Genomic DNA, 258,693 nt, shown 5'->3' with positions numbered 1-258,693 from the left:
GCCCCCCCCCCCCCCCCAATAAACAAATAAATGACATAAGCATTTAAAATATTTACTTGGTGTCCAACGGTACGAGCATCACACACCTTCAGTTTATTGTCGAGCAATTGTGTGGATTGTTACCGGCAATGTAAAGCTAAAGTAAAACCTATTCGTGCAATGTAACAATGTACGTATGTAGAGATAACATACAAATGCCTTAAAGTACACAATTTTTATTCCACTGTTGTATTATTTCTCTTTTTCCTCGACGGTAGTTGTAATTAGGATGCATTACAATACTTCTTTTCAAAACATCGATTCAATTTTAATGGCCCAAAAATGTAAGTAAGGGATTACTGTATCAATGTTACAAATACTGTATAGTACTAGACTAAAAAAAAACAGCCTCTTTATGTGACCTACATTCTTGGTTTAATTGCCGATAAATCAGTTGCGCCATCTTGTGGGGAATGAAGGCAACATACGTTCAAAATTATTCATTCACCACGTTATTTTTTTATAAATGAGGTTCGCGTTTTATCTTTTGAAATATATTGATATAATGATTTAATATTAACAGTGTACTTTATTACAGATCATTTATTCCAACGTTTCCCTTTCAGTTTTATCGGGAATTATTATTATTTTATTCCAAGACCAGGATTACACACATCCATCCATGGAGATGGTGCCAGTGTGATTTGTTTCAAGTCCGTACTTAAGCAGTGAGTGAGTGGGGAACACGTTTTTATCTTAAAATTCGCAATGCGTTTATTTTGCTACTCATATACCGCCGATAACAGATAGCACGGATTTTGAACTAAAGTTTATTTGTAGTGTACCTGTTGTCTAGTGTAGGAATAGTTGCTACGGTTTTATTATTACCCATAGTTATGTTCTGTGTTCTATCCCAGCTCCGGCCTCCCTGTGTGGAGTTTGCATGTTCAGTCCCCGGGCCTGCGTGCGTGGGTTTTCTCCGGGTACTCCGGTTTCCTCCCACATTCCAAAAACATGCATGTGTAACCCAGCCTTGATAAGACTGTTATTTTATTGTTAGTTCTGTAGGGTGATATTTGTTTGTGATACTGCTGTTTCCGAGGGACAATGAACGCACCGCAGCGCTCGGAGCGAGGACCCGTTAGCGAGAGAGACAGAACATTCTCGCACTTTCCCAGGCGGGTCGAAACGAAAGAACAATAAATGAAAACTTGTCCTTGAACCTCTACCTGTACAAGATAGTAAAGTTAAATCCTGTGGCAATCTTTCTTTTTTTTCTTCCCAAGGCAAGAGAAGGGTTTAGAAGAGATAACGTTCCTGGCTGGGTTTTTTTGGGACTCATAGACCATCAAAAGATTGGACTACGTAGTCTGGAGATTGGATGCCACGTGGGACGTTGGTGAAGGACATCTTGGACCTCAAAGCCACCCGTCCCCTGGAGGGTGGTAGGACAGTTGAAAGGAATTCCCTTTTTTATTTTGTTGAATCTGAGATCTCAGTCGTTTTTTATGGGTCAGATCTGATACCAAAAAACAACTGATAAGAACTGATAACAATTTAACTTACTGTATGTTTTTTCCTTGTTCATCTTTATGCATTCTGGTTCAGTTTCCCATCTACTCCTATTGTAAATATTCACTCAATATATTTTTTTATAAAAACCTCAGTCAGTGTGTCTTCTTCCTGTTGGAGGTTTCCCCTTGACTCTAACTAGAGTCTGCTGTTGCCAATCTCACTGTGACCTTAAGTAGTGCACCCTAACTCAAATAGATTTGATAAATTGACACACTTTCCTTTGACTGACAACTTAATAGAAGGGTGCCACTAGTAGCTGCACCTAGGGTGGCTACACATGGCAGGCTGATTGAACACGCTGAATTGTCCCTAGGTGTGGGTGTGAGTGTGAGCGCGGATTGATCGTCTCTGTGTGCCCTGCAATTGGCTGGCAACCGGTTCAGGGTGTCCCCCGCCTACTGCCCGAAGACAGCTGGGATAGACTCAAGCACCCCCCCCCCCCCCGCCCTTGTGAGGATAAAGCGGATCGAAAAATGAAGGAATGAATGTTCTGGAAAGCGCTTTGTTACAGCTGCAGTTGTTGTGAAAGCGCTCAATAAAGATGTATTGTTTGTATTGTACTGTACTGTATTTGTAAAATGTGAGCAAACAAAATAAAATACAACTGAAGTGAGCTGTGACTTTGGCATTCATCCATCCATTTTCCGAACCGCTTTATCCTCACTAGGATCGCGGGGGGTGCTGAAGCCTATCCCAGCTGTCTCCGGGCAGTAGGCAGGGGACACCCTGAACCGGTTGCCAGCTAAATCGCAGGGCACACAGAGACGAACAACCACCCGCACACACAGTCATACCTTGGGACAATTTGGAGTGGTCAATCAGCCTGCCATGCATGTTTTTGGAATGTGGGAGGAAACCGGAGGACCCGGAGAAAACCCACGAAAGCACGGGGAGAACATGCAAACTCCACACAGGAAGGCCGGAGTTGACTTTGGCATTCCCATGTGGAATTTGCACATTCTCCCTGAGCTTGTATTGGTTTTCTCCGGGTGTTCAACATTCTTCACATCCCAAAAGCTTCAGTCCGGATCACCGAAGTGTAAGTTGTCCTTCGGTGTGAATGTGAGTGTGAAGGCTGTTTATCTGCATCACACCGTGCGATTAGCTGGCAACTAGTCCAGGCCGGGTACCCTGCCACTTGCCGGAAGTAAGATGCACTCATTAGCCACTCTAATGAATACAACCAGTATTGAAAGTGGGTGGATGAATGTGTGATAGACCACAACTGGATATGTTGAAATGCAACACCAGGTGGATTACAGGTCTTTTTATTACACTTCTATCCCCCAACTCAGTAATGGTGATGAATGTCAGCCTTGGTCTCAGTGCATTCCTCACATCTCAGTGTTTACACATTACACAAAGAAATCTAATTATTCCATGCAACGAAACAAAATAAATGTATTACAAATTGGTGTGATTGTATAGTGTATAATGTGAACTAAGATGTTCTCTGACAGCCACGTGTCCAGTACTGACATTAATACAATTCCAAACCCCATTCCGTAATGCATTTTACGTTACAAGAAGAAATGCAGAACATTCACCCATCCATACATTTTCAACACCACTTATGCGACAGGGTCACAGCGGGTGTTGGAGACTATCCCAGCTGGATTTAGGCGGAGGGCCGACTACACCCTTGACTGGTCACCAGTCAGTTGCAGGGCAAATATATGTAAAATGTCACTTTACAGACAGCATAAATCACTGTTTGGGCTCATAACAATTAGCAATTTATTGAGTGTATATCAAGGCAGCGTGGTGGTCAACTGGTTAGCACATCGGTCTCACAGTGCAGAGGTCCAGGGTTTCAATCTGGGCTCAGGCCTTCGTGTGTGGAGTTTGCATGTTCTCCCTGTGCCTGCGTGGGTTTTCTCCAGATGCCCTGGTTCTTAGGCAAACAACAATTCGCACTCACGGCCAGTTTAGAGTCTTTAATGAACCTACCATGCATGGTTTTGGAATGTGGGAGGAAATCAGAGTACTCGGTACCAGAAGAACATGCAAATTTCATACACTTAGGTCAAAGCCTGGATTTGAACCAACCACCTCTGCATTGTAAAGTGGCTGTGCGAACCAGGCGCCCATTGTGCCACCTTGAGTAAGAATAGAGTAACTGCAGTAAAGTTAAACGCTTGTGTTAATGTATTTTTATTGTTTTAACTGAAGCTTTGGTACATATTTACATTTAAGACCTAGTGATGGAACTTCTTTTTTTTTATAGATATTTTTTGCATCCAACCTTGTTTCAGGTACAGTTATGTCATGCTCATTACATCATAGGTGTGTACATAATCAATAATTCATTTTATTTGCAGAAATAGACGGCCCAAAAATTACATTTGCTAAGGATTCAATGGAGGTATAGCCTCCTGACGACAAGTAGTTCAAATTTATCCTCTGTAGAGGACATTTGTGAACCTAAATATCTCCCACCCAGTGCCTCCAATCACATTAACTCCTTTTGTTACTCTAAAGAGGACATTCAGTGCTTTCCAATGACACCAAATTTGTAGGGGTTAGAAAAAGTAAGAAAATGGCTTCCTTCAGTGCAAGCACTTTTTATGGGAAGAGGGAACGTAATACTTTTTATCAAACACATTTTGTCTTGAAATGCTGTTGGCATTTTAATTATAAGACTCTTATGAACACGTTAAAGTGTTGTTTGAGTTGTTTTAAGTGTATTTGAGCCTGTTTAAAAAACGTGGGATTTCAACAATTTCTTTTGGAGTAGTCCAATTACTTCACATAGATTGGGGAATTTCAAAATAAATGTGATTGGAGAACATTTTTTTTTCCTGGTAGTCAGGAGGATAAGTCAACTCTGTACACAGGAAGGCCGAAGACAAGATTTGAACCCAAAAGCTCTCAACTGTGAGAAAAACATGCTGACCACGATTCTACTGTGTGGCCATGGTTCCACCAAGTGTCTCAAACCTGTCAATGAAACTTATACATACAGTATACTTGAGTGACGCAAGAAGATGGTGGATTGCTCGAATAAATCACAACGCCTTTCTATAAGATGTCTGAGAATGTTGACAAGGGATACAAGCTGCTGCAGAGTGATCGCATATTGACTGTGCAGTTTGAGGCGCTTGGTTGGGTCCTTCCCCAACATGATCAGGAATTTCAAAATGATTATTTTGCTCCTCCGACTGCATGAGAAGCAAAGTGTGTCCAACAAAGTGTGACAGCAGTGTGCTACGCAAATGCCTAAAAAAGAAGCAGTGAAATAAGCAAACAAAGATACATAGAAGTAGAATAATGTCAGGATCTTGTGCAACATTAACATAACTAGTTGGCCATTGAAGTCTTGGAACGTGGCTGTTAAGTTTTGTTTCTTTATGGTCATACCTCATACATACGGTATTTGAGCAAAAATGAACATTCTCGATACTGTATGATATTCATTCATTTTACGAACCGCTTTATCCTCACTAGGGTCGCGGGAGGTGCTGGAGCCTATCCCAGTTGTCTTTGGGCTTCTAGCTGTCCATCATGTCTGATGATGACACTTGCTCCAAGGGAGGGGAGGATGGGTAGAGGGGTGGGGGTGGGGGGGGGGGGGGTCAGCAACTCTGTCGCTGGTGCCACTTCTCGTGGGCATAGAGACCGATTCTTGAGCCGCAGACTCGACCACAGATGGAGCAAGGGAAACCGGATACCAGGGGGGTACCAGCTGCCCGCTGGTGTCGTTGAATGCGTTTCTCGGTTCGTCTGGCTTGGTTAATTTTGTGTATTTCAGAGATTGCAGTAGCACAAGTGATCTGCCAGGTTGGTCTGTTGAGTGCAAGTGTTTCAAGCTGCGTGGGGTTGATGTTGGCTCGCTTTAGGAGGTCCCTGCTGTAGTCCTTGAGGCGCCGCTTTTGGCCCCCAGCAGAACGCTTTGCACCTCTCAGTTGGCCATAGAGGACCTGGCGGGGCAGGCGGTTGTCTGGCATGCGAATGGTGTGTCCAATCCACCGAAGATGTTTTTTCGCCACGGCCGCTTCCATGCAGATGGAATTGGTGCTTTCGAGGATGTCTGTATGGGGAATTCGATCTTCCCAGGACAGGCCAAGGATCTTTTGCAGGCAGCGGATGTGGAAGGCTTCCAAGGTAGTAATGTGCCGGCGATATGGAGTCCATGACTCTGACCCGTAGAGCAGAGTGGAGAGACACACTGCGTTGTACACAGCAATCTTGGTACAGGTCTTCAGGTTTCGGTTTTCAAAGACCCTGCTGCGTAGGCGACCAAAGGATGATGATGCTTTATTAATACGGGTGTGGACTTCAGTGTCAAGGGAACAGTTTGAAGATAAAGTGGAGCCAAGGTAGGTGAAATGGTCCACTACGTTTAGTGGAGTGCCATTAATGTGAAAGCTGGGGGATGTGGAGGTTGGGGTAGCGAGTTGGAACATGACCTCAGTTTTTTTAATGTTGATCTGAAGACCAAAGGATTGGTACAGATTGGAAATGGTGTCGAGGGCGTGCTGCATAGAGTTTGAACTGTGAGCTAATATAGTGCAGTCATCAGCATACTGAAGCTCACAGATCTGACAGATTTTTGTCTTTGTGTGAGCCTGCAGCCGTCTGATGTTGAAGAGGCTTCCGTCTAGGCGGTATTCCATATGGACACCGTCTTCATGTCCCATGCCACGGTGGAAGAGGCACGTGGTGGCAGAGAGGAGGATGTTAAAAAGCACTGGAGCCAAGACACAGCCCTGCTTCACCCCGACTTTCACCTTGAAGAGCTCTGACTGGAGTCCTCCGATGAGCACTCTGGCTTGCATCCCATCATGCAGCTGCTGGAGGATGCTGAGAAACTTGGGTGGGACCCCAAGTTTGGAGAGATGTTTCCAGAGCAACTCACGGTTAATGGTGTCAAAGGCTTTGCTGAGATCGATGAAGGCTATGTACAGGTCCTTTTGATGTTCTCTGCTTTTCTCCATTAGCTGTCTTAAAACAAAGATCATGTCAGTGGTGGATCTAGTCTTCCGGTAGCCACACTGGGTTTCTGGAAGCACACCTTCTGAGATGTGCTCGACTAGCCTGCTGAGCATGATTTTGGCCAAGATCTTTCCTGCGGTGGAGAGGAGAGAGATTCCTCGGCTATTCCCACAGGCTGCTCTGTCCCCTTTCTGCTTATAGATAACAACGATGTTAGCATCCTTCCAATCCTGCGGGACGGTCCCATGTTCCCAGATGTTTTGAATCAGGAGGTGCAGTCGGCGCGTGAGGAGATAACCTCCGTGTTTGAAAACCTCTGCAGGGATGCCATCAGGTCCAGCGCTTTTGTTGTTCTTTAGGCCCGCAATGGCTTGCTGGGTTTCAGAATAGGATGGTGGGGCGTCGAGGCTCATGATTGTTGGCAGGTCTGGAAGATTGTCCAGAATGTGTGGATTGACAGGGTTGGTATGGTTGAGAAGATGTTCAAAGTGGTTTGCCCAACGGGCAAGGATCTCATGGTGGTCCTTGAGGAGTGCAGAGCCATCAGCTGATCGGACTGGAGCAATTGCCCGCTTCTTGGGACCATACAGTGCTTTGATGGCATTGTAGAAGCCCTGGGTGTTGTTACAGTCTGCCAGATTTTGGATCTCATTTGCCTTCTGCACCCACCAGGTGTCCTCCATGATACGGAGTGCTCGCTGGGTCACTGTTCTAACTGCAGAAAAGGTGGCTTTACGGGTGAGAGATGTAGGGCAGGACAGGAGAGCTTTATGGGCCTCATGCTTTGCTTTCAGAAGTGTATGTATCTCGGTTGAGTTGCAGTCAAACCAATCCTGGTGGCGTCTCCTTGACTGGCCAAGCACCTCCGAAGCTGTGCTCTGGATAGCCTGGTGCAGAGCTGGCCAGTCACTTGATTCCTCCGGGATCTTGTCAAGGTTTTCAGCAAGGAGTCGCCGGAGGTTGGCTCTGGTGGTGGGGTTGTTCAATGCTGCACAGTTGAGCCTTTTGTTGGGAGCTGTCCTTGGATGACGGGGTTGAATGCTCATGAGGAGTTTGGATCTGACCATGAGATGGTCAGTCCAACACTCAGCTCCGCGCATGACACGGGTGATGAGGACATCCCGTATGTCCTTTTGACGGACAATCACATAGTCCAGGAGATGCCAGTGTTTGGAGCGGGGATGCTGCCAGGTGGTCTTAAACCTGTTCTTCATTTGGAAAATGGTGTTAGTGATGACCAACTGATGTTCTGCACAGAGAGAGAGGAGCCGAAGGCCGTTGTTGTTCATTTTTCCCACTCCATGCTGGCCAATAACTTTACTCCATACCAGGTGTTCCGTGCCCACCCTAGCATTGAAATCTCCCATGACTATGAGCTTGTCCATAGCCGGTGTTTGCTGCAGGATGGTGTCCAGAGTTCTGTAGAAATCCTCCTTTATATTCTGCTCGGCATTCAGAGTAGGTGCGTAGGCACTGATGAGTGTGGCGAAGCGTCCCTTTGCCAGGGGAATGCGCCATGTCATCAGCCTTTCATTGATGCCGGTGGGGGATTCTGGGATGCGCTTCAGCAGTTGGGACTTCACAGCAAAGCCAACTCCATGGTTTCGACGAGTGCCTTCAGGGACCCCTTTCCAGAAGAAGGTATACCCTGCACCAACTTCTGTCAGGGAGTCCTCTCCATGTATCCTGGTCTCGCTGAGAGCTGCGATATCGATGTTATACCTCGCGAGCTCTGTGGCCACAAGTGCTGTCCTCCGGTGGGGCCTGTCAGGAGTTTCAGCCAGGTCCAGCAGTGTGCGGACGTTCCACGAAGCTATGCATAGATTTTTTCTATTTCGTTTATTATCCTTTCGACCGCAAGGGGGATGCTCCGACGATTGCGGTTTACCGTCCGGAGTGTGGAGAGCAGACAATTTTTAGACCATTTTTTCTAGGTCCCTCCCCATCTCAGGGGTGAGCAGTGTGGAGCTGCTCAGTCACAATGGAAGCTGCCGAAGAGATGCGCTGCTCCATCCCGCAGTGTCAACGACCATCACTCCATTGCCGCCTGTGTGCATGGTTTGGCTAGGCACTCCCAGCCACATCCTTGGCCTGTGCCCACCGCCATTCCACATCGCCACAGGACTTTGGGGGATTAGGGGGATGCAGGGTGGGGGATTGGGTGTTGGGTTGGGGCAAGAAGCTTGCGCAGAGGTTCGGATTAAGGTGAGGGTGTGGGCGCGCAGTCCTCACTCCCACCATCTTCACTCCTGCCAGGTGGTTTCCGGTGGCATGAGGGTACCCATGACGACCTTCTCCTGGCAAGAGTTGCAGGGGGCTGCCGGTAGTCCGGTCTGTTGGACTCCGCCTGTGCCTGCCCCCAGGTGCCGGTTTGGGATCACTCTTTGTCTGGCCTCTACCCTTCGACCTGTTCGGCTTGGGTGACCCTGCCAGGAGTGCGGGACTCCTGCCGACATAGCTCTAGGGGTCATGGAGACGCGCAAAGTGCCTCACCACGATAAGGTGGTGATCCCATCGAGGCCTTCTTGTCTTTGGGCAGTAGGCGGGGGGCACCCCGAATTGGTTGCCAGCCAATCGCAGGGCACACAGAGACGAACAACCATCCACGCCCACACTCACACCTAGGGACAATTTAGAGCGGTCGATCAGCCTGACTGTATGATATTATTTTTTTATTTATTATTGTCAGGGAGTGGTATCAATGAACTCTCATTAAATACAAAATGTTTTGATAGATTCTCGTCATTCTTGTCTATTATACACTTTTCCCCTTGGCTTACCTTCCCTTTGTGCATACCTGTCAACTCATACGGTTTAGCCATAGTTCATACGGATTTTGTGGTGAATCTTACGTATATGGCCGTATCGCACAAATCATACGGATTCTGAAAATCCCCCCCCCCCAGAATGGTGCTAGTTCATTTCCAAAGTAAATATGAATGGATGCTGTAACTTCGAGCCGATGGGTCAGCATTTGGAGTTGGTGAAAAAAGTAACGCAGGAATACAACTCTGAACACAGTAATGCCACTAACTAGAATGATGATTAGACATTAACCAGACATTGTATTATGGAGATCTACAATATATAATATCATTGAAAAATTCGTTGGGTTTTTTCATATAAAATGCTTTGGTATGTTATAGGGGTTTTTTGCTCTTTATAAGGATTTTTTTGGTAGTTTATACAGGCTGGCGCTCCGAAAAGTTGACAGGTATGTTTGTGGTATGATCATATCACAGATTTTATGCTCTCATTTTTGATATCACAAACTAAAACATCTGCATTGCTGGTTGATTGTCTTTTTTTGTGTGTGAATTGCTTGATTAAACAAAAAGAGACAAGTTATCCTCAGTAAGCACAATTCTTAGTAAATATGCATGCAATCTGGTTGTTGTGGCATAATTCACTGTCATTAGGATTGTAAAGTACTAGGGGTGTTATGATCAAGGTTTAATGCTGCGTATTTCGATACAACCATTCACGAGTGAGCTCGGCTGATGCCAATTCCAATACAGATCACTTGTATTGGCTACACATCGTTCAGTTTTGGATTCGATAACTAACAATTATTTTAATAATCAATTAAATTGTGGGCAGCCCGGTGACCAATTGGTTAGCGCGTCGGCCTCACAATGCAGGTTCGATTCCGCTCCGACCTTCCTGTGTGGAGTTTGCATGTTCTCCCCGTGCCTGTGTGGGTTTTCTCTGGGTACTCCGGTCAGAAATTGAATGGAGGGGTGGATGGATGAATTAAACTGTTAATTATTTTTTTATTTGTACATGAATCAGATTTTTTAAAAATCATTCCGTCCAAATTTCCATCCTTTACTATACAAAAACCAAACATTATGTCACATTGATAGTCCAAAAAATGCAAAAGCATATACAGTATAGTATAATCTGGTCAACAATTTTTTTTTCCATCTGAGATAAATAAACCTGACAAGATTTTTTTTTGTGCTGATCCTGAATCAGCAGCTTTTTTTTCTCTAGCACATTGGGTTTTAATAATAATAATAATAATCATCATCATCATCATCATAATAACATGTATTATTATGATTATTATGATTAATTAAGGGTCATGTTCACTAACAAGTGGAATTTTTCTTCTGAAACATCATACTGTTGCTATAAATAAAATGTATGGTAAATCTTTATTGTGGATGTTTTTCCAAGTAAAAAGCAGACGTTGGCAAAAGATTTATTTGGAATAAACACAACGACAATCAATCACTATGATTCATGGAGGACACTGTCCAATCATGATTGGTGGCCGATCGATCGGAACGACACTATAGACTACAGAATCTTATTTTCGAAACAATAACAAATATGCATCAATATAGTTTAAAGGTGATGATCATTTTGTATTATACAGCATTTTGTCCATTTCAATTCTTGAAATGCACCCCCAACCATTATTTTGCTCATCCAAATACATTTGATTTCCACCAAGCCCAAAATAAAATGTTGTATCTGAATAATGGGGGGAAAAATCTGCATCTACTACCTGCAAGTGTTTAGCTTTCAAATGTGAGCAAACGTTCATATTTAACGCTTGACATTTTGGCTTTGTACATGACGGTAGCACTGATCATGCCAACAACTGCAAGAAGACATCCAGTGATGAATATGAGGTTCATATTCAAATTCATCACTAGAGAGAAAAAGAGAGATTTTTAATCAGAGCAACAAATTAGGGAAAACAAAGTCAGATTTCATATGAGCTTACCTGTGCGTCCATCACTCTCTGCTGATCTCTTCAGGCGCAGTGGTCCTTGCGAAACCAAATGCATGGCACTCTGGATGACAGCCTCTCTCTTTACATGATGGTGGTAATCATCTGTCCATGTGCTCTGGATACATCCATGTGAGCACCTGGTGTGGGGGTTCCCTGCCTCACACGTCAAGACTGAACAGCTGATGTACACCTGAATAAATTAACAAACGAGTTGTGGATTAACTATTGACAATAGAGACCCCTCACTTAATACGCACATTTTTTTTCCAAAATCAGTATCTTAGTGACATGCAAACATGTATGTCATCTAGTACAGCAAGCACCTGTGACAGTGGCATCTTGCACTTGAACATACATTTCTAAGCATTTATAAGTAAATTGTGAATTTGTTGCACGTCAGTGATGGTGTAGTGCAGGCAGTGTGGGTTCAGTTGGTGGAGTGAATGCAAGTCTAAATGGTTGTTCATCTCTGTATGTGCCCTTTGACTGACTGGCAATCAGTCCAGGGTGGAGTCCGCCTTCCGCTCGAAGTCAGATAGGACAGGCTGCAGCATCCTGAAGAGGTTGTGTTAGAATCCATTGTGTCTGTCCTCAGTGTTCCACTGTGTGGCCCCTCCCTCTGTTCCCTCTCTTCTGTTTTTGTTTGCCTTTCCCTGAATTCAGTGTGGGTTGGGCGTCTCCCCAATCACTGCACCTGTCTCGCCTACACACCTGCCAGTCTTCACCTCTCCTCTGCAGCACAAAGGCCAGTCTGAAGATCCACCCGTTGCTAGTTTGTCAGCTACCTTGCCTGCCATACTCTCTGCTGCCCAGCCCTCGTGCCCAGCCCTCCACTACATCTTGGTTTGGTTTCTCTTACTGCCTTTGGTTCCTGCCTCCTTGACCTGACCCTCTGCCCTGACAATAAACCAGGACTGAGTTCATTGTGTCTGCCTGTGGCACCTGTGCTTGTCTTAAACCAAGTTTAACAGGTTGAGTCATATTGAAAGTTGATGGATGGAGAAATTTGTTACTGGAAAGACTTAATGTTTTCCCCCCTGCAGAAAGCAATACTGAGAGATGCTCACGTGATCATGCAATCCAATGAACTGGAAGGCCTCGATGCTGAACCTGAATTCATGTTCATGAGCTGGGGTGTAGATCTGCACTGTTGGATCTATTGCACATCTAATCAGAGCACATAAAAGGACAATGCATTGGCTTGGAAGCAGCATGCATTACACTGGACAGTAGATCACAAATTCAATGATTTATTTCTACTCGACACTTCAGATAATCCAGTTCAGGAATGTTCAAGTACCATTGTCAATACTACAAATAAAGCCTGGATTGCGGCGGCAACCCACACTCCAAAAGAGTTGGAAGCTTACCCATTTTCAATGATTGAGTAGCTTGGCTGGGAGTTGGGGTTGTCATATGGAGCAGCTCGGCATGATTCCACAAAAAGTTCGGTGTTGTTGATCAAAGAGGAGGCCTCTATCTTCATGTAAATCCTGTTTCCTAGTTTATAGTCCAGAGGGTATATGGTTGGACTAAATATGGTTCGGAATTGGGCATCTGAGTAGAACTCAAACTCGTAGGTGAACGTGCCAAAGCCCTTTTCCCAAACTGTGATAGACTCTCTGTGTGCAACGAAACTCTGGGTTACATTTCCTCGTTTGGGATACTGGCAGTGGAAGCCAACTTCCAGCCTGTGTGTCCTGGTAACGATGAGTCTAGGGTTGTCCACAGTGATTATTTCATTCTTGAAAATGAGATTATCATCATCCTCCTGCAGAGCAAAATGCAACTGATTCAGTTCTTAAATCAAAGCCAAGATTCACCTGAGGAAGATAAGATGAAATGAAATGCAGTTACAGTACCTCCAGCTGTGTGCCACAAGAGTTAAGGGGGATGACAGCAACTACATGTGTGCTGTTGGAGTGTCTTTGAAGACTGCACTCTATGTTGTAGGGATCACAGAGGCGTAAGTGATCCAAATCGATCCAGTGGAGTGATGCTCTCTCAACTACCACCGTCATATTGGACTCAGCGCAGGTCACCGTAGCTTTAACTGAAAAGGACAGATTCGTTTTCAACCAACTTTCCTCCACTTTGAACTGACAACTGCATGCATGTTTTTTGTTCCCACAATAAATGACTTTGAAAACTAACTACCGGGTACTAACTCGTGACTCACCTTTCGCCTTCTGAACTTCAAGCAGAACACATCTCATTTCAGATTGGTAGACTGATGGAGCATGCCTGCACAGAATTGATGAACCCATTATTACGATGAATAAAATAAAAAATAAAAAAAGAATCAACACAATGATGAGAAAGAGTCATTTCCTTTTAATGCATCGATAACGCCTTACTAAAAAGTATTTGTTAAGACATGTAAATGTCTTCTTAACACTGCAATATTAAAGTGGTGATGACAACTTGGCCGTTGTACCCCACCTTCTTAGTGGGTGCAGTTTCTTAGACAGGATTGTGTTTGTGATGAGATGAGGAATAAAATAAGAATGTTGGTGTGGTTAAAAAACCCTTACCGAATATATATAGCGCTTAAGAATTGCTTTTATCAATTATTGCAAAGATAAAAGTTTCAAACAATGACTGACCTTCGTATGATTGATTCAACAGAGAAGCAGAGTGGACGATGTTTCCCCTCATCACCAGGTCTGGGTATCCACCTTATGACAAACTCATCATGCGTGGTTCTATGCTTGTTGGCATTCGCTGGCCCACTCATAATGATGTCATGTATCCTGGATCATTAAAAAAACAAAAAAACAAAACTAAAAAGGTTTCTCCATTTATAAGTATATGCTGAATTCAGCAACACACCTCTATTGCAGTTAATTTGTTTGGTGCTTATGAATACAATTATGTAACTATATTAGGTTCACAAATCTGAGTCTGTTTCTCGCATTTCTTTGTTCACTTTCTGTCTCAATTTTTGGACTTTGTTCATAGTATTCGTTCTTCTTCTGCCTCACTATCTTCCTTTTCCTCCTTTTTTTTTTTGAATATCTTGCATTTCTGTTTGGCCTTGCCTGCTTCCCTACACTTGGGTCCACCTGCTTTTTTTTGCTTTTTTCTACCACGACATAACCCCAAGCATGACAGTTGCTTTTCACTTACTCTGCATGCACAGCTTGCGCTTTGACTCTGATCTCCACGTCTTTATTGACCTCTACATAAATATGTTGTCCATTCTGGGGCGTTGGATATACGAGCCTCGGTATGTAAAGTCCCTCTTGACAGGAAGGAACAGGAGGGTCCACTGAAAGCCAATAAGAGATTCATTTAAATGTTCTAAGGCTAAGTATCTGATATTCTGGTCAATGTGTTGTGGTGTAGCACAGTATACTGTATTACATATTTCCTACAGACTAGGCATATTATATTGTTCACTGCCATAGCTACAATACAATCAAATTATCCAAAACACTTATCTCTATGTAGTCATATGATTCATATACCGTGGTCATATATTTTTTAGCACAATAAGACCATGCTTACCCAGTAATGAGAACTGCAAGGGTAGCTTGCTGAGAGATGAAGTTGGGGCATACGGGTGTCTTGTAGTGGGTGTCCAATATGTTATGATAGGATGCAGGGTTGTTGTTGCTGCACGTCCTGTAGTCCGCTGAGTCCACCACGGGGGTGCTGTTGTAGTTTTCCACGGTGCCTGGGTGGTAGGTGCTGATGTCGTCCATGAGCTCGTAGAAGGCATCCCTTGACTAGGCGTCCTATGATGTTTCCACCATGGCACAGTGGGTGGTGCTGATGTAATCAAAGAGTCTGTAGGAGGTTCACCTCTAGTAGTATGCCATAGCCACCATGGCTCTGGCGTTGTTGTGGACCAGCGTGACCATGAGTGTTCTGTTGTGGTTTTATATGGCCGACTGTTGGGTGGACTGACTGAGTGCCTCTTTTCCCTGGCCATCAGCGGAGACCTGGAGCAATGGGAGCCATCACTGTAGGATAGTGTGATGGGCTGTTGTGGAAAGTCCTCCACTACCAATTCAAATCCAAAAACTCTGGGATCAGATAAGGCATAATTGTAGTGCAAAGTGCAAGAGTCCTGGCGAATTTTGAAAACAAGTTATTAATGAAAGTCAACAAGGAAAATTTTATTCACTTTTATTTTACTTTCAACATACCTGATTCAGATAAAAGCCGACAGGTTGACGGCACCTGCTGCATTCTTTATTCAAAACTTTTCCATATCTGCATCGTACTCGGTCACCGTCAGCATCAAAGGCCATGATCTTGTATGCCCGTGGGCAGTTTTGAGGAACTCTTGAGAAAACAAAAATTAGACATTTTCCTTTCATGTCTTGTTGTCATGATTCAGTTCTGAGTAGTCGCCAGCAAGTAGCAGTGTTCTTCCAGTCTTTCCTGCTGCGCACCTCTCCTCATTTGAACAGACATCCCGGACGACAATTGGCTGTCGGATAACTGGTTCTCGATACAGTATTGCTCCGTATTCTCGTTCTGTGTTTTCCGGAAGTAGTTTGCCTGTGTTTATTATTACCGGTACTCTCGGTTTTGATATTTTCGCGATTGGGTCATCTTGTCCTTCGTTTGGATTTTTCCCTTGCCTTCTGCAAGCGCTTTTGGTTTGCTGTAAATAAATATTTTTGGATACCTTTACCTGAGTTGATGATTGTAGAGTCCGATTCTCTTCCGGAACCGTTAACACTTACATTTGTTCACATTTAAAACTATTGCAGAATTGTATTCATGGAACTTTTCATTGGTAAACAAGAGCAGTTATATGGCTCTCACAATCAACGCACTTATTTTGCACCCTAACGACAGTTCCTTCCACAAATACAGAAACTGAAATGCTTGTTCCTTAGATATTTACCGAACAAAAGGTAGCATGCCAGTAACTGGTGATTTGTTTGGCTCTCTTGTGTCAGATCTTGTACCCAAATCCACAGTGGTCAGTTGTATCCAATTATAGATGAAGTTCCTTGTTGGAATCCAGCAACAGCCATCTAAGCTGGGAGGTTTGGACATAGAACTCATTAAATACTGATATGACCGAGTACTGAAATTTCTTCATGGGAGACAAAGTTTCCAGATTTCAAATGACTACAATAAATAAAAATCTTACCTCAAAGAGAAAGGTTTGTTGGATGGAACGCGTCTTGTGATCACTCTCTCTACTTCACACCATTGCCTGGTATTTCTCGGTGAATTGGTGCTGTTGTCAAGTGCAACTCTATGCCGACTGACCTCATATCCACAGTTGCCATTGGAACAATGAATGTTTTTAGAGGCGTGACACCCATCGAAGGTGTCCTTGAAGCTAATGTTGACCTGTGAAAAATGATCATATTTGTGTGACTCAATTTGTTTTATGACGGAGTTTACGAGTATAAGCTGACCCCTGCATACTCACCGTACGTCAGCCACGGTTTTTCATTGCTGCTCTATTTTTTTTAATTTGTTCCCGCAATTTAAAAAAAATATATATATATACTGTATATATACTGTATATATATATATATATATATATATATATATATATATATATATACTGTATATATATTTTTTTGTGTGTAGGGTGGTGTTTTTCTCTGTCGCTGTTTTCCCTCAGTTTACCAATGCATTTCAATGGGCCTACATTTTATGCGGATTTTCGCCATTTATAGGCCAGCCAATGCAGTCCCGATCTCGATTGTAGTGTTATGCTGAATCCTTTTATTAAGTGTTTGTCATTGTCACTCTATTGAAAGATTCTATCTATCTATCTATCTATCTATCTATCCATCCATCCATCCATCCATCCATCCATCCATCCATCCATCCATCCATCCATCCATCCAGCCAGCCAGCCAGCCAGCCAGCCATCCATCCATCCATCTATCTATCTATCTATTTTCTAATTTGCTTATCCTCATAAGGGTCATGCTGGAGCCTATCTCAGACAAACATTCACACTCACAGTCCCACCAAGGGACAATATGGAGCAGGGGGGCCCAATATATCGATCACGATTGACTGAGAGCTCGCGGACTGGTCCCAAGTGGATCGCAAGGGGTGTAAAGGGGGGAAAAAACCCAACCCAAACTATTTGTGTGTCTGTGTGTGTGTTATTAATATGATATATTTTTGTGTTAGTGCACACTGCACCCTTAGCATCCTATCAGTCTCACTTTCACAAGAAGTATTTAAAAAATAAAATAAAAAAGCAGGTCCCTTTAAACCTGGCTCATGACCTGCATCAACGGAAGTTGTTAGCGGCCAGCAGGTTGCAGTTGCAGCTTGCGATCAGAGCCATTGCCCTATATCTTTTATTGTTATTATTATCCTCATTCAGTGTTTGTTTCATGTACAATTCACTGAGGGCATTGGCAAAGAATGGGAATTCGGAGTGCCGGGAGAAGCATTTTAAAACTGTAGACGTGAGCTACGATAGTTAACACGCTACAAAAATGCGTCCCATGCCTCGTTCGTCTTAGGGGCCGTAATGGCTGTTGCTCCGTATGGCATGCGTTTCTAAGTGCGTGCGTTTGTGTGCGTGTGCGGTAATGAGTTGATCGCGGGAGGTTGGTTGATCAAAAAGTAGATCTTCGCTCAAAAAAGATTGGGCCCCCCTGATATAGAGTGTTCAATTTACCCACCATGCATGTTTTTGGAATATGGGAGGAAACCTGAGCACCTGGAGAAAACCCACACAGATATGCGCAGAATATGCAAACTCCACACAGGAAGGACGAGGCCGGGGATCAAACCCACAACTTCTGAAGGTACCAATAGTATAGAGCAGGAGTGTCAAATTTATCATAGTTACTGTTTCCCTCGGATGGTGGTTATGACTGAAACTACAGTATATCAAGACTTGATATACTGTACTTGATATACTTGTGACTGTAACGAGAAGTTTGGTGACAAGAAAATGCTTCCAATATCTCTCTTATACATTACTGACCACAAGATATTTGACCCTGAGAACAACTTGGACCCGGACAATAACTTTTTCAAGACCGACCGACCGCGAGGGAGCCAGCGACGACCGACCGTGAGGGAGCCAGTGATGACCGCGAGGAAGCCAGCGACGACTGCAGGGAAGCAAGCGACCGCGAGGAAGCCGGGAGACAACCAGCCAGCGACCACCGCGAGGGAGCCAGCGACGACCGCAAGGGAGCCAGAGACGACCGAGAGGAAACCAGCGACGACTGCAGGGGAGCCAGTGACCGCGAGGGAGCCGGGAGACAGCGAGCCTGAGGGAGCCGGGAGACAACCAGCCAGCGCGCGTGAGAGAGCCGGGAGGCAGCCAGCCAGCGAGCGTGAGGGAGTCGGCGACGACCGCAAGGGAGCCAGCGACCACGAGGGACCCAGGAGACGTCCAGCCAGCAACCGCGAGGGAGCCAGTGATGACGGCGAGAGAGCGAGCGACGACAGCGAGGGAACCAACGACGACCGCGTGGGAGCGGGAAATTCACATCCCAAAAACATGGACTTCCAACCCTTTGAAGATATTGACTATAAGCCATTCGATCCCGAGAACAATTTGGACCCAGACAACAACTTCTTCCAGAACAAACAAAGGGTAACAAACTCTGACTATTACCTGGATGAACAATTCAACACTAATATAAAATTGGAAAATGCACTTTCAGTAATACACTTAAACAGTAGAAGTCCCTATAAAAACTTCACAAAAATCAAAGAATACCTGACTAAATTCAATAAATTTAAAATAATTGCCATATCAGAGACCTGGCTTGATGAAGATAAAACAACTGAAATGGAAATAGAAGGTTATGAAATGTTTGCAACTAATAGGGAAAACAAAAAAGGAGGGGGGGTTGCAATATATGTAGACAAAGCACTTAAATGCAGTAAAATCGAGAGATTGACAAACACAATAGAAAACCTAATGGAATGTCTAACCATTGAAATACATAATAAAAAGGCATCAAATATCATCATAAGTTGCATCTATAGGACACCAGGATCATGTATTGACACATTCAATAAAAAACTAACAGATATGCTCAGTTACAACAACGATAAGAAAACACGAATAATATGTGGTGACTTTAACATTGACTTATTAAACCCAAATGGACACAAAAAAACAACCGACTTCATAAATACTATGTACAGCAACAGCTTTTTCCCACTAATCCTGAAACCTAGCAGAATAACAGTTGACACGGCCACATTAATAGATAACATATTTATAAATAAGATTGACCATAAAATGGAAAGTGGACTTCTCATTAATGACATAAGTGACCACCTACCTGTTTTTGCAGTTTTTCATAATTATTTTGATAGAAAAGCTAAGTCAACAACTCACATAACAGAAATAAGACTAAGAACCCAACGCTCCACCGACGCCTTTAAGCAAGACCTAGAAAAACAAAACTGGACCGAGGTCTACTCAAACGAAGACCCAAATACAGCGTTTGAAGTATTTCAGTCTACCATAATCTCTTTATATGATAAACATTTTCCATTAACTAAAGTCTCCAAAAAGTATAAAGACCCAAGTAAGCCATGGATAACGAAAGGCATAGAAAACGCATGTAAAAAGAAAAACAATTTATATAAATTGTTTTTAAAATTGAGAACTGAAGAAGCAGAAAAAATATATAAGACCTATAAAAATAAACTAGTAAATATTATAAGAACCAGTAAAAGAGATCATTATCATGCACTATTAGAGCAGAATAAAAGTAACACACAAGAAATATGGAAGATACTTAACCAAGTAATCAGAAATAGTCCTAAAAAAATGGATTATCCAGAGTATTTTATCAAAGGCAAAAATACTATTTTGGAAAAAACTGCAGAAATAGCAACTGAATTTAATGAGTATTTTGTCAACATCGGCAGTAACCTAGCAAAACAAATTCCTGATCCAACAAACTTGTTTGAAATAGATAGATATGTAGAAAAAAACTCCTCCATGATGTTCCTTACTGCTGTAAAACAAGAAGAAGTATCAAATATTATAAAAACGTTTAAAAATAAAAAGTCAACTGATTGCTTTAATATTGATATGACAATAATAAAGCAGATTATAGAATATGTAGTGCGACCTTTCACGCACATATGCAACCTGTCATTCAAAGCTGGTATCTTTCCATCAAAAATGAAAATTGCTAAAGTTATTCCAATCTATAAAAGTGGAGAAAGACATCGGTTTACAAATTATAGACCAATATCACTACTACCACAATTTTCAAAAATGTTAGAAAAACTATTTTCTCGCAGACTTGATAGCTTTATACAAAAGCATGCGCTGTTAAGTGAGAATCAATATGGCTTCCGGGAAAAACGGACCACCTCAATGGCAGTTATGGAGTTTGTGGAAGCAATAGCCACTAATATAGACAACAAAGAATTTACTGTTGGGGTTTTCCTAGATCTAAAAAAAGCTTTTGACACAATAGATCACAGTATATTATTGAAAAAACTAGAAAGATATGGCATTAGAGGTGTAGCTTATAAATGGATAAAAAGTTATTTAGAAAACAGATATCAGTACGTGCAACTCAACAATAAAAAAACGAATCAACTGAAAATCACTCACGGAGTTCCTCAGGGGTCAGTGTTTGGTCCAAAACTATTCATCTTATATATAAATGATATCTGCAAGGTCTCAAAACAATTTAAATGTGTCCTATTTGCTGATGATACAACTTTCTACTGTTCTGGAATGAATCTGAAACAGCTCCTGACAACCGTAGAAAACGAATTAAACAAATTAAAAAACTGGTTCGACAGAAATAAATTGTCACTTAACCTGAAAAAATCGAAGTTAATTGTTTTTGGCACAAGACCAATCAAACACCAAGCTAAAATTATGGTAAACTCAATTGAGATAGAAAGAGCGTATGAAACCAAGTTTCTCGGATTAGTAATTGACTCAAAACTATGTTGGAAGCCACATATCGATAACGTAAAAAGAAAAATAGCCAAAACCGTAGGGATCCTCTACAAAACCAAGGAAGTGCTAAATAAGAGATCTTTGTACACATTATACACTTCATTATTATTACCATATATGACCTACTGTGTGGAAATATGGGGAAATGCCTGCAAAACAAACACACTCCCTATTCTCAACCTACAAAAAAAAGCAATTCGAATTATTAATAGATCAAAATATACGGAACCCACAAATCCACTATTTATCAAATTAAATACGATGACATTTTATGACCTGGTTGACTTTAAAATCGCCCAATTAATGTACAAAGCACACAATAACCTGCTCTGCCAAAACATTCAGAAGTTTTTCGAAATTCGAGAAAGCAGCTATGATTTAAGAGGTACCAACTTATTCAAAAAACTCAAAACAAGAACAAACATCAAGCAAAGAAGTGTATCTATCAAAGGTGTTAATCTGTGGAATAATCTCGAAACGGACCTGAAAATGAGTAAATCGCTTTCTGAGTTCAAAAACAAATTCAAAAAAATAGTACAAACAACCTACATCAATCAGAGTTAAAATGATAAATTCAAAACATTAAATATAATGATAAATCAGAACTAAGTTGATAAATAGAGAAAGGTATATAAATATCCATTATGAATACAAGAGAAAATTGACACAAGAGTGTCAGGGTGTGGAAGTATATAATCCCGATACAAACCAAAAGTTGTAAAAATATCACGGTTAAGGGTAAAGTATGAGCCTAAATGGAGACTTCTTTCTTCTTACTTTTTTCTTTTCTGATTGATATAAAAATGATTTATTAGATACAATCACATAACGGGGTAGGACTAGATAAGTTTTTTACTTCTTCCTACTCCCTTGAACATAATAACTGTGTTGTATGAAGATTGATTTCTTTCTTTTTTTATCTACCTTATTTTCTGTCAAATTATTACTGTATATATGTTTTATGTTCAATAAACAAACAAACATATATAAATAATTGTAAATTTCCCCAGTGTGGGACAAATAAAGGATATCTTATCTTATCTTATATGAGTATTTGAAATTGTGGTACAGATTTTAGCAAGCATCATAGAAGTTGACATAAAATCATGTGGAAGGCCAGATCTGGCCCCGGGCCTTGAGTTTGACACCCGCAGTATAGAAGCTATGTCTGTGGGATTGATAAAAGACAATCACGAAAAAACACACACAGTACAATGATGATAAATGAGTATGGCAAATATTTGATGATCACATAATGATACCAGTATTTAACCACTTACTGTAAATGTTCCATCAGAGTTTATATCAGAGCTGAAGGTGCTGAGTCCTCCATAGTGGTGTGATGCAGACACCAGTGAGATCAGGAGCAGCTGCAGCACGAGCACTGATGTGGAAACCATGATGCTTCAAACTCAGGCCGGCTCTGAACTGCCTCCTATTTATACACGCAATTCCAGACCTCCCAGAGAACATGGGACAACAAATTTACAAGTCTGTCCACTATGTTTGATAACAATGTACTAAAACTGGTTTCAATGAACAAGCCATCAGGGTTATGTTTGTATAGGTTCAATCCTTTGCGGACAACTTGCAGCTACAACTAAATGCTTAAAAAAGATGTAGAGCTGCATATTAGTGAAACTGTAGAGCACGTTATGGATCTTGATCTGGAACATGTCTTGAATTTATGTTTGTTTGTTTTTTTGCTATAAGATAAGATATCCTTTATTTGTCCCACACTGGGGAAATTTACAGTCTACAGCAGCAAGATTGTGGGTAGAAAGAAGAAAAAAAAAAACAAACACCGTTCAATTAAGTGCAATATAAATACAAATATGGATAAGGTCGCAGTGCTATTTACAATTGTTTTCCACATCATTCAATTATTATTATTATTATTATTTTTTTTTTATTCAGCAGCCTGACAGCAGTCGGTAGGAACGAGCGGCGGTATCTCTCCTTCTTGCAGCGCGGGTGTAACAGTCTCTGACTGAAGGAGCTACCCAGTGCTGTCAGGGTGGGCTGAAGGGGGTGGGAGGGACTGTTCATCATAGCTTTTCGTTTAGCTAGCATCCACCTGCTGCCCACCTCCTCCAGAGTGTCGAGGGAGCAGCCCAGGACAGAACTGGCCTTCCTGACCAGTCGCTCCAGTCTCTTTCTGTCCCGGGCCGAGATGCTGCCTGACCAGCAGACAATGCCATAATGGATGGCCGAGGCCACCACCGAGTTATAGGAAGTCTTAAGGAGTGACCCCTGAACCCCAAAAGACCTCAGTTTCCTGAGTAGGAAGAGTCGGCTCTGTCCTTTCCTAATCAGTGTGTCCGTGTTTGTAGACCAGTCCAGTTTGTTGTTCAGAAGAACACCTAGGTACTTGTAGGAGGTCACCCTCTCTATGTACATACCGTGGATGTTCATCGGTGCTGGTGAGGACTGTTTCCTGCAGAAATCCACATCCAACTCCTTAGTTTTCCTAGGGTTGATCTGGAGGAGATTCTGCTGGCACCAGTCCACAAAGTCAGTCCCTTGTACTCCCGATCGTCCCCCTCTGTAATGAGGCCAACAATCGCAGAGTCATCGGAGAACTTCTGAATATACACAATAATATATGAATATATACAATTTAATTGGACTTCTCCTGTAATCAGTCATTCTTCCATTGAATTGAGTAACATCTAAGTTGAGGTCCTTCAGCTTTTTGTTTGTGATTATCTCGAAGCAGATCTAGATTTGTAGCATTGAAATGAATACTTACAGCTCCCCCTTCCAATTTAATGTGTACCTTTATATTGGACTTCATTAGAATTGTTGTATAAATGTTTAAAACAAAGCAAATAGAAGCTCATTATCAACGTGTTGTATAGTATACCGTAGTATTAGTAGTATTAAAAATACATATTAATTATTGGTAAATGTTATTACATTGTAAAAGGCAACATTTGTGACATGTATAAATATGCAGATGACACTTAATGCATTCCGTTATTGGGTGTTATGACGTTTTCTTCCCATCCATACAGTACAAACACAAAAAGAATCTGGTTTAGTTTGTTTTGATAGGATAAGCACCAACTTCGTGAGGTTTATAATGGAAACAAAGAAGTGAAAAAAAAGAAATGTTCCTGCTCAGCTGGCTAAAATGATAACATGAATAGGGCAGGGCTTGTGAGAAATGCAGTGCTGATGAAACAAAAATATTTGACCATGGTTTCACTTGTGTTGAATTCAATCCAATATATCTTGAAGGAAATTACAAAAATAATCTCCACTGTTCAATCACAAAGCAACTGTGACTAATGACGGTTTTGGGAAAGCTGAGTTCAATTTCACAGGCAACACGCTAGCACCGCAATTGTTGAATCAATTACATCAATAGAATCTGTCAGACAAAGTGAAGTAGACTGCAAGATTTCAAGAAACAAAGTCATCATACCATAATCCAAAGAAATTGAAGAAGAAATGAGAGAAAAGGTTATTGAAATCTCTCATTATGGAAAGTTTACAAAGCCATTTCCAAGACTCTGGAGCTTCAGCAAACCACTGTCAGCGCCATTGTCCACAAATGGATAAAAATGGGAACAGTGGCAAACATTCCCAGAGGTGGTCACCCAGCTAAAATGACTCGAAGAGTGTGACGACGACTCATGCAGGAGGAGGTTGCAAAAGAACTTAGAGAACAATATCCAAAGAACTCCTGACCTCACCTGAGTTCAGGTCAGTGTTCACGACTCTACCATAAGAAAGGCACTGGCCAAAAATGCCATCCATGGGAGAGTTCTCAGGCGAAAACCACTGCAGTCCAAAAAGAACACAAAGGCTCATCTCACATTTGCCAAAAGCCATTCGATGATCCTCAAGACTCCTGGAAACACATTTTGTGGACTGATGAGTCAAAATGTTAACTTTTTGGAAGATGTACAGCCAGTTATGTCTGGGGTAAAAATGGCACAGCATTTAATAAAAAATAACAAGATACCAAGCCTAGTGGTGGCAAAGTGATGATCTGTGGCTGCTTTGCTAACTCTGGACTAGGACAACTTCCTGTGATTGATGGGACAATGAATTCTGCTGTGTACCAGAAAAGTCTCTGAAGGAGAACGTCCGACAATCAGTTTGCACCCTCAAACTCAAGCACTCTTGGATCATGCAGCAGGACAATGATCCGAAACACACCAGCAAGTGAACCTCTGTGCGACAATGTGTTGAGTCATCAAGCAGCGTTAAAGTGAAAAGTGGTGCGATCCTGACAATACTGTGATGGTCGTGCAGTTGGTGCAGATCATTGTTGCACCATTTTTAAGTGGCATTGCAGTAACAGTAATTGTAGCCCAATTTTAGGTGTGCAAAAATGCAGAAAATCCTTGAGCGCTTTCAAGTGTCTAGTGCTGTGGAATATTGATCAATGACAATTGTTCAAGTATTTAGAGCGCTGGAGCTACAATGATCAGGGCAAAGAGCCACTGTAGATTTGAGTCATTGTTTTTTAGGGAGTCAAAGGCGAGAGGAAAGAAGTTGTTTGAATGTCTGAATGGTCCAGGAAACTCAAATGTTAGTTCAACAGACTTGTCAGTGGGTATTACATTGCTCCATATAATTGTTTGTCTCCTGAGAGTTTTAGTCTTAAAATTGATTTACTACTACCACTTTTAGTTTTGCTGCCATTGGCTGGCAACCGGTTCAGGGTGTACCGTGCCTCCTGGCCGAAGATTGCTGACATGGCTCCAGCACACCCACGACCCTCGTAAGGATAAACAGTTCAGATAATGGATGGATGGACTCTTAGTTTCGCCATTTCTTTCAACCGAAAATGATCGCTCATTAGATATAAGTGTGCTGAGGGGAGATTTACCACAAGGAAGTAAATGTTCTCTTAAAAAAACAAAAGGCTGCGCTAAAACAGCATCACAAGCGTCATTTCATAAGCGTCATCAGTCATGCTTTTGTTGAGGACGTCACAAAGGCGTATGTATCTGGATTCATCGGGCGAGGCCATTTTTATGGTGTGATGCATTTTAAATATTTAGTTTCTTTTTCTGTCATCAAAGCAGACTATTCACACATGCATCACAGCTTACGTTTGAATGCCAGTTCAAAAAGGAGCAACACAGTCCTATGAACTTCAGCAAGAATTCAAGTCACGTCATTGCTTCATGATTTGAGTTTGTTAATTATCTTTGCATGAATTATTGGGGGGCTCTGCAGAGTAAATGTGCAGTCGGATATAACTTGTCAATGCAAGCTTAATATCACTGAAATACACCAATGATGTAGAGGCCCAACTGCATCTGCCCCAAAACACAGATGAACAAATACAATACAGCTGTAAATGTAAATAACAGCAAAACCATAGCTCATTCAAATATGAATATTGGACATATGGTGGTATTGTAAATAAGCAAAATCATTGTCAATGGCAGGCATTGGAGTAATATTGAAGTCCCCCTCATTCAAAACGAGAGGAGGCCGACTGAGCCGGATGTGACATTTAATATTTGTATTAGTTATGTTTAGCTCTGGATAGGAAGGCATGCACACTTTAAAAAATGTAGTACTGTCTTTGGGGCATCCCTGAACTGATCAGAATACAAAGAAACTGAAGGGAAACAGTCAAACTAAGCCCTCCTTCCCTCAATACTGTTCGTCCTGTTCAGGGTTGGGGGGTGCTAGAGCCCTTCCCAACTGACTTTGGGTGAAAAGGTAGACTGGGTAAGGTGTACACTAACAGCTCATTCTGACGCAGTCCAAGCTCCCTATTTGCAGACAGTAGAAGAAACACACTGAGGTTCAGAAATACAAACAAATTAGGCAAAAAAACATGACAAAATAAAAATGAGAAAAACACCACAGTAGAGCTGCCAAAAGAAAGAAATTTACTTCCAGAACTCAATTTGTACTTAGGTTTGCCTTGGGCCCCGCTGACTTGCGACATACAGTACTGAGTTAATCCTGCAGTGTCACCAGAGTCCTTACTCAGTCAAAGTATGATTAATGCCTTGTGTAGTGATGAAAAAGGAGCAAGGAGCAAGAAGTCGCGGCAAGAACTCAATTGAATTGTGCCACACACTCAGTGATAATTTTACAGTTAAACCCCAGTGAGTCCCAGGGACTCGCTGATCAGAAAAGTATGAGTCCCATTATGCATTTAGAGCCCTAAATTTCGAATTCTGAAATGGTCGACTTATTCAATTGCATATGATAATATCACAAACAACAACACTATACAACTGAAAGTTGATTTTCCAGTTTTACATTTGCGCTGAATTGATCCTCCATGTTTTCCACAATATATATATATATATATATATATATATATATATATATATTATATAGTGTGTATATATATATATATACCTGTGTATATATATATATATATATATATATATACTGTATATATGTATTTTATTTATTTATATATATAGGCGGCCCGGTAGTCCAGTGGTTAGCACGTCGACTTCACAGTGCAGAGGTACCGGGTTTAATTCCAGCTCCGGCCTCCCTGCGTGGGTTTTCTCCGGGTACTCCGGTTTCCTCCCACATTCCAAAAACATGCTTGGCAGGCTGATTGAACACTCTAAATTGTCCCTAGGTGTGAATGTGAGCGTGGATGGTTGTTCGTCTCTGTGTGCCCTGCGATTGGCTGGCAACTGATTCAGGGTGTCCCCCGCCCACTGCCCGAAGACAGCTGGGATAGGCTCCAGCACCCCCCGCGACCCTAGTGAGGATCAAGCGGTTCGGAAAATGGATGGATGGATGGACATTCATACAATCACAGATGCCTCTTGACAGACACAAACTTTCCCCAAAGACGTAAATAAAGCACTAAACAATCAGAATGGCGCTTAATATTAAGAAAAAGGAAATTGCTAAAGGGAGTGTCACCAGAAGCACTTGTCGTACAGGAGCAGAAACATCTGTGCTCTTACGTTTTGTAGGCAGGCTACATACGTGTTGTAGTGATATTTGAGACAGACAAATGAGAAGGCACTCGCTGGTGACATTTATGAACGTTTCAGATTACAAACGGGCTCAGGGAAGACACTGTATTCTATTCAGGTGTGAGGTGCCAAAACCTGTCTGACTTCTAACATGTTCACAGTTCTCCCCCTCCTAATCGAGATGACAAGCCGAGATTTAAGCCCGTATCCCGCTGAGTGGTGACGGTTTGCAACTGTTGTACTGAATGTTAATTTTTTATCAAGGTTCGTTCAAGGCCGCAAACGGCTGCCAGACGTTTGCCAACAATTTTAATGGTCGCAAACTTTTTTGTTTTGCTTTTTGTCGCAAGATGTTCAAGAAAAAACAAAACAGTTGGGCTTGAACAAATCCTGATGATAACTCAACATTCGCTACCTTAACAAACTTTAGCTCTCAGTAGAATTCAGACTTTACCTCATAATATTTATCTTCTACTCAAAAGCTGTGCTGATAGTAAAACCAAAGCGATGCCACTCGGCCACCGTCAGTGATCTGTTAAAGTCATTACTAAGGATGGGTGCCGAGTCCCAGTACTATACGGATGCTTGGGCTGAATTTTAAACAGCAGGACTCCACTTGATGAATACGAAACGTCCGCTGAAGTGAATAAGTTAATTATTCATCAAAATCCGAACAGTTTTTCCCTTGCAAAAAATGAGTGACTGTCAGGAAAACATCCTCTATTTGTGTTTGTTAGCTTTGCTAGTCCAGTGCATTCAAAGTAGTGGAGTTGTCTCAGCTTTCAAAGTTGCCAGGCGTCGCAATGTCAAGTTTGAGGTCGCGAGAAACAACAGATACTGGTCGATGCTTACCAGCCTCCACAGGTCTGGTTTTCTGGTAAGATGATTTGGGCTTCTCAACATCCTCGAATGTGCCTGCACTCTGTCGAGCACAGCCAAAGTAATGTGTCACAGTCATCTAAATGGACATGTACACAAGGATGCAAACAGAAATGTACCTTATCCATCCTGTCATTCTGGACACCAAATTTTCCTCCAAACCCTTTGGAGTAATCTAGGGGAGGAGAAGAGGTAATGAATTGGAGGATCCATTTGACTTTACCCCAGTTATTTCAACCACAGTCACTTTCCAAACAACTATCCATCCGTTTTCTGTACAGCTTCTAATTTTGCATTTTCTCCCTGGGCCTGCGTGGGTTTTCTCCGGGTACTCCGGTTTCCTCCCACATTCCAAAAACATGCTGATTGAACACTCTAAATTGTCCCTAGGTGTGAATGTGAGCGTGGATGGTTGTTCGTCTCTGTGTGCCCTGCGATTGGCTGGCAACCGATTCAGGGTGTCCCCCGCCTACTGCCCGAAGACAGCTGGGATAGGCTCCAGCAACCCCCCACGACCCTTGTGAGGATCAAGCGGTTCGGACAATGAATGAAAAAAATGAATGAATATACTGTATATATATATATATATATATATATATATATATGTGTCTGGGTCCAAATTATTCTCTGGATCAAATGTCAGCATATTCAAAACTTTTGAAGTCCATTTTTTAGTTTGTGGATTTACTATTAATGCAGGGTCTAAGAATTTTGTTGGTTAGGTGGTTGATTTGCACTTGATGGTGTTGAACTTGAACCTGTTGTGTTAGTGTACTTGTGCGGGGGAAAACTATACATTTGTCATGCCGCTTTTAATTTCGGATGAGTTTCTCTCATTTATATAGCTATTGTAGCCTTTGAAGCATTTTGCTCTGTGCAGCATCTTTGTATATTTCAAGTTTCACCACAACTGGCCAATGTCAAATTTCCCGGGTTTGTGTGGTTGAGCTCTCTCCATCTCAATCGTCCCCTGTAACTGCAACTTCTCCCTGAAAATTCTTTCCACTTTTTCTGTCATGTTCTGTTTGTGTTTGTTGTTTCAGCTCCAGCTGGAATGAATGGCATTTCCCTTCAATAGGCGCACTTCATCCTTGTTCCTAATCAAAGCCTTGTCAAGTATTTAAAGACTGCCAAATTGTCACATCTCTGTGAGATTATTGACCTTGCTTACTCTACTGCTTCAAATATTATTTTCTAGACCTTCTTGCTCTTGTCCATAGTCGTCATTGTTGTCTGTGTTGATTCTGGATTTGTAAGTATTTTTCTTATATTGATTTTTGACATTTTAGTTTCGCATGTTTGGACTCTTGCTATTTCATTTTGTGTATTATTGCGTTTTGCTATTGCCGTGGTTTTGCAAGCGCGTTCTGTTTGTCAGGGTTTGAAATGAACCGAATAATGTTTTAGAATCCCAGAAACATAGACAACAAACAAAACTCTGCAAGATCTATTTACAAGAACAAAATGCACCGACCTAGTATCAAGTCAAGTCAAGTACAACATTATTGTCAAATGTGCTGTATGTGTACAGCACTGATGAAATTTCCTCCCTCTTAAACAGACAACAGACAACAAGAGGAGCCGCTGCGGATGAACAGAAATCACTGGTTAAAGAACTAGGAAAAACTATACATTAACGAAAAGCGCTTGCAAAAGGCAAGGAGGTAGTCGAACCGAGAAAACCAACAAAATGTCCAGAAACTAGTGATGGGTCCAGCAACACCGAGGTGTCGACGCACGCGTCGAGCTCACAGAGCAATCCCTGCGTCGGTGCGTGTACTGCTTCAAGACGATCATGTGACCAATACATGAACTGCGTCGACTCAGTCCAGGGGGCGTCGACGCCGCAAAAGCCTGCCAAACTGTGTTTATGAGGAAGTGCTTCGAGCGACGCGATGCCGCCTGCCGAAACAAGCTGTTGTCGTAGTTCAAAGCTTCTTTGATATGTGACGTGGGTTGCGTCGGCGCTGATTGGTTGAACCACTTGAGTACGTGCTCAAACTCACGTGCGCACAGCAGAGAGCAGCGGACTATCGACTGCTGAGGTGCGCGTCACTCGAGTGGCGTTGCTCTCAGATTATTGACATACACTATCTTGTTCCATTCTATTCATTCATTTTCCGAACCGCTTGATCCTCACTAGGGCCGCGGGGGGGGGGGGGGGGGGGGGGGGTGCTGGAGCCTATCCCAGCTGTCATCTGGCAGTAGGCGGGGGGGCACCCTGAATCGGTTGCCAGCCAATCGCAGGGCACACAGAAACGAACAAACATTCGTGCCCACACTCACACCTAGGGACAATTTTGAGTGTTCAATCAGCCTGCCATGCATGTTTTTTGGAATGTGGGAGGAAGCCGGAGGACCCGGAGAAAACCCACGCAAGCACGGTGAGAACATGCAAACTCCACACAGGAAGGAATTGAACACGGTATCTGCACTGTGAAGTCAACATGCTAACCACTCGACTACCGGGCCAACCTTGTTCCATTCTAATTCAAATTAATTTCAAGGTAACTGTTAGTTCACTATTCACATATTTTATTGCAGGTGAAATGTTGAATTTGCCATACAGAAATATACCAACAAAAGCACCTCTGCAACTACATCTGGCATGTTACTCATCATTATTAGTTTGTTTTTTGGAAACTGTTCTAAATGCCAATTTTGTTAGGTTTAGTTTTTTTAGATGACCTGTGGCAACATTTGGATGATGAGGTAGGGAGACTGGGAAGAAGTGCAACAGCAGATGCTATATCTGAGGTCCAGCGATACCTGGCAGAGGGGAATGTTGCACGCAGTCAAGACCCGCTGTTATATTGGAAGAACCAACACACTACTTTTCCAAACCTCTCCCACCTCAAGTTCCTCTGTACGCCGGCATCATCAGTGCCATGTGAGCGTGTGTTTTCCACAGTAGGGGAAATAGCATGCAAGAAACGCAACAGACTCAAATTCAACTTTTTTTTCTGAATAAAGATTTTTGAAGACAAAGCCCATAAGTGTCCTCATTCACATAATTTTCACATTATTCAAACATAATGAATAATACAATATGAATGCATGGATGTCAATGATATTGGATACACTTCATCATCAAATCACTCAGTTCAGTCTGTCAAGTGGGTTGCCTGCAGGGATTTTGAAAGTCCAGCAGGTGTCAGTGGTAAGCGACACAGTATCAACACAGTGTGTCATTGTGTCAACACACTTCATGACGCCTCATGGACCCATCACTACTTACAAGAAACCAGGTACTAAAGAACGAGAACGACTATGACGTGAACAAGAAGTCTAGGAGAGGGGCAAAAAAAATCACTTGGGCCAGCGCAGCAAACAAGGTCAACAATAATCCATAGGTGTCAAACTCAGGTCCTGGAGGGCCACTGTCCTGCATGTTTTCCAAGTCTCCCTGTTGCAACACACCTGATTCAAATGATGAGATCATCAGCAAGCTCTGTGGAAGCCTGACAGTGAACCTGCTCATTTGAATCAGGTGTGTTGCAACAGGGAGACTTGGAAAACATGCAGGACAGCGGCCCACCAGTACCTGAGTTTGACACCTATGATTATTAATCCGACAACTGTAGGCAGTTTGTCAGTCCTGAAATACATGGCTCCATAATGACAACATTGGCAGCAGGTGTGCACACTGAAGGCTCCAGTCTTCCACCTGCTGGGTACACAAGAACAGGAACATGACACTGTTCTAGTTTCATTTTCCTGGCATTTTGTCGGCAGCGATTTCTGTTTCTTCGAAACATGATTTCTTTTGTTACTTTGTCGGTCCATTGATTCCTTTTGTTACTTTGTCGGTCCATCCTTGTTCCTTAAATAAATATTTATGTTCCGAATTTTATGTGTCTACATTTGTGAGATCCCATCACTACTCAATTTGTCCACGAACTATTACATTTTCTTCTGTATCAGTCAAGGTTTCTCCCTGTGTTTCCTCAATTCAAGTTATTTGTTCTTGGCTGGCCTTCTAAATAGTCAATCTAATCTGTTATTCCAGGTTGTCACATGTTTTGCATTTATTATTGCTGTCCCATGCTCCCTGTATCTTATTCGCTCATAAACTTTGCGTTTGGCTCTGCTTTGCAGATTCCATGTTTCAAGCATACAATTGTGACAGAATTCCGGCCGTAAGCATGGACTCCGCAAAAACCGAGGGAATACGACTGGCTTTGTCCAATCAATGGAGGAGGGTTGGAGCAAACAATACAGAATTTTGTTTTATATGATGGTCACTGGGCCGTGGCCATCAATAACAATAATCTGGATTTACGCTCATCCCTTTAATCCTTTCTTACAGAAAGAGGAGAGTCTTTGGCAAACCTGTTAAAACCAGGTTTTAACAGGTTTGTTAAAGGAGTAGACTTTTGGACTTAATGCAAGGGACTCAGTCTGTAGCAGAATTTTCCATAACGATCCGCATTTTGGCCGCACAGCGCGTAAGGGAGAGATATAATTGGGATGGGCATTGAATGCGGATAGAGGAATGTTGGACGGTTTGGAGGATAAGAAGAATAAGGAAGTGGACAGGAAGAGAAAATTGGTTAATTTGCAGGAGGGGAATGTTTTTGTATGCATGTGTTGAGACTGGGAAAACGAGGAATAAAGTAAAACAAATGGGGTTAGAAGAATAGGTGTAAGTGAAAAATGAAAGGAAAAAAAAGACAACATTAAGGGAAGGAGAACGGGCAGCAGGTGGCCAACCTGCGCCCGGGAGGGGGGGAGGGGCGAGCCCACAGGATTTACGGAAAATATATCCTTTATCACAAATGCAGACACATTCGGGAAGAATTAAGACACTGAGTGAGGTGAACAATTCATAGCATCCATTAACAGGGGACACTTGAAGCAGAATGTGCGATCTGCAACAGGCTCTTCCTGGGGTCACAAGCCCTCAGGTGATGGGGGAAATCATTCCCTCATCCTTTGGGCCCTCACCCAGACCCCCAGTGTGTTAAACTTCCCCTTTATTTGCCCAAGGCGTTTCATCAACTTTTGGTAAAATTGAGCATACAAATTAAACTGCATGATAAGAGACCTAGCATTTGGAATGCAACCATTTTTAAATAAAATGAGAGAGAAATGGCGAGACAGATTGTATACTACCAGTGAGGTAACATAAGTTGACAACATGTTCTACTAGTAACATCATAACATTTTATTAGTTAACCAGCGCTTCACTGTCCTCGTAATATGTGGTTGTCAACGAGTGCACGAGTTTACCTTATTTGTAACAAATAGTCCTACTTTTAGGCCAAGGTTCTCCTACAACTGTGCTGCAATGTCATACACAAAGAGCGCACTTGTACTATTAGGATGCAACAAATGCAGCATAGTTACTGTGTTTTTGACACACTCCTGCTGCTGTGGGTCACAGAGGGCGGCAAATATAAATAAATAAATGACATGTAGACATACATGGCCTTAGCCACTGAACATTTTGAAGGTTGAAAGTGAAAAAAAATTCAAAAGTGAAAAAAGTTGTCACACCTCAAAGCGCAGTCAAATATGGGAAAAATATGCATTATGTCACATTATTTTGAAATGGCCATTGCAGAAAAAAAGCAGGCATGAAATAAAATTCTGTTCCTGCGGTTTGGTGACATATTCAAGGCTCTATTTATGTCATATGCAATATTTGGACTGGCGTTTTTTTTTTATTTACATATGCAACATAGTTACTGTGTTTTTGACACACTCCTGCTGCTGTGGCTCATAGAGGGCGCCAAATATAAATAAATGAATAAACATGTATGACTTGGCCTTAGCCACTGAAAATTTTGAAAGTTGAAAGTGAAAAAAAATACAAAAGTGAAAAAAGTTGTCGTATTTTGGAAAAGTGTCATATTTGGGAAAAATACTGAGACCCGAACTGTGATTAATCACCGCACGAGGTTAATTAAATAAAATGAGAGAGAAATGGCGAGACAGATTGGCCTAAAATGGACTATAATTTACAAATGTGGGCAATACACTTGCTTATGTGTAAGGAAATAATGGACCTGCTGGCCATGATGGCTCCACCGCAGTTCCTAAACCCTTGATGATCCTTCCCTCTGTGGCTGAAAATGTTTGTTCAAAAGATTTTACAATATTAGCAAAACTAACTGGTGGATGACAATTTTTATAGTTTGAAACAATCTTGTGTGGTTAGAATGCATGTGAGAAGTGAATACAGTAGCTCACCAGTCAACTGAAACAGAAGCAAGTGCGCTATCTGGTGGTTAAAAGAAGAAACATACCAGTTGACTGAAAAAAATGTTTTGAAGTACAGTACATCCAATTAAGTTTTCAAGTCTGCTAGCCGTTCAACTTTGAGTACATTTTGCCCCACGGAGAGTTAAGTATTCATAATGACAACAAAAAGAAGTACAGATAATGGTGGTAGTTGAACCACAGATGCGAAAAAGATATGATTTGGACATTAACCACCTTCTTGCAGCTCAAGAGAGGGCGTCCCCTGAGGAGAACTACTGGTTATCCACGAACGGGGTAGCCAGGGATGAGACCAGTTTGTTTTGGCACAACACTGACTCGTTGGCAGATAAATTGAAAACTTTAATTTGAGAGGCACACGTCCAGCTCAATTGGCAAAAAGGAACGTAGCAGACAGGTTAAGATCCTGGGACTGAATCATTTCCACCTTCTAAACATGATTCCTGAGGAAATTTCTGTGAAGTCTATAATCAACATAATGTGAGGAAAGGGCTCAAAATGGAACCTGGAACATATACCTTACCCCAGAGTCATTCTTGAATTCCCTGACATGATAGTCAGAGGTAAACGTGACGCTTACACTCTGTGAATGCAACGGTTGGGATTAAAATTTTGGTAAAGCATTACATTCCAGCACATGGATTTCCACACATATTCTGATAATGGCTCTCACTTCAAGAATAATCATCTCCGGCCGGCTGAGCAACCATTGGGACTGCAGCATAAATTTGGCACGGTTTATGATCCACAGTCTAAAGTATGAATCGAACTCTTAAATCAAAACATTTGAGGTGATAGCCTCGCTGAAATCTAATTGGGCTGATGTGCTTCCAATTGTGTTGCTACCTATGAGGCCCACCATCAATTCTGTCACAGGTTTCAAACCTTTTGAACTGGAAGATGGCCAGGACTTCCCTGGCCCATGGTGGTTCATGGACTTGGGCACTCTTCAACAGATGGTTCCCTATAAAGTGGATATGGACTCATTGAGTCTTCTCATTTCTCATTTCCAGAAGCAGACTACAACCCGAACGTGTCAGGTGTAGAACCACAGACGTATCCTGGGCAGGTGTATCTGAGAGTCCTAAAGCGAATGGACTGGACCATACGAGATGACAAAATGGACCATCTATGCTGTCCGGCTGGAAGGAAAGGGAGCGACTTAGTTCCACGTGTCACAGCGTGCGACCACACCCGGGAACATCTCCAACTTCGAAGAGACATTCAGAAGAGTGACTGGACGTGGAACCGGAACAAAGCCAATATGCGGTCCAGAACCAAAAACATGTACTTCTCCGATTGCACTGGTGATTTTGATAATCAATAATAATAATAAGAAGAAGAAGAATACATTTATTTTGAAAGCGCTTTTCATCATACTCAAAGACACAAACGAGTATAAAACATGGGATGGGGGTCAATGTTTTACATGGGGCACAACTGCGCACCTCTCATTTGCATATTGCCTCAATATTATCACGTCTACTGTCTGTTCAAGCGCACGTCTAAAAGCAGGCTCAAATCAATTCCTGCTGAGTTGTGATGTTGCAATACAGAGAAGAAAAGAGAACACAAGACATTCAAGTGTTGGGTCTTGAATCCACTTTTAGAGAAATAAAGGAACCTGTGTGCAAAAGATCGACAAATGGGCAAAATTGCTTTGCAGGTCTTAATTTGTTTTGTGTTTTTTGTTATTGTAAAGTGTCCTTGGGTGTCTTGAAAGGCGCTTATAAATAAAATGTATTATTATTATTAATGAAAGAACAGTCAAGAATAGGTACCCACTCCTGCTAATGGAATGTGCTTCACTTCTTTACACACTGATGCCATTTTTGTCTAAATTCAATTAACGCAATCCATTTGGTTCGAATTAAAAAGGGGGATGAGTGGAAGACATCTTTTAATACTCCTATGGGTTGTTTTGAATAAATAGTTTTACCTTTTAGACTCACCAATGCACCTGCTGTTTTTCAGTGTCTGACCAATTATGTCCTCCGTGATGTGATAAACAGATTTTGTTTTGTGTACTTAGATCACATCCTTATTTTTTTTCCCAGAAATCCTGTGGAACACATTCAACATGTCCGTCTTATTTTTCAGAGACTCTGAGAGCAGGGGTGGGCAATTATTTTCCCGGCGGGGCCAAATGAGAAGCAGAAAATATTGTGGAGGGCCGGGCCAAAAGTTAGAAATAGAAATAGAAAATAAAGAAGATAGCACAATGTCTTTGTATGATGGACGGATGCCCGGGCCACTGACAAAGGATGAATGGCGGACCGGCAAAATGTTGTAAATTGCCTTCTTCTATAAATTCTTACCATTTCATGGAAGCAAATGTAAGTCTGTGCTTCTGGGCCAGCAGAGAACGCCTTGTAGACACTGACGACATGCCACTGAGTAATGTATATCGCGATCAGGTTTATTATGAATGTACTGTATTGCTTTTTTCTTTAATATTGTACTACTGTAGGTGCTTAAATGTTAAATGTCTCACTTTACTCTGTATAGGAAAATAATATGATCACAAAGTAATTGAGGGCAGAGAAGACAATGTTGTGAATGATATGGATGGAAAAAGTGCTGGTGACAATCTTCTCAGATCAGGATTTTCATCACTTGTGTGTTTTATTGGGGGGTGGAGTGGGGAGAATAAAAGAAAAAAGAAAAAAATAGTTTCAGAGAAGAGATCCACAAACACAGATGGCAGCCAGACATGACTTTTTTGTTTATTTTTGGCCCAATATAAATGAAACGTGGACACAAAATTAAGGGCGGGTAAAATACTAATTTGTGGGCTTAATTTTGTGATATTTGGGTCAGCGAATGGCATGCACCTTTGCTGGAAATTGCAATGGCTGGTATCCTTGAAAGCATGTATCAGTTTGTATCCTGTTCTCGACATTTGCCTTCAATGTATTGTAAGGTTTTTGAGACTGTCTTTATTCTCAGCCTGACAGACAATGCAATCTGACTACGATATAGCTTCAACCTCTACTTTAACATTTCCAAAAAAGAAGCTATAACCCAATTGTTCAGTGTGGAGTTACACACTCGTATTGAATGTATTTATTTTAATTTAATGTAGCAATTTGTGCACAAATTATGTTGACAGTAAAGTATTTCCACATGAATAATATAAAAAAAAGTGCCCTTTTTCAACTTTGAGTGCCTGCCCCTCTAAAGGTCTCTGAAAGCCTCTGGTCGGTCTTATCGGCCGTGGCAAGGGTCGAAATCCATTAGGCTACTGGGATGAGTCGCGTCGTTGGTGTAATTCCAGTCGGCCAAGGGTCTCAAACTAAATTTATGTGGGGACCGCTGGAGATAGAGTCTGGGTGTGGGCCAAGTTCATCTGGCCAGGCCTCAGGTGGGATGCCACGATGTGGACTAGAGAGCCCCGTTGGCACAGTTTCTAGTGCCAAAACGATGTGAATATTGAGCTGGTGAGACCCCTGTTTCCAGGCCCCGGGTTCATTGAACTCCTCACTCTTCACCTGGAAAGGATCACCAGGTGGTCAGAAGTTGTTACGCTGTAATCTACATCAGCAGAGGTGGCCCGGAACTGCCCTGCAGTGTCATCAGGAAGTATTGAGTAGAGCCCACTGTGCTTGTCAGAAAGTCTTCTCCTTGGTTCTTGAAAATGTTCCCGTTTTTCTCCATCCATGTTCAACACCGCTCATCCTGAACAGGGTCTCGGGGAGTTGGTGGAGTGGCCCAATCCCGACCTTTCGGCCCAAACTATTTGGACCAAAAGATCGACTTTTCGATCAACCAACCTCCCGCGATCGACCCGTTATCGCGCACGTGCACGCACATACACATGCACGCCATGATGAGAAACAGCCTGACACGGAGGCATGTGACACACTTTTACAGCCTGTTAACTATCGTAGCTCACACGTTCCGTTTTAAAGTGCTTCCCTGGACCCTCCTAGATTCCTATTCTTTGCCTGTGCCCTCTGTGAATTGTACGCGACACAAACTGAATGAGAATAATGATGACGATAAAAGATATAGCGCAACAGCGCTGATCACAAGCTGCAATTGCAGACTGCTGAGCGCTAACAACTTCCGGTGACGCATGACACGCGTAGGTTAAAGATTTACCTGCTTTATATATTTTTTGTAATACCTTTTGTGAAAATGAGACCGACAGGATGATTAGGGTGCAGTGTACATTAACACAAAAAATATATTACTAGCATGCACAAAGACACACAAATTGTTGTTTGTTTTTTTTTCTCCTCTACACCCCTCGCAATCGACTTGGGACCAGTCCGCGACCTACCGGTCGATCGCGATCGACTTTATGGGCACTCCTGGTGGAGCCTATCCCAGCTGACTTTGGGTGGAAGGCAGACTACCATGAACTGGTCGCCAGCCAGTCACAGGGCACATCTAGCGACAAACAACTATTCACACCCACATCCGTACCATCACCAAGTCGGAACCGATCCCACACTGCCTGAATTTACAAATTAGTGCTAGCCCCTTCTTCCCAGGAAGAGCTGTCTATTCTAATGCTGATGTGTCATCATGTGGTACAATGAGCCAGTGCGTTTGTGTATTTATGTGTGCAGTGTGAAAGCTGTAGCATAGAACTGTATCGTATAAAACAAAGGAGAGTCATGTCTCTTTACTCTCCACAACAAAATGGACTGTTTACTGCAAATAACAAGCTACTCCCCATTCATTCGTTTCCTGTACAGTAATCCCTCGTTTATCGTGGGGACCAAAACCACCCGCGATAAACGAAAATCCGCGAAGTAGCGACCAATAAACATATACAGGTAAAAAAGATTTTTTTTAATTAAGTCCACAAAAAGTCCGAAAACGGTCCGCGAGAAGCTGCAAAACAACAGCGAGTCACATAGAGCAACATATACAGTACTGTACTCCATATACTGTACAGTATTTAAAATTAAAAAAATTATGAATATGTTTGAAAAAATCCGCGATGCACTGAAACCGCGATAAACGAACCGCAAAATAGCAAGGGATTACTGTATATCAGACACTGATTTTGAACCCTGAAACATATACAACTTCCGCCCCTCCTGTAAAGGCGCAAGTCCCTGGTGAATGACTTCCTTTTGGGTCACCACTAGTCACACATTCTGCGATATCTTGCAAGTCTGGCTTTGATGCAAACATCCGTTGAAACATTTTACAATTGTTTGTCATCATTCCGGTCTAAAATTCTCCATAACCTATAAACAGTACCTGAAGCGACTTTACAAAGACATTGATATGAATTGTACATATGGGATGGTTCTGTTCTTAGTCCACTCTGGTCAAACAAATCAGCAACAAGATGGTCCATCAGTAACCTGCACTAATGCAGTACTGTAGTCAAGTACAAATTAAAGTATTAGTTTGAAAAACAATTCTAAGACCCCAAAATTATGAAACAGCGAAACGTAAGACGGGATGACCGTGCTTTGTTCCGCCGCGTACAGACTTGCCATGTTTGTTTAATATTCAAATGAAATGTTCAAAACTATGTTTTGAAATGGATAGATGAATCAATTAAACCCAAATTTTTGTGTTTATGTACAGGTGCTCGTCATAAAATGAATATCATGAAAAAGTTTAGTTATTTCAATACTATTATTCAAAAAGTGAAACTTGTGTATACATACATTCATTCCAGATGGATACATTTCAAGGGCTAATTCATTTAAATTTAGATGATTACATATGAAAACTAATTAAAAAAAACCCTCATACACTATCTCAGAAAATTAGAATATTTTGAAAGTCATATGCGAGACATGGGTTTCAACTGTCGCATTCCTTGTGTCAAACCACTCTTGAACACCAAACAACGTCACTAGCATCTTGCCTGGGAAAAAGGACTGGACTGCTGCTGATTGGTCCAAAATCATGTTCTCTGATGAAAGCAAATTTTGCATTTCCTTTGGAAACCACAGTCCCAGAGTCTGGAGTAAGCAGGAGGAGTCATAGAATCCACGTTGCTTGAGGTCCACTGTCAAATTTCCACAGTCAGTCATGGTTTGGGGTGCCATGTTATTTGCTGGTGTTGGTCCTTTGCGTTTCCTGAAGTCCAAGGTCAATGCAGCAGTCTAGAAGGAAATTTTACAGCACTTCCTGCTGCTGACCAGTTCCATGGAGATGTAGATTTCATTGTCCTACAAGACTTGGTGCCTGCACACAGTGACAAAGTTATCAGTACCTGGTATAGGGACCATGGTATTCCTGTTCTTGACTGGCCAGCAAACTCGCCTGACCTTAACCCCATAGAAAATCTATGGGGTATTGTGAAGAGGAAGATGCGATACACCAGACCCAGCAATGCAGAAGAGCTGAAGGCCACTATCAGAGAAACCTGGGCTCTCATAGCACCTGAGAAGTGCCACACACTGATCGTCTCCATGCCACGTCACATTGGTGCAGTAATTGAGGCAAAAGGAGCCTCAACTAAGTACAGTATTGAGTGCTGTACATGTACATAGTTTTCACGTTTATACTTTTCAGTTGGCCATTTATAAAACTCCTTTCTTTGTATAGTTTTATTCTAATTTTGTGAGATAGTGATTTAAAAAAAAAAGATCATTTTGAGGTATATCATCTAAATTAAAATGGATTAACACTTGAAATGTATCAGGCTACACAAGTTTCACTAACATTACTGAAACAAATAATCTTTTTCATGATATTCTAACTTTTTGACGAGCACTTGTAATGTCAACGTACGGCGGTCGACAGATCAAAGGCATTACGCAAAAGCGCACCACACGCCCATTTGTGTCGTCATCACGTCTGACAACGGGATTCAGGGAGAACAGGAAGATCCCGACAGCGTTGAGCGTTCCTCTCCATCTCGATCAGGGCGAGAACACGCTCACATTATTTTTTCCTGAAGATCCGACTGAGTGGATTCTGGACGCAGCTCCATTTGTCGTGGACGGTGAGCGTGGAAATATTAATTCCATTCGAAAATGTCTTGGCCTCTCCGAGTTTGCGCCGACTCCGTAATCGCAGTTGGCAATGTTAGCATAAGCAGCTAGCTATGTGGAAAAAAAGGAGCAGGAAATGCCGCAGACAGACAGTCACACACAATTCCGCAACACCAGCACAACGCTGTTGGCACCTGAAATGCGTGTGAACATATGCCGACATCATTCACAAAAATAAGGGGCTCACCTTTTTCCACAGCTTCCTGGCAAGACGGCACGTAAAATTTGAATGTCATTGGTCAAAGGGTAAAAGACGTTCCATTTGTGCTGTTTCCGTTTCAAACCAATGCTGTGTTATATGTGCTGGGATTTAGCTGCCTGAATATGAACTACCTGGCTGACTTTACAAACTGCACGCTTCAGCCACTTAACGTGAGTCATCAACTTCATCAACGAAAAAAGGATTATTGGGGATTACCCAATTCGAACGTCTACCCTCTGTCGGACACTCTTTATTAACCTTTCCAAAATCATTCCCAATCAACTGCTGTCATAATCAGAGAAATGTCAGATATTCAGGGTTCGTGCACGAGTCGTAGAAGGGTGTGGTTGTGTCGTCGGAGTTCGGCATGTCATATTGGCAACACACACGCGATTGCTTCCTGGTCTGTGTGAGCTTGTTTGTGACTACACTTTGTTGTGAAGATCTAGGAAATTTCCACTTTTCGACGCTTTCCCAATTTTTCCTTGTAATACACAGATCTAAAATGACAACAGGAGGAACAATAATGACCACCGATCAAGCAATGCCAAAGCTAAACACCATTGTTTGACATTTAAACATTTGATCTCTATTTTGTGTCAAGGTGTAGACATTCAATGTGATTCAAATAAACAGTACATGGAGCTAAATGGACATGCCTGTATATGAAATTGTCATCAAATTTAACATGGTTAATATCGTCTCTGTTTGCATAATTGAATCCATTGAATGTGTTTTTGTACTTCAAGAGTGTTTGACAAGAGCTCACGAAAGATGTGGAAGGCAGCAGCAGGACAGTCAGTTAAAGTGACTGTAGATGAGGGAGGTGACGACTGGGAGACTGACCCCGACTTTGAGGTAGCTTTGCACACCATCTTCAGCCACGTCTCCTTTTATGCGACACAGACTCATTGTCCTACTCACCATCTTTCTGTGGATTTTCCCCTTACGTTTCCAGAATGATTTATCCGAGAAGGAGCAGCGTTGGGGTGCCAAGACAGTGGCTGGCTCAGGACATCAGGGGCACATAAAGTGAGAATGTAGTTTTCTCTGTCTGCTTGCAGGACCAACCACAAACGTGTGATTAAATTATTTGTCCCCGTTGGAATAGTATCCACCAGCTGCGCGAAACCGTGTCAACGGAGCATACGAGCTTGAAACAGCAGGAGATGGATAACATGCCCAAGGCATCGCATGGATATGGAGGAAAATTTGGGGTTCAGCAGGACCGCATGGACAAGGTGCAGGAAAGCAAAATCTGCTGTTGATTTTATTGAGGTTGTGGATAATGATTATTTTAATAATCGATTAATCTGTCTATTATGTTGTCGATGAATCGGTTTAAAAACATGTTTTCACTTCCATTTATTAAAAAACAGGACATTCTTTCAAATTGACAGTGCAAAAAATGCAGAAATTAATCATGAATCAGTGACTGGTTTGTTCCGTAACATATCAGAAAATATGCAAATTGTTGACTGTTGTTGTTTTTACCCAGTCAAAGCAAATGTTTTCTGATTTGTTTGATTCAACACAAAGATAATCAGTCTGCTTTCATGGAGGACGACAGAAGTCAGATAATATTTCCTGTTGAGGATTTGTACAGATTTAAATAAAAAAAAATCTCACTGATTCATTGATTATCAAAAAGAATAATTGATTTATATTGCCTCTAGTGTTTATTGACTCATTATCTTTGAATCACTTTAAAACAGTTTTTGAGATGTAGTACTTAGTACTTGTCTTTCATTGGCAACACATCGGGAACTCAATTGTGTTGTTTCACACTATGATCTGTCCTGGCAAGCAGCTCGGTCCATTCGGTCTTTCCTCTTCAGCTAGCGCAACATGAATTTGATGAGTGAGCGATGCTTCATTGTGTGTGTGCATGAATCTCTGATGAGTCGGATGTCACCGCTAACTCAGTTTCCAGTGATACTGCTCATTTTTTACCGCCCTCTCTCTCTCTCTCTCTCTCTCTTTGATCACCCTATTTTAATCACCGCCAATAACAGAATGCATTCTGATGGATGACTCCGTATTTTTGTGCCCTGACAATATCGTGGTATGTTTTGTACAGTCTGCTGTGGGACATGAATACCAGAGCAAGTTATCCAAGCACTGCTCCCAGACTGATAACTCGAAGGGCTTTGGAGGGAAGTATGGAGTTCAGTCTGACCGCGTAGACCAGGTATGTCCGATTTCTGACCACTTATTGAAAACTTCAAATGTCCGGATGAATTTTAGTAGGAGGAGGAGCAGCAGCAAAAGTAGTAGCTGTTTGTTGAAATGACACCCAGCAGTATTGAGGTAATTTCCTTGAAAGGAAGCTGAGCAGCGAATTTTGCATCAAACAAATCAGCCAGGGCCCATCGCTTCAAGCAGAACCAGAGCCAATAATTTTTTGCTTGCAAAACCATGTTGGATGTTCTCTGGCTTTGATCACTGTTGCCTTGGTGGAATAAGAATTAAACAACTTAATCCATCCGTTTTCAACCATCCCATTTTCGTGGTATTCCGCCCCCCTGCTCTTGACCGAAATCGACATAAAACGGCCCCCGGGCCCCAATTGCAAACATCTCACCTGTTTTCTGGCTTTGGTCTCGTGATGGTTGCAATGCAAGCCCAAGGGCACTTTTGACGTCAACTCAAGTCGATAGAAGAGGGCCAAAATGACTGTCTCCTGACATGGAGAAAAATGTATGGATTCATTGACTTTCTTATTCCACAAATACTATATTAATCCGAATATTGTTTAGACTGGGGCTCGGGGGCACATAAAATATATTTTTGTCAAGAACATTTTTGCCTTGAGTTCCCCTTTTTGCTTTGTCTTTTTATTTACGCGTGGAGTTGCGGTTATTTATTTTTCCTACATTTCCATAGTGCTATTAAATATAAGACACTCAGGTTTACATATTGTAATCACAAAAAATGCAGATTAATTTTTTACCCCATTGCTATTTTCCTCCATTTTTCTTGAAAGGCTTCAACCCACTCAAAGCTTTTTGTACAACTACTCACCAAGTTTTGTTTCTTCCCCCTCTATGAAACACACGCTTTGCTTATATGCAAATGTTATATGTCCGCACCGCTTCCTTTTCTATTTTTTTCCAACATCAAAGTTCATGAGCCTTTGTGTCGAGATGGCGCGTTCAACATCACTTTCGTTCGAAAGTCCATTGTAAACTTAAGCGTTCCAGGCGCCTTGTTGGCTCTGCAAATTGTATTTGCTGTAATACTGACTACCGCCACACATGGAGGTATCGTATTGTTAGCTGGTCGCTATCGAATAGCTGCCATTCAGATATTTAATTGTTCTACACGGTGCACACATCATCAAAACATCACACTGCTGACCCGCGATGCCCTTTTCCATTTACACATGCGTCACAGCGACTTTGACCCTCCCTCTCTGAAGGCAGAATGCAGAACCGCTCTCACCCCTCAGTCCGTCTACTGTGTTACTCGGGTTGTAAAGGCAGGGTTGTAAAGGTGCAGTGAATCCACGTTAAAGGGATTTCAATATTGATACATGTGTCATTATTACTTGTATTTTGTTGACCTAAATCATTTTAAATACTGTATTGTTTCCCTTTTTCTTCTCTTATTATAGTCTGCGGTGGGCTTTGAGTATGCTGGGAAAACAGAGAAACACGCCTCACAGAAAGGTGATGTTGCAACTTTGGTAACTGAGCTCTAACCCCAGATCACAGTTTGAAATTTGCAGTGTTATCTGAAGCGTTTGGTTACTTGACTGTTCCTGCATCCGTCTTTGATATTTATACTGATTTACACTTGAAGAGTAGTTTTTCTCCTCAAGATTGTTGAAGATTTGGCAGGAAACCAATGATTTATTTGTTCCCTAAGCCCCGCCAGTCTCTTTTGGAACATCAACTGTTTATGAGGGAGAGACTGCAGCTGACAAACTCGTATGATCCCTATGACAGCTTCCTCTAATCAGCAGTTGATGATCCTTGATTACAATCTGTCCCTTTTTTGATTTTGTCCTTTGGTTCAAAGCTTGAAAATGTTATTTCAGCCATTGAAATTTAAAAAATACTTACAAATGACTTTTTTTTTTTAATCATTTAAAAATGAAAAGGCAGAAGCACAGTTTATGAAACGAACGCCTTCCACAATCCCATTGGGCTGTATATGTAAAATAAAAAACATATGCATAATTAATTTAAGAACTAAATGCATGGATTATGAATGAAGTGAATACACATTTTTATCATTCCATTTTATGAATATTTAATGTCACATTTGATATTAAAACCTCCCCAAAAATGTGTTATAATCACTGCCATAATATGTCACATACTTGCCATCTCTCTTATTACTCACCATTGCCAGGAAGTTTCCATGTAGGCTTAAAGTGACCAGTACTTCGATTATGTCTCACCCTGACCACTAAACATCTCCGTTTTGCTTTCTTTGTAGACTATAACACTGGGTTTGGAGGGAAGTACGGTGTCCAGGCAGATCGCGTTGACCGCAGCGCAGTGGGCTTTGATTACCAAGGCAAAACCGAGAAACACGAGTCCCAGAAAGGTTGGTTTTCAGTTCTTGTCTTCAGTTCAAACATGAAGCGCACACGAGGGCCTTCCAAATGAAGAGACCACAGGAGGGAAAATTCTTGATCAGGGCGAACAGTACAAATATGATTTTTTAAAAATTTTTACCTTGTGGCCTTCTTTCTATTTCAACTAATGCGACGGCATGCAGGGGAAAGTGGTTGTGTACCAGTTGGATTGTAATCCATGCCAGACTGTGTTGCTGTCATTCCTTGTCATTTTAGTGTGATTATACATGTCGAGCTGAGCGTCTGTTCTGTTTGGGGCAGTATTTGATTCCAAAATGACTTAATTCCCCTGGCTCATGGTTGTTATGCCAAACCCACTACCGAGAAGTACAACAATAAAACGATCAGTCCACAACTAACTGATTGATCAAATAAATCGGTGATTACTTTGACAATCAATGAATTGCCTTGAGACCTTGTTTATCTTAACATTGTCCAAATCCTTAAAAGTTCAGCTTTGCAGCAATAAATATTCTCAGATTATTGTTGCCCTCCATTGATTATCTTTGTGCTGGATCATAATAAGGCATCTGCAAATATCAGTTTTTCTCTGGGGAAAACAATTAACACCTTTGCCAATTTTCTAACATTTTATGGGCCAAACTAGTAACGGAATCAAAAACAATTTGTGTATTTTCTGCATTGTCAATTTTAAATGATGTCATGTTTTGGAATAAAGGGGTTGAAAAAAATAGAGAGATATTTCTAAACCAGTTAATTGCTTAATCAACTAAATAACGGACAGACTAATTGATTATCAACACATGAATGTACAGCAAAATATGAATTAAAAAATTAAATAAAGCCCTGCCTGTTTATACAATTTGATGGAATTAGGCTGCTATTTTCTCAAATTATTTTGGCCACGTAAAGAAAATGTTTTATAGCTCTCCACTGTCTTTGAATTCAAGGTAAAATGTCAACACTTGACCTGCATTTATGAGTCTGTCCAAATACGCGCTGCGCTCAAGGTGCTGTGGCGGGCAAGACGAGACACGTTTGGAGTGTACTACTCATAAAAGTGTTTGCATCTTCCAAGTTATGAAGAGTAACTGATCATTATTGAGTTGAACCCCACTTGAAACATGAAGCATAAAGTGGACATATAGTACAATGTAACAATAATAATAACAGCCATGGGAGAAGGTTGATTTGTGATGAGTCAGTGGTGTATCATCGACTTTAATTGCAATCTCCAGGAAATTATGTCGCGAGACGATCGTCTCATTTCTGCAAATATTCGTCCCTATGCCCCCTTGCTCCTCTGTTAAAGTCCTTGTGTCTTTGATCGGATCTCTCGTTGGAAGGGACGACAGTGCAAGCAGAGAAGCAAGGCCGTAGGAAGTAGCAAACAGAGAAATTAAATGAACGACGACGTGCAAGATAATATTTACTTCCATGTAAAAAGTGCCTGGTGACGGCTTGTTTTGTGTGCATGCATGCATGTCACTTCACAGGCGAATTCTGCTCCCATTAGAAGTCCGATTTTTTTTTGGTTGTTCTTTGGGGGTGGGGGGGGGGGGGTAATGTGAACGAGTACATAAAAGGATGGGAATACAAAACATCCCAATTGGTCATCATGCCCTGCATGCAGTGTGAAAGTAGCCTAATTGTGAGCTGTCTGGTCCCTTCCGAATGCTGCACGGCCTTTGACGGCTGCCGTCGAGGCAGTCCTCAGCGGGCCACGCAACCTCCTCCGGCGGCATTTCCCCGCGTCAAGGCACCACATTCACTCAATTCGGCGGGCCCTCGTCACATGGTTACGTTATCGCAATTACTATTTTAGCTGTTATTTCGGTGACAAAGGTCATTCTGACTGAAACAGGAAATCCTTTTTCCGAATTTTCACTACTCCATCCACGTGCGGACCATCGTCGTTTAACCGTCCTGTTTCTTTCTCTTTTTCCTCCTCATCGGAATGCCTCCTGCTTCACCATTTGCTGTGGCCTTTGGGCAGATTATACCAAGGGTTTTGGTGGGAAGTTTGGCGTGGAGACCGACAAAATTGACAAGAGTGCTGTGGGCTTTGAGTACCAGGGCAAAACGGAGAGGCACGAGTCTCAGAAAGGTTGGTATCATTGTATAGAAATGAACAAGTAACTGACATTTGACACAAGTTCACTTATATTGTCTGCATACTGAAATGCACAGAATTTTGTATCCATTCCCATTTTTTTTAAAGGTTCCAAAAGGGGCTTCACTGGTTGTTTTTTAAAAAAATTTTTTGAGTGTAGCAATTTGCCTTGCTGTGCATTTGGCACTATCACTTCATTGTTCATCCCTTCAATGAATCACCTTGCTTAAAAATTAAATGGGATCGTTCAGACAGCCTGCAACTCTGCACACCAGCTACAGTGCCTATTCGTGCGGTAATTCTGTTGCCACGGCGGACGTTTCATGAATATTTCATTGATGCCTGTAACCCAAGTTGGATGTTTAAGGTTAAATTTAATTTCTGAACAGTTCCTTGTAATTGCCAGTTTGTCACTTTCTCTTATCTCAACCCGAGAGATCTTAAATTCTGTGTACATTGTCATTCAATACATTCTGAAATATTCTTGCTGATGGTAGATCATGGACCAAATATACAATACTTCTTGATATCGCCAGACTACTTAGAACAACACCTTTCGCGTAATGAAAGGGAAGGAAGGTGGTGAAAATGTTTTCAAAAACCTAACTGAGCCAGAGAGTTACCTATTGTATCCATGTTCGATGTTCAAGAGATCTGTAAATTGATTTGAACACTTAGAATCTGCCCAATATAAATCAGTACACAGTCTTTGAAGTCTTTTTTTTAATGTTTCATATATATACATTTCCCACTAAGCACAGGAACATCCGCGATAGAATTTTTGTGAATTCATATTTTCTAGACCTCTAAGGCTTTTATTTTCATGTCCAGATTTTCGCAACAATAATATTGATACATTGTATTTTTCTGTGTGCACATCATCAAGTCTCTTTTGCAGTCAATGGCACACATTTCAGGGAATATTTTGCAGCGTAGCATGCCAGAGAAGACAAAGTAAGGTTTTCTCAACAAATCTGTTGGAGTTTTACTGATTTAGCTGGATTAATCTAACATGACAGGAAAAATGATGGCGCCATTTGTAACCTAACCATTATTGACTCTTCAGCCTTCAAATTGTTGACTTTTGTTTTGTTTTTTTTGGTCTTGCTAACGTTCAGATTTTTCGTATCTATTCCCTCTTTTGTCCACTGTGCTAAAAATGCCATTGCTCAAGTGTTGTTTTTTTGTTCCCAGAAGCTCTGAATGAGAGAAACTGTGGTCTGTCCAGACTTGCCTGGACTCTAAAGCACAGCACTGCAGAGAAACTCTCCTGTAGCTGCTTGTCTGACATACTTGACAATGTGATACTGTCCTGCTTGCTTGGCTAACTGTCGACTGCAGATATGTCTGTTTGAAAATAAGAGACGCCAAGAATTTCCCATCATGCTTCCAGTAGCCACATTTTCTAAATTGCAGCAAGTTGCTGCAGTGACACGAGCTTGCATCCTGACTACTTTGAAACCACATCTCTCTGCGTGATCTGCTCCCATTGGTTGTATCCGACAAAAACACACAACAGTGTATAAAATTAATTCCCCCTTCAGTTAATTCTCAAAATAAAATACAATTTGGTCGTTTCAAAGGTTTTTTTTCCCTTCCTCATTCAGTAAGTGGACAACAACTCTTTGTGTCATGTGTCTCCAGACTATGTCAAAGGATTTGGTGGCAAATTCGGTGTGCAGACAGACCGACAGGATAAATCCGCTCTGGGGTGGGACCACCAGGAGAAACTACAGCTCCACGAGTCACAAAAAGGTAACATCTTTGACTTGTTCAGACATACAGTACATGGATGTTGCAGATGGCCGCCCATGAAATATGAAGTTTCACATCCGCAGCATCTGCGTGTGCATCTATACTGTGGTGCCTTGGATGGATAAAACACATGGAATAAACGAGATTCCCTTAAGATCCTTGTTAAGTCATCAGTTGTGCTCACAATTTGGACAAAAAGATGACAAAGTTAGAGCAGTCAATTGGACGAAAAAATAGCCTCCACTTTTCACAGATATTTTGTTGGGAGACACGATCATTTCCCAAATTGGTGATAAATTGTCAAAAACATTGCCTGCTCAAGGTGAATTTTGGCAGGATTTGAAAATACATTTTAACAACGGCGATACATTGTTGGCTTGATATCATGTCATATTTACATCCAGTGCGTTTTTTTTTTTCTCCGGAATTATTGTGACTCATCAAAGCTCAAGTGCTTCAAGTTTAACACTGCCTGAGTCACCATTATGTTCATCCATAATAGTTTGTTCTGAAAAGAAATAAGAAAATGTCCAATTTCTCCTCTGCAGGCTTTGAAATGCCTTCCTCTTTTTCTGATGGGGCTTCTCTTTTGCTGTTTGATGTGAAGTATTGCAAAGGATAATTACTTCCTCACTGTGTGAGTCAAACCAAAAGGGGAAGAAAGAAAGAAAGTTGAGGCCTGGCTAAAATGTAGAATTAAACGTCAGGCATTGATTCAGGAGATACTCTCACACAAAGCAGACTGGAAAAAATTCACTGCCTGTGTATCATTGTAGCTTTGAATATCGCAGGTTGAAAAGAGTTGAGTCAAAAACATACAAAGTCATAAGCACTGTCAAGACCAAATGGGTGTTGGACTTTTAATCACCCGGTCTGTGTCTCCGCCATGAGAGGTCTGCCCTTGTTATCCATGTTTGTATTGTATTGTATGATCTTTGTTTGTCCATACTGTCTGTATTTGTGTGTGTTATGTTGCAGACTATAAACGGGGGTTTGGAGGTCAGTATGGGGTAGAGGTGGGGAGGCAGGACCAGAGTGCCCTGGGCTATGAGTACAAGGAGAACCTGGCCAAGCATGAGTCACAGAAAGGCACAAATAATTTTCTCAACACCTTCCCGTATTTTAGAACGCCTGGTCTATGTCTTGCCAAAATACATGTAGTATCATCAGCTTCAAAGCCAATGATTGATTGATTGTTTTTTTATTTTTTGTCGTTGATTATATCCCTTCTTTTTCAGTTCATGGCCATGTTCTACTTTGCTGAAACACTGGCTCTCCTCTTTCAGTTAACTCCCACCTGGGCTGTGCTCCGCTGTCTCATACACTGAACTTTGCACTTAGTTTTTTTTTTTTTTTTTTTTTAAGAGGTTTCTAGTGCTGCTATACTCCATCGTCCTCCAATGTCAGTTCGACTCAGGCCAGGATGTTGTGTCCCCACAAGGCTAAACTCTGTATTTTTATTGATATTGCTTTCGTGGGATAAGAATTAAAAAGATGAGTGCATCTCTTTCATCCGTTTTAGGAGGCTGCTATTTTGGGTTTGACTCGCGAACGTGGTCACAGCTCACCTGTTTTCTGCGTTTGGTCTTGTGATGTTCACATTGCTTGCCCAAGGGCAGTTTTGACAGTTTCAAAATATGGTATTTTCTTTCAACAGCAGAGGGCAGTATCGAGCAAAGTGGCGTGCTCCTGAGATACTTTTAATAATGAATGGATTCATCTTCTAATTTCTTAGTCCACAATCTCAATATTAACATGAGTACAGAGTTTAGACTCGTAGGGGCACATAGAACATATTATTCCAAGGGAAATTTTTGCCTTGAGTTCCGCTGTCATAATCTTAATAGGTTGTTTCAAAGCTGCTCAATGTAAAAAAGAAACGAAAAACAAAAGCCCTCAGATTGATGGCAAACAGGTGGGCAGTAAAGGCATAAATGGATGGCCTACTCGGTATCCCCAGCCTATTGTAAATGCACGTATTATGAATGAGATTACAGGTCCAAGTTGCAGAATTCTCCAGGAAAGTACTACTATTTTCCAAAACGGTTGGTTGGCCTGTGGCAATGTTGTTTCTCCCCTCTCCTCCGAAGCCTACTCCTGAGCCTTCATTAGAACTTCCAGTAAATGTAGCACATCTTCAACAGCCACGAGTAACCGTATGACGAAATGGTAATTTTAAGGCAAGAGTGTCCAGCTCTGGTCTTCGACGGCTGATGTCCTGCCTGTTTTAGATGTTTCTCCTGTAACACGCCAGATTCAAATGATCAGCTCATCAGCAAGCTGTTCAAAGACGAAGAAGGAGCATTAGGTCTCTATTACGACTGCCTTCAATGATGTCATGCAGTAGGGCTGAACGATTAAAAAAAAAAAAACCCATCAAATTGCATTTTTTTCCTTCAATATTCCCATACTGATTTAGTATGCGATTTTTTTTCAAGGTGCTCCTCACATATTTTTTTAAAATAAGCCCAACCAATAACAGACGCTTTATTACAACATACCGTAAGTACACAAAAGCCGACTGACCAACTTTTTTTTTCTTCCAAATTGACACCTTTGAAAATTGCATTTTACCTACATTGCAATGTCGATTTGGATTTGATGAATTTTTCAGGTCCAATCACAAAGGCCCCTATAGGAGTACATAAGATGGCTGTGCTACATTCCATAATGACAAACGTCCCATTTGAATCACTTTTTTTTTCTGGCAATATAATGTATTGGTTAGCATTCAGCACACTCCGGACTTGCATCTTTGAATCTCCATCGCTATATCTGTGTGGCGTTTTCTTTGGGTACTTGGACGTCTTTCCAAAAACATCCGTGAATTGAAGAGACTGAACTGCACGTAGGTGTGAGTGTGAATTTTTATTTTATTTTTTTGTGCCACCCTGCACTTGACTGGCGACAACTCCAGGGCGTACCCTGCCTCTCACCCCAAGTCAGCTCACCTGCGACCCTAGCGATGACAAGTGGTTAGAAGTTGAGGATGGCTGGATACATTGTTGTGCCTCAATGATCAGCTCCCCCTGCGGTTTCTCGCACTGCTATGATGCTTATTTCTTTTGTTTATTGTTATTTTGGGCCAGTGCATTTTGTTGCATGATAGTCGCTTAGTGGTATGATCATTGCATTTTTATCGATGTCTTCCGATGAGACCAAGCAGAGACATGGCTGATCTTCAGTTTGTGTCAAAAGCGAAATGGCCGCTTGACTGACCAAGCGCCTGGCTTTTAAGATTGCCCATCTGCTGTGCATTTTTCTGTTTCTCCCTCCCTGATACAGGTTTGCATGAGTCCATCATCCTATTCTTCTGAATCTTCCAGTTTTAGTGTTGTGTGAACTAATTCAACCACAGTCTGTTTCATCGGAGCTCTTACGAGGTCTCATACAAAGACTTTTTGTAGGTACCGCTAATGAATTCGAATATAGTCACTAAATTAATGCAGAAATGAAAAGCAGGTGCACAAAATTAGAAGCTGTACAGAAAATGGATGGATAGTTGTTTGGAAAGTGACTGTGGTTGAAATAACTGGGGTAAAGTCAAATGGATCCTCCAATTCATTACCTCTTCTCCTCCCCTAGATTACTCCAAAGGGTTTGGAGGAAAATTTGGTGTCCAGAATGACAGGATGGATAAGGTACATTTCTGTTTGCTTCCTTGTGTACATGTCCATGTAGATGACTGTGACACATTACTTTGGCTGTGCTCGACAGAGTGCAGGCACATTCGAGGATGTTGAGAAGCCCAAATCATCTTACCAGAAAACCAGACCTGTGGAGGCTGGTAAGCATCGACCAGTATCTGTTGTTTCTCGCGACCTCAAACTTGACATTGCGACGCCTGGCAACTTTGAAAGCTGAGACAACTCCACTACTTTGAATGCACTGGACTAGCAAAGCTAACAAACACAAATAGAGGATGTTTTCCTGACAGTCACTCATTTTTTGCAAGGGAAAAACTGTTCGGATTTTGATGAATAATTAACTTATTCACTTCAGCGGACGTTTCGTATTCATCAAGTGGAGTCCTGCTGTTTAAAATTCAGCCCAAGCATCCGTATAGTACTGGGACTCGGCACCCATCCTTAGTAATGACTTTAACAGATCACTGACGGTGGCCGAGTGGCATCGCTTTGGTTTTACTATCAGCACAGCTTTTGAGTAGAAGATAAATATTATGAGGTAAAGTCTGAATTCTACTGAGAGCTAAAGTTTGTTAAGGTAGCGAATGTTGAGTTATCATCAGGATTTGTTCAAGCCCAACTGTTTTGTTTTTTCTTGAACATCTTGCGACAAAAAGCAAAACAAAACAGTTTGCGACCATTAAAATTGTTGGCAAACGTCTGGCAGCCGTTTGCGGCCTTGAACGAACCTTGATGAAAAATTAACATTCAGTACAACAGTTGCAAACCGTCACCACTCAGCGGGATACGGGCTTAAATCTCGGCTTGTCATCTCGATTAGGAGGGGGAGAACTGTGAACATGTTAGAAGTCAGACAGGTTTTGGCACCTCACACCTGAATAGAATACAGTGTCTTCCCTGAGCCCGTTTGTAATCTGAAACGTTCATAAATGTCACCAGCGAGTGCCTTCTCATTTGTCTGTCTCAAATATCACTACAACACGTATGTAGCCTGCCTACAAAACGTAAGAGCACAGATGTTTCTGCTCCTGTACGACAAGTGCTTCTGGTGACACTCCCTTTAGCAATTTCCTTTTTCTTAATATTAAGCGCCATTCTGATTGTTTAGTGCTTTATTTACGTCTTTGGGGAAAGTTTGTGTCTGTCAAGAGGCATCTGTGATTGTATGAATGTCCATCCATCCATCCATTTTCCGAACCGCTTGATCCTCACTAGGGTCGCGGGGGGTGCTGGAGCCTATCCCAGCTGTCTTCGGGCAGTGGGCGGGGGACACCCTGAATCGGTTGCCAGCCAATCGCAGGGCACACAGAGACGAACAACCATCCACGCTCACATTCACACCTAGGGACAATTTAGAGTGTTCAATCAGCCTGCCAAGCATGTTTTTGGAATGTGGGAGGAAACCGGAGTACCCGGAGAAAACCCACGCAGGGAGGCCGGAGCTGGAATTGAACCCGGTACCTCTGCACTGCGAAGTCGACGTGCTAACCACTGGACTACCGGGCCGCCTTGTATGAATGCCCATCCATCCATTTTCCGAACCGCTTGATCCTCACTAGGGTCGCGGGGGGTGCTGGAGCCTATCCCAGCCATCTCCGGGCAGTAGGCGGGGGACACCCTGAATCAGTTGCCAGCCAATCGCAGGGCACACAGAGACGAACAACCATCCACGCCCACACTCACACCTAGGGACAATTTAGAGCGTCCAATCAGCCTGACATGCATGTTTTTGGAATGTGGGAGGAAACCGGAGCACCCGGAGAAAACCCACGCAGGCCCGGGGAGAACATGCAAACTCCACACAGGGAGGCCGGAGCTGGAATCGAACCCGATACCTCTGCACTGTGAAGCCGACGTGCTAACCACTGGCCTACCGGGCCGCCTTGTATGAATGTATTTTACATAAATGGAATGACACTACATTTTAATAATTTTAAAAAAAGGATGAAAATGAAATGATTTTCAGATGTCACAAATGTAACGGCAAGTTGTGATTATATGATCATGAATGTGGAGGGATATTGCTAGTTTTTCAGGTTACAGCTATGTGTTACGCAGTGTGAGAAGCATTACAACAGAGATCCAGCCGCTCATCCATGCCAAGGATGAGGTTCCACATGTGTATAATGTAAAACGTGTATGTTGTGGTAGGAAATAGAAAGTGTGTTGCGATTGTTAGAAAAGATGATGCGCTATCAAAAAAGCCTTTGATGTTCAACTCGAGCCATGCGGTGAGTCAGCGATGGTCACAGCATGTTCCATAGTTTTGTCTTTATTTTGCTATCAGAAGCCCTTTCTCAGTCTTGTTTTATCGTTAGTGGTGTCACAAGAACAAAACGCCATCATCAAAGTCAAGGTTCTGCTTGGTATTTCTTTTCACAAAAAAAAAAAATGTTTTCTCTGCTTTCTGAAACCGGTGTTAAGTTTATATGGCCAAAAAATACTTAGCACCTGTTTTGATCCCAGTGTTGTTAGAGGAGAGGGCTTTGTAGGTGTAGCCAACATCATATTGTTTTGTTGTTTATTTACACGTCAGCGAGTAGGCTTACTGAATCAACAACGCCTAGTTCATTCACCATTTTCCTCCAGTTTCTTCAAAAATGTTATTGAACAACAATTTGATGCAATCTGCATCAATTTAGACAGATACTGGAACTAATTCCTGGTTGTGCACTTACAAAAGCGGAAGTGAGTAAGTAATGTGCAGTCAGATAGGTGCTTTCAAAAACTGATCCCCAATCTCATTTCTCCAATTGTTTTTCCTTTCATCCAGCTGGCAGCAGCACAGGAAGCATTAAGGCCCAATTTGAGAATATTGCCAGGCAGAAGGAGGAAGAGGACAGAAAGAGAGCTGAAGATGAGCGGGCACGTCGACAGGCCAAGGAGAAACAGGAGCAAGAGGAGGCACGACATAGAATTGAACAGCAGGCCAAAGCTCCTTCTCCGGTTCCTGTTGCGGCGAGCCCGAGTCCCACTCCCAGCCCGACTCCACCGGTCCAGACTTCTTATTCGTCAGCATACGAGGTGTGCTTCCAGACGTAGAGGACTTTCTACTTTGTTTGTCATACGGTCATAAATTAGACAGAAAAGAAGACTGCAGTTACACAGCACAGTACTCTGTGTTGACATTTTCGCAAAACGGCAAAAGAAACAGGAACAGCTCTGCCATAATCTGTCAACTTTTTCCCCATCCCTGTTGTTGCACTTTTGAGAATGCAGACAACTAGGGCCAGATCAATTAATCGGCCTGATACTATATACCGTATTTTCCACACTAAAAGGCGCACTGGATTATGAGCCGCACCATCAATGAATGGCCTATTTTGCAATTTCATACATTGGTCGCACTGAATTATAAGATGCAATCGACATCTGCATCCACTAGATGGAGCTACACTCAAGGAAATGCCAACAGAACGATCAGATGTCAGTAAAACTTATTTAATATAGCAGCGACACAGTTCACTTAACAGCAAGTTATAACATTGACTCGTTAACGTTGAACTCTCTTGCCGCTGCTCTATTTCCATGTTCAACTGCGTAACCGATCGCCTTAAGTTTGAACTTTGCGTTGTAAACGTGTCTCGAACAAAGAGCCATTTTGGGGTTCGAAATATTACCGTAATGACCAAACAAGAGGTGCATCGGATTTTAAGGCGCACTGTGAGCTTTTCAGAAAATGGAAGGCTTTTAGGTGCGTCTTTTAGTGTGGAAAATACGGTAATAACAGTCCAAAAATCCCATCCAAAAAAAAAGACCAAAAAACTAATTTTTTCTCTTTTGTGTCAAGAAATAAGGGAACCGATGAAATGTGAAATTCATATCTTTGTGTCAAGTGACCAAAAAAGTACTTATTGTATTCATTTTATATGTAGAGAGAGAGTGAGGGAGAGAGTTATTCATTGGTTATCGAAAAAATGTATTCTGCCACAGGCCTAAAAAATTGGTTGGGCCGCTGTACCAACAGTTTGTACCCCAGACTCCCAAAAAAGTGATCTACAAACAGCATGCAAACAAACATACAAAGAATGTATTCTACAGACTACCTTATCCTAGTCAAGTCAGTTTTATTCATATAGTGCCAATTCACAACAGAAATCTTCTGAAGACACTTTGGAGATTGTGCAGAGAGGACAATGGGCCCAGCAACAGCTGTTGTGCATATCACCTGTTTTAGGACACCATAAATAATAGCAAAGAAACTTCATAGCAACAAGATAGAGTTGCTATGAAGTCAATTACATGATGTACAGTAAAAGAACGCATGGTGTGTGTCATCTGGCCGTAATCTGCTCAAAGATTTACCAGTAAATCCACGTGTGTGCATTTTAAGCAGATGCCAACGGTAAATCCGCACACTTATAACGGAACATATTATCGTCATTAGATTGCAGATGATTTTACCAGCGAAGCTGCTGATGAGAATGGAGAGCAGCTGTATGATGACCCAGAACCACAGGGTCACCACGAACAGCCGGAGTCGCTTTACCAGAGTCTGCCTGAGGGTAAGCTTCTTGATATAATCTATACCGGGGGTCGGCAACCCGCGGCTCCAGAGCTGCATGCCCTAGTGGCTCCCTGGAGCTATTCTTAACATTTTCCAATGCTGTAAAAATGTGTAGAATATTAAATGTCAACATTTCTGTCAATGAGGATTTGCATCACAGCCTGCGACGCACGTTTCTATGAGCAGGGTGGGATGCCAGGCAGGTGGCTCTTGCAACAAACAAAAAAACAGCATTCATGTACAATTCACAGAGGGTACTGGCAAAGAATGAGAATGTGGAGGGCCGAGAGAAGCATTATTAATCGGTTGACGTGAGCCATGATAGTTAACACACTGCAAAAGCGCGTCCTATGCTTCCGTGTCAGGTCTCGACAAAGGTAGGTAGGCATGCGTGTGTAAGCGCGTGCGGTAACGGGTCGATCGCAGGAGTTTGGTTGGTCGAAAAGTAGATCTTCGGTCAAAAAACCTCTACAGGATGCAGTGCAGGGAAAAAAAAAACATTTAATCATGAAGGCTCATTGTGTATTTGCATCCAACTTAAGTCATTTTGATAGTCGACTGATATAGCTAATATAGATACACACCGCATGTGTTGCCTTCATTGTAAGGCTTATATAAGGCTTTCAATTTTTTTCCCCGTTCCAGACATACCGTATTGGACGGTGTTTTTTGCATTGAAATAAGACAAAAGTGGGGGTCGTCTTATATTCAGGGTCTAGACATTATACCCATTTACGATGCTAGATGGCGCCAGATATCCTAGAAGTGCCAAAGTGAACCCCTGTCACAAAGAATAAAAATAAAAATAGCGGTAGCACGAAGAAGAAAAATAAAAAAATAGTGGTAAGAAAGAAAAGCGAAGAAAATAATAATAATAATAATACATTTTATTTATAAGCGCCTTTCAAGACACCCAAGGACACTTTACAAAAATAATAGAAGAGATAACAGAAAATGGAGAAACATAGCGACAATCTGGAGCAGGGGTGTCAAACATACGCTCCTTGCGGGCCGGAACAAGGAGCTTAGATCAGGCCCGCAGAATAATTTAAAAGTGAAAAAAAATGCATAAAAGACACAGAATGAATATTTATAATATGGTGCAATTCATGGAGTATCCGCTAGGGGGACACATTGTTTTGATCAGAGAAGAAGACAATAGCAGCCTCAGTCTGTCACTTAGACAGACCCAACACAGCAGACGCTATCAAGGACATGTGAATACTTTATTCTTTACACATTTAATAGCACTCTCTTTAGTGTGTAAGGTGTAGGCAGGGATTACATTTAGATTATATATGCACATGTAAATGGTTTAAAAATTCCTTTCTTTATAAATCTCGTTTAATCTTAAAAAGTGCATTACTATAGTTTTCAATACCAATTACTTGTTAAAGTTCTGTGCCTTTGTACAATCAGTGGGATCAGTTGCAATACATATACAGGTCTGTGAATGATAAAAGTAAATTGCACATTTGTCTAAGGCAGGGGTGCCCATTACGTCAACCCTGATCTACCGGTAGATCTAAGACAGGTCCCAAGTAGATCCGAAGAGTGTTGAGGAGTGTCAGAGATTTTCTCGGACAAAGTTAAAGAAATGACTCGGCACACAGGAAAATTGTCTTCAATATCGGCGGAAGTGGATCTCTGAGAGCGAACGGTGGTTAGTTGCTCCGCGATCACACTCCAGCTCCCTTCCCGCCAATTCAGACTTTTATTGTAACATACAAGGAAAACACTGCCCCCGATGTTTGCATACCGCACCCACGGTCCGGCCCCTCGGTAGTGATGGGTTACCTGTTTTAAACATTGAACCACCAGTACGTTGGCGCCTTTTCTGTCTGGTCTACATCGAATTAACATGTTGCAGACTTTGCGGATGGCCAATGTCGTCTGGGCGCGACGGGTGTTCTCAACTCGTCTTTTGTTGTTCAACCGCTGTTCCCGAATTATTCATTCCCCTTTTGTGACCGAGTTTCGCCCTCTCCCCCGTGATCGCCCACCTGCATTGACGTGCTAATTGTGGACTTCAACAGCCCTCCGGCCAGGTAGCCGGCGCCTTTATGCACAGGCATTTGGGGGTGCTGGATACGCACGGAAACGTTTCGATGTGTCCAAATTAAAATGAAACTTTAAACATGATACAATTTTGCTCATAGATTCCTCTAGCAAGGAGAAAAAACAAACAACCATTTGTGTCTTTGTACATGTTAGTAACATATTTTTTTGTGTTCATCTACGCTGCACCCTAATCATCTTATCAGTCTCATTTTCACCCAAAAAATATTTAAAAAATAAAATAAAGCAGGTACATCTTGAATTTACGGTGGCTTGTGATAACGTCACCGGAAGTTGTTAGCGCTCAGCAGTCTGCAATTGCAGCTTGTGATCAGAGCTGTTGCGCTCTATCTTTTATCGTCATTATTCTCATTCAGAGTTTGCTTCGTGTACAATTCACAGAGGGCACAGGCAAAGAATATGAATCTAGGAGGGTCCAGGGAAGCACTTTAAAACGGAACGTGTGAGCTACGATAGTTAACAGGCTGTAAAAGTGTGTCACATGCCTCCGTGTCAGGCTGTTTCTCATCATGGCGTGTGTGTGCGTGCGTGCGTGCGCGCGCGTGCCGGTAAGGGTAGATCCCGGGAGGTTAGTTGATCGAAAAGTAGAACCTCGATCCGAAAAGTTTGGGCACCCCTGGTCTAAGGAAATCTAAGGAGCTTCATGAAATGTTTTGTAAAAGATCTGTTCATTAAATTTCAACATTTTCCGAATGTTCTTGTGCTTCTTTAGACCAAAACAAAGGAAAGACATTATTTTGGTTATTTATAGCAGAGTATGGTATAATTTTAATGGTCCGGCCCACTTTACATCTACCGAGGCCATATGTGGTCCACCATGTGAAATGAGTTTGACACCCCTGATGTGGAGAAAAGTGGGTCGAAGATTGGCCAGGTTTAGCGGCAGCTGAGGAGAAGTTATGATGTAATTTACATTTCAAAAACAAGAAGCCATTCATTTACGAATGTGATTGCACTTTAGTTTACATATTTAAATGTTCAGATATTAAGATTTGAATGAGGCAAAATAACATGCTTTTTCTCTCATATTTTTATACTGTAATCATTTGTTTCAGATGTACTGTAATTATTTTCTGTATACAAATTAATTTGGTGTTCAAAAAGTATTTTTTCAAACTTGAGTCTTGAAAAAGAGGGGGTCGTCTTGTAATCAGGGCCGTCTTATATTCGGGCCAATACGGTATTTGTTTTTGTCGTGTTTTTTGCGCTGATGGGTCGTTGCAGGCTTAACATTCATTCATTCATTATTCATTCTTGATAATAACATTTTATGAGTCAATTTAGTTTTAGCAAATGTGTCATGTCTTAAGGATATATCAAAGTGGCAGCCCTTTGCAATTATCATTATTATTGTTATTATGATTACTTATTATTATTATTATAGTACTGAAGCTCTCAGTCGGCGAACCCTAATGAACGGCCGTTCTGTTGCAGAGACGCAGCAGTATGAGACCGGTGAGGACGCCGGGGTGACCGCGGTTGCCCTGTATGACTACCAAGCAGGTGAGGCTACTAAAAAGCTGTGAAAATGTCGGTGCTGGAACACAGAAATTCATCGGATGCACTCAGTGGTGTCTCTAACATGTTTTATTAATTAATTGCATTCATCATGGGAACTTTGTTCGATCTTCATAGAATGAGATAGCAGCAATGCTTGAGATGTTGGATTTAATTACTTGATTCTTATTTCTGCATCTCAGCTGCAGTTTATTTGTGTCTACGTTCATGACCAATGAGAACTTCCCGTTTCAGCTGGAGAAGATGAGATCTCCTTTGACCCCGATGACATCATCACCAACATTGAGATGATCGATGAGGGCTGGTGGCGTGGCGTTTGCAGAGGGGCTTACGGTCTCTTCCCCGCCAATTACGTTGAAGTTCGGCAATGATGTCACCCTACCCAAAAAGGAGAGGCTGTCAACTTCGATTTTTCTCATGCTTTGGTCTATTTTCTCTCCTTTTAATTTCGGAGTGCTCCAACACTGTGCAAGACATCTTTAAATCGGCATTCTTCTGCTCTGCGCCTTTTTCCATCAGCACCTCAAGTATTTGCTTTTGCATTTGGGTTTTTTTTTTTTTGTTTGTACATTGACTTCGTTCCTTTGAGTGAAGCACACTCTTACCTTAGAATGACTCAACTCCTTGAGAACATGAAAGTAAAAAAAGTAGACCAAAAAAAGTTCAAGCTTTGGCTGCATTGATCTCCAACAGCAAATAAAATAAATAAAAATAACAAAAACAAAAACCTAATGCATTTTCCACACTTTATATATCGAGATCAAAAGGTACTGCACCTATTAAGATTAGTTTTACCAAAGACCTCCGTGTTAACAAAAATGAGCATGAGGGAAATATTAAGGGGGTGACTGTATAGGAATTATGGCCTGTCCAGTACCCCCAGCAGGGACCAAAACAATTTGACGATAACCCCTTGTACCTCCTTGGTCTATATTTCCTTACTTGCGCTGTTACTTTTATTGCACCCAATTTTGATATTGCATAAAAACCTGAAGCTTTGTTTGTAAATTAATCCAGCATACAAATCTGTTTTAGTCCACCATCGTTGGACACAGTCGTACAGGTTTTCATCTTCAAGCTGTTCACAGGTTTCAGGGGACCTTGATCTAAATGTACACTTGGACAAATCACAAACTCAACATTACACGACAGCTCACTATTGATTATTGTTGATCGCATTGAATTGCGCAGAGAGAGATCAAGAGTTATGATGCTTAGAGAGACTGTCTGGTTAAAAATGTTTTATGATCCGTCGCGGGTTGCTGTTTTGTTTGTTTTGGATGTGGACACGTCTTGTGGATTTGTATGTGTCCAAAATCTTGCACCTTGTGTCTTGGCATTAGGTGTGGCTGTGTCACTGTTCAGGAGAATTACTAACATGGTGACTAAACGTGTCCAGCTCAGTAAGAAAGAAAAAAAAAGTTTGCCTGCAGTGGAGGTATCATATCAAATTGTTATTGGAATGTTCTCTCCAAGCACTATATATTTGTAACAGGCTGCTGGTTGGTTGTGTAGCGTAAATAGGGTGCGCGTGTGAGTGTGCACGTGTGCGTGCATACATTGGTGAGCGCATGCCTGCGAGAAATTTTATTCTTTCTTTTGGGGTTTTATAATAAAGTGACCTTTTCAAATGAATTTTTTTTCTGTACTTCTGCTTGAGTTACATCAGCCCTGTTTTTTTTTTTTTTTCGCCAATAAAGACATTTATTGTACAGTGGTGTATACTGAATGTTATTACCGGTACTTTGATTACAGATTCGGACTTTATCAAGTTTGTTGGAGAAAAATTTTGACATTCGCAAGTAGCAAGTATCTGTTGTTTCCAATGCAGCCATTCAGATAGGAAAGCTACATTCTCCAAATAAGGTCAGCATTTGAAGCTGTTATGATTTGTTATTTAGAGAGGTGGAGAACTATTGTCCTTCGTGGGAATTACAGTGAAATCTCTTTAATGGTAAATAGTGCTCTAAATCTTTCATCATGCCTAATTTTGTGCTTACATACATTTATGGAATGAAAGCAGCAAAATAGTTTTGATCGATGCATAATACATGCCATTTTTTACATTTTGTCAAAAACAATTTAAGGTTCGCGGTAACTGAAAAACTGCAACCTAATCAAAAGACGTTTCCTGTATTCGTTTATTTAAAAAAAACATTTTACATTTAAAAAATATGGATTTACGATCTATATTTAACAATGTCCATTTTCTTATGTGTCATAACACAATTTACGGTATTTGAAAATCACTAAAGTGAAAACATGTTTCTCAGTAGGAAACCTCGCTGTAATGAGAACGTTTCTAGTTCTAATTAGAAACTTTCTCTTAGAACGAGAAAGTTGTGTTTGCATTGTTGTGTCCTTGTTTTCAGGAAAGAGGGTAAGTCCACTTGTGTTGCCGATGAGGAGAGATCTGTTTCAAAATCTTTGAGAGAAATGCATCCACAAGAATATATTTGCGATTTTTACGTGTTTTTATTATGTTATACCTGCTTTTATCAGGACTGTATGAATTGTCGAATGTGCGTTTGTAGATCAGCGGAAACGCAACATTCACGTGTTGCAAAGCCACCCATTTTCCGACCGCTAGGAGGCAGTGTTGGCGTGTCCATTGAACGTAAATGAGCTGGATTTTCTTTTTTCTTTATATTGTAGGTACGTCCGTTTTCCGATCCGCTTTATGCTCACAAGGGTCGCGGGGGTGCTGGAGCCTACCCCAGCTGTCTTTGGGCAGCAGGCAGGGCACACCCTGAACTGGTTGCCAGCCAGTCGCTGGGCGCACACACATAAGATAAGATAAGAAAACCTTTATTAGTCTCGCAATGGAGAAATTCCCGATTCACAGCAGCAAAGTTATGAAAGGAAGAAGTAGAACAACAAAATATAGGAGCTGCTGGAAAGGCAGCCACTCACGTGGCGCCATTTTGAAGTCAAAAAATAACACAACACAACACATAGGGCACAGACAGTCGTGCAATCTTCACCACTTTTCTGCATACACTTTGTTGTCTGAAGCAGTTCTAGATGAAAGAGGAGAGGATCAAAGTGTCCTTTCACCAGTGGATCAGAGACGTCGTGCTGAAAATGTGCACACGTCGGGTCCAAGCTAAGTTTTGAAAGCAAACACGAAGCTGTAGCGTCCATTGATGAAAAGAGATGAGTTCACTTCTCCTGTCCCACGTAATCCGCTTCAAACTCCAAGGCGCAACGCCCAGTTCCAAATCCGCATCGACGCTCCGCGCTAACGGTCCTTTCTTCTCATCGTCGGCTCCTCAATCAAGCCTTACATCCATCCAGCCGCAGACCGTTCAACAGCACTGATGTCTCCGCTGAACAAAGCGGGGCTGTAAAAAATGCTGCCCATTACAGGCGCAAGACACAAGCGCCCCGGGACTGTCCAGCAACGACAGTCAAATGGCGCCGACATTCCTCCCAGTCAAAAACAGTGCTGGTATACCCATGCTGCCGAGAAGGCGCAACCACCGAGCACAGAGTCTCCTCCTTGATGAATGTCGTGGCCAAAAAATGCTGAAAAAAGTCCACATCAGGTCCACACGACGTAACAACAAACACAAAGTGACAAAACAAACACAAAAACAACAAAAGAAGCAAGGCTCATGAGAGCACTTGCTGACGGCTGCCTAGCCGGGCGCCATCTTGACTTCAAAGTATATTGAATTCAAAGACATAAACAGCCATTCGCGCTCACACCTATGGACATTTTAGAGTGTTCCATTAACCTGCCATGGATGTTTTTGGAATGTGGGAGGAAACTGGAGTACCTGGAGAAAACCCACACAGGCACCGGAAGAAAATCCAAACTCCACATAGCCTCCTGACTACCAGGAAAAAAATGTTGTCCAATCACATTTATTTTGAAATTCCCCAGTCTGTAATTGGATTACTCCAAAAGAAATTTTTGAAATCGCGCTACATTTTTTAAACAGGCTCAAATACACTTAAAACAACTCAAACAACACTTTAACGTGTTCATAAGAGTCTTATAATTAAAATGCCGACAGCATTTCAAGACAAAATGTGTTTGATAAAAAGTATTACTTTTCCTCTTCCCATAAAAAGTGCTTGCACTAAGGGAAGCCATTTTCTTACTTTTTCTAACCCCTACAAATTTGGTATCATTGGAAAGCACTGAATGTCCTCTTTAGAGTAACAAAAGGAGTTAATGCGATTGGATGCACTGGGTGGGAGATATTTAGGTTCCCAAATGTCCTCTACAGAGGACAAATTTGAACTACTTGTCGTCAGGAGGATAGGGAGGCCTGAGCCAGAATCGAACCCTGCACCAATGCACTGTGAGGTCGACGCACTAACCCAGGGGTCAGCAACCCAAAATGTTGAAAGAGCCATATTGGACCAAAATATACTATTGGAGCCGCAAAAAATAAAAAGCCTTATAATGAAAGCAACACATGCTGTATGTATCTATATGAGCTATATTAGCCTGCTATCAACATGACTAAGTTGGCTAAAAAAAACACAATGAGCATTCATGATTAAAAGCTTTTTTCCCCTTGCAGTTCATCCTGTAGCGGAGGGGTGCCCAAACTTTTTTGACAGAACATCTACTTTTCGAACAACCAACCTCCTGCGATCGACCGGTTACCGCACACGCGCGCATCCGCACACACTTACACACGCATGCCGTAATGAGCGACAGCCATAACGGCCGCTGAGATGAACAAGGCATGGGACGCACTTTCGCAGCGTGCTAACTATCGTAGCTCACGTGTACCGTTTAAAAATGCTTCTCGTGGCCACCCAGATTCCCATTCTTAGCAAGTACCCTCAGTGAATTGTACATCAACGGCATTTTACAACAGCCCCGACTGACATCCCGTCCTGTGAATAGAAACGCGTGTCGCAGGCTATGCCGCAAATGTTGACATTTAATATTTATTCGACGCATTTTTACAGCATCGGAAAGCGTTAATAATGTTTGTGTCAGGTTTGTCCTCCGACAGAAATCATATTAAAACAGAAAAATATATTTCCCTCCCATCATTTTCCATTTTCAAACATTTTTGAAAAAGCTCTAGGGAGCCACTGGGGGCGCTAAAGACCCGCATGCGGCTCGAAAGCCGCGTGTTGCCGATCCCCGCACCAACCAGTCGACCATCGGGCCAAAACACACTATGGTATTACGGGTACATTATTGTTTCAATATTAGGCGGCACGGTGGGCGAATAGGTAGTGAGCACATTCGCCTCACAGTGCATAGGTGCAGAGTTCGATTCCGGCTTCGGCCCTCCTGTGTGGAATTTGCATGTTCTCCCCGTGCCTGCGTGGGTTTTCTCCGGGCACTCCGGTTTCCTCCCACATTCCAAATACATCCATGGCAGGCTGATTGAAAATTGTCCTTAGGTGTGAGCGCGAATGGTTGTGTCTATGTGTGCCTTGTGATTGGCTGGCAACCAGTTCAGGATGTCCCCCACTTGTTGACTAAAGACAGCTGGGATAGGCTCCAGCACACCCCGCGACCCTAGTGAGGATTAAGCGGTTCGGAAAATGGATGGATGGATAGATAACGCAACTTGGAGAACATATTCCTCGGAGAGATGAAGCTTTTCAAGGTGTGAAAATGGGCTGAATTTATATATTAATATCAATGATCAAGGCCACACAATATATTTTATGTCACCTCTTCTATCTCCAAGCCGTTGTGTTGCCAGCGCGCAGTGCCCCAGTGACATGCCCGCACAAACAAGCAATCAGTGAGAGGACAACAACACTAGTGCAATGTTCTATTTATTTTTTTACAGTGACTTTTGGTTGCCATACAAGAATTCTTGAGGATTTGAGGGGGCAGGAGGGAATGAAGAGTGCACTTACAGGAAAATTCTCTCTATTCATTTCAGTAATTAGTTGATTCTATGATGACTTTCGAAGCACAAAATTACAGCAACATCGAAAAAAAATAACATAAGTCTTCACAAATTACTGAAAAACAGCTTTGTCTAGATCAAGACTTAATCAAAGAATAAAATCTAATAATGGAACCAAAATATGTAAAAAGACAGAAAGGGTTCGCCAAATGTTGAACAATGAGAATAGTGGGAGCAGCATTCAAAGGCGGCAGTGGAAGTGTAAGGTTTAGTGAGCCATGTTTTTCCTAAACAAAGGATTCTCACGACATCTACTCGGCTCTACATTTGCAACACAGAACATGGTTTGGTGACCTGTTGATCCACAATGATTTTTTTTCTCCTTTTTTTATGTTTTTGGGGGAGAAAAGGGGGGGCCTTTATGTACGTGTTGCTTTAGTTCCCTACTAAGTTGGCCAGCAGACATACTGTATATATATTAAAAATGTACAGATTTATATCGGTTTGTTTCAATACACAGGCTGCACTCTCTCGAGGCAGGAATTTTTTTCGAGAATGACAGATTAGGCAAGTGGCGGTCAGAAAATACCTGATTTTTGTGGTCACTCGATTGGCCAACATCGCCGAAATCTACCACATGAGTTAGATAAATTGCATCTAGGCAACAGTTCGTTGAAATACAGACAAGTAAGCATAAGGTGATATGTCACTTTATAATGGGAAATTAAAACACAACAAAGGAGATTCATTCAGATTAAATATTGCTTCTTACAAAACCCTAAATGATAATATCCACGGTCGTAGCTATTTAATATTTCTGTATTTGGCAAATCCACACACCAGTGCCGAACACCTTTTTCAAGATAATCTCTATAAAATGTCATAGAACTCTATACAAATGTTTAAAAATACTGTGCTTGTCGACCCCTGCTGACACACGTCACTCTTTTGTTTGAAAATAAGTTGCAGCTTTATAGCAGCGTCGTCCCGTGCCGGCCTCTGCGCCGCTAATGTTCACAGAACACACAGCATTTGTCGGTTTCATCCAACGCCTCCAAGGCAGCCCAGCGTGATAAAAACCAATCTCGAAAAGTACCGTTGATCTCTTTGCAGACACGAGGGTTGCCGATGTACCAAAATCACACGCCAAGTAAACTCCGAAATAATCCGCTTAGTCGCGAACGGTGGCTGTGGGGATGGAACCAAAGGGACCCGGGACCTTACTTAAGGCGTCCTCACTGGGATGATGGGACGCTGCTTTGGATGTCAGGTCAGAAAGGAACCCTTCCTAAGATTGTTTCCACTCTAAGCCTTTTAATAATTCTATACATGCACACAATTAGACTCTTGTTAAAACACTCTTATATACACATTTCAACCCTGTATTGGACTCGCGCACCACCTAGCCAGCTCCGGCATAATAAAAAGCGATCCAATTACAATGCTTTTTACCGTTTTCGTCTAATCCAAGCCGATCTGTGCCTGCTTGTTTCTTGCGATGGTTAGGGCTCAGGGGGAGTGAGTGGATGTATGTGCGTGTTCACACTCTTTCGGCATAAAACCCTGAAGCCGGCAAAGCAATTCTTTTGTGACACTCTCGAGCTATGAACCAACTTCAGAGAGGAATATTTCCACTGTTTATCTCAAAAGACGAAGCGCTACGACGTGTGTGCATCCCTACTATTTTGCTTTTTTTGCTCCACTCCATAAAATGTATCTTAGTGCAGCATCGTTTATGATATTTATGATGTGAAGGGAAGTCATCTTGAGGCTTTTCCATTGATACGACCATCTTGATTACTCACAATGAAGATGGTGTTGCATTGAAAGGGAGCTTTTGTATAAAACAAACATGTTGAGTTATACTGCAGCTATATATTCGTGTAAGTCATTAGTTGAATTGAAATACCGTGTTTTCCGCACTAAAAGGTGCACTGGATTATGAGGGGCACTTTCGATGAATGGCCTATATTGTAATTTTTTCATATATTGGACGCACCGCACTATAAGACGCAATCTACAATGCATCCACTAGATGGAGCTACGCTCAAGGAAATGCCACTCGAGCGAAGCGCGCCTCAGCTGTCCATAGTCCGCTGCTCTCTGTTGCGAGCGCGTGCACGTACGCACGTGGTTCAACCAATCAGCGCCGACGCAACCACGTCACAGATCAAAGAAGCTTTGAACAAGCGACAACAGCTAAATAGCTTCGGTGTTGAGTGGCGTTGCTACAGAACGATCAAATGTCAGTAAAACTTATTTAATAAAGCAGCGGCACAGTTCACGGAACCAACAGCAAGTTATAACATTGACTCGTTAACGTTGAACTCTCTTGCCGCTATTCTATTTCCGTGTTCTATTGCATGTCTCCAGCAAGGAGCCATTTTGGGGTTCGACATATTACCGTAATGACACAAGGCGCATCGGATTTCAAGGCGCGCTGTGAGCTTTTAAGAAAATGGAAGGCTTTTAGGTGCACCTTTTAGTGCGGAAAATACGGTAGAAAGGATTAAAGGAAGATTCAATTCTGGATCCAGATGAATAAAATAGTCTTCAATTTGACAGCTCTGCAATCGTAAAACAACGCACTTGTACTGGTCGTTTTCAAGGACAAGGGGATCACTCCCATTCCGGGTATCTCAAAGCTGCTTTTACTCGGTGCATAATCAAATATATATTATATCGTGTTTGCACCTATTTAAAATTCCTGAGCCAGACTGGCCGTTGACGCCTTCCACCCTTTTTTTTTTGGTGTGGAAAAAAAAAAGACTCACCGTTGGGCTCTAGATGACAAAACGTCCACACAAAAAAATCGAATAGCTCCTCATAGTGACATCAGACCACTTGTGAATTACTTTTCCATCTATTCACTTCCGCTCTCTATACTTGTTAATGAGATAAAACGCCAAGCAATCATGTGGTAATGGCCAAGTTATACTGAGAAAAGCGTCACGGAAGAGAAAAGCACACACATAGCGTGCTCAGCATTTGCATGTATTGGTCGTATTCGTAAAAGAGGCATACAATACTAATAAAATTTGCGGTAACATTATGACAAATGTGTTGTGAACGTCTCCAGTCAAGTGACGTGCGAGTGACGGATGTGGCATCCCGCGTGAGAACAGGACTTGTGAAGGAAGAGCAGCAGCATTTCTTTTTCACCCTGTTGATCACCGGTTGTGGCAACACTGCGCAGAGTATCACATCATCCTCAAAAACCGAGTCTGCTAGCAATGCTCCAGGCTCAGTCCTTCTCGTATTGTTGCTCCTCGCCGCTGCTTTCAATCTGTCGAGCTGTGCTTTTACTGCTTGAGTCGCGATGGTTTGTCTTGCTTGCTTGCTAGAGTGGGGCCCAAGTTACGATCACACATTTTCAAACATAAAACAATTACATCAGTGACTTGTTTGGTTTGTCCAATTGGAACAGTGTGGAAGTTCTTGAGCAGCAGTGGTCTGATATCACACGAAAAGTGTCCATTGTATTTGAAAAAGTCTAACTATATATATATATATATATATATATATATCTATATCAGAGCTGTCAGTTTAGCGCGTTTTTATTGGCATTAATTTAAATGAATTTTAACAGGATTCAAATTTTTCTCGCGAGATTAACGCGGCACACGTCACAGCGGATGTTACGTTGCTCTATAAATAAACCAGAAACAAAACAAGCGCGCTGCAGAAGTCCACGCCCATGTCTGTTTTACCAGCCACGGCAGCGCGAGACACCAAAAACGGATACTTAAAGAGTTTATGAATGGAAAGTTTACTTTTAAAAAGTTGCCAGATTGCTCCACTGACAAGACCAAAGTTACCTGTTCTTCTCTCTCTCTATATCATACAGGTACACGATGTATGCCACTGACGCGATTGTTACTTGTTTGGAACTATTTTGTGTGGAAGGTTACAGTGTTCTGAGCTTCTCTGTGTTCGTCTGACAGTGACATTGCGCTGCAGTGGTAGCGACCTAGCGAAAATAAAACGTCTCCAGTGTTGTCATCGAACCAAGTGTAGTCATCCGAAATGAGGTCTACACAAAACCGTAGAGAGACTTCCGCGCAAGAAGGACCAACACAATCAACATAGCCTGACTGTGGTAGGGGGAGTGAAACCCCCCTCTTTCAGAATGGTTTGCCCCAGCAGCACGGGGGAAGTGCGTGCGCTTGTTTGTACGGCCGGCAGTTTTGAATACAGCGGCACATAACGAACACTGGTGTCCGGTGTCTCGTTATTCTTCAACAAACATACAGAAACAGACTGCTGTGTTCAAAGCAAACTTGAGAAAAACGAAGTATGCAACCATGGTTTAAATCCACTATAGGCTGAGTACTAGTTTACCTTAGATGTGCACTTTATAATGTTATATTGCTCTGTTTTGATTTCATAAAAAAGCTGTTAAAGCAGCTGTTGTGTGACAAAATATTTTTTTCACTGTTGTTGATGGACAGTAATATTGTGTGAGAGATTATGTGTGAATAACTGCTCCAAGTGAAAAATGTTCATGTAAAATTGAAAATCGAAATTGTTATTTCAGTAAATATTTGCATTTGGCACATATGTAACGGAGTGATATATTGCTTTTATTAAATTATGACGGAAGTGACGCAACAGCGCACAGTATGGCACCAGCTTCCCGCCGTAATTCAGGCAGAGCTACCAGGGAAGTCACAGGGTAAATCAGGTTTCATTCATGGTCCGGATTCATTTCTAGTTTAATTACAATATGTCACTTTGTTTTTCCTTTTTCTACGGTGCTGTGTATTTAATTAGTTCCCTGATTTGTTCCGAGTCCACATTGCTTTTTGTGTCGTCATTTAATTTAAGTTTTGTCGAATGAAAGTTTTTATCCATTGAGTTAACAGGTGTTTTTTTGTTGCGCAGTTATTTTTGAGACTGAAAGGCCCCGTGACTTCACCTATCCCTCCCGCCATACTGTGTTGCAGGTAATGCTTCTTTCCTTTTGGTTGTACTGTATATAGTCTTTCGTGTCATTTTTCATTTGGCTATCAGTGTGGCTGGCGTGTACCCGCGCGGTTCGTCGCGGCCGCCATTATTGTACATTGCGCAGCCGTTCTGCTGCATGTGATGCGTTCAGCGGCATCACGTAAATACCAGTGGAAGTGTGTTTTTTTCCCCTTTTATGGTAAATAGTTAATATACGATCACCTATGTTGTATATTTTGTTTTGTTGTGCATTTAGTTTTCTTATGGATGATGTTTAGTTCAGGGAGAGCTACCAGGGAAGTCACAGGTTATTTTTGAGACTGAAAAGCCCCGTGACTTCACCTATCCCTCCCGCCATACTGTGTTGCAGGCAATAAAAAAAAAAGAGAGAAAAGCCACATCCTAGTGTCTGGTGTTCTTGAGGCGGCAGCGACGTGGAGCTCGAGACCATCATAGTTGTGACCTCGTCACACATAGAAAACTGATTCATGATTCCATGTTAATGAGAGCATTAAAATGGGGAAAAATAGGACAAAAAATGTAAAAGGAAATTCAGAAATGATAAAAAAATGTGTGAGTAATCACGATTAATTTTTTAGTTCATTTGAGTTAATTATGACAGTTGCATTTTTAATTAGATTAAATATTTTAATCGTTTGACAGCTCTAATATATATATATACATACTGTATATATATATATAGAGAGAGAGAGAGAGAAAGAGAGCGCTATGGTCCCATTGTAATAAATAGTATACAATCTTTTAACGTGGGGTGCACAAGAGCCTGGTTTTTAGATGTCTCCTTTCTCCAACACACCTGATTTAACAGGTAGGTCCAGAAGTATTTGGTCAATGACATTTCTTTTTGTTTTTGTCTGTTCTCACAACCACCATGGATTCGACAAAAGCTTAGTGAAGTGTAACGTGACATGACTTCCATGCAATCCATCTACTATTTGTTATTTCCATTTTCAATCGACAATTTAAAAAATATAAAACTGATTATCCGGTTATTTCTTGAATATAATGTGAAAAAAAGTGAGTTTTGATATTTGAGTTTTGGGCTCAGGTCAAAACTACAAAACGGAGAATGTCATTTTAATTGGTCGGGTTCACAATAAGCATTAGCATAGCTAAGTTAGCCTCTTAGCCACCATAATCATTCCGGACCACGACCACCATCCAACAAATGGCCGAAGCATCATCAACTAGACTAAAAGTGACACTGTCTATGAAAGTGAAACATTGCTTTTGTCTTCATGCATTATTATGTCTGACACAGAAGATATGTTTAGCTGAAGTCAATCAGAACCAGTTAGCAAGCATTTTGTTTTCCTTCTGCACCAAACTGAACAGATATTCTGGGGCCCTGCCTCTGAACCTGATCGGGACCCCCCCCCCCCCCCCCCTAACTTGCACCGTATTGTGCTTACATTCATGAAAGCATCTCTTCATTATCGATTTTGAGAATGCATATTTTTGACTCTGCCCGTGAATACTGTTTTTCACCGCAGAAAGTGTTCTTCCATCATCTACTTCAGTCGTCCTCTGTAATTTTATTAAAGCTGGTGATTGGGGTTCTCATCGCAAATGTCATAACTCTCTTGTCGATCGATTTATGTTGTTTTTTTGGAGTCTTTGTTGCATTGGGATCTCTTTGCTTCATTTTTCTTGAACGAACTAAGTGGCCATACTTAGAAAAATAATAACCTTGCGAGTCCAAATACTTTTGACCTCCTGAAAATGGATGTGCCATCTCAAAAATGTCTAAGTCCAAGATAGTAACTAGTCAGGCTGAAAATCTACACTTTGATACAATTTTGATGGTTTCATTGTGAATGAATTGTCCCAAATCATAAGTCTGTTATTATTTAAATACTTCTGGACCTACAAATTTGAATTGCAGTATTTTGTTTGCCCCAAAGTTACTTTCCATTTTACTTTACTACATGCATCTCCTCCATTAGCCTTCAGCTAATCAGTCAAAAACGGCTCCTTGAAGATGTCTAATGAACTCAGCTGTGAGTCGAGGAGGTCACCACTGCAGGGATTCACCGTACTGCTCAGAGGAAGGAATTAGTAGAAGTCAAACAATATGTATCAAGCACACACACGCATACACACCAAGGGATGACAAGCTGATGCGAGTTGACCCCGGGTGAACTGCTCCAACATTGTTGAAGCTTTGGATGGCATCACTACTGGCGTTGGCCTTTTGGCAATGCGGAGGCGGCCTTGGCGCCACACTGCAGGAGCAAACGGCTCGAACGACCACCTCGATCCACATTCTACTCTCTCAGGAGAAGGCGGTCGCAGTGACGGTGTGTCGATATTCATGCTTCATGTGTGCATGTCTGAAGACAGCGTCTTCTTTCTCACGGAATTGTGTGCAGTAAGTGTGCGTGTGTGCTTCTTGTGGCCACCACGTATGAATTCAAACATGAGCTAATAGTTCAGGTGAAAACCAAAAGTGTTTCTCTATAACCTTAGATGCAGTCAGAAATATAACTCCGGTAGGACTCTAGTGAAGAAATATTCTCATCTTATTCTCTAGCAAAGATAGAAAAGGATCAAAAAGAAGGAAAAAAAAAAAGACCAGCTCTGCTGGTTTTCATGCACCCACACGTGGGGTACAGGGAAAAGGTCTGTAGTATTCCAAAGCTGTAGTTGGATGAGCACGAGTTTTTCATGTGGAATAAATGACTTCCAAAGTTTGAGGATCCATTGATCCGGGCGGGGACAGTCCCTCATCCTGGCCTCTCTCTCGCTCCCCTTGATGTCACCCAGCAGCTTCCTCTCCTCCCAACGTCCCACAATCCTCTGATGCTCGAGGCTGCAGGAGGGAGGCTGATTGGACCGGAGTGCTCAGATGAGGGTGAGAGAGGACAAAAAAAAAAGGCAAGAGGCAGCATCGACTTGGACAAAAGCTTCCGTGACTGGAGTAGACGTCCTCTGAAGAGATTGCTCAAAGTGTCTCCTGCGACGCGCTCTTCGCTGTCCTCTGGGCTTATCTGTCCTGCAGCAGCTTGAGGGCCCTCTCGATGTTCATGCGGTGGCCCACCCTCGTGACGCCGAGGTCTATCAGGTCCTCTTTTTGCAAGGAGGGCAGGTGGGCGCCCTCGATTTCATTATCCAGGAAAGCGTCTCTGTGCTCGCCCAGGTGAAGGCTCTCCAGCCAGTCGGCCACGTCGAATTTGCTCCACAGCTCGACGGGCTTGGAGGCGAAGGGCTTGCCCGAGGCCACCACCGCCTGCATGAGAGTCAGCGGCGACGGCGACCGCGAGCTGCCGCTCCCGCCGCACGACGAGCTCAGACTGTAACCTCCGCCGCTGCCCATAGGCGGGGTGGGCAGGCCGAAGACATCTGTGAGCGTGGGTGACACAGAGGGTGGCAGCGAAGAGCAGGGGGTGAGGGAGGAGGCGGAGTCCGGAGGGCTGCAGGGATGTGTCTGAGAGGGGAGGCTGCTAGGAGGTGTGGAGGTGAGGGCGGCGGCGGCGGCAGCAGCGTTGTTGCGCATCCCTGAGTCATCTGAGGGGGGCCTGCGGGAGTAGAGAGGAGGTGACAAGTTACCATTGTGACATTTGTGGTGCAAATAAAAAATAAAAAGGAATTTCTGAACTGTACACCTGCTAGTGGCATCTAAAAACTACGGTCCTTTCTCAGTTTTGGATTTTGATCTTTTCCAATGGTGAAGCACAAACCGACAAAAATGGTCATAGTTTATTAGTCAACTAACTCCATTCACAATTTATAAAACGATTCAAATGTTTCTTATATCAATTTTGACAGGATACACCCCCTGAAATATGGAAGAAACTAGCAAATAAAACAACCTCTTCTGAATGACAGAAAACAGACTGCATTTTGTTTTCGTACAAAGATTATGAGTGGGACTATGAGGACGAGGATCAGCAACACATTCTTTTTCCAATCAGCATACAAATGTAATGCTATTAAAAGAGCGGTAGATGGCAGTGTGTACAAATTCTTTTTTGGACCTAAAATAAATTCACGACCGGATGGCAATTTAAAGCCTTTTAACTTGCTTATAGTAGATGATTTTGCCATGAAAAGATGATCCAGACTAAATTCCGCTTGACAGGGGCATATTCATTTAACAATGTTGACAATTTAGTAAATGACTGTTCGTGTCGTGTTTATGGCCTCTGATAAGCAAGCGACCACGTCAGGCTGCCTTTTGCCCAAAGTCAGTTCGCAGAGTTCCCAGTGACAACAGGATAAACGGTACGTATTGAAAAAAGATGGATGGAAGTTTGCAATTGTATTGCATTCAGGCAGTTGCACTCATTTGTTTTATCATTTCAATGTAGCCAAAAAAAGGTAACTAACCAAGGGCCAGTTGTCCAAAGGTAATCTGACTGGATTGGAGTTATCATACCTGTCAACTCATACGGTTTAGCCATAGTTCATACGGATTTTGTGGTGAATCTTACGTATATGGCCGTATCGCACAAATCATACGGATTCTGAAAATTTCCGGGTTTTTTTTCACCAACTTTGGAGTTGGTGAAAAAAGTAACGCAGGAATACAACTCTGAACACAGTAATACAACTAAGTAGAATGATGATTAGACATTAACCAGACATTGTATTATGGAGATCTACAATAAATATAATTGAAAATTTCGTTATTATGACATATAAAATGCTTTGGTATGTTATAAGGATTTTTTGTTCTTTATAAGGATTTTTTTGGTAGTTTATACAGGTTGGCGCTCCGAAAGGTTGACAGGTATGAGTTATTCAATCAAATTTTGAAAAGGAGTTGTTCAAAAAGGGAAAGCGGGATTCTGAATTGGATCAAACCTTCAGTTTATAATGTTCAAAACATTTCAGTAGGCTCTGGATACCTTTGATCAAAAAAAGAAAAGAAAACGCCATGATCATGATCCCACCAGGAGGCAGGCTTTCGAGGTGCATTTCAGTAAGAAATGTAGCAAAACTTTAAAGCAAAGCATAAAAATTGGTCAAATAACCAATTGGTATGATTTTGTGTGTATAGTTTTTTTTTATATTTGCACATTTGTTGAACTGTTAAAGTGATGAATTTGACAACCTACCAAATAAGCCTTTCAATGAAGTAAAAATGAAATCAAAATGAGTTTGCCTAAATGAACTAGCCCTCGCCCCCCCAAACAGATTTCAGTGATATATTCCATTTTTTAGTGGCATTCATAACTTTATGTTAATTTCAAAGAGACAACATTATTTAGTTTGTTAACTTTTGGTCATTTGATCTACCCCCCCCCCCCCCCCCCCACCACCACACACACACACACACACACAAAAGACTCCTTCAAAATAACCACAATGTATTTGTTTAGGGATATTTGTTATTTGTTGTGGCTCAAATGAGCGTTCATAAAAGAAATCATAAATAGAAACGCATCTCACTAAAGTGACCCGATGTCGGCTCTTCTACCTGTTCTTGTCAGAGCAGGTAGGCCACATTTAAGAGATGTCGAAACGGTTGATCTGGATCAGAATTAATCAATCCAATGTTGCTTTAAAAAAATGGCATAAAAGTAAAACGGATTACCAGATATCAAAAAATCTGAATCATTTTATCCAAATGACATTTTTTTGAACAACTGTCCCCAAATATGAGGAACATCTCACAGTATCATTAAGTGCAATTCTAAACCACTGCAAGTTACAACCACAAAAATTAATAACCATTTTGTCCAGTTAATACTTTCCATAACATTCTATAGTGCTCATCCTCATTAGAGTCATAAGTGAGCTGGAGCCAAGAGGCAGGATATACAATTGCAGGGCTGATGTAGAAAAAAGAAAACATTCAGCATTAAAGTTATTTGTTAATTAGCATGCATTAGCTTTTGTACGACGATTGTGTGATAGGAGGCTGATTTGGAGCGTGTCACAGATGACAAAACTGTCATCGACTCTGCATTTCATTGCATCTGGGTCATTTCAGTGACTCGTGACACTTTTTTTAGTGCTGGGTTCTCCCAAAGTGATTTTCCAGGTGTGCTGTTTTAAGTTTTAAAATCAGAAGCACGAAAGGATGACCCATTCACTAAAACGATCGGGGCGATATATTTCAATGTAACTTAGGAATATTGTATGTTTGTTTTTCTTCCATAAACACTTCCAATTTCATCACTTCAACATCCAGCGCTACTTAAAGCACAAAATCATCTTTTGAATACGGCAGTCAGTACAACTTTTATAACTTTTGTCAACAGTGCGCTCAAAAGGTTAGACTGAGTGAAGATGCAATTTAGGGCTCGCTATTGGGATCTTAGTAAATAAGTGTGCTAACAATGTCTATGCTGAGAGCATGAAACAGGCCACATCTGACCTTGACATAGTCAAACTACTTTTTTTTCTTTTTTTTTTTTTGTTACCAGCAGCTTGCTACATCTACCCTAGATATGGCGCTTCCCTGCTTGGAACATATGGAACAGCCCGAGGGGAAGTGAAGGGTGCTGGGGGTCATTCTGCCAAAATGGAACTGGACCATTTACATGGCATGGCCACTTACAGGATGAAGTTGGGCACTTTTCACCACCAGCCTCTCCACAGGAAACCGTGTAGGATGGATGAAACGGAGACAGAGGACATTTGAGACATAAGACACGTGATAAACATCATGTATGAACACGCACGCACACACTCACATTCACACGCATGAGATAGGAGGCCCAGAAGAACATGATGCATTAATGAACTGACAAGTCTCTGCCATCTGTCTGCCTTCTGCTTTGTCGAAGCCCATAACGTCATAACAGCCCGTAACGTAATAGACCCATACCATAATTAATTTGTCCTTTTTAAAATGTGATAAAAGTCCTGAACCTAGAACACAAAAACATCTTTATAAATTTAATAACCAAGCCCATAATTTATGAATATACTACATCACTTTATTAATATTTTGATTCTTGGATATAACTATGAAAATGCATGCTCTCTTGTTTCCTTGTCTCTATTTGTACTATTTGCTTGTTTCACTTAATGCTTAGAGATATTATGTCCAAGACTACCCTTGGTCCCTTGGTAACATTGATGGACAGAATTTCCAATTGTGTTCCCAAGACATTTTGACATAACCTGAAAGGCTAAGGAGCAGCTGACAGAACTCGAGGTCATGCTAACCATCAACGTAAAGAGACGAATACATGGAGCAAGGGAGTCCAAGAGAGAGAGAGAGAGAGTGAGAGAGAGAGAGAGAGAGAAAGAGAGACAGACAGATGCATTTTCGCAGTGAGAGGATATTGAAACATCAGAAGTTAAATCAAGCGATATTTGCGTATTATTACGCTATGGGCTCAGTTATTACATTTGAAATAGTTTTTGTTTTTTCCCGTTCCTGATCAAATGTTATTACGTTTTAGATTCAAGGCTTTTATTACAGTATTGGTCAGTTATTATGTTATGGGTCTATTACAGTAAAAAAAAAACACACACACACATTTATTATGGTATGGCCTGTTATTACATTATGGAGTTATATATTTCACTCATCCTGCTCCGTTTATTTTTTCTCGTGGACCAAGTTGCATTGGACTTCAGCCAAGCTCCCCCCCAAAATGATACTGAGACTTCTATCATCTATTAAGCCTCTTTTTGTTCCAAGGGACCTCTGTAGATTAATTGCATATTAGACTAATTAGCAGAATGCCTCATTTTGCTTCTTTGACTTTATTAATATTCTTTGCACCAAAATTCACATGCAGAGGTGGGTGGTACACCCATGCAATCGAGTCTCTAAATTTCATAGCATTTCTCTCTCTCTTTGCCTGAACTGCTTCCAATTGTGAATTTGGAAGATGGAGAGTGTGTGTGTGTGTGTGTGTGTATATATATGTGTGTGTGTGTGTGTGTGTGTGTGTATGTATACACACACATGTATATATATATATATTTTTTTTCCTTCATTTTTTGTCCAGTCAGATTTCAAACTGCTGCTACGCCAACTAAATTTCCCAGAGCTTTCAGAATCAGCACTGCTGGCTGATGTAACTTAAACAACATGAGCAGTGGGATTATTTCTTAAACCAATCAGATTGGAAATTCATCATCATTGGTTCTTGGTGTCAGAATTTGCTTGGTCAGTACAAGCCATTTTCATATTAATAGAAACAGCCATGGGGGGAAAAAAAGACCACCTGTGTTTCTTCATTTCTTGGTGCTTTTAAATGCCTAATGCAACTAAAGGTACATTTGTTTGGACCACTCTATTGATGACAACAAAAGCAGCTCATATGAATCCAATTTAAGATCCAAACAGTTTCCAAAAGGCTCTTTTGATAATAACCAAAATCACTTCAGTTCTTACGTCAATGTAAAGCCAAAAACGGTGCTATTAGGCATTGCATGTTTCCTTTTGTGTCAGTTTGTCACTTGATACACTCTGAGTGGCACCAGACATGAAACTCAGCAAGAAATGGAAGAAAACAAAATGGTCTCTTAATTTTGTTTCATGGCTGTATTTATCATCATTGACAGTGAATAAAAGGTATTTTATTAAAAGCGTTTTGTCATGGTACTGGATTAATATTTCATCTGGACTGCTTTGAAGTGGCAGAGTTGCGTGTTGTTAGATTGTTTTTTAAATTTTTTTTTAAAAATCCATGCATCTTTTATACTGCTTATCCTAAATAGGGGCGCAGCGGACTTCAGGGACCCTGGATTGGTCACAGGCCAATTGCAGGGCACAAATACAGTAGAACCCCCCCCAAAAACTTTACACTCATATCTATGGATGATTCAGAGGAAGGGTGCCCAATATGACAATCGTGATTAAATCCACATTGAATACCCACATATAACATGGATGTCCCACCTCTGGTCACACGTAACCCAAGGATGCAACTGAAGAGTAAAATATTGACACAATTGAGGAAAAAGCTCTCGACAGGTACTGTATATGAAATGGTTCAACTTCCTCAATAGGAATAAGCATCTAGAGTCATGCAGGGAATTATTGAGTAAATTACCAATCTTGCTGCCCACTCTCCCAATGTGCCTTCTTCAGTACTGTAACTACTATGTGAAGTACAGATGAAAAATATTATGTGGACCAGATTGTGACACGTGAGTGGATTTTCTCTCCCATCTCATTCCACTCCCGCAAAAAACCCAAATCCTATCCCATCCCAGTCCCAGAACATCATAAAAATGAAAATCCTGTCCCATCCTGCTCCCGGTGAAAACAACTCTCACTCACATGGCATGGGAATCTCGCAGGATTCCTGAAAAAAAGTCAACATCTAATGTGCACATGTATAACTGACCTCAACAAGCTGGCTTCCTGCCCAACCGGTCCCCTATAAACCACATCTCTGCTCTTCGACTCATTGTTGAGAAGGTCAGAGAGTTTCGGAAGGACCAACATCTCTTTATAGCTTTCATAGATCTTAAAGCTGCCCTTGACACAGTTGACCACCTCTCCCTTCGGAACATTGTGAAGTACCTCTGAGTTCCACCCAAAATAACCACATTGTTCCAGCGACTCTGTGAGCCGTGTTCATGTGAATGGAAAGGACTCAGAGTGACTCCCCATTAACAGCGGGGTCAGACAGGGCTGCGTGGCCGCTCCTGATCTTTTTAACTGTGCCATTGACCACCTCATGATCCGAATCCGGGAGCAAGTCTCAGGCGTGTTATTTGGCAACATTCACCTGACCGACCTTGATTCTTTCCTCACTAGTCCTCACTTGCACCCCCCCCCCCCCCCAAAAAAAAGGTATAATCTACCATCTACTAAAAGTACATTTACCAAAGAATAAGTTTTTGTTCTTGCAGTAAATGGGGTTGGAATGTTTTATGAAATTAAATAATCATTAGCAGGCATCATGGTGAAGTAGTGGTTAGCATGTTTGTTTCACGGCTTTGAGGTTTGGGATTCCATTGTCTGTCGATATGAATATGAGTTTGAACGCTTGTTTGTCTATATGTGCCGATCCAATCAAGAATTTTGTTTTGGAGACTAAAGTGTTTTATATATTGTGCTCCTGAGTTAATGTTGCTGAACTGAATTTGAATTTATTATTGATTGATATTATTTCATTTACCGTAAATTCCGGTCTACAGACCGCACCTGATTAAGAGCCGCATGCTCAGATTTATGAAGAAAAATCCATTTTGTAATTATATGCGCCGCACCGTACTATTAACCGCTGGCCAATGAGTAGGCGGGGGTTTGCTTCTGCGTCCCTGCCGCCGTGGAGCGCCTCTGGGTGCGGTCCCCCGCTGAAGCCCCGCAGAAAAAACCCGCAAAATTTCTTAAGGTGAAAATAATCTCCATATTTTTATGAGCATGATAAATGCATTTGCACAACGAAATTATGCTGACACACATAATAAGAGGCCAGACAAAGAGAGATCTTGATGTGCATTTGCGTAATTACGAGGAGAAATACTGCAGCCCACTAGAAATAAATAAATAGAATAATGCAAATCATATAAATGGGATGTATATGAGATATATGAAATTATTTCTATAGTCAGCCGCTTAAAAATGATCATCGTTGGCAGCTTTAGGCCCGATGCTGCGCGGCTCAAAACACAGGTAAAATGTGTTCTCTCGTGGCCGCTTGTTTTCAGTATGACGGGGAGTCACCTTTTTTATTTACAGTCTGAGTGAGAGGCAAATGAAATGTCAGAGGGTCTTCGTCCATATTTATTATTTCATCTGGGGTGATGGAATTCTCCGCTATCTTTGTTTGTGTGAATGTGCGGAACGAAGCAAGTTTATCCTCGTAATTGGGAGGGAGCTGCTGACACAACGTCGTGCGTGCCCTAATAGACAGGCTTTTCCGTTTCATGAATCTATAACACCACGATGGCCCACCTTGAAAACCTTTAAAAGCTTTGGTTGTCTTTTTACACTGGCTCAGTTCTTCTTGCCGGAGCCTCCACCTTTGCACCATCGACTCATCTATGCCAAGATTACGGGCAGCAGCTTGATTTCCTTCTTTTACTGCCAGAGTGATCGCTTTTAGTTTAAAAGCTGCATCATATGCTTTTCGTCTGGTATTCTCCATGGTGATCAGGTGAGCATCTTTAAGAACAATTTCAAATGTAAACGGTGCACATTCACCACATCAGCCACCAGCTTTGAAGCAACCTTCTTTGAAGTCGGTCGTGTTTTCCCGGTGCTCTGTGCTGTCATTTACCGTCCTCCTAAATACAACAAAGACTTTTTAAACGACTTTTCAACCTTTCTTGCGGAAATCAGGCTGAGATATGATCATATCCTCCTAATGGGGGATTTTAATATCCATGTGTGCTGTCCGGAAAAAATGCTAGCAAAGGACTTCTTAAGACTTATCGACTCTTAATTTCGTGCAGTATGTGAGGAGCCCGACACATGAACAAGGTCATATTTTAGACCTTGTCCTTGCTTATGGTCTACCGGTGTCAAATCTGGAAGTCCTTGAAAATGGGATTTCTGATCACATGGCAGTTTTATTTGACGTAGTCTTATCGCATGCTGCTGTGAAATCTGCCGCTCCTAGTTTTAAACGCCGAATTTTTAACCCTCGCACTGCTAGTCGTTTCTCTGATGCCTTTAATAACCTTTGCGTACCCTCGTCGAACACAGAGGAACTCACCTCTTGGTTCAACTCATCATGCCGTGCCATCCTGGATTTGGTGGCTCCTTCAAAAACTGTGCTCCCAAAACCTAAACCCGAGCCATGGTTTAACGACATTACCCGCGCAGCTAGGCAGGGGTGTCGCAAAGCCGAACGCAAGTGGAAAAATGACAAATTGCATGTCTCTTATCAAATTTGGAAAGACTGCTGGCGTAACTACCAGCTCACAGTAAAAGAGGCCAAAAGAGAATATCTGTCGGACCTTATTCAAGCTAACCGTCACAACCCACGCGCACTATTTAAAACGATAGATTCTGTACTCAAACCCCCTCTGCCTACTTGCTCGGATTCTTCACCTGGGATGTGCAACAGATTCCTTCAGTTTTTCATTGATAAGGTCTCTACAGCTAGGACTCCGGTCTCAAATACTGCATCTGACCCCTCTGTCCATGTTCCATGTTCAGCTGTGCTAAATTCTTTTGAAACTGTGTCCTTGGCGCTTTTGGAGGATGTAGTTCGCCAGACGAAGCCATCTGGCTCCCCTTGCGACTCTCTTCCCCCGCACTTCTTTCAGGAGGTTCTCCCGAGTGTTGGCGCATCAGTCTTGGATATCATCAACAGCAGCCTCTCTTCTGGTGTAGTTCCCCAACAGTTTAAACATGCTGTGGTCCAACCCTTGATCAAGAAACCTGGTCTTGATCCAGATGTGCTGTCAAGTTTCAGGCCCATTTCCAAACTGCCTTTCATTTCCAAAATTCTGGAAAAAGTGGTGCACATGTAGTTGAAATTTTTCTTGGATGAACATAACATCTTGGAGGTCTTCCAGTCAGGTTTCAAGACGATGCATAGCACGGAGTCAGCCCTGTTACGCGTTTCTAATGACATCCTCCTGGCAAATGACTCTGGAGACCACGTGTGTGTAGTTTTATTGGACTTAACTGCAGCATTTGATACCGTGGATCACAGTATTCTGCTGACTCGTTTGCAGCACTTGGTGGGCATTGGCGGCAGTGCTCTTGAGTGGTTTAGGTCCTATTTAGCTGACAGAACCTTCTGGTTCAGCCTTGGCTGCTCTGAGTCACGCACTGCTCCCCTGTCATGTGGTGTTCCACAGGGCTCAATTCTGGGGCCTCTGCTGTTCTCGCTGTATCTGCTCCCATTGGGTTCCATCTTAAGGAAACATGGTATTCCCTTCCACTGCTATGCAGATGACTGCCAGATCTATGTCCCACTGAGCAAGAAAGACGCCTTCTCATTAAGGCCACTCCTATCCTGTCTGGAAGAAATCAAAACCTGGATGGCACAACATTTCTTGAGATTCAATGAAAAGAAGACAGAGGTGATATTGTTTGGTCCCAGTGGCCCTTGTACATTCCATCCTGTAGACTTGGGCCTCCTGTCTCCTTATCTTAAGTCAACAGTCTCAAACTTGGGCCTTAAACTGGACAGTGATTTCAAACTCGATCGGCAAATTGGTGCCGTTGTTAAATCCAGCTTCTTTCACCTTAGACAGCTGGCCAAAATAAAACCTCTCCTCTCACATGAACACTTTGAGACAGTAATTCATGCCTTTGTCACATCCCGGCTCGATTACTGCAATGCCCTTTACTTTGGAGTCAGCCAGTCCTCCATTAAGCGCCTTCAGCTGGTCCAGAATGCCGCTGCTCGCCTCTTGACTGGTACTCGTAAGAGGGAGCACATAACTCCTACTCTGGCATCCTTTCACTGGCTCCCCATTCATTTTAGAGTTATTTTCAAGATCCTCTTATTTGTTTTCAAATCTCTGAATAATCTCGCGCCACCTTACCTCTCTGAGCTCATCCGCCCCTACACACCTGCCCGGCGCCTCAGGTCTGTGGACCAGACTTTATTAGAAGTACCAAGAACTAAACAGGCTCAGAGGGGATCGAGCCTTTTCTGTTGCTGGTCCCTCTCTCTGGAATGACCTCCCACTGAACATTCGGCAAGCCTCCTCGCTGCCCATCTTCAAAACCCTCCTCAAAACTCACTTGTATTCTTTGGCATTCGACTCAGCATGACTTAGATTTGTTCTTGGTTTTACTGTTTGGTGCTTTCTACCGCCTTTATTACCGATTTGTCTTACTGTTTATTGTGCATGTTAAATTGCTCCATGTACAGCACTTTGTATGCAGCGATGGCTGTTTGAAAGTGCTCTATAAATACTGTTGACTTGACTTGACTTGACTAACCCTGCATAGCTTTCCTTTTTTTCCTACCTATTGCTATGTGCCGCTGGCATCGGTAAATGAGCAAAAATACATTATTTGCAGTCATTAGACAATGGCTAATTCAGACCATTTAAATCCAGTTGGATATTAACGTGAAGCGACAAAATTATGAAGCAAAATATTGATACTTTTTCCATTTAAGAGTAATCCACTTTTGTTGACAGCGGATTAGGCATTGACTGTGTGTTGTTTTATTTTGAGGGGACAGTACAGTTATACAAGCTGTACAATTGACGGCTTTACGATGTAAAGTGCAAAGCGTCATTTCTTCGGTGTTGTTCTCTGGAGAGATGAAAGAATATTCACAAAATGTGAACTCACTTTTGTGAGATACTCTCAAATGTCAATACGCTACATTCTAACGCAGGAGTTAAGTCATATTTAGACCAGATATTCGGAAGAAAATGAAAGAAAAGCAGTAAGTACAGCAGGAACTGAAGGTTCTTTTTTCCGCGTGACAACTTATTGCTACATCAATGCGTAAACTGGTTCATACATGAACACCCTGTCCAGTTATTTAGCCCCAACTTTCCATGATTATGCAAAGGCAAAGCACACCAATTTGAGAGAAAGGTGGACCGTATCATCAGTGGACATAAAACTGGGGGGTTGGGGGGGGAGCAGAAAGAATTTGAGTATGTCCTGTTCTGGACTTCGGTGATGCACAGCTATATCGATGCCGGTGAGGTGGTGGGAGACCTCCTTGCACCATGCCCACACACCCACACACCCTCACATCTTATGATTCTTTGCTTCTTTCTAGCACATCCACTTCACACATGAAGGGTCACACTCATTGGTGAACATGCACATGCTGCATTTATTTATAGAAGCCAGGGCTCTCTCTCTCTCTCTTTCTCTTTTCGCTCTTGTTTTCTCACACTAACTCACTCACTCACTCACTCATGCTCGCACGCACGCACACACTCAGCTGTACCCGGTTACGTAATGGTGGTCTACAAAAGCAGCGTGGCATGTGACCTGAATAAAATGATGTTGAACTCCGCTGTGGGTTAGGCTTGCCATCCTCCTGCTCACACACGCGCGCACGCATGCACACGCGCGCACGCATGCGCGCGCGCATGCACTCACTAACACGTGCAAACATGTCCCTCCAACTCAGGCTGACATCACCGCAGGCCTCAAGGCTGCTCTCATCAGCTGGTTGCCTGGCAACCGTTTCGTCCACAGGCACAACCAACGCACATTTAATCTGGGAGGCTAAGAGACAGGGATAAAAAAAGATAGAAAGGGGGGAAAAAAAATCCCTATCAGCATCCGAAGGAACAGAAAAAGGGGATGTTAGCACTGCTGCCGAGGTTCATTCCAGTACAGTGACGAAGAAGAATGAGGGCAGGAGAGTGTGCACAATAGCAAGTGAGCCGAAGATGAAGTAAGTCAGGGTAAAAAAAAAGCGAGTGAGAGGCCGGCCATGTGTGAATCTAGGACATCTTCTGTTTGTATGTTGCCATCTGTTTGGTAGCCAGGAAGGCAGGCCCACCTATCCCCTCCGTAGATCACTTAACACGAGGGCATTGTCACTATCTGGTCAAATACCTTGTGTGAAGGATGATCATCGGAGACCCCAGGGGTGTATACCAACGGATTTATACGCTGACACAACCACACAATTGTTTAAGAACAACAAACAAAAACATCAGATTACAAGCAATTGGTAGACTCCACCAGGACGTTCAGCGATGCTTTCGGGCTCAGGACTGAATACGACCTGTTCCTCAGTCTGGCCTCACAGTGACTTTCTTGTTCTGATCACATCAGACAACATTCCGTCAAACTATACTCACATCAAACGACACCTACGGTACAATATTTTGAGCGATATAAGTCTGTGCAATTAGAGACCGGTATAATATGCTATGGACATGCCACAGCAATAAAGACAGTGGGGGCAACTCCAATGGTTTGGGCCTAGAAGGGGACATGCAATATTATGCAAAACCGACATTTTAATTGCTGGTATTCAAATGTGAGAGATCATTCAAATGAGACAGGACCGCCAGCCAAAACCATCTGATTTCAACAGGCTTTCCTCCATTTCAGTAGTCATCACACAGTGACCCACAGAATACCTGCAGTTTAGACAAGAACTGCTAACCTCGAGAACTAAATCATTTTAAATCCACTGACAAATGACGAACATGGCGTTAAGATAAATGAACGACAAACTATCAAGCAACGTGTGCACCAGCCAGCACCACAAGATGAAAACTGTCAGAGTTATTGCAGTAGAAACATTGGCAGCAAAGTAATGGGGGGAAAAGAGGGGGAATAATTTAGATGCATTATTCATGATCCATTCAACGCATATATCTTCATGAAGAGTGGCATGAGTGTTTACTACCACATCTGATATTGGCAATTCAGCATACAACATTTTTTTGTAATCCTAGCATGAATCATGATGCATTAATATACTGTACGTAAAGGTCTATTCAGATCACCTATATTGCACTGGATATTGATTTTCATGAGAAATTGCCATGAGTCTGTTTGTGACCAACAGGTGGCACTGTAGGGCTCTCCCTGCAGCTGCACACCTGTTGGTTGTCATGTAATTATTGCTTTAAAAGGACTCCCGCCACGACCACTCGGTGTCGGGTCATTGTTTGTTTGTCCTGTCATGTTTGTTTCTGTCATGGTTCTGTTCCTGTTAGTTTTTTGCCACAGTCATGGTTTTGGTTTGGTACTTTGGATTCCTTGTGTTCTTAGAACTTTGTTTGTTTAGGATTTAGTTTTCTGTGTTTTTATCAATACAACTCGTCAAGTTCACCCTGCTTCTCCCTCCTGCCTGCTTTTTGGGGTCCCCCACCACCTCGCAACGTGACAGAAATAATGATCAAAAAAGCTAAGTACAACTGCGTTTTCAGAAATGACAAGGGCAGCCAATCTCAAGGGGACTGCCTGTGAACACACTGACTGGAGTTTGGTTTGTTAATTTGTTTTTGATTTACACACTGATTCCGCTTCAGGTGCTTGGGTTTCATTACCTTATTCCAGGACCGTTTCACATGAGTAAAAGGCGAGCCTAACAGTAGCTCAGTCATCTGTATGCCAGATGATTTGTCACCTCATAATGGATCCTTTCCATGGTCTCATGAAACGACTTCATCTCTTGCAGGAGTTGCCTCCAACTACCAATGGTGGAGCGCTCTGCTTTCCTCAATCTGTCTACCTTTGGTTTCGGTCCCAACTGAATAATTATTGTTGGAGAAACTGCTGGAAGCAAATTACTGCGGTTGTAGATAACCTTTTGTATTCAAATAGTTTGCTATCTTACATTAACAAACTCAAGTAGCGGTGGTGAACATAACTCCTGGAAGAGACAAACGGGAAGCGGTCTGACAGCACAGGGGAAAGGGGCTACTGTATTTTAATATCAACCGTTTCGTTTCAAGTAAAACAGAATATTCACAAGCATGAAATAAATAAATGAAAAAGAAACGCTGCAGGTAAACTAACAAATGTGAAGCAAGCTCTTTTTCGTCTATGACACATTCCTCACTCCAAATTTACGGACAACTTTGCAGTCTTTCAAATCTTTTCTTGACGATGGCAGGGTACGACTGTATATGGACGTATCAAATTGTGACATGTCCTAGGTCCATGTTAAAAACGAATACCCAAGCTGAGAGCTTCATATGACATGACAACAGCCGATGGACCCTACCTGTGAGGGTGGACTTGGGGGACATGAAGGAAGAAGAGATGAAGGAACGACAGGAAACTGGAGAAAATGGAGATGAGCTGAAAATGAAATGAGTACAAAGTGTAAGGTCAACAGACCAAGCACTGATGATGGAAATGAGGATAACACGGTCGCATGTGGCATGAAGCGTGAAGCGTGAATGGAATGATGCAAGGCAGGACTTAAGCAGCTGCTGGGCATCTCAGTGTAATTAAGAAAAATGGACGCAACCATTCTGATCTAACTCTGTTTATTGGAACAGAAAAAAAGAAGTGCCCAAAGCAATCAACACTTTTTCTACACCTCTCTGATGAGCGATGGACTGTCCATGCAAAATGCATGACACCATTGAATTATTTATTCCGCTTTTTATTTCCTCCCACATACTGAGATGTGAGGTTAAAAAAACATGAGCCGATGTAGTTCAGGTACTGTTTCCACAAAACCGTTGTCCCACATCTTTGAGTTTTATAAACTGGATTTTGACTCATTCTGTCTCTCCTAAAACATGATGTTTGCACTTGTCATTTTCATGAAAAAGAGGGGTGGGGGAAATGAGCATCGGCCAAAAGTCAGACAAGCCAAATGAAATAATGAGACACAAACTTCAAAGCACTGCTCTTAACTCTAGAAAAAATAATAAAATAATAAATCCCTATCTGGCAATAAAGCCTCAAGCCGGCATACGACGTTCTTACGACAGTCTGGTCTGACGACAACCTTTCATTAAATCAGACTTTTACATTTCTATCAATTTAACTTGACAGAGGTATACAAAGCCCTCAACACAAGATATCCATTCAAAATCTGCCGGTCCTGATAAATTGGACTACTTTGAAGCTGGCAGCAAATCTCGCTGCTCCACCTCTGCCATACATTTTTAATCCCTCCCTGATATTCTCCAGGTGGGGAAATTTGCCTTTGTTCTTCCACTATGCCGTCAATTCAGGCCCGACCAGTTACTACACCCAAAGAAATTCTAAGAGAGTAAAGCATAAGATTTAAAATAGTAAAGTTCGGTGTAGTGCGTGCAACTTTGAAACAAAATGAATTAACTCATTCACTCCCAAAGACGTTTTTAAACGTCTTTTCAGACTTGGTCCAGAATTGGCTGGTACCGAATGAGTTAAATATTGCAAAACTACATTTACGAATACTAACTCAAATCAACAAGAGCATCTTAGCAGCTGCAGCCGTTTTCAGCAAGCATTCTTCATAACCACGGGTCATAACCCCAAAACAACCCGAAAGCGCTCACAATCTGAGACTGCTAACAAAAACCAAATGATAGGTGGGAGTGTCTCTTCTAGCATTGGCAAATAAGTAGCCCAATCTCAACACCCACTATCTTTCAAATATTTCTGAGATATGCATCACAGCATTGGCGCAAAAACTGTCTGAACAAAAAAGCTAAATGAGAAATACCGTATGTTTAACCAGCAACACCACAGCAGTTTAAAAGAAAGGAAATAAGTGTGCCATTCTATACCTTGTTCCAAAGGCCCCTTGGTTCCCTGTGGGGGAGTCGAGGCTTTCTCCTGACTTGGGCGGTCTATCGCGATTCATGTGTTGCAGAATGGAGCTCAACTCTGTGATAACTATGTTCTTGCTGTCTGGTGTAGATGGAGGACTATGAAACTCAGGAGGTTGATCACCCCACAGCTTTGATGTCCTTTGAGTGGGCGTCCTAGGAGGTTCAGAGGAGGAAGGAGGAGCCTGAGGTGGTGACCCATAAGATTCCGGTGGTTCTTCAATTAGAGCATCATGATAAAGTGAGGTTCTGTTGATGACTGATTTTCCTTTGGGTTTGGGTGGTACAGGGGGTCTATCCACTAGGAAGGAATGCCCATCTGCAGTAGCATAAAGGCTCTCCAGAGTGGTGTCACAGAAGCCTCCCTCTGACGAAAGGGTGGAGATGCTCGACACGGTGCTAGTGGTGTCCATGTGCTGAGGATCCCCACTGCTGCGGCTGTCTACCTCTTCAATGCCGGAGTCACCGATCCCTGACTCTGGGTCTGGCGGGGGAGGAGGATATGAAGGGGGAATACTGTTCGTCACCCGTTTATGTTGGTCAGTGACAAGTGGAGGGGCATGGGCATTGTATGGGGGTAGCAGAGGCCCCCCATTCCTTCTCTGTTGCTGAAGCATCTGTGCAATGGCACTAGCCTGGTCATCGGGGATGTCAATGCTGTTTGCAAACTCTAGGGGAGGTGGGAGAGGCTCTGTGAAGTCAAAATCCTCGTCAACGTCAACTGACGCAAGAGGAGGAGGGGGGATACGGAAGGGTAGCTTCACAGGTTCATCCAAGGATTCCCCTAATGGAATGCTACGTCTTCGCGTTGAGGAGGGCTGGGGATTAATTGACAATGTTGGGCCACTGCGGGGATCAGGTTGATTGGGGTCTTTCAGCTCAGACGGTCTGTTGCTATCCTGCCCTTCCAACTCTTGGTTATTTAACTTGCTTGCCTCTGTACTGGTGTGAACCATTAGCAGCCCTGCTGACTTGGGTGTGTCAGCCACATCCGCTGGCGCACTTTTCCTCTCCTCAAGTGCCTGATGTTGTCGTTCTTCCCGGCCTGGGTCAGACTCGTATTTCTGCTCAGTCATCTGCCTCCGCAAGCCACCTCGCCCTGGGCGGCCCATGGTTGCAGAGGAGATTGCAGCAAAACTTGTCTCAATCCCAGACCGCAACTTGGTATCAATAAAGAGTGGCTGGTTGAGGTCTGGTTTGTGGCTTGGCTGCAGGGGGAGGGACTGAGCTTCATGTTTGGGAGTTTGCGGAACCTGAGGAGGATTTTGATGATGATTTTGTTGCTCCTTCATAGCTCGGTCACGAGCCGCGAGTGCCAAAGCAAGAGGAGAATTAGGGTCCAGAGGTTTACCAGTGACAGGGTGACGGTATGTTCCATTGGCCCGGTAGTGGCTCTTTGGGGGCGTGGCTGGGAGACTAACAGGGCTGTCCAAGTTGGAACACTGTCCTGTTTTTGTGTTTAGAGGCTCCCGAACAACGGTGGGCTCTGGAGTGTTGAAATCTGTCATGTTTCCACTGCCGCCCCCGACAGGACGTCCGAGGTTGACTGGTGGAGCCATCATCCTTCTAAGTCGCTCGTCACTACCAAACATACCTTCATCGATAGACTTTGACTGCCTAAGGCGAGGGGTTGGGGTAGGACCGATTGAGTCATCATCCCCCATATCTATTGACTGGAAGGCAATCGAGTGTTTTTTTGCCTCGAGCCTTTTCTCACGGTCCCGTACTGCCCCAGCAATAGCTGCCGCAAATGGGTTGGCGAGAGACATTGGATCTTCAGGGCGCAGACCACCACTTCCACCAACAGTTGGCATTAAAGATGGGTGTTCTGGAGTGGTGGGCTCAATCTCCATACTGCTACCCTGGCTGCTTTTGCCACTGCTGCTGGTGGATGGCTCCTTGACAATGATGGTAGGAATGGGGATGGAAGAGCATGTTCGCTCAACAGGTGTAGTCGGCATGGAAACTGGGCCCGAGGGGCTTGCTGGCATATGACATGTTTTTTCTGGACTGTCCTCGACATTTGACTGTTTTACTAGCATGCCCTTCCTTCGGGCTGGTTTCGCTGGCACATACAAATTTTTATTGCCGACCTCAGAGTAAGGGTTTTCAGGCACCGACGTGCGCCCTCGGGTCCGTGGGCTCTCAAAATGCTCTGAACTCTGTCTGTGATAGCCCCTCCTCAATGTACCAATATCTGTAGTTCTACTAATAGTCGTTACTACGTTAGGCGAGTTCTGGGTGAAGCTGGGTCTTGTGGTACTGTAACTCTTGGGTGTTGAACCAGCTGGTGAGTTGTAGGCTGGTGGCGAGGGGGGTGAAATGGCTGGGGGAGGAGGGATATCCTCGGAAGTATCTGGCATTGAGAGGCTGCGAGAGAATTTAAGATGAGGAGGCGTAAGGAAGCCCTGTTTTTCCTCCTCTGTTGTACCTTGAAGACATTGATCAGAAAGAAAATAGAGAATAAATAAATTAATACATTAATAATTGATCACAAAATTGATGTTTCAAAGGATGAATTAACGAAGAGTTTAGATGTGGGTTCATAATTTTAATTTTACATAATAATTAGGTTGTCCCTTCAGGAATGTACAGAGAGAAAGTGTTTATTCCGCAGAGAACAATCCTCATTTTGCGGAGAGCAATTCTTGATTCCGCGGCTTGAAAGGTGATTTTCTGCATACGGTGTGATAATAAATTAATAGGAATTTAGCCACGCAGATCATTAATTTCTAACACGCAGCATGCCGTCATCTTTAGTAGATGTCTCCATGAAATGAAGAGATTTAAAAGCCTAGCTTCATTCCCCCAAATATTTCTACCTCCTCCCGCATCCCTCCTCTGTAGATATGAGAAGATAAAATGAGCCCCTAGATGCTATACCAAATCTACTTCTGTAAACACTGCTGCGTGACGTCTTTTGTTAGCATCACTTAACGTCGTGCCTCGTGCATGTCACATCACGGATGCTTTCTGTTCACCTTTATCTTTGTAATGTGAATGAGCATATAAAAAGATTGGACAGAATTCATGTGTCATAAAAAGATCGGATTTAACCAAAAAAAAAAAAAAAAAAAGCTAACTGGCCATCGTGCCCTGCAGTGCAAACATTGTCTTAGATCCTGTCTCTCTGATTGCGACATCTATCTGCCAGAATGAAAACTACATGTAAATGTAATATTCTGCACCTCACCCTCTTTTCCGTGAACTGCTTTGTATTCCACGATGATTCCTGGGGGTTCTAATTCGGGTTAGGGTAAATCATTGCAAATGATTTTAACTTACAATGGACAAAACGACAATCGTCAATTCCAAAATAAATGATCAAAATGTTACCATGAAAGTTGATTTAAAAACTATGCATTATCCAGCCATGTAATAGATATGGAAGGTCAGCGTACAACTATTGACAAAAATAGTTTTGCTTTTGACAAATGGATATGAGCTTGCATGGCTTCACATTTGCAGAAGATGCTCTGTTCTTTCACATGATCAGTATTGAAGTGTCACATCTTGGAAAACTTGTCGTCATGTAGCTGACCAAAGAATGTTATGTCAGAAAAGGGCCTTAAAATTTGCTGCCATGATAATATTGTTAATCACTAAGTTATTAATAACATATTGCATCTCTACATACAATGGCGAAACGCTGGTCATGATTGTTCATTTTAAGAACCTCCAGTATTATCAATGGAGCCTTCACTTTGCTAACGTTATCACAGTAATTTATCCATAATTAGCTTTAATACCACTGGAGTACAACAAGCAAGTCCTCCGTGCATTAAAGTGCACAAGAGGTTGCCAGTCAGCAGCCTTACATAGTACACACACACTTCAGAGTTGTCATACCTATGGACTTTTGCTTCCTAAGCATGCCCTTCTCTGGTAATCCCAGAAAGGCCCCTGGCACAGTGGGCGGAACCACTGCTACTCCCTGGCGGTCATGGTACATGGACTGCAAACGTTAACATTGCCAAAAAGAGAAAACAAGCATTTTTAACATTTTGAATGTTATAGGGGTGCCTTCATAATTTGACTGAGAGTTGCATTATTGAAGCATTCTTGCTGAAAGTCTGTGTGTGCATGAAATCAAAGTGCATGTCACTTCAGACCACATCCATCTGCTGACATGATTGTCTTGGAGCAGGATGTGGTTGCATGGAATAGTCTGTTACGACTTGGCGTTGGGACTGGAAGGACTCAGGTATCAAAAGCAACAAAAAAGCAGGCTTGGATAAAGGACGATGGAGGGTGGGGCTGGTTGCTGGACAGTGAGTAAGGTGCCTAACGCCTCATTGCTTGGAGGCGGAGCATAGCAATTTCAACCCAACTCTCTTGCGCGCCTCATGTTTTTTTTCATGGTTTTCTGGCTTTCTTTCACATTCTAAAAACATGCATGTTAGGATCACTGAAAATGTGAACTCTTCTAGAAGTGTGACTGTGAATGGTTGTCTACGTATGCTAAGCAATCGGCTGGTGAGCGGTTCCGATTTGCTTGAAGTCAGGTGGCAGGGGTACGACACACCACACATACTGTATATTATATATCCATCCAACATCCTTATCCTAACACGAGGGCCTGCTGGAGTCTATCCCAGCCTTCTTCGGGCAAGAGGCAGGGTACACCCTGAACCGGTTGCCAGCTAATCAAAAGGCACACCCAGTGATCAACAACCATCCACACTCACAATAAGATAAGATAAGATATCCTTTATTAGTCCCACACTGGGGAAATTTACAGCCTCCAGCAGCAAGAATGTAGGCAGAAAGAAGAAGAAAAAACAAACAAACACCGTCCAATTAAGTGCAATATAAATACAAAATGGATAAATCGCAGTGCTATTTACAGTTGTTTTCCACATCATTCAATTATTAAATATTATTGTTGCTATTTTTTATTCAGCAGCCTGACAGCAGTTGGTATGTAATCACACCTAGGGACAATTTGGAGTGATCCATTAACCCGCCATGCATGTTTTGGGAATGTGGGAGGAAACCAGAGTACCTGCAGAGAACCCACACAGGCACGGAGAGAAAATGCAAAATCCACACAGGAAGGCCGGAGCTGGGATCTAACTAACCCAGGACCTTTGTACTGTCTGGCGGACATGGTAACCAGTCGCTCAGTGTACTACCTTATTTCTTTCTATCTATCTATCCATCCATCCATCCATCCATCTATCCATCTACCTACCTACCTACCTACCTACCTACCTACCTACCTACCTACCTACCTACCTACCTACCTATCTATCTATCTATCTAGATCAGTGGTTGTTAACCTGGGCTCGATCGAACTCCAGGAGTTCGGTGAAGCGGTTTCAGGGGTTCGACGGAGCCTCTGCCACGGAGGGTAAGATACACGTGACTCAACATGTCAATTAGTTATGACACGCCCACTTGGCCATCAAAGGCTGCAGATGATCTCATGATGTTGCTTGTCCAATCAGTGCTGTGGGAAATTTAGTTTGCTTAGTAGTCAATGTGACTGTTGTGATAGTTCGTTGTACAATATATTGAATTGAATCTTGAATTTGTAATATCTTCTATAATCTCTCTCTCTCTCTCTCTCTCTCTCTCTCTCTCTCTCTCTCTCTCTCTCTATATATATATATATATACATATATATATATATATGGATAGATAGATAGATTTTTTTTTCCCACTAATGAAGGGTTCGGTCAATGTGCATATTAACTGGTTGGGTTTGGTACCTCTAAGAAGGTTTAGAACCACTGATCTAGATAGATATACACACACACACACACGCACGGGGCATGACTGATTTTATATATATATATATATATATATATATGTTCCAATAATTCATCACAGAGTTGAAGTCAGACCATTTTTGTGCACTCCCACACTAAACTCATGGCCTCACTTGTCGGAATAATTAGTTTCACACTGAGTTAGACCCAGGAGAAGAGTTAATATTTCTACAACTATCACGGAAATGCGCAGACCACTCACATGCATTGTTTTTCCTCACATGTGACATGATTAACCGATTAAACTGGTTATTCAGAGCATGTTTGAAAATAGAGCAAATGAGTGCATGCGAGGCAGGCAAGCAGTGAGGAATTTAACCCCAGAAGTTTGAGGAAGCAAGCTCAGAGTAAAGGGATAAAAGTCGTGCTTGAAACAAGAAAAAGCAAAGGAAAAAGGAGGTTGCATTTGTTTGTCCAAATTGTATACAGTTGTCAGAGTTTTTCTTGGACAAAGTTAAACAAATGACTCGGCACACAGGGAAAATTGTCTTCAATATCGACAGGAAATATCTCTGAGGGCGAACGACGGTAGTTGCCCCGATGATCATACTCAGAGCTCCCTCTCCGCCAGTTCGAACTTTTATTGTAACATATGCAAAATACAAGAAAAACACTGCCCCCAATATTTGCATACCGTATAACGTTTAAACATGATTCAATTTTGCTCACAGATTTCTCTGTCATTAGTATATCCAATAATTTTTTTCAACTGAATTAATCAAGAAACACAAACTGCTCAATCTTAGTTACATGGAAAACTCAGTTCTCACATTAAAATGAGAGGAAATAGAATTGACCTGTTCCAGCCCCAGAACCAAGTCGCCTTTGTGCATGACCATGTATGAGAAAAAAAAAGTGACCTACCCAGATCTCATTAATACATTTTTCTAGAAATGTACCTCTTATGATTAGAACTTAAAACCCCCCAAAACAAAACACAGTTGAGTTCAGTTGTGTTATCTTACATTTAGTTCGGTGGGTGTAATCAAGCAGCGACTGGATGGGCGTGGCTTGATTGTTGCGATCTTCATATCAACTGGCGATGTCTTCTGGGCATGTGTCATCTCTTCAACTTTATCTGCAAAAAACAAAAGCAATTCCTAATTTCATGAAGAAAGAAGACAAACTGCCAAGCCGGATTTCGGTTTGCAAAGCTTCAATCAGGATCTCATGAGGCAAATGCAAGCGAATGATTCACAAGATCCTCCCCTGCACGCTCATGTTGCAGATGAAACGTAATACAGGGGGAGCAAGTGGGCTGAGATGGAATGTCTTGGCTGTGTCAAAGCCTTGGAAGCCGTGCAAACTCTTTCGAAGCAGCCGACTCAATAGCATCATCCAAGTCTTCGGGTTGTTCCTCAGTCACTACCAAATGAGCAATTCAGTAGTTCATCTCACAAGTATGCCGTTATCTTCTGTCTGGTCTCGCTCTCTCTGTTGTTTGTTGAATCTCCAAAAAGATCAACGGCATACTTGGCAGGACTGAACTCCCCTCCGTGATGATGCCAATTGATCTAGAGCCCACTTTGTGTTTTGCTCATGGAAGCTACATGCTAGCCCTGATCTGGCCTCACATCACCTCCCCTGACTATTTCTCATTAGAAAGCTTCCATGCATTATGGGGTGTGATTACTTAGAGTGACTCGGAAAACAATCCTCTTCTTCTGCACATCTACACACAGAGGAGGGGAATGGGGAGGGGAGGAAAGGAGCATCAATGACCTTAACTCCTTTACGACAGTCACACACACACGCACGCACGCACGCACGCACGCACACACTAAAATACACATTTCCTTTCTCTTGAACCTGCCTCCCAATTGGATTTCAGGTACATCCTATCACAAAACACTGTTGTCCTGGAAACCTATCTCTGACTGAAACATTTCTTCTTTCTTTCTTGGAATAAACCTCTCTCCTCACACAGGCGCACACATGTATTGTACGCACACACAAACACATTTGCCTGCAGTGACATGTGGTGGTAAAGAAAAGACGCACGCACACATGAAGAAAAAGAAATGACAGTGATTTTTTTCTTTTTTTTTAGGTTTGACCTGATAATTTTGTGTGTTTTGCTGACATACACAATCACAAACACATTTACATTTTTCAGCATAGCATGTTTTGGACAGATTTCTGATGTTAGCGGTATAAAAGGAGATTGTGTGTCATTCTGCATAAAAGATTTAGGAAACAATTTGTGATGGGCTACGATTTAAAAACATCCCAACAGTGTTATATCGACTTAAAACAAAAAGGTCCAAAAGAACAACAAACAATACATTGTGGTACAGCAAGTGTGTCGAATGGGCAGAAGAACTTGGAATACATTTTCACGTTACAACATCGAATCATGCAGTGGCTAAGAAAGACAACAACAGTATCAAAAACATGACATTGAGTGACCCTATTTGGGTTAACTGAAGTAAGTCACTCACAAAATAATAAATATGGGAGTGTTAGCTGATCGCAGAAAGATGGAGAAAATGAAGTAAATATCGAGGATCGTTGTGTTAGCATGCCTATGATAACTTACCACCTTTCTTTTTCCTTAGAGTGGCTTGGGGTGACAGAAAATATTGTTGAGTCTTGCGAGTACAAGACAGACCCCATTTCTTTGGAAAACATAGTTGATCAATTTGCTTCTCATCATTTAACATGTGTTTCTATGCTGCACCAGTAAACCCATCTTCCATTCAAATAAAATATACATTATCGTTACCAGGCTGGCTATGATACATTCAAGTGCAGTACACTTACCAACGCTAGAAAACAGGACTATTCAGTAAATGGAACGTAAACATGTAAGATCAGCAGCTGTGGAGAGAAAAACATGCTGACCACATTTATTTTTCCATCAGCATTTTTCTGCGAAAGTCAACTTGTTCACCAGCCATTAAAAAAAAAAAAAAAAAAAACCTTCACCCCTTTCCATGCTCTTTGTTCACCTTTCACACAGGGCACACGACTGCAGTTAGGGATGATGAATCCAAGTGTTTACACTAAAGCATGAGCTGCTTAGAAAAAAGAAGTCAATGACAAGACTGGCACATTTATTTTAAGCATTTGCCTATAAAAGCACACAAATGTGCATGAAAATGCATTTTGGGGCCTTGGTCTCCAGGATTTGAATTGTATGTATGCACACACACACACACACACACACACACACACACACACACACACACACACACACACACACACACACACACACACTAGGGTAGTCTAAATTAACACGTTATGAATGAGTTAACACAAAGTCCCTTAACACAACAACAAAAATTGTACGCCGAATAACACATCCCCCTTTATTTGTAAAGCCCTGTACTTGGGGAATTCTGGTAGCGACGCAGCACACGAGTCAACGTCAGTATTACCCTCCAGAGGAAATGCACTGCAACTGCAGCCAATATACACAATGTGTTTAAAGAGGAGAACACTACAGTGGAGCAGCAACCATTTGGACTGTTGGTGTACCACCACCTCTCCCCTGTATGAAGAGGGGAACGCATTTTGTAGGTGATTAGCATTAGGACATTGGTTGTTGCAGCTCACAAATGGCCCTTTTCCACCGCGCTTGTGCTAGTGCTAGTTCCGGGCCTGTGCCCAGTTCTTTCTTTTTCCACCACCAAAATTGACTCTATCTCTGGTGCTTGAAACTGGTGCTTAAGCTGGCCCCAATTATTTGTTGGGCCGGACTGTGGCATCAACTACAGCGGGGGGCGGGGTTATCATGACGATCGCAGATGTAGAGGAATGATTCCCTGGACGCACGGAAGTTTTGCACAAATTATTGAGCGGTGAACTCCCACCACAACAGCAATCGCGGATGTGCCGAGAGAGCATGCGATCTCCAACTCGCAGCCGACCTCGAGATCATCTATTATCATTAAGACCACGAGACCTGCAGACATGCAGTCAGCAAACGCTTATCTAAGCGTTTGCTGACTGCATGTCCCTAACTGTTTTACATTCTACATACAAGTATAATCAATGCTATGATTAGTTACCTGGCAGATGCTTACAGTGCATTATTATTATTATTATTAATAGCACAGGCGCTCTTGGCTAAATGTTTGGAAGCTTTACGATGACGTAATGACATAGCTCCCGCTTGGCTCTCTGCTGGTGGAAAACCAAACACGTTCTTCGTAATAACTTGTTAAGCACCAACTAAGCACAGCGCTGGCCCTGGTGCCGAACGAGCACCAAGTTTTGGAAAAGAGGTAAAAGGGGTCTGCATGGCCACTCTCAGGGTCTTTTGAGAGCCAAGAGCTAAATGTATGCCCGTCTTGTTATTTAGAGAGACTCCAAATTACTTGCTCTTTAGACGCGAGCCGTATTTTATTCTATTTCCCCATAAGATAGCTCGTGTAACATTATCAGTTTTATTTCTGGCTTGTTTGCCAGAAAGCTGGTCACTCAGGACATTGTGCATTAGTACAAATCAAATAAGTAAATAACAAAATAAAGGGATGCAACCTTGTTCAAAGGCTTCACTGCAACACAATTTTGCAATAATAAAAAATACAAACATAATTATGAATATATACAGGTGCCACGGTGGGCGAGTGGTTTGCACATGGGCCTCACAGTACAGAGGTGCAGGGTTCGATTCCGGCCTCAGCTTTTCTAAGTGGAGTTGACATGTTTTCAGAATACTGAGTGGGTATTCTCCGGGTACTCCGGTTTCCTCCCACATTCCAAGAACATACACGGTCGGCTGATTGAACACTCTAAATTGTCCCTCGTAATGTGAGCGCGAATGGTTGTTGGTCTATGTGTGCCCTGCGATGGGCTGGCAGCCAGCTCAGGGGGAGGATAAAGCAGTTCAGATAGTGGATGGATATTTAATGCATACATTTGACTACACTTTTGCTCATCACCTAGTAACTGGACACACTATAAATTCACTATCTTCTGCCTCTATGTCATGCTACTTTCATTCTGGCTTTTTATACCCTTTCTTATCTCCTTCAGTCCTTCGTTCCTCATTATCACCTTGTACACGTCTTGGCAACTTGGCAAGCGCAGCCTATTAATGCCAAGATAAGACTCTGAGGTGATGCTCATAAACACAGATACCGAAAACTAACGGACAGACAAAGAAATACATTCATATCAAACTAATGATATATTTTTTTTAATGTATTGGTTTGTTGTTGTCATCAGCAGCTTCCATGCATTATGTTGAGAGTGGACAGGAAATGAGGAAGGCGAGACCAGCTCACGTGAATTACAGTACATTTGATGGAAACTCGAACAGCGCCATTGCCAACTAAAAATCATTCGGCTGCTGCAAGCTGGCGGGGAAAGAAGCGGGGCAAAATGGGCAGCGAAAGGTTGTGCAGCATAAAGCGCTTACCTTTATCCACTAGTTATTCAATCAATTAGAAGACGATAAAGGCACAAGCAAAAAGAGAAGACTTGTTAGACAATGACTTCCCAACCACTGACCATTTGGAGTCAAATTAAGTCAAGTCAACAGTATTTATAGAGCACTTTCAAACAGCCATCGCTGCATACAAAGCCGTCAAGCTCTTACCGAGTTCCTCCAATTCGGATGTCATTGACTTGGAGCGCATGGACAGGGCAGTCGTGGGAGCTCTCTTTGGTGGCGGAGGAGCTGAGGGTCAGATGGACAGAGTTACCACGGGTACCAGTTGTGATGTTAAGATAGTGGAGGTGATCAAAGAACATTCTATGATTCTAGGTTTGATTCAACGTTTTTCACTCAATGAAAACATTTCATTAATTGAACCGATTCTATTGACGGTCTGGTTTAAGTTAGCACTTCTGATTAGCTGTAGATCTACCAAAGGCTTCTGTATAAGTGCCTGTAGTGCACTGAAAAAAAAAGCAGACAGTGAAAATAGATATAAATAATGCAGAGGTTCAAATACTCCAGAAACAGCCTTACAAATGTTTTATAAGGAAGGAAAGTGCATTTCCTAAATGGAGAGGAGACACACAACAGTGACTTTGGTTATCTGTTCTGAAAACTCTTTTCGTTTTGAGTTAATTTTGGTTTGTCAGTATATATCTCAAACAGTGTACTGGACTGTCTTTTGAAAAACACTCAATGTTAAGGTAAAAATTGCCATAACGTCATCAAAATTGGTGATTCTTTGGCCTTTGCTAAAATCTCAAGTACTGTTATGGCCTCGAACATATAAAACTATTGGCTATATTTAACGCAGTGTAGTGTACTACAGTCAAACCTTTGTTTTCGAACGTCTCTGTTCTCGACCAAATCAGTTTTCGACCCAAAATTTTGAGTTTTTTATGCCTCGGATTACGACGGAAAATCGGTTCTCGACCAAACTGAGCGCATTTGAATGCGCCACTTGACTCCTCTCGCCTTCCTTACACGAGGAAGTGACGCTTCCTCGTGTAGTGTTCCATTGTGAGCAGACGTGTTCAATAATTTTTTTTTTTAAAAGAGCGTGGTTTCTGTTTTCGAACAAATCGGTTTTCGAACAGCCTTCTGGAACGGATTATGGTTGAAAACCGAGGTATGACTGTACAGTCGGCACTCGTTGATCATCCTCAAAATAAACTACTGAAGCCTGATCAATGCAAGTTATGTGACAAACCACTAGAAATACACCGTAACTAAATTACGGCTAAACTAAGGGGAGAAAACAAATTGGATAGTCAACACTAAACTCAGTACATCACCGAACAAATGTGACATTTCAGAATCCACTCCATCGAGTAAGTTTACCAGTTCAAATAATAACACTAAAAAGGAGCATGGCTGATTTTTCACAGACCGTAAGTTAATGATGCATGAAAAACGTTCTCCAGTGTATCGTTTGAACTGACAAAGAGAAACGAACCTGCTATGTCAGGATGACGTGACAGCATTTTGCTTAATGGGAACAATCCTGCTGCAGGATTTGATAACATTCTACCTTTTTTACGTGCTGTGTCCTCGGGGTCCAGATTCCGGCTCACTGTCACCACCTTGATCCAAAGGCGGTTCCCACCCTGGCGGATCATGTTGACCACCTGTCTGTGGCCAACTTTCACCACGTTCTCTTGATTCACCTAACACATGAACACACAAAAGCACACGCGCGCGCGCACACACACACACACACACACGTACACGCACACACACGTACACACACACACACACAAATGAATTTAGTGGTAGGGGTTTGAGAAAGCTATTCAGCCAAGAAAATCTGACGTGAACACTTCTGTGCACATAGAGTAATAATTGTAATTAAATGGTTAAAAGTACATGTCACCTGGGTGCATAGTTGAACCACAAAGTGAAGGCAGACGAACACTGAGCTGTGCTCATTTAGACCTGATGTATCTGCAATCTGGATTGTAACCCGGCTGATATTAAGAGTAAAATATCATCGTTTGGGAGTTTGAACAGTGTTGCACAGTAGGTCGTGTGAAGATGTAAAAGACTCATTGGCAGTTCAACAAAACACTTGATTTCAACCAGTTATTAAGTTTAGGGAGCAAGCACTTTTTCCCCACATAGGACCAGGTAGATCTAAATACTGCATTTTATATTTGGTTTATCATTGACTACTATTTAAAACTGCGAGATGATCTTAAACATGAGCAAAAGGTTATATGGTGAAATGTTTTGTAAACTGCAATGCCCGCTGACAATATGAACTATATCCACATGTGAGATCAGCTAGAACAGAAACCTTTACAGTCTCACATGTTAGCTATGGAAATTCAGGCTTGATGGACTCCTCTGCACACCTCCTTTTCCTCTCCAGTCCCGCCCCCGTCTACTCTTTCATACAATAACATCTATAATATTATGGATCATAAAAGTGGAGGATGATGGAAATGACAGCGGTAGGAGATAGATGGCATGGAAAAGGATCGGAGGGAAAGACAGGGAAATCTCTTTGGGTTTTAATCGCTCATGTAGTACAGTGCTGGGATCACACATCACCAGGACAGGGATTGTATTAATTAGAAACACCACAACAGCTGTTTCACAATGACCTCCTCCACACACTCGTGCACGCACTCGCACACATTTACTTTGCATAGGGTTAGGATTATGTAATTTACTCCTTCCTCCACCCTATTATACAATAGTGATGGTTACAGATAGAGACATTCAGTACAGCTCATGTGGACACACAAGTAACTTTTCTGCAACTTATATATATTTTATCCTCTTTGTATGAAACTACTGGGACAAAAAGGATAACAAATCAATCCTAAATTAAATATCTACTTGTGATATTAAACGCATGTCCTTCCTGGAGGTACTCTATACTGTCCACCCATCGATTTTCTTTTTTTTTTTTCCAGCACAAGTAGTACTGAAAATGATTATATCGGTGGATTCTATCTCAGCTGACTCGACATAAGAGGTTGTACATAATGGACTTAAATGCAGCGGGCTTCATTTGTATCACATTTTTTTATACCTTTAAGGTACTCAAACCCCCTGACCAAATCAGAATTAGAATCGCCTTTATTGTCATTGTATTGCATACAACGAAATTTGGGTGTCACTCCTTAGTGCATTTCGTAAATAAATAAATAAATAAATAAAATAACGGTTAAAAAAACTCAACAACAACAGCAGTAGTGGTTAGTGTCACACAATCACACAATGATTAATGTAGATGATTGTCAGGAAAATTAAGTAACAGCTCATTCCAATGAGGGCTCACTATTTTGCTCAAGGATACTTCCACAGGTTATCAAATCCCAAGCTTTCAGTTTGAGAGATGGCCACTCTACCATTCGAGCCACACCACGGGACTGACTTGAAGTGACAGTGCAACATTCACATATCAATGGGAAATTTGGAGTCTTCAGTTAACCTCATGTTCTTTTTGGCTAATGATAGCAGAGAAAGAACATGCTAATTTGGAATCAAACATTAAACTAGGCTTGTTTCCCAAAACCTTTTCAGCTCAAAAGAATAAGAATAAGAAATCCTTTATTCGTTTCACAATGGCGACATTCCCAATTTACAGCAGCAAAGTTATGAAAGAAAGAAAGTAGAAGAACAAAAGGCCCAAATTGGAAATCTGGTTCGCCCCGAGACATATCACTTATACAAACATTGCATTTAGGGATGCACAATAACTATCGGACTGATAATGGGGGAAAAAAGCACGTCTACATAATCCGATAATGATAGCCAATATATATACAGTATATACCATATTTTTCGGATTATACGTCACTCCGGATTATAAATCGCACCAGCCAAAAAAATGCATAATTAAGAAGGAAAAAACATATAGAAGTCGCGCTGGAGTATCAGTCGCAATTTTGGGGGAAATTTATTTGATCAAATCCAACACCAAAAACACACATGTCATCTTGAAAGGCAATTTAAAAAAAATAAAAAAAATAGAGAACAACAGGCTGAATAAGTGTACGGTATACTAACGTTACATGACTGACATGCCTGGCAATGTCAGTAACAACGTAACATATTAAGAGTTATTCAGATAACTCTAGCATAAAGAACATGCTAACAAGTTTACCAAACTATCAGTTTCACTCCAAATCACTAAATCCAATGAAATCTTCATCCTCTGTGTTACTTTTAAACAACTCCCCCAACTCGGGAGGTAGAAGATGCGCCGCTTCCTTTTCTACGTCGCTTACGTCAGACTCATCGTCGATTTATCAACACAGGTCGAGAGCGCCCTCTTGTGTTTTAATGTGAAAATAACATGTGAAATGACATCATCTTGTGTTAATAATTTCACACATAAGTCGCTCCAGAGTATAAGTCGCACCCCCCGCCAAACTATGAAAAAAAAAAACCTGTGACTTATAGTCCGGAAAACACAGTATATATCCATCCATCCATTTTCCGAACCGCTTGATCCTCACTAGGGTGGCAGGGGGTGCTGGAGCCTATCCCAGCCGTCTTTGGGCAGTAGGCGGGGGACGCCCTGAACCGGTTGCCAGCCAATCGCAGGGCACACACAGACGAACAACCACTCGTGCTCAAGCTCACACCTAGGGACAGTTTAGAGTGTTCAATCAGCCTGCCGTGCATGTCTTTGGAATGTGGGAGGAAACCGGAGTACCCGGAGAAAACCCACGCAGGCCCGGGGAGAACATGCAAACTCCACACAGGGAGGCCGGAGCTGGATGATCATATAACCACCTAACCCAATTTAAATTGCCTTTTGGAAGGTAATTGATAGGGTGGGGGGTATTGAACCTGGGACCTCTGCACTGTGAGGTCAACATGCTAACCACTGGGCCACCGGGCCGCCCCATGTTGTTTATCACAATACATATTGATATTGAATTATCACCCAGCCCTAAGTAACCTTTGCTAAAGGTGGCTTAGTGGTTGCATCCAGGAACCTGTTTTAAGCATTTTTAGAATTCAAACAACATATCCTCCAAGTGCTTGCAGGCCATCTTGCTCAGAAAGGACAGGATAGGAAAGGACAAAGGGCTAATACGAGCCTGGAGGGTGACACAAGCGTCCACAAAGATGAAAAGATGTATCGTATTTTCACTTCACCATAAACTGATAACACTGTTATCCAATGCTAAACTTGGCGAACGACTTGCCATCACACTTCTTCAATATAGTCCAGTGGCCGGACGCCGGTGACCATCATTTTGTGCCCAGCGCAAAGTGTATGCATAGGTGAACTTTTCTATCTTTCGGCTTTAAATTAAGCGCAGGAGTGGTGCATAGTCGACACAGTGCAGGCGATCGGCGTTAGAAGAAACTGCAAGAAGATCTCCACTTGTAGATATGTTTAAAGTTAGCCGCTGCGAAGTTTGCACTCTGAAACTGCCTTCAATCCCCCGTAGTGTGTCTATACGTGATAATATCCACCCAGGTAACAAAAGGGACGCAACTCACAACTAAACAGCAGCCCCAGGAGGCTTTTCTAACACCCTGGAAAGAAATTCAAGCAGAAGCTGTCCAAAAACTTTACTGAAACGAGGAACTACAATGCTAAAATCAAACAAGCGGTTCTATGTTAAAATGTAACTTGAAAGCTGTTAAAATGTTTTTGATTGAAATAGCTGTTGATTTCACCAACCTAATTCAGAAGGGCCTAAATCAGGAAGGGTCAACTCTATCCATCCATCCATCCATCCATCATCTACCGCTTATCCGGGGCCGGGTCGCGGGGGCAACAGCTTTAGCAGGGAAGCCCAGACTTCCCTCTCCCTAGCTACTTCTTCCAGCTCTCCCCGGGGGATCCCGAGACGTTCCCAGGCCAGCTGGGTGACATAGTCTCTCCAGCGTGTCCTGGGTCTTCCTCGGGGTCTCCTCCCGGTGGGACATGCCCGGAACACCTCACCAGGGAGGCGCTCAGGGGGCAACCGAATCAGATGCCCAAGCCACCTCATCTGGCTCCACTCGATGTGGAGGAGAAGCGGCTCGACTCTGAGCCCCTCCCGGATGACCGAGCTTCTCACCTTATCTCTAAGGGAGAGCCCGGACACCCTGCGGAGAAAACTCATTTCGGCCGCTTGTAACCGGGATCTCGTTATTTCGGTCACGACCCATAGCTCGTGACCATAGATGAGGGTTGGAACGTAGATCGACCGGTAAATTGAGAGCTTCGCCCTTTGGCTCAGCTCCTTCTTCACCACGACAGACCGATACAACGTCCGCATCACAGCAGACGCTGCACCGATCCGCCTGTCGATCTCCCGCTCCCTCCTGCCCCCACTCGTGAACAAGACCCCAAGATACTTGAACTCCTCCACTTGGGGCAAGATCTCCTCCCCGACCCGGAGGGGACACTCCACCCTTTTCCGACTGAGGACCATGGTTTCAGATTTGGAGGTGCTGATCTTCATCCCAACCGCTTCACACTCGGCTGCGAAACGCTCCAGTGAGAGTTGGAGAGACCCGTTTGAAGGAGCCAACAGCACCACATCATCTGCAAAAAGCAGGGATGCAATACTGAGGCCCCCAAAACGGATCCCCTCAACGCTTCGGCTGCGCCTAGAAATTCTGTCCATAAAGGTTATGAACGGAATCGGCGACAAAGGGCAGCCTTGGCGGAGTCCTACCCCCACTGGAAACGATTCCGACTTACTGCCGGCAATGCGAACCAAACTCTGACATCGGTGGTATAGTGACCGAACAGCCCATATCAGGGGGTTCGGTACCCCATACCCACGAAGCACCCCCCACAGAACTCCCCGAGGGACACGGTCAAACGCCTTCTCCAAGTCCACAAAACACATGTAGACTGGTTGGGCGAATTCCCACATACCCTCGAGGACCCTGCTAAGGGTGTAGAGCTGGTCCACTGTTCCACGGCCGGGACGAAAACCACACTGCTCCTCCTCAATCTGAGGCTCGACTTCCTGACGGACCCTCCTCTCCAGCACCCCTGAATAGACCTTACCAGGGAGGCTGAGGAGTGTGATCCCTCTGTAGTTGGAACGGAGGGGGGTCAACTCTAGTGTATTACAATTGCAAATATCCATGCCAATCATGAAGCCATTTGTCAAGCTAATTGTCATGGAATTCAATTCATTGAACCTTATACCTTCCATTACATCATGAGACATGGTGCCTTTACATCATAAATGCTCATTTCTACCACACAGTTCTTTTTCTCTTGCGTCATGTCACCGCTCCACCTGGTAACCCCTCCTTGGACCCACATGACATTGAGCTTGTCACACGGCGGGGTAACCACAATCAAACACATGCCAACAAGAAAGGAATAATTTCCACATTTGTTTGCAAAGTTGCAAGGATAAAATCGATGATAGCATACATCTGTGACAGATGAAGCCTGGAGGCCAATGTTTCCTCGAAACTGTTCTCACCATTCTCCTTGGATGCCAAATGTATACATTGCATCCTAAAAATAATAATAATAAATAAAATTAAAACCTGAGATGCATTGGCTTTTTGTATTTTCATATCCACATCATACAAAGCAATGGAAAGGTTGATTTGGCGCATGTGGTTGACAGAGTGGGAAAGAAAAATGAGTAAAAAAAAGACAGAAAATGATGAAAGTGTGGGAGGATTTCAGACTGAAATGTGCACCGGTGTTATTTAATCATTGACACACAGACCTTGATCGAAGGTGCCCACTTGTGTAATTTGACCTAGTCTCAGGTCCTATATGCTACACAGCTTCTTTACAGCATACCTGTCAACCTTTTGGAGCGCGAACCTGTATAAACTACCAAAAAAATCCTTATAAAGAGCAAAAAATCCTTATAACATACCAAAGCATTTTATATGTCAAAATAACGGCAGAAAAAAAACACGAAATTTTCAATGATATTTATTGTAGATCTCCATAATACAATATCTGGTTAATGTCTAATCATCATTCTACTTAGTGGCATTACTGTGTTCAGAGTTGTATTCCTGCGTTACTTTTTTCACCACTCCAAATCATTTGGAGTTGGTGAAAAAAACCCCGGAAATGTCCAGAATCCGTATGATTTGTGCGATATGGCCATATACGTAAGATTCACCACAAAATCCGTATGAACTATGGCTAAACCGTATGAGTTGACAGGTATGTTACAGTGACATTAATATTGTTATACCTTACTAATATAACATTACCCTTGCAGAGGGCTTGGTAAATTACATGACTACCATTGAGATGTAGCTTGTTTAGTTAGTTCTGGTATATGCTAACCGGTTGCTCAGGGGATTTCAGTGTATATATACTGTATATATACAGACATACATACATATATACAGTATATACAGTATATATCGTGGGAACATTATGTAACACTAAATACAGTTTATCTTTTCAACTTTTTAGACTCACATATTCTTGACGAAAAGCGTCTGTCATATCACTCTTCACTTAATGTATTTTGCTGAGTCAAATTGCAAATAGGGTGGTTTGGTGATCGAGTGGTTAGCACATCGACCTCACAGTGCAGAGGTACCAATTCCAGCTCCGGCCTTCCTGTGTGGAGTTTGCATGTTCTCCCCGTGCCTGCGTACCAGTTCAGGGCGTCCCCTGCCTACTGCTCGAAGAAGGCTGGGATAGGGTCCAGCATGCCCTGCGACCCTTGTGAGGATAAAGCGGTTCAGAAAATGGATGGATGGATGGAAAATAGCAAATACTGTATTCGAGCCATAATTTATTAACAGTTATTATGACAGATTTTTGGATAATTCAAGTCAATTTGGGATGATTCATGACATAAAACGTTTTATAAAATCCTTAATCCTAAACCAATTCTTACAAACTTGGGCTCATTTGATCTGTGTCACATTTCTATACAATGATATCCTATATTATTATTATATATTATGATATACAGTATATAGGTGGTTAGATTTTTTTTTTGTAACATACCGATATCGGGTAACTTCTGATCTTCGATTTTGGACAGCTGTGACACTTTTTTAGCCACTGTGTGAATGTCTAATGCTGCTCACCGTGGAAGGCTAAGGGAGTTTGTGTGAATGCTCAAACTCGTGGAAAGTTAGATGGCAAGACACCACAGCAACTTTATGGTTGAACATTTAGTCTGATCAATAACATACCAAAACACACATACTGTAGTAAAAAAAAATAAGCCTTCTGTCACCTGAAGCAGAAGAGATGAGTAGACAGTTTAAAAAGTTCCACAACATTAAGCATCAACCTGCCCATTTAACTGAAAGTGGTCAGATGGGAATTCATCAGATTTTCAATCCACTTTGATGACAATCATGTTTTTCTACTGCAGTTACTGATAACTAATGCGATAAATCCATTCTAATCCGCCCAATAGAGGCATCAACGATTATGACACACTTCTAATCTGGTCTGTGGTGATGGAGAGGTTGTAAAGTCATCTCATCACTCCACTAAAAAGAGGAAGGAGGGATGCGGGGCAGAACAACCACTTTATTACAAATTGGGCCACAAGACAACCAAAGCGTATGTGACCAATAACAATACATAATGCAGTGAAACTCCTCTACAACGAAACCTACATGGGCGAAAATACCCCCGAGCGTGAAAAAAAATCTTCATGCATTAACACCATCCCTACTCTCCTACAACGAAAAAAACCTCTATTGCGTTATACGAAAACGTATTCTCTGCTCTTGCCTCGCGACGAGATTCACTACAACGAAGTCTAATCAAACAGCGACCTCTACTGCTTCGTAAGGAAACGACAACAGCAACCACCACACTGGTTTACCCATGTTATTGTTAGTTTCAGACGCAGCAAGAACGTTGCATTGCTAAAATGGCTACAAAACGGACCTTTGGATGTCAAGCAGCTAAGACAAGAAGAGCTCTGATGCTGGAAGAGAGGGTAAAAGTGATCAAAATGAAAGACGGAGGAAGAAAAATAAAATACATTAGCCAAGAAATTGATGTCAGCGAAAGTGAATGCTGATCGTAAATTTCGCAATTTCGTTCCCTTTTTTTCTTTCTACACTGACTATATGAAGTGTCAAATAAGTGTGTGCTCATACTTATGCACTATTGGAATAAAAATAAAGAGTACACTTACGTTTGTGTGTGCGTGTACCAATACGTTTGTGTGTGTGTGTGTGTGTGTTTACATCTGAAATCAAATTTGCTACAGTGAAAAGCCCCGTTGTGAAAAATTTCTTGCCCCAAACATGATTTCGTTGTAGAGGAGTTTCACTGTAGAGATCTGTTTGAGCTAAGCCCACACTAGACCAGCGCTTTTTCATTAATGTCATCAATTAGTAAAGATTCTCCACAAACCACCAAAATAACGTAATTGTTGTTCCACTGTCACCTACAGCCATACAGGGTTCTGACACATTTCAGAAGTGGCGAGTCTCAGCCACTGTTTTTGAGGCGATTCAAAATATGAATTGCCATTACAAAGTGTGGTGACATCTCAAAGTACAGCTCTTTAAATGTACACAAACTTTCACATTGAGACGAAGAATCGATTTCTGGGTGCAAGACAGCAAGACGGCCGGCCGCCAACCACCATCGAAACAAAAATGCAATGTATACAGCTCATATATTTGGTGTTTTCCAACAATACCATGGATGAAATAGTGCGGTACTGATTTTGTGAGCAGCACACAAAGCCGGGGGAGCAACTGCAACGATAGACTTCTCATTCAAGTGAATGGGAGCCGGCGAGCAATGCGTGCAATTGCAAAATTTTATACCCCAAGCTTCAACAATTCATCCATTAGTAGAAATCAAATTGTCAATATGGTTCTGTGTTGTTGTAAAACATGATTATGTTTATAGTATACACTATATTTTTCTGATTTTGGCGACGGCCGATGGGTGTCTCGCACATTCAAAACCAGAAAATGGACTTCTGCAGCCAAGTTATTTGCAGCATTGCTGTCGGCCAATCAGATGACAGTGTCGACACGGCCCTACTCGGCCCCAAACAGGTTGTGATTTAGAACCATCTCCGAGATGGTTCTAAAAAGTGGTTCCATTGTCACCGCTCGACCCCGAAAAAGTCTAATGGAAAAACGACCACTCTGTGCCAAGCAAGGTATGGAACCAGGCTAATGGAAAAGCACCATTATAGTATCTGTCTGCCTCTAGTGTCACTTCCATCCCACCTGTTCTTCTTCGCCATTGCTTAAAAAGTGCTTCATCCCCCGGTGCCACACTTGAACTGCTTCAAGGATACTTTGAGCCTCCAACGACCTCCTAAGCTCTATCAACCACTTGGGTTCCATCACCATTGAAGAAGTCTCCCATTTAATGCTGCCCGTCCATTAAAAATCTGAAGCTGCTCTTGTTGTATTGAATTGTGCTTTTGGGTTAATACTGGTATCTTGACAGCCATGAGACGACCCACCTCCCATCCTATCACTATGGTTCCTGACTGCTTATCTTCGAAATCGTATTTTACAACTGTTTTTAAACGGATATTGTCTTTGTTAAATGTTGATTCATCCATTCTACAGGCCCCAGCCCACATTTACCAAGCACCGTATCCTTTTTGATGCTGTAAAGTCATATTCAAGCCACACTTCTGAGACTGCATCTCCAGAGTCTCAGTGAGGCTTTACTCTTAAAAGCTGCATTATCAGTGTTTCCACAGTGACACATAGAATGTTCGTGGTTGCTAAGCAACAGTTGCTGTGTGATACTGCTGGAGGTGGGAGTGGTGCTGAGGTTTTGATCACTGTTGGAGGGGTGGATCATCATAGCAAGTCATTATTCATCAGGAATTCATTTTATTGGGTTTTTTTGTTTTTTGTTTTTTTTGTTTTGTTTAGTTTAGTTTTTTTGTCGATACGCTTCTTTGCCAAATGTCACTCTCCATTTGCTTCTCCTCCCTGTGAAGCCAACTTAAAAGGTTTTGGTCTCATGCCGCATTTCAACGGTGTCCAATGTTGGGCTTGATTTAAAAATAAACATCAGCTCCCAGAGCACAGCGGGTTCAGGCATGCTGCTCTTTATGTGCTGCACCGAAAAATTAATTCTTTATGGGAAGTGATGCTGCCACTCTGTTATTTTAAGACTGTAAGTAATGTGACTTTTTATGTCTTTTGGGCTTTAGTGTGTTCATACAGATCTGTGAAGGTAGATTGAGGTGTTGTGTTAATATTGAGTAAATGATGAGCCAAATTTCAAATGAGCACTGCCGGCCACACACTACAACGGAACCCCTCCCAATCTACCTTAGTAACAACTAAGTTACAATGACGTTTATGTAATAAAAGTGTTCATTATAAGCAAAATCAGCAAATGGAAAATGAATTAAATGAAATTGGTACTTTGAAATGTGAATATTATGGGTGTGAAAACGTAAACCAGGTACGGTGAAAAGAGGTTCGACTGTACTGCCCGAAGACAGCTGGGATAGGCTGCAGCATGCCCGCAACCCTCTTGAGGATAAGTGGGTTAGAAAATGGATGGATGAACCGTAAAAGGAGTCACTGATTGTGTTGTGGTTCTTTCACATGACTTCTCTGAAGGCAGCGTGGGTTCTGTTGCCACTCAGTTTTGGTGTGAACCTGAGTGTGAATCGTTGTCTCTCTCTTTGTGTGCACTGTGGTTGACTTGTGATCAGTCCAGGGTGCAATAGGTCAGCTGGGATAGGCTCCAACCCCACCGTGGCCTTGAACAGGATATGCGGGATAGAAAATGAATTAATGAATCGACTGTAAGGGGAGCCTGGGGAAAAAGGGCCTGATTTAGTAACTACATCAAGTATTCTGAATCATGTGCCTTTTCCTGGCTGGTAACACAATAAAACAGACATTGAATTCAACTTTTCAGTATCAACACAAAACCTAATGTTACCACAATGTATGTAGTACAACTTAAATAAAACATGAGGGAAAATTTTAAATGAATTATTCACTAATGGCACCAAAATAAAAGGTCAAGCATAGAATCATTTATTTTAATGAGCTCGGGTCAGCTCCGTGGCCACGCAAGCAGAACTGGGGTTCGGGAAAATAAGGTCTTACTCAGAGGAAATGAACATAACGAAAGCTTATAGCTTATCCATCCATCCATTTTTTGAACCGCTTATCCTTATGGGGTTCGCAGGCGTGCTGGAGCAGTAGGGCAGTAGGCCGGCTACACCCTGAATAGGTTGCCAGTCAATCGCAGGGCACACATAGGCAAACAACAACCATTCATGCTCACAATCACACTTAAATTAATCTAGAGTGATCAATTAAACTACCATGCATGTTTATGGAATGTGGGAGGAAACCGGAGTACCCAGAGAAAACCCACACAAGCACGGTGAGAACATTCAAACTCCACACAGGAAGGCCGGAGCCGGAATCGAACCATGCACCTTTGCACTGTGAGGTGAATGTAACCACTCACCCTTGCACTTGACAGTTGTTGTGTATGCATTGATGCATTACATAGCGATGTGACGTAGACTTCCAGCGATTTCAACAATGCCAGCCTGGATTGCGTTTTGAGGCTCCATATACAACATGTCGCATTGTTCATTTTTCATTAGTCCACAAAAAGATGGTGGCAGTCAACGAAGACGCGCATTGCAACAGAAATAGGACACAGCCAGCGTCTCGCTGGTCCATTCAAGTGAATGTTTGTACATTTTTATAACAACACCTTTTCCCGAAAATTCCCAATGGCCACCACATCCCTGGTGTTAACCGAAGTGCGGAACCGCGTGGACAGAGCAAATGCATGCAAACAACCTACTGACGTCAAGCAATGAAAGATTGATGCTGCTCTGAGCTGTGAATCACGCATGTACCTGCTAATGTGTAGTGTACACACACACACACACACACACACACACACACACACACACACACGGGATATGGCATGCAAACTGACAAGGACAGTACATGAATAAGAACAGAATGTCATTCTAAAGACATGATCTCCACCGTTTTAGCCCATATGCACAGACGTGGGAAATATAAGCCATCATGGCTCAAAGCGGTGGAGTGAATGAGACAGGGCAGAGGATCAAAGATGTGACCATTTTCCAACCAAAGATGAGCTGCGACAGATAACAAGCTGTGCGAAATCCCCTCAGTGAGTCCGCCTTGCACTGCCTATGACAGCTATAGGCTAAACAACCCGTATGAAAACACTTCTGAAATGATCACCATGGCTATAGTTACAATCACTTTCTAACACAAAAGAGATGGACAGAGGGAGAGGGAAAAATGTGCAGTGTTCATGATACTTCACTAAAGCTAGCACGAACTGTGTATGAATACCACTTCATTCATAATGCGACCCAAATATTGTAATAATGCTGTCTGAAATTTCTCCCTTTTCCCCAGTCATGAAAACGACCACATTCATCTTCCACCCTTTACTTATTTTCTCTCCAAAGGCCAACACAAACATGGCAAGCTGTAAATTTCAATGCACCGTTGCCATGACAACAACCCGAGGTGGACGCACAGCGCCGATGGAATAGCGCTGTGTTTAGAGCCTGATATTCACTCAGTTGCAACTGAAATTCAATGTATGTTCCATTGGGCAGTGTGATGGCTCGGTAAATAAACGAATGATGCTGCACAAGACACAAAAACATTGTCTCAACAGAAAAAGAAGTTTAATGCATTGAATCTGTTGCCATCCTTGAACACTTTCAAGTCCTTCGAGTCAAAATGAAATACAGTGAACCCTCGTTTATCGCAGAGGTTACATTCCAAAAAGAACCTGCGGTAGATGAAATCCATGAAGTAGTCAGTTTTCCATCCATCCATTATCCGATCCGCTTATCCTCACAAGGGTCGCGGGCATGCTGCGGGCAGGAGGCAGGGGACACCCTGAACCGGTTGCCAGCCAATCGCAGGGCACATAGAGACGAACAACCATCCGCGCTCACACTCATACATGGGGACAATTTAGAGTGTTCAATCAGCCTGCCATGCATGTTTTTGGAATGTGGGAGGAAACCGGAGTACCCGGAGAAAATCCACGCAGCCCTGGGGAGAACATGGAAACCCCACACATGGAGGCCGGAGCTGGAATTGTACCTCTGCACTGTGAGGTCGACGCGCTAACCACTGGACCACCGGGCCGCCTGTCGTCAGTTTTATTTTTTACAATTATAAAATTCAATAATGTACTGTAGAATTTTTAAAACAATAAAAATAAACATCGTCCAAATAATTATGATAGTTTTTAGAAAATACTGTAAAATAATACTTTTACGGGGTTGGACACATTTTGACTCACGTGTATTTCACAGTTCATCTGACTTTGGAGCATTTTTTTCTGCTGAAGGCGGTGTTTCCCCCCGAGAGAAGAACATAGTTAAGGGTAATTTTTGGGATGTGCCGTATTTTCCGGACTAAAAGGCGCACTGGATTATGAGGCGCACCTTCAATGAATGACCTATTTTGTAATTTTTGTCACATATTGGACCCACTGGGTCCAATATCCACTAGATGGAGCTACGCTCCTTCCGTTCGACTCGCGAGGCGTTCATGACCGCCTCCGAAAAATGTAAATTAACGATTACTTCAATGAAACTACGAAAATTGAAAAGAACGTATCAAAACAGAAAATCAAGTGAGGAAATCACAAGATAAATTCTATAGCCCCCCTACAGAATTTATTTTGTCATTACCTTGAGCGTAGCTCCAACAGAATGATCAAATGTCAGTAAAATGTAGGAGACTGGACTGTCTCAGAAGTGTTTGTTATTTATACCTTTGTTGTGTACTGTATTCACAAACGAGGAAATCACAAAATACATTCTATAGGGGGGCTATAGAATTTCTTTTGTGATTTCCTCGCTTGATTTCTGTTTTGATGCATTATTTTCAATTTTCGCAGTTTCTTTGAAGGAATCGTTAAATTACGTTTCTCGGGAGGCGTTCATGGACCGCCTCTCGAGTCGAACGGAAGAAGAGAAGGCACAGAGACGGACAAAGATGTACCTGTATTTGTTGAGACTGTGAAAACCATTAATAAAGTGTGCGTTTAAAAAAAACAACAACAACACCACAGCTCTCCTTTTTTCGTAGCTGCAACAAAAACTTGATAAAGCAGCAACACAGTTCACTGAAACAGCAGCAAGTTATAACATTGTAAGCATGTCTCCAACAAGGAGCCATGTTGAAGTCGACATATTACCGTAATGACCATACACAAGGCACACTGGATTTTAAGGCACGCCGTGAGCTTTTAAGAAAATGGAAGACTTTTCGGTGCGCTTTATAGTGCGGAAAATATGGTATCTTTTTTAAAAAAAATTATTGTCATTCAAAGTTTGTTTCATCTGCAATTCACCAATGGCACTGACAAAGAATGGGAACATGGAGTGCCAGGAGAAGCATTTTAAAACGGTACACGCATGTACGATAGTTTCTGCACACAACACGTTGCAAAAGTGTGTCCCATGCCTCCGCGTCAAGTCTCTGCCTAGGTGCGCGCGTGTGTGTGTGCGTATGTTTATGCGTGTACGTGGACTAACGGGTCGATCACAGGAGGGTCGTTGCTTGTTAAGTCGATCTTCGGTCAAAAAAGGTTGGGCATCCCTGCTGTGCAATGTGCAGAGGCTGTTGACATTGGTCTACAGTCCCTTAGCCAATTAGGATGGCTACAGACACAATGCACTGTAAAAAAAAAAAAAGTACAAAAAAAACTGCACAAAAAAAAATCTGTGAAACAGCAAAGCCAAGAAAGGTGAACTGAGTTATAGTGTGGGTTCAATGTAGAAAAAAATAAAACCAAATATTTAGGGTTGTGCATGAATAGAGAAGTTAATTGACCGTTAAAGACTAAAGCCGAATCAGCCTTTTTGCATTAGAGTTAAAACAGCTCATATTGTCTCGTGTATTGGCACGTGTATTGGGTGGTGAAACTCATGCCTCCGTTTCTGTGATGTAGTGTTGCAGAAGGAATCAGGCAAAACGGAGAGCTAGCAACAAACTCTTTAATGAGACCAAAAAGGATGACTATTGGCTGTAACCATGCCAGAACCAGTGCGTAGTTTCTGGTGTCATTTTTGCTTTCCATCTCCACCACCCTCCAATGCCCTCTCTCTCGTTAACGGCCATACGACAGGGAACCGCAGAACTTGAGACCTATCTGCAAGGTTTACTAGAGTATGTACATAGGGAGTACACGTCATGTGTGAATAGGGATGGGAACCGAAGCTGCGGTACTAAACTGACCTTGGGGAAGAATTTTTAAAAACTGTAAGCTCCACTCTTAACCATTCTCTTAACGGTCTTGGAGGAATTACTCAAATTAATTAGCAATTTCGGCTATATGAACGTTATTTTGCACCTTCTGCCTCCTTGTCGTTTCCAACTAACAAAAAAACAATATGTTCGTGTAAAATGCATGTTGACAATCGGAGGCGACCCGTGCCACTTCACTGCTGTGCATGTTATTTTGATGGGTGTTGATACAGTAATACAAATACAGTACAAACAAATACAGTACAGTATTTGCTTAACGGTGGCAGCGACTCTGCCGTCTCAGCCCCATCTACTTGGGCTTCAAAGTCACATCGTCACCGCGCTTGGGCGCAGGGGCAGCGAGGTCAAATCATACGCAGCGCTAGCTGGCCTTGTTTACATTGGGTTAGCTCTGTTGTAACGAACGTAGCAGCAGAACATTTCACTCTAGGCATGACTAATTGGTTTACACTCAATGAAATTAATATAGTAACGTAAATGTTTAGTCATTCTTTGTATGATTGCAGATACCCATTCCTGTGTGTGAAAGCATGCTAAGTTCAAATGAGCATTAAATTGAGCTGTTAAGCTGTCAGTCTATATAACCCAGCAAGACAGTGTATCAGCACCTTTGTTTGCCAGCTGCTGGTCTCTCATGCCAGCAAGTGAGACAAATACAAAAATACCCTTATTATTGTAAAGTGTCCTCGGGTGTCTTGAAAGGCGCTTATAAATAAAATCTATTATTATTATTATTATTATTATTAGCTTAGCACTCGCTAGCAGCTGGTGTGACGCAAGCGGACAGATTTAAATTGGTCCAAAAGAGAATCCTGGGTTCTTCTGTTAGCCACTATATGGTGATCCTGGAAGTTCAAATCTTCCTCTCCGTAGGTTAATGTGGCTTCATTAGTGCGTCAGTGTACAATCTGAAATGTAGGGCACATTTCACCAAAAATACTTAATGTGATGCAAATCTGCCTTTCATGGCAGCAGAGTGGTGAAAGCAAAAGAAAGCATGTTGTGGCTGATGCCTGATTTCATTTCTGACAGAGGGACAGTCGTGTCTGGAAGCTAGTGTGCCACACAGGTTACAATGGGTAATTTAATGTCTTAACACCATATATGTCATGTTAGGTTATGGTAATATATTGTAGCATCTACTATGGATCACGGAGGCACTAGTCAGGGAACTCATGTTTATTAACAACCAAAACAACTACTGTAGGGCCGTCTGACGCCGAAACACAACAGCACACATGCTCTCTCTCTCTCTTGCCCTCTCCATCTCTCTCACTCCCACACTCGCGAACAAATTGACACATTCAAGAACTCAGAAAGAGGAGCACTCATAATTAGAGAACATGACAGGGTTGCTACAAACCCCCAATGGCAACACACAACAAAACACACATACCCAAGTTCGCATTACAATGTAGTACGTCAGCGTCCTTTCTAATCTTGAAGGATTTCTTTTATCATTTCGAGTACACACCTCTTTTTAATTTTGTAGGTGAATTCAATACTATTAAATTACACAGATTTGTGAAGCAAAGCAAAATGTTTTTGATAATTGTATATTAAACGAAAAGAAAATTAATCATGATTGAGAAAACGTTAATTAAAAGTTGAATGGACATTCATCTTAAATGCCTTTGTTTTTTTAATATTTACACATATCTTAAAGAATTTGAGCTAGAAGCTAATGATGGTTTTTCTGTGGATGAGCAGCTGCTTGCTGGCGTGATATATTGTGATGTACGTAGAATAATCTCGACTATGACTGGTGACAAGTCAAACGAGCACAATCGCTTTTGTAGCAAATCCACAACATGTTTGCCCACACTAGAAGCCAGCCAAACCTCATTGCTAGCTTGCTTGTTGTGGCGTAAGAAGTACCGAGCTTGCCTCGAGTGCCTTCGTCCTGCCCACAGGTGATGTAAGCGCATTAAGGCAATGTTAACATGCGTGCATCCAGCCCAGCAAAGCCTTTTGGGACAGTCTCCATGGTTTGGCAAAACTCAGTTTTGCGAGTGAGTGTGTTTTAATGAGCCATAATATGCTCATTTTGAATCGCAAACTATGATGCAAAACTGTTCATTTTGAGCCTTGATGGTTAACCATACTTAAAATTAAGCATTCTGTCAGTACTGATGGAAAGTCCGCTAGTCCTTCACTGAGGAATGCCCGTTTTGCTGACGATTGATGGAAAAAACAAATGAAGCACTGACAGTGGTGGATTTTCATCCGTCAGCGTAATCAGCACAAACAAACATTTTAGGAGTTAAAACAGCTACAGGCAGCCACAAACATGACTCCCACCGTACTTTTACAGTTCAATAGACTGGCAAATAAGTGTATGTGAAATGTAAATGAGTGTATGTGTGCTCTTAGGGCAGGCGCTATCTGATGTAGATTTACCATTTTAATGAAATTGGATTTTTCATCTGTTGGAGTATGATGTGTTTCTTTTTGTGGAGAGGCAGGGGGATGGATTGACGATAGACAGACTGGTGGACTGGTGAAATTTACTGACCGAAGCAATAACAGAAGCGCAGTTAAAATAACAATGACGGACTGACCGACTGACAGTTACAGTTTGGTTCGGCTGAAAATAATGACGTATTGACGATGACGTATGGGTGCCCTGGCCGCTGACGGATGACAACTGGCAAAGGTTTGTAAATTGCCCACCTCTGCTTATAATTACCCGAGGATGTGACTCAAGATAGAAGGAGGCGCATAAGCTGTGAAAAGAGGTCAATGGGAAAAATATGAGAACCAAGTAGTCGAGTGTAAAAATTATCAAGAGCAAGAGCTCCACGCACACAAAAACTGACGCTCCATTTAGCAGCATCACAAACTAAACCAATTTCCATGGCAGGGCTGCTTATAAGAGACACGGTAGTTATGAAGTTATAACAATGCTTAAAATAGACATGCAGCTTGTCCTCTGATTGGGTGCTCTTCCAGTGATATAAATTGTAAATGAGGTACATGCTGGAATACTTGCTGGTTGCAGTCGATTGGGGGAACCAAAGAGACAATCAACCATTCATGTCGACAATGTTGGATAACTTCAACGTATTCAATTAAACTGCAAATCATGGAAAGAACATGCAAATTCTACACAGGAGGGCCTCAGCCGAGATTCTAAAACAAACCCTCCCAACCACTATTCCAAGGTGCTACCCATGATGATTTGGGGGGGGGGGGGGGTATACCGTAAGCTTTTGGTTGTTGTACTGAATAGAGCAGTGGTTCTTAACCTTCTTGGGGGTACCGAACCCAACCAGTTAATATGCACATTAGCCGAACCCTTCGTTAGTGAAAAATTAATATATATTTTTTTCAATTTCAAGATATTTAAAAAAAAACAACACATCTATTGTAAACATAAAAAAGAAAATACAATTTCATGGGATAACTATACTTTTTTTTTTTTTTTTTTTAATTGAACGACGTACTATCATGACAGTCACACGTTGACTACGAAGCAAACTAAATCTCCCACAGCACCGATTGGACAAGCGATGTAATGTGATCATCTGCAGCCAGTGATGGCCAAGCGTGCGTGTCATAACAAATTAACATATTGAGTCGGGTGTGTCTTACCCTCCATTGCAGAGGCTCCGTCGAACCCCTTAGACCGATTAACCGAACCTCTAGAGTTCGATCGAACCCAGGTTAAGAACCACTGGAATTAGAGTGTATCTCACTCTTCTTCAAGTTTCTGGCACATGCTTAAGGTTTTGTCCATGCATCCATCTACTGTATTGCTTATATTTATTAGAGTTGCAAGTGTGCTTGAACATATTCAAGCTAACGGTGGCTGAGAAGTCAACTACACCCCAGACCTCGTTTTTAGGGGTAGCACATGAAATGCAATGGGGGAGCCCAATTACTTTTATTACCCTACAAACAACTGCGTCCATGCGTGCGTCCCTCGTCTGCAACAGTGGAGTGAGAGAAACACTAGCTTACTAATTAATTCTGGCGCACATACAATGTCACTCGATGCGCTGAAAACATTATTGTAGTGTCGTCACGTGGTGGAACACAACATTGTTGTGCTTGCGTGCTTCATTGCGATTAACGCTACGTGTGCTCGACCTGCACAATCCTCTCGTTTTGAGCCTCTTTTTTCTTTTTTTAATCCAAAATACTTCCAAATAACAGAGGGTGACTTGTTTCATCCTTCTAAAGCCATCAATGTGTTCTGCAATTAAAGGAACAGTCTAGCGAGGATAGCCCATTTTTCCACTCAAAATCTCTCCATGTGCTACATTTTTCAATCAGGAAAATTATAATGGCTTGCATTTTCAATTTTATCAATCTGTTTTGGAGAAATAACTAAATAACTAACTACTTTCAAAATGTTTCTGCCCTTTCAAGTATGATGTTACTCAACATGTGTTCATCTCAGTCACGATTGTAAAATCAACAGTGTGAAGAGATACGACAGGACCATAACTACCTTTGCCACTGGCGATGCAGAAGTAGAGAATTGACGGGACAAACATGTAAGAATGAGCTTGGTGATCTACATATGAACATTAATATTACACGGGTGGGCGGCCCGGTCGTCCAGTGGTTAGCACGTCGACTTCACAGTGCAGAGGTACCGGGTTCAATTCCAGCTCCGGCCTCCCTGTGTGGAGTTTGCATGTTCTCCCCGGGCCTCCGTGGGTTTTGTCTGGGTACTCCGGTTTCCTCCCACATTCCAAAAACATGCATGGCAGGCTGATTGAACGCTCTAAATTGTCCCTAGGTGTGAATGTGGGCGTGGATGGTTGTTCGTCTCTGTGTGCCCTGCGATTGGCTGGCAACCGATTCAGGGTGTCCCCCGCCTACTGCCCGAAGACAGCTGGGATAGGCTCCAGCCCCCCCGCGACCCTAGTGAGGATCAAGCGGTTCGGAAAATGGATGGATGGATGGATATTACACGGGTTTGGGGTACGCCTTGAAAGGTGTACTCTCTATGTAAGTTGTTCAAAGAGGGAACCAGCTTATTCAGGATTTCAAGTTTAACCTCCAGGATTTCAAAAATTAAAATTAAAAATATTATTTTTGCTTTGTATGACATTGGGGGGGGGGTGCTGGGGGGTCAGTCAATATTTGGCATTTCCTCATTTGGGTCAACAATGAGCTGGAGCTTCTCCCAGCTGACTTTGAACAAAAGGCGGAGTACACCTCAAACTGCCGGCCCTTCATCGGGCCCATGTAGACAAACAAATGTTCACACAGACATTTATACCTTTGGACAACTCTGAATCATCAGTTAAACAAACATGCATTCTTTGGAATATAGGAGATAGCCCGAGCCCCTCAAGAAATTGCACTCAAATACAAAATGAATAGGGCAGTCCAGTGGTTAGCGCGTCGACCTCACAGTGCAGAGGTTCAATCCCAGCTCCGGCCTCCCTGTGTGGAGTTTGCATGTTCTCCCCGGGCCTGCGTGGGTTATCTCCGGGTACTCCGGTTTCCTCCCACATTCCAAAGACATGCATGGCAGGCCAATTGAACACTCTAAATTGTCACGAGGTGTGGGTGTGAGCGTTGATGGTTATTCGTCTCTGTGTGCCCTGCGATTGGCTGGCAACTGGTTGAGGGTGTCCCCCGCCTACTGCCCGAAGACGGCTGAGATAGGCTCCAGCACCCCCCGCGACCCTTGTGAGGATTAAGCGGATCAGAAAATGGATGGATGGATGGATACAAAATGAATGTGAGAACTCCACAAAAGGGATTCTACTCGAATGTCAGAACTGCAACACACACGTGATAACCACAAGTTAATCTTTTTATTTCAATCTGTACAAAGATGCATAAGAATTAATTCAGGTTTTCTCACAATGCTTTATAAACCTGGTGGGCCGCTAGGCTTTTTTTTGCCCGCCGCCAGGCTCAGGAGTGATGAGCAATTTGGGGTGCGCAGGCATCCTTTCACAATGTGGCAACTAAAGGAGTTAAAGGCGGTACATGTCCAACCAGCTGAGGTCTCCTCGACTTTAAAACCCCTGTTTATTCCAAATATTGAGGCCCGGGGTAAAAAATGTTCACAAGTGCGCCTCAGGCAGCCGCCGGAGCGCTTGGACACCGGAGTGTTATGATGACAAACGAGCCGTGCATTTTCCGATTTAACTCTACTTTTACCTTCGCTCTTGGATACTTCTAACCATGTGGACTTAATTGACATTGGATGACAGTGCAAATTAAGAAGATCAAGCAACTTTTTACTGCACTTTCAATATCCCGGATGAGAAAATGCGACCTGAGGGACCTGCGTGGATTGTTGTCAGGTCGGGCTAGCGCCATAGTTGACGGAGGCAACGGAATCAAAAGCGGTGCAGCTGAGAAGGGCCAATCACAGGGGGCACATAGACCAACGATTCACACTCACAATCACACCTAGGGAGAATTTGGAGAGCCTCATTAACCTGCGATGTATGTTTGTGGAATGTGGGAGGAAACCGCAGTACCCGGAGAAAACCCACGCAGGCACAGGGAGAACATGCATATCCCACACAGGAAGGCTGCAACCGGAATTGAACCCTGCACCTCTGCACTGTGAGGCTGACGTGCTAACAAGTTGACTACCGTGGCACCTTTGTATTTGTTACAGATTCTTCATTTGTCCTCCTTAAAGATGCACTGCGTAACTTTCCAGGAATGACCAAAACCTACAGCGTTTTCTCTGACTACAGATGATTATTATAAATAAACTATCTCAAAGAAACTAAGGCCCCACACCGAAAAAGTCCACAATTGGAATGACACAATCTGTTGGCATTTTCACAGATGTTATCAACAAAAAGAAAAAGATCAACTAACTTGAATAACGTTGAGTCTGTTAGAAAAAACACAATTTGTCATTTGATCAAAATGTGGGTGACCACGAATGCAAAGCAATCATTCACCAGGAAGAATACAATATCGGTGGACGCTAAAATAAAAACATCTTAGCAACAATGACAAAAGTATGTTTTATCCTGGGTTGATAAAACAAAGCCAGAAAAACAAACAGTGCTTCCACGTTGAACTGTTATGATAGTTAGGGCAGCATCGTGAGTTGATCTGGTGACAGTAAGCTAAGCTAATGGGAAACCAAAACAAATAACATATTTTTTGCAGGTTGCTCACAGGCAACTCTCGTATTAGTGTCACCGGCCAGCAAATCAATTTAAAAAGCAGACAGTGGCATTTCCAAGCTTATTTGAATTGCCGTTACTGTGTTTCTGAAGCAATGGTAATGTGGTGAAGAACATGAGGGGGTGTCTAATAATTGTATTCTATTCCGTTAAAAGGATCTTTTCGGGGGTTATATAGGGGAGGTTACAAGTTGATTTTCCATAATGCAGCTAGCATCAGCACACCAGCAGTAATGTCACAAAATAACACTGACAAGGTTCAAAACGTAACAAATCCTACAACTTAGTTTACTCGAGAGTTTTTTCATCGGTTGATGAACTACTGTCTCAATAAAAAAAAAGTGCCATAAGTTAACATAGGGCATGATCTAGTGTAAACAAACCATACTGTATGTATAGCCAGTCGAGTGGAAACAAATGTCTTATATATGTCTATGTATTACTTTGCTGACACTATTATTCCAAAACACTTGAAGATTGAACTCAACATCTTGATTTATCAACAAGAAAAAAAAACAAGAGATGCCAAATGCTTTACAAGTTTGATTTTGTTGAATGCAAACAACTCACCACCCATTCCATCTGACTAACAGTACATAAATCCTATTCGCAAACCAATTGCACTGTCAATAGAGCGAAAAAGAGTTGCAGCAGCTCTTACCTCGATGAGGAAGTCCCCCGTCCGGAGCCCCGCCTGCCATGCCACGCCCCCCTCGTCCACCGACTCCAGATACTGCAAAGCAGGGAAGGCCGGGGTGGGCGTGAACTCCTCAATGGGCGTATCCGCTTTGCAGGAACAGCGACAAAAAAGGGAAATGACAAAATGACCACTTGCACAATCTGATGATTTTGGTTAATTTGTTGCTGATGGAAGTTGGTATATTGCAGTACTGGTCTACAAACTACAACCACAATAACACACATGCACTTGTATTTTGAACAGAATGAGGTAAAAACCCATCATTCCAAATTCCAATCGAGTAAAGCATTGGAGGAGGAGGTTTTGAAAATAAAGCACAGCCTTAGACAAAAGTTACCTTGAAATGTGTGGTGAATCAAAGTCAAGTCATTGAGAAATCTTTACACTGATGAATTGCCAAGTGCTGTAAAAAAAAGTAGTCCACTGAAAGTGCAATTATGTGTATGGAGGAGCACAACCCCTCCCCCCATGAATTGTGCACTACCCAAAACAAAATGATTTGTTTATCAGCGATCTATCTCTTTGACTTTGTCATTAATTGGGCTTGAACTGAGTTTGTGTTGCTTTCTTTCCCCCCACACATGGGTGCAACTGTTGCTTGCTCACGGGGAGGTTACAAAATATTGTGGGCGGAATGGCGACATGTGACACTTCCTATAAGTCATCCTATTGGAAGAGCGATAGCCTAGAAGTATGTGCGAGTGTTGCGTGATAGGGATGAGCATGTTTAGGTGTCCGGCTGTGAGGGTGACAGTGAGATACGGACAAAGCAGTAAGAAAGGATGGGAGACGAGCAGGGAGCAAAGAACAGCAGAATATCAGGGAGCAAGAGAGGATGTAAGCCTATGTGACAGCTCGAGCATGAGTGTTAGTCCGTGTGGTTCTGTATGCGCATTCACCCCATTGCAGGATAAGCTTGGCTGGGTCAGTTCCCCAGGGTGGTGGCAGTGTGTGTCAGAAAGACTAGAACATTCCTATTGTTTTTCCAGCCAAACCTCTCCTCTTCGTCCATCTCTACCTCCCCCCCTTTCTTTTTGTTTCTTAAAGATGGGAGCACGGAACACAAATTGTATCTCTTGACATAGCCGCAGCATAGACCCATCGCTCAACACGCAGTAGCCAGCGAAACACAACGTGGATTATGACTTGGTGAGAATTGTCATAGAAAACGACGCAGCGGTCCAAACTGTCTATTTTTAGAGTCAATCTCAAAGGCTTGGTGAAATATCAAACAGCCTGGCAAGGACACTCACATCACAGACACTTCATGCTGTTTTCAAGAAAGGTGACGATGAGTTCTGCAAGGTGCATCAAAAACCACAACTGGAAAGACGGATTTGTGGAATGTTATGTCTGCCATGAATGGTGGTGAAATGTGAAAAAAAAACCACGAGGGGAGCATCTTCAATTGCATCAACAAAAAAAAAGAAAAGAAAAGAAAAAACGAAGAAAAAAAGAAAAACCTGCATGTGCACGCTGGATAGCAAATAAAGTTGCTTCCAAACCCAAAATGGTGAACTAACCCACCGAACCACTATTCTTCTAAATGGGATGAGTCAATCTCCCACAAAATATTACACATCTCACATCATCATGAGAGAATTTGGAACTCCGACTGTTTTCATGAGTGACTGACTTGTGGGAAAGGCAGAAAATAATAGAAAAAATAAATTTCAGAAAAGTGTGAGAATTACCTTTTGCTCCTCGCAGGACGAAGCCAAATCCTTCATTCTCCTTCTTCTGGAGTACGACCGTCTTCTCGTCCACCACGCAGTCACTGTGGAGAAGATGCCGAGCAGAGCGGCCGTTAGCACAGCCCATCATTCGCAGCATGGCCACGGACGCCCTGGCCGAGTGGAGGTTCATGCTGGAGGAGAGCGAGTCCGGCCGGGGCAGGGCTACCCCGACCCCACCCCACCCCAGCGGGCTCTGTGTATATCACACGGTATGACAGTGGCCCCGGCAGCCTGGCGACAGCATCTCCAGGAAAGACACGACCCCAAAAATGGAAAAAAAAAAAAAAAGACGACGAAGACGACGTAATTCCCTTCTTTGCCACCACCTTCTTCGTCTTCTTCCTCCGCCGGCGCTCCCGGGGAGCCACCTGCGCGGAGAAGCGGGCTTGACGCCGCGGTTACCCCCGCCGCTGCTGCCGCTGCTGTTGCTGCTTCCTCTGCCGAAGCTCCGGCCAGCGATGTCGGTCTGCGCGCTCCAAAGGAGGCGACATCGGGCTGGGCGGAAGCGCCTCACGGCCCGAGAACAAGACTGGGCTCGGGAAAGCGGAATCTCATCGTTTTGAAGACTCGTTGAGGATGGGGCGCTATCGTGATGAGGTGTGAGCCACTTCGCGTACCGAGACCAACTGTTACGGCGTGCGTGCGCGCGTGCGCCGTGCGAGGACGCGTGGCCCTCATTTGCTACTGTCTGTGTTGAACTCACCGACTTATCGGTTAATTGATTCCAATAAATCATGAGGCGTGATGGCTGTCAGTTCAATTCCCTGTCCTTTGTTATGTCTTTGCAGTTTCACTAATTACTCCCAATAACAACTTCTGCTGTCGAACAGAACCGATTTTTGCGCAGTCGAAAATGTGCCACCTGTAAGCTTATGTTAAATTATTAATTATTTTCATTTTATGTTTGAGCATTATATTCTTTTATGTTATAGTTATCTAAATTATATGCTGTTTAATAATTGTTGAAACATTCTTATGTTGCTTGCGTCTGATTAGCTAAAGAGAAGCAGCAAGTGTTTTCGTGACTGAAAGGGGGTTGGTTGTGTTCTCGTTCATCCGTTCGGAGGTGCAGACGTTCTTTTTTTCTTTCTCCTTTTTAATAAACTGCATTAAAGGATTCCATCTCTCCATCTGTCATTCGTAAAGAAGAGCCATCCACTGAAGAACAACGAACCCCTCAACTTACACAACTATAACAACAAAATCGACAAAAAAAGAAGAAGAATCAATTAGTCTACTTTTTGCCAAATTGAATAAACTGTGGCTCCTTGGTTGAACGTCAATGGAACATAAATTGACACATTTAATTTGTTCCAATAAAGCAGGGGTGTCAAACTAATTTTTGTCGCCGGCCACATTGTAGTTACGATTTGCCTTGGCGGGCTGTTCTGAATTTTGGGAAACCATATAAATGTTTAATCACCTATACATATTACATATACAACGCACAACAAATTTATGAACAACTAGTTTTAAAATCAGAAGTAAAAAATAATGACTGTTATTGTGGATTACATATGACAATTAGAAAGTTTTAGTTCAGACTTCAGCAAGCATCATGGAACTTGACATGCTTGATTTCCTTTCGCGGGCCACATAAAATGATGTGGCGGACCAGATCTGGCCCCCCGGGCCTTGACTTTGACACCTGTGCAATAAAGAGTCCATTTACAAAACAAATCATTTAGAAAAAAAAAAAAGGTTTCAATGAAAGTGAATGGAAATAGAATTAATCTCATCCAGCAACAGAATGATTTTTTCAGAGTGAAGTTAAAAATAAATATAGTACAATACAGAAATAAGTTAAAAACACAGTTTATTGCTGACTAAAAAATATGTTGGTGTATTTCCAGTTTTGTAACCATCAGGAAGCATTCTTTGCCCATTTATTCATAACAGCAGTCTTAGCTTCGTCAAAACAGTTACTCCTTTAAACATTGGCTGCTTTTATTGCCTCTTTATTCTTGGCAAAAAGGAGGATGGTATATTATGCTTAACCAATATGAGCATCTCATTTTCATGTTACGCTCCTTCCTAAATTTCTTTCAATAGAAAATTTATTTAGTTTGCGAATAGATTAACGAGCATTTTCAGTTTATTTGGATGTATATTGAGGGCAAATTTAGAGCAAAGAACATAGATCAGAGGTGTCAAACGTATGGCCCGCGGGCCGGTTCCGGAGGAGGTTCAGTCAGGCCCGCGGGATAATTTAAAAGTGAAAAACTGCATCAAAGACACGGAATTAATATTTTTAACACGGTTTTGATCAGAGAAGAAGACAACAGCAGCCTCAGTCCGTCACTGAGACAGACCCAACACAGCAGACGCTATCAATAGCACTCTCACATTTACACATTTAATAGCACTCTCCTTAGTTTGTAAAGTGTAGGCAGGGATTACATTTCGATTTTATATGCACGTGTAAATGGTTTAAACTTCCTTTCTTTATAAGTCTCGTTTAATCTTAAAGTGCATTAATATATTTTTCAATACCAATTACTTGTTAAAGTTTGACCAATCAGTGGGATCAATTGCAATGCATATTTGTAAATGATAAAAGTAAATTGCACATTTGTCAAAGGAAATGTAAGGTGCTTCATGAAATGTTTTGGAAAAGATAGGTTCATTAAATTTCAACATTTGACTAATGTTCTTGTGCTTCTTTCGACCAAAACAAAGGAAAGCCATATTATGTTGGTTATTTATTGCAAAGTATGGTATCATTTTAATGGTCCGGCCCACTTGACATCTATCAAGACCGTATGTGGCCCACCATGTGAAATGAGTTTGACACCCCTGACATAGATAATGGAAATACGATGCAAGAAAAGTGTAAGTGAACCTTCCGTGTTGATGTGATGATTTTGCGAAATGAAGGATAATGTGGTGGCCGTAAACAGAATTGTTCATGAAATGGGGCAATCCTGTATTGAGGCTCCACTGTATTTTTCTTGAAGTCATCCAACTGGTGCAATAGTCCTACTACCTGACGTTACATTTTGAAGTTGTGTAAGGGATTAGACAAACGCAATATTATCATGTTTTAAAGTTTCATTTTGTCGCATGTTTGATTGACCTCGAACACGTGTGTTCACACATCTTGCACACAATGGAGCACAAAGAATCAGGGGTCAATTTGAGGTGAAGGGACCCACAAGCGCATGGTACCTGACCACATTTCAGAAAGGAAGATTTAACTCTCCCGAGTAAACACATTATTAACTGACAACTTGGAAAGGAAGATTTAACTTTGGGCGAAAGGGAGTACTCGGTACGCTCTATCATCAGAAAGGGTCCCTAGCCAGGTTACGGATGTATTCGTTCGTGGAAAGGCAACTCATTAAAATGTCTATGTTTCTGTTGGTTTATGGATGTGGGCGCTGGTACCAGGGGAATGCCTTGGCCTTCGGGGGTCCACTGAGGGGGCGACCCATTGGGGCCGTCCAGGGGCGTTGTATGTAAATGAAGATGGGAGTGTTTTTCTGATGTATTACTTGTAATTTGCATACACAATCAATAGAAATGCCGGCAGAGGCTGCAGCGGTCGGGTGTCAGTTGAGCAGTGCACACGGAGTGCCTTCATAGAAAACTGCGCCTCCTGCCGGCAGTGAAAGTCGATCTGTTCCTGGGCTCGAACCTTTGTTCAACTGTCTGAGCGAAAATCTCTGACAAGTTGTTGTCTTCTTTTGAAAATATCTTATCACTTCTCATTGTCATCATGGTCAATGTGATGTGGTGAAGAAAAGCAGCACAAGAACCAGTTGTGAAAGAGTGTCTTACTCTTACTATAATTTGTCTTATATCGGATGCAAGGATTACACTGAAGACACACATGGGCCATGCCAGAGAGAAATACTAAACAGAGATCAAGAGAGAGAAAGAGAGAGCTCAAGAGAGAGAGAGAGAGAGAGTGGTGCAATCCTAGCAACTGTTCCCTTAGCAACACGATCTGTCTGGAGAGGAAGGAGGCCTGCACTATTGGTACACTGAAGGTTATCTCACAGCATTCCCTTACACACATTTGCGCACACACAGACACACACACACACACACACAGACACACAGACACACACACACACACACACACACACACACACACACACACACACACGCCTTCATCCACCCAAATCTGACAGCTTCGCTAGGTCAGTGCACTGCAGCGTGTAACACAAGCCTGACAATTTAGCCACAATGTAATCTTTTTCAACAAGTGATGGCAGGGGCTGCGGTGGGCATTAGTGTTAAAGGAATGGGACTCTGAATGAGGACATGCTGGACGACACACTGTGAGGATGAAGTGCAACTTTAACATCTCGATTTTGAACTGCAAAATAGGAGGTCGGCATGAACAATAGTGAAAAAGGGATGCTCAGCAAAGACGTATTCTAAACTTGCTGAACTTGACAACTAGCAATTGTGGACAGGGATTCCGAACCTCCGAGAATGGACAGCACTTTCATCTGCATAGAGTCGTCTGCGGCATGTGACTTTTTAATAGGCCATCAGTCAACAGCTTCATCAGCACTTTATCGAGAGCTGATGCATCATGTCGAAAAAATAACATCTGGCTCCTCTGCCTGTCTACCTTTCTCTCTCAGCATGCAGCCCCCAGGCAACCAAAAAGACTGATTGTTAGCACACTAGTCTGATGTCAAGGGCAATGGAAGAGACCATGCTATATGAATACCAAAACAAAAATTCATCATCCCTAAGTGTACATTTAACCAGAACAAGTGTGGTTGAAGCATTAACATCCATCCATCCATCCATCCATCCATTTTCTACATCGCTTGCCCTCATTAGGGGTCACACGCTGACCTGTCCAATGCATTGGGGGAGACCCAAATATCGTGACCCTATAAACAACTGCATGCATGAAAGCATGTGTAGCTCGAATGCAAAAGTGAAAACACACATACACGCTTCAAACCAACTTTCGGCATGATAGGCTGTTGCACATTAGATTCCATCAATCAAACAATATCACACCAGTATTTCTTTATAGTTTTAATGTCTGAGTGATGAACAACCCAATACTAGCATTTCTTGGCCCAAAGATCAAAACTATGATTGTAGGGGAGTTATGCTACTTATTCAATGATTCACAGCAGTGTGTTGGCCAAAACAGCACCAACTCAAAACATAGGCCCCTTTAGTTCTGTTCACTTGCTTGTACTCTTGAACCTAAAGAGCTGTAACTAGTTTTGATATTGAACTTGACTATTCTAGTTCTCGAAAGTATAATTGTTGCGGTAATTCATTGTCTGGACTATTCAAATTATTTGTAAACTCTGTGCACATTGACTTGACTTGGCTTTATAAGTTTAGTTTGGTGAGAACAATAGATCGTGGGTTTTTTTTGTTTGTTTGTTTGTTTTTAAGACAGAAATATACACCCATGGTGTTGGTCTGGATGAGATGCTTCAAGTGTTTGCAAGAAGGAAATGGCCCCTTCCACAGGTGCATGTCTGATGAGACGGCGCTTTTTTTCCAGCCGCTTTTGTTGCTACTCTATTCCAGGCGGCAACTACGCCAAATGGAAAGCTGAGTAAAATAATTATTTCTCTTTCCTCCATATTTCTTCATACTCTCTTTTCAATGTGGTAGTTTAACCAAGTGGCACTTCAGGTGAAGCTGCCATCATTGTGTTTGGCCATTGTGCAAGAGTGGTGTGTGTGTGTGTGTGTGGGGGGTGGGGTGCTAATGCACTGCATTGGCTACTAGCCACTGGCTACTTGTTCACTAACCAGCCTGTTTTAAATGGAAAAGTGAGTATTTCTGTTGCATTATTGTGGGCTACAGGCAAACGAATGCCCATTCTTGTTGTTAAATGACGGGCCATCATGTGGAGCCAACTGTGACAGAAACAAAACATATTTTTTGCACCTGCCAATGCTAGCAAGCGTAGCTATATTTCAATATACAGGGTGTTCATAAAGTCTCTTTACCGTTTCTAAAATTTATTAAAAATGCAATTGATTCGATATTTTATTCAGATTTGTTCTATTGTATTCAGCGTTTATTAAAGTTTTTTAATAAACGCTGAATACATTAGAACAAATCTGAATAAAATATCGAATCAATTGCATTTTTAATACATTTTTAAAATGGTACAGACACTTATGGACACCCTGTAGAATGGAGTTTTTCTGTTTCCGTCTACCGTGACTTACACGTGAAGAAATGTATGTTTTTGCTGTTGGATAAAAGGGACAACACTGCTTGCTATTTTAGCACCACGTAGCGTCTGCGTTTGTGTGTGCAGAAGCTGGGGGACACTGCGTGTGCCGTTGTCCACCAACTTTTTCGTGCTCACCAAATGGTGGTGATGCTGAGATTGCAGAAATCTGGTCAGCTTGGATGATTTGTAACTTGTGCCAGCAGGCTGAACTGATGTAGACAAAGTGACTCATTCTTCTTTCTTGTGTTTTGTTTATGTACACGTAATTTTTAAGTTACAGTGAAGTGTAAATATGCAGTATAAGTATTTTTTAAATCTATTTGTTACCCAAAAAAATAAAATAAATGTGTACTCTACCAAAAATAGCATGCACGAGAGAGGTGTACACAACTGGCGCCTGAGAAAAAAAAAACATCCATAGATATGAGGAGGTAGATACGATGCTTCTTTTGAGTTGTGTATTAAAAGCAACGCTAAGCTAATTTTTCATTCATTTTAATGGGACAGTCACCTTTGCTAACATGGCCGCAACGAATGTGCTTGGACTGCTTTGATGGAAAAGTTGCCCCTGCCAACATCGGAACCACATTGGTGCGCTTCTTAGCGTGCTTTAGTCCAGGGGTCGCCAACCTTTTTGAGAGTGAGAGCTACTTCATGTGTACTGATAATGTGAAGGGCTACCAAATTGATACACGCCTGAAATAACATCTGTACAAATTACATTTAATAATATTAGAATGTTATTTTTCATACTTAATGATTTATTTACATTTTCGGGCTCTGATCAGCTTAAAGGTGTCTCACAATACTGGCAGTGTTTGCATTTTTAAATCATAATTTCTACTAGCAAATCACAAACCTAGCACTGGCGGACTATTGGATTGGTCCTCACGGGCTACCTGATGCCCGCGGGCACCACGTTAGAGACCCCTGCTTTCGTCTATTCTAATGTTTAGCTTTGACAAGAGAACAGCATAACCTGGAAACACATGACCAGTCTCAGACTTCAGGAATGGGTCATTCCATGCCAAATCACCCAGTGGGAAGGTAGCAAATTTCGCAAATAAATGTAATGGCGTTACAATGATGACTGAATAATTTTGGGGCTAATTGGACACGACTTTCCACAAAACCGCAAATGCACACAAGCACAACACAGTGAAAACAGTGAACAAGACAGCAAAGCAAATGAACTTTTTGGCACACGGTATCTTGAAATGCTTGGGATTGAATGTCACATGTAATTCAATTATTTACTGAAGTAAAAAGCAAAAGCTTGTATTCTGTATTGCACATGTACTTGTCTGATGATTGCAACTTCATTCAATAAAGTGGAAAATACATTTGACGTTAAATTGTGAAGAGATTTTAAAACATGGAAAGGTCGAAGATTGTCCTTTTATATTGAAATGAAGGAAATCTGACAAGATGAAAACTGGGTAAGGGTTTACCTGGATGCATCAAAGCTGTCGTAGGATCCCACAGTGTAGTGTCTGAACAGTTTCCGTCTGTCAGCACGGTCCGCGCGGGAATCTGGCACATCACAACAATGAGCTCAGTGTTAATATCCCGTCATTGGCAGTACATGAAGATGAGGTACTTCAGACAGCTTTTCAGGCAATCCAATGAAATGCACACACACAGAAACACACATTTGTCTCAGTAGTTATAGAAAACACATCACATCTTCAGTCTTCATCAGTTTTCCATAAATTGATGCAGAATTGCAAAACACCGTTGCCGTATGTTGACTCTTTCATTAACAGAGTTGTTCAATTCTTACACAGCGCTACATATACTGTACAGGGCTTCAGACTTTATTTATTTATTTTTTTACTCTGAGCACAGTGGACCCAACCTCAAAATACAGCTGCGCAATTACAACATTTAGGGACACACACATTAATTTGATTTGCAAATGAAATCTTCATCCCACTCGTTTTCATTACATGAAGCGTGAAGCAGAAGTTTGTTACAACAAAGAAATATTCAAGAGTAGGAATTCAAATTAATTTTTTTTGAAAAAAGAAACTCAACCAATGTACTGGTTGCACTGCTGCGAGTAGATGAAAATTGTAGTTGCGCCGTCCCAAACTTTAGGGGCAAAATGCAACCATTTTGGGGCAGGTTGGTTTTTGTGGGTGTGTAGAGGGATTGTGTGTCAATGATAAAGAACAACTTTTTAAAGCACAAAAGTGGCTTTTTTGAAGAAAAAAAACAAAAACAAGGGGGCTAAATTAGTACTCAGCTCTCCACTTGTCAAGTATCATTAATATTTACTCTGCTTTTAGCCTTTCAAAGGAGGCCGTCTTTTGCTTCCTGAGACTAAAACCTGTCCATCTGTCTTTCCATCTTTACTAAACTCTTCTTGTCTTTGTTGTTCGGAAAGTGGCCACATGATGCCAAATAATTTGCTGACTAAGACGCATGTCACAGTCGGTCATTTCTGGGACTCTTCCAAAGAGTCATATTAACATTTCAGGTGATGATAGACATGAGTCAAATAGCATTTAAATGGATTTTTAAAAAGCATAGCAACAATGTAAGATGAACAAGTTGAAAATAAAATACTTGGACAAATCTCAGTATTGAGAACAGAAATATGACAAGCATTGTAAAATTTTTGAATGTTTGCATCATTCACATAACCAAGATGTCTACAATCCCCTTAATGACTTTGCCATTGAAGCTGACGCAAAAAAAAAATAAAAATGGAGGGTGTGTAAAATGATTACATATTAGCGATTCCAGACAGCAGCAACTTCAAAAATAACAAATCTCGAATGGAATAAAACATTCAATAAAAAACAAGGTCATTTAATTTTAGCGTAAATATTCCTTGTCTTAATGCGCCGTCTTTTACTTCGCATAGACACTCAATACCAGCTGTCGCACTTTCACAGAAACGGCATTCCCCCTGATCCGGCTTACATCTTGTCATCTTTGCAGGAACATTTTCTTCTCCCCCTATCTCTGTGCCCACAGTGTCACATTGGAGGAGGGAGGGTGCAGCTGGAAGAAGATGATCAAGCAACAGCACAACAGCAATTTGGAGAAAAAAAGAAGAAGCGAGGAGTGGTACAATCTAAGAATAGAAGAATGAAACACCTACAGTGTACATGCACACACGCACACACATGAACACAAACAGTCGTAACTCATGTAGGGACTGGAAAATTACAAATTACGAGGTTTCCCCCTTGTAGCTCATTTTGCACTCAACAGTATCTTGGACCGTGGCAAAATATGTTAAGGACTACAACAGTGGTTTAATTGATTTATTGATTGATTGATTTTTGTTTTGTGGAGCATATACATCAACCCCCCCCCCCCCCCTCCCCCCAACCTATCAATTACCTTCCAAAAGGCAATATAAATTGGGTTAGGTGGTTACATGGTCATCCAGCTCCGGCCTCCCAGTGTGGAGTTTGCATGTTCTCCCCGGGCCTGCGTTTGTTTTCTCCGGATACTCCGGTTTCTTCCCACATTCCAAAAACATGCATGGCAGGCTGATTGAACACTCTAAATTGTCCCTAGGTGTGAGTGTGAGCGCGGATGGTTGTTCGTCTGTGTGTGCCCTGCGATTGGCTGGCAACCGGTTCACGGTGTCCCCCACCTACTGCCCGAAGACGGCTGGGATAGGCTCCAACAACCCCTGCGACCTCTGTGAGGATAAAGCGGATCCATGGACTACAATGTTTGCAGATGATGTGGTGAGTGTAGGCAACAGGTGGAAGCAAACCTAGAAATGGCATTGGGAGACCTGGAATGAAGGCCGGTCGAAGCAAGACCAAATACACGTTTGCCAATGAAAGGGAGGTCAGTGGAATGGTGACGTTACAAGTAGTCGAGACGTCGAAGGTGCAGCACTTCAGGTACTCAGGATCTACCGATCAGAGCAATGGGGGTGTGGGGGAGAGGTGAAGAACAGCTTACAGGCTGCATGGAACAGGTGGGGGAAAGGGTTCGGGGTGACCTGAGACAGAAGGGCACCCTGAAAGATTTACAGAAAGAAAACAATGTTATGTATAATTTGGGGACAATGGCAATGACCAGAGGATAGGTGACGGAGTTGGAGGTGGCAGATTTTGAGTTGCTGAGATTGTCTTTGTGATGAGGATGGACAGGATCAGGAATGAACTCGTCAGAAGGACAGAACACACTGTAAGGTTGGGAGATAACTTTAGAGAGGACAGATTAAGATAGTTTGGATGTTCAGAGGAGAGACAGTGGACAGATATACTGTATCTGTTTAGGATGCTGGAAATTGGAGCCACCGTGTAAGAAAGGAAGAGGAAGATAAAAGAAATGAATGGATGCGGTGAGGGAAGCTTTAGCACAGGGGTGTCAAACTAATTTTTGTTGCGGGCCACATTGTAGTTACGGTTTCCCTTGGAGGGCCGTTATGAATTTTAGCAAACCATATAAATGTTTAATCACCTCCACATATTACAGACACAGCACACAACAAATTGATGGATAACTAGTTTTAAGATCAGAAGTCAAGAATAATGACTGTAATTGTGAATTGCATATGACAATTTGAAATTTGGGTTCAGACTTTAGCAAGCATCATGGAACTTGATGCTTGATTTGCTTTCGCGGGCCACATAAAATGATGTGGCGGGCCAGATCTGGCCCCCGGGCCTTGGTTTTGACACCAGTGCTTTAGCAGATAGAGATACTGTGACATGAAAGTGATATTAAGCACAAGAAGTCAGTGGGAGCAGTTTAATAACCCAACTCAGTTGGTAATCATTTTGACATTTATATTTTTCTTAGTCCCCCCGAACAATCAGCACATGCGCATGCATGTCTCAGCCATGGCTTTAACTGAGGCTACATGCCTGGGAGTCACCATGCTCTGACACTACCCTTGGACGTTCCATGTTCGCAAGCTGAGCTTGGGGCACTTTGGGTGGGACACAACATTAGATGAGCTCCTCGTGCCAAAGGCCTTCAGTCAAACTGTAAAATAGGCCACCCAGAGGAAGGCAAAGAACCGGAGAGAGCAGAACAATTTGCTTCCCATCTGCCTCGATCATTGGTGACACGCTAGCTTAGGAAATAGATGAAATCCGAATAAGACCGGAAAACACTGTGCTGTATGATTATGCCATTCATCAAACAGTCAGAGAGCATAATACAAAGAGATGGAAAAAAATTCATAGAAGTCGAAAAAAATTCAAGACATTTACTCACTGGAGTCAGTCTATACAGGGCAATATTTAGAAGCGCATGAACTAGGATGACTTGTGATGCTGATGGAAGACCCTCATTGTCAGTGTGGTGTGATACATTCAATAACTAGCCCCAAGAGGAAATCAAACCGCATTTGAGTTCGCGTGGTAATGCAACACTTGGCTTTGTACTCCACAGCTTCGGGAGACACAAAGGCTGAGACACATGACATTTATGTGTTGGAGTAAAAAATAGCCACTTGCTATTTTGCATGGCCTTGGGAACTTTAGCATCCTGTATTGACCTTGCCGCCATGCTTCGCACAGAACTACATGCGGCAGCCATGCCCTATATCAGGGGTGGCCAACCCACGGCTCGCGAGCCCATGCGGCTCTTTGGCTAGTTCAATGCGGCTCCCGAGCTTTCACATGACAAGCGTCGAAAACGCCTCGGCGGTGGCGCTGCCATTCAAACATCGGCGCTAAATACACAGAACTAACTACGTCAGCCTATCGTCAATCCCGTTACTTGATTGACATACAGGGCAACTAATCAGATGACAACTGAATCACCGGATTGTGTGTGTGTAGATGCTTGCATGTGCGCATTCGGGTCGATGACGGGAGGTTCGTCGCTTCGAAAGTCAATCTTCGGTGAAATATGTAGCAAGCTGACCCAAGTAGTAAGTAACTACTGCAGATCGTGTGCGTGTGTGTGCGCGCGTGTGTGCATGTGCGTGATGTGGCTCTTTGCAGCAACACAGCGGCTATAAGTCTCTGACTGGTTGGCCACCCCTGCCCTATATTATAAATCAATGTCCCCCCCAACCCCAAGAGTCTTCCTCTGGTAATTTAACTTACAGCTCCTCTCCTCAGTGGCCTTGGCCAGGATCTCCTCCACACAGTCGGCTGGGAACCAGCCCACCTTGCCACGGGCGCTGCCCTCCCAGTAGCCACCTTCCCCGATGCTCAGAACTGGCCCGCGGGAAAAGGAAAGAGGTGAAAAAGGACATCAGTCTCATGTACGTGAAAACTAAAAAAACTCTCATGAACATGAAAACTCCTGCTACACATACGTACGGAAGAGGATTATCCTCCTCCGTATACACAAGACTTGCTTATGACAAAACATTTTCGGGCCAAATATGGTATATACAGGTACACCCTTTCAAGACAAGTACCTGACTATATTCCAGACACATGACATGATGTACCAGAAAAAGCACACTGAATATATTTGTATGAGAAACTAGACAACATTTACATTAGGTTCGGACTATTGCAGGAGGAAATTCTGAAAATGACGCAATGCAAGACTCTAAATCGATCATCGTGACTGTGTATTAAAGGTAAGACCTTACCTTTGACTCTATCATTCTTATAGAGGTTGATCTCTCCTTCGGCCTGGGGAGTGTAAGGACGAACCACCACAAAGTGTCGCCCTGGGACGGCGCTGTACAGCTTCCTCCTGGTGCCTAAGGCTTCGCCATGACTGCTGGGACTGACAAAAAAAGACGCACTATTACTGGAGCAAAACATCCAGATGCAGTCATTTGATGGCCACGTTTGTTAAGACTTCAGTAGACCCACACTGATCATATGCGCGTTTTATTTCACCTTGGTGTTCAATTTTTGTGCTGATTAAAATCCCGCAAGGGGAAATTCAACGGACACTGCTACTTATTTGTGTCGCACACTTCAGAGAGAACCAGATCACACATGCGACTGAGATGACAGAGTGAAGTGGGTGCATAAACAGTGTTTGAGCTGATCAAGGGCACCTCAACGGTAGGATGGGAACAAGCTTGGATCTTTTGCTATTTTACCTTGAGTCCACAGCGGGACTTGAACGTGACCCTCCAGGTCAAGTTCTTTCAGATAAGCAAATGCGACCCACTCACAAATCCATTTTGAACAAATTCCAGTCAAGTCAGACCCAGAATCATCTTGTTAAAAGTGACAACCACTCTTCCATTTTCTGTCCAAAATGGTTTGTACAGTACATCCTAATCGTGCAATATTTGAAAAAAAAAAAACATTACAACACTCACAAAAGCGCCTTATAACCAAATAAATACTGCATCTCTGCAGATGGGGCACTCATAATGTTCATATACATAAGCTCCAGATATTCATAGGTGTCAAACTCAGGTCCTGGAGGGCCGCTGTCCTGCATGTTTTCCATGTCTCCCTGTTGCAACACACCTGATTCAAATGAACAGGTTCAATGTTAGGCTTCCGCAGAGCTTGCTGATGATCTGTTCATTTGAATCAGGTGTGTTGCAACAGGGAGACTTGGAAAACATGCAGGACAGCGGCCCTCCAGGACCTGAGTTTGACACCTATGGATATTTTAACGTATTAGTTTGAGTTAACCCACTGATGCAATGATTTCTTGGCAGGAAATTGATTCGTTAATCCCAACTCACAGGGTTTCTCTCTGACTCGAGAACAAAAATCACTTTGGGAAATCAAGCCCAAAAAAACACATAAATACAGTACATTCAAGCCCTGAACCAGTTAACAGTGAGGCAGATGTGCTAACCACGAGGTTACTTTGCTGCTGCTGCTAAAAACATGTGATTTCATGTTGTATACTGATCAGGTTTAAAGACAGCAGCATCTCAAGTACTTCTTTGTCAAGTCACTGCAGTAGAGAAAAGATAACTAACAGCATTACAGTGTTAGTTGCCGGACTACAAGTGATATTGTAGCGCCACTTACTGGTCAATCTTCACACTTCCACAACAAATACAACATCAATGAATTGGATTTACTTTAAGTCCTAAATATAATCGAACCCCTTGGATATTAAAGCAAATAAGTAATAACATGACAGACTTTTTGAAGACCCCGCCCCCCCACCCTCAGCTATAAATCAAGATTCCGTTTCTATAATTGACATTGAATGAATGGAACAATCAATGGGTTCTGTTTAGTATAAGTTATGTAAGCATAAAAAAAATTATATATTTTTTTCCCCCCATCAAAATCAAGCAAAAACCATTTTTAATAGAATGACATCCAGTTTTTAAGAATCACATGGACTCAAATGGGCAGGGAAGTGTAAACTACAGAAGTGTGAAGAGGAAATGAAGAGAAGGAGCAATGGATTGAGATAAAGGGATTAATTTTTTTTAAGTAAGTGGGTCACCTTGTCCTGTAGACTGCACTCCTCGTCAAACCTTCATGGGCCTTTGGAGAGTTAACCCAGTTCAAAACCGAGTGTGCATGTGACTGCTTGCACATTTTCGAAAGGAAAGTCATGAACTGCAGGCAGAACAGCAACTGTGTATCCCGAGCAACGAGAAATTCCATAAAAAGGCAAATTACTTCCGTGACATGTAACACTTAGCTGATTTGATTGACGAGTGGGATCTTGTGTCATATGACACAATTCCTCTTCTCCTTTTCATTTTGTAACTATAGATTCTCTCTGTGTTTCTCCAAGCTTTGCGGAGTCAAGGCACTTAATTGACATCAGAAAAATCGTATGGCACATGATCAAAGTATGAATCATGAAATAATGTTTCATTGAACCAAAAGCTGAAATACTCGCAGAAGGCCTTGACTTATTTAGTTATGTGAAAGGCAACAGGTAGATAGATACACAGGCTTTTTTGTACCTCCTTTAGCTATCTAATGGAAGAGCATTTAATTTGTACTGCCTGTCGATATATGTCGCTGGCATCAATAGATGAACAAAGATATATTTGTAATTAATACCTCCCAAAAACTTATTTTTCTTCTTCTTAAAAAATGCTAATTAAATAGGGCTGGGAGTTGAGGCTTTGACTCAATAAAGAAAATCCTCCCAAGCCCAAAATATGAATAAAACATATATTTTAAAATATTGAACCTCCCCAACAATCTTTAGGTGCCCGAGACCAGCCCAGAAATACACCATCCATTTGGGAAAATAAACTGATTTTCCCCGAATTCCCGATGGCCACTCTGCCAGCTGCATACCATTAAACATTACACAGGCACTTTGCTAACACGTTCCATCTCTTTTGCAGTGCATTAATACAACAGCAAGTAATCAAAAATGGCAATTAAGCAAACAATCCTGTTGCTACAAAACACTATGTGAGAATATACTTGCAAGAAACATAAGCAGATCCAAATTACTGTTATAAGCATTGAATAAGCCACTAGTGTCACATTTCATTTGCTGCAGATTGGTACAGCTACTGCCATTCAAATTCGGAACGCTCCTGTGTGAGACAGACATTAGCTTATACACAGTTCATGACAAAGAAGGAAAATATCTGATGCCCCTGAAGGAAGAAACTAAAGATGCAGCAGCTTATCCAAAGACTTATGCATGTATCTAAGAGCCTTATGTAAAGGTATCACGATACAATCAGAATCTAATACATTCCTTTGGGAATAAATACCAGCCATTGTCTTTTAGAATGTGGTCCAGCCAGGATAACATAATGGCAATAATTGGTATTATGTAAATTTTCAAAGTCAGTGATAAAATATTAAAACACATTGGGGATTTTCATTCTGCACACCTTTGACATGTAGATAACCAGTGCTATAAGTAGGCCGCTACACAGCGGTATGGAGTACCAGCACTTCTGAATTTTGCCCTCTAGCATCCCGAGACGTTTGACGGCGTACCGGGAGCGACACATGAGCTCACAGTACCTTCTCTCTCGATCTATTTTTCGCTTGAACTTAGAGATATTCATACAAGTTCTTCACTAATTTGGGTACTGTAAAAAATTAGTGTGTGTTTCTTGTCTTCTTTTTGAGATTTGTGACAGATATTGAACTGCCTCTTACATTGGGCAGCGGTTCTCTGTGTGCCGTGGGGGAAGTCTTTCGCAATAGATGTGACTTCCTCTGGTCAATTTCACATCATCTGCTTGCAAATCCATAGATAACTAAGTGCTTTGCGTGCGTTGACGTCCTGAACGAGGATTCCAGTCTCCTTGTTGCTGAAGTTGGGGTCTCTTCCAGCTTCTGCTGCATCTCAAGACGTTTTAAGTGAGTCAGTTGCGCCACATTTAAAGGGATGGAAAGAAGCCACTATACTGACTGGACATGGTTGGAGTCGGCTGTGCTGACGCTCAAAAGGCGCAGACAGCCTCTGACTAATGGAAAAATGTATCTTTAGTCATCCATGGTCCATGACTCAAATCCGTAAAAGCGGGTGGTGATGACATACGTTAATATTGCAAGTAAAGAGCAGCCAGCTAACAGTAAGATGAGCTCTTTTGATTCATTTGTTGCTCGCGATATCTTATCAACAATAATTGCACAGAACAAGAATGGCCAGACTGTTGGTCAAATGACCAAATAAGGTATTCATTAAACTTTTATGTACGTGTGTGTGTGTGTGTGTGTGTTTTCAAAAATATTTATTATCTATTATACACTGGTTTAGTAATGAACGTAATGATCTGCTGCTACTCACCGCCTAATCTACCTGGCAACAGTCGATCGAATAAGGAGAGTATGACACTTTTTTTTCCATTTATAGCACTGCAGAAAACTTAAATCAATAACTTGCAGAACTGAGGCACAATATGAATGCATATATGTGAAATAATGCATTTTCTTAAGAGAAAAAATCCACCATTCATGGCTGTGTTGTACTGCCGTAAATGTGGGTATGCTATATGGAATCCGTACAACACTGTGGGACTGCGCCACTTCTGTTTTTGATGGAACTAAGATTGATATACAAGGTCAGCAGCAGAGAAACCATCAGCCATGCGTTTTAGCAATTTCCCAGGTGGCTCTGAGGTGCTAATTAGATAGTGTTGATTAAGACCAAGCGTGCATAATGTGTGCTATTATTGTACGATCACCAGAGAAAAGGAGTGAAAGGGAAAAAGATGCAGAGATAAACATCGGAGAAAGGGACATCATGACGATAGCATAACACTGCCACACTGAAGGAGCACAGATAGAGGGAAACAATGATATCATCTGTTATCAGACTACCAATGTCAAGATGGTTGCAAAAGCAGACAAAATTAATTCTGCAGTCTCAGGCTGTGTAGGTGAGAAACGCACCGTGTCATGAGACGTGTTTCATTGAAGGATAACAAAAATATGTGATGTGTTGTCAGACCCGTCTCCAGATCTCACAATTTCGGGCAGGGGTCAAACAAATAATTGTCAGAATCAGAATCAGAATCAGAATCATCAGATTCTGTGTCGCAGGTCACATTGCAGTTACTGGATGATTGGGAAACATAAATAATTTCTTCAACTAACTATTGTTTAAATCACTGTAATATGGGTTTTGGGAACAAGAAAATGCTTAAATATCTCTCTTATTTACTAAATACGTATAATTTGAAATGTTGGTACGGATTTTAGCAAGCGTCATAGAAGTTGACATGTTTGATTTGCTTTCACGGTCCAAATAAAATGATGTGGCCAGATCTGACCCCCCAGCCCAATTTTTTATGATTACCCTTACAAACAAATGTGTGTGTTGGTGGCGCAAATGCAACAGTGGAACATCTCCAGCGTCGGTGAGAGAAACACGACCTTATCAATCATGTCGGCTTCGGTCAGGATTTATGATGTTGCTCACTACCACTGAAAACGTTTTGTCGTGTTTGTTTCCTGTTGTGTAATTAAGATATCCTTTATTTGTCCCGCAATGGGGAAATTACAGTCAGAATTCAGAAAGGAAAACACTGGGTAGGGAGAGGGGAAAAAAAACATGCTCGAACTATACTCTTGTGAGGATAATTTAAGTCCAGGAAAAAAAAGACCCTAGCACATAAATAAGCATATGACAGTTACAACAAGTCACAAGACATAACATGTAATAAGGGGGAGGATGAATGGGAAAGGGGGGATGGGGAGGGTGGGGGGGTGACCGCGACGCGGCAACTCTGGCCAGCTGCACGGACACGAGCGCTCTGCAGATCGTACCACGTCACGGGGGAAAAGAATCGGAGCGATGAAGACGGTGATAACAAGGATGTGTATGCGCGTGTGGTTGTCCAGTTGTGTATGTGTATGCGTGTACAGGTCATAGCTGCTTCGTCGAGGTCGGCTCATGAAGACAGTCCCGGCTTATCAGTCCATGGCCGAGAAGGAGGGGGGTGATGGCGGGGGGCACTAGCTTCCATGCATACTTCCATCCAGGGGAAAGGGTCCAGATAGCGTTGTTTGTTTTGGAGGGACGGCCGCCTACAATTTCAGACAGCCTTGAGTCCGTGGCCTGTATCTTTTCACTGGCGCCGATCAGCCAAATCCGCAATCTCTTTCCGCAGCGCGGATTCCAACTTCTCCATGTTGTTGTCGATCGTACGGAGTCGCTCCAAAACCGCATCTATATTGCGGTTGAGCTCAGTCACCGCTTGAGTCTGAGTGTTGGACATTCGCGCCAAACCATCCAGAATGACCGGCAGCTTCTTCACTTCCAATAAAGCCGCTCCCGTCGGTTGGATTTTGCGATAGAACAAGAAGCTGCTAACACCAAATAGCAGCATACCTGCTATCAGAAGGCCGATAATGTAGATGTCTTCCACATCCTCAACGGAGAGTATTGACAGGCTGATAGAGAAATATACGAACAAAATTATATCATGTTTAAAGTTTCGGTTAATTTGGGCATGTCTAGACATGCTCAGCGCAGAAGTGTCGGCCGTTTGGGCGGAGGGCTTTTTCTTGAGTAATCACGTCAAAGCAAGGGGGGGCGAAGGCTAAATTCAATCACAGAGTGGGAATAAACAAATTGGGAACAAAGAGTCGTTGAATACCAAAAGACAGTTTGGGAACAGCTGTCGCGCCCAGGTGGACATTAGTCATCAGCAAAGTCTGTGACTTGTGTATTCGGGTAAATCAGATCATTGCCGGGGGGCCGGACCGGGGGGCGCGGGGTGCAAATCTCGGGGGCAGTGTCTTTCTTGTATTTTGCAATAAAAGTTCGAACCGGCGGAGAGGGAGGAGGGTGTGATTGCGGAGCAACTACCCGTCGTTCGCTCGTAGAGATCCGCTCCCGCCGATATTGAAGACAATTTTCCTGTGTGCCGAGTCATTTCTTTAACTTTGTCCGAGAAAATCTCAGACACAGGCACACCATTCTCCACTTTCTCCATGGATCAAGGGCGTATCCGGCAGCAAATGTCCCCGAGGGGCAAGCAGGCTCCCCACTGCCTGCTCTTTTCGTCGAAAAATTTTGTCGATTGCATCGAGAGACCAGCCAACTAATTCCATGGTTAGTTCTTCGGATGAAAATACGGTAGGAGGCTAGGAAACGTTAGACAAAGACAGCACAAAGACTCAGTGGCGAGCAAGGAGAGGGTGGGGGTTGAGGGCAGGAGCTGAGCAAAAAGCGTCCGTCTTCGTCGAGAGCCAAGCAGGAAAAATGTAACATAATGTAATTTTATTACAATTTTATGTAATGTAACATATAATTGTGCTGACGTGCTTTGTTGCTATTTTCTGAACACGAGAGGCACAACAACTCGCTCTTGGATCAATCCAAAGTAGCCCCAAATAGTGGTGGATGATTTATTTTCTGCCACAAAATCCATCAAATTGGGGTCTGCAGGCCTCTTAACTTCGGTCCAAATTCCCTGTGCGGATGTCACTCGGCAGGAGTGACATCCGAGTTAGGAGTGTATTTGTTATTGGCTGACAGCAAACGTGAAATGACGTTTGTGTTTGGCTGGCCTCAGCGTTACATTCAAAGGCAAATGTATAAATGAGGAGTACGTGCAAGTGGGAAAACCTATGTCTGTGATTTTGAGATAGTAAGCTCTCGAATGTTCATTTCTAGATATCGCTATTATAATGACAACTCAAAAGTGGCACTGTGGGCGACTGGTTTGCACGTCGGCCTCACAGTGCAGCGGTGCAGGGTTCGATTACGGCTTAGGCCTTCCTGTGTGGGGTTTGCATGTTTGCCCCGTGTCTGTGTGGCTTTTCTCCGGGTACTCTGGTTTCCTCACACATGCTACAAAAACACACGTGGTTAATAGAGCACTCGAAATTAGGTGTGAATGTGAGCGCGAATGGTTGTTCGTCTCTGTGTGCCCTGCGGTTGGCTGGCGACTGGTTCAGGGTATACCCCATCTGGGATAGGTCCCAGCATGCCCACGACCCTCGTGAGGATAAGGGGATAGAAAATAAATGGATGGATGGATGATAAATCGTTTAGCCACACAGCAAGCATGGCCACCTGGGGGTGGATGCAGTCTTGGGGTCAACATAAGGACATCAGCAGGGGCAATGCCAATGCCAATACACACACACACACACACACACACACACACACACACACACACACACACACACACACACACGCACACACTTCAAACCTATTTGGCCATTGATTAGATTCCATCAATCAAACACCGCATCCTATGACCAGCACGTTGGGAAGGGTCTGTGTCTTGCGTACTATTTTAAGACCAATTTATTTTTTGTATTCTTGACTATGTACTTCTTTCGACCTCGAAAGATAATAGTCATTTCTTTTCTCTGTTGTGATTAATTCCTTCAATGAACTATGCATTATTCAACTGTAAGTGTAACACTACTACTGTGACTTTACTGTTAAATGGAACAATGTCGATCCCGAGTTTGTCCTAACATTCATCCCATATTCTTTCTCACATCTCATCAGGAAGCTGTTGCCATGACACTGCAGGGGTGACTGACAGCTGCAACAGTGCACGTGTGTGCCCGTATGAGTGTATGCCGCATGTTTGCGTGAAGCGTGGGCTCACGCGTGTGTGTGTGTGTGTGTGTGTGTGTGTGTGTATGCGTGCCCTGCAACTAGCAAACACCAACTGGGAGCACGGGGATGCCACAGAGAGTGTGGGTGTATGATTGATGATGAGGAGGTGCGGGTACGATGGGACGAAGGGTGAATATAAGAAAAGCGGAAGGCGTTCAAAGACAGCTGGGTGGACAAGCACGGAACGGTCACATACAAGTCTTTTCAATTTACTTGAAAAACAACAGAAGTTACTTTTCTTAATACTTGGATGAAAAGGAAAGCAACCGAGTTGGAGGTGGATGTTTTTCCTTTGACAGCAACGACAAGGAAAACTGATGTCACCGTTTCATTTAGGTCGTTTCCGATGTTTCAAAACTCTGAACATTGTATTACCTTTCCAAACTGTGTGGGAATTGTCTGAAAACAGTAGCTTGTCCCCCAACCAGCTGACAACATTGTTCATGTGCAGTTAAAACAGGCAGATGATTTATACACAATTCATCTACCAGGAAACGTCATGTGCCCAATATTCCGCTATGATCCAGCCATTCAGCATATCTGGGTGGCAGCAGCCAAAGTCGCGATGTTCAGATCACCCTGTCCTCAGTGCTATACTGCTCCTGTTCCATAAGAGTAAAACCTGAGGTGTCCCAAGGCTAGCCGTCAGACGAAGCATATCCTCGGTACTTCCAGAGGCTTACTACTGGTTGGACATGTCTGAAAGACCTCACCAGGGAAGTGTAGGGGAAGCATCTGGGCTACACTCGATGATCTCACCACTCAAGCTGGCTTCTGAACATACAGGATGTAAAAGCAAAACTAAGGCTCCTTGCTGGAAGACTGAAAGATTTTCTCTATGTATGAGGCCTGTGACGGAAACAAATTTCAGCCGCCTCCGTCTACAAACTTGTCCTTTCCCATTAAAGCCGAGGTGTCTTGACTGAACAAATTTCAGCAGAAGGTGTGAATATCGCACAAGTCAAAAAAGAAAAATGCAGAGGTGAAGTAAAACCTGACTGGTTTTGAATAGCTGTTAGTTGAGACTTGAAGCCTCTGTCAACAGCCACATTACTTCGTTGACACCCCCGACGATTTTGGCGAAGCGCGCCATACACTTGAGAGTAATGTCTTGTGAGACAACCGTCCACCTCCATTTCTCTGGCCCTTCTTTCATTCCCCTTCACCATGACGGTAAACTCTTCATTCTTTTCTTTTATTCAGCCATCATCGAAAGCCTACTAGTCCATTCCTTAATATTACTGCTGTACTTTCACACCGTCTCTGTAATATACAATGTCTCTCCCTCCCTTCTATGACTTTGTACAGAGAGTGGGTAGTGTCAGTTCTGCACAGTGCTTCCAAATGAGTCCATCTGCCAAGGAGGAGGAGGAGGGGAAGGAGGAGGCAGAGGAAGAGGGCAGTGAGCATGTGTCTTAATCGGGATTGACAGTTACATCGCTCCAAGATAAACACCCGTCACACGTTAATCCTCCGCTGATCACATTCTCTCGCTCATGCCACAGATTGTGGACGGACACAAACAAATCAGGTGGAAGTGGCGACCCACACAAACGCGTATGCGCATCACATGCCCTCTTTATTGTTTCGTACAAAAGGTCATGCTGCATGTCGGCGAGCTCTGATGTGCTATGAGGACACAGTTGGAGTTCTCTTCTCACCTCTCATTTATTAAATGTATTACTTTCAACATTAGTTCACCCAAATTACAAAAAAAAGTGTTACCTCAAGACCAGCAACACATTCTGATATTGCTTCAGTGAATTTATACGTTTGACCATGGCTGAAATAGCTATATATTATCTTATGACCATTTAATATGTTATATATTAAACATTGTCTAAAAAAAAAAAAAAAAAAAAAAAACTAGATATGAAATGTCCATCAGTGTTCATGAAGATTAGTATTCTTAGATCCAAGAAATAATTGTTTACTTTTAATTCATTGAATGATCTATTTTGTTCTTTCATTTCTCTGCTACTACTTCTGCCCAAACTTTTGCAATAGCTGATCTGTTGACTCTCTGGAACTGGAGTTGTTGTACATTTACTTTAGAGTTTGTAAAGAAACCTTCGCACCCGAGGAAGATCAACCTATCAGAGACAGAAGGCATGGCCAATAAGATGTCAATCATTTTCCGTGCACTCTCGCGTAGTCCGATCATTGGCACACATGTGCCGCCTCATGCTAAACTGTTAGCTTGCGCTTTAACAGGTTTATGACTATTTTGGAATCCACCTCAGGAAAATGAAAAATTCCCCACCCCCCGTTTGCTAACAACTTGGCAAGAGTAGCAAACAGAAGCAGCGTGAAGGGACTTCACGCAGCTGAGAGGAAGAAATGAAACGACGCAGAATTAGCAACATTTCTGCTCGACACATCACTTTTTAAAAAATACTATTATTTGTACTTTGTAAAAAATTAACTCTGAAACAGATACATTTCAAGTGAGAGCATAACAAATAATATTACTGAGCTAGCATTAGCACTGTAAACAAGCCAACATCAGCCATGTTTACAGTGCTAATGCTAGCTCAGTAATATTATTTGTTGAAGCTGGATAGTTCTTTGTGACAATTTATCACAACAACACACGTTCACAATTGCATGACATGATGACTGGCCATGTTTGAGAACTTGGGCTTCTACATGTCAGTACATGGCTTTGGTCAGACCTGGGGTGGCAGGCAGGTGGATTTGTGAAGTGACGCAAAAAACAGCAAGCTCCCTCTTTAAAACTACTTTTAAAAACTGAACTGTAAGCTTTCTGGTTCTGATCCCAGAAACACCTCTGAGTGGGATACAATGCAGTTCTACGTGCATGGATCTAAGCAGACCACAATCATTCATACATATCAACAAACGTGCCAGATCAATGTGTCAATACCTGCACGGTCAACATAAATTAGACTTGTGAAAAGATATTTGAAAAGTCTCATAACAAGCGATAAATCTAAAAGATGAGATTGCTGAGTTGAAGTCACCCACCTGGGTTGGCGGTGTGAGGGGACAGCCCGTCGAGCTTCCTCCCCCAGCCGGCTGAGTGAAGGCGACCGGCTCCTTGACCCCCTTCCCATGGTCCGAACCACCACATTGCCATTGGGGCTGCCGCTGGGCATCTGCTGAAGCAGCTGAGGTGACAGGCTGCGATGTAAAGCTGAGGAGCCAGGCTGCGAATGACCCTGCTGGGGGGCCCTGTTTGGGTGTTGCTGAAGATGGGGTCCCCAGTGGCTGGGTGAACCGTGCTGCTGGTACTGACTGACCGTTAGGTTGTTGTCACTGTTGGAACGCAGCAGGACACGTGGAGCCGATAAGGATGTGACGGACTGGCTGTTTCCACTGTTGGTGCCAGACGATGGACCCTGGCGTCGTTTGGAGTATGCTGGAGCCTCACGGAAAGGCACTGCAGGGGAGTAACGGAGGGAAGGCGTCATTTGACAGTCCCGATCAATTGTAGGTGAAGGAGACAAAGAGCACGAGGCCTGAAAAAGCAATATTAGCAGATGCGCATTTTGAAAACCAAAAACCAGTATAAATGAATAATTTTTTTTTAATCAGCATTGCGTGTAAAGTTCACACTTTTAAATACATTAAATATATATTTTTGTTTTATATAACATGTTTTTACTGTCTACGCACAAGACTTCTGGAAAGTCTTCACACTGACCTCATTTTTCCAAAAGCTCTGTTTTAAGGACAAAAAAGAATGTTACGCAATAATTTCAAGTTGCTCTCATTTATGGACATTTTAGAAATACAGTCCACAAAACTAGTGTCCAACAAAGCTCGATGCTTTCTTTTTCTCCAACAAAACAAAAAACAAAAATATTTCAGGTGATCTCAACCAATGAGTTTCCAACTTACTTCCCCCTCTGACAGCCATAATGTGTTCCCTCCAAACAAAAGACAAAACCTCCCCTTTCTAATTGCCCCCCATCACTGATAACACCAAAAACTGTCAAGAATGGTGAAGAAATTCTTGACAACCAACTATCTTGTTCCGCCCGCCTCTCGCCAACAACTCAATCTTGGACGCCCTTGATTGTAATTTAATTGCAGACTTTGATGACAATTGCAGATCACCTACTGTAAGTTCTGGTTCCTTACGGGTTTGCGCGTGCAAAAATACATGCAAACATGATCGTTCACACAAACAGATTCGGAAGATGACCTACGAATTAGACGTACCCAGCATTGCGTCTGCCACTCGTGCAAAGCTGCCAATCAGCTCATTTTGTGAGCAGATTAATTGCGACCGCTTATTCTACATCTTTAAATTCCGCATCTAAAAGGCAGGTGCTAAAGCAGCATGCAAAGTTTTGCCAGCATAGCACAGATGAGAAGCAGGGGAGAGAACTTTTCAGCTTGCGGAAACATTTTTAAAACCCGAAAACAAACAGACGAAAACATCATGACGCATCGTCTATTTGGCAAAACAAATGTGGAGTTTCATGGAGCAATGAAGCAATTTTAAAGCGCCGTGCTAAATCTGTCAAAATTCTCCTTCAAAGACTTGAAAAATGGATGGACAGACCGAACTAAATTCATACAAGTCAGACAACATAACAAAAATACTCAAAGAACCCGTAGTGAGATATTCGGTAGATATTAAAGGCTCCGTTATTGTTGTCATTGGTTTCAAATGATCCTTCGTATTTGTGATCGGTTTTGGTGTCTTGGAAAATGAGTGACAGCCGACGTCTAGCCATCTATCGACCGTCCTAATTGCCTTCTTGTCCTTTTCCACACATTGTGGTGAGATTTCTCAATCGATACCCCCGCAATCAAATGTTTCATCTAAAACCAATATCGGACATGAATGTCATCTCCCCAGCAACATAGAGTGACCCATATTGAACCGAGCATGTTCCTTGGCGATACGCCGCATTCTGCTTTCTCTCCAACCTTCATCGGCATTTATCAGAATGACTGTGAGTTGTATTCCACCGGCCGGTGACGCATGTGCTACAATTTCAAACTGAACCAGTAATGGAGGGGGGCCATGATTTCCCCACGGACACTTCCCTTCGTTACACTGTGAAATGACGAGCCATCACCGGCGCTCCTTGCAACAACCACAGCAGACGGCCTGAAGCCATTTCGATAAGAAGCGCATGATAACGAGCTGATTAGTACAATCGCAGCCAGCAAGCGTTGTCTGCGATTTGCTGCGGTGAAGTTCATGCTCTTCGCTTTTTTTTTTTTTTTTGGAGCGGAGAGAACCTAAAAGGGGGATTCACTGAGTCATTATCACATTCCCAGAGCAGAATCGAAGGCCTTTATCTCTCCGTACACTACAGACGTGTTGATGAAGGAAAGAGGTGCTAATATCTAATGAGCTAGCACATTGTAGTGCCGCCACTCTATCCGTGTGAGTCGCACAGCTTCCCGTGTGGAGCTGCTTTTAGTTCTCCCTTGGATAAGCAACCTGGGTCCACTTAGTGATCTCGCTCATTTAGGTTCAGGTAAAAGCCTGAATTGTTAGAATATACAAAAATGCAAACATGGAACACATCGGAACTTAATGATTGGTATTCTATTATTATGATATTATTTTAAATTTCAAAAGCAAATAATATCAGCACGTCGGCCTCACAGTGCAGAAGGGCAAGGTTCGAGTCTGGCTCCGGCCTCCCTGTGTGAAGTTTGCATGTTCTCCCCGTGCCTGTGTGGGTTTTCTGCGGGTACTCCGGTTTCCTCCCACTTTCCAAAAACATGCGTGGCAGGTTAATGGAACATTCTAAATTGTCCCTAGGTGTGAGTGCAAATGGTTCGTCTGTGTGTGCCCTGCAAGTGGCTGGCAACCAGTTCAGGGTGTCCCCCACCTACTGCCCGAAGACGGCTGGGATAGGCTCCAGCACGTCCCGCGAACCTTGTGAGAATAAGCGGAGCAGAAAATGGATGGATGGATAGAAGCAAATAATATGCTATTATTTGTTTACGATATTATAACATAACTAAACTGGCCAGTTAAAAAAATCATAAACTCCAGGGGTAGTGTACTCCGGTTCTTTGAGAGCCGTATCTTGCCTGTTTTCGATCACTCGCTACTCCAACACATCTGATTTAAGGGTGACCAACTGTCCCGCGCGCTCGTCCAGGGTTTGAAGCTCATTCCATCGCGTCCCGCAAATTCAGGCCGCATCCCGTGTAAAATCTGTGCTTGCTCTAATAACAAACTTGGTCACTATATCGTCCTGAGCCCGAGGCAGCCAAATTAATAGTAGTTGAAAGCTCTGTCGCCGCACCACCCCTCAGTTGAACAGCTGACTGGGGTGACAGGTTGCCGTCAACCGCTTTTTGGTTGTCATGAGGCTGAACGCGCGTGCAGCAAAAGATCGACAAGTCAGACACGCTGGCACATGAATGAGCGCAGGCTTTCGATGAAGTCGAAAGTGGAGAAAGAAACTAATGTTGGTCAGCCGAAAAGAGAAGATGTGTGTCCAGGAAAGATTGGGAAAGTCAGAACTTGTGGGGAGCAAGGGCTGAGGGGGATACTGAGAGGGTATTTTTTGCAAAATGTTCTTTTCAATCAGACATGGAGGGGGATGCGACGTCAAATGACACAGGCTCACGGAGACACAGCTCTGTGGAGTTGTGCAGGGATTCTCGACCAGTGTGCCGTGGCACATTATTGTGCCTAAAGAGAACAGGTGTGCTGTGGGGAATGATCCAAAATCAATTATGCAGATGAAAAATGTGTTCTTTTATCATTAAAAAAAATCTTCCTGTTCATTTATCTATGCCAACCATCAATAGCAGGGGTGTCCAAAGTCGGTCCTCAAGGGCCGCTGTCCTGCCTGTTTTCCAGCTCTCCCAGGAGCAACGCACCTGATTCAAATAATCAAGATCGTTCTAATGCTGCTTCAGAGCTGGCTGATGAGCTGATCATCTGAATCAGGTGTGTTGCAGCCCGGCGAGCTGGAAAACAGGCAGGACAGTGGCCCTCCAGGCCCGGAGCTGGACATGCCTGATCTATAGGAAAAGGAAGAACAATCAAATGCTCTTCCACTAGATGGCAGAAGGTACATCATTAACCTGTTGTAGAGTTCTTTTTAAGTTCCTATTATTTGTTTTCAAATCTTTAAATGACCTCGCCCCTCCTTACCTCAGTGAGCTCCTCCGCCCCTACGCATTATTCGAGGTACCAAGAACTAAGCGGAGGCTCAGAGGGGATCGAGCCTTTTCCGTTGCTGGTCTCTCTCTTTGGAATGACATCCCACTGAACGTCCGGGAAGGCCCCTCGCTGCCCATCTTTAAAACTCGGCTCAAAACAAATTTTTACTCTTTGGCTTTTGACTCAGCATAAGACTTGATTTTTAGTTTTACTGTTTTTGTGCTTTCTACTGTCTTTGTTATTAATTTGTTTTAATGTTGATTGTTTTATATTATATTATTATAAATGAGGCGGCCCGGTAGTCCAGTGGTTAGCACGTCGGCTTCACAGTGCAGAGGTACCGGGTTCGATTCCAGCTCCGGCCTCCCTGTGTGGAGTTTGCATGTTCTCCCCGGGCCTGCGTGGGTTTTCCCCGGGTGCTCCGGTTTCCTCCCACATTCCAAAAACATGCATGGCAGGTTGATTGGACGCTCTAAATTGTCCCTAGGTGTGAGTGTGGGCGTGGATGGTTGTTCGTCTCTGTGTGCCCTGCGATTGGCTGGCAACCGATTCGGGGTGTCCCCCGCCTACTGCCCGAAGACGGCTGGGATAGGCTCCAGCACCCCCCGCGACCCTAGTGAGGATCAAGCGGTTCGGAAAATGGATGGATGGATGGATATTATAAATGATATTCGCTCAATATACAGCACTTTGTATACAGCGGGGGTTGTTTTAAAGTGCTTTATTAATACAGCTGAGTTGAGTTGAGTGTAGCCTTTTTTTGTGAGAGCTTTTGCTCAGTGGTGTGCCATGACAAATATTTTTTCCGATGTGAAATATGTACCTGGCTCAATAAAGGTTGGGAAACACTGGCGTAGTGAAACCCCATATATTAGAAGCTATTCAATTTAATTGAAGTTATGTTCCTTATTGGCCTATTCATGATCATACATCAGCAGATGTTCAGGGGAATAGGGCGTTGTTAATATATAAATAGGTATGTGCTAAAAATGGGTAAACCGCTGTCAGTGAGTCTGTCCGTGGCATGGAGATGCCGCATCGCTACCACGCCGAGATGTGCCCCACATTGTCCCTCCGAAACATACCCCTTGTCCCTCCTTGGTCTTATTAGCGGGTATTCACCTTGATTGATCATGATCGTTGCAGGCTTCGATAGAGCTTGCTGATGAGCTGATCATTTGAATCAGGTGTGTTGAAGTAGAGGGAGAGAGAGCGAGAGAGAGATCTAAGTGAGGCAGGATATGGCTCTTGAGGAACCGGAGTTCCCTACCCCTGATATATTGCACGCAGCGCTGATATTTAACATTGCGAGCAACCTGCTTACACACTGTGTGTAGTTTTAGAGAGACAGAGAGATAGAGATAGATAGACAGATAGATAATGTATGAGAAGTCATCATCGGGCGCCGACAGGTATGGCAGCCTCGGTCACACGCTCCCTAGTATTATCCCTGTTTTTGTCATTTTCGTTAGTTTTTGGCGACCCTGAGCGGCTTACTTACACGAGGGAAAAGTTGCTGCGCATTGGGGAGTCTACGCTCGGTCTTTTTTCACCAGCACACGGAAACCCACAAGGTTTTTCGGAGCTAATCGCGAGCGGAGCGGCTGCGCTGTACGGAGCATGGAAACGCCGCCGGAGGAGGGGGAAGAGAGCCGGCGTGCTCGTCAAGCTCCGGCAGCGCGGATTTCGAACCCCGCTCCCATCGATCCATCTTGCTAATCTACGATCTCTGCCAAACAAGATGGATGAACTTCTTCTCCTCACAAAGACCAACAAAACCTTTGCACGTTCTGCTGCGCTCTGCTTCACTGAAACCTGGCTCAGTGACCGCCACCCGGATTCCGCGCTACATCTACCCGGCTTCCGCCTTCTCCGAGCCGACCGCGACACGGAGCTATCAGGGAAATCGAAAGGTGGCGGGATTTGCTTCTATATCAACAAAGAATGGTGCACTGATGTCACAAAGCTCGAGGCACACTGCAGCCCGGACCTGGAGTCGCTGTCTTTAAACTGCAAGCCATTCTACTCGCCACGTGAGTTCACCTCCTTTTTACTAGTCGGTGTTTACATTGCGCCACAAGCTAACGCTAACACGGCGATACAAACGCTAGCCGAACAAGTAAACAAACTCGAACTAAAATACCCAGAGTCACCCCTGATAATTTTGGGCGATTTTAATAGAGCACATCTTAACCGTGAACTTCCCAGATATAAGCAGCACATCGACTGTTTCACCAGAGAAGGCAAAATTCTAGACCACTGCTATACAACAATCAAAAATTCATACCGATCGGTCGCCCGTGCAGCATTGGGTCTTTCTGACCACAATTTAATCCACTTGATACCTACATACAGACAGAAACTCAAATGTGCTAAACCGGTTGTTAAGACTGTGAAAAAATGGACAGATGAAGCAAAGCTAGCTCTACAAGAATGCTTAGACTGTACTGATTGGGGCGTCTTTGAAACTTCAACGGGCACACTGGATGAATACACAGACACTGTAACATCATACATCAGTTTCTGTGAGGACATGTGTGTACCAACGAAGTCCTTCCGCTCCTTCAACAATAACAAGCCATGGTTTACTCCCAAACTCAGGCAACTCAGGAAAGAGAAAGAGGCCGCATTTAGAAGTGGAGATCGGGCACTGTACAAACACGCCCGAAACCAATTGACAAAGGAAATTAACATCGCTAAGAGAAGCTATGCAGAGAGGCTGAAAAACCAGTTCTCTGCTAACGACTCTGCATCTGTATGGAATGGCCTGAAAGCAATCACTAACTATAGAATGCCACCCCCCCAAACAGTGAACAATAAGGGTCTTGCTAATGAACTAAACATGTTTTTCTGCCGATTTGAAAAGGTCACCCCCATTTCCCACACACACCCACCTCTACCAGAAACCACTCTACCTACCCCCCCACCCTCTTTTTCTCCACTACAGATCCACGAACAGGATGTGAGACGGCTCTTCAAGCAGCAGAAGATCAAGAAAGCTGCAGGGCCCGACAAAGTGTCCCCCTCCTGCCTGAAAGTCTGCGCTGACCAGCTGGCTCCGGTCTTCACACAAATCTTCAACAGATCTCTGGAGCTGTGTGAGGTCCCATCCTGCTTCAAACAGTCTACCATCATCCCAGTTCCCAAGAAATCTGCAACATCGTAACTGAACGACTATAGGCCTGTCGCCCTGACGTCTGTGGTCATGAAGTCCTTTGAACGCCTTGTGCTGAACCACCTAAAGAACGTCACCAGACCCCTGCTGGACCCTCTCCAGTTTGCCTACCGGGCAAACAGGTCTGTGGAAGACGCAGTCAACATAGGTCTGCACTACATCCTCGAGCACCTCGACAGCACAGGGACCTACGCAAGGATTCTGTTTGTGGATTTCAGCTCTGCGTTCAACACCATCATCCCGGAACTCCTCACCCCCAAACTTCTCCACCTCGGTGTGTCCCCTACGATCTGCCAGTGGATCCTCAGCTTCCTGACGGGACGGACACAACAGGTGAGACTGGGAGCAACAACATTTTTTATTTTTTTTCTGACTTCCGGGTTGAGTGAACGCTGGCGCGTTTTGGCTGCCGCTGCTCAACCCGTATTGTTTTGTGTTTTTTGTTATTGTAAAGTGTCCTTGGGTGTCTTGAAAGGCGCTTATAAATAAAATGTATTATTATTATTATTAACATCATCAATATGCACCACCAGCACTGGAGCCCCACAGGGATGTGTCCTCTCTCCACTGCTCTTCTCTCTCTACACAAACGATTGCACCTCAACAGATCCAGCTGTCAAACTCATAAAGTTCGCAGACGACACCACGGTCATCGGTCTCATCAAAGACGGCGACGAGTCTGCGTACCGCCAACAAGTGGAGCAGCTGGAGCTATGGTGCAGCCGACACAACCTCGGGCTGAACACGCTCAAGACTGTAGAGATGATCGTGGACTTCAGGAAACATTCTTCTCCACAGTTGCCCCTCACACTATCCAACTGCCCTGTGTCAACCGTCGAGACCTTCAAGTTCATGGGAATCACAGTCTCCCAGGACATGAAGTGGGAAGTCAACACCATCTCCATCCTGAAAAGGGCCCGGCAGAGGATGTACTTCCTGAGGCTGCTGAGGAAGCATGGCCTGCCACAGGAGGTGCTACAACAGTTCTACACGGCAGTCATCGAATCAATCCTGTGTTCTTCCATCACGGTTTGGTTTGGGGCCGCCACAAAAAAGGACAAAATCCGACTTCAACGGACAGTTAGGACAGCGGAAAAAATCGTTGGCACCGCCCTACCCACTCTTGAGGACTTGCACACTGCAAGAATCAAGACAAGGGCACGGAAAATCCTCCTGGATCCCCCGCACCCTGCCCACCACCTTTTCCAGCTACTCCCCTCAGGCAGACGCGACAGATCCATGCGCACCAAATCCAGTAGACACTTAAACAGCTTCTTCCCTCTAGCCATTAACTCCTTAAACAGTCACTGACGTAGTCACTCTTCTTGTACTACAAATACTGCTACTGGTTACTCTAAAATGGCTCAATGATTTGTTGTTTACGATGATACTAATGCAACGTGTTATACCGGAGACAAATTCCTTGTGTGTTCTACATACTTGGCCAATAAAGATGATTCTGATTCTGATTCTGATTCTGAGAATACAAACATATTGATTGATAGAGAGAGATCAGACTTGAGTACATAGTTATTTTTCTTTTTCATTAAATAAAATAACAAAACACAATTCAAAGTTCAATGAGCTGTAATTATTTTTACTACATGGAGACACGTGTTCAAGGTTAAATAGAACAAACACACACACGGGTCCTCTACCAGAGGCCAGAAAGCTTGAGGGTTCTGCGCAGTATCCTTGCTGTTCCCAGCACTGCACATTTCTGGACTGAGATGTCCGATGTTTTTCCCGGTCTGTTGCAACCACTCATCTAGTTTGGGGGTCACTGCCCCGAGTGCTCCGACCACCACAGGCACGACTGTCACCTTTACCTTCCAGGCTCTCTTCAGCTCCTCTCTGAGCCCTTGGTATTTCTCGAGTTTCTCGTGTTCCTTCTTTCTGATGTTTCCATCACTTGGGACCGCTACATCCACTACAACGGCTTTCCTCTGCCCTTTATCTATGATCACGATATCTGGTTGGTTCGCCATTACCATCTTGTCAGTCTGGATCTGGAAATCCCACAGGATCTTTGCTCTGTCATTCTCCACCACCTTCGGAGGTGTTTCCCATTTTGACCTTGGGGTTTCCAGTCCATACTCCGCACAGATGTTTCGGTAGACTATGCCAGCCACCTGGTTATGGCGTTCCATGTAGGCTTTCCCTGCCAGCATCTTACACCCTGCAGTTATGTGTTGGATCGTCTCAGGTGCCTCTTTGCACAACCTACACCTTGGGTCTTGTCTGGTGCGGTATATCTGGGCCTCAATGGCTCTGGTGCTCAGGGCCTGCTCCTGAGCAGCCAGGATGAGTGCCTCTGTGCTGTCCTTCAGGCCAGCCCTCTCTAGCCACTGATAGGACTTCTTGAGATCAGCCACTTCACCGAGGTACTTGTAGCTGTCCTCAATGTCTGCTATTGTTCCTTCAGGGAGTGAGACCCCTTCAGTGCGGACTACCTTTCCTCTCTTAGTCACCATCAGACTACATTTCTCAAGCCCGAATGACATCCCGATGTCGCTGCTGTAGATCCTGGTTGTGTGGATCAGGGAGTCTATGTCCCTTTCGCTCGTAGCATACAGCTTTATGTCATCCATGTAGAGGAGGTGACTGATCGTAGCTCCATTTCTGAGGCGGTATCCGGAGCCTGTCTTGGTGATTACTTGGCTTAGGGGGTTCAGTCCTATGCAGAACAGCAGTGGGGAGAGTGCATCACCTTGGTATATGCCACATTTGATGGACACTTGGGTAAGTGGCTTCAAGTGTGGTTTTCCACATCCTCATCGAGTTCGCAACGAAGGCTCTTAGGGTCCTGTTCACCTCATACAACTCCAAGCATTCAGTGATCCATGTATGTGGCATCGAGTCATAGGCTTTCTTGTAATCAATCCAGGCTGTGCACAGGTTGGTACGTCGGGACCTGCAGTCTTGTGCGACTGTTCTGTCAACCAGGAGCTGATGTTTGGCTCCTCTGGTATCTCTACCAATGCCCTTCTGTGCTTCGCTCATGTATTGATCCATGTGTCCACTTATCTTAGCCGCAATGATGCCTGACATGAGCTTCCATGTTGTGGAGAGACAGGTTATTGGCCGATAGTTGGATGGGACTGCACCCTTTGAGGGATCCTTCATGATCAGGATCGTTCGCCCTTCGGTTAGCCATCCTGGGTGAGTCCCATCCCTCAGCAGCTGGTTCATTTGTGCTGCTAGGCGCTCATGGAGTGCTGTGAGTTTCTTTAGCCAGTAGGTGTGGACCATGTCCGGGCCTGGTGCTGTCCAGTTCTTCATATCTGAGACTCTTTCCTGTATGTCTGCCACTGTTATGGTAACTGGGTTCTGTTCAGGGAGGTTGCTGTGCTCCTCTCTCAGGGTCACCAGCCATTGTGCACTGCTGTTATGTGCAACCTCATTCTCACACACACACACACACTGTACATATATAGGTCGTAGTTCAGTCTACAAGAATCTGGCCTGAAGAATGGAGGTCGGTCAAGTCCCATGACAGCCCAAAGTATTAAAAGTGGGACTCGGAGCAGGAGAGGTACCTTTCTATTGAACCATCTTGCTGCTCTGGTGCTTGTATGTGAGCAGAGGGACTAACAATAGTAAGAAAGAAAAAAACCCCCACTTATTTTGCTCAACTTTTATTTCAATTTGGATCAGTTCTTGACAAAACGCCAGGCAGAAACTACTTCTGAGAGAGACTATGAACTAAAGAGGGCAAAAAAACGATGGGGACGCAGTCACAAGTTAAATGACCATCATTTTTATGGTTTACTCCATTCTTTGTTTTTTAACATTCTGCACAACTCTCATTTACTGTGCAATAATCCAATTGTAAGATGTATTTGTTCCATATTTTGAGGCATTTTTATGCTTTAGAAAGCATTAATTTTTTTGGGGGGGGGGGGGTTGGAACGGATTTGGGCATTTACATGGAAAACGCACTCCACTTTCAAAGTTTTCTCGTTAAGAAATTTCTTCCAGAACAAATTAATTTCATAAGTAGAGGTACCACTATATGTAGAAGCCATCTTTTCTATCGTACATGACTTAGATTTCAAGTCATACTTCTTGGCAGTGATATATAGTTATATGTTTACTGTCTTTGTATCCTACAGTCTGTGGGAGTTTTATCAACTTTTGTTGTCCTGCTGTCCATTTTTTACTGATTTCGGCATTTGTTGTGTTAAGTTTTCAACTCCTACTACTTTGCATTTTGCACCTGTCCTGTAAAGCATTTCATAAGCATTATCTGTGAAAAGTGCAAAAGGCAATGCTTACTAATAGAGCTGTCAGAGTACCGTAAGTTACCAAAGCAATAAAACGCCACGTCAATTAAAGGCAAGTACAGTCAGTGTGCAATGAGTAAAAATAACCACATTTCATTCATTCATCAAATCAGGAACGTGTGTAGACCCACAAAATTTCAATTCCTTAAAGGTCAATTGAGAACCTGACCCAAACTTTCAGGAGCCAATAGCACAAAAACTAACATGCTGGATATGAGAAAATCCGACAACAACAGAGACTTGACCCCGGCGTGCAATGAAGATGGTGAGGCCTTGTCTTCCAGGGGAAGAGTGTGACAATTGCATGGACATAGATAATACGGACATTAACTTTTCCAACGAGCACTTCAATACAATTAAATTTATTCAAGAGAGCTTGGCTTTTCAGATCATCTTATTTACATGTTAAATATTATTTGTCAAATAGCTGACAATTCACTCTCATTAGACTGAATGGGGTCAACTGCGCTACTCACTAGTAAAAAAAACTAAAATAAAAAAAATAAAATTAAAAAAACCCTGAACTGCAGCTCATCACTCTTGCTGCCTACACCTGCTTCAATCAAAGCAGGTTACATTCCGTGCTAATGAACCTGAATTGCCGTGTACCTCATGTGACGTCACAAAAAATGCAATTCTCGGCCAATCTGTTTGAAATGTTGTGAAATTGAAAACTCAAGCGCACACACAGTTATGAGATGAAATTTGTCAATTCATCAAATATGAACATGTGAGAGTTTTGCCTACATTTGGGAAGTTTGATTGTGTCTTGCATGCAAGAGGGAAAATGATGCTGAAGAATATTGTCTCACTTCTCACCAGTCAATTTCAATCATTATGCCAGGGAGCAGTTGCAGGTTCAAATAGACACCATTCAGGGTCAAATTCAGATGACACTCCATTTTAACACTGTATCAGTGTTACATTCGAGATGACACAGGCATTTTATTACTGAGAGGTGCAAGGGCCCCGTTACAATATTTTTAACACTGGTCGATTTGCATTTTACCTCCAAAATAGTCACTTTTCAGGAGACCCCAACAATGCCAGGTTTGTTCAACCATTCATTTGTGTCATCAAAACAGGTAATACATTTCATAACTTTAGATTGGTCAATAATTTGCAAAAAATAACACAGACACATTTGGATTGAACAATAGTTTTGGTTTTTGAAAAAACAAAACAAAACATGACATTTACCAAATTGTGACATTGTGTTTTTTGGCCTTTAGATATACTGTCAGAAAGAGCTAGCTATTTGAAATTAAAACATCTATCTTATTGAATGGCCTACAATAGTATAACTTTTACAAGTTTCTGCATTTTTTTTTACATTCAAGATTATTGTAATGGTACGACAGCTTGAAAGGCATGCATCCATGTATCCATTCAGCTTCATTTATCCTTTTCTGGGTCCTTTTTTGGCCATTGGGCTTTTCAAACTGTAAACCTTTGGACAGAGAGCCAACACTGGTGAGCTGGAGTCTACCTGACTGCGGGAAGTGAGGCACACCCTGGAATGGTCACTTGTCGATTGCAGGGCGCATATAGCCACACATTCTCACCATATAGGCAATTTAAAGTCTTCAAATCAAATTTAAATTCTTCAAATCAAATACAAATTTATTCTACCTTCTACTGAAACATAAACTATATGAGAAAACTACTGCCCCAACGTGATTAATAAAGTTATCCTACCGTGGTTGTTAATGCTTTAAAGAAAACCGAACGCGGCTCGGATGTATTGTATTGTATAATATTGAGCTGTAATTTAAAACCTGTCACTTTAGTGTTGAACACGATCCACATTCTTAACACCGTTTTTCCTCACCGATATGCAGCAGGTGAAAGCAACAAAACGCTTTTTCCATTCACACTCTGACAGATGGGTGGGCTCTTTGGATTCCGTTTGGTTGAGGGTAACAGAACATAATTACGGTACGCCGGGTGTGAACGTGTTTTTTCCCCCTCTTCGGAGTTCAATTTTCTATGGCTTTAGGTGACCCAAAAACTGATCCAATGTCTCTCTTACTCGTCCGAGAAAAAAAAGAGTCAATTAGCGGATTTCTCTTGTACTGTTACCTAAATAGGCAGCGACCTACCTACATTCCAAGAGAAATATTCAAAAAAGACGAGCACCTTGAGAGACACTTTTAACACATAGTGTTATCACGTCGGCTACCATTATAAACTTTAATCACATAACTTCTCGATAGTAAAAAATGATAGTAAAAAAAAGTGATAAAACGTCCTACCTTCCTTTTTTAAGGCATTGATGATGGACTTCATTGTGGCTGCTCGACTCACAGTTTGAGCATGTCCCGTTACTTTTTTTTTAGTTCCCCCCCGTCCGATTGCCGTCTCAGAACCACGGAGAGCGAAAATGCGCAGAGGAGAAACGGCGGGCTGCCACCATGATCCCGCTCGTTCTTTTCTCTCCAACTGCCGGCTTGGAGAGTGTGCGCCGCCCCTTCCACTAACGCGCGCTCCCCGTCGACTGACACAAGCACGAATGAACTTGCACCGCCTCTCACACACACACGACAACGAAGCGCACATTCGTTCTTCGTATTGGACCGGACTGTATTTAAAGTGGCAACGAAGACGTGGAATGCGTGGCTACAGTCACACACTGACGATCTGTATTAGAAGATAACGATGCAAAGTGAGAAGGAAGATTGCATTAATGGTCACACAAAGCAAAGTACTGAGTTGCGACCTTATAAAGCTTGAAAGAACAGCGGAGGCCACGCAGGGTATTTCCAAGTGGCAGACATCCAAAATGATGACAAAAACATTTGTGGTTGTGCCTCCAGAAAGACTATAGGCACACACAAAATGTTTCTTCTTCTTCTTGTTTTTTTTTTAGATTCCCTTTAAATTACAGGTGTCAAAGTCAAGGCCCGGGGGCCAGATCCAGCCCGCCACATCGTTTTATGTGGCCCGCGAAAGCAATTCACGCGCGTCAACTTCCATGATCCTTGCTAAAATTAGCACCAAAAATTTTATGTATAACAAATAATGTCGAGATTTTGTGATAATTTTGTTACCCTGTCACTCGCTCAAACAATAATTGAACAAAACTGGTAATCCATCAATTAGTTGTGTACAAGTAATAATATAAATACATTTATTCAGTTTCACGGTGATACCGGCCCACCAAGGGAAGATGTAACCCCAAAACGGCCCGTGACAAAAATAAGTTTGACACCCCTGCTTTAAATGATAAAAATATAGGTTATCCATCAGAATGTGCAGGTGAATCTGGCGGGGCAGCCACTTCTACAAGGACAGACTGGGAAACTAAACCTCCATAACTGGGTTAAGGGAACACAATTTCTAACAAGTAAGAAGAAAAGGTTTGGTTGTGACCTGCGATTGGCTGGCAACCACTTCAGGGTCAAGTCAAGTCAAGTCAACAGTATTTATAGAGCACTTTCAAACAGCCATCGCTGCATACAAAGTGCTGTACATGGAGCAATTTAACATGCACAATAAACAGTAAGACAAATCGGTAATAAAGGCGGTAGAAAGCACCAAACAGTAAAACCAAGAACAAATCTAAGTCATGCTGAGTGGAATGCCAAAGAATACAAGTGAGTTTTGAGGAGGGTTTTGAAGATGGGCAGCGAGGAGGCTTGCCGAATGTTCAGTGGGAGGTCATTCCAGAGAGAGGGACCAGCAACAGAAAAGGCTCGATCCCCTCTGAGCCTCAGTTTAGTTCTTGGTACTTCTAATAATGTCTGGTCCACAGACCTGAGGCGCCGGGCAGGTGTGTAGGGGCGGATGAGCTCAGAGAGGTAAGGTGGCGCGAGATTATTCAGAGATCCATCCATTTTCTGAACCGCTTGATCCTCACTAGGGTCGCGGGGGGCGCTGGAGCCTATCCCAGCTGTCTTCGGGCAGTAGGCGGGGGACACCCTGAATCGGTTGCCAGCCAATCGCAGGGCACACAGAGACAAACAACCATCCACGCTCACAATCACACCCAGGGACAATTTCAGAGAGTTCAATCCGCCTGCCACGCATGTTTTTGGAATGTGGGAGGAAACCGGAGTACCCGGAGAAAACCCACGCAAGCCCGGGGAGAACATGCAAACTCCACACAGGGAGGCCGGAGCTGGAATTGAACCCGGTACCTCTGCACTGTGAAGTCGACGTGCTAACCACTGGACTACCGGGCCGCCCTTATTCAGAGATTTGAAAACAAATAAGAGGATCTTGAAAATAACTCTAAAATGAATGGGGAGCCAGTGAAGGGATGCCAGAGTAGGAGTGTACGTCAACTACTGCCTGAAGACAGCTGGGATAGACTCCAGCATGCCCGCGACCCTCATGAGGATAAACGGATTAGAAAATAGATGGATGGATGGTTGAAACACAGGTGAGGATAAGTGGTATACAGTGGATAAAAAAAGAGGTCTCCACACACCTGTTCAAATGTCACATTTTGCTGACATGAATAAAGAAGACTAAGATAATTTCCAAACTTTTAAATAAAAAATGTTACCGGTGACCTTTAAAAATGTAATCTTTTCAAAACAAGAGCTAAAACAAGTGAAGTAATGTGGTTGGGTAATTGCAGCATTTGAAGACATGTCGACTTTTTATGTCCATTGTAAAATATAGATGGATGGGTCGCCTTTAAGTAATTGAGTAAAACGTAATGGCTCGTCTGGTAGCTAATGTCACCACTCCGGTGTATGATCCGTTTCATCAACAAACGAACATGACTGTCACATTTATCCAAGCAGCAGAAAAGTCATGCCATGTCTGGCTACGTCTATTTTTTTTAAATCACTTGACCAAATGTAAAGTTCTGGCTCGATGAGATATAATTGACATCACGCAGCAACTGACACACTTCTCACATTTAAACCAGGCACAGTGCCAGGATTTTCTTTTCTCCTGGGGCTTGGGGGGCGGGGGGGGTTGACCAATTTATGGGGCAGCTGAGAAAATGATGAAAACATTTTCAACACTTCACTTTCTTTATTCAGGTTTTCATTTTTTCAATGAAAGGATGATAAAAAAGAACAAGGATGCTCGATATAAAAGTAAACATTCAACCAAAAAGTTAAGCAGCCTAATACAAGTGACCTGAGAGCAATGGCAAAATCTTTAACCAAAAGTGCAAATAAATGAAAGACTTCCCCCGTCCAGTTGTTTCAGTTTGATAGTTTCGATTTTTGTTTTGTTTCATGTGATGCATGTATTACACAAAGAGATACTTGATCATCTAATGCACCAGCTAGTGATCCAACCAGTAAAAACACATTTCCACAGTCTGAAAATTGCCTTTGGCATGGATGTCACTTTTTATTTTTATTGAATTGAAAAAAAAGCTGAGAGAAAAAGGTTGCATGAAATAAATCGTGACCCTGCATCAAAAACCCTGCACAGGCGTGTTTCGGGAGATGTGTTTGTGAATCAACAGTACCACACAGGCATGTAGGGTATCATTGGTGTCTGGAGTTTCTGTGCAGGCACAATGAGGAGGGACGAGCCAGACCTACTCTCCTTGCGTTTGCAGGGCACAACCACACCGTAACAAGTGCATATGACCCATAGAAATCATGTAAAATTTACCAAACTTATACCTAAACGATCTATTTCATATCAGTAAGAAGGATAACCTAGAAGAAATTTGAAACATATTTCTACACTTTAAAAAAGAATAATTGTAGGATATGCCTTGTTTTTTACAGATGCCGACCTCACAGTGCAGAGGTCGCGGGTTCGATCCCAGCTCCGGCCTTCCTGTGTGGAGTTTGCATGTTCTCCCCGGGCCTGCGTGGGTTTTCTCCGGGTGCTCCGGTTTCCTCCCACATTCCAAAAACATGCATGGCAGGTTGATTGGACGCTCTAAATTGTCCCTAGGTGTGAGTGTGGGCGTGGATGGTTGTTCGTCTCTGTGTGCCCTGCGATTGGCTGGCAACCGGTTCAGGGTGTCCCCGCCTACTGCCCAAAGACAGCTGGGATAGGCTCCAGCACCCCCCGCGACCCTTGTGAGGATAAAGCTAATCGGAAAATGAATGGATGGATGATATACTGTATGTGGCTCCCACTTTTGAAGGGACCATTAGGACAATTGGCTGCTCAGCTGTTCCAGGGCCAGGTTGGCACGTATGAATGGCAATGGAACTGATTCCCGAACATTTATTGATGATGTGACTGTATGAATTTTGAAGTGTTTCGGGCAACATTATCTTCTCATATTCAGCCAAATGCAACCAAGTCAGTCGAAATATGATTAAACTTTCAAAACGGAATAAACAGAACTTGAAGGTTTTGTATGAAGAGACGTTCGTAGGTAGAGGTACCACTGTATTAGAAAGTGGGCGGCTTGCATAACACGTCAAAGATTGTATTAAATGGTCAACTGCATAGCACGTCGGCCTCACAGTGCAGAGGTGTAAGGTTCGATTCCGGCTCCGGCCTTCTTGTGTGGAGTTTGCATGTCCTGCCCGGGCATGCGTGGGTTTTCTCCGGGTACTCCGGTTTCCTCCCAAATTCCAAAAACGTGCGTGGCAGGCTGATTGGACACTCTAAATTGTCCCTGGGTCTGAGTGTGGGCACGGATGGTTGTTCGTCTCTGTGTGCCCTGCAATTGGCTGGCAACCGGTTCACGGTGTCCCCCACCTACTGCCCGAAGACAGCTGGGGTAAGTTCCATATGTTTGAGTTTAGTTTTTCCAATGTATTCCTGTATTTTTAAAAAATATGTATTTTCTTCAGTCCACCTTGCTCCTCCTGCCTCCCTGCTTTTTGGGCCCATGACCATCACGGACTCATGACACTGTTGAAGCACATTTTGTATGTTTCATTTCACATCCATATTATTTTATTTCAATTTTGTCTGTTTAACTGTTTGAAAAAAAATATTCATCCGTTGATTAATGACATCATTGAGGTTATGTTTACAGTCACAAAGACGAGACTTGAATCAATCTCCCCAAATGTATGGACCTGACTGCATATTTATTTATACATACTGCACTTAGATATTGAATAGCCGTTCACTTTGTTCAAACTTTTCTACCTACGAGGTACTCAAAGCGCAAAGATATTGCTCGGTTACGCCAGATAGAGGAGAAGAAGATGAGTGAACAAGCAATGGAGGGGTGAGCAGCTTCTGCGTAAAACAAACCCTTGGTGTTGCTTAGCAACTTGGGGGGGGGCTTCATATATGATTAAAGCTACACATGCACACCAACATACATGAACTGTATGATGAAACGCAGAAATGAGATGCGTGCACTTGGCAGGACTTGCTGCTTTGTTGTGCTTTTATGCCACTCATGACTTGATGTTGTAGTACTACTCCTGGGGAATGATGGCTTGTCTAGGTAGGAGCTGTCTCCAATTTGCTGTCCTTCTTGCCTCAATAGCTCCATAATGGTGACAGCAAGAATTGATTCCACCACCAGAAAAAGAACCACAACCCAACTATGATGAAAAACTGTCCAATTTTAATTGATTTCGCCCATTATACCGACTGAGCAAAGAAACAGGTTGGCATCAGAGTGAATAAAATTTGGTTATCTCACCAATGAGATTTTGACATTTTCATTCTCCTCAGCCACATGCAGACAAAAACAACCCGGACCGAAGAGAAAAAAGAGGAACATTAGAATAAATGAATAGATTGGAGTGGAGTGATCGTTTGTTAATATGCACAGCTAAACTAATCATTATTCAGAAACACTGATAACATATCTTGACAACTTGACTGTCATGGCATGTGTTTGGTTTTTGGTTGTTTTGTTTGTTTTAAATGTGGTTCCTATTTCTTCATCGGTATAAGCTAAACTAGGAGTGTCAAACTCATTTTTGTCGTGGGCCACATCGTAGTTACGGTTTCCCTTGGAGGGCTGTTATGACGGTGAATTTTGGGAAACCATATAAATGTTTAATCACCTCTACATATTAAATACACAGCGCACAACAAATTGATGGATGACTAGTTTTAAAATCAGAAGTCAGGAATAATGACTTGTTTCAACATTGTTTACATTAATGTAATAAGGGGTTTGGTAATGAGAAAGTGCTCGCAATGTCATGTTATGATGGATTACATATGACAATCTGAAATTTTGGTTCAGACTTTAGCAAGCATCATGAAACTTGACATGTTTGATTTGCTTTCGTGGGCCACACAAAATGATGTGGCGGGCCAGATCTGGATCCTGGGCCTTGACTTTGACACCAGTGAGCTAAACTAATTTTGGAGCGATCCATAAGAATCAATTTTCAAAGCACTAAATCAAAGCAATGGATTTTCACGACAAATGAACTTTGAGCTTCTTGAACAAATGATTTAAAAAACACTTCAACTGGTGCCGATGTAGCCCGCCACACAACCAATAGCTCGTGCAATCATCTTCATCTTTGGACAAAAGGCGACCTGTAGCCATGATAGCAAAGGGAGACCAGGGAACAAAGGAACTTGAAAAGAAAAAAAAATGCTTTTCTTTTTTTTTTTTTTAAATCTGTTTTTAAATGACTTTCAAGTAAACGACTCTCATTTAAACACCACAAATCTGGACTTTCAACGATCCATTTAAATTAACTTTGAATCTCTGCATTACAAATGGCAACTAAGGAAATGTGCACAGTACTGGACATAATAAAGAAGCTATTTCTCAGTGGGCGAGGGGAATGTTCATCTTGACTGAATGACATGACAATGTTGACTATAACTTCAATTGAGCGATATTTTTTCAAGCACTTCAGCCACTGCAAGTCAATCTCATTGGATCAGAATTTCCAGTTTAATTTTCATCACCTTTAAACATAAAACTCTGGAAAGTGTGACTGTGGTGCCCTCTCCCAAAGGGGAACTTAGGTCACATTTTATCTAAAGCAAAGCGATTTAAAAATGGAATTGAATATTTAATCCAAGCCGAGATTGTTCCCTTTCCAGCAAAGTATCTCTGCTATATAACTTTGCTCTGGATGAGTAAAAACTGCTGTGAGCGAGTTAAACTGTTGTTTGTTTTTATTTCTGTCGCACGCGCACGCACTCACACGCACACACACGTAAAACCAAACCAAGTCATTTGCTCGACAGTGTATAATCTAATTTACTCAAAAGTCTGAAAATAGAAATGAGAGAAATAAATTGTGTGTGTATCAGACATATTGCATGTGAGTGTGTACTTGCAGTGCATTTACAAGTGTGGTCAATCCAGCTCCGTGTTGGATTATCGCGCAGTGGCAGAGGCACATCTGTCCATCATTCTTAGACTGGTTTATAGTTGTATGGAGAGCCACAATGAAGCAACAATCTTCTACACACACCGTGACTGTCATTATTACTTTTTTCTCCAACAAGTCAGCAGTCCATTATGCAGTTCGCATTTTGTCACACGGTCTTTTTGTTTTTTAATTTTCTTTCCCAGAGACTGTTATTAATAGCTCAAATGCACTGCAAAACCAGGCAACACTTAGTTGAAGGTTATGTGTGTATTGTCTCGCATTATGTCACAATATGCATGTGGATATGATGACGACAGGGTGCAATCATACAAAAAAAAAAGTTATTGGACTACTTACACAAATTTGTCGGAAACATACCGCCTGATCCACCCTCATTCACCAAGAATTGTTTCAAATAGGTTTTTGTTGAAGAAAGTTGCAAGAAGTGTGTGGCTTGCACCAAACCGGGAAAAAAGACAAAAAAAACGTAAAAACAAAAAGACAAAAATGGACATCCACAGACCATGACAAAATGTAATATAATTGAGCAAACACTCTTCAGAACAATTAAATGCAACATGGTCGGGCAAAATAATGGTTCCGTTTTGCCTTGTATGAAAAAGTTTTTGGAAATCTGTAAAAAATGTATACGAGTGTAAATCCAAAGAACTCCGTGGCCAATGATATATACTTTAATCATCATCTGTCGCATGAGTCATAAAGATTACAGCTCTCTTATCATCTGATTGTAAATTCAAACTAGGCGAATGTGGTGGACTGTTTATATTATTAAAAAAATTACAATACCCTACCATAAAATAACATCAAAATTTAAAAAAAAATCTGCTACAGTAAGAATCATTTAATCCATAAAAATAGGGGACAGGAAAGGGTTCCCAAAGACATTAAAAAATTCTATCAATTTTAAATAGTTCCCATTCGTTTTAATAACTCGTCTGTGACATACTTTTCGTCAAAGTACCCTCAAAAATTACTGCACACTTGACCACTTTTGAAGCCTTCTGGAATTTAGCTTGTTTTTCGGGAAGTGTATTGTTCTCATGCAAAAAAACAACCACTGCTCACCCCTAACCCCTCTCCAGCTGAGCCACTGACATGCCACCTTCTGTTAATAATAATGATAAAGATCAAAGCTAAGGGGTTAACGTCTACTTGTGGACGCAGTGCTCAGATAATAAAGAACAAAAGACAGTCCCTATGAAGAAAAGTGAACAATTTCCCCTTTTGGAAGCCACATACACCACACTTCGTATATTTACCAAACGGTCAGTTATGGAAGCCCAAACAGCAAAGGGAGAGCCAAAAAATTTTCAGCGGTGACAAAAGATCTCACTGAGAGATGGCCAGAGGTGGCCGTGCATGCTTGTGTCACTCTTTATTACACCATCCACAGTCGGGGTTTCATGAAATAAAAACATGCTGCATGCCAACGTTGTCCATCATAATCATAATCAAGCAGGAGTAGAAGTCTGAGTAAAAACACACCAACGTTTTGCTGATTGACGTTTGCGAGCAAGTCCTATCATAGACAGCATTTACATTCCATGTACAAGGAGTTTTTCTTGAGTATGTCGACGCCGCAGCTGTATTAAATGTGGCAAAGTGAAGCAAATTGTGAAGATGCTTCCTCGTTGGAGATGTATCATCAAGCAGAAACTCACTGGATTAATACGGAATTATTGCTTTTGATTGTATGATGTTATCCTAGCTCCGTTTTATATTTGCTGAATTTGCGATAAATAGGAAAGATGGGCAGATGGGCTGACATAGCTTCGACCTGGTTCAGCAATTGTCTCCTACAGAATTGACAAGAAAAGGAAAATAATATTTATATTCATTTTAGATTTCCAAGGTGTTTATGGCTCCCATGGAAGATTGTATTAAATGGTTCAAATTCCTCTTTTGTTGCCGACACTAATGTATTATGTCCGTCCTCACTTGCCATACGCAACATGACAGTCTAAATGTAGGAATCTAAATGTTGCCTAATGTGCCAAAACTGCAATCGATGGTCACCAAAAATGATGTTGACATCTTCACTTATGCTCACACCAACCTCTGAAATGATCGTCCAAGTATTAAGGATCTTAAGCTGTTTTCCTCTTCATAGAAGCGCTCACTACAAAGCTTATGTCACCTCACGAGAGAAGCGCCTCATCCATAAAATACACAACACATGACATGCCTTGCCACATTACACAATGCCGCACTTTGAAAAAATATGCAGGAAATGGGGGTCCGTGCAGGACGGACGGATGGACCGTTCCATCCCAGGGATGGAATGCCCATCTCTGCTTCAGTTAGATTTTCACTGTGGTCTCAAACCCCTTGCAGCAGAATGAATAAGGGATCTTATTGTTTTCGAATGTGTGGTGTTAAGTTAAAGTTGATCAATTTGAACATTAAATATCTTGTCTTTGCAGAGTTTTCAGTTAAATATTGAATGAACCTGATTTGCAAATCATTGTAGTCTGTTTCCATTTACGATTAACACAACGTTCCAACTTCATTGGAGTTGGGTTTGTATATTTCATTTTGATTTCACAATGTCACACAAATGAACTGATTACGAACAAATATGCAGCAGGTCTCTTGAACTTTGCTCATATGCTCAGTTTGTTTCACAAGCAGCTAACATTAAAATATATATGAACGTCTGCAACGTAAGCAAAGAGTATCAGCAACTAAAGATTTATGGAGCCTTACGTCTCTCTCTCTCTCTCTCTCTCTCTCTCTCTCTCTCTCTCTCTCTCTCTCTCTCTCTCACATACGCACGCACGCAATCGCACACATACAAGGTAGAAAAGAGCGAGCACCCACCTCTGCAACAGGCTGAGCCCATAGTGGCCTGTGGGAGATCCAGGAAGAAAAACGTCCCATCCCAACATATAGCATGAACAAATAAGTGGAGCAAAGACGTCCAAACAATGACTGAACACCTTTGCAAAAATTCAAATCTTTGTGTGCTACAAAGAGAGAGGGAGTTTGTATTGTTGCTGTGTTTGAAGATAATCCTGCATTACGTTTCATTTTCCACTCCAATTTGACCAGGTCAGTGCTTACTGATTCTGCGTTCTGATGAACGGTGTCCATGAGAGAGACATTTGCAGGATTGGGTTTTTAGATTAGATTCATTTTTGTCTCGCTCATCATTCATTTCCCACTCAAACGCATATTGTTCTCCTTCCTTAATAAATTCATTTGCTTTTCATCTTTTCTCATTTTCTCTGAGGCCCTGTAATCCCCTCTGTGCTCTACAACCTCGTGTCCTGTGCTGAGCCACAATCCAAAACGCTTGGTGCATTTCACCAGTAATATTGCATATATCTACTGCACATATTTGAATAAACCTGGAAGTTTCGGCAGATCAATGCTCGTAAGTAAATGCATCTATAAGTCCTTTTGCATATTGTGATAAAGTTCATTATTTTCTGTAATGTACTGATAAACATGAGACTTTCATATATTTTAGATTCATTACACACAACTGAAGTAGTTCAAGGCTTTTATTGTTTTAATACAAGCCTCAGATTCCGGAGGAGCAGTGTGGTTTTTTTGTCCCGGCCGTGGAACAGTGGACCAGCTCGACACCCTTAGCAGGGTCCTCAAGGGTACATGGGAACTCGCCCAACCAGTCTACATGTGCTTTGTGGATTTGGAGAAGGCGTTCAACCGTGTCCCTCGAGGAGTTCAGTGGGAGGGTGCTTCGGGAGTATGGGGTACCGAACGCCCTGATGTTTGGTCGGGTTGTTCGATCCCTATACCTCCGATGTCAGAGTTTGGTTCGCATTGCCGGCAGTAATTGGGAATCGTTTCTAATGAGGGTTGGACTCTGCCATGGCTGCCCTTTGTCGCCGATTCTGTTCATAACCTTTATGGACAGAATTTCTAGGCACAGCCAAGGTGTTGAGTGGGTCCGGTTTGATGGCCTCAGTATTACATCTCTGCTTTTCGCAAATGATGTGGTACTGTTGGCTCCTCCAAGCAGGGCTCTCCAACTCTCACTGGAGCGTTTCGCAGCCGACTGTGAAGCGGTTGGGATGAAAATCAGCACCTCCAAATCTGAAACAATGGTCCTCAGTCAGAAAAGGTTGGAGTGCCCTGTCCCGGTCGGAGGGGAGATCTTGCCCCAAGTGGAGGAGTTTAAGTATCTTGGGGTCTTGTTCACGAGTGAGGGCAGTAGGGTCGGTGCAGCGTTTGCTGTGATGCAGACTCTGTATCGGTCCGTCGTGGTGAAGAAGGCGAAGCTCTCAATTTACCGATCGATCTATGTTCCAACACTCACTTATGGTCACGAGCTATGGGTCATGAACGAGATCCCGGTTACAAGCGGCCGAAATGAGTTTTCTCTGCATGGTGTCCAGGCTCTCCCTTAGAGATAAGGTGAGATGCTTGGTCATCTGGGAGGGGCTCAGAGTCGAGCCGCTTCTCCCCCACGTCACGAGGAGCCAGTTGAGGTGGCTCAGGCATCTGATAAGGATGCCTCCTGCGCGCCTCCCTGGTGAGGTGTTTTGGGCATGTCCCACCGGGCATGACCCCGGGGACGACCGAGGACACGCAGGAGAGACTATGTCTCCCAGCTGGCATGGGAACGCCTCGGGATTCCCCGGGAAGAGCTGGAAGAAGTGGCTGGGAAGAGGGACATCTGAGCTTCCCTGCTAAAGCCGCTGCCCCCGTGACCCATCCCCGGATAAGCGGTAGAAAATGGACGGATTGATGGATGAACGCTTTGGACATTGCTGTTTAGACACTTGTACCAAAGAAAGGGTGGTAATCATTGCTTATAGTCTGCATATGTAATAAAATGTGAAATGTAGAACACATGGCCACAGAGTGATCGAATCAGCTACTATTGATCGCTTTCAATGATCACACATTTTTTTTCATGAATAATGATCGTCCACCGATCAATTGGAGCATCCCAACTAATAGGTTTAATAATTACATTTATCACAGCAGTAATTTCAATATAATATACCATATTTGTGTGAAATATTTCTCGTTCCATCCCCTCTCATTTCTGGTAAGCTCCCATACTGTACCGTATGTACTGTATGAAGAGTCTGATTGGGTTCAAAAGGCAAAATTAGGATAAATGCAGCTAGAGGTTAAGTTTGTTCAATAATTTGAGATTGCACTTGTTTGAACACTCAGGGGTCGATTTACTTCTATCCCATAAAATGGGTGCTAAATTGGGTGTTTACTCTAACAGTGTTGTTGGTGGGCATGTTGCGCGTGCCCTTTCATCAATGATTGCGATGTGGATGCTCCCCTCGGGTAGATGCCCGAGCTGCCGCCCTGTCGGCCCTCCCCTTTGCACACACCTGAGGCCGCCATATTTTAAAAAGAGTTTTGCTCGTTAGGTCGCCATTCACCATGTATGAAAATCAAGCTTGAAATGTGGAAATTGGAAGTATTAGTTAGTGGAAGGGGATACACACATATTACTTACAAAGTAGAAAAAAAAGACTCGGTGTGCCATTACATCATTATGAAGTTCCAATATTGTAATACTGAATAGACAATCTGTTGCAAGATTTTTGTTTTTGGCATTTCAAAAATATATGTTCAAAAATAATGTTCTGTGCCTTTGCTAAATTGGGCCAGCTTTGCTTACTGATTTGTACCTGAATTTTAGACACTGAATTTAAAAAGCAAAATCAGCCATCGTAGTACGTTTCAGGTATGGTAAATCACACAGAGCATGCGAATTGAATCTATTAGCGCAGGGGTGCCCATTACGTTGATCGCGATCGACCGGTAGATAGCGGACTGGTCCCAAGTCGATCACGAGGGGTGTAGAGGAGAAAAACCCCCCAAAACAACCATTTGTGTGTCTTTGTGCATGTTAGTAATATATTTTTGTGTTAATGTACACTGCACCCTAATCATCCTATCAGTCTCATTTTCACAACAAGTATTAAATAAAATAAAATAAAATAGAGCAGGTAAATCTTTAACTTCCAGTGGCGCGTGACCTGCGTCACCGGAGGTTATTAGCGCTCAGCAGTCTGCAATTGCAGCTTGTGATCGGAGCTGTTGCGCTATATCTTTTATCATTATAATTATTCTCGTTCAGAGTTTGTTTCGTGCACAATTCACCCAGGGCACGGGCAAAGAATCGGAATCTAGAGGGCTGAGGGAAGCACTTTAAAATGGTACGTGTGAGCTACGATATTTAACAGGCTGCAAAAGTGCGTCGCATGCCTCCGTGTCAGGCTGTCGCTCATCATGACGTGCGTGTGTATGTGCGTGCGCGTTTGCTGTAACGGGTCGATCGCGGGAGGTTGGTTGATCGAAAAGTCGATCTTCGGTCCAAAAAGTTTGGGCACCCCTATATTAGCGTACGCTTCTCCCAAAATACAATTTTTGCGTGTTTGGCAGATTCTATGCTGGGCGGTTAGTAGATCAGCTTCCACATTTGTCTGCGTGAGCAATCAAGTTTGCACAAATTTTTGCACGCCCAAAATTTCAGTCAGTCAGGTCGTCTGTTTCCTGAATAATTGAATCAGTACATCAACTGAAATACATTTGGTGTGTTAATTATCATATCATGGAAAAAGTGATGGATTCAGCCACAAAAAGCATGACGCAGAGGAAACAGAGGGGTCGTCATTACACTTCCATTGCTTTAAAACGCAGAGAGGTTCAATGGTTCAATTAGCATGTCGAAAACAAAACAATGATTAAAACTGTGTGAATGAGTCTCCTTTGCCTTAAATTCCAAATTTGCTACAGAGACATTCTCACTTGAGATTACAAAATACAAATCAAGCAGTAAAACGCAGACATGGAGTGAAATTGCTGTGGTTTACTCAATATATTTAAAAATCAAGATTAGTTTGTGCATGTTTGTGTTGGTTGTGGTTTTATGTCCCACACAAAGATATGACTTTCAATATAATGAATGACTCCACACTCGAGTCGTACCACTTCTGAAAAATTCCATCCAATTTCCAACTTTGAAATCCCTTATCAACAGCACAGAAAAAAAAAAATCTGACATCTTCATCCCAAATGCTGCACACCATGCACGAAACTGAACATCATGTTGTATAACACCCCGTAGACTCACCCAAATTGAAATAGATGTAAGAACCTTTTAATCCATTTCCCAGTTTCATCACATCCATCGTGCAGACACCCCCCCACTAAGACCTGAGGAAAGCAACCAATCAAATTCGTCCATGGCCCATCGAGGATTCCTAAGCATTGGTCTTTTCTCTCAACCTAATCGGACTGGGATTGTCTTGGTGTAAACAAAAACTTTCATCCTCTTGCTTCTCCTAATCCCATCGTGGGGATTAAACTGGAAGGTTGTTTAAAAAGATCGTGGCATGGAGGATTTGTAATGTATCCCAGCGGGGATTCAGAAATACACACTGGTGGCTGAGAACGAATACAGTCGGCAAGGGATGGAAAGCTAAATTCAGTCAAGGGGGGTTGAACCTATATTTGTCTCCTTACTCACCTATATCGGTCTCTTTGTGGTTCTTGATCAGCTCAGCAAGATCAAAGTTCCCAGCAATAATTGCAACCTGAAGAGAGAAACGGAACAGCTCTAATATAAAAAGGATACGATGTCATAAACACTCACCAAAACTGCTGTGCAATCACTTGACAGCTAAAGATTATTGGGAAGGTTGCATTCATTTTCACCAACAGCTGGGTATTACACACGTGTCAACAGATTTAACAAGAAATAAAGGAGCTGTGCGTATTCCACGTAATCTCTGTCACGTTGCCAATCATTGAAGTTGAATGCAATAAAATTAAAGTATTCTTTCCCCCTCCTTTAGTGTAAGAGTCAGGGATTCCTCTGACTTCTAATCTTCATGGTTTTAACCATCTGTGGCCAGGAATCTGATAATCTGTGACACACACACACACGAAGATACGCACATGATACTGTGTGCAGTCTTCATGAACATGCAAGTCACATGTTCATATGTCTGTGTGTGTGTGTGTGCGGGGGGGGGCTGCTTTTAAGCTTTCTGTTGCCTCATCACAACAGATGACTGGCATTGCTTTTACAACTATTGTCACCGAAGTAGAAAGCAACAGACAAAATTACCATTTGTGTTCTGGGTATTATGAAAAGTACCATAGGGCTTTTTTTCAATCATCTTTAGTTACTTCAAAATCAAAACATGTTCTGAGATAACTATCTGTCAGAGATTTTCTCGGACAAAGTTAAAGAAATGACTCGGCACACAGGAAAATTGTCTTCAATATCGGCGGAAGCAGATCTCTGAGAGCGAACGACGGTTAGTTGCTCCGCGATCACACTCCAGCTCCCTTCCCGCCAATTCAGACTTTTATTGTAACATACAAGGAAAACACTGCCCCCGATATTTGCATACCGCACCCACGGTCCGGCCCCTCGGTAGTGATTGGTTACCTGTTTTAAACATTGAACCACCAGTACGTTGGCGCCTTTTCTGGCTGGTCTACATCGAATTAGCATGTTGTAGACTTTGCGGATGGCCAATGTCGTCTGGGCGCGACGGGTGTTCTCAACTCGTCTTTTGTTGTTCAACCGCTGTCCCCGAATTATTCATTCCCCTTTTGTGACCGAGTTTCGCCCTCTCCCCCGTGATCGCCCACCTGTATTGACGTGCTAATTGTGGACTTCAACAGCCCTCTGGCTTTGTGCACAGGAATTTGGGGGTGCTGGATATGCACCCAAACGTTTAGATGTGTCCAGATTAAATGAAACTTTAAACATGATACAATTTTGCTCATAGATTCCTCTAACACTATCGCAAACAACAGGCCTTGTAAGTAACGATGGTTTCCTTGTTTCGTAAATGATATTGGCTAAATTAAAGTGGATGGTGTGAGATACTGCATATGTTTTGTTTCTGTCCACTAGAGGACAGTAAAGGGATTTCTTTCTTTCTTAGACGGCCGGAGAGGTTTTTCCTCTCAATGACCCACATCTCCTGTTGACATGCACCTGGTGCTTACGGTGGCTTCAGCAGGCACACTGATATGGGACGTTACAGGACCTTTCATATCCACTGATGTGGCATACACAGTGTTCATGGGCGCACACACACACACACACACACACACACACACACACACACACACACACACACACACACACACACACACACACACACACACACACACACACACACACACACACACACACACACCTCAAGGGAGGCCCAGCAGCATTATATAAGCATGCATGCTCTCAATTCTGCAGAATATATCAGGAAGGAGAGAGCGATGGAGAGCAAGTGAATAATAAATCTGCAGTACGATGCCCCCTTCCTCCACAGTTGACCTTTTCTTCGAAAAACATTGAATTTCTCAGAACAGGCACTTGGGGGTGGGGGGGGGATCTCTTTTGATTACTGTATACAAGTAGGGAACTTCATTTTATGGAATATCATTTATAGCTCAAATCGCCTAGTAGTCAATACAAAGGCATAGTTTAAAGTGAAATGACAGTTCATTGTGCCAAATATATCAAGTCCCTATTTAGACAATTAAATGACTCCTGGGGGGTTGACAGGGAAGGGTCTTTCTATGTGAATGTTGGCTGCATTGCCAATACGTGTCTTCCATTTTTACATCGTGTGGGCATGCGTGACAAAACACTGCAGGCTCTTCTCGAGGGAATGCACGATGGCCGCGCACGCTCGGTGGACGGACTCAAGTAACACATCGGGATGAAGTGACGTAGTGATACATGAATTCGTCAACTTAACTTTGACCTCATTCTTGATTTAATGATGACTCCAAGTGTGTGAAACGTGAAGCAACATCTCACTGGACTAGTCAATGCCTGATAAGCAGCCCCGCCTGGATAACCGAGTTTTTCACCCTCTCTCTTGGCCTGTCAATATTGAATATTTTTAGAATTAATTGTTCTTTGAATTATTCTCTTGATTACACTGGAGGACAAGATGAAAAACATTTTCTGTTGTGTTCGATTTTTTTTTCTAGTACGTCAAGTTTTTTTTCTCCTCCGCTTACCCTTCAGATTGGCAAAATTCCACTGATCAGCTCTTGTAAGATTACACTAAGAAGAGTTGATTATGTTTGGACTCATCTATAAAGCTACGTGGCAACTTGTTCCTGCAGTCACAATTGAGATAGTGCGGAGAGTAGTGTGAGCAGTTGGTAGGTCAGTACTATCAATACCTGCAATAGAAAGCTAACATGAATAGGAATTAAGAGGATGAGTGCTGGCTTTACTCTTAACCTTGACTGCGTGGGCATACCGTTGTAAGCTCTATTTCATTTTATGCTTTTTGTTGTAGTTTTCAAAGCTTTTATTTTTCCTTTAAATTCTGATAGGCCCTTGACCTCTGTAAGCTCCTGGGCTGCAGTCCATGTCAGCCCGTTGGTTAAGGCGCGCCTGTGTGCAGGCTTTCCCTGTCAGATAGGTTAAAAAACTCAGTCATTTGGGAAGGGCTCAGCGTTGAGCCGCTGCTCCTGCATGAGGAGCCAGAAGTGGAAGCGACTTGGACTTTGCACCATCTTTGCTACCTCAGATGAGTCAAGTCAAGTCAAGTCAACTGTATTGATAGAGCACTTTCAAACAGCCATCGCTGCATGCAAAGTGCTGTATGATGAGGGGAAGGAAATGGATGGGAGCTGAAAATTACTGCAGCCTAAAATGTAACAATTTTTAGCATAACATTCTGTAGTCTTTTTATTATAATTGTTGTTGTTGTACAAGATATACACGTTAAATACCATATTTTACAAAAAGCATTCAATTTTCCCAAAAGCCGAGAGTGTGCCCTATAATCCGATGCGCCTATTATATGGTGTCACGGTCTCTTTATATTCCCTGTTGAATTGTTTCCCTGTTAGTGTGTTCCTACGCCATCTAGTGGTGCTTATTAGCAGGAACCAATTGTAACCTAAAAAGGTTCTGCCCGACACTAATTAATACGTGCATTTGCCAACCCACACTCAAACGGAGAACTACTTTGTGAGCTCTGTGCAGCCATAATGAAACGAAGATAATACCACAAGCATCGTTAACTACTGACTAAATGAAGGAAGAAGGAGACAAGCAAGACTTATACAACATTTTAGCCCCTTATGGATGTGAGCCCATGAGATTTGTCTGCCTTATTGTTGAATAACATGTCTTCATCACTTTTGTCTTTCATTTATTGTACTGTATTTATACAGTATGTTTCATGTCCGTGTTTGTAACCAGTTCTCATGTGTTTGTTACAGCTGCAGCGTTGTGAAGTCTATTTAAAATAAAGCTGTACTGTGTTGTATTGTACAGTATTCCCTTTGGCGTAGCTCCATCTGGTGGATCCATAACGCAACCACAGCTACAATTGTAGCTTCTATTCTATGCACCTTATAATGCAGTGTGCCTTATATATTAAAACTGTTTTAAAATAGGCCATTCATTGAAGGTATGCTTTGTCATCTGAGGCGCCTTATGGTGCAGAAAATACGGTATTTGAAGCACAATAGTCTAGGCAGCAGGTTGAGGCGGACTTTTTAATTGTATGTTGCATCACTGAAGTTACTGCCTATCCATCATATATGAAGTTTCAAAACAAAGTATTGCTTTTTTGGGGGGGTTCGTTTTTTTTGTGAGCTGCCTTATAAAACATGTCTGTAGATGTGTTTGGTTATGTGCCTGCTGCATGTGTTAAATGCAAACATCGAAAGCTCGACACACTAATTCTAGTGTAATTAGGTGGCTGGCTGATAAGGGGTGAAAATACAGCTGAAGCTTTTGCTTTCTTTTGAGGGGCTTGGCTGAGCTTCACACTCCCTTTTTTGTTTTAAAGTAAAAGTCAGATGCTGAAATCATCTCAGGTTTGAGCACAAGCAGTATGCATACACAAGCTCCTCCTGTGGTCAATCCAGTCACATTAGCATCCCCCCAACAGTGGGAGTGGGGTGAGCTGTGGCTCACTTTCATTTTGCATGAGACAAGTGCCCTGTAATATTTTAGCCTTGTTACAGGCCAAAGTATGTCACAAATGTGTTTAAGACACCTGAAAATTGTATTATTTTATGGGGGGAAATGGCACAATATAGAACCTTTATATTCCATGTAGGGTACCGGTAATTATAAATGATGACGCATGACAAAAACAAGATTAAAAAAAATCTACAAAAGCAACGGGAAACACAGTCACAATGTATTCTTCATTATCATCGCACCACCCACCATCAGCACCACTACTGCCAACACCATCATCACCGCCCTCACATTGATTCTTTTCTTGTTCCAGCTGGTTGCCATGGAGACATATGATTGTGTATAACTGAAGTAAATGTTGTGTTGGGGGAGGGAAGGAGGAGCAGGACGAGAGTGGGGCACTTGCAGCTGAGTTGAACACCGGAAATGAGTCTGCTCAACCAGGGAGGTGGGAGCATTCCTGCTCACAGGAACCAATCAAGAGTCCAAACGGGGAGTAAGCACCTGATGGTATAATTAATCAATTATGGCAATTAACATGCAGGGGGGTTCCTTTGAATTCCAACCATGAGATGGTAAATCACGATTGAAAGGTATCATCCGTCCTTACGCATTTCAAATAAGAAGTCAACTTTTGTTTGTCTTGCACAATAAACAATATAGTTAAAGATGGCTGCTAAATGTTGGGATAAAAAGATTTTGGTTCAGGTTTCTCGTTCTCTTTGTTATTCAGTTCAGTTCTCATTTTGCCGTTATACACAGCACAACAGATTGGAACAAAAATTTTTTGTGACTTTTAGAATTTCAGCGTTCAACACCCCAAAAAAAGCCAATCCTACTTAGGAATCAATTATGAATCATTAATATCTGAAATGTTAACAAGAATCCATAATTTTTAAAATGATTTCTTTTCAGTCGTCCCTGACACAGTGGCCATCAAAGCCGTCTTTTGCCACCTTTTTGATAGCTCTCTGTCCATTGGACAAGGTAAAGATGTGGACATGCGGGATTCAAGCTGATCGTGGAACGCAGAATGAGAGTTGGACCGCTGCCATCCAAGACCAGATTGTGATGTTTAACACCTGAGATTCAATGCCCATGTGCAAAAAGCAATTATTTCTGATATGCTGATGTCGGTTCACAATTGATCATCGGCAATGGCTGCGACCACTCGCACTAAAGCACGTGAGGTCCTGCTTCTGCAAATTGGGTCTGAAAGAGACATGCAATATATATGACAGCTTTACTGCTCTGCCTCTGATGCACCAATTTACAGGGACTGTAAACTGCAACTACCTTGTATGGGCTTGTATGGGAAACTGTGACCAGTTTCAGTTGCTGTCATCAATTTTGTCTTCAGTATCTTCAATACATTGTGACATCATGAGAGGTTCGCCAGGGAAAAAGGAGTCAGTCTTCTTGGATCAAAGTTTCAGAAAAACCAAGTTTCTTTTTCTTCCTTTTACAAGTGTCAGGAAAAAAAGGTTCATTTCTGTATCAAAACAGATTTGCGAAAATGTAAAGGTTGCAACTAAAGTCTGTTCTCAGAATTCAAAAACAACTTTCCTCCACGTTGCGTGGGCTACTCCTCGTGGCTCTTTCCAGTCGTTTTCCTTCCTCTTCTCACGCTCCCTCTGCTCTTTTATGTCCTTTCTTTTATACCAAGCCTGCTTTCATGAAATGGCTTTAGCAGCAACACCTGTTGGGGTTGTGAGGCATGCTGGGAAACCTAGAGTTCGTATTGTCAGCCAATTTGGCGTGCGCCACAGGCTTCTGAAACGCAATGTAACGCCCTTCCCTGACATGTTCCCGTGTGATGCCACAACACGATCTCTCAGTTTGAGAACGGGTCTCAGGTTGAGAGGAATATCTGTCTTCCAAAAGTCTTCACTTGCTTGCACAGTATGTTTCCTTTAGCATTAACAACTGCACTATGATCAATGTCCTAGCAGTGCCTTTGGTCCTAGGATAATTGTGGCAGATTTAAGGCAGGATGGTGACCTGTGTCAGGGAGGAATTGAAAATGTATGCTAGCTGGTCTCAGCACAGGCCCTGAGCACCCTCCCAATAACGCCGTCAGGCCAGAGTGCTTTCTTGGGGTTTCACCGGCTGTATCTGCAGTGTCAGTAGTTGGTGGCTGGATGCTGACTGTGGCCTGGGGTGGTGTGGCTGCAGACTGCTGGGTTGGAACCTCGAAGTGGCCAAGAATGAGTTCAGCTGCTCAGCGACTAAACAATTATACCATGTATCCTGGGTGCATTTGCCTGTCCTCTTAACCCTTTCAGGGACACCGGTTACTACAGTGGACAGCTTATCAGGTTACAGGTTAACATTATTTCTGCATGAAAGAGTTAAAATGTTTATCAGTCACACCTGCCTGGGGTTGTCATCTGACATGTGGTTCTCAATCCACCGCTTGCAGTCAGATTTTTTTTTTCAAAAGAGGGTTCTATAACTCATTCATTCCCAAGTGGGTATTTTGATGTCTTTTAGGTTTTTTTCACGTGGGACGCTAAAGGAAGGTTTAAAAATGACTGAAAGAATTCTTCGGGATTCACGGCAACATTGGTTCTCAGAGCAGAAGGTGATCTCCTAGGCTCAGAGGAGTGACTTGACTGGGTGGTTCATCCAGGGTTTCTTGTTTCTTAACAATTGGATGTATTTCTCCAAAGTATTGATCTCCACGGAGAACTGTGAAGCCAGGTCTCATGTTCAAGGTCACTTCATTCTCAGTCTCTGAGAAACAGTCCAGTAATGACAGGAGTGTGTCCGTGGGCCCCAAAACAATGGTTTCAGGTCACAGTTTGTGTTTTCATTCTCATTGAGGCTACCTGCAGGGGTGAAAAAGGCCTATAAAGGTCATCTAGCTGATCGAAATGTGGTTAGCTGTGACGCTTGTATGCAAGTTTGTATAAACGAGTCCTGGATGAGATATATATATTTTTAATACATTAATTCAAACGTTTTGTTGTGGTTGATTTAAAAAATAATAAATTCAAGTTTTTTTCCCCTTATGTTTGTGCTACCTCGTCGCAACTATATTTCTGAAGTTGCCTTACCCTATTTCTGTAACAGTGTTCATGAGAAAATCAGCATAGGGTTCGAGGGCATGATCAGCATACCTCATGGTTAGAACAAAATGGGATTTAAATTTTTGGGGCGGGGGATGAAAAATATCTGAGATTTTATTTTTGGCAATACCACCTAGCCCGAGTATAAGCATGATCAGATGTTAGTTTCGCCTGTAATGGCACACCTTACATGCTGATCAATTTTAAGATGGGCATACTTTCAACTTGCTTGATTAAAGTTACTTGCTGTGTGTCACTGTCATGCATTTATGGATCATTCCAAAATCGGAGGTTATTTTACGTCCCACCCAAAAAATGTACATTTACTTGTCCTAAGACCAAAGTGTGAAGGTTTTACCCAAAATTGGCCTCCAATTCTGGAATGACCTTTAGAGTGTCAAACAATAGCAAGAGAACTTTGCTAGTGTTAGCATTGTCTGTTATGCAAACAGTAGTTGTAAGGACAGCTGTTAGCCCTCGGGACATGAAGAAGGTTAAATATAATTAATGTTAGGGGCAGTCAACTTCACTGCTCTATCATGGTGGTAAGAGTGTGAGTTCGAGTAGTCACGAATAACGTGTTTTTGGCTTGAAGAGGAGGCAGAGCTGCTTGCAGCAAATGCTAGCATGCTTTTATTTTGAAGGCCTCTACAGGATGTTTAGACCAATGATGCCCAAGTGTTGCCAACTGATGGGGAGGGTCATTTTTGCCTACGGTTACGAATAAGAGCGAACAATGTGGAATATGCATTGCAATCTGTTTGGCCTGATGGCTGCACTGCCTTGTCTGGAACCTGCAAAATCAGCCATGTTTCTGGTATGATAAAAACAGTCCTGAGCTTAGCGATTTCTTTTCATGAGCAGATGATTCGTGTTCATTGTGTATGTCATCGAAGCGAGAAAGAAAGTTGGAAAGTGGCTCACGAGGAGATTTTAATGAATAGAATGGTGAATTAAATGAGGTCCATGAGAGGATCAAAAAGGAAAGATGGAAGAGATGACAACTCAAACATAACAAAAAGTGGAGTTGTACAAGAATGTTTTCGCACCCTAAATGCCCTTTATGAATGAGAAATGGGTATATGACAGATAAATCTTTATGCAATACATTTTTTTGTTGTCAAGAATAAAGAACTGGCTGCTGTACACACACATAAACACCCACACACAACACCCACACACACACACACACACACACACACACACACACACACACACACACACACACACACAAATATTCAGACGGTACACTGACACATGAGATTATCAAACGGTATGGCCACACACCCACGCAGTGTAATTAGGAGCACAAACATCAGCACAACGAAAGCGTGCCTCAGTCAGCTGTGCCTGAACTCCCGCGTTAATAATGTGGCTCCTAATGATGTTGCTTGAAAGCGGTTGTCAAATGTGCAACGTGCCCACTCTCTTTAAGGAGGATTAGACCTGATGATTATACCACTAAAGAGCTACCATTGACGAGTCAGGAGTCCTTAGCAGTATTCTGCCTATGGAAACACGCCGTAGCGTAAGGTACCCGGAGTAATGCAATGAGCAATCCCCTATTTCACATGAGCGTGATTGTACACAATCTTGGATTGAGAAAATGTTGTTGCCGTAGCATTAACAAAACCAAACACAAATTATCATGGAATGCCCATCTGAAAATGGAATTACCATATTTTCTGCACCATAAAGCGCTTCAGATTACAAGGCATACCTTCAATGAATGGCCGATTTCAAAAATGTTTTCATATAAGGCTGCACTGCATTATATGGCACAGAATAGAATAATGGCTGTGGTTGTGTAATGCATCCATGAGATGGAGCTACGCTAAAGGGAAATATCCTTAGAAGTCTTGCTTGTCTCTTTCTTTCTTTGTTTAGTCCAGGGTTTCTCAAATAGGGGGGGGGGGGGGCGCGAGGCTCCGTCAAGGGGGGCGCGTTTGGCCTCGGGGAACATGCTTTTTAATTTTTTTTACTGTCCTAGAATAAAGTGCAGTTGCACCTCCACTACATTAGGGGCAGTGGCACTCTCATTGGCAGAGTTTGCGCAGGGAGCATTCGAAGGGCGGAAATATGACGAAGCGTATGTCGCGCTTGGCTTCAATGTGACTTCGGTGGCAGACGAGGAAAGATCGGTGTGCTTACTGTGTCTAAAAATGTTGGAAGAGGACAGCATGAAGCCAAATAAATTAAGGCGTCACTTAAAGACATGACACCCCAATCATGCTGATAAGCTGCTAGAGTTTTTTTCAGCGAAAACGTGCCGAATATTGCCAACAATCATGCCGCTTTGTGACTGCTTCTTCAGTAAACTAAAATACAGGTCCCGGCTACACATTGAGCAGGAGCCGAGAGGTGCTGTGTCCTGCTTCAAACCTCGCTTCGAAAAGCTGTGCATTGCAAAACGTGCTCATTGTAGCCATTAATCCAGACATCATCTTTGATTTAAAAAAAAACATAACACAAATACATTTATATATTTTTGTTTTGCTGGTTAAAGTTTTTTTAAAATATTGTACTCCTGAGATAATGTTGGTGATTAGTTTGAATGCATTATTAGTTATTGATTTGATGTAATTTTATTTTTCAGTATCGTATAGTTTGACATGGTCAGTCAAATATTTATTGTTAAATTAAGGATTTAATGTTATTTTAGAATTTCAGATGCACTTTAAATTTTTTCTGTTCCAGTTACTAAAGCTATTCTTTGTTGTAAGTTGGTCCATAAAGTTGGTCTATATTTCTTTCTTTTTTTATTCTCTTATAGGTTAATAAGCATACCGTGTTATGCAAAGGTGTACTTATAACAATTTTATAGACAAATGATACTATTTATAGTTGTGGGGGGGCGCAAGATTTTTCCTCTTCCTAGGGGGGGCATGACAGAAAATAATTGAGAACCACTGGTTTAGTCAGTAGATAACTATGCTTTTGGTCTTATCTTCGTTTCATAATGGCTGCACAGAGCTCACAAAGTAGTTTTCTGTTTGAGCGTGTGTTGGCGAATGCACGTGTTAATTAGCGTCGGGCAGAACCCTTTTATGTTACCATTGGTTTTTGCTAATAATCACCACTCGATGGCACAGGAACACTAACAGGGAAACAACTCAATATGAAAAAAGTTTCAACTCAATGGGGAATACAAAGAGACCGTGACACTGTGCATAAGGCGCATGGATGATAGGGCGCACGGTCGGCTTTTAGGGCGTTTGATTGACTTTAGGTGCACCTTGTAGTGCGGAAAATACGGTCCTTAAAACAGTTCAGGGACAGACTACACTGGGTGTTTACTCTGGGTGCATTCGGAAATGCACTCTGTGCATTTCATGTCATGGCGAAGCAGCCATGAGCTGTCTTGTCACAAATTTCGCCTCTTCTTATGAGCCGAATGAAGCAAATGCCACAGGATCTCTTTGTAGGGTTGAGGTTGACTGCCACACTGAAGGGAAAATTGCAGAGTTTGTAGTTTGTTTGTTGTTTTGTGACACCAAACCCGGAACCTTTCTGGCACATTTCATATATTTCTTGGATTAGCTTCTTTGCTATCTGAAAATTTTATTTTCATAAAATAAGTTTTAGGGCGGCCCGGTGGTCCAGTGGTTAGCGCGTTCTCCGGGTACTCCAGTTTCCTCCCACATTCCAAGACAAGCATGGCAGGCTGATTGCACACTTTGAATTGTCCCTAGGTGTGAGTGTGAGCGCGACTGGTTGTTCATTTCTGTGTGCCCTGCGATTGGCTGGCAACCGGTTCAGGGTGTTCCCCGCCTACTGCCCGAAGACAGCTGGGATAGGCTTCAGCACCCCCCGCGACCCTTGTGAGGATAAGCGGATTGGAAAATGGACGGATGGATAAATACATTTTAATTCCGTTTGCTTGTCAAATGTTTGTGTAAATTTGTCTTCATCTGAGTGGATTAAAAGTTTATTAGTCATCACATTATTCAATACTGATGCTGCCCATGTAAAAAACAACAACGGCAACATCCATCCATCCATTTTCCGATCCGCTTTATCCTCACAAGGGTCGGGGAGGTGGGGGGGGGGGGGGGGTGTTGGAGCCTATCCCAGCTGTCTTCGGGCAGTAGGCAGGGGACACCCTGAACTGGTTGCTAGCCAATCGCAGGGCACGCAGAAACGAAGAACCAGTCGCGCCCACACTCACTCCTCGGGACAATTCAGAGTGTTCGATCAGCCTGCCATGCAAGTTTTGGAATGTGGGAGGAAACCGGAGTACCCGGAGAAAACCCACGCAGGCCCGGGGAAAAGAATGAAAACTCCACACAGGAAGGCCGGAGCTGGGATCGAACCCACGACCTCTGCACTGTGAGGTCGACGTGCTAACCCAACAGCAACAACAAATATTATTTTTGTCCTCAAGCAGCGGTTGACACTCTGTCAATGGGTTCTATTAACAATGGTCAAATTTATGTCTGTCTCATTGTTTTTTATTTCTCTCATAAAAGTTCAAGAAATCTTGTTCAGCCTACTCTTTGGATTGGACTGCCATTAAATTCGAGCAATTATCTTTTGATATTCTTTCATACTATGGCCCCAAACTTTAAATCATCAATAAAATGGGGATTTTGATTAATGGTCTTAGTTCGAGTCTTCTGACTTGCCTCCCATGGCTCCTGGTCGAACGATGAGTGATAGCTTTGTCCCCAAGCACCACTGATTGGTTTCCATCTATCCATTCATATACTTACGTATTAATTGGAGCAAACCTTAGCATCTTTACTAGTTCTGTAGAACCTTCTTACGTTTTCTCCAGTGACCAACTGCAATGTTCAAAATCTCCTCGGATGCCAGCCACTCAGAACACAGGCACAAATCAGCTTTTGGCTTTACGTGTAGGTGGAGAGTGCAACCATGATAAAGATAGTAAGTGCCAAAGAGCGCTATTTTCCTCTTGAAAACAAGTGAGTCCACAGCATGTCTAGTGGCTGCTTGTCGTTGTGTTGGGTTCACTGTCAGTAGGAGAGCTTCTGTTTGGGCCTCTCGTGTTTGAGCTTTTACAGATTTTGCCCTGATTTTTTTGCTGAGAACTAGCGGCTCTCATGTAAACCTGTTTTCTGTCTGTGATAACGATGCCCTGCTTAACTGCAAATACATGTTAATGGCTGGTCAGCAATTGTATTTCTTTCTCTTGCTAACAGTTAAAGATGCTAAATTACCCAACATTGTATTTTAATATTGCCTAATCTTGCACAAGGAGTTGCCAAGCCTTGTGTGTGGCTTCACAAGAATAATTTAAGAAAACGTTTATAGCCTTTTTCTGCCCTAATTTTGTCAGAGCACAAACCCGTGACTGTTATTATTGTTCTATTTTATTCCTCCCGTTTTTTGACTTGTTACTCTTTCCACATTTTTCAACCGATTCTTACCGTTTCCATTCTTACCAACCTCACTCTACCCAACCTCGCCGGCTGTGCTTGGATTTTTCTCATTCCAAAAGTTTTCCCAAAATTCAACATTTTTCAACCAAAAAGATCCCAATTCATTCATCATTTGACATTTACATCTTTCTAATATGACATTCAAAACCATAAGCAAACATGCCAAAAATTCCCACTTAACAAAAATGACACATTTTCGCCATTAAAATACCCACAAGAAAATTTCTAAATTCTAAATTTTTTGTTTTTACTCCTAATTTCTACGGCTTTGACCGATTCAAAGTGTTCCAACTTTAAACTGTTCATTTTAACACTCCCTCTCATTTTCCATGCGTCCGAGCATTCACACAAACTCTCTGGGCCTTCTTTGGACCACAGCAAGCAACAACAGATATTCACACTAGAGGGTGATATTTTTTCATTAATCCCACAGGTCCCAGGAATCGCAAAGGATGGGAGTCAATTTTGACTTTAATCAAGGGTTTGGGACGGTACAGGATAAAAAGTTCACAGGCGCAGATGAGAGTGGGATTATCCAGGAGGGGGGAAAAAACTCAGACAGATAGACAGCCATTATTAATTCAGATGACCTACAAAATGGGAGCGGTACAGGAGTGGGAGTTGGTTTCACTGGGAGTGAGATGGGACATGATTGTTTTTTTGTTTTTTTTTGTGTGTCTTCGGGACTGGTAGAAGCTGGGATTTTTTTCTGAGGGAGTGGGATGGGACAGAGATGAAAGTCCACTCCTATGTCACCCTCTAATTCACATGGTGGCTCGACCAGTATTTCACCTGTCCGAAATGGTTACATGTCACTGGTACGCATTTTGGCCTGAAATGTTCCCACACCTTCAGCATTTTCTGTCTTTTTTGAGGAATTTTCCTTTCCCACTCCATCAACCACTTGGGCCAAATCAACATTTCAATTTTCTGTATGAGGCGAATACAGGTTGTGTTTTTTTTTTAATGTAGTTTGCTCTGTATATATTTGATGTGTGCTGAGGGGAGGAAATCGGTGCATGTGAAATTTCACATGCGCGCAGTTTAGAGAGAACATTGGCCACAAGACATGATTATTCTACTCCGTACCACAATGACATAAAAACAGGAGTTCAGAACATTCTGATATGTACCACCATTCCTCTAGCAAAGCCAACGATGGAATGTAAATAAAGTACTTTGTCGAGGCTAGTTAAATTGGCACAGTGGCAAATATGGTTAGCACATCAGCAAGCATCCTAGCATTACTTGAGCTGTGTTTCCATTTACTATCACTAAACTGCTCTTGTTGACAGGTTAAATAAAGAGCAAATGAATTGGAATATTGCACATACAGCACATTTGACAATAAAGTTGTACTTGGTACTTGACTTGATACTTGATTTTGTTCATTGTGAATTACAACTATACCCTAGTCTCCACGAATCATCACTTTTATTATGGCTAAATTGTGTTATCGTGACTCCTTTCCACAATGTTGTATGCCTTAAATGTGTTAAGTTTCAGACAGGTGCGATTTGTCATGGGTGACGCAGCGTTTCTGCAAAACTAGCCAGAAATAACAACAATTCATTGATACCAGCAATCTTCAGGAGTTGCTGAATGAAATAGGCCTCAAGTCTGAAGAGCAAATGGCTTGGAGTCACTCCATGTGACAAGTTGGGCATGCACGGCAATTGGTACTCAAAGGGGTCTAGGAGTATCCATGCAGACCCCTTCGCGAGCTCAATTAACCAAGCTCGGTGCTAACTCTTAACCGGCAGTCCACCATATTATTATGTGAAGAAACTGCTTCGCTGGGATACTTGCTCGTGTTTTATATTATACTTTTTTATGGTAATACAGTATTACAATTGTTTTCTTTACTGACATTTTCTCATCATATGAAGTTATTTTTTCAATCACATTTGCTGTTTGAAATTCTTTTTAGTGTGGGCCCCTATTATAGAGTTAAATGTTAGTCGAATATTGTAAAATAATTTTTTTATTTTTACTAATAGATCATTGAGCTAAAACTTGAGATGTTGAAGCTGACAAAACATATTTTTAAGCCATAAAATATCTCAGTGAATAAAGTTAAAGACGCATGACTTCCCACAAAATGTCATTGAAACGTAACACATCTTATCCAGTTTTACCGAGAGAGACATTTGCAATCCCTTGTGAGCAGCTGACCTTGACCATATTGTACTGTTTCCATGGAAACAACGTGAAATCTACCCTAAATGCTTTCCCTATGTGGTGAAAGCCAAAATCAATTTGTTTTAATGATTAATATACAACGGGGGAAGACTTTTTCAGTTTCTCTTATTTTTAACCGTACCTGAAAAGGACTCTGGCTGTTGTAGTTCCTCACTTCTTTATCAGCGCCACGAACAAGCAGCACTTTGGCACAGTTATCCTGGGGAGAAAGAAGGCATATTTTAAGAAAGAAGAAAAGGGACAACCCATGACAACACAGAGGCTCTTCACTTCTCCTACTTTGGTCAGGAGAAAGGTCACTTGTCTTCCCGTGAAATGAGAAGAATTGTCCAAAGCAAAAGAAGTCAGTCGAGCAGGAACTGTTTAATATCATCCCATCCCTGGCGTAGGGAGAGGAGAGACAACAGAACATCTACCACCTATGTCAGGAATGCAGCCTTGCTGGCTGTTATGTGTGTTTCTATTCCTCCACTCCAATGATGGAGAGAGGGAGGACGAGAGAAATCGAGAGAGAAGAGCGAGGGAGAAGAACAGAGAGATGGAGACTGCTGAGGGGCTCGAATCTGCTGCACAAATCGCCCACAAAGTGCTCAACCACGCATGGACTGTGCGCGCGCACACACACACACACACAAAGACTTTTTTTAGATCCATAACAAGCTATTGAGGGTTAGAAAATGGCTCATACTGACACAGACTCCTATGCAGATATTGATACATACCAAATGTGAGCATTAAATCATATCACGGATACAATTTTGTAAGTGTTACACCAACGCTGGTGTTGTTTTTATTTACACATTTAATATCACAGTATTAGATGACTTGGCAGCATATCTCGAGTGTATTTTTTTCATAGAACATGATGCTGCAAGGAGAAACGTAATACTATTTTTCCATGGATACAAAACCACCATATCACAAGCATCTTCAGCCATTCCTTAAATTCAACGCTGCATCTGAACTTGTGTTTTTACAAGTTACCGTATTTTCCGCACCATAAGGCGCTTCGGAGTGTAAGGCGCACCTTCAATGAATGGCAATGAATATTTTATAAATGGGAGGGGAAAAAGCTTATTATTCGGCTGCAAACTGAGGAAGGAGGTTGATTCTCGGGTCGGTCGCTGTCTTCCAGCTCAGAATTGTCATCTGGTTGCGGGGTCTCGAAAATGGAAGCGTGATGTGTATAGGCACGACAAAGTTCCTCGACAGAGTAGCCGTAGTATGGCTTTTGATTGACAGTTGATGGCAGAGTGGTGGGTGGGTTCAGCGTATTCAGCATGTGAGAGCAGAGACAATTTTGATTTTACACGATTTTGAAGCTCTACTTAATACATTTGCTGATATTTTTAATCATCCAAATTTGACAGGGTGTGCGAAATTTAAAAGACGTTTACTCTTGCTTCAGCAGGACTAAGCAGAGTTACCAAAGTCATTATTTGGAAAAAAAAGAATGCAAAACAAATTCAATTAACAACAGTCCAGTTCCCTCGATTTAATCTCTCCAGACTATCACGATTTGGATGACTGAGAATTTACATAGACAAAAAAAACACAAATTTTAACCAGGATTTTTTAAAAATTGACATTCATACAGGTAATTCAAATGAAAGAGGCAATATGCACATCACTTTTAAAAAGACTACATTGACGCAGTCACATGATGTTAGTGGATTCTGACAACAGAAGTGAAGCTGAAGCTTGGAGGGTGGGGGGCATGGTTATGGCTTTTTAGCAAACGTGAATTTCGTGTTCCAGTCCTTACTGTCCATACACTGTAATCATAACCAAAGTCTTTTCAGTCACATGCTTTCCTGCCACCCAAGCAAAGTTACTTACGTCCGAATCACCGCATTCATTGTGACTTAGACTGGTTCAAACACCTACCATGTTCAAAGACATTACTCAAACATTGTGTCTGAGGTGATGGTTTCCTTTATTAATAACTTCCACTACTAATTGTCTGTTCATAATACGCAATTCAACTAACTTCCACCTGGAGGAAATCGAACCAGCAGACGTGGTCAAAAGTGAAAGAAACCACAGAGTCTACCCATTAAACAAACACAAACGTGCGCCCGCATGCACAATTGCACAATTGTACGGATGCACACACACACACACACACAGAAACAGTTTTAACATTATGTCTTAAGCATTCATTCATTTTCCGAACCGCTTTATCCTCACTAGGGTCACGGGGGGGTTTGCTGGAGCCTACCCCATCTGTCTTCGGGCAGTAGGCGGGGGACACCCTGAACCGGTCGCCAGCCAATCGCAGGGCACACAGAGACGAACAACCATCCACGCTCACAATCATACCTAGGGACAATTTAGAGTGTTCAATCAGCCTGCCATGCAAGTTTTGGAATGTGGGAGGAAACCGGAGTACCCGGAGAAAACCCACGCAAGCACGGGGAGAACATGAAAACTCCATAAAGGAAAGCTAGAGGTGGAATTGAACCCGGTACCTCTGCACTGTGAAGTCGACGTGCTAACCACTCGACTGCCAGGCCATGTCTTAAGCAGTGGATGATAATAGTCTGAATCAATTTGTGAATCTTTGCACAGCTCTCAAAAGTAACGAGCCAAAGAGGTGTCAAGAGTAGTGCATTCATTGGACTTTACATTGATCTGATTGGCTGGATTGGATGCCAGATATTTGGAATTTTAAGCAAAATCAGTGACTGGTTGTAATGTCATAATTTGCTGATCACTCAATTATGTCATTGATCGGCAAAATATGACATGACAGGAAACGCAATCTGGTTCACACCAGGGACATTTTGTGGGAATAGTTTGAAATAACTTTGGATTTGTTTTTTTTGGGGGGGGGGGGGGGGGTAACACTCCACCCCAATGCCATTTTCCCTGTTTTCAGTAGAATCTTTAGGGTTTAATTTTTCCATTTTTATTTCTCAATGTCTTTCAATGGACATTTTTTAGACACAAACTTTGCCTATTCATGCGCCCCCAACAGCGGGAGTCGACTGTACATTAAGTAAACAAAAAAAGTTTAAATAAATTAAAGTTTTAAAAAATTGGATGGATTGGTCCATCCCCCCCAACACCCCTAACTTGCTGATCAAAATGTAATATTTAAGTAAGGTACAGTTATTTCTACTGTAGCTGTATCTTATATACAGTAAATATTCCCATCCCCGGAATTCTACGGAAAGGAATATCCTTCACCCGGAATAAAAACCTATGCATTAACATTTTGACTACGATATTACGTGTTACCGGAAGTTGCGTAAGCGGAAATTCCCCTACCCGTAACCCGGATGGAGGTGTAATGCCGCGGGAGCTTAAATACACGCAACGCCCACCCGATGCGATGGAAAAGACAACGCTGAAACAAGTTTTCACTTCGCGTTTTTCGATCATCAGATTCTAAACGACGACGTGAAAGTGAGTTTTTATTGCCGTGCGTTTTACTGTAATTGCGAAAGATTTTAACTTTATTCACTTACGTCGTGTAGATCATCGCATCGAAACGTAGAAGAACTGTAACAACTGGAGCGGAGCGAGTGAAATGCATCCGTTTGAGCGAGGCTGGACACAAAGTTAGAAAGATCCAGCAGACACTTGGAGTCGGAAAGACGCAAATCTACAAAACTTTAAACAACAAGGCATCAATTCAACTCCTGATGACAAGCCACCATCCAGCAAGGAAGCAATGCAAATAGCAACAAAAATCCTTCAGTATGCACAAGAATTACCAGACATCGGTGATCAACGGGACAGTTACTTGCAACTAGCAAGAAAGCCGTATGACACGCAGGCAAACATTGTCATAAACCAAAGAATGCATCCAACAAAACAATCCAAAATACATATTTTTTTCCCAAGACAGAAAAAAAAATAAACATTAAAATACTGTACGTATTTTACTGTTGTGATTTTTTTTTGGATACACCTGTATTGCAGTTTTTGTTATATAAACAGTTTTTGGACAGTATATTTTTGTATTTTATTGATTGTGTTGTTACACGTGCATTTTGTCAACATACTTGCAGGTTCATAAAGGACATGTACCATGCTCATTTCCCAAATGAGGAATTTCTGTTATCAGGACAAATTGGACAGCGCAAACACGAGTCCGTACTAGAGAATATTTACTGTATTTCCAATAATGGTCCTTCCCATTTCTTGGACACATGTCTAACTGGATAATTGACACCTAGCTATATGTCGATCTTTACATTCACAATAGTGAAGAAACTTTGTGCCCACTATACTCACCTGGTTATAGAGAGCACAGATGTGTAGGGCAGAGTTTCCTGAGGCGTTCTGAGCACTCATGTCTGCTCCGTAGAACAGAAGATGTTCCAGGTGTTGCACATGTCCATGTCGGCAAGCCTGACAACACAAGGATTGCAGCGCATATCAACATATAAAATCCAACTTTTATTTCTACCAGCGCAGGTGTTGCAGTACCGGCCATTTACACTAGATGTCAGTGTGCTGCAAATGAGCTGCGAACCAGAATAACAGGAAACCATGCTCAGTTTCAACCCAGCCACGACAAGAAAAATCATGAAAGTGAGCAGTAGATTAAAGTCATTAAATACAGTGAAAAAATACGATAAATGCATCAATCATAAAAAAAAGGATTCAAGTGTAAAAGCAACTGCATTTATTGAGCAGATCACCAGAAATGTGCCTCAAGCAAGAGAATCACATTCTGTTTCACCCAAATACATATAGAGTGAACTACAGCAGTATCAAAGAGAGTGGTGTTTGTCATATTTAAAATGTTATCAAAGTTGGTCAGGCCACCACTTTAATGTAAACCATCCATCCATCAATTTTCTGATCCACTTTATCCTCACAAGGGTCGCAGGGTAATGTAAAACATGCCAACATATATTACAGTAAAAAAAAAACAAATCTCAATGATTTCAAGTGATCCCTCATCAAACAATAGCTTACTGGAGCTCTTGCTGTTAGAATGTGAAGTTATGATTTCCCGAATGATGCAGAAATGACTTTGATGACATGTAATTTTACATATTTCCACATGCAATATTTTCCGAGTGAGTAACACCAGAAAAAAACTAGAATGTCGAGGTACAGTTATTTCCAAGAACATGTATAATTACATTTGATATTTTACATCCTTTGTGCGTTTTTAAAATACATTTTATTATATAAAGTACTTTGGTCAGTCATAACTGAAAAAAAATCACTATCAATATGACATATTTGTGGATACAACTTGTAGTTTCCACAATAACAACAAATATTGAAATATAGACTCCGGAGTCTCCACAAGATTGTAGCGCTGTGTAACTATGACATATGGGTGAACAGACAGTTTCTCTCCCCACCATTTAATTTTCTTTCTTTTTTTTTCCTTAAAATTGTTCTGTGTTACAGTTATGTGCATGGTTCACCAAAGGTTTGAAGAAATCATGGTATTTTTGCACAATCCTACCAAGGACCAAAGAAATAGGGAGTAAAAACAATGGCTACGTATTTGGCCTTAGAATTGTAACAGTTCTTCTCCAACACATTAACCTGGCTGGACTGCCTTATACTCAAAGGTCGAATACACACGATTTCTTTTTAACTTAAATGATTATTTATCTTTGATGGACCCAATATACAAAGATTTAAAAAAAAAGTTTTGGTCGTGTGTGTGTCTGTGTGTGTTTGTGTCTGTGTGCGTGTGTGTGGTGCTCAGGTAATCTCAACAGTCAACACAGCTCACCAAACACATGATGATTCTCATCCACCACCGGTCAAGCATCCAGTTCCCGAGAGAGAGCTCTCGTGTGATCACACATGATTTGATAAAAATACAAAGACAACCAGGCTCTTCTGGGTATGCACCTATAGTTGGAGGACCGGAGCTGGTGGTAATGTCGGCAAGGTAATACTTCGTTTGGAAGGTATTTCATGCTGTCTGGGGAGCGCACGTTTATCCAAAAACGACCAAATACAGCTGGGAAAGCCTCCAGCACTCCCATGCCCGAGTGAGGCAAGATAAACTCAGCTTCGAAACGAAGCTTCATGAAGCACAGTAGCTTTCCACCCAATTGTTTTGCTCATGATTCATGACTGGCGATTCATTTGCTCTATGGCGCATCAAGTGATCAATAAGACCAAACAATAAAATCTAGAGCAGGGGTCACCAACTTCGGTTCTCAAGGGCCACTATCCTGCATATTTGAGATGTTTCCTTTCTCCAACACACTGGATTCAAATGATCAGCTCATCAGCAAGCTTTGCAGAAACCCGATCTGATCGTGATCATTTGAATCAGGTGTGTTGGATGGAAACATCTAAAACATGCAGGATAAGGGCCTCGAGGACCAGAGTAGGTGACGCCTGAAATACCGTGCAAATATGACGTAAGTAAGAAATACATCATAAGTACAATGTTTATAAATATAAATAAGTATGAGTTGAAAACTGACAAAATTTCGCGAGGTATAATGATACGCACAAATCGAGCCCTCGTCTTCATCGGTCACATGACTTTTTGGGAAACGACAATCGCGCCGAATCGGGGCTTCATTTGGACCGCCCACTCTTGCTCGAAACACACTCCAAAGCATCAGTATGTCTCATAATGTCACTAAAAAGCGTTTCAGAAAATGGATGGATAAACATCGAGTAGGATATGACTGTGTTTTATTTACTGACGATTTCACGTCATAGTTTGCAGAGTCAAATAGCTCAGGGGTACTCGGCTTGTAAATACTGAAAGTTCCATGTTATGTACTATATGCATGCAGAAACAATGAAAAAAAAAATCACTGTGGTCTGTAAACACAGGGAACTGTACAACACAGTTGTCGCCCACAAAGCAGCACTCTTGGAGAATGATGAGAGAGGAAATTGGCATGTCTGGTAAGAATATTTACTTGGGATCACATCAATCCCGTTGTAATCCCAAATATTTCATGAGAGGGATGGGGGGTTGGCCTTTAAAAAAAAAGAAGTTTTTCATGTGGGTGCGTGTTATTTTTGTGATTTGTGTTCGCGTACACGACACCCAGTCTAGCGTCCACAAAAAAATACTTGTTTCCATTTTTTTTTAAAGAAACGAGTAGGTCACCTTTAACTTACATCGCCCGTGACCTGCATGACAAGAAGTAAACAGAAGTCACATATAGCTTGCAGCTAATGATCAGAGCCGTGCAGAAATTTTGGGGGTTTATTCTCATCTGAAGCTGGTTTGTTTGATCTGCAATGTAACAATGGTCGTGGCAAATAAAGGCAATCTGGTGCAGCATTTTAAAATGGATCGGGATGTTTCCTGCAAAAAGAGCACAATGTCTCGTGATTCGAAGAAAAGAAGAAAAAGTGTTGTGAGGTTTTGTACTGCCGGCTGGTCTGCGATGTTGACACTTAACGAGTCGATGTCGGGAGCTTCCCTGTCAGTTTTTGCACAACCACCAGCCTACTGACTGACTAGTGACGTTCATGCAATCTTTTTCTCTGTCATATCGGAGAAGGTGGAAATCTTCCTATTCTCTGTTGCGGCATGACATGAATGAAGCGGCAACATTTGTACTCTCAAGATTAAAACTCCCACAAGGTGAAATTGTCATTTCGCCTTTGCTGTGAATGTAGCATAAGAACATACTTGCAGGAATTATTCTTTCTATTGTATAAGCAGCCAAAAAGCTGATATTTGTGTCTAAACCGTGACAGATTTGGAAAGGCAAAGGATTTGGAAGTGAGATATGAGCAGTCTGATAAAACTGATGGTCTACACACACACACACACACACACACACACAGACAATGTGGAGACGCTTATAGTGTTGTCATAGCTGCAGGGCGTCTTGCTCAGCATGTCTTTTATCTTCTCTAGTGGGTAGCAGCTGCCACACTGTGTGTCCGCGTATTGACCAAAAGCAAGCTACTCCATATAACTAAGCAGTTCAAATTGCCTCTGTGAAAATGAGTGCAGCTGCTGAATGAATGACGTGGGGCGCTTGTGGGTATACCTGGTGAATTTCATGCCAGCCATTTTCATCCTGGCAGCATACAGAGGCGCGATGGTTTAAAAGGAGCTCGCCGCAACCTGGGTCTCCTCCCACAACCACGCTGTGATACAGAGGAGTCAGACCACGACTGTCCTTGTAGTCTGGAGATGCTCCCAGCTCCAACAGTGTCTGCAAAATGAGTACATATGAGGGTGTGAGTGGCAAGTCCAAAACAAATAGGACAGAAAAAAAGGGTCCCTGAATTATTGAACAAGCTCCGTCACCCATTCCAGTTTCTGACTGAGTCAAAACGTGGTCAGTTGGTTTTCTAAGTGCAAACATTGTGCCAACCATGTAGCGTGGACCAGAAAAATATACATGTGAGCTTCTCTTTCGACTGTACATTGTACATAGTACAGACAAAAGAAATCAAGCATGATGTCAAGCCTCACAAACTGCAATAAAGCTACAAATCTTGCAGTCACAGCAACCTAGAAGATAGTCGCCTCACAGATGTTTTTTCTTCATCATTTAACATATGGTTGTGTAGCTTCTTGTTTTTAGCCGCATCATTTCTGCCCTCGTTCGATGAACATATGGGCAGTCCTGTCCACTTTGATGTTTGAATGACAATGACAGGGGAAGGACAATGATGGTGCTGTGCCAGTGGATCGAGAAATTGCACAAACCATGAAAATTACAGGGGAACATGCAGTCTCGGTCATGGCTGCCTGGTCAAAACACTGGACAGCTTAAGTGCCACTGAGTCGCCATCACCAGAAAAAAAATGTGTATGATTGCAAAGTTTTACAGGAGTGACAGTAACTGATTGAAACACTTACTGTAATAGGAATAGTTAACAAATGCTAAAAAGGACTCCCTTTCCTCACATCCATATTCGATCGCTTGTGTCATACCGTATTAGCCCGAATATAAGACGGTGTTTTTTGCATTGAAATAAGACTGAAAAAGTGCGGGTCGTCTTATATTCGGGGTCCAGACATTATACCCATTCACGACGCTAGATGGCGCCAGAAATCATTGAAGCGAATGTTGAACTTGACTCCCCAGGCCAAAGTGAACCCCTGCCACGAAGAATAAAAAGAAAAATAGCGGTAGCACGAAGAAGAAAAATAAAAAATAGCGATCAGAAGTAAATGAGAAGAAAATAATAGAAGAGATAACAGAAAATGGAGAAACGTCGTGACAATCTGGAGAAAAGTGGGTCGAAGATCGGCCAGGTTAACCGGCAGCTGAGGAGCAGTTTGTCATGATTCGGTTTAGGGACCAACAGGTGGCACTGTAGGGCTCCCCCGGCAGCTGCACACCTGTTGGTCATAGGTAATTAGGGCCTTAAAAGGACTCCCAGCGCGAACACTCAGTGTCGGGTCATTGTTTGCTCTTGCTACTGTCATGTCTGTTTGTTTGCTGTTCCTTTGCTGCTGTCATGTTTGTTCTAGTAGCGTTTTGGTTATTGAGTTTTTGTTTAAGTCATGGTTTTTGTTTGTTACTTTGGACTTTGTTTAGGATTTAGTTTTCTGTGTTTTAAATACAATTCTTCAAATACACCCTGCTCCTCCCTCCTGCCTGCTTTTTGGGGTCCACCACCACCATGCTACGTGACAGAATGACCCGACCACCTGGACCCCGCAGGTACTAAGGACTGGTCCCTATTCCACCATGTGCCCGGCGGAGCGCGTCTGCGGCCGACACCCCTTTCCCTTTCAGGCAGCGCTGGTGATGCGGCTGTCCTGTTTTCGTCTCATCAAGCCGCGTCTACGGTGGGCCGAGCCTCGTCCGCGTCCACGTTGAGCCGAGGCTCGTCACGTGTCTGTTTGAGCTGAGTCACATTCACGTCGACGACGAGCCGTGCCACGTCCACGCCCACGTCAGGCCGAGTCCCTGTTCACGTCCGGCTGTTCCATGTCCCCCGTTACGTCGAGCTCAGGCCACGCCCAGCCAAAGGATTGCCGTTGCTTATTGTTCCTGTATTTCGTCGAGGCGAAGGTCGCCGTCGCTTTTGTTCCTGTTCTCCGGCGAGGCAAGGGTTGCCGTCGCTTTTAGTTCCTGTTCCCCGGCGAGGCAAGGGTTGCCGTCGCTTTTAGTTCCTGTTCCCCGGCGAGGCAAGCTTTTGGACAACTTTGGGACGTCTGGGATCCGTCCCTTGAGGGAGGGGTACTGTCATGATTCGGTTTAGGGACCAACAGGTGGCACTGTAGGGCTCCCCCGGCAGCTGCATACCTGTTGGTCATAGGTAATTAGGGCCTTAAAAGGACTCCCAGCGCGAACACTCAGTGTCGGGTCATTGTTTGCTGTTCCTTTGCTGCCGTCATGTTTGTTTTAGTAGCGTTTTGGTTATTGATAGTTTTTGTTTAAGTCATGGTTTTTGTTTGTTACTTTGGACTTTGTTTAGGATTTAGTTTTCTGTGTTTTAAATACAATTCTTCAAATACACCCTGCTCCTGCCTGCTTTTTGGGGTCCACCACCACCATGCTACGTGACACAGTTATGATGTAATTACATTTCAAAAACCAGAAGCCATTCATTTACGAATGTGATTGCACTTTAGATTTGAATGAGGCAAAATTATATGCTTTTTCTCTCAAATATATTGTTATAATTTGTTTCAGATGTACTGTAATTATTTTCTGTATAAATATTTATTTGGTGTTCAAAAAGTCTTTTTTTCAAACTTGAGTCTTGAAAAAGAGGGGGTTGTCTTATAATCAGAGCCGTCTTAAATTCGGGCCAATACGGTACTTAAATAGTACATTGTTTTTTCTGGGGGGGGGGGGGGGGGGATTGGTTGTTTTGTTTTTTAGGTCATTACACTAGAACCCAAATGGCATGTGTGGAAATTCAAAAATCCGAAAGGGCATATGGCTGCGGGAACCTATCGTGGTAACTGTGGTTCAAAGAGAAGTGGAATAATCTCGAAACAGACCTGAAAATGAGTAAATCGCTTGCCGAGTTCAAAAACAAATTCAAAAAAATAGTACAAACAACCTACATCAATCAGAGTTAAAATGATAAATTCAAAACATTAAATATAATGATAAATCAGAACTAAGTTGATAAATAGAGAAAGGTATATAAATATCCATTATGAATACAAGAGAAAATTGACACAAGAGTGTCAGGGTGTGGAAGTATATAATCCCGATACAAACCAAAAGTTGTAAAAATATCACGGTTAAGGGTAAAGTATGAGCCTTAATGGAGACTTCTTTCTTCTTACTTTTTTCTTTTCTGATTGATATAAAAATGATTTATTAGATACAATCACATAACGGGGTAGGACTAGATAAGTTTTTTACTTCTTCCTACTCCCTTGAACATAACTGTGTTGAATGAAGATTGATTTCTTTCTTTTTACTTTTTGTATCTACCTTATTTTCTGTCAAATTATTACTGTATGTATGTTTTATGTTCAATAAACAAACAAACAAACAAACAAACAAACAAGGTGAGCATAGCAATCCAGTTTGTGTGGGACAGGCTATTGGACAAGGGTTGTGGCTTTCTTTAAGTGGCGTAAAATATCGCAGTGGCTCCAACTGCCCTCAGTCCACGGGCTGTTGGAGCGGCGCACAATGCCGAGACACACCATGACTTCCTCCCTTGCTGTGCAAGAATTCTTATTTTTGAATTGAGAGAATAATAGGCTTCACCCTATGCTTAATGCTTGGATTTCTGAGGTCACCTCGCACAAAGATAATTTCATATGCTGCTTTTATGCGAAGACAATGGGCAAAAAAAAATAAAACACCAGAACTGATTTAAACATGTCACATGCAAAAAGATGAATATTACAATTGTAAAACTGCCTTTTCACAAAGATCAATGAGATTTAGGCAATGAAACAGATGTATCAGGAACATCAACCTGCAAAAGGTCATGGTTAGCATATGCCTATAGAAAACCAGTTGTTATCCCGTAATGCCTCTATAGGTGAAAAAAAACATGAGTATGTTTGGGTGCCTGTGGAGTCATGTCGGAACATATTTTCTCTCAGCAATGGGATTACAACCCCGAGATGTTGACAAAAGCAGGTGTGAATAAAACATGAAGCAAGCAGAGCATTAACATTTATGGATCTGATATATGAATGATATGTGCATGTGCAAAAACAGGTGTAAACTTGGCTGCTCATGCAAAGACCTGTGGAAGCTGATCGACAAACTTGGTGCACCCAGGAATGAGACTCTCAAACAGGCAATAGTTTTGTGTGGTTCATTTCGTGAATTTTGCATATTTGAAAAAAGATGAATTTTGCACACTCAATGTGACTTGCCAAGCTCCACATGAATTGCCACGGTTGATTTTGCTTCTTTTAAATACCGTGTCTGAAAGTTGTCCACCCAAAAGAAAAACATGTGTATCAACTTGCATAATCCATCCATCCATTTTCTGGTATGCGTTATCCATGTCACGTTGCGAGGTGGTGGTGGACCCCAAAAAGCAGGCAGGAGGGAGGAGCAGGGTGTACTTGAAGAATTGTATTTAAAACAAAGAAAACTAAATCCCAAACACACAAAGTGCAAAGTATCAAACAAAAACCATGACTAAAGCTAAAACATAACAATGAACTAAACATGACAGAAACTAAGAGCAAACAGCAACACACATGACAGTAGCAAGAAGCCACAATGACCCAACACCGAGTGTTCGGGCAGGAGTCCTTTTATACAACTAATTACCAAATGACCAACAGGTGTGCAGCTGCCGGGGGAGCCCTACAGTGCCACCTGTTGGTCCCTAAACCGAATCATGACAATCCACACAAGGATCGCGGTGCATGCTGGAGCCTATTGGAGTTTATTGTGTTCAATCAGCCTGCCATGCATGTTTTTGGAATGTGGGAGGAAACCGGAGTACCTGGAGAAAACCCACGCAGGCACAGGGAGAACATGCAAAATTCACACAGGAAGGTCGGCACCGGGATCAAACCCACAACCTTTGCACTGTGAGGTTGACGCGTTAACCACTCAAACACCGGGCCACCCAACTTGCATGATGCTTGAAAAAAATGTACCAAAATGTCAAATTGTCATGTGTAATAAATGGATTTTTCTACAGTCACTTGAACAATAATTGACAAACTATTATAATTGACTGATTTCAAAACTAGCAATCCATTAATTTGTTGTGTACAAGTTATAATGCCATGAGATGATCAAATATTTTTGTGGTTTCGCTGTCATAAAAGCCCCGTGTGGGAAGACGTAACTTCAGAGTGGCCCATGACAAAAATGAGTTTGACCCCCCCTGATTTAGAGCTAGTCACAAGAAGGTATCATGCCATATCGCTAATGACAAAACTCCTTTCAACTCTGCATTTTCTTGTGTCTGGGTCATTTGTGCACACTGTGGAGTTGTTTAGGAGTGGTGTCCAAAGCTTGAGATGCAGTGTCACGCAGTATAGGGAGAGAGGGAGATGTGCTTAGTGCAAGTAAATCAAACCAAACATGGCTTTCATGTTATAGCTGGCTTCCCAAATATATTGCAGAGATAGATTTATTTTCTGTAAATGTTTGGGTTTCATTAATTTCTTCCACAATTACATTCAATTCAAACATTTTAAATGTAATTTTGTGCATATGGTACTCTACCAAAATGTTCATGGAGAAAACCATCAGAGCTACCTAAAGCGCAAAACCGTCTTTTCAATACGTCAGTTTCCACAACTGTTTGCCAACAGCACACGCAATCGGTTAAAGTGAGTGAAAAGAACACACAACTGAGCACCTGCTATTTCGGCACTTGGTGAATCAGGCCCAATATTTTCTCTTACCGTGAGCGTAACTTGGTTCTTGGAACGTGCTGCTTTATGGAGGGCTGTCATGCCGTCTTTGGCTCTGAAGTCCAAGTGGGCACCCCCATTCTTAAGAACCTTGATCATCTCCACCACGTTATCCAGATGTGCTGTAAAGGTCAAAGGGCTCTCTAGAAGTGACAGAAACATACAGTAGAGTGTGATGGGTATTTTAAATAGCAGACATGATGGTATTCTTGGGTATACAATATACAGTACATCATCATGGCTTCAGATTGTTTTATTTTGCACCCTTTTTTATTCTTATGTTTACATTTTACAGCTCCTCACAGGTACACATAGAGAGCAGCCAACTTGGCTTCTGAGAAGTAAATGATGCCCTCTTGGCATTCTTTGCAGCCTGGTTATCTCGGAAGGTGGGGCTCCAATCTACACGCCCTTTTCAATGTGTCTTCTTTTTTTCCCAAATGGGCTTTTTTCTTGCCTGGTTGTGGGGTTTGGATCAGATGATATCAACTTTATCTTTATCAAGTTTTGAAGGTAAGATCAATTTAAACGTACCTATTCCATTAGAAACACTGGCCCCTTTATTTTATAGATATAAAATATAGCAACGCAGTTTGATTCTGTAATTGTTTGACAGTATTTTTTATTATTTAGTAATATTGCTTGTTGTTATTATGCTATTGTTCCAATACTATCTGCATTGTATGACATGCTGATATCAATCTATCTCAAATTATACAGTGGCTTCAATTCATAATTATTCTCCTGCTTCTGTGAAAATAAGTTAATGGAAAAGATAATATGATGACACATTATAGATAAGACTGTTGAGTCCAGTGTCATTTTTAAAATTCTGGTACTTAGCCAAAACTAACTGCTTAAGTCAATGGGGGTGTTGATGTTTGAATGAAGTACATCAACAGGTGCAGTTTCATGAACGACAGGGTATGTATGGTTTGGGTTGAAAGGATAAGGTCGTACCAGGAAACAAGATTCTTGCGATAACTAACTGCATATGTTTCCACCTTTGTGTGTCACTTGTGAGTTCCATGTCAGAAAACTCCAAGGAACAAAACAAACAGCGGGCATACAGTCACACACAAAGACTATTTGCACATTTAATAATAATAACTTATTTTGATTATTGTTTTTATTATTACTATTATTATTATTATTATTATTAGTAGTAGTAGTAGTATGGTTATTATTATTAGTAGTATTAAACAATTCATTGTAATATTCAAAGCTTCGAGTTAACATTTGGTGTTGACTTACCACCAGTGTCACTGTCATGGTAGTTGGGATCGAGGCCTCTCTCTAACATCTTAGACACTTTGTCCACCTGATTGTGGAGTATAAGGTCCATGAACTTCTTCAGATTGGCCTGCATAGCCACAGAAGACAATAAACTATTAGAATTAAAAATATATATTTCTGTCACTCGTGGTGCAGTATATTCGCCTGACTTTGGTGCAGACATTGAGGGCTTGCTGTTGGTGTGAATGTTCATGTGAATGATTTCCAGTCCCTCAATGTGCACTGCAATTGACTGGCAACTAGTTCAATCAAGGTATAGTCCACCTTTTGCCTGAAGTCAGCTGGTATAGTCTCCAGCTCCTCTCGACCCTGAACAGTCAGCCCTGTTACGCGTTTCTAATGACATCCTCCTGGCAAATGACTCTGGAGACCACGTGTGTCTAGTTTTATTGGACTTAACTGCAGCATTTGATACAGTGGATCACAGTATTCTGCTGTCTCGTTTGCAGCACTTGGTGGGCATTGGCGGCAGTGCTCTTGAGTGGTTTAGGTCCTATTTAGCTGACAGAACCTTCTGTGTCAGCCTTGGCTGCTCTGAGTCACGCACTGCTCCCCTGTCATGTGGTGTTCCACAGGGCTCAATTCTGGGGCCTCTGCTGTTCTCGCTGTATCTGCTCCCATTGGGTTCCATCTTAAGGAAACATGGTATTCCCTTCCACTGCTATGCAGATGACTGCCAGATCTATGTCCCACTGAGCAAGAAAGACGCCTTCTCATTAAGGCCACTCCTATCCTGTCTGGAAGAAATCAAAACCTGGATGGCACAAAATTTCTTGAGATTCAATGAAAAGAAGACAGAGGTGATATTGTTTGGTCCCAGTGGCCCTTGTACATTCCATCCTGTAGACTTGGGCCCCCTGTCTCCTTATCTTAAGTCACCAGTCTCAAACTTGGGCCTTAAACTGGACAGTGATTTCAAACTCGATCGGCAAATTGGTGCCGTTGTTAAATCCAGCTTCTTTCACCTTAGACAGCTGGCCAAAATAAAACCTCTCCTCTCACATGAACACTTTGAGATGGTAATTCATGCCTTTGTCACATCCCGGCTCGATTACTGCAATGCCCTTTACTTTGGAGTCAGCCAGTCCTCCATTAAGCGCCTTCAGCTGGTCCAGAATGCCGCCGCTCGCCTCTTGACTGGTACTCGTAAGAGGGAGCACATAACTCCTACTCTGGCATCCCTTCACTGGCTCCCCATTCATTTTAGAGTTATTTTCAAGATCCTCTTATTTGTTTTCAAATCTCTGAATAATCTCGCGCCACCTTACCTCTCTGAGCTCATCCGCCCCTACACACCTGCCCGGCGCCTCAGGTCTGTGGACCAGACTTTATTAGAAGTACCAAGAACTAAACTGAGGCTCAGAGGGGATCGAGCCTTTTCTGTTGCTGGTCCCTCTCTCTGGAATGACCTCCCACTAAACATTCGGCAAGCCTCCTCGCTGCCCATCTTCAAAACCCTCCTCAAAACTCACTTGTATTCTTTGGCATTCGACTCAGCATGACTTAGATTTGTTCTTGGTTTTACTGTTTGGTGATTTCTACCGCCTTTATTACCGATTTGTCTTACTGTTTATTGTGCATGTTAAATTGCTCCATGTACAGCACTTTGTATGCAGCGATGGCTGTTTGAAAGTGCTCTATAAATACTGTTGACTTGACTTGACTTGACTTGAACAGAATAAGCGGTTGGAACGCACCTCTCTAGGGTTAACTGCATAGGAGAGAAAGGAATCACTCTCAGTCGCCGGAAATGTGATACAAAAATCCTCTTCCCCACAAGGGTTGCAGGGCATGCCGGAGCCTATCCCAGCTGTCTTCGGGCAGTAGGCGGGGTACACCCTGAACTGGTTGCAGCCAATCGCAGGGCACACATAGATGAGCAACCATCCGCGTACACACTCACACCTAGGGACAATTTAGAGGGTTCAATCAGCCTGCCATGCATGTTTTTGGAATGTGGGAGGAAACCGGAGTACTCGTACAAAACCCACACAGGCACATCCAAACTCCACACAGGAAGGCTACAGCCGGAATTGAACCCTGAACCTCTACACTGTGAGGCTGACATGCTAACCAATTGACCACCGAGCCACGCAAGATTAACCTCAACACAAAAATAAAAACTGAATCAACCGCCCCAATATATCGTTGGCTGTAACAGCGGAAATGGAAATGGATGGATGGATAACTTAAGGCGGGTCGGAGATCCAGAACTGATTGAAATTGAAGTTGTGCTACACAACAATGTTGGTGTTGAACAATAACAGGAGGGTGATAAAAAAAAAAAAACAACTGACGGAACAATGTTATAAAAGGCTACTGAAAGCAAGAAGCACAGAGGGGCAGTGGGGCAGAATTTAGTGAGTGGTGACAGAGAAGAATGGATGTTCTTCTTTCCGGTTCTGTTCCCATTTGCTTTCATTCCAGGCCGCATGATAAAAATAGATAGGAGAACAGCTCCCTCAAGGACAGGAGAAAATGAGGGAATGATATGGCAGAAGAATATGAAGCCAATATGTAGCGATCAAAGAGTGGGAAGAAAAGCTGGGATGATGAAGACAAAAGGCAGAGAACACCTCAGCATATTTATTTTTATCCAAATATCAAACTGGGATCTAAATGTAGTTTTTAGTTATCATTTTTGCTGAATAATACTTTAAAGATTTCCATCCATCCATTTTGTAGGATTGCAGATGTGCTAGAGCCTAGCACAGAGAGGGTGAGAGGCGGGGGTACACCCTAAGTGGTCACCATCCAATCACAGGTCACAAAGAGACAAAAAAAAACAGTTTGGCAGTTTGATTTTAGTGGTATAGATAAACGGATAATTGCAAAAAGATCTGAAAATTGCAATTCACCACAAATTACAATATTTCTCACTGCTCATTCAGTTGACAAAATGAAGCTTTTTGCATGGGACGATTTCTCAGCCCCATGTATCGAGATATTTTACTACACAGTGCATGATAAAAAGTGGGGGGCATACAGGACCACACACTTCCTAACCAGATGTATGCAATATGGCAATTTAAATATGTCAATGTCAATTTTCTTTCGATGGCACGTTTCATATGGTAAGCATAAGGTCAATATGCTTCAAGATAAAAAGCAAGATGGCAATACATTAAAAATTCACATTAATATAAACAAACTGACAAACCAAAAAGCTACCGTAATTTAAAAGTTAGTGAGTGTTGGACCACTAACTAAAAGCACCTTCAGCTGAAGTTGAATGTATAGGAGGTACCGGTACATCAAAGAAAGATATCCCTGTGGATCAAAAGTGTCTGTCTAATATCACCCCCATGAAGAGATTCAAAAATGAATAAAATCGATTCTGGACTTTACTGGAAGCCAATGAAGATGTTCTGGTGTGATGTGCTTGTATCTGTTTATTTTGAATCAGGTAAAGTTTTTTAAGTGCTGGATTTGTTAAATCATAAAAAAGCACTTATAACTGGAAATTAATGCATGACCAATTTGTGAGAGTTTGACACAAATTTAAATTTGATATGTTCCTTAAATGGTCAAATGCAGTCTTGGAAATCACGGAAATATTCATTTCAAAGTTGAGATCTTCGTCAAATAAATGACACCTCGGTTTCTGATGTGCTCAGTGGGTTTCACAGAGAAAGGAGTCACCAGCAATGAAACCAGATGCATCGGAGCCTTCGGGTCTACAAATAAATTTCTGTTTTGTCATCAAGTTGAAGAAAATTCTCTCTCCTCAAGTGGGCGTAGGTGTCATCAGCATACGAATGATATGATATGTATGCCGTAATCGAACCAAGTGGGAGTATGTATAAATTAAACAGGAGAGGGTCAAGAATAGATCCCTGTGGAACACTACACGGAAAGATGACATGATCTGACTTGCGGTCACCAAGACAAACTGAAAATGGTCTATTCATGAGAGAGGAGGAAAACCAGTTAGGACGAGTCTCCCTGAGGCCGATATGGTGTTCAAGACGATGAAGCAAAATGGTACGACTGCATCAAAAGCGGCACTAAGATCGAGCAGAACAAGGATAGAAACTTTAACGTTGTCAAGATTAATTTTGAGGTCGTTGCCAACTCGGAGGAGAGCGCTGTCTGGACTCAATGCACGGCAGCGCATGACATATTTCCGGTGGAAAATACAGAGGCGTACGAGCTTCTGGCTTAAGACAATTTTAAAAATAACGTAATTCTGTAAAATTGTCTTAAAAATAATGTAATTCTTTAAAATTGTCTTCACGTTGGTTTTTGTAATACAGTAGATACATTCCATAACTCAGAGCTGATGCTTTACACGGGGGAAATGACCTCCGAAATTGTGACTTTTTCAAAAAAAGTCACAATTTCGTCACAAAAGAAATCCTTCCAGCCAACTCTGTGGTATGCTGGCAATTATGTTCAACCTTTAGAGGATTTCAGCGGCGCCATCATGAAGCTTCATGGGAACATTTATCCTCATCCTGCAGTTCGTAGTATATGCTTGTCATTATTATTTTATTATTTGTCTTTTGTTTTTAGAAGCGTGACAAAGACTTTGTATTCTCTTCTGTGGTTGTTTTTGTGCCCTCAAAGTTGAGTTGAGCATGTCAAAATAAACCGTGCAAGTCTGTGTTCACACGGACCAACATGTACTGTGATTAAGCAAACGGCTCATTAAATGCTTTGGTCGCTTCGCCGCCACTTGGATAAGTGAAGCAAATAATAAGGTAATGTGCCATTTATAATAACTCGGCATAATTACAGCAGATTGCGAGTATATTTTAAAGAGTTGATACTATTACCATGTGCTGGACTAGCAACCGGAAAATAGCATGTCTCCATAACCCAAATACGGAAATGGTGCGTGCATATATTCCATCCATCCATCCATCCATTTTCTAATGCGCTTTATCCTCACAAGTGTCGCGGGGCATTCTGGAGCCTATCCCAGCTGTCTTCGGGCAGTAGGCGGGGGACACCCTGAACTGGGTGCCAGCCAATCACAAGGCACACACAGACGAATAACAAATTTACTCACACTTACACATCGGGACAATTTAGAGTGTTCAATCAGCCAGTCATGCATGTTTTTGGAATGTGGGAGGAAACCGGAGTACCCGGAGAAAACCCATGCAGGCACGGGGAGAACATGAAAACTCCACACAGGAAGGCCAGAGCTGGAATCGAACCCAGTACCTCTGCACTGAGGTAAAACTACATCCCTGAATATTTGCAGGTCAGCACTCACCAATTTGCAGACTCACCGATTTTTTTTCCTCTCTTTTTTTGTGACTTTTAATTGATTGTACAGTCAAACCTCGGTTTTCGAACGTCTCTGCTCTCGACCAAATCGGTTTTCGACCAAAGATTTTCGAGTTTTTTATGCTTCGGATTATGACCGAAAATCGGTTCTTGACCAAACTGAGCGCACTTGAATGCGCCACTTGACTCCTCTCGCCTTCCTTACGCTTCCTCGGGTAGACGAGGAAGTGACGCTTCCTCGTATAGCGTTCCATTGTGAGCAGATGTGTTCAATAATTTTTTTAAATTTTTTTTTAAAGAGTGTGGTTTCGGTTTTCGAACGGCCTTCTGGAACGGATTATGGTTGAAAACCGAGGTATGACTGTATATTTCAAAAATGAAATGAGAATTTTGGACCCTCTTTTTGTGCCCAACGGAAACTTAGCACAAATCACAGTCTAACTGGGTGGAGTTGTCTTTTTTTTTTTTGTATTGCCCAAGATCCACGCAGATAGGATGCGGCCTTTGCGCCATTGCAGGATGGAATGCAGACGACTCACAGCCAATCGAAGCAGCTTCCCTCATTCCCTTTAAAATGAGAAAGCAGAAATTGACCTTTTGGAGTCGGTGCATGACGCGAATGATGTAGTTGGCCACGCATGTGAAGTGGGTTATTGGAGACTGTCTTGCACCGGTGATCGTGAACCCTTATGTGACCCTTTTTTCCATTGTGTGTACTGATGCGTATTTATGACAATAAGCCCCTAGTGTTACATTAACGCACCATTATGAGTATTGTGCACATTAGTTAGGGTTCAGTCTTTTCTTTTTAGAGATACAAGGGAAGCGGGACGAATGAAGTAAAGCAACAATCAAATCTTGCAAGCAGTTTTAACACTGCAAGCCTCCATTTTAATAAATACATTTAGTGAATTGTAAATGTTTTCGATGATTGAATTTTAAATTAAAATACATGCATTTGAACACGTGGAAGGAATATTGTACCTCACAAGTCATTTCAGTAACCTGTAAGGATTACAATAGTTTCAATAAAAGACACAAAATCAAAAGAGGGCCAAGCCTGTGATGTTGTGTCACAGACCCTTTTCCTTCTGTGTTACTGTTCAAGCTTGTTCTTTTATTTTCCTGTGGCCCTGTGTTTTTTTTTTTTTTTTGTTGCTTTTAATTATCAGGCTGGGCGGGTCATTTCCGGAGGGGGGTTCAACACCTGCAACTGATCCGCAATTACCTCTTGAGTATAAGACCTCTGCTGATTTGCAAGCAGTTGCCAGATGATTCACGTGTTATGAGTGATATTTTGGCCATTCCCGATGCACGCGCTCGGTTCCCGAAACTTTCGTTTGTCATCCTACCAGTGTCTCCCTGTTGAGCCTGGTTCCGCATTTCCTTCAGACTACTTGATTCAACAATGATCCATTGTGCCGTTTCGTCTCGTCATCAGCTTCACAACATTAAGCCAGAAACTCACCTTCTTGTTGCCAGCCAACCCTTGTGTCCTGACCGAGATCATCAGACTCTCGCTTTCATTAAACAGTCCCTTAAATCTCTCATCAAAAGTCTCCTATTTGCTTTGGGGTTCACAGCTATCTTTGCTTTTGTTAAGCCGTAACAGAGCTGCCAATATTGTAAAAGTAAAAGTGGTTGATGTTTAGTGTTCTGTGGCATCCAGGAAAGATTTCCACTTGTAGGCATAGCTGCACTTTGCAACAGTAAAAATGGGCCAAGTAATCATAACTAAGTCACTCACAATTGCGCCAGATACCCACTGATTATATAAACGCCTCGGTTGTTATACCATGCGGGTGGTGCGATTCATGCTGGATGTCCAAGTGTGTCACAGGATGCTGTATTAGGCACTCACCAAAAAAAAAAAAATCTGGAAAATTGAAATACTGAAAAACAGCAACTCTGTGCTCCACGGGTCTCAGTCATTGCACATATATTCTGCAATTATTTTCCAACATATAGCATGCATTCAAAACAAATCTCTGAAGTCACTTTCCAAGGTCTCATACAAGCTGTCTGTGCCAAGCAAATGTTGGGTGAGCACAGATGGATGGCTGCTCCTTTGATGACAATGATGAGTCACTGCTCGTTTAATATCTGGAAATGCCAGGAGTTCATAGACATGCCCCAAAATAATTCATTCATTGGATTGTCTGATGTAGCTGATATACTCCCTGCGTATGAAAGTGTCTTTATTTCAGTTTTTTTTTTCCTGAACAGAATCAGTGTGCCCTGCGATTGGCTGGCAACTGATTCAGGGTGTCCCCCGCCTACTGCCCGAAGACGGCTGGGATAGGCTCCAGCACCCCCCGCGACCCTAGTGAGGATCAAGCGGTTCGGAAAATGGATGGATGGATGGAATCAGAGAATGGCTGTTTATTGGCAGTCTAAGTCGGAGCTTTTGTCAACCACAGAGCACCAGATGCTATTGGAAAACTGGATCTGTGACAGAAATCTGGATCAAGCCAAGAAATGAGCAATCATCCAAGATTTGATACCTATCCACCACTCCATTTTCTGCAACAGGTCCTGATCAAGGTCGCAGGAAGCTAGAGTCAAGCACAGCTGACTTGGGGCAAGAGTCTGGGTGCGCCAAGGGCTGATCACACAGTACTGCCACTGTCGAGTTTGCTGCCGTAAAACCCGAATTACCACATCGTTGTTCATAAACTAATAAAGGCTCAGTCTATTCAAGTCAAATCGAGGTAACAATTGTAAGCACTGGTATGTTAAATGACCAACATACAATGTATTGCCTTCTGCTTTACCTTCTTCTGCACTGCTTTCCCTTTCTGTCTGGTTGTGTCGCCTTTCCTAGTACGTACAGTGAAATTCCTCTACAACGAAATCATGTTTGCAGCAAGAGATTTTTCACAACAGGCGACTTTTCACTCTAGCAAATTGTATCTCAGATGTAAACACACACACACACACACACACACACACACACACACACACACACACACACACACACACACACACACACATACAACATATATGTGTACCGTACTCTTTATTTTTATTCCAATAGTGCATAAGTATGAGAATACACTTATCAAAAAGAAAAAAAAACAGGAAAGAAATTGCAAAATTTACGATCAGCATTCATTTTCACTTATATCAATTTCTTGCATGATGTATTTTATTTTGCTTCCTCCATCTTTCATTTTTATTACTTTTATCCTGTCTTCAAGCATTAAAGCTATTGTTTTCTTAACTCCTTGGTCTGCAAAGGTCCGTTTTGTAGCCATTTTAGCAATGCAACGTTCGTGCTGCGTCTGAAACTAACAAGAACAAAAACGTCCTGTACTACTGCGCATGTGTATGCCAGTGTGGTGGTTGCTGTTGCCGTTTCGGAGCTAAGCAGTAGGAGTCGCTGTGGCAGGCTGAGGTTGGATTAGACTTTTGCGGAAGGCTTGTTTTCGTTGTAGTGAACCTCATTGCCAGGCAAGGGTGGAGAAAATGATTTTGTATTACTCAACAGGGGGTCTTTTCGTTGTAGGGGGAAGCAGAGAAGAGGGAATGGCTTTCATGCATTAAGTTTTTTCACACTGGGGGGTATTTTCGCACATGTAGGTTTCGTTGTAGAGGTGTTTCACTGTAAGCCAAAAAGAGCAAGTGCCCGCAAACATTTACACTTTGGCACAACAACAGGATCTTATTCACTGTGGGAGAGCTGCCTTGGGCTTTCTTAAAACAGCTCGGCAGGGGAAACAAATCTTCAAATCGCCCAACACCCTTGACTTTTACTCTTGTGCGTGGGACAGAGATGGAGTGACGAAATGTTCTGCTGTTGGAGCTGGCAAGGAAAAAGAGACTCTTCATGAACATGGGATGAACCACGAGTTTTCATACACATCGCATGCCAACGAGTTGACAAGAAATGAGCTTCATACGCTTACTGTATTTGAAGTTTCCGAGGTCAAGCACACGTCACTCTTACCTTCACCGTAATAGTTAAAGCAATAGTAATAGTAAATAAATTAACTAGCATAATACGTTTGGTGTTTCATTGTAGTGTTGCATCCTTGTACTCTATTTTCAGCAGTTGATGTTTCACTTTTCAACATTGCCCTGGGAGTAGCTTTTTTTCTAATTGAATGAGATACCTTTCCTCATTTGAAAATCTTTAGCAGTTTTTAAGTCTTGGGAACCTGATTTATTAAGATAGCAAAGAGAGAGTGTTCGATAGTGTGCTTGCTGACTAATTTAGGGGCATATTATCCCGTTGGCACCCAAGTCAATTCCTTACGCGTGTTTTTTAGGCACTTTCATGAGACATGAGAATCCCATGGAGACCCATTTTTGAAAATATGGCACACTTTGAGGTTGACATAACTTGCATCGTGGATCCAGAAGTCATCGCCAGTGATGTGTGCGCGGATCATCACCGGGCTACTTTGAAGGTGTGTGTGTTTTTGCATTCACTTTTTCAGAAATCCAATCAAAGCTATTTTATCAGATTAACATGCTCCTAAAATTTAGCACACGGTGCAAATTGAGAATTGACCAGGTTGCCAAACCATGCACGGTGAGCATGGCGCTTGAGATACCACCCCCCAAAAATATTTTTAATTGAATCATATTTGTATATATTTATGCTATTTAAGCATTGAAAAAATGTCCATATGTCTCATATATGTGTGTGTAGGTGTCAGAGTGTTTTCTCTGACAAAGTTAAAGAAATGACTCGGCACACAGGGAAAATTGTCTTCAATATCGGCGGGAGGGATCTCTGAGAGCGAACGACGGTAGTTGCCCTGATGATCACACACTCAGCTCCCTCTCCACCGGTTCGAACTTTTATTGCAAAATACAAGAAAAACACTGCCCCCGAGATTTGCATACCGCGCCCCCCGGTCCGGCCCCTCGGTAGTGATCTAATCTACCCGAATACACAAGTCACAGACTTTGCTGGTGACAAATGTCCACCTGGGCGCGACAGCTGTTTCCAAACCGTCTTTTGGTATTTAACAACTCTTTGTTCCCAATTCGTTTATTCCTACTTTGTGAGAGAGTCATGCCTTTTTCCATCTGTTCGCCCCCCCCTTGCTCTGACGTGATTACTCAAAAAAAGGCCCTCCGCTCAAACGGCCGACACCTCTGCGCTGAGTATGTCCAGACATGCACAAATTAACCGAAACTTTAAACATGATACAATTTTGTTCATAGATTTCTCTATCAGTAGGTAAGTAGATTTTATGTCCTGTTTTTATATAATATCTCGTTTACTAATTTTTACATTGTATTTTCTTATTGTCTGTACAGTGTCCTTGGGTGGCATGAAAGGCGCTTTTAAATAAAATGCATTATTATTATCATTATTATTAGGTAGGTAGGTGGCTGGTACATACATAGATAGACGGATAGATAGATGGATAGATGGATAGATAGATAGATAGATAGATAGATAGATAGATAGATAGATAGATAGATGCAGCGATGCAGTAGAAAAGACCCAATAAATCTAAAACCGATCAGATTGATATTCACGGTTTTAGACAACTGCTTTATACAGTATGTGCCTTAAACATTATGCTTGGAGCTATTCTACAATGATACCCGCACATTCAAAATCAGTGACCACCTCCATTTCTTTTGCATCAGTCATGAGGGGAAATTTGATAAAACTTTGTTCTGCACTAAGACCTACATTGATACTGTGTTTTCTTGTACTTGACTGTTAAATGATTCCTTTACAGCAGGGATAGGCAACTAGGGTTCCTCGAGAGCCATATCCTGCCTGTTTTAGCTCTCTTCCTACTCCAATACATCTGATTCAAATGGTCAGGATCATTTCAGGCTTCAACAGAGCTTCCTGATGGCCTGATTGTTTTTATCAGGTGTTTTGGAATATGGAGACATCTAAACCAGACAGGCTATGGCTTTCGAGAAACTGGAGTTCCCTACCCCTGCTTTACAGCCATTAATAAAACAGCTACAATCTGTCAGTTTAAGATTACTGAGGCTTGACGGGTTGAGACATAACACCCTGTATCATCAGCATACTACTGCCATTTACATGCCTTTGCAAACACCCATCCATCCATTTTCTAATCCGTTTATCCTCACAAGGGCTGCGGGTGTACTGGAGCCTGTCCCAGCAGTAGGCCCAACCTTGAACTGGTTGCCAGCCAATCGGAGGGCACACATAGACAAACAACCATTTGCGCTCACAATAACACCTAGGGACAATTTAGAGTGTTAAGTTAACCCCCCCTGAACGTTGTATTTATTTATTTATGTATGTATGTATGTATGTATGTATTCATTTATTCGTTCATTTGTTTATTTATTTATTGTGGACTGTTGGGGAAAAGCGGAGTACCCCGAGAAAAGCTACTGTATGTAGGCACAGGAAGAACATACAAAGTCCACACAAGAAGGCCAGAGCCCGGGAATCGAACGCCGAACCTCTGCACTGTGAGGCAGACGCTAACCGGTTGACCACCGTGCCACCAATTAGGAATGAATTTATGTAAAAGCATAACAGAATCGATGCCAACACTGATCCTATATCCTGACCTGCAGGAGGGGCATGGATGTAAAAACCCCATTTGTTCAGGAGTGGTTCATTGAAATCACACAATTAATGTCATCTTCCCAAGGCAACTAGTTCTACACTTTGCAGTAGTCAGTTAAAAGCAACTTCATTAATCTCGAGACTAAATATTATCGGGTTATAATTATAATAATATAAAGAACTTAGATAATTTTTATAAAGAATATACTATTTTTTTTCTGTTGTAGGCAAATTCTTACCTTTGTATGAAGTTTGGCAATCTGTTTCTCATCCAAATTGGGCTGCCTGTAGACCCGGCTCTTGTAGCGAAACTGTAATGGCAAAACAAGTGCTAAAACGTAACAGATGAAATATCCCTGTGGATAATAGTCTACACCATTCGAGTGTTGATTTCAGCAATTCAGTAATACTTAATTTAATTTGAGGAAAATGATAAAACATGAGTCAAACATGTTCCGACCCTTTCATAATGTATTTCTGCTCATATTCACAAATCCACACCAAGGTATCTCTTTTCAACGCTGGTGCAAACACGACACAGAGAGGTTAGACCCGCAGATGAGCGCAGACTGGCGAAACTGCGAGAGGGAGTGCTGCGCTGCTGTGTGAGTGGTCACAGCTGACTTCAGTCATGGCCAGTCAAAGCAGATCCTTTTATTCCCATTTTGTAAGGCTCGCTAATTGCTCACTAGCGTCTCAACATGATGGAAGCAAATCGGAAGTGGGCATTTGGAGAGCGCACAGACCCTGATAAACATTTGTTACAATTACCTGTAGTCTGACACAATTTGCATATTGTGTATTTTCTGCTTACTAATGTAATTAGTGTGACAAAAAATATCTAAATGGATGCGTACCTCCAAACATGGAACACCTTTGCTGATTGGCTGAGGGTACTCTCGGAGGTTATGTTCTTCGTCCAGAAACTTTCCATCTCTTCCACCGTTGGTAGGCTGGAAAAGGCCGTAGTTGAGCACATCCTTCAGGCTCTGATTAAGTGTACATAGGATCCTTTGCTTGGCAAACCAGACTGTGGCGTTCGGGTTGAACCGCATACATTTCTGGGAGTGTAAGAGAAAGCAAAATAAGCAAGAAAAATTAAAGCAGCAGTTAAAAAAATCAGCACAATTGTAATCTTTTTGATCTAAATAGATTTCACATTGATGTTATGTTCACAACCTTTTCGTAGAACATCAAATTTTTCTTTGGGAAAAAAAAAGGTTCGATTTGGACAATGTTGACACAGCTCTCTACTGCTAAAATAGTCCAATTCAGAGGTGGCGGAGAGTGGGTTCAGTGACTGTGCCCTATGAACCATCTTCCACCGCAGACTTAGCACTTCAAGGATGAGCTGGCTGTGCACGATGACTCTTCCTCCCTTGAAGATCTCATTTGTTTGGACAATCGACTGGAGGAGAGACAACGGGAACATGGAGCAGAGCGGTACCAAGCCTGAGCTCCGTCCAATTCCAGCTGTCCATGGTGAGGAACCGATGCAGCTCGAAGGTGGGCGACTGAATGCCAAGGAGAGATTGCGGTGATTCTCGTCTGGGGCCTGTTTCTACCGCGGTCTAGAGTCACCGAGTAACAATATTCCCGACAAGACCTTCACACACGAAGTTTGAACATGTCCTCTTTCTGAAATGTGTAAAAACTCAAGAATGCAATTTCCAAAAGTTATCACTGAAAGGTCACCAATCGCCAAGAATAACCAGTCACCATAGCTGCAGCACACCTGCCGGCCAACCTTAACCTTACTGCCAGCAGAAGAACAATTTCGAGCTTGGCAGTAAAATGCCTAAAAAGAAGACAAAGGTGGCAAACAATGGACAATGCATCCTGCCTGATGGCACCAGCAACCACATCAGCGCTCCGCTTCACCCTGCATTACAATGAATCTTTCACTCGCATACAGTACCGCAATATCTGAGCAAAACAGTGGAGCTGTTTACATAGACAAGGAAAATAGATTACCTTCTGTAAAGCACACAATGAGTGAATCTGAAATAAGCTGCTGCGGCTGCTCATTGTATAGTTAATCACAAGTCATATGAGAGTTTGCGTGCCAAATGAATATTCTGGTTCTGATTTACTAAAGTTTGTGGGTGCCAAAATGAGCAGGAGCTTGATTGCTCGATAATTACTATGACATACAATATCTTCCATTGAACATTGACATTTTAGAGCATCTGAATAATCTAAGAGCTGACTTTTAGGCAGTCACAAGGAGTCATATCATGATGTCACCTATGACACAGCGGCGGCTCAGAGACGAAGTTGCAAGGAAAGATTACTTTCCAAGCACTGCAGGACTGAGAGATTCAGGTGGTTATGTCTTCCGGCCGCCATTGGACTGTCAAATGGATCCTGTTAAGGCAGTAGTAGTATGTAGTAACTTTTAAATTATTTTATTTGATGCTTTTGTTTCTCTTTCAAGTTGACTTTGAGCATTCTAATTAAGATATCCTTTATTTGTCCCGCAATGGGGAAATTACAGTCAGAATTCAGAATGGAAAACACTGGGTAGGGAGAGGGAAAAATTCTGTAGGGAAATCATTTTTGCTACGGGACAGGACCTCTCTCTCTCTATCCTGTGCATTTGAGTCATTTCATTTCAAGACAATTGCTACTGGCCTGTCGAAGAGTAGTTTTGTGGGTGTGCTTTTCCAAGTTTTCAAACACAATGTAAAGCACTATGGACACACATTTGGGATAAGTTAAATCAAACAAAACGTGGATGCTGGATTGCTCAAATGATCAGAGCAAATGTTTTTTCTGTAATTTTATGTTTGTTTGCCTTTTCCACAAACACTTCCAATTCCAATCCCATCTTAGATCACACGCAACACGCCCAACAGAAGCACGCATTAGCTGGTTAGCAAGTTTGACAGATTTGGAGTTTGTGATTCTTCTGTATGACATGAATTGATAACTGGGGTGGAGCCTACTGTTTTATAGATATTAAATATTTGACCTAACTAACTCAATGTCACCTCTCGATGCCTGCTACGAGTCATCTTGCATTCCTTGATGCCCAATTTAAGATAATAAAATGTTTTAAACCATTTATTTAATTTTGTTTTAATTTTCTAAGATGATTCAATTCTATTACAATTATCCTAAGTGTCTTTGGAGTAATGTAGCACTGTCTGATGTCTGAGTTTTTTTTTTTTGTTTCTGTAAGACCCTTCACATTTGGTCAGTGATGTGATACTATATATTAACCCTTTCATGCACCCTGTAACGTGATAACATGATGAGCTATCCACTGTAGTAACCGCTGTCCCTGAAAGGGTTAAGTTCTTTGGCCAGAAGTTGAGTTGTGGTTTGGTGTTTTATTTAGCAGTGGGATTGGCTGCAGTTCTGCAGGGTCTCCTTGCTGTGGCAATTTGCCCTCTGGCTCCTGCTCATTTTCCGGCTGAAATTTGTCTTCCTATCGCTGACAACTTGGAGGCCAAGAGTGGCCAACGAGTCAATCGCGAGGTGTTTAAGGGAAGAAAATTGTTCTTGTATGTTGTGCGCGTGCTATTATTACTCTTATTATTAGATATTTTAGGTTACTCTGTGCTATAGTGTGTGCACCCTATTACTTTCACATTCTTAAGTTTAAACTTAAGAATGATACTTAAGAACTTAAGGTGATACTGTTTGGTCCCAGTGGCCCTTGTTCATCCCATCCTGTAGACTTGGGCCCCCTGTCTCCTTATCTTAAGTCAGGGGTGCCCACACTTTTTCGGCCTGAGATCTACTTATGACATGACCGAGTCAAAATGATCTACCGCCTGTTAAAAATGAAAAACACATTATTTACAGTATATAGAGTATATATTTTGAATTATTTTTATTTGTACATTATAGATATGCATGAGTGCATCAACCTGTATAGCACAATACAACAAATAAATGTTTTGTAATTACCTTACTCTGACGACTTGCACTGAATTAAATCAGACAGGGATGCATAGTCCGGACAGTAGCTGCTGATAGCCAGCCTCAAGCAGATTTCCAGATGCTCATCAGTCATGGTGGAACGGTACTTGGATTTAATGATCTTCATGTGGGAAAAGGCTGACTCACATAAATATGTGGAGCCAAATAATGCGGTCAAAAAGGTAGCACATTTCCTGATGTTGGGGTACTTGTCCTCTGGGAGTAAGTTCCAGAATTGCACTTTGAAAACGACATTGTAAAAAATAAGTCCTCCTCCCACTCCTTATGGTCGTGGTAGGTCTTCGGATTTTTACTTAGTCCAGCTTTTCCACTCATATTTATCTCCTGTCTTATTCTCAAATTTACGAGAGTTGTGCAGTAATTAGCGGAGTTGAATGTGCATGCGCAGTGACGCGTGTGGCAGAGAAAGTTCGAATGTCATTGTCAGGATGGATTAAAAAAAAAATAATAATAATTGTCAGGACGGATTTTCTGTGATTTGTAATTGACTTCTTAAATAAAGATTGTTATTAAAAAAAAAACTGTCAGGGCGGATGGTCGACCTGATCTACCCACAATGCCTTTCAGATCTACCGGTAGATTAGGATCGACGTAATGGGCACCCCTGTCTTAAGTCAACAGTCTCAAACTTGGGTCTTAAACTGGACAGTGATTTTAAACTTGATCGGCAAATTGGTGCCGTTGTTAAATCTACTCTGGCATCCCTTCACTGGCTCCCGATAAATTTTAGAGTTCTTTTCAAGATCCTATTATTTGTTTTCAAATCTCTAAATGACCTCACGCCACCTTGGGGGGTGAGACGAGGATTTTATTAATTTTTATATATACAGTATATATCCAGGTCTTGATTTCTTCCAGCCAGGATAAAAGTGATCTTAATGAGAAAGCATATTTATATATATATATGTATATATATATATATATATATATATATATATATATATATATATATATACACACACACACACACATACACACACACACACACACACACACACACACACACACACACACACACACACACACACACACAACAACTGAGCGGCTGGATAGCTCAGTTGGTAAGGCCTCGGTTTGGCATACGGGAGACGGTGGTTTGAATCCCGCTTGGGGCAAAAAATGAGCACATAACACCATCCATCCAGTGTGGGTCCTTGGGCAAGATCCTTCACACTAATGCCTACCTCATACAATGATGAGAGACAATAAAATGAATGACATGCCGGCTCAGACGTCGCCCGGCCAAACAAGGTCTGCGTCAGGTGCTGGGGAACCAGAGCACCTTGATGAAAAATGGGCTACTGGAACAAAGCGGAGATGGGCGAGATGCAATAACATGGCTCTGTTGGAATGCTACTACTCAAGCAACCTTAGTCAGAGGGGTTACATGCAGAGAATGTGGGCTAAATGGTTACCACGAAACAACTAGCAGCTCAGTGTTCCAACATCCACAAACGGCAACTGCTGTCACAACTTGAGATTGATGAGGTACAACGCAGGTTCCATTGTGAAGGGCCCCAGGCTGCCAGAACAGAGGAGGAGGTCATACCAGAGATTGGGAGGCAAACCCCAATGAATGCAGGTGATGAGATTGGGAGGCCAGCCCCAATGAATGAAATGCTGAGCGAGGCAGCAACTGACCTGAAAGCTAAGATCATGGCGAGAATGAAAGCTGGGCAACCTAGAAGCCGATTACAACGGCTATGTGAAGTACCGCCTGAAAGTCTCATGGAAAGTGTGAATGCAGCACTGAGGGCGATCCCTACCGTAACGATCACGGAAACCAATGAGCTGATATACGCTTCAGCATCAGTGATCCTTGAGATGCTTGGCTATAAGAGCAACCATGGGAGCCATGAGAAATGTTACCCGCCAAGCAAAAGACGATTGGAGGCTAAGATCAAGGCGGCTCGGAAAGATGTGAGTCAATTGACTGAGGCCCAGAGAGGTGTGATGAAAAGGCCGATACCCGAGAGGTACATCCAGATGACCATACCTGAAGCACTTGAAACTGCCAAACAAAGGCTCCAATCCTTGTCCAGCCACCTAAAGCGGTACACGAAAGAGAATGAGGCCAGACGAATAAACAGGCTGTTCGCAACACAACCTGCGAAAGTGTACGCTCAGTGGCAGGGTCCTAACAACAGAGCTGACCCACCAAGACTGGAAACTGAAAGGTACTGGAAAGGCATGTGGGAGAAGGAGGTTGCACATAACAGCAGTGCACAATGGCTGGTGACCCTAAGAGAGGACCACAGCAACCTCCCTGAACAGAACCCAGTTACCATAACAGTGGCAGACATACAGGAAAGAGTCTCAGATATGAAGAACTGGACAGCACCAGGCCCGTACATGGTCCACACCTACTAGCTAAAGAAACTCACAGCACTCCATGAGCGCCTAGCATCACAAATGAACCAGCTGCTGAGGGATGGGACTCACCCAGGATGGCTAACCGAAGGGCGAACGATCCTGATCATGAAGGATCCCTCAAAGGGTGCAGTCCCATCCAACTATCGGCCAATAACCTGTCTCATCATTGCGGCTAAGATAAGTGGACACATGGATGAGCGAAGCACAGAAGGGCATTGGTAGAGATACCAGAGGAGCCAAACATCAGCTCCTGGTTGACAGAACAGTCGCACAAGACTGCAGGTCCCGACGTACCAACCTGTGCACAGCCTGGATTGATTACAAGAAAGCCTATGACTCGATGCCACATACATGGATCACTGAATGCTTGGAGTTGTATAAGGTGAACAGGACCCTAAGAGCCTTCGTTGCGAACTCAATGAGGATGTGGAAAACCACACTTGAAGCCAATGGCAAGCCACTTACCCAAGTTGTATGCTAAGAGCGAAAGGGACATATCCATATATATATATATATATATATATATATATATATATATATATATATATATATATATATATATATATATATATATATATATATATATATATATATATTTTAATATATAAATATATATATATTTTATATATAAGGTCCGTGAGGTGGTAGCGACTGTACTAGGTTTTTAATGAATGCCTTTTTCAAATCATGATATTCTTTCGGGACCTTAGCAAGGATAATAGTTTCTGTCTGGGGGATTGACGGCTCTTTTATTTTCCGGTTCGGCGGACTGTAAACAATGGGCATGGCAAAACAAACTCCAATTTTCCAATTATGGGTAGGCTCCAATTAATGTTGAGATTATGTGCCTTTAACTAAGGGAGACCTAAAACAATTAGAGTCACATGGGGGTGGGGGGGGGGGCATGATTAAAAAGTCTCCTTTGTTTTATGTGATTTCCTGAGAGCATTGTATCTCCTCCCATTTGGTTCCATCTTCAAGAAACATGGTATTTCTTTCCACTGCTATGCAGATTACTGTCAGATCTATGTCCCACAGAGCAAAAAAGATGCTTTCTCATTAAGATCACTTTTATCCTGGCTGGAAGAAATCAAGACCTGGATGACACTAAATTTCTTGAATTTCAATGAAAAGAAGACGTGATGGTACCAAATCCACCCTACACAAAGTCGACAGTTTTTCCCTCACAATTGATAATTCCACTGTATCTCCTTCCCTTCAGGTTAAGAGCCTGGGTGTCATCCTCGACAGCTCACTATCTTTCCACTCCCACATCAATAACATTACCCGGTCCGCATATTTCCACCTCCGTAATATCGACCGTCTCCGTCCCTCTCTCACTCCTCACACCACTGCTATCCTTGTTCACAGTCTCGTCACCTCCCGTATCGACTATTGCAATTCACTTCTCTTCGGCCTACATCAGAAATTCCTCCATAAACTTCAACTTGTTCAGAATTCAGCAGCCCGGATCATCATGAGAACCCCCTCCTTCCATCATATCACCCCCATCCTCCGACAGCTCCATTGGCTCCCTGTCAAACTTAGAATCAAATTCAAAATACTTCTCTATACATTCAAAGTCATCCATAACCTTGCCCCCCCCCCACCCCTATCTGTCAGATCTTCAGATTTCCACTCCCTCTCGCTCACTCAGGTCCTCATCATCCCTCCACCTCTCTGTACCCTCTGCCCATCTCAGCACAATGGGGTGCAGAGCCTTCAGCCGCTCTGCCCCAAAATTCTGGAACTCACTTCCACCCAATATTCGTAATATTGACTCTCTTCCCACATTCAAAACCCAGCTCAAAACCCACCAATTCAGACTTGCATATTCAACTTAAATCTATCTCTTCTTTTATTTATAATTTTATCTGTGGTTTTATTGTTTGCCCTTGGTTGTAAAGTGCCATTGAGTGCTGTGAAAGGCGCTTACAAATAAAATGTATTATTATTATTATTTGGTCCCAGTGGCCCTCGTACATCCCATCATCCCATCCTGCAGACTTGGGCCCCCTTGCTCCTTATCTTAAAACAACAGTATCACACTTGGGGCTTAAACTGGACATTGACAGGGTTTTAAATTGGACCGTTAATTCCAGCTTCTTTCATCTTAGGCAGCTGGCTAAAGTAAAACCTCTCCTTTCTCATGAGCACTTGGAAACAGTAATTCATTCCTTTGTCACATCCCAGCTGGATTACTGTAATGCACTTTACTTTGGAGTCAGCCAATCCTCCATTAAGCGTCTCCAGCTGGTCCAGAATGCTGCTGCTCGCCTCTTGACTGGTCCTCGTAAGAGGGAGCACATAACTCCTACTTCGGCATCCCTTCACTGGCTCCTGATACATTTTGGAGTTATTTTTAAGATCCTATTATTTGTTTTCAAATCTTTAAATTACCTTGCGCCACCTTACCTCTCTGAGCATCTCCGCCCCTACACACCTGCCTCAGGTCTGCGGACCAGACATTATATGTCTAAGCGGAGGCTGAGATGGCATTGAGCCTTTTCCCTTTCTGGGCTCTCTCTTTGGAATGACCTCCCACTTAACATTTGGCAAGCCCCTTTGCTCCCCATCTTAAAAACTTGTCTCGAAACACATTACTATGCTTTAGCTTTTGACTCAGCATGAGACGATTTTTTGTTTTACTGTTTTAGTGCTTTCTACTGTCTTTGTTATTAATTTATTGTTTGTTGTTGTAGATATGATCTTTGCTCCATGTACAGCACTTCGTATACAGAGGTGGTTGTTTTAAAGTGCTCTATAAATACAGTTGAATTGAGTTGAGATGAAGAGAATTGGTCGTAAATTTGACCTCTGCCATGAGACTCCGTCAAGATCAATCACTCTATTGACCTCAGTAAGTTCCTCTGTCGGACAGCCAAGAGCTTCAACCACACATGTAATTGTGGGCTTGGAGGACAATGCTGATGAATACATACATGATATGTACTTAATGTTTATTGTTTCATAACAGTTGGCCTATTTTGCAGTCAAGTCAAGTCAAGTCAGCTTTTATTGTCAAATATGCTCTATGTGGAACATACAGCACAGATGAAATTACTTTCCTCTCTCAACCACAGTGCAAGCATGTAGTGCATTGAACACACACAGCTAAAATTTACATTAAAATTCCATAAGACATAAATATGTTAAATTAAAATAAATAAACAAATAGCAACAACAGACAACCAAGGGCACTTATGATTATTGTATATCCGTAGTTACTTGTTTTAAGTGCAACGCGATACTGTGGTATCGTGGTGACTGCGCATTGTAAGGTTGTGGCCAATGTGAAGGTAGGTCTCTCCTCATTATTACCTGCTACTACTCTGTGAACGCATTGTTTAATAATGTTGTAATAGCCCATGCTCATATTACTCAAAATGTGGTTCATGTGATTGGAAAGAGTAGAACCTGTCAATGCTTTGTCAATACGTCAGCATTGATATGTATGTACATACTGCACATTTATGAGTTTGCATTTTACACTTATGTTTATGTGTATGCTTGATCACCCCAGGCATGTACTTTAATGCATATTTTGGGTGAAAGGACGCGCATGCATTGTTGGGTATTTGCCCATATTTCCAATAGTAGTGGTGGAGTTTTTACTTTAAGTGTTTTCATTGTTTGTGTGCAAGGCTGGTGCGTGTATAACTTGCAGGTTTAAATTGTTAATGTGGTGTGTTTACCATTCATGTACTCAAGAATGCTTGAGCTCAATAATTTTTTACACATTACTTTGTATTTTACTCACACACACAATTATGGTTGGGCTGACAATTGGGGTGTATGCTTTCACTAACACGCTCCTTTTCAAATATATAAGTGATGGGCCGTGTGTGGGGAAATCATGCATCTTCAAGTACTTCAGTGGAACTAGTGTGATGTGTTTAGTTTGTAGACCTCGTGTTCTGCATACTCATTTTCATAATTACGCCTGATTGCTACATGTGGGCCACTCTGTTAACTATGCGCAGTTGCGTGCATGCTCTTTTGGCTACATGCTAGCCTTAATATGCGTGTGCTTGCATGAATCATGTGACCGCTTTTTACATACTTAGGTTGAAGGGAATTGCATGTACCGGCAGGCACATGCATACGTTCTAGAGGGGAAGGGTGTTCATCAAATAAGTGCTCACAGAGTTGGTGCTTGCAGGTATATGTATCTCCTTTTACTGTATATAGTTGCTTGAAAGAAAGTGCGTGTATTGGTCATGTAAGTATAGGAACACCATGTATTGGCATGGTGAAAACTGCATTGGCATATGGGTGCCCACGCACACACACACACACACACACACACACACACACACACACACACACACACAGTAAAATGGATTGTTCCACTGAGTGCTTGAGTTGGTGTGGGCACTCATGAAGCATATTAGCGTACATCCACAGGTTTGGATGTGGTGATGGGCGTATGCTTGTAGAGTGTACACAAACTTACACTCTTCGGTGATACATGTTTTGTTATTATTATTATTATTATTACTACAGTTCTTCCATTATTCATTCATTTTTGTGTGTTGTTTTGTGTGAATTTCTACTGTGATAATGTGTCCAGCGGGTGATTACACATTATGCCGCTATGTGTCTGTCAAGGGTCGACCTGAGAAGGTTGGTTCACGGTTCATCTTAGACCAATGTCCTTTAGTAACCCTGACCGGCTCAAACTAAATTCAACTAGTTGGGGTTTTTTTTCTTTTTGGATGTCTTGTTAAAATAACACCAATGCTTTGAGATTCCCACAAACCGCAAAACAATTTCCAAAAAAGGAATTCTTTATTGCTGAGTGAGTTTTCTGAAGTTAGTCAGCTTATTCATCTCGGTAAATTTCCACTGAGGTCATTGTAAATGTTCGTTTTGCCAGATTCTGACCGAATACAAAGAATCACCTGCTATGAGCGTGGGCTCTTTCTTGATAATCTAATCTGAGCGTACGATCAGTGCCGGTGCTATGATTTGAATGCAATTGAAAGAGGATTACAATATCTAATTGGAATTAGCCAATTTTATTACAATAAACTATATGGACAGTCAAAGAAGGAAAACTTTGTAATACTGTAGCATACAGTACATATCCTTCCAAATTCCGACTGCCATACTCTGAATTTGTGTTTTGTGAGGTTTTCGACTTGACCACTCGAATTGTTTCACTGGTAAATTACTTTTACATTCAGTAATTTTCACCCTTTTGTCAAACAGTTTTTCAAATCTTTACCAGCCGAATCTAATTGTTGGAATTATGACTGAAGTATTTGTGAAGTGATTTGAATTTACTGCTTATCCTCACAAGGGTCGCGGGAGGTGCTGGAACCTATCCCAGCCATCTTCATGCTGTAGGCGGGATACACCTTCAACTGTTGTCCAGCCAATTGCAGGGCACACACAGACAAACAACCATTCACACTCACAATCACACCTCTGAAAAATATACTGTAAATTTAACTTAGTTGCTATTTGTCGTCTAAGTACACATTGTTCATCATTTTCATACTGGTAAAAGAAAATTTGATGAAATTAATGATGTACCGTAATTTCCGGACTATAAGCCGCAACTTTCGTCACACACTTTCAACTCTGCGGCTTATTTAATGAAGCGGCCTATATAAAGATTTTTCTAATGGACGCCAGGGAGCGCTCAAGCAGAAAAGGTAAGAGTGAGACAGGTTGATAAATGTACGGTTCGAGGAAAACGCGATCATCTGTCGCACTGAAAACAACCGGCCATGAGAGGGTGTATTTGACCTGTGTTTTGGGCTGCAAAAAAACCTCCCGAAGGACATTGTCATGAAAGCTGACACAAAAGCGTAGACGTTAGAAAGCGTAATGAAGGAATGGTTGACCGAGTGTTACGGAAATTTTTTAATTTTATTTATTTATTTTTTTAAAGCGGGACCTGTATGTATTTAATAATTCACTTGGGCCATTGACTCCCCAGACACTTTGTTGTGTGATCTCATACACCAGGGGTGTCAAACATACGGCCAGCGGGCCGGAACAGGCCCCCAAGGAGGTTCCATCAGGCCCGCGGGATCATTTAAAAGTGACAAAATCATAAAAGATACGGAATTAATAGTTTTAATAAGGTGCAATTCATGTAAAATCCGCTAGGGGACGAACTGTTTTGATCAGAGAAGAAGACAACAGCAGTCTCAGCCTGTCACTGAGACAGACCCAACACAGCAAATGCTATCAAGGACATGTGAATACTTTATTCTTTACACATTTAATAGCACTCTCCTTAGTTTGTAAGGTGTCGGCAGGAATTAAATTTAGATTTTATATGCACGTGTAAATGGTCTAAAAATTCCTTTCTTTATAAATCTCGTTTGATCTTAAAATGCATAACTATATTTTTCAATACCAATTACTTGTTAAAGTTGTGTGCCTTTGTCCAATCGGTGGGATCATTTGATGATGGGATGATAAAAGTAAATTGCACGTTTGTCTAAGGAAATCTAAGATGCTTCATGAAATGTTTTGTAAGAGATATTCATTCATTCATTCATTTTCCGAACCGCTTGATCCTTACTCGGGTTGCGGTGGGTGCTGGAGCCTATCAGCTGTCTTCGGGCAGTTGGGGGGACACCCTGAATCGGTTGCCAGCCAATCGCAGGGCACTCAGAAACGAACAACCATATGCACCCACACTCACACCTAGGGACAATTTTGAGTGTTCAATCAGCCTGCAATTCACGGGGAGAACATGCAAACCCCACATAGGAAGGCCAGAGCTGGAATTGAACCTGGTATCTCCGCACTGTGAAGTCAACGTGCTAACCACTCGACTACCGGGCCACCCTGTAAAAGATACGCTCATTAAATTTCAACAGTTTCCTAATGTTCTTGTGCTTCTTTGGACCAAAACAAAGGAAAGACATATTATTTTGGCTATTTATAGCAGAGTATGGTATAATTTTAATGGTCCGGCCCACTTGACATCTACCAAGTCCGTATGTGGCCCACAATGTGAAATGAGTTTGACACCCCTGTCATACACCATAAGCTGTCCAGGGAAACAACATTATACACATCGACCCATACAGCATATTACACTCATATCGTGTAAATGCAAAATACCTGGGGCATACCGGGTAATTAAAAATGAAAAGTGAAACTGACGGCTTTATGAGGACGTCATGCAAATAAATCATGCACAATTCCCAACAGCACACGCTCATAAAATATGTCATGAATGCAAAGCATCCAAATATTCAGCGCCACCATAAATAATAGTGCAGTTGTAAATTCACGTGACTTCATTGCTGGAAAATGGGTTCAGTTTGGTTCAGTTTTTGTGAACATGGATGGACGCCTGTCTCTATTTTGCGCAGTGAAAAGGTGTTTTGCCCTTTTCTCCAAATATTCCTTTTTTGGGATAGTTCCCCCACTTTCTTGTTTATAAGTAAATATCAAAAAAGATAACCCAAGTAAAAACAAAATGCAGCTTTTAAAGGGTAAAGGATGTGCCACAACTTAAGAAAGCTGTCATTGGGTGAGAGGCAGGCTTCCCCCTGAACTGGTCGCCAGCCAATGGCCGATTTTATTTATTAAGGAAAAAAAATGATTCAAAGCTACCTGTGCTTTGAATGGACTGTGTGAAAAAGTAATTGGCCCCTAAAAGTAATAACTGCTTATAGAGGGCCCCTAAACCTAATAACACATCTGTGGAGAGATTTGACCCATGCACATGTCAATTTGTGTTGGGCAAAACCCTTTTAGGTTACAATTGCATCCTGCTAATAATTTCCACTAGACAGCATCGGAACACGAACAACTCAACTCAATGCGGAATATAAAGTGACTGTAATGCCATACATAAAGCGCATCGGATGACAGGATGCACTGTTGGCTTTTGGGAAAATTGAATGTTTCAAGGTGCGCCTTATCGTGCGGAAAAATACACTATATACAATTAATCTTACACTTAAACATTTAGGTTGGGAAACTTGGTAAAAAAAAAAGTAAGAATTTGAGACCAGGGCAAATACTTTTTCACAGCATGTCCCTGTGACCACTCCAGTAAGAGGATGGTCACCGGCCTTTTTGAGACCGAGCGCTTCTTGACTGACTGGTGCTGATTAATGCAAAGGGCTATTAGTTTGATGTGCTTATTAAATAAGAAATGTGCTCAAATTACCTTAATTTTATGTTATTATTCCAGATATTCAACTACACTATGTAAAGGGACCGATCATGTTAATGATTTCTCGTAATAATCCAGTAGTCAAACAGGTAAGTATCAATATGAAACATGTTTCTATAAATCTGTGTTTACATTTCCAAATGACCACTTCTACAACATTCCTAAGAAGTCAAAATGTCCAGTCACCAGTGAGCTAAGTTGAGAACACTCTTGTGTTCCTTGGGAGATACTTGGTGTAAACGAGCACCAACATGGTGACCCCCTGCACTACAGAAAATGCGCAGATGGATTCACACATTCCACAGTCTGAGCTGTTTATTTGACTTTCAAGTTTGATTTATTCAAAGTCAATTCAGAACCTAAAGCAGACGAAATACAAATTGAGATGAAATTCCATCTGTATTGTGTCTCTCACTATAGTTTCAGTATGCAACATCCGTTTGACACAAAGAATGCGCGGATGTTTGAAGTTGTGAGAGATGGCACTAACATTTTCAGAAGTGTTTTAATCTTTCTCCTAATTTCAAAAGATTGATATAATCAGAATGCTTACTGAATACAGAAACTGCCAACATATAATGTTGACAATAAAATTGTTACATATTAATTAATTCCACAGACAAATTAGAGAAGATGGTACTCAAGCATAGTTGGAAGCATGGGACAGAAATTGGAGCAGAGAGCGACCTAAACCTGCATAAATTGTTAAGATATGTATGAAGAAATAAATATAACAGAAAAGAGACATTTGTTGTCAATAACATTCATGATGTAGGCTTAAGAAGCTCGAGAAAATGACAAGCTCACATATTTTCTGCATGCTCAGCTTCAAAAAACAGGTGAGCCGTGATTGGGTGTAGATGAAGCCTTGAGCAACTGTGATTGTCATTTTCACTGGACAGAGAGCGGCAAAATGGCTGCCACTGATGATGGCGAAAAACAGGTGGATTTATTCCATCTTCTTCCAAAATATGAATAAAAATGCAGTGTTTACACAAGTGAAGTAAGACACATATACAACATAATATTGTCAAGCACATTTTTGAGTTGACATCCCCTTTAAGGCCCCCTTGCCTCCGTCATCCATCAAAGTCACTCACCGTCTGTTGCAGGTCGGGGATGATAATCCGGATGACCTGTGAGTTTATGTGTACGTCGTCCATCTGGTGTGACAAAGGCTCAGCGGTGGCCCTTATCGTTTCATAAATGGTTTCTTCATGGGAGCTTTCAGAGGCGCAGTCGTCGGAGTAATCAGAAAAACTCTGGGCCATCTCATCCTCACTAGAAGTGGGGCTCCGGGGGATCGTCATCAGGCCTGTCAGATTTTGCTGCGTCAGACAAGGAAAAGCAGGAGTCAATCAGCCAGTCTTCCTCAGTTGCTTCATTGCAATACATTCAACCATTTTGGCGGTTTTCTATGAAGATGCTTGATAGTTTCATCCTCTGAACAGTGAACCCTGCCAGAGTTTAGAGACTGTAATAAACCGAGGCAACCAGATAAAAAAATGAGAACTGCATGTCATGTAAAACCATGAGTCACACCTTAGTCAGGCACTTATGACTGGCCTAATACAGTGGTACCTCTATCTTCATACGACATTTTCAAATTACGAAATGCCTCAACAGGAAATGATTGCCTTTGTTATGAAAAACATTTCAAGATACGAAAGGTAAAATACAGTATGGTCTGCTATTCGCTGCTCTGCCACTGCCTCTTACCGAGCATCTTCCTGGCCTCCCATTGGCTAACAGGGCCCTCTACCGTACGGGTCTACTTATGTAGCTAGGTAATAGATGGATATGTGTCGATGCGGCGTCCTTGTCATTCGCCCCTCGGGCCATGAAGCGTTCAGTTTGTTTTAAGTAAATGTGAATCACCCAGAGTAAGTGTTGATTAGTCCGGCGATCGCTCACTATGCTATTTTCGAAGGATTGTTAAAAGCGGATAAAAGCAAACGTCTTTGGATGCGTTCTTTACAAAACGCCAGGCAAAAACCATTTCTGAGAGAGAACAGGGACTAAAGAGGGCAAAAAACGATGAGGACGCAGTTAAAAGTTAAATGATCATCACAATATGACCGTCACTTTATTCTTTATTCTTTGCGAGGGGGGGGGGGGGGGGGTTCTACATTAAGCACAACTCTCATTTATTGTGCAGTAATCCTTTGTAACATGTATTTGTTACATATTTTGATGCATTTTTATGCTTTAGAAAACATTTATGTCAGAATTTTGGGGGGGCTTGGAACGGATTAGGGCATTTACTTGGAAAACGCAACTCCACTTACAAAATTTTCTATTGAAGAAATTTCTTCCAGAACCAATTAATTTCATAAGTAGATGTATCACTGTATGTAGAATCCATCTTTTCTATCGTCCATGACTTAGACTTTAAGTCATACTTCTTTGCAGTGATACATAGTTATATTTTTACTGTCTTTGTATCCTATAGCCTGTGGGAGTTTTATCAACTTTTGTTGTCCTGCTGTCCATTTTACACTGATTTCTGCATTGGTTGTGTTAAGTTTTCAACTCCTACTACTTTGCATTTTGCACCTGTCCTGTAAAGCATTTCATAAGCGTTATCTGTGAAAAGTGCAAAAGGCAATACTTACTAATAGAGCTGTCAGAGTAAGTTACCAAAACAATAAAACGCCACATCAATTATAGGCAAGTACAGTAAGTGTGCAATGAGTAAACATAACCAAACCTTTGTTTTTACATTATTAATATTGTTTTTTTAACCTATGTTCATCTGTGCTGTGTGTTACACATAGAGCACATTTGACAATAAACTTGTAATTGAATTGGATTGAATTATGCACAGCTCTCATTTATTGTGCCATAATCTAATTGTAACATGTATATGTTACATATTTGGATGCATTTTTAGTCTTTAGAAAGCATTTATGTCTGAATTTTGGGGGGCTTGGAACGGATTAGGGCATTTACATGCAAAACGCGTCTCTACTTATAAAATGTTCTAGTTGAGACATTTCTTGCAGAACCAATTCATTGCATAAGTAGAGGTACCACTGTAGAAGACATTCATAAAATTTGGAATACAAAATATTTGGAGGGTGACCGATGTGCAGTATATCAGGTATCTCTTAATCAGGTCACAATGTTGCTGCGGCAGCTGAAGCTGTTCCTTTGAGTTACAAGATGTGACACTTTTCAGAAGAAACTATCATAATGTTGCTCATGTTAGCTGACAGCCAACCCCTTAGAATTGAAACCGAGAGTAACCTCCAAAGAGCTGACTGCGGAAAAATAGTCACTCACACAGCTGACAATTGCACTGTATGTGGCGAGAGTTACAATTTTCCAGAGCATGATTGAAAACCATTTAAAATTAAGCGAGCATTTGATTGACAGTGTCATAAGGATGAGTGATAATGTGGTACAATTCTCCATCTTTCATGAAATGCACAGCAGCAGTTCAGGCAGGCACTGACTGCAAAGAATTGTCATTGAAATGGCAAAAAAGATTATATTCACAATGATGTCAATTTGCACAGTTACGACTGAGTGGTGAAAACTGAAAATCAAGATACTCTGCATTAAATTCACGTGGCACATGCCATTTTGTTGAGCTGTCTTAAATTAAAGATGGGAACCTACACTTCACTCATATCTTGTTTTATTGATTGTTTGCATACCGGCATGTAAACAAAGTCATCGAAGGTCAGATCATAGAAAATCTGTCATGGTCCAAACCTAACATACAGTTGTGCTCCAAAGGTTACATACCCTTCGGGCCAGGGGCAGTCGGAAAAAGGCAAGACCTCTGTCAAGGCTTAGGCTTCAACATTTATGAGACGTATTTGTCAGGCATAGGTAGTATTGGTGTGTTTGGCAAAGCGTGTCAATTTGAGAAAAGAATAAAAGGCACGTAAGGATGCAGATGGTCGTCAGGATTTTAAAAAAATAAACAGATTGCATGCCTGTGTGAATATAAGAGATTAAAATGAGAGAAAAGAGCAAGCTCTTCGTGTCATAGTTAATCATTTTTGTTCTGGCTTGAGTGAGAATGCTCATTGCTACATGGAAGTGCACTCTTTTCTCAAGTAGGCTTTTAAGAAATTGGCTAACTTTCAAATTGCACAGACCCAGCAGTGACTTGCAAAAAACTACCGGTAGTGAAATCTTTTCGACAATTGGCGGTCTGCTTACATTTGTTTATCTGCACTTATTTGCTCTTTCGAATGCTCTTAATTCAGCTCCTATCAATGTTTTTTTTAATTTCATCCAGACAGCATATGTACCACTGCTTAATTGTTATTGTCCTCAATAACATACGAGTTTCCTGCGGCGATTATGATTTGATGTGATGATTTTGAGAAATAAAAGTCAACGGGATGGCAATCAATCCATCATTGGTCCCTAGGCGCACCAAAGGGTGGTGATGTTTTTAAAGCAATATAATAAAGCTCATATGCATGCAAATTAAAAGCGCAATTGTTTTGTTTGATCCCCTCTTCATTTAAACGACAATGATGGAAGATGACTGAGACTCAATAGGAGAGTGACAGGCGTAATCACCAAGGCATTCATGCTGCTCGGCATGGCGCTTTTTTTGTTTGGCTTTATTCAAGATCCGTCTTGTACCAGGGGAATCATCTGGCCCCCCTCATGGGAATTTTTTTTTTTAATATTTCATATGTTTGCGAATAATATTTACAACACATTTACTGCACTACAACTCAAAACATCATTACTTACAGTTTGATGATCATAGCATCTACCGACTGCTGTCAGGCTGCTGAAAAACAATTGTAAATAGCACAGCCACCTTATCTATATCTATATTTATATTGCACTTAATTGAACGGTGTCCAGTCCATTGAAACTGTAACATTTATTTTGTGAATGCAAACATTTTGTTTTTCTTCTTTCTTCTTTCTACTCACAATCTTGCTGCTGTAGACTGTAAATTTCCCCAGTGTGGGACGAATAAAGGATATCTTAACTTAATCTGAATGATTAACCCTTTCAGGCACAGCGGTTACTACAGTGGACAGTTTATCATGTTTTCAGGTTACGGGGTGCAGGAAAAGGTTTTAGCAAATTGTATAGTTTTGTTTTCTTCTTGATTACATTTGCCCTCCACCTTACTCACTTGCATGTGATCGACAGCTTTTAACATTGATTAAGGCCCACCAGTGCCAGTAGGAGACAAATGTATTGATGTTCCAACATAATTTATAGTTAAAGCAACATCCATCCATCCATTTTCTCATCTGCTTAATCCTCACAAGGGTCGCGGGGGTGCTGGAGCCGATCCCAGCTGTCTTTGAGCAGTAGGCGGGGGCACCCTGAACCGGTTGCCAGCCAATCGCAGGGCACACAGAGATGAACAACCATCTACGCTCACACACACACCTAGGGACAATTTAGAGTGTTGAATCAGCCTGCCATGCATGTTGTTGGAATGTGAAAGGAAACCGGCGTACCCAGAGAAAACCCGCGCAGGCCCAAGGAGAACATGCAAACTCCACACAGGGAGGCCAAAGCTGGAATTGAACACGTTACCTCTGCACTGTGGGGTCAACGCGCTAACCACTGGCCCACTGGGCCGTCTTGTTAAAGATATTTAAATATGGGTGGTCAGTCAGGAAAACATGGTACTCTAAAAATGCAGATTTTCTTCTAATTTGAGGCACGGTCAATTATGCATGATGGAAGACACTATAATGAATATCTGAACCACAAAACAAAGACTACCCGCACGAAGGCACCATCCTGGAGCCCATTTTTACATGAATACCATTCAAGTTTAATGTTCAGCAGAAGGTTTAATGGAAAATGTTCCATTATACAAACATGACCCAGTTCCGCCAAATGCTTACATCTGAGTCCTGTCTACACCCAATGAATATTCATGAGAAACTATATTGAGTAACAGGAGGGAATGGAGGGAATAAACTATTCAACCCGACCTGCAAATGAGGCCCCAAAAGGCACGACAGGTACTGCATGTGTGTACGGATGGGAATATTCAGTACAGTATGTTTCATGACAGTATACAATTATAAAATTGTATACTGTCAAATAAAATATCAAATACGACATCAGTGTACGAAATCTGTTGGCCAACTTTGTTGTTTAAGCTCATCACTGCCTTTGCACTATTACTTGGAACGTGCTCCACCTTTAGTGGACGCAAATGGATGAGAAGTCCGTCAGCAGATGGAGTTGAATTCAATCCGATCAAGACATAAATAGAATCTGGCAGACAAAGTGAAGAAGGCTACAAGATCTCAAGAAACAAACGCATCATGCCACGGTCCAAAGATTTAAAGAAATTAATGGACCTTGAGACACTAGTGAAGAAGTAAGTTATTTTACCAAAAGAATCATTTGCAACGACCCCATTGGGCGGCATCGGATGGTGATTATCTCCTGCTATTGTGCAAGAAAAGGTTTGTGCTTAAAATGGTGGTATCAGAGTAAAACAATTTTCAGTATATTCTTATTTGAGCTAAGGAGCCCATTATGATTCGGCACAATGCACTTACAAATGGCCTACTTAAGTGAAAGTGCATTCCCGATTGACTGCGTATATTTAAAAAAAACAACATTTGAATTGTTTAGCATTTCGAATCAAGGTATTTGCGGGGATTTTTTTCCTTGATCCATCCTATTGAAAAGGTTAACTTGAAAGTAATGCAAAAATTAAAACTGCAGTAAATTTCAGATAAAAACTCTATGGAAGACTTTGTGAGGTCAAAAGTCACGTTTGCGGTCAAGTGTGGCCTGTACAGTGGATGACTGGTCGATTGAGGTTGTTTTTCTCCTTGTGTCTACAAGGTACACCCAAAGGACAAATATGCCTGAAGTAACACCATCTGAGGGATTTTTTTTCCTTCCTCGGGAATGTGAGCTCACCCGGTGTTTGATATCGCCAGGATAAATTCTGTCAAGGGGGGAAATTCTTAGAATTGTTTTTGTTTTCTCTTTATTTCGCTAATGTGATTTGGCTACACATTGAAGAGAAGGAGGCATAGTTTAAGATCAATGACCATTCCAGTGTTCGGGAAGATTGCAAAGGGGTCGCGAGAAGTAAACAAAGATTTTGGGGGTCAGAGCATCTGTTTTTGGCGGAAAATGTCTTCGTTTACAGGGGCAGAGGGTGAAGGAGGTGAGCTATGGAAGGCCCACAAGTACGGATGTGATGGCACCACGAAGGGCACATTCAGTGAAGGGCACCGTGCCAGCAGTTGACGGACATCCACTCTTGTTGTATTGGGACATTTTTGTTTGGTTTGCGGGTTTAATAACCCGAATAATAGGGAAATAATGCTCCACTTGGGCCCAGTTAGACAAAGTCGCTGTACTATGACTGGTACAAGACATGTTCGACTCATGGTTGGCTGCTGTTGGCTCAAGGGTGGCTGTTGCCTGTTGCTAGGCTAAATGCTGTCCTTGTCCTATCACTAAGATGCCTGAGATGTCACTTGTGAAGATATATGAACTGTGTTTTTCAGGAAACAAATGGACTCCGCACTCTCTCAACCAACATGTCATGTATGATTATTTTCCATGACAAAGTCACAAAGACAAGAGTGATGTGCAGTATTAGTGCAACTATACTGTATTGACAATTTCACATTCGGCTTACAATTGTGATTCATGTGGAGGTGGACAGTCCAGATGCTATTCACCTCAGCTTGATATACTGTATCGAGATAGCAGTAATACTCAAATTCATCATGGAGTGACAGCACTCTCCACTACTCAGTGAGACAATGTTTACTTGAAGAAATGATTAAAAAAAACAAAGTAGGCTACATTGTTGGCACTCTTACATGAAGGAAAAACAAGATCCTGTGGGACATATATATATATATATATATATATATATATATATATATATATTCATACATTCATTCATTTTCCGAACCGCTATTATCTTCACTAGGGTCGCGGGGGGTGCTGGAGCCTTTCCCAGCTGTCTTGGGGGCAGTAGGCGGGGGACACCCAGAACCGGTTGATATATATATTAAAAAAAAATCCTCATCTCACCCCTCGGGTGGTGTCCGTCCCTCATTCAGCTCGGGTCCTCTACCAGAGGCCAGGAAGCTTGAGGGTTCTGCACAGTATCCTTGCTGTTCCCAGCACTGCACATTTCTGGACTGAGATGTCCGATGTTGTTCCCGGGATCTGTTGTAACCACTCATCTAGTTTGGGGGTCACTGCTCCGAGTGCTCCGACCACCACAGGCACGACTGTCACCTTTACCTTCCAGGCTCTCTCCAGCTCCTCTCTGAGCCCTTGGTATTTCTCAAGTTTCTTGTGTTCCTTCTTTCTGATGTTTCCATCACTTGGGACCGCTACATCCACTACAACGGCTTTCCTCTGCCCTTTATCTATGATCACGATATCTGGTTCGTTCGCCATCACCATCTTGTCAGTCTGGATCTGGAAGTCCCACAGGATCTTCGCTCTGTCATTCTCCACCACCTTCGGAGGTGTTTCCCATTTTGACCTTGGGGTTTCCAGTCCATACTCCGCACAGATGTTTCGGTAGACTATGCCAGCCACCTGGTTATGGCATTCCATGTAGGCTTTCCCTGCCAGCATCTTACACCCTGCAGTTATGTGTTGGATCGTCTCAGGTGCCTCTTTGCACAACCTACACCTTGGGTCTTGTCTGGTGCGGTATATCTGGGCCTCAATGGCTCTGGTGCTCAGGGCCTGCTCCTGAGCAGCCAGGATGAGTGCCTCTGTGCTGTCCTTCAGGCCAGCCCTCTCTAGCCACTGATAGGGCTTCTTGAGATCGGCCACTTCAGTTATGGTCCGGTGGTACATCCCGTGTAGGGGCTTGTCCTCCCATGATGGTCCCTCTTCCAGCGCCTCATCTTCTATTACCCATTGTCTGAGCCATTCTCTGAGTACGTCATCTGTTGGAGCCTTCTCCTTGATGTATTCATGGATCTTGGATGTTTCATCCTGGACAGTGGCTCTTACACTCACTAGTCCGTGGCCTCCTTCCTTTCGGCTTGCGTACAGTCTCAGGGTGCTGGATTTGGGATGGAACCCTCCATGCATGGTTAGGAGCTTTCGGGTCTTAACGTCCGTGGTCTGAATCTCTTCCTTTGGCCACCGTATTATTCCTGCAGGGTATCTGATCACTGGCAGGGCATAGCTGTTTATTGCCTGGGTCTTATTCTTGCCATTGAGCTGGCTTCTAAGGACTTGCCTCACTCGCTGGAGGTATTTGGCCGTAGACGCTTTCCTTGTTGCCAGTTCGAGGTTGCCATTGGCTTGTGGTATACCGAGGTACTTGTAGCTGTCCTCAATGTAGGCTATTGTTCCTTCAGGGAGTGAGACCCCTTCAGTGTGGACTACCTTTCCTCTCTTAGTCACCATCCGACTACATTTCTCAAGCCCGAATGACATCCCGATGTCGCTGCTGTAGATCCTGGTTGTGTGGATCAGGGAGTCTATGTCCCTTTCGCTCTTAGCATACAGCTTTATGTCATCCATGTAGAGGAGGTGACTGATCGTAGCTCCATTTCTGAGGCGGTACCATTAGCCTGTCTTGGTGATTAGTTGGCTTAGGGGGTTCAGTCTATGCAGAACAGCAGTGGGGAGAGTGCATCACCTTGGTATATGCCACATTTGATGGACACTTGGGTAAGTGGCTTGCCATTGGCTTCAAGTGTGGTTTTCCACATCCTCATCGAGTTTGCAATGAAGGCTCTTAGGGTCCTGTTCACCTTATACAACTCCAAGCATTCAGTGATCCATGTATGTGGCATCGAGTCATAGGCTTTCTTGTAATCAATCCAGGCTATGCACAGGTTGGTATGTCGGGACCTGCAGTCTTGTGCGACTGTTCTGTTTGGCTCCTCTGGTATCTCTACCAATGCCCTTCTGTGCTTCGCTCATGTATTGATCCACTTATCTTATGTATTGGTCCACTTATCTTAGCCGCAACGATGCCTGACATGAGCTTCCATGTTGTGGAGAGACAGGTTGTTGGCCGATAGTTGGCCGATAGTTGAGGGATCCTTCATGATCAGGATCGTTAGCCCTTCGGTTAGCTATTCTGGGTGAGTCCCATCCCTCAGCAGCTGGTTCATTTGTGCTGCTAGGCGCTCATGGAGTGCTGTGAGTTTCTTTAGCCAGTAGGTGTGGACCATGTCTGGGCCTGGTGCTGTCCAGTTCTTCATATCTGAGACTATTTCCTGTATGTCTGCCACTGTTATGGTAACTGGGTTCTGTTCAGGGAGGTTGCTGTGCTCCTCTCTCAGGGTCACCAGCCATTGTGCACTGCTGTTATGTGCAACCTCCTTCTCCCATATGCCTTTCCAGTACCTTTCAGTTTCCAGTCTTGGTGGGTCAGCTCTGTTGTTAGGACCCTGCCACTGAGCGTACACTTTCGCAGGTTGTGTTGCGAACAGCCTGTTTATTCGTCTGGCCTCATTCTCTTTCGTATACCGCTTTAGGCGGCTGGACAAGGCTTGGAGCCCTTGTTTGGCAGTTTCGAGTGCTTCAGGTATGGTCATCTGGATGTACCTCTCGGGTATCGGCCTTTTCATCACACCTCTCTGGGCCTCCGTCAATTGACTCACATCTTTCCGACCCGCCTTGATCTTAGCCTCCAACCGTCTTTTCCATGGTGGGTAACGTATCTCATGACTTCCATGGTTGCTCTTATAGCCAAGCATCTCAAGGATCACTGATGCTGAAGCGTATATCAGCTCATTGGTTTCCGTGATCGTTACGGTAGGGATCGCCCTCAGTGCTGCATTCACACTTTCCATGAGACTTTCAGGTGGTACTTCACATAGCCGTTGTAATCGGTTTCTAGGTTGCCCAGCTTTCATTCTCGCCATGATCTTAGCTTTCAGGTCAGTTGCTGCCTCGCTCAGCATTTCATTAATTGGGGCTGGCCTCCCAATCTCATCATCTGCATTCATTGGGGCTTGCCTCCCAACATCTGGTATGACCTCCTCCTCTGATCTGGCAGCCTGGGGCCCTTCACCATGGAACCTGCGTTGTACCTCATCAATCTCAAGCTGTGACAGCAGTTGCCGTTTGTGGATGTTGGAACACTGAGCTACTAGTTGTTTCGTGGTCAACCGTGACTGTGGGTTTCGAAGTAACCATTTCGGCCACATTCTCTGCATGTAACCCCTCTGACTAGGGTTGCTTGAGTAGTAGCATTCCAACAGAGCCATGTTATCGCATCTCGCCCATCTCCGCTTTGTTCCAGTAGCCCATTTTTCATCAAGGTGCTCTGGTTCCCCAGCACCTGACGCAGACCTTGTTTGGCCGGGCGACGTCTGAGCCGGCATGTCATTCATTTTATTGTCTCTCATCATTGTATGAGGTAGGCATTAGCGTGAAGGATCTTGCCCAAGGACCCACACTGGATGGTGTTATGTGCTCATTTTTTGCCCCAAGCGGGATTCGAACCACCGTCTCCCGTATGGCAAACCGATGCCTTACCAACTGAGCTATCCAGCCGCTCGCTCGCGCTCTCTCTCTCTCTCTCTCTCTCTCTCTCTCTCTCTCTCTCTCTCTCTCTCTCTCTCTCTCTCTCTCTCTCTCTCTCTCTCTCTCTCTCTCTCTCTCTCTCTCTCTCTCTCTCTCTCTCTCTCTCTCTCTCTCTCTCTATATATATATATATGAACATTTGGTTGCTGGTCAACAAAATATCAGTCGGGCGACAATTACCCTACCCAATCCCCTTCCATACTTACACACACACACACACACACACACACACAAAACCCCACTGCTTCACTATTAAGGGCTGAAATATGTGCCACCAGAAACTATATTTGAAGTTGAATGGCTGAACTTCAATAAGTGCATTGAAAACCTGAATTCATAAATTGAATAAAGAGATTGTGGCACAGTGGTCAACGGGTTCGCACGGGTGCCTCACAGTGCAGAGGTCTTGTGTTCAAATTTGGCCCCGGCCTTCCTGTCTGGACTTTCCATGTTCTCCCGGTGCCAGCGTGGGTTTTCTTCGGGTACTCCGGTTTCCTCCTTTCCACATTCCAAAAACATGCATGGCATGTGGATGGAACACTCTAAATCAGGGGTGCCCATTACGTCGATCGTGATCGACAGGTAGCTCGCGGACTGGTGCCAAGTCGATCGCGAGGGGTGGAGAGGAAAAAAAACAACAACAAACATTTGTGTATCTCTATGAATGTTTGTAATATACTTTTTGTATTAATGCACACTGAACCCAAATCATCCTATCAGTCTTACTTTCACAAAAAGTATTTAAGAAAACAAAAAATAAAGCAGGTCATGTACGGTGGCGCGTAACTGCGTCACTGGAAGTCGTTAGCGCTTAGCAGTCTGCAATGGCAGCTTGCGATCAGAGCCTTTTGCGATGGAGCCTTTATTATTATTATTATTATTATTATTATTATTATTGTTGCAGCGGAGACTGTGGAAGAGAAGTGAAGAATAGAGTGCAGGCAGGATGGAACAGCTGGAGAAAAGTGTCAGGAGGGATTTGTGATAGAAGGGTGTCAGCTAAGGTGAAGGGAAAAGTTTTCAGAACAGTTGTGAGACCAGCCATGATGTACGGTCTTGAGACACTAGCAATTGGCAAAAGACAGGAGGCAGAGTTACAGGTGGCTGAGTTAAAAGGGGTGTTCACGCGGCAAGATTTGGTCCGGTGCTACTGGCTGCCCCAGTAGAGCGTTCACACGCGCAAATTAGCTCTGGCGTAGCCCCGGAAAACAGCTTACACCGGACCAAATTTGACCCACCTCAGGGAGGTGGTTTAAAAATTTGCTCCGGAGCAAATGCTCGTTTGCGAAGCAGCACCGATGTAAATTTGCACGTGTGAACGCAACTGGGTTAAATTTGCTCCAGAGCAAATGCTTGTGAAGCGTACGTACGGCGAAAATGCGTTGCTTTCGTGGTCTGTCGGACTTCCGTCATGTGTTATTTTAATAACGACACAAGACTTGGCTGGTAACATCTTTCCTTTTGTAGGAGACTGGACTGTCTCGGAGTTGTTAGTGTAGTTTGTTCCTTTGTTGTGTGTTCACAACCCCCTACCCCCCATATAATTTATTTTGTGATTTCCTCTCTTGATTTTCTGTTTGGCGCATTACGTGTTTGCTTTTCTGAGTGTCATTGAAGTCATCGTTGATTTACGTTTTCGGGGGCGGTCACTCTCGAGCAGAAGGCACGGAGACCGAGAAGGAGAAGGACGCGCCTGTCCAGTCGTCGCTTGAGTTGTGTATACGTTTTAAAAAGAACCAACACGACAGCTCATTTGTTTTCTGTTGTTTTGCTCCGCTGCAGAAACTGCCGTGTGAACGCAAGTGGGGCTGCACCGACGCTGTGCCGGTGCTGACACGCTCAGCGGCTTTGTACGTGTGAACGCTCCACACAATTTGCTGCGGTGCAAAATATATCGCAACAAAATACATCGGTGCAGCGCCAGAGCAAATGTGTGCCGTGTGAACACCCCTATAGATGCTGAGATTCTCCTTAGGAGTGACAAGGACGGACAGGATCAGAAATGAGGTCATCAGAGGGACAACTCAGACAGGAAAGTTTGGAGAAAAAGTTAGAGAGGCCAGACTGAGATGGTTTGGACATGTACAGAGGAGGGACAGTGGATACAGTGGGAAGAGAATGTTAGAGATGGAGCTACCAGGTAGGAGACAGAGAGGAAGGCCAAAGAGGAGATTCATGGATGCCGTGAGGGAAGACATGCAGGTAGTTGGAGTCAGAGTAGAGGATGCACAGAACAGGGAAAGATGGAAATTAATGACTCGCTGTGGCAACCCCTGAAAAGGGACAAGCCGAAAGGAGAAGAAGAAGATTATTATTATTATTCTCAGGCAAAGTGCATTTCGTGTACAATTCACCGATGGCACTCGCAAAGTATGGGAATTATGGAGCGACGAAAGAAGCATTTCAAAACTGTACACGTAACAGGCTGCAAAAGTGAGTCACATGCCTCCGCGCCAGGCTGTTGCTCATCATGCCATGCGTATATGTGTGCGTGTGCATGCACGTGTGCGCGGTAACGGGTCGATCGCGGAAGGTTGGTTGATCGAAAAGTAGATCTTTGGTCAAAAAAGATTGGGCACCCCTGCTCTAAATTGTCCCTAGCTGTGATGATTGCGAGTGTGAATGGTTGTTCGTCTATGTGTGCTCTGTGATCGGCTGGCAATCGGCTGCCTCTGCCGAAGACAGCTGGGATAGGCTCCAGCACGACTGCAACCCTTGTGAGGATAAGCCGCTTGAAAATGGATGGATGGAGTATTCGATAGAATTTTCAGTAGTTTTTTTTCTCCTTTACACCCCTCACGATTGACTTTGGACCAGTCCGCGATCTACCAGTCGATCGCGATCGACTGAATGGGCACCCCTGATTTAGAGTGTTCCATTAAACTACCACGCTTGTTTTTGGAATGTGAGAGGAAACCGGAGTACCCGAAGAAAACCCAGGCAGGCACGGGGAGAACATGCAAACTCCACACAGGAAGGCCGGAGCCAGAATCGAACCCTGCATCTCTGTCCTGCGAGGCCGACATGCTAACCAGTCGGCCACCGGGCCACCCTGCTTGTATTTATGACTTTGTCAATGTGTGATCGCTCGTGCAACAAGTGTACAAACATGTACAGATGTGCAAAGTGGAAGTCCCGCTGCTGATGATGTGCGCCTCAACTGTCAACAAATAATTCAACAAAGGATTATTGAGCCTGCTGTTATTGTATCACCTCTGCAATAATCACACAAGCAAGATGGCTGGTCAGTGGAGACCAGTCATTGCTTTCTTTCCACATGCTGAACCTGGCTTGGAGCACAGATCATTCATTGCATTAATTATATATTTTAAGAGTGAACCAAATACCTCTATAACTACAGATGGCGTCAGCATTTTAAAATGCTGTAATGTTAAGATCATGGTTCATCCATCCATCCATTTTCTGATCCACTTTTATCCTCACAAGGGTCGCGGGGGTGCTGGAGCCTATCCCAGCTGTCTTCAGGCAGTCGGCGTGGGACACCCTGAACCGGTTGCCAGCCAATCACAGGGTACAAAGAGACAACCAACCATCTGCGCTAACACTCACACCTCAGGACAATTTAGAGTGTTCACTCAGCCTGCCATGCATGTTTTTGGAATGTGGGAGGAAACCGGAGTACCCAAATAAAACCCACACAGGCACAGGCAAGACATGCATAATACACCCAGGAAGGCCATAGCGGGGATCGAACCCATGACCTCTGCACTGTGAGGTTGACGCGCTACCACTGGAGCACTGGGCCACCTGATATCATCATATCGAATACAAATGCTTTTCTTGTCACTTGTAGGCTTTGTCACGTGTTTTTTGAGCTTGTACTTATGTGTATGGAAGTACATGCAGTTTTTTTTATCCACCTCAGCTCATCAAAGGCAGACTTTAATCTGCTGGCGCCCGGAGTCAAACCCATGACCTCTGCACTGTGAGGCGGACGTGCTAGCGGACGTGCTAACCGTCGTGCACCGTGCTCCCCGCAGCAACTCCAGTCAGAGAAAAAAAACATTTAACATCGAGGTCGAGCACATGTCTGTAAATTTAATGTATGATCTGTACATTGTCAGTGAATATACATCTGACGGTGCCTTCTGTCAGCTACTTTTATCCTTGGAATGTGCCGGAGAGCAAATTATGTTTAAGACTTTTATTAACATTGCTAATTTCCACAGCACAAATAAATATGTGTTATTTGCATATAATACACATTCAAAAAATGTCAATGAAAAAAGTAACAAACTCCTATTGTCTAAAATAACACTGTATACACCTGTGTGTATTTTAACTACCGGTACCCAAAAAAAGAATCATTCCCATCAATAAAATAAAATAAAATACTATTATATATCATAATCATCTGTGTGACCATTTTCAAAAATCAAAAGACAATCACTGCATTAATTCAAGTGTTTTTGCTGAAGTTCCCTCAAATGGAATCAGTGAAAGGCTCATTTGTCAGTCTGGTTCCGGTTCTGAGATTTGATGTCATTCATGTCAGAAAAGGTATTCTTATCTTGATGGTCAATTGACAATGATTCCTGGCCACAGCAGATATCGCTTTATCTCATATCTTATGATATATCTTATCTCATATGTGGGCTTTTTGTGTTGTGAATTGTCCAACACGCTCCTGCCAGAAGCCTCTCCCTCCAGCAACAATCACCACATACCATAAAAAAATATCTCTGTGTCTCAAAACATGCCGTTTATCTCCCGTTTTTGGACCGAGGTCCAGAACGCCGACAGTATCAACTTTTGGAAATCTCATGTTTTGATGCTCCTGTTGAAGTTTGATATCATTACAAAATGGGAGACACTAGCTTGTTAGGGCAAGGTTTTCTCTTCCTTTGAACGTCTATTGTATGCAGCACATTATTTTTTGCAAAAATACTGGGATATTGTTAGTAAGTTATAATCTTATCTACATTTTCACCCCCCCTCCTCCCTCCGACTGCTGATATTGTTATTTTTTCATGCTAATTCCTAAATAAAGACAGCATGTAGGATGACACTGAATACCAAGCGTTTGAACTAACATATTCAAATGAAAATGAGACACTAGGCGACGCTACCGTTATACATTTCAAAACATATTTGTCACATATTATATTCATCATAAAAATATGACTAAGGGTGTAGCAACAAAAATGATCCCCTTGATTGAATTTGCCTCTTTGGTTTCCTGAGTCATGATTATTGTAACTGTCAGGCCCTCCTCCGTTTCTTGTACACATTGTTCACATCTTTTGAGGAGACGAGCGACTACACCACCGAGTTCCCAAATGACCAAAATGGAGCATAGCAGACCATACTCATTTTCCTCTTCATTATCTGATGCGTCACTCTTCCGCGTCTTTGCTTTCTAACTCTTGTTGTGTGATTAAACAATTATCCTCCGAGAGGCAGACACTAAAAGTTTATCAAACCAGGCAGAGGCGTGAAAACCCAAAGGCTTTTATCCTCCTCTTATACTGCAGATGACGTGTAGGTGCTAAAAAGTAATGTACCAAGCTATTGTTGGTGTTTTACAGGCTATCTAATGGTTCTTCTCACTTTGCATCTTTAAAAAAAAACCTGGTCGCAAGACAGAGTTAATAATGATTATTATTGTGGCATTTTACGGCGTAAACAGCCTATAAAGATGTGAATTGAGGATAAAGTGAATCTCACTTTGAATTAAAGCACCGCCAGTGGCCCAGAGAAGTAATTGAAGTCCTAGTGTGGATTCGTAAAGAAGTAATGAAGGAGAAACAGAGAGATGATGGGCTGCTGTTCACTGAAGCAAAGTCTTATCTCTCCTTATCTTACCCTCCCTCCACAAATGTAATTTCCTCTTATCAGTGATAAACAGACCAAAATAACAACAATACAAGAATGCAATCAATTGATCAATTCTTTAGCTTATGTTTTATTTTTATATTTTATATACATATATTAAAAATATATATAAGATGGTGCCCCCTGAGCAGCTGCCTCTCCAGCATGCAAATTTACCCAGTGTGGAACAAATAAAGGTTATCTTATCTTGTCTTGTCTTATCTTATCTTATCTTATCTTATGTTGTTGTTGTTTTTTATTTTAGTTGAGACGTAATGTTATGAAAATGTAACATCACAGTGATTGTGAATAAAACTGTCCCAGTTCTGCATGTTGACCTTGCAAAAACAAATCAAACCTCCACTCAGTGAGCACATTGTAGTAGCTTTCATTTTTAATACAACAGGATATAAATCAGCAACCCTACGTACCATTTGCACAACAGTGGTTAACCGTGCCAACCAGAATGTGTTTTTACGCAAAACCCCACGAAATTGAATTGAACATGATGACGATGAAATCATTTTAAAGTCATGCTTACACCGAGCCGTCTCTATGAGTATGTGTTTGCGACAGTACCCCTATGGATCTGTAAAACACCATCCCACTTGTTTTTTCCAGTCACACATACTGTACAGTCGTCAGTATCACATATAGTCTAAGACCATTGCTGCCTGACAGCATGAAAATTAACAATTGTGGCACATGGTCCAGTGATGCATGTTGACATTATCCATGAACAAATGCCACAGTAAGTATGAATACTATTCAAATCTTCAAATGGCACGTCACAACAACAAGCAAGGTGGGGAAGCGAAAAAAAGAAGAAGAAGAAGAAGAATGAAGTAATTTAAGCCGCAGTTGCAATCTGTGTTTTCTGTGCCATATTTCGAATTGGAATGGCAGGTTAATGGACTTTCAGGCCGCAATTGTATGTACAAAAGAGAAGCGCGGAGCGAAGGGATGATGATGATTGCATTCATTTGAGGGGCTGCCACCCTCACTTCCAGTTTAAGTTGCACAATGGCTTGTGCTTTTCTTATGATCAAGCTATTCACAGGAGATGGAGGGGAGACACACAATACAAATGCAAGTTTGAGAGTGTGGCTGGGGGCATACTGGACAAAAGAATTGTGCCTGATTTTTTTTAAATATTTATTCATTGATTTACTGTCTGATTGACAGTGAAATAAGAAAGTCTTGAGAAATGAGATCAGAAATACTTAATTATATTATCTCAGTGCCGTGAAAAAATATTAGCCCTCTTCCTGATGTCTGTGTCCTTTGCATATTTATCAAACACAAAGATTCTTGTTCATCAAACCAATTTTATTGTCACACAGAGACAACCCAAGGAAATACAAATTGCTGTTTCAAAATGCCAATATATTTTATTGAGACACACACAAAAAACACCATTTCAACACCATCCAGCGCAACTTACTGGGAGACAAACTGCAGAACGCCGGAGTGGACCACCATCTCACAGCATGGATCATAGACTACCTCACAAACCGGCCGCAGTACGTGAGGGGTGTAGAGCTGTGAGTCGGACAGGCTTCTCTGCAGCACTGGAGCGCCGCAGGGGACTGTTCTGGCTCCATTCCTGTTCATCCTCTACACCTCGGACTTCAGACACGCCACTCCAAACTGCCACCTTCAGAAGTTCTCTGATGACTCTGCGATTGTTGGCCTCATTACAGAGGGGGACGATCGGGAGTACAAGGGACTGACGAAGGACTTTGTGGACTGGTGCCAGCAGAATCACCTCCAGATCAACCCTAGGAAAACTAAGGAGTTGGTTGTGGATTTCTGCAGGAAACAGTCCTCACCTGCACCGATGAACATCCAGGGTACGGACATAGAGAGGGTGACCTACAAGTACCTAGGTGTTCTTCTAAACAACAAACAGGACTGGTCTACGAACACGGACACCCTGATTAGGAAGGGACAGAGCCGACTCTTCCTACCCAGGAAACTGAGGTCTTTTGGGGTTCAGGGGTCACTCCTTAAGACTTTCTATAACTCGGTGGTGGCCTCGGCCATCCATTATGGCATTGTCTGCTGGTCAGGCAGCATCTCGGCCCGGGACAGAAAGAGACTGGAGCGACTGGTCAGGAAGGCCAGTTCTGTCCTGGGCTGCTCCCTCGACACTCTGGAGGAGGTGGGCAACAGGAGGATGCTAACTAAGCTAAAAGCTATGATGGACAGTCCCTCCCACCCCCTCCAGCCCGCCCTGC

The 258,693-nt window shown here is 42.5% G+C and overlaps 3 protein-coding genes and 2 long non-coding RNA genes across 10 annotated transcripts; 2 read left to right on the top strand and 3 right to left on the bottom strand.

The window, feature by feature from the left end:
- Window positions 1-10,684: 10,684 nt before the first annotated feature.
- LOC147207179 (uncharacterized) lies at window positions 10,685-22,573 on the bottom strand. Its single transcript, XM_086106556.1, has 13 exons — window positions 22,427-22,573; window positions 16,353-16,558; window positions 16,101-16,238; window positions 15,391-15,529; window positions 14,747-15,311; window positions 14,366-14,507; window positions 13,843-13,989; window positions 13,416-13,480; window positions 13,099-13,289; window positions 12,607-13,007; window positions 12,304-12,403; window positions 11,228-11,426; window positions 10,685-11,152 (listed from the first exon to the last, which is right to left on the bottom strand). Exons 1-13 carry the CDS (start codon window positions 22,544-22,546, stop codon window positions 11,016-11,018), a joined length of 2,550 nt encoding a protein of 849 aa, XP_085962682.1. The 5' UTR covers window positions 22,547-22,573; the 3' UTR covers window positions 10,685-11,015.
- Window positions 22,574-31,202: 8,629 nt separating this feature from the next.
- Window positions 31,203-31,945, top strand: LOC147207178 (uncharacterized). Its single transcript, XR_015100453.1, has 2 exons — window positions 31,203-31,341; window positions 31,626-31,945. It is a non-coding gene; the product is annotated as an uncharacterized LOC147207178 (long non-coding RNA).
- Window positions 31,946-39,964: 8,019 nt separating this feature from the next.
- Window positions 39,965-42,468, bottom strand: LOC147207177 (uncharacterized). Its single transcript, XR_015100395.1, has 2 exons — window positions 42,347-42,468; window positions 39,965-41,347 (listed from the first exon to the last, which is right to left on the bottom strand). It is a non-coding gene; the product is annotated as an uncharacterized LOC147207177 (long non-coding RNA).
- On the top strand, window positions 41,949-64,243 carry cttn (cortactin). Of its 3 annotated transcripts, XM_086106392.1 has the most exons (16): window positions 41,949-42,110; window positions 43,111-43,219; window positions 43,320-43,393; window positions 43,473-43,602; window positions 44,442-44,552; window positions 45,978-46,032; window positions 46,808-46,918; window positions 48,907-49,017; window positions 50,668-50,778; window positions 51,757-51,867; window positions 54,364-54,419; window positions 54,496-54,565; window positions 57,199-57,449; window positions 58,813-58,930; window positions 62,446-62,514; window positions 62,764-64,243. In XM_086106392.1, exons 2-16 carry the CDS (start codon window positions 43,136-43,138, stop codon window positions 62,898-62,900), a joined length of 1,599 nt encoding a protein of 532 aa, XP_085962518.1. In that variant the 5' UTR covers window positions 41,949-42,110; window positions 43,111-43,135; the 3' UTR covers window positions 62,901-64,243. The 3 variants fall into 3 exon arrangements, with proteins under 3 accessions (XP_085962518.1, XP_085962516.1, XP_085962517.1); XM_086106390.1 differs by lacking the exon at window positions 51,757-51,867; XM_086106391.1 differs by lacking the exons at window positions 41,949-42,110; window positions 51,757-51,867 and adding an exon at window positions 42,384-42,531.
- Window positions 64,244-68,278: 4,035 nt separating this feature from the next.
- LOC147207175 (SH3 and multiple ankyrin repeat domains protein 2-like) lies at window positions 68,279-240,417 on the bottom strand. 4 transcript variants are annotated; one of them, XM_086106237.1, is made up of 23 exons: window positions 240,208-240,417; window positions 225,483-225,686; window positions 224,865-224,936; window positions 212,817-212,925; window positions 211,554-211,705; window positions 205,780-205,947; window positions 202,058-202,174; window positions 197,934-198,011; window positions 182,683-182,749; window positions 154,401-154,815; window positions 143,044-143,183; window positions 142,544-142,657; window positions 137,954-138,035; window positions 130,280-130,362; window positions 128,547-128,671; window positions 105,088-105,223; window positions 103,716-103,796; window positions 100,707-100,730; window positions 99,801-99,839; window positions 99,133-99,245; window positions 96,243-96,348; window positions 92,352-94,824; window positions 68,279-76,858 (listed from the first exon to the last, which is right to left on the bottom strand). In XM_086106237.1, exons 1-23 carry the CDS (start codon window positions 240,415-240,417, stop codon window positions 76,327-76,329), a joined length of 5,640 nt encoding a protein of 1,879 aa, XP_085962363.1. In that variant the 3' UTR covers window positions 68,279-76,326. The 4 variants fall into 4 exon arrangements, with proteins under 4 accessions (XP_085962363.1, XP_085962364.1, XP_085962361.1 ...); XM_086106238.1 differs by lacking the exons at window positions 99,801-99,839; window positions 100,707-100,730; XM_086106235.1 differs by lacking the exons at window positions 99,801-99,839; window positions 182,683-182,749; window positions 197,934-198,011; ... (5 more) ...; window positions 225,483-225,686; window positions 240,208-240,417 and adding an exon at window positions 168,246-168,744.
- Between the last annotated feature and the right edge of the window lie 18,276 nt (window positions 240,418-258,693).

Source organism: Hippocampus guttulatus, chromosome 3 (assembly GCF_054856545.1).
Source record: "Hippocampus guttulatus isolate MCC_2025c chromosome 3, RoL_Hgut_1.0, whole genome shotgun sequence".
In the NCBI taxonomy this organism is placed as follows: domain Eukaryota; kingdom Metazoa; phylum Chordata; class Actinopteri; order Syngnathiformes; family Syngnathidae; genus Hippocampus; species Hippocampus guttulatus.
Note: the sequence above shows the minus strand (reverse complement) of the source record. Positions and strands in the feature narration are given on the sequence as shown.

Coding starts and splice junctions, on each gene's coding strand:
- LOC147207179 (XM_086106556.1), bottom strand. CDS start 22,546: ATGGTTTCCACATCAGTGCTCGTGCTGCAGCTGCTCCTGATCTCACTG. Junction 13,008..13,098: donor CTTGTGGCACACAGCTGGAG/GTACTGTAACTG, acceptor TTTGCTCTGCAG/GAGGATGATGATAATCTCAT. Junction 12,404..12,606: donor TACTCAATCATTGAAAATGG/GTAAGCTTCCAA, acceptor TGCTCTGATTAG/ATGTGCAATAGATCCAACAG.
- cttn (XM_086106392.1), top strand. CDS start 43,136: ATGTGGAAGGCAGCAGCAGGACAGTCAGTTAAAGTGACTGTAGATGAG. Junction 51,868..54,363: donor CAAGCATGAGTCACAGAAAG/GCACAAATAATT, acceptor CTCCTCCCCTAG/ATTACTCCAAAGGGTTTGGA. Junction 58,931..62,445: donor TTACCAGAGTCTGCCTGAGG/GTAAGCTTCTTG, acceptor GTTCTGTTGCAG/AGACGCAGCAGTATGAGACC.
- LOC147207175 (XM_086106237.1), bottom strand. CDS start 240,417: ATGACGATCCCCCGGAGCCCCACTTCTAGTGAGGATGAGATGGCCCAG. Junction 202,175..205,779: donor GCTGGCATGAAATTCACCAG/GTATACCCACAA, acceptor TTGTGTTGTCAG/GCTTGCCGACATGGACATGT. Junction 130,363..137,953: donor GACAGCTTTGATGCATCCAG/GTAAACCCTTAC, acceptor TCTTCTCCACAG/TGACTGCGTGGTGGACGAGA.